The 288,358-nt window shown below is 42.1% G+C and overlaps 6 protein-coding genes across 9 annotated transcripts in view; all 6 read right to left on the reverse strand.

Annotated features, from left to right (window-relative positions):
- The window catches only part of LOC139459334 (sodium/mannose cotransporter SLC5A10-like), an 18,108-nt gene extending 4,073 nt beyond the window's left edge, over positions 1-14,035 (reverse strand). The window contains exons 1-13 of one of the 2 annotated variants that reach the window (XM_071240793.1): positions 13,927-14,035; positions 13,200-13,271; positions 12,389-12,493; positions 11,835-11,894; positions 10,514-10,618; positions 9,870-9,975; positions 8,656-8,736; positions 8,022-8,227; positions 7,329-7,464; positions 6,502-6,609; positions 2,728-2,878; positions 625-793; positions 1-132 (exon numbers count right to left, since the gene is read on the reverse strand). The exon at positions 1-132 is cut by the window's left edge and continues 84 nt beyond it. In XM_071240793.1, the coding sequence (XP_071096894.1) occupies positions 1-132; positions 625-793; positions 2,728-2,878; positions 6,502-6,609; positions 7,329-7,464; positions 8,022-8,227; positions 8,656-8,736; positions 9,870-9,975; positions 10,514-10,618; positions 11,835-11,894; positions 12,389-12,493; positions 13,200-13,271; positions 13,927-14,010 (1,515 nt within the window). In that variant the 5' untranslated portion in view covers positions 14,011-14,035. The remainder of the gene's footprint in view (positions 133-624; positions 794-2,727; positions 2,879-6,501; positions 6,610-7,328; positions 7,465-8,021; positions 8,228-8,655; positions 8,737-9,869; positions 9,976-10,513; positions 10,619-11,834; positions 11,895-12,388; positions 12,494-13,199; positions 13,272-13,926) is intronic. The other variant, XM_071240794.1, reaches the window with a different exon arrangement.
- Positions 14,036-44,844: 30,809 nt separating this feature from the next.
- On the reverse strand, positions 44,845-45,954 carry LOC139458704 (zinc finger CCHC domain-containing protein 18-like). The gene has a single exon (XM_071240116.1). It carries the CDS (start codon positions 45,952-45,954, stop codon positions 44,845-44,847), a length of 1,110 nt encoding a protein of 369 aa, XP_071096217.1.
- Positions 45,955-55,962: 10,008 nt separating this feature from the next.
- LOC139459335 (sodium/mannose cotransporter SLC5A10-like) lies at positions 55,963-88,275 on the reverse strand. Its single transcript, XM_071240795.1, has 15 exons — positions 88,192-88,275; positions 83,348-83,419; positions 80,239-80,343; positions 73,955-74,014; positions 73,639-73,743; positions 72,219-72,324; positions 71,916-71,996; positions 70,503-70,708; positions 69,372-69,507; positions 67,970-68,077; positions 61,717-61,867; positions 60,158-60,326; positions 58,988-59,203; positions 58,223-58,316; positions 55,963-56,443 (listed from the first exon to the last, which is right to left on the reverse strand). The coding sequence occupies exons 1-15, from the start codon at positions 88,273-88,275 to the stop codon at positions 56,196-56,198; spliced, it is 1,941 nt and encodes a 646-aa protein (XP_071096896.1). The 3' UTR covers positions 55,963-56,195.
- A 14,797-nt stretch (positions 88,276-103,072) lies between these two features.
- Positions 103,073-196,494, reverse strand: LOC139459915 (transforming growth factor beta receptor type 3-like). 3 transcript variants are annotated; one of them, XM_071241644.1, is made up of 17 exons: positions 196,343-196,494; positions 195,667-195,841; positions 143,687-143,896; positions 142,760-142,875; positions 123,682-123,868; positions 122,917-123,043; positions 121,540-121,732; positions 120,876-121,053; positions 119,973-120,151; positions 119,053-119,202; positions 117,183-117,374; positions 115,526-115,646; positions 114,484-114,580; positions 112,477-112,663; positions 111,257-111,395; positions 109,678-109,890; positions 103,073-108,455 (listed from the first exon to the last, which is right to left on the reverse strand). In XM_071241644.1, the coding sequence occupies exons 2-17, from the start codon at positions 195,746-195,748 to the stop codon at positions 108,367-108,369; spliced, it is 2,460 nt and encodes an 819-aa protein (XP_071097745.1). In that variant the 5' UTR covers positions 195,749-195,841; positions 196,343-196,494; the 3' UTR covers positions 103,073-108,366. The 3 variants fall into 3 exon arrangements, with proteins under 3 accessions (XP_071097745.1, XP_071097743.1, XP_071097744.1); XM_071241642.1 differs by having other exon boundaries at positions 115,526-115,667; XM_071241643.1 differs by lacking the exon at positions 196,343-196,494 and adding an exon at positions 196,214-196,298 and having other exon boundaries at positions 115,526-115,667.
- A 17,410-nt stretch (positions 196,495-213,904) lies between these two features.
- On the reverse strand, positions 213,905-217,982 carry LOC139458705 (ribosome-binding protein 1-like). The gene is made up of 2 exons (XM_071240117.1): positions 217,903-217,982; positions 213,905-215,522 (listed from the first exon to the last, which is right to left on the reverse strand). The coding sequence occupies exons 1-2, from the start codon at positions 217,980-217,982 to the stop codon at positions 213,905-213,907; spliced, it is 1,698 nt and encodes a 565-aa protein (XP_071096218.1).
- Positions 217,983-252,276: 34,294 nt separating this feature from the next.
- Positions 252,277-252,731, reverse strand: LOC139458706 (uncharacterized). The gene is made up of 2 exons (XM_071240118.1): positions 252,523-252,731; positions 252,277-252,457 (listed from the first exon to the last, which is right to left on the reverse strand). The coding sequence occupies exons 1-2, from the start codon at positions 252,729-252,731 to the stop codon at positions 252,277-252,279; spliced, it is 390 nt and encodes a 129-aa protein (XP_071096219.1).
- Positions 252,732-288,358: the final 35,627 nt, after the last annotated feature.

Raw genomic sequence — 288,358 nt, forward strand, 5'->3', positions numbered from 1 at the left:
GGTGTAGTGGACGTAAGACACAATCCGCGGACGTGTGTCCGGCTCACCGCACGGAGGCAGTGGGTACACGAAGTCTAACACCATCCGTATCACTCCGCACATCTGACTGATCAACAAGCCCCAAAACGCTCCCTGTAAAGGATAAAATTATGATAATCAATCTCAGTAAATCCGATCTATTACTCCTCTCAACGAGAAGATGTCGCAAACCTTCCTTTACAGGAGGTCTCGTACCGGCCAGGTAGTGTTCCTGGGGCAGCCTGGGATGTTTATTCTAACAAAAACAACATCTGACATTTTTTAAGACATCCAGTAAACAAACCTAAGGAGAACATTTTTTCTGGATTTTTTTCAAAAACACTTTTTCAAAACAACCCGAGGATCATAGGTTAGAATCCAAGATCTCCCGATTATGATCCCTGACATCTCCGTACTATACTCGTGTTCCTGGAAAAACCCAGTGTCTCTTGCCACTTCGTGCTTTATTCTAATAAATAATCTTCAAAGCTGTAATGAAATTGAAGGCTGTCCATTTCGTCTGTCTCACTCACACACCAATAAACATAACGTTACCTCACAAACAATGCATTGTAAATTCTGTGACAACAAAGTTGCAACCCTCACCGCTTCATTCATCCGTTTCCAGAGAACCGCCATGATGAAAAGAGGCCCTATCGGGGTTCCTAGATAACCCTGGATAGCCTGGATGTAGTTGAAGAGTTGTCCCCCCTGTGAGGAGCGAACCATGGGAATCCACAATATGCTGACTCCGCACAAAGCTACGATAGCTACTCTGAAACAGGAAGGGGCGTGTTGTAGGAGACGTCAGCGCTGTGTGATTAGGATGACCAAGGTATTTTGTATTCTTAAATTATTTGTGGATAATTTTGGAGAAAAGAAGTATGGAAGTCCAGCGTGGATTCCGGGTTAGAATTGGTTCCTAACAGTCTTTGCTGATCATAAGAGGTGGATAAATGGATCGACTGGTGAGACTCGGATTTGGTTGATTGCGTGAATCGTTACTCATGATATTAATCACTGGATTTGTGGACCAGACTCGATAAGATACAGGCTACCGATATACATCTGGAACATTACTGAGTAGGAACGTGACATAACAAAACTTGCATCATTAAGATAACTTTTAGATCCAAAGGATCCAGACTAGGTGAAATGGGGTTTAACGTCGCGTTCAAGATTATTGCACTTATATAGCGACGTGTGTGTGTTTGTGTGGCTGCTTGTACTAGTCCGGACTGATGCCGATTTATAGTGCTAGCTCACAGAGATACCATGCCGCAGTTTAACATGAATACCCCACTCAGACACAGTATACTGACTCCGAGCCGACCAGTCCTTGTTTTAGCCCCTTAATGCCGAGCGCCAGACAGGGTAACAACAAGTACCATCTTTTAACGTCTTTTGGTATGACGCGGTCGGGGATCGAACCACGGCACGTCCGCTCTCCGGGCGGACGCTCTACCACTAGACCACGGAGGCGGTGGATCCAGACTACTACTTTGATTATCGAGGGCAGGGATACTACTGCGATGAGTGCTGACATTGTATAATGTTATTGTGACAGTTGTTCATGAGTCTGGCTTTGTTCAGCAGCGCAGGGAAGCTAATTATTAGTTCCTGGATATATACATATACTGAACCGCAAAAGAAACGTCACCCCAAGTAACATGAAAAGTTGTCATTTAAATATCTGGGTAACTTTTGTCTAAGTTTCTAAAATTTAACATTACCTTGTCCGGAAAAATGAAATTTGATGATAAAAAACAAAGCAGATGACAATAAAACCGATCGCCCAAAAGCATCACGGCAACGGACATGGTAACCCGATGCACGTGAGTTCCGTGCAAATTGAAATGCACATGCGTCAGATTGTGCGACAGCATCTTCAAGATCGCTTTGTTACTGCTGCGGAAACTGCTCGACAGACCATTGGGACACACCAGCGACACATTAGTGCGGACACCGTGCGTCGACGATTGACGAGCTGACACCCTCACTGCGACAGGCCACACCGAGGTCCTATTCTGACACCACGTCATCGCCGGGACCGTCTTCAGTGGGCAACACAGCACCAGCATTGGCGCCACCAGCAGTGAAGAAGAGTCCTCTTCTCAGACGAGAGATGGTCTTGCACAGAGGGTAGTCCTTGTGGTCTTCCAGAACAAATGTCCAGGGAGACGCAGTTCTGTCACAGCAGCTTGGTACACTGATCAAGTCTTGAGACCACACGCCATACCTCATCTGGCACGTCGCCGCACCCACGAGTTTCAGCATGATAGCGCCCATACCTACACTGCGATAGCAACAAGAGACTTCCTCCGGCAGAATGGCATCAGAACCATGCAGTGGCTTGCTCTCAGTCCCGATTTAAATGCCATTGAGCACTTGTGGGACGAGATTCTAAGACGGCTGAATGACGTCCTACCAAGGCCTACACTTGCAGCTTAACTGCGTTCATCAACCGCCTCATCCATTCCATGTGTCGACGTTGCACGGCAGTCATCAATGCACATGACGGACACACGAGATACTGACTTGTGATGCAATTTTCTCAGAGAAAGTATGTTTACAGTGTTTGGACAAATAAGGTTTCTCATATATCTATCCATGGTGACGTTTCTATTGCGGGTCAGTATATGTGGAAATGTAACATAGGCTCAAATTCCATGAATAACGAAACGCATGACCAGGAATGTTATCTTTTACCTTCCAACAATGAGCAACTCCCTCTGTCGGGCTCTAGGGCGCATGCGCCGCCAGAGGTCCATGGTGAAGAGAGTGCTGGCGCTGTTGAAGATGGAAGTCAGGGAACTCATGATGGCCGACAGCATCACTGCCATCATCAGACCTCGCAGACCTACACGGGAGAAGGGAAGAAGTCAACATGACTCGTAGACCTACACAGGAGAAGGGAAGAAGTCAACATGACTCCCTGACCTACACAGGAGAAGGGAAGAAGCCAACATGACTCCCTGACCTACACGGGAAAAGGGAAGACGTCAACATGACTCGCAGACCTACACGGGAGAAGGGAAGAAGCCAACATGACTCGCAGACCTACACGGGAGAAGGGAAGAAGCCAACATGACTCCCTGACCTACACGGGAAAAGGGAAGAAGTCAACATGACTCACAGACCTACACAGAAGAAGGGAAGAAGCCAACATGACTCGCAGACCTACACAGGAGAAGGGAAGAAGTCAACATGACTCGCAGACCTACACGGGAGAAGGGAAGAAGCCATTATCAAACCTCGCAGACCTACACGGGAGAAGGGAAGAAGCCAACATGACTCACAGACCTACACGGGAGAAGGGAAGAAGTCAACATGACTCCCTGACCTACACAGGAGAAGGGAAGAAGCCAACATGACTCGCAGACCTACACAGGAGAAGGGAAGAAGCCAACATGACTCACAGACCTACACGGGAGAAGGGAAGAAGTCAACATGACTCGCAGACCTACACGGGAGAAGGGAAGAAGTCAACATGACTCCCTGACCTACACAGGAGAAGGGAAGAAGCCAACATGACTCGCAGACCAACACAGGAGAAGGGAAGAAGCCAACATGACTCACAGACCTACACGGGAGAAGGGAAGAAGTCAACATGACTCGCAGACCTACACGGGAGAAGAGAAGAAGCCATCATGACTCGCAGACCTACACAGGAGAAGAGAAGAAGCCATCATGACTCGCAGACCAACACGGGAGAAGGGAAGAAGCCAACATGACTCACAGACCTACACGGGAGAAGGGAAGAAGTCAACATGACTCCCTGACCTACACGGGAGAAGGGAAGAAGCCAACATGACTCGCAGACCTACACAGGAGAAGGGAAGAAGCCAACATGACTCACAGACCTACACGGGAGAAGGGAAGAAGTCAACATGACTCGCAGACCTACACGGGAGAAGGGAAGAAGTCAACAGGACTCGCAGACCTACACGGGAGAAGGGAAGAAGTCAACATGACTCGCAGACCTACACAGGAGAAGGGAAGAAGTCAACATGACTCCCTGACCTACACGGGAGAAGGGAAGAAGCCAACATGACTCGCAGACCTACACGGGAGAAGGGAAGAAGCCAACATGACTCACAGACCTACACGGGAGAAGGGAAGAAGCCAACATGACTCGCAGACCTACGCGGGAGAAGAGAAGAAGCCAACAGGACTCGCAGACCTACACAGGAGAAGGAAAGAAGCCATCATCAAACCCCGCAGACCTACACGGGAGAAGGGAAGAAGCCAACATGACTCACAGACCTACACGGGAGAAGGGAAGAAGCCAACATGACTCGCAGACCTACACGGGAGAAGGGAAGAAGCCAACATGACTCCCTGACCTACACGGGAGAAGGGAAGAAGCCAACATGACTCCCTGACCTACACGGGAGAAGAGAAGAAGCCAACATGACTCGCAGATCTACACGGGAGAAGAGAAGAAGCCAACATGACTCGCAGACCTACAAGGAAGAAGGGAAGAAGCCAACATGACTCACAGACCTACACGGGAGAAAGGAAGAAGCCAACATGACTCGCAGACCTACACGGGTGAAGGGAAGAAGCCAACATGACTCGCAGATCTACACGGGAGAAGGGAAGAAGCCAACATGACTCGCAGACCTACACGGGAGAAGGGAAGAAGCCAACATGACTCACAGACCTACACGGGAGAAGGGAGGAAGCCAATATGACTCGTAGACCTACACAGGAGAAGGGAAGAAGCCAACATGACTCACAGACCTACACGGGAGAAGAGAAGAAGCCAACATGACTCGCAGACCTACACAGGAGAAGGGAAGAAGTCAACAGGACTCGCAGACCAACACGGGAGAAGGGAAGAAGCCATCATCAAACCTCGCAGACCTACACGGGAGAAGAGAAGAAGCCAACATGACTCGCAGACCTACACGGGAGAAGGGAAGAAGCCAACATGACTCGCAGACCTACACGGGAGAAGGGGAGAAGTCAACATGACTCGCAGACCTACACGGGAGAAAGGAAGAAGCCAACATGACTCGCAGACCTACACGGGAGAAGGGAAGAAGCCAACATGACTCGCAGACCTACACGGGAGAAGGGAAGAAGCCAACATGACTCGCAGACCTACACAGGAGAAGGGAAGAAGCCTACATGACTCGCAGACCTACACGGGAGAAGGGAAGAAGCCAAAATGACAAAATGATTTGTTTTTGACTTATCCATTCACAAAATTGTAGACGTTGAACAACCTACAGCACGTCAATGAAGACCTGCAGCACACACTACTGTGAAATAACTATTGAAAATTTATGTTGAAGCAATAAATGTTAATAAATTATCACTCATTTCCTCATCCTCTACGTCATGTGAGATGAAGTCCTCACGGTGAACACCTATGTAAATGAAACGCTAGAAATAATAGAAATGAGGATGCACATGCACATGCACGTGAACGTTGACATCAACATAATGTTATGTGGTAGTATATATTGTAACTTTTTTCTCATGTTAGTGGGAAAAAGGTTACAATATATACTGCCACATATTGTAACTTATTTCTCATGTTAGTGGCGACCCGTGAAGATTCCGAGGTAGAATAGGTCTTCAGCAACCCATGCTTGCCGTAAAAGGTGACTATGCTTGTCGTAAGAGGCGACTAACGGGATCGGGTGGTCAGGCTCGCTGACTTGGTTGATGCATGTCCTCGATCCCAATTGCGTGGATCGATGCTCATGATATTAATCACTGGATTGTCTGGTCCAGACTCGATTATTTACAGACCGCCGTCATATAGCTGGAATACTGCTGCGTGCGGCGTTAAACAACAAACCAACCAACCAACCCATCATGTTAGTGGCAGCTAATTGAAGCGCTCGTAAAAAACAGTGACTTCATTTTGTTGTTTACAGTCAAAGCTCCACCCCGACGCTTGACACCTTCGTTTCCTCCCGGTATAGAGAGCTCCACTTTAATGAGCTTCTTTACAGTTGTCAATTCACCTCATGCGAAGAAACTGCGTGAGATAACCCTTTTTAGAAGGCTGGTTGTACCTATTTAAGAGCGAGACGAGGACAATTCGATGCATTCGTTAGTCTGACTTGCGACTAATCTACTTACCCCGTGCTGACGGGATGCTTTTCTGACTGTGCCGACGTTTCTACCTGTTTTCAGCACTGTTTCCTGGGTTCGAGTACGGAGTCACGACTTTTGATTGTGACAAAGTGTGGACATTCGTGCGAGCACCGATTTGTGTAATAGTGCTTGTTACTAACTGCTGCAGACCCATATTGACCCATTGTACTGTCTTTTATAATCATTAACCAAATCCTGTGTGTTTCAGTATAATTTGTTAATTATTCATTGATCATGTGTGATTATTTACTGATTTGACAATTTAGTTCTGTACGGACCGTTTTCTGCGTTAACCTTTACGTTTCAACCTGGGAATCAAGACGTAACAGTAAAAAGCAGTAATATCGAGACTCCTGCACAACACACCTACGGGCAGGATCTCCAGCACCAGCTTGGGGTAGGCGATGCTGGAACACCCAGCTGGGTTCTCACACTGTTTCTGGCACTCATCAGCATCAGCGCACGCTATCACATCTAGACACAGACATTATGGTGAACCCTCACCGATCTCGATGTAATATACATATATAACATCTGGAGGATGAAAATAGTGTAACTCTGCTTACAAATCCAAATGTCATTTACACGTGATAACATCTGGAAGGAGAATTTACAGTGACTGTACTTACAGATCCTGATCTCTCATACACACTATAACATCTGGATAAAGAAATTATAGAAACTATTATCACAGATCCAGATATCACATACACTCTATAAAATATGGATAAAGAAATTGTAGAAACCATTATCACAGATCCAGATCTCACATACACTCTATAACATCTGGAGGGAGAAATGATAGCGACTGTCCTTAGAGATCCAGATCTCACATACACTCTATAACATCTGGATAAAGAAATTATAGAAACTATTATCACAGATCCAGATTTCACATACACTCTATAACATCTGGATAAAGAAATTATAGAACATGTCCTTGCAGATCGAGATGTCATATATATGCTATAACATTGAGGGAGAAATCATAGTAACTGTCGTTACATTTTCACGCGGGGAGTATAAACGAGAGCTAGGTAGAGCTTATCCTGCTTTACAAGAACCTCCATAACTAAATCTCCTATCTGCACATCTATTCTGCCTATTAATATATCTACGCAAATACACCACTGCCTGAATGTACTTGTTGTTACGGTGCCTGTTTACGTAGTACCATAGCAACTATTACCTACCTGGGAACAGCGCCCTGCTGATCATCCCTGGGAAGATCATGATGAACAGAGGCAGAAACTTGAGATAGCCAGCCAAGATAACTCCCGCCTTGGCGTGACTCAGACTCTTCGCCGCCAGGGTGCGCTGTACAATTACCTTGAGTGATTTCGTGAAAACATAACTTCCGAATTAATGTTACATTACCTTGATTGTCGAAAGGAATTTTTTTTAAATTCGTAATTGGTAAGTAGGAAGTTACAAACAAGTGTAATGTTGTCATTGGGTGCACAAAGTTTTTATTACAAGGGCGCGTTTAGCGCATGATTCAAATAATTCCACTGAGCCTTTAAATATACCAGAAATATCCGACTCGCATTACCCAAAACCGTTTATTTAATTTGCTCATGGATAAGAAGGTAGCTCGCCATAGCAACTTAGCCTTTGACGGTTTTTCCATTTAACCCCCACTGTCGCTGTTTGTTATCAGTATTATCACGGGGGCGTTTTAGAATCTACCCTTCAAACCAGGCGGTAGTGGTTAAATCGTTGGCTCGTCACGCCGAAGACCCCAGGTTCGATTCCCTACATAGGTAAAATGTGGGAAGCCCATTTTCCCGTGTCCCCCGCCTTGATATTGCTGGAATATTGCTCAAACCGTCGTTTTTGGAGAGTAACCTGTGTAAGGCCATTTCGTCAAGGGAGACCACTCTAACCTGATCACAGCACCAGTACCACATGACTCCCAGAGACGAGTGCACTAGCAGGCCTGGCCAGGGCTGGTCAGAGGTCACGGGGTCACGAAAGATGTGGAAGGCGTCGTCCCTGGGTAGGCCGCAGGTGGTGTTGTTGGCGCGGACGCTTGGAATGGCGTTCATGTAGAGGTGTTCCAGGTTGTCAAAACCACCAATCTTCTGGAAGCCTGAGAGGGAGGTGTGAGGATGTTACTCCTGGTGTGTACTTCCAGACTAGAACATCTACTTGTTAAAGAGACCGCCTCCGTGGTCTAATGGTAGAGCGTCCGCCCGGAGCGTGTTCTGAAGGTATGCTGCTGGAGCGAATTTCCGGGTTTGGAGGGTAGAGGTGTGTCGGGGTGGGAGTGGGAGCTGGGGTGTGTGGGTAGGAGTGGGATGGGGAGGGGAGAGAACGGAGGTAGTCGGGTGTTTGGTAGCTATGTTAAGGTCGGGGTGGGTAGAGATAGGAGTGGTGTGTGTGGGTAGGAGTAGGATGTTTTGTACGGATGAGGCTGTTTACAACAAGGGCCTGGTACATAAGGGATCTCCGGGCGGACTAACAGGGGTTTCACAGTGTACATGTTTCCCTAATCTTGGCTTCAGAAGGAAGACTTACCCAGCACTGTCAGGGAGATAGCGCCTGCCGTCATGACGACCGTCTGGAATGTGTCCGTGTAGATGACCGCCGTCAGTCCGCCTGACAAGTACAGCAGGGTCAATACATGCAGTTCGGATATGACGAAGTTTGATGTGCCGAACACGACGAGGTCCTAACTACGTACCAGTGGAAGCCTACATCGGGTGCAGAAAATAGTGAGTGAATGTTGTTTACCGCCGTTAACAGCAATACTACAGCTATTTCACGGCGACCTGTAAATATTCTGTTAGTCCAGACAAACGAGGGGTGGATATTATGAGCAACCTTCTATGACGTCGGGGGACAAGGATCCAGTTCAGTTGATTCTTACGACAACGAGATGGTACTGGGTACAATTCTATTCTGGACTCCCCAAAAGCGATTGCAGTGAAGAGTGTAGAATACAGTTGAGGAAATGTACAACGCCAGCTAAATGGATATCTTTTGCACTAAGCGACATTAATGTATTCATACGTAATACTGATGACGCACAACCAGAGACGCACATGTTCGATCTTGAGCCATCTTCATGAACCCCTCACCTAGTACAGTACACAAGCAGCCCCACTATAGAGATGTACATGTTCCATTCTAGAGCTAGCTTGATGAACCCCTCAGCTAGTACAGTACACAAGCAGCCCCACTATAGAGATGTACATGTTCCATTCTAGAGCTAGCTTGATGAACCCCTCACCTAGTACAGTACACAAGCAGCCCCACTATAGAGATGTACATGTTCCATTCTAGAGCCATCTTGATGAACCCCTCACCTAGTACAGTACACAAGCAGCCCCACTATAGAGATGTACATGTTTCATTCTAGAGCTAGCTTGATGAACTCCTCACCTAGTACAGTACACAAGCAGCCCCACTATAGAGATGTACATGTTCCATTCTAGAGCTAGCTTGATGAACCCCTCACCTAGTACAGTACACAAGCAGCCCCACTATCGAGATGTACATGTTCCATTCTAGAGCTAGCTTGATGAACCCCTCACCTAGTACAGTACACAAGCAGCCACACTATAGAGATGTACATGTTCCATTCTAGAGCTAGCTTGATGAACACCCTCACCTAGTACAGTACACAAGCAGTCCCACTATAGAGATGTACATGTTCCATTCTAGAGCTAGCTTGATGAACAGACCCATGCATAGATGCTGATCTTCCGTACCGGACATAACTAACTCACCTAGTATAGTGTACACGCCCGTGACGACAAGCAGCCCCACTATAGAGATGTACATGTTCCATCCTAGAGCAAGCTTGATGAAAAGACCTCCTGCGTAGATGCTGACCTACAATACAGGTCAAAAACTAGTTGCGCCTTGGGAATTTACAAATTTCAGTTTCAAGTATAACCATAAAGATGTATGTTTTCCTTATTGAGAAATTACAAAATAATATTTAATCAGTGAATGCGTAGTCTTGTTTTAGATGTTGTGTATCTAGATGGGATCCGTTAATCCCCTACAAGTTTGTCCTGCATGAGGGACATATACAGCCAGGCAGGCAATGTCTGAACACAACAAACCGGAGACATCGATAAGTTCGTATTAAAGAGGTTCAGATTTATATATTTACGAAAAGGACCGACCAATTAATATAATATGGGTGGGTGGGGGTGAGGCTGGTTGGTGTCGGGGTCGGTGTTTGGGTTCCTGGGGGAGGGGGCTGAGATTATTGTTAGAGACTACTTTTTTCCGTCACTGCTTTGAAACATGCGCTCGTTTTCTTTTCCAGGACTTAAAGCATATCCATATTACTCGTGGACGAACCTGTCGTCCCCAGGAAGTCCTATTGTAACACTTTAGATCACCACTAAGAGATACTTACGGCGAGTTTTGTGACAATGTAGAGCACAAGGGAAAGGACGCTGAGGTAGATCCTCATCCTCTGGCCACCAAACCGCCGCCCAATGTACTCGGGGAGAGTGTATACCTGCAAGGTGAAGGTCAATGTTCGCAATAACGTTTATACGTCCATAGATACTATAACATACTTTTATCACATTCTAAACGTTTTCAGCTTTTATCTTTAATGTGTATTTAGCGAGCTAACTTCCATAACTTGCTCAGACTGATCCTTGTTATTTCATTTGAATTGGTTTCGTCATATTTCAGGGCGGTCGGGTAGCCTAGTGGTTAAAGCGGTCGCTCGTCACGTCGAAGACCCGGGTTCGATTCCCGACATGGGTACAATATGTGAAGCCCATTTCTTGTGTCCCCCGCCGTGATATTGCTGGGATATTGCTAAAAGCGCGGTAAAACCAAACTCACTCACTCACTAATACGTCACCACTGAAAGTTGACATTGATTTTAACTAGGTCGCCGTTGTACAAAACAACCTTAGCGCTACGATTGTCGTGAATCTATGTTAAGGTATGGCAATTACGATCACCTTAGCACTAAGATCGCTTTGTAGAACGTCACTCTGTATAATAAGGAGTTTTTGTTGAAATATTGTTGAAAGACTGACCAGGAGAACTGCTGTTCCATGCAATGTGCTTTTGTCCACAGCCTGTAATGAGTGACAGGCATGGGATGGTGGCACCAATGAGGTTACATCTGCTCTGTACTGTACCGTGGTGTTGGAAAACTTACTTTACAGTCTGTCATGCGGGGCAGCCTTCTGTGGGAGTTAGTTATGCACTGTACTGTACCAGGGTCAACCCAGGCGAGACGGGGGCCACCTGAGGGGCAGTTTTGGCTCACTTTTTCGCGAACATCTGCTGTCATCACTGTTTGATAGTGATTCATAAATACATGCTCATGATACAGTCGGAATGGTACTATAGACTCTCTTTGCTGAGATTTCTATTGGAAATATGGAAGGGGTCGTGTCGCTATATTTTCTTTACAGATCTGATCTTTACTTGTCACAGCAACATTCCATCTATGTGACGGCGGACCGAAAATAATCAAGTCTTGACAGGCAATCCAGTGATTGATATTATGAACAACGTTTCTCGTCATCGGTGTACGATAATACGCAATCACGCAGGTAGGACCTGACCACTCGATCCACTTGGCCTCCTCTTACGTCCACCATTGGTTCCAAGGGGGCCATGTCATGTGGGACAGCCATGTAATCGAGACAGTAACATATGTGGGAGTTAGTTATGCACTGTACTGTACCGGTGTGATATTTACTCACCCCAGCCGAGACATACACAGGGAGAAACAACCAGCTCAGCCCAATCAAGTCCACCATCCCCTGTTGACACATAACAATAACACTGTTTTCGTCTTTCAATGAAACTATTCACATAAATATGAAAGGAAGCTTTTAACAATATTCAAGATATATTACGGCGTGTCAGCTTAATGTGGGAGGGAAACCCGCAAACACGGGTACAGTGCTGACGAACCTGGAAACACAATCGGGGCTAACCGGGAGTCGAACCTACGATTATGGGTTTCTGGCGTGTCCAAGGGCAGAGTAAACTACGGCGCCTTAGACGACTGGGCCATCCATGCCCCCTCAATTTACTCTTTAATATATACTTTTTTCTATGCTAAAATTTATGATTTGAGACAAATAAGATAATTCATAATTGATCCATGTATATACAGGTGTCAAACTACCAACAGATACAATGTTGGTAAATTGTATGTTGGCAAATATGTGATATTGTTTTTCTGTGAACACTATGATATATATCACCTGACTTCTTAAACGATGGCTGACTGCCACAGGCCCCAACTTACACTGAATTCATAGGTAACCATGGCGATCCCCGCCGCTGCCCCCTGTCCAGCCAGGCCAAGAAAGTGCTCGCTGCCGATGTTGCTGGAGAAGACGGACGCACCAACCTGCACGTGCATGGACACAAGGAATAGAGAATCCCCCCTCGTGTCCTTTGATATCAAGTAAATCCACGTGAGTCGAGAACAGTTTATAATTCATAGACTAGCTTTAAACTCTAATCGACGAGTGTTGATATATTTGATATTAAAAGACACTTGGGTGAGATTCTATCATTTAGAATCATTCTTCCAACTTCTCAAAAACAGTAATAAGCAGTTTGTCTAGAGTAAAATGCAACGCTAACAAGCTACAATGTCACAGAGATAAGGGAACTCACCCAAACGATATCTCTTAGTTTAACAGCTTAGATTGCTGGTGTCAAATGTGATCAACTGTAAACTATCACAATGACTGTGAGTTCCCCCTGGATTCTGGGTTCCACCTGCAGTGTATTCAGGTCGTACGAGGAGACTTAATGGCCTGGGGGGTCAGGCTCGGTGTCCTCGTACCCCCACGGTGTGGGACGTTGTTCATAACATCAATCACAGGATTGTCTTGTCCAAACACGATTTATGATTAATGATTGTATCTACATGCGTAACTCTCTCTTGTAAATGGGCCGGAGGCCTTTTGTATAATAAACTTATTTTGACTTTGATTATTTCCATGCTGTCGTCTTATAGCTGGAATATTGCTGTGAGCGGCGTTAGTTATTAAAACAAAAACAGCAAGATAGCAATGATATCATGGTATGAGGACAGAACAACTCACGGGGAACCAGCCGATGTTCCTCCCAGCCAGGTAGTAGTTCTCTACTGTACCACGGTTTGGTCGACATATTGCCTGAAGAAAAACAAGCAGTGGGCGTATATTTTGATTTTAGGTCTGTACTGAAGCAAAGAAAAAGACGAGTGCTGATGGTACACGAGTATAGGGCAATGGCGGATCCAGAGGGGGGTCTAGGGGGTGCAAGGGGGTCCAAGGGGGTCCAGGGGGTCCTACCCAGAGTTCCTTGCGGCCGGCAGCCAGCCAGCATAGTATTATGTTATGCTAAGTCACCACTGCGCCGGAGTGTGGGAGCATCCGCCACATATCCTAGGATATCAGCCAATACGGTGATGTCTTCGTCGGGCAGGGGCGGTCGGGTAGCTTAGCGGTTGAAGCGTTCGGTTGCCACGCCGAGGACCCGGGTTTGATTCCCGACATGGGTACAATGTTTGAAGCCCATTTCTGGTGTCCCCCGCCGTGATATTGCTGGAATATTGCTAAAAGCGGCGTAAAACCAAATTCACTCACTCACTCACTTCGTTGGGAAGGTCTTCGAGCCAGGCAGCCTGTGCGACTGCCACTTTGACGTCTACGACGTCAGTAGTGTCATGTCCACAGAGTGTAACCTCGCCTGCGATGGAGAGCTGTAATTCGGCAATGGAGCCAAACAAATATCAATCAAATTCTGAGATCACCTGGCATAACGATATCAACATGTAAATATACTTACCCAAAGTCCTAGAGCCAGGACAAGGGCAAAGTACGCAACAAGGATAGTAATATCTCCCCAGTGCTCGAGGCCAGGCGTCGACATCCTTTTCACAAAAGACAAGCCCCAGAAATTGTAACAAGACACTCGGGTCAAGACCCTAGCTCGCCTCGATTCACTGGGAACTGTTTTAGCATACCACAAACCAGATGATAGTGTGTCCCTCGATAACGCGGCCAGAATAGCGTACTGCCAGGCTAGGGACCGCCTCCGTGGTCTAGTGGTAGAGCGGACAGTGGAAGGTCCGGTGTTCGCATCCCGGCCGCGTCATACCAAAAGACGTTCAAGGATGGTACTTGTTGTTACCCTGTCTGGCGCTCGGCGTTAAGGGGCTAAAACAAGGACTGGTCGGCTCGGAGTCAGTATACTGTGTCTGAGTGGGGTATTCATGTTAACATGTGGCATGGAACAATAAAATCGACATTAGTCCGGGGTATTACAAGCACACACACACGCACGCACGCACGCACGCACGCACGCACGCACGCGTTCATTCACATCGCTATGTAAGTGCAATATTCTTGAAGGCGAGGTTAAACCCTATTTTACCCACCTCACCTGCTTGGCTCGGCACATGGTTACGGCATATGACAATGGTTGCATCTATTTCATTAACCAACGTTGTCAGGTATCATAAATTACACCCATTACTTAGGAGCAGGTGTTAAGTTGTGGTTAAGAAGTCAAACCAATTTCAGGATCGAGATTGAGAAGATCTAACAACAGTCTAACAACAGTCTAATACAGTCCAGCGGAAGTGCTCGATTTTATCGCTCTATGTATGAGCTACTTGACAGAGTGTTTACATTCTGGTTTATTTTAAACGCATTGTACTGAGTCTAAAAGATCGTATCTACGCTTTTCATTTAATGACAATTTTAATGAGGCGCGTAGCTGCCTACTAAGGATGTGTGCCAACGAATCCACCTTGATTTCCTACATATTGTTCGAATATTGAGGCTGAATCAATAAACAGAACATGCATGTCATCGTATGTCAATTCCGTGGATAGATGCTCATGACATCAATCACTGGATTGTCTGGTCCAGACTCAAACAAAAAAACAAACAAACAAACAGTCTAGATACAACATGCACATTATTGTTTTGTTTATGTTCAAGCTTTCCTTATTACTAAAGTGCTGCTCAATCTGGCCATGTGCGGAATTGTCCCCCGCAACTTATGTTGGGCGTAAGAGGCGATTTCATCATCTTTAACTTTTGTTTGCTTTAAACAACCAACGTTGGTACAAGATTGTAAAACATAGTACATTGAATAGATAAAAAAAATATACATAGACAAATAGCCATGATAGATACATTAAGCATACGTATACACTGCGAGAAAACCAAACCAAATCAATATCCGCACCAAGATGACGGTCTTGTGTTCGAATCTCCGGCAATTTCACAAAGTCGAAATATGTCCGATACTTACGACATGCGTCTGAAACGAATAGTTCGAGTGTGATTTACTTATGTGGACATTTTATCTAATTATCTAATAATTCCACAAAATCTGAACCTTCAAAGTACCAAAATTGCAATTGACGATCGTTATTAATACTCTATTTTATTTGATAGTCTTTTCATAGTCCACCGGGACATATTTTATTCAGACTCGAAAACACGCAATCTCACCTTTGTTTGTTTGTTTGTTGTTTAACTCCGCACTCAGCAATATGCCAGCTATATGACAAGCCAGTGATTGACATCATGAGCATTGATCCAAGTAATTGGGATACGATGACATGCATCAACCTTGTCTTCTAGCCTGACCACCCGATCCTGTTAGTCGCCTCGTACGACAAGCAAATTCGCTTTCTACGGCAAGCACGGGTTGCTGAAGACCTATTCTACCCCGGATCTTCACGGGGATATTCTCGCCTTTATGTATATTTAGTATGGTATTGCTTGACATCCAGCAGAGAGCACTGTAATACTAATCACGTTTTATGAACCTGCAGTATATCAACTACCAAGCCGGAGAAACAAGGAGACGGCGTGTATCACGTGGCCAAATAGTGGCGTGAAAACTCTAATAGAGGGTCGGAATCCCAGTTCGGCCAGATTATGGTTTGAGGTTTGTCCGCACCATACCCGTGCTCGTTCGTTTCACCAAAGTGGTGAACGTCAAAGGCACGCCGTGATATGGCCTCAGACCACAATTAATTTCCTTCTTAGCTATATACAGTGACATGGCAGCCCACCATAATTATTATCAGTCGTAGGCTGTTCTCCTGTTGCATGCTGGACCAACCTATCACTTGTCACTTAAAACGCAAAGTTTCGGCCAGCATCCACCAGCTTGCTTTCGCAGTAACCACTGTCATCAGTGCTCACCGGAAGTTTCGAGGCGAAACACACACAGCGGCCTTCAACTTGGGGTCAAATCATGGGAAGCTGGAATCAATACCTTCACAGATTGCGGCTAACAAAAGATTGACAGCAAACTACAATGTCTTATCTTTCATTATTTAAGCTATCATAAGTCACTCCCAAAAAATTGCCTGAACAGCCCATTTAAACTGGGCACTATATTCTCCTATTTTTCTTCCGGTTCATGGTAAAACTTTGGGGGGGGGGGGGGGGGGGGGGGGCTAGGCCATATAACTGGATAACCGTTCAAAGCGGCGTAAAACCCACACACTCACAAGACACAGCGTATGTTCCTTGAGTAGGAAGTCACACAAGACACAGTGTAGGAAGACATGACACTTTTGACGGATAGCAACTTCTTTACTCTTTGTCACGACGTTTCAGGACTACTTCTTGCTCCTTCATCAGGTGAATGCTTAGTAAGTGCATAGAGTTGTTTATCATGCTATGTTTACACAACAAAAGGTGGGATGAATGTACAAAGATAACACTATATTGACAAAGCTTATGACATAGGATTAATGTGAAAAGATAACAATATGATGATGAAGCCGAATGGATAGGATTAATGGACAAAGATAACAATATAACGAATAAGATTAATAGGAGTGGATTAATTAAGTTCTCAGAAGGTGCAGTGATGACAATGATCTGGCTAGCCAAAGTAGGCCTTCAAACAACAAAAGCGACAAAAACCTGCTTATTTCATAAAAAAAAATCTCTACCAAAAGCAGTCGATTGGACGGTTTAGATATATATCATGCGCATGTATTTATGAATCACTATCAAATAGTGATGATACCAGGTGTTCGCGAAAAGGTGAGCGTATCTTGCCGCACAGGTGGCACCCGTTACAAACACATGAAGAGGCAAGTCAATTGTTCACCTAAAAATACACGGGAACATATGGTACATATGGTACATATGGTCCAAGACAAAAAAGGGAATTGCAGGCCTACTACAAAAACAACAATTGCTGAAAACATTGAAGAAGTACGTTCCATACCTAAAGGCTAAATCGCCGGTTCAGTAATCCTAAATTTGTAGAAAACTGGTTTAACAAACGGATATATGAATTGCCAAATAAAATTATTGCATTTTGTCATCTGGTGAACTAAAAGTAACATATCACACTTTAATGACAACAATAGAGTATATTTAAATTATGCTAAATATTCCTAAACTATGGAAACAATAACAAGAGAGTTCAAATTGACTACTAATAACCAAAATATGTACCCATCCTTATGGGATTTGGTTTTACACACGAGGTTCCAGGGCTTTTTACAAACGTCTAACTACAGCAGATGGTGAGACGGCCTTGGCACTCTTGGCAGCTCAATTCAAATATGTCATGGTAATGTCAAAGTGTATTTTCTCAATTCAGAAAATGTACCAAAGATGTTAAATCATTAGATTTTCAGTACAGATTCCCCAAAAGAGTTATTCATAGTGCAAGATAACAGTTGAAACTGAAGTTAGTTGGTGATAACATTTGTCTTTTCGTGGATCAGTATCTGAGAGTTTATTTCATGTATATGTAGAATGTAAAGTAAATAAAGTTTGGTTGAAAATTTGGAACATTTAGTAACTTGAACTTTACCAGTAAGCATAATTTGACGAATATAGAAATATATTGCCATATCCAAAAAGCTTACTTTTAAATATCATGTCATTTTTTACGACCAAAAAATATTCATCAGCATCAAAAACAATATCTTGACACACGTGCATTCATTAAAGTGTTGACAATGTTACGTGTCCATTCCCAAATTGAAACAATGTGTTAACTCAGAAATCTGTTCATAATAGCACTTCGTGTGAAACCAACAAACAAACAACAAATGGTGGACAATCAACAAATGTAATATTCACCCAGCGGCGACAGCGGCTCAGCTTCCTTCCGGGACGGGCCGAGGCAGGAAGTCAAGGGTGATGACTGATCCACACTCGAAAGTTGGTATTGATGTGTGAGATGGAAAGTGAGAGAGATGCGTAAACCCGCTCTTGCCCCCTTATATACAGCCTAACTAGTGAGACTTGAAATGTCTACACAGTGCCATCACCAGTCCACTTGTTTCTATAATGCCCTGTCCGGTATGCCGGACCGGAAGTTTAAGACCACACAAGCATAAAAATAGAGTAACTTCCTGACGACTGCTTACATTAAATAGTACTACATTCCTGACGACTAATCACTGTCCAAGCAAGTCTACCGAATTTCAACAGAAACAATGTAACACAGTCACAATTACAGTAAACTACGGTTTTAACGAACACGCTTATAACGAACTGACGGACATAACGAACTTACTTTTTTGGTCCCGACTATTTGCTGTAGTTATGCTGTATATATGCTTATAACGAACTACGCTTATAACGAACTAAAAATAGTAGTCCTTTTGAGTTCGTTATAACAGTACTTAACTGTATTGTTAAACAGTAAAATACTCTGTCATATAACAACAGATTTAAACGAAGCTAAGATTTCAACACAATAATACAATACTATGAAAATTAGAGACTGTGTATATATGTAGGAAAACTATCAGTCACTTATTTCCTCCAGTTCTTAACAGCAGTCGCAACAAGTGCAGGAGAAAATGCAGGAAAGTAAGTTGAATACGCTTCTAGAAGCATGTCATCATTCTCCAGCGTCGTGACGTCGAACTGACGGTTGTCATTTTCCAGCATTAGTCGTAAGTTGACAATCAAAACCGCTCGTTTTTCTTTAAATATCATCGCTCTTAAACTGTCGTGGAACGGTGTTGCCTCGTTCTTTGTATAAACATAATCGAAATGTGCATCAAAATCAGACAAATCTTCGGAAGGTTCAAGCTTGAACTCACAGAAACGTCGAAATTTCCCGACAAAAAGGTCAAACGGAAGTTTGCCCTGTGGCCGGAAGTCACCATCACCGTGCATGCGCATTATCTTCCCTTCCTTTTTTATAAACTTGTACTCCAAGTACGAGTCGTTGTAAATCTGAGATTCTTTACCAAAATTCAGACAAATAGCTTGAAATGTTGGATATCCAACACTGACCTCACTCAGATAGATATCGCCTTCTTGTTCCACATTCTTCACAATGACGAGCACGTGATTGTCGGGATAAGTGACGGATGATGTCACCGTGCAGTGGTTCAAGAAGACCTCATAGCCTATAGCTTTGAGCAGACCAAACATGAAGACGTTCTGTGTGTAGCACAGACCCCCCACGCCGCTCCACATAGATTCAGCTATCTCCGACAAAGATGGCCGATGTCGTTTTTCCTTGTCCTCGGCAATAAGGGACACACTTTGAAATGGAAACGTGTGCTGCATTTTGAAAATCAAGAGATTAAGAAGGTCAAGTTTGCTGGCTGACAGTTTGGATCTAGGACTGGAGACACCAAGCTTGTCCTCGATGAACGTGAAAGCTTCCCCTTCGTTCAACATGATCTGAGAAGACAAATGGACATAGATACATGTGGTCACATAAATGTCAATGTTACAATGAGGGCTGTATTGACTAAATTGATAACAGTCGTCATCAATACTGATATCATTAAGGCTAGGACATCTAAATAGTTTTTTTCAGTAACATGGCTGCTATGGAGGCCATACTGAAAATCGGATTCGAAAAAATCTTGAAAAAATTGTGGGGTTAGTCATGGGAACGAGCATGTGAGTTTCAGTTTCATTGGTCGAGTGGTGTCTTAGTAAAACAGTTTTACGATACACGACGAGGGATAAACAGGCCTCTATATATGATAATATTAGTTAGGTTTACAATTTGATATCAGGGATTACGAGTGCGGACAGATTGTGTTGGGTGATGTGATAGTCACGTGAACTAGTGACACTAGTGAATCTCTTTCCAATTTGGATTCGGGGCTATGGGGTAGCCTGGTGGTTAAAGATTTCGCTCGTCATGCCAAAGGCCTGGGTTCGATTCCCCACATAGGAATAATGTGTGAAACCCATATCTGGTGTTCCCCGCGGAGATATTGCTGGAATATTGCTAAAAGCGGCGAAAAACCACACTCACCCACTCACTCACTCACTCCAATATGGATTCCTACCACTGATGCCGGCAAAACTCTAACCCAAGTAAGTCAGAAATGGTGAAATGAGTTTATTCAATGAAAGAGCGTCATGTGGTCAGGTAGAATTACATACGAAGCCTTTATCGTTTGTTTGTTTGTTTGTTTGTTTGTTTATCCAACGGCGCACTCAGCAATATGCAAGCTATATGACGGCGGTCTGTGAAAATAATCTAGTCTGGACCAGACAATCGAGTGATTGACATCATGAGCATCGATCTACGCAATTGAAATACGATGACATGCATCAGCCAAGTCAGCAACCTGACCACCCGATTCCCTTAGCCGCCTCTTACGACAAACATAGCCGCTTCTTACAAGCATGGGTTGCTGAAGACCTGTTTTACCCCGGATCTTCTCGGGTAGCGAAGCCTTTATCAAAACTGTAGATAGTTAACATTGTGGGTGTTGCAATTAACCCTGAATTATGTCCGGCGGTAGTAGTTTTAACTGTTCCTCGATTATTTACAGACCGCCGCCATAGCTGGAATACTGCTGGGTGCGGCGTTCAACAACAAACAAAACAAACAAAATGTTTTACATTTAATGTTACATAATCCCGAACATTGATCATATTTTGATCAGTGCTTAAGATACCCTGGATGCCTGCTGAGAGGTTGGTACAAGGTTCCTCCATATGGTCGCAAGCACTGGGAAGCAGGGTAGGCACGACATCCAAATAACTGCTGCCAGAGAACAGTTACTAAACATGTCATACATAATCGAGACAAGTAATTGATATTGTAAGCGACGAAACACGCTGTAGGGGTACATAATCGAAACAAGTAATTGATATTGTAAGCGACGAAACACGCTGTCGGGATTCATAATCAAGACAAGTAATTGATATTGTAAGCGACGAAACACGCTGTCGGGGTTCATAATCGAGACAAGTAATTGATATTGTAAGCGACGAAACACGCTGTCGGGGTACATAATCGAAACAAGTAATTGATGTTGTAAGCGACGAAACACGCTGTCGGGGTTCATAATCGAGACAAGTAATTGATATTGTAAGCGACGAAACATGGTGTCGGGGTACATAATCGAAACAAGTAATTGATGTTGTAAGCGTACGATGGCACGCCTATCAGTCGAGTCCAGTCTTGCCACCCCCTCAATTACGTCCATTTACGACAAGCATAGGCCACATGGGAATCCCCACTGAATTTAAATATTAAGTTGGTTACACGATGTTGTTGGTATATTTTTAGAAATACAATCTCTCGACATCGTGGATATGGCATTCCTTCATAATGTTTTTGCAATGATTTTATACAAATATGAGAGTTATTTTTGTTAGCACTGTCCATGAAAGTACAAGTTCAGTCATGAAATAAACGAGTTTTAAACTGCCGTTTCAAGCAAGCAAAGACGAAATCAAAATTGTCTCTCTCATCTGAATATGTCTGACAAATTCATCGTTGAAATTACTTCAAACCGAAAACCACCTTAATCTTGACTGTTTTCATTTAAATTAATAATTTGCAAATACACGATGACAGCAGAAAGTGAAAGAGGTGAATTATTGCTTACCAAATACATTTTTCAAAAGGATATATTAATATAAGTTAAGTTCAATACTTTACAACAGGAATAATCAGGAAGTCCACATAAGAACCCTGTTTGTATAGCGTCTCTGGAATAAGTGATCCCTGCTGAAACGCCAACATTATACCATAAAACGCGGGTAGAATAAGAGTCATCGTTCTTGACTTGAAATGGTTCTCATGCTAAAAACGCCAATATGAAAACCCTCGAGTCTCCATCATGCCTGTCCCGGAAGGGCACGAGTTGGTCACGAATGTTGTTGTGTTTGTATTGTGGGTAACTCGTATGCTGGTGTGTGAAGTGAGCCAAGTGTCAAAGGTATATTTAGGTTAAAACATGAGAATGGAAGGTGAGAGCAAGCGGATACACTGAACATCGGCTTAGCCCCGTGTTGCTCGTGCAGATGGTAAAGGCAGATTGTCAGCTATTTTTGGGAATGTCAACCATGGTTCTTTTATGTGTGGTTCTTTTTTTATGTTAAGTAATTATTTCCGAGAAATGATTTTTTGTAAGGCAAGGCACATGGGTCAACTGAAGCTGTAAATTCATTTGTGGACGGTGTATTCGGCCCATAAACTTTGTAAGTCTGAGCGAATACCATAAACAACAACCTGGAGAATAGTCCGTGCGAATACTACATTATAATAATTATAATGTGCACTCATCATATGCCTCCATTTGGCAGTTCATGCTCAAAGCGTTACACCATTATTACCCGGGTCAATGGATCGGTGAGCACTCGATTTTCATTCTCAGCTCCCTGGAGAGTATACAACCCAACTTCTAAGGCGCTAGAAGGTTAACAGCCACATTACCATCTCATCCTACCGGGTACCCACTCACTGCTGGGTGAACAGAGGCACATTTCGAACAAAGTCACTTGCCTAAGGAGACACCACGTGTGGTACATGTGCTTCAATGTGGGGCAGGACCGAAACCCTAGAAACTCTCAGGAGTTAAGCTGCTTAACGTGGTCACCCATCCACCTACTCTCCGAGACCGACGTTGCACCTGATTTGTGAAAGGGTGCATGTCTCGCGGATCGGGTCGGGTGTGGGTTCTGGAGTTGAGCATGAGAACCCCACAGGCCACCGCTCCACCTTAGGGCACGTTTCAGTGTAGGTACTTCATACTTTTAAATATTCATGTTCTGCAAAATTACAGCTGTAGATGTGTCAGTAGGAGTAGGAACAGAGTTAGTAGGAATTTTCATTTGCGGTTCTGCTCTACTTACTCCTCTAGTGCTTATCGTATGCTGTTTGTCGTAACAGGCGACTATGCTTGCCGTAAAAGGCGACTATGCTTGCCGTAAAAGGCGATTGTGCTTGCCGTAAAAGGCGATTGTGCTTGTCATAACGGGCGACTAACAGGATCGGGTGGCCAGGCTCGCTGACTTGGTTGATGAATGTCATCGTATTCCAGTTGCGTGGATCAAGGCTCATGATGTCAGTCACTGGATTGCCTGGTCCAGAATATTGCCCCGTGCGGCGTTGAACAACAAATAAACAAACAAAGCATTTCGTGCACCAAACATATGTGACGCGGACGCTCATGCTCAATGTAAATATGACCTAGATACGGCTCCATTGCAAGCTTCGTGCTTGTCAAATTTTGCTTAACTGTGCACCTCGGTCCTATCATCTCGCCGACAGCAGCAAGCTTGAACATGACATTCATAGGTTCCGCGCCGTTGGGTTGAGATGCAATGCAACTCCACTGACAAGGAGTATTTCCGACGAAAATAAAACATTCTCAGAAACATACTTTGCCAGTCCATATATCTACCAACCTTGCCCACGAACCATTGTCAATGTCTTTCACAAAGAGCATGGTGCACATAAATCAGCATTTGTTTTGTTTGTTTGTTTAACTAACTCAGCAATATTGAAGCTTTATAAGGGCGGTCTGTAATTAATCGAGTTTGGACCAGACAATCCAGTGACCGATGTCATGAGCATCGATCAACGCAAACGGGATGCGAGCCTGACCGCCCGACCTCGTTAGTCGCCTTTTATAAACATTGTCGCTTCTTTACGACAAGCATGGGTTTCTGAAGCCCTATTCTTCACGGGTTGAATCATTCTTTGTATTCAGCATGCCATTGTGTGTAGGTGCGTGCGTACGTGCATGGATGCGCGCGTGCGTGTGTGTGTGTGTCTGTGTGTGTGTGTGTGTGTGTCTGTGTGTGTGACCAGACAATCCAGTGATCGACATCATAAGCATCGATCCACGAAATCGGGATACGATGGTATGCAATCAACTAAGTCACCGAGCGTCAGAACGAGGTCTGTTTTGTTTCTTCCTACGACCAGTTCATGCATTGAGGACCGATATCAACCCGGAACCCTTACCTGCGTTACGCAACCATTTATCCCCTGCACGACTCTTTGTACTTTCTGTGACTATACCTTGTATAGTACTAACTAGAGAGTTGAAGGTTTCAGAAAGCGACTATGAACACGTGGAAAGGCTGCACTAATATGACTACCTACCTTCTCATCAGCTTACATGTGATGCAATGAGGATCTCGACTCGGTGTGATATAACTCGTGAAGTAATTATGGCGTCGTTGCATGAGCGAGTGTCCGGGGTGACAGAAAGTCCTCGTTGTTGGAGTCAAGTCGGCCTGGGTGAGAGAAAATCTATCTCATCAGGTGTCCCATCATTCATAGCGTATTGGTGATTGACGGGTAGCCTAGTGGTTAAAGCTTTCGCTCGTCACACCGAAGACCCGGGTTCGATTCCCCTCATGGATACAATGTGTGAAGCCCATTTATGGTGTCCCCCGCCGTGATATTGCTCACATACTCACAAAAGAAACGTTACCATAGTTTTAGATCACTCTAGTTTAAAAACCACAAAAGATAGATGCATGAGGTAAAATGTATTGAAAAGATCAAAATCTCAATGAAATCTACATTTACAACGACAGTCATGCAGCATCCGATATTGGCATGACAGTTCCCCGAATTGAGGTGGGGTAGCTAAAATAAGCTTCAACGTAATGGACAAAGGGCACACGCTACTAAAATCGCTCAGTCACTAGTCTCATTAATATCTACTCCACCATAGGGCTCGACCTCCTGAACACTACATGTCGCCGTTCGTTCTCCCCTTCGGCGGTAAACACGATGACTTCTATCAGCTCTGAACAGACAGAACCGGCTTTCATCACTGAAAATGACCCTCTGCCAGACACGTCACTGCCAGAGACGTACAGTCCGGGTCCATCTTAATCTCTGACGACGATGTTGCACTGTCAACAACTGTCCTCTGTAAGGTCTTTAAGCCCTAATTCCTTGAGCGTTGAGTCGCCTGGCCACTGTCTGTCGACTAACCATATGCCCATAGGCATTCGTCGCTTATGACATCACTGTTAGAAATCCGGAGATCAAAGTACGCAAGTACCGTTCTTCATTGGGCGCAGTTACCCAAGGTTTGCCTCTTCTTTGCCTGTCTTATGCCTTTACGGTGTGTCTGTAACGTTGTATCAGGTTAGTTACAGCAACATGGGAGCAACCAAAAGTTTTATCAATGGCACCCATCTGTATCATACCCAGTACCCGCTCGCGTTGTTCGGGTTTCAGTCGTGGTACGGTATTTCTGGCGTGGTGTTTCATCACTGTGAGTATCTAACATTTGTATACCCTTTTTTCACGTGTAGTTTCGTCTGCCCATGCCGTACATGTTTTTCACTTTTTCGCATTTTCTACAACAAAAAGCGTGCCGTGGACGTGTATCACTTTCTACATAGAGCATTGTAGTGTTTGGGCGATGTGTTTTGCATTGATTCAATTTGAACTTGGTTTTGCATTTTTGCAATTTCATATTTAATGTGGTAAAGTTAATTTTTGCAGTCACCTGGGTAATTGTGAAGTCGTACGTTGTGGACATTACATGATGTACAGAGGTATATCCACAAACACTTGAGTCAACTGATCAAATTGTTTGGCTGTGACAAGTTGATTGTGAGTGAGTGAGTTAAAATTTAACGTCGCATCATTATTATTTTTAGCCATATGGCAACGAGACCAAGTTAATATATTTAGAATTTAGTTATTTATGCAAAGTTATATTCAAAACAATTCATGAAACATATTTGAGCATACTCTATTTAAAAACAATTCATGAAACATATTTGAGCATAACAATATCATGTAAACATTTTTAAAACACAGGCTATAGGGACTAACGGGACCTCTGCTTCCTGCATGATACTCCAGCAGGATTTACGTCATCACTTTAGCTACTGGTGGTTGTGCATGATACTAGCCAGTACTTTAACCCCCTGCAGCTAGCCTTCAATAATGTCAGTTGATAATAGCATCACACCAAAGTTAAAAACAATTATTTAATTATTCACATACATATTTAAAATTTATTATACAGATCAATTTCTTTCAAATAGCTGATAATAAGATGCCCGATGACACGGGAAATGAGATCTTTCAGATTAACGCTTTGTTTATGTGAATCCCTTGCGATTGCAAAGTCCACACAGTCAAGCAATATATGCTTGATGTTGAACCTTTCATCACAAGGGTATGGTTCGTCCTCATCTGTCTTCAGCAGATATTCGTGGGTAAACCGACTGTGGCCAATACATCGTCGTAAAACGACCTCGTCATGTCTTGGCTGAAAACCCAAGTAGGTTTGACCGATTGTTGATTTTAAATCATGAAGTTAATTGCTTCCTACTTGGGTCTCCCACCTCTTTTACCTGAGATCCCGAGTATAACTCTTGATGGCTGGTTTGAAATCACTGTACGGGATCAGGAGTGGAGATAACGGTTTGTCAAGAGCTGCTTTAGCTGCAGCATCGGCTTTTGAGATACCTGCTATGCCAACACGACTAACCAGCAAAAGACGATGTCGCATTGGCCAGTAGAAAGATTATTATAGAGTTCTAAAATGTCCAGAATAATAGGGTAATACTTTGAAGTGCCTGAAGGCAAGACAACGATCAGAGAAGATGATGATTTTTTTAGATTGGCTTTGATGTTTGATATAGGTCAAAGCTGTTAGATAGCTTTGGCCTCAGCAGTAAAGATAGAACTAGAATATGGGATTCTGGAGGAGACAGTTCTGGATCCAATGACGGTGACACTAGCAACTGCCACCATCCTTGGACCCGTCTGTGAGAATTATATTAAGAGCGTAATTGGTTATATGATTGTTAATATACCAAAGGATTACTATCTGACTTTTTAGATGGGTTAGATGGAGATCTACATCTGGCTTCACCATCTGCCAGGGAGGAGAGGACAGAAGACGGTAGGGTGTTATAATATTTAAATCTATTTTAGCTGCCGTAATGTGTGGTTGAATTCTAATTTCAAGTGGTGGAACCAGGTTTGATAAATTTTGAAACAGGTTTTCATATCGAGGGTGGAAAACACAATTGTATGCTGGATTAGATTTATTTGGGTGCAAATTGGTGATATATTGCAGTGAAATTTTAATGCAGCGCTGTTCGAGTGCAGGTTCCTCAGCCTCCACATTCAAACTGTCCACGGGAGGGGTCCTAAAAGCTCCAAGACAGAGCCTCTAGCCCTGATGGTGTATTGTGTCTAATGTTTCTAAATTGCTTTTACAGGCTCCACCATAGACTTTTAACAAGTCGAGATCCTTCAGGCACTTTGCCTTTAGATATTTGATGTGTGGTAATAATGTGAGATGACGGTCAAATATGAGGCCCAGGAATTTGGCCTCCAAAATAAGCAGGGGTCTGTGACCATTACAAAATGTCAATCATCAAAAAAGGCAAAGATTTTCTCATCTGCTGGAAAGGTTATGGCCTCAGTGTTCTGGGACGCCATCTTACGTAGGAAACTGTCTTCCAAAATGCCAGACAATAAGTGAGACATATCAATACTTCTGAGACAATTATGGAATGACATTAAGAATACGAGACGTGCACTTGTGTAGCTTAGAAAAGGTATACTTGTCCATGAGTACAATGCGCCAGTCATTGCCGTGGCTACAATACACGACTGTGGCTTCGAACTCCTGCAGCACCCACCTTATTCTCCTGATCTAACTCCTTCAGCACCCACCTTATTCTCCTGATCTAACTCCTTCAGCACCCACCATATACTCCTGATCTAACTCCTTCAGCACCCACCTTATTCTCCTGACCTAACTCCTTCAGCACCCACCTTATTCTCCTGATCTCACTCCTTCAGCACCCACCTTATTCTCCTGATCTAACTCCTTCAGCACCCACCTTATTCTCCTGATCTAACTCCTTCAGCACCCACCTTATTCTCCTGATCTAACTCCTTCAGCACCCACCTTATTCTCCTGATCTCACTCCTTCAGCACCCACCTTATTCTCCTGATCTAACTCCTTCAGCACCCACCTTATTCTCCTGATCTCACTCCTTCAGCACCCACCTTATTCTCCTGATCTAACTCCTTCAGCACCCATCTTATTCTCCTGATCTAACTCCTTCAGCACCCACCTTATTCTCCTGATTTCACTCCTTCAGCACCCACCTTATTCTCCTGATCTAACTCCTTCAGCACCCACCTTAATCTCCTGATCTAACTCCTTCAGCACCCAAATTATTCTCCTGATCTAACTCCTTCAGCACCCACCTTATTCTCCTGATCTAACTCCTTCAGCACCCACCTTATTCTCCTGATCTAACTTCTCAGCACCCACCTTATTCTCCTGATCTAACTCCTTCAGCACCCACCTTATTCTCCTGATCTAACTCCTTCAGCACCCACCTTATTCTCCTGATCTAACTCCTTCAGCACCCACCTTATTCTCCTGATCTAACTCCTTCAGCACCCACCTTATTCTCCTGATCTAACTCCTTCAGCACCCACCTTATTCTCCTGATCTAACTCCTTCAGCACCCATCTTATTCTCCTGATCTAACTCCTTCAGCACCCACCTTATTCTCCTGATCTCACTCCTTCAGCATCACCTTATTCTCCTGATCTAACTCCTTCAGCACCCACCTTATTCTCCTGATCTAACTCCTTCAGCACCCACCTTATTCTCCTGATCTAACTCCTTCAGCACCCACCTTATTCTCCTGATCTAACTCCTTCAGCACCCACCTTATTCTCCTGATCTAACTCCTTCAGCACCCACCTTATTCTCCTGATCTAACTCCTTCAGCACCCACCTTATTCTCCTGATCTAACTCCTTCAGCACCCACCTTATTCTCCTGATCTAACTCCTTCAGCACCCACCTTATTCTCCTGATCTCACTCCTTCAGCACCCACCTTATTCTCCTGATCTCACTCCTTCAGCACCCACCTTATTCTCCTGATCTAACTCCTTCAGCACCCACCTTATTCTCCTGATCTAACTCCTTCAGCACCCACCTTATTCTGCTGATCTAACTCCTTCAGCACCCACCTTATTCTCCTGATCTAACTCCTTCAGCACCCACCTTATTCTGCTGATCTAACTCCTTCAGCACCCACCTTATTCTCCTGACCTAACTCCTTCAGCACCCACCTTATTCTCCTGATCTAACTCCTTCAGCACCCACCTTATTCTCCTGATCTAACTCCTTCAGCACCCACCATATTCTCCTGATCTAACTCCTTCAGCACCCACCTTATTCTCCTGACCTAACTCCTTCAGCACCCACCTTATTCTCCTGATCTCACTCCTTCAGCACCCACCTTATTCTCCTGATCTAACTCCTTCAGCACCCATCTTATTCTCCTGATCTAACTCCTGCAGCACCCACCATATTCTCCTGATCTAACTCCTTCAGCACCCACCTTATTCTCCTGATCTAACTCCTTCAGCACCCACCTTATTCTCCTGATCTAACTCCTTCAGCACCCACCTTATTCTCCTGATCTAACTCCTTCAGCACCCATCTTATTCTCCTGATCTAACTCCTGCAGCACCCACCTTATTCTCCTGATCTAACTCCTTCAGCACCCACCTTATTCTGCTGATCTAACTCCTTCAGCACCCACCTTATTCTCCTGATCTAACTCCTTCAGCACCCACCTTATTCTCCTGATCTAACTCCTTCAGCACCCATCTTATTCTCCTGATCTAACTCCTTCAGCACCCACCTTATTCTCCTGATCTAACTCCTTCAGCACCCACCTTATTCTGCTGATCTAACTCCTTCAGCACCCACCTTATTCTGCTGATCTAACTCCTTCAGCACCCACCTCATTCTCCTGATCTGGCTCCGTCAGACTTCCATCTGATCCAATACATGAGGAAAGCTCTAGCAGGAACCCATTTCGAACCTAATGATAACAGCAACTATGGAAAAGTGTTTGGACAGCATATAGAAGGTTTGTTTGTTTGTTGTTTAACGCCGCCCTCAGCAATATTCCAGCTGTATGACGGCGGTCTGTAAATAATCGAGTCTGGACAACACAATCCTGTGATTGATATCATGAGCATCGATCCAGGCTGTTGGGATAGATGACATGCATCAACCAAGTCAGCGAGCCTGACCACCCGATCCCGTTGGTCGCCCTTACGACAAGCATAGTCGCCTTTTATGGCAAGTAAGGGTTGCTGAAGACCTATTCTACCCTGGATCTTCACGGGTCGCATAAGAGAAGGGCTTCTACGAAACTGTGATAAAATCCCACCAACGTCTTTGGTTAAGGTGTATTTATGTTGAAGAGGATTATGTAAAAAGAGAAACCATTTCAATGTCTTCCAGTTAGGTTCAGAACTTCTCAGTCACCCCTCATAGTCGTGCTTTGTTCCGATGTTGCTGTGCTTAGTAAATCATAAAATAATTTACAACGGTCCATAAAGCCTGAAAGAAAGCTGTTGTGTGTCTGTTATATTTTTTTAATGCAGGTACCTGGTGTCAAATGGCTGTTTCAAAATTATTTCTGTTTGTTTGTTTGTTTGGAGGTTTTTTTACGCCACACTCAGCAATATTCCAGCTATATGACCCTTTTCGAGCATACCCTTTCTTCCAAGATTTCAAAGAGCATGATACGAATCTTGCTCAAAAGTTTAGAACATTGGATGCCTCAGTAAAGCTTTCTATTCTGACCTTGCTTCCATACAGCCTCAGTGAACGATATTTCAGCATGACCATGCCCGTCCACACACAACACTTGTCAGCACAGACGTCATGACTTAAGGTGTTGCCATCGCCATCGCCATCACGATCACCGGAGATTGATAAACAAATACGTCAACGTCAGCAACGGCATCTGCATCAACTACACCAACCACTACAGGTTGAATCGGCGTGATTCACAGGATTTGCGGGTTTCATGGGCAGAAAACCCGACACGTCGCTAATACAGTAAAATAAAGAAGTCGTTATAAATAAATTGTGTCTCTTTGTCATCCGTCATCTTGCATAAACAATGCAGTGTATAGTATGTAAAATAGATACATTTACTATACACAAAAAGTCATCTTTTAAAGAATCCGCAAAAAAATCGAAAACATATCCATCAAACATTAAGGCATTGCAGTAATAACTAGAACAATAATACCACTGTCCACCCACTCATGGCGTGTATGTGTTTACCATCATGGCTTCGTGTTCACGTCAAGTTCGCCTTTCATATAGTTCAGGTTACAAGTCGGTCAATCCTGCCTCCGATGCAGGCCTCGTCGGTAACAGAAGTGTCCTTCTCAGGTAGCCCATCACGACGACGCTCTAAAACAGCTGTTGGTGAGTCAGGCGAGTGCTCTGTAGTGACTCTGGCATTCAACACAGCGTGTGTATTCAGATGGAGAAACACTCTGAAGGATCAGACAACGATTATAATAAATATTGATATGTCCCTTTTGTGAATCCTGGCTTCAATTAGGCCATCCATATGTTTTATGTGTTTTCATCTTCAACCTCGACCAGCAAAAGAGCGGTTGGGTAAATTATTTTTCTTAAATAAATTTTTTTTTAAATGTTTTTCTCTAAGAATTTCTCTAACATTAGATCACGTGGTAACAGCTCTTAAATTAATTTATAACGTAGATCAAGTGGCTTTGTTTTGGAAACAAAGTTTTAATAAATATAGCTGAGGAAAGATAAAGCTGGCCTGAGGGAACACGGGTGGCCCAGTCGTCTAAGGTGCCGCGATTCGCTGTTCAGAGTTGCGTCCCTTGGGCAGGACAGAAACCTATGATTGTGGGTTCGACTCCCGGTTCGCCCCGATTATCTTTCTAGGTTTGTCAGCACCATATCCGTGCTCGTGGGTTTCACCGAAGTGGCAAACGTCTGAGACCTGCATCACTTTGTGGCTTTCCTCCCACATTAAGCTGACACGCCGCGATATAACTGGAATACTGTTAAAAGCGGCGTTAAACCCAACTCACTCACTTATCAAGCTGGCCTGGCTTTTTTTTCAATATGCAACTGTAGGAGTATGTTCTTATATCGGGGCATACATTTCCAGAGCGGCAGGGAAAATTGAGATGAGAATTCTTTAAAAAAAATTACGTCGGAATGAAAATTCAGGACGGGCGGGAGATGGGAAACACAGAACAAATACGGACAGCCTCATCAGTAGATTAACTGGAATCAGGTCAAGAAGGACATCAGCCACACGCAGGTGACAACGGCTCAGGTGTCGCTTTTTAAAACGGTGAGTATGGACAGGATCGAAGGGCTCACAAACTAATTAGGTTAAACCTAAGAATAGACACACTAGAAATCTTGGCAGCGACCCAGTAGTAAAAGGGGATTACAACTCGCAATATCACGGGATTGGTGATTCGTGAATACTGCAGGTCTTGAGATGTCTTCCTCTTGTTCTCTCAGTTGATTATTTCCTCAGGGCCATCTGGCTGGACGCCTGTTCTAAGTCCGTAGTAATTCGACAGCCATGTTTCTCTTGCACGTGCAGCCGTATCACGACATGTCCTTGTACGCAAACTGTGTTATATTTCCATATATGGCGCAATATGGCGGCTCCCATACATTCATCTAAGATGGCGGACTCGGAAAATTTCGTGTTTAAGTACCAGGTGTCGTCATTCTCTTTGAATAAGATTACTAATTAGGTAAAGTCACAGTAACAACCAACCACCTCTATTTGAATGCACGCATTGAATGACGCCATTATGAAAACGCGACAGCCCCCATTACCATAGGCAACACGTGTGTTTGTGGATGCGACAGGATTTGTCAGCTCTGTTCATTAGTATCGTATATCCATATTTACATATATATTAAACGTCGACACTAAAGAAAATAGCAATTTCGATTTCCGGCCAAACGAGTGAGTGAGTGTGGCTGGTTTTACGACGCCGCTTTTAGCAATTTTCCAGCAATATCACGGCGGGCGACACCAGAAATGGGCGTCACACCTGCCAAAAGAGATTCCATTGGGCATAAAGGTCAGGTAACTGTGAAGTTGATATGAATGAATCACTGAAAATCAGTAAAAGATACGAAATATTACACACGGTAAACATTATCTGACTATTTGCCATTTTTTTGCATCGGAGCACCTTAAGAAATCAGATCCTCGAGTTCTTGTGAAGACAAGCTCTGTTATAGGTAACGTGTCACTAAGTCAAGTTACCAGTTTTGGGAGAATCCGCCGGACGCGAACACGCGACATTCAGATTTGTATCCCGCCAGTTAACCGACTGAACAAGGGAAATAGTTCTATGGCTATACATCTTCTTTAACGCAAGAAATGCGACGTTTCGGTGGAGATACTAACACCGTTATGTAGAACGTGGTGGACAGAAATGTAAGGGGGAAGCTGAGGTACGTGTCGATAATTGATGTTTATACCAGGTTAAGTGATGACAGATTGATGTTTACACAACAGATAACGACCTAGCATGAACTAATCACGATAATATTTAATCAGACAGACAGATAGAAAAAATATTAATTTTTAAGATTTAAAAAAAAATATTTTAAACTGAATATGATGTTATGTACATATTAAATGCGTTTTACAGCCCAATTTATTAAATTTATACGTTAAAACAGACACAATAACAAACGAAAAACATTTTTACTACAAAATGGTCCTTGTGAAACAGTGCGCCATTGCAGGCTATTTTAAGCATTATTTCAATGGAAATCCTATCCTCACTCATTCAATTCACTCACTCAACGCACCCAATGACCCAAGCAACCTTGTTGCCAGCACCTTTTTCAAATTACGTCATAGGGTATTATGACATGTTTTTTTCTTAAATTTGTGATACCACATACTCTAAAGATAGGCCAAAATACACTCTCCTGCTCGGGTTCCCCGAGGCCTGGAAGGGTGGTTTGGACGATAAATATGCCCGTATGTCGCTAAAACTACAAGTGAACAAAATATTGACAGCAATATTGGATTCCCCGACATTCCGCATTCGTGGCCAACTCGTGTTATTCCGGGACAAGCCGAATAGCTACTCGTGTCCCTCTCGTGGCCATTTTTTTCAAACTGGGTTCCATGTTAGCGCACACGTGCTAAAACAATTGTCAACTCGTTGCGTAATGATTCACGTATATTTTCCCGATATATATATATATATATATATATCCCATATGAAATTTAAAACACATCGGGACTTACGGTATTATACACCATGTTTTAACACATTTAACTCCATCAAGGGTATATTTTTAGATTTAAGACATATGTAAAATCATATGTATTCCCGATGGACTGTTTGACAGAAGTACTTGAAATCAAACGCGCAGTTTCATTGGTTTGTTGTATTTTCGCACATAACATTCATCGATAGGGGGACGAGTCTTCTTGCAGGTTACTGAAAGGGGCGAGTAGTGACGAATGGACTATCCATAGTGGTGAAAGTAGTCCGCTTCAGTCCGACCGAATTAACCATATGTGTGACGTCATAACATTAGTAGTTGTGTGCAGTGCTTTGGTATCCGGAAGTGATGTCATAGTCACGTGACCTGCCCATCCAAGATGGCGGCACTTCAGGTTCCGGGGAGGGGCGTGTGTGCCTCCAAGATGGCGGCAATTCCGGTTCGATGAAGGGAGGAAGGAGGAGGTGGGTTCTTTGTTTTGGTTTGTGGATGGTGGTGGAGAGTGGAGGGTAGTCAAAGCAAGGATGAAAGCGTTCTTTCGGGAGAGATGTGTGGCTCTGAAAAGGGCCGTTTGGAGAAAGATGAAACTGTAACGTGAACGGGAACTGGAAACGAGAACAGGAACGGGAAACGGAAACGTCATCCTAGCTTTCTAGGGCCGTGGCACTCAGCCATAGTAACACAGCATGGTGGCCAACGACCAAAATAGTTACAGTTGGGGCATGACCTCTCCTGCGATGGTGCCAGCTCTTCAGGGTGTGGAGAGGTCATGATGTGTATCTTAACACCTTTTGTGCAGGGGTGCGGCGGCCACGAGGATCCGCTGTCGAGGAGCTTTTTCCTCCTCCTCCTTCTCCGAGGATCTTTTTCTACAGAGGAGGGAATCGGAGTGCTCGGATCCTCCGTCGTCGGGGAGGGTGCCTTTTCTCTTCCAGAGGAAGGGGAGCCAGAGCGCTCTGACGAGCAGCCTTGGTACTCCGTTGGCGCCGGAGAATGTAGCTGGGGGGTATCCTCCAATCGAGGAGGCTTGCCGGGATGTCTGCATGGTTCGTCGAGGCATGATGGGATGATGTATCACTGACTCCACTTGAGCGACCCCTTTTCATAGGAGAGAGACTGGATCGAACATCACTGCACGCTGATTGGTCCAAAACGCAGAGCGCTGAATTGTCCACAATGCAGCGCGCTGATTGGTCCGTTCCACCACCCGGCTTGAGCCTCGGTTTTACCAAACTGGCCCGACCCTTGTGTTTCTTTCCATAGGAAATGGGTTTTTCCATGGGAGAGAAAGCACAACCCCGGTTCGACCAATCAGACACCAGAACAGGGCAAGCGCGCCCTCTGATTGGTCGGCTACCCAAGCTTCTGATTGGTCAGATTTCGATTTCTTTTGGGTTGACATGTCCACCAGCACCACGATCATGTTATAGAACGGTCGTCTGAATTCTAAAGGTGGACCCACATGGACAGACATGGACGTGATGTAGGAATGCCAACGTGATGTACTTTGTGTCTCCATCCAAACGTGATGTCACTCGTGACTACAAACAGACGTTGTTTTGGTTTTTGGGGTTTTTTTTTATAGGCATACGTCGTGTTGTCACTCGCTCATCCATGGCAGGGTGCTGGCACTCGTGTATGCCTGCGTGGCGTTTATTTTTTTACTCATGTCTCGGTGCAAACGTGGTGCCACTCGTGACTACAAACAGACATTTATAGAGGTATAGATCGATAGACATACGTGACGTTGCCACTCGCTCAGCCACGCCTAGTCGTTGGCACTCGTGTATGCCTACGTGGCGTGCTGCCATTCGTGTCTCCATGCAAACGTGGTGCCACTCGTGTCTCCATGCAAACGTGGTGTCACGCGTGTCTTCAAACAGACGTTTATATACATATATATATTTATATATATTTATATTTATAGTGATAGAGAGCGAGAGATCGATAGACATACGTGGTGTTTTACTCGTAGGCGTGTGTCTTACTCGTAGACGTGTACCTCAAAGAGGACTGGGAGGATGTGGGTTCTTTTGGATTGTTGTGTGTGTTGGCAAAGCAATGAACAAAACATTTCTTTCGGGTGAGATGGATGGCCCTGAAAAGGACCGTTTGGAGATGATGAAAAAACGGGAACGGGAACGGGAAATTGGAAACAGGAATGGGAAAACGGGAAAGGAAACGTCATCCTATGAAGGCTGCCATACTTCATTTGCTCTGATTCGCAGGCTCCCCAAAGATCTGATTCTCACACAGATAGTGCAAGAAAGTAGTTTCTTGTGTTTCATCATCCCCGTCAGCTTGAGGTAGGCGCAGTGAGGGGACGGCTTGTGGTGTTCCACCCAAGGATCATCATTGGCCGCCCATCTTCTCAGCCGCACGCCGCAATGAAAGCAGAACCTGCTATCGGTGCTTTGCGTATACACGAAGCCCACATGAGCCATGTCTTCAGGAGTCTGGGCCATCTGCATCGGCCACGACTCAAATGAAGTGACCCTGCATTCAAAAGATTGATGACATGGCGACGTCGGCTCACTTCATTTGAGTCGTGGCCGATGCAGATGGACCTGCTTTCAAAAGATTGATGACATGGCGACGTCGGCTTACTGGACGGCGAATGCGATGGTGGCGACCGCGACCTATCCTCAGAACCATTCATGGTCTTACTCCACAGATGAATCTTGGATCCATAAGCATCCGTCATCTCAATCACCATGGTTCCCTCACTCGTATTCATACTGCTCCTCCTCTCTGCCATTCTCATGATGCTATGATTGTCTTTTCACAAGTGACTCCACTCGAGTGGCTTCACTCTTTATAGGAGAGGGACCAGATCAAACATCGCTGCACACTGATTGGGACGAAACTCTGCACGCTGATTGGTCCAAAACGCGGCGCGCTGATTGGTCCATTCCCCCGTCTGGCCTGAGCCTCGACTTTTCCAAAACGGACAGACCCTTGTGTTTCTTTTCCATAGAAAATGGATTTTACCATGAGAGTGAAAACACAACCCGGTTTGACCAATCAGAGGCCAGAACAGGAGAGCGAGCCCTCTGATTGGTTGACAACCCAAGCTTCTGATTGGTCAGATTTCATTCCTGTTTTTTTCTTGGGGTGTGCATGTCGATCCTGTTTTTCCGTTGGGAGTGCATGCCCATCCCCCATCTTCAAGACAACACAACATCTATTTTTTTCCCAAAAAAATATTTCCCTCGATCACATGAACCAACAAAACAAAAGACACAGGATTAGGGGGCGTCCCTGTGATTTTTTGTGAACAGGAAAACTTTGTCACGAGAAGTGAACAAGACCCTCTGCTCTTCTCTTCCATGCTTCGTCGGACAACAGACGTCGTTCACTTCTCCATCAAGACAAAACACACACAAGTATTCGCAGGGGACTTTGGCGTGCTTCAGATGTTCTTTCCAGGGTTTGTCTGTGGCTTCCCATTGGCAGAGTGTCACACTGCAGAAATAACAGATAACACGATCACCTTGTCCTTGATAGAAATAGCCAGCCATGGCCATGTCATAAGGGGTCTGCCCCATCTGATCAGGCCACGTTTGAAAAGACCTCAGACGTTGTTGAAATGATTCATAGCCAGGATGATTTGGATGACTCAAGGTGTAAGAAGGAGAAGGTTGTGCCTCCAGAATGTCATCGAGTTGCCATGTGTCGTCCATAAAGATTGTGTGTTTTCTCCCTTGTTCTCTCACCTTTTCAGACACCCACTCGAGATCGGGGACATCTTGGGAAGGTGGCATGGCATTCATACACGCAATGATGGCTGTGACTCAACTGAAGGAAGGTCAGTAGGTTCGCCTGCTTTTATGAAGTCTCATCATCTCATAGGTTCGGCACATACATGATGGGCATCTCAGATCTCGAAAACAGGCGGGCACATACGCAATGGTCTTGCAACGTGGTGGGCTTCAAGTCCAAGAACAGGTAAGTGTAAGGCTCTTGGGTGGCGTCTTCATAGGCTTCACACAGAAAAGGAACTTTGCCTGGAAACACCTGGTGAGCCAGACTATCGATCTGCGATGCATCTCTCGGATTTTTAAAGAGGACCATGTAGTGGATATTCAGACTAATGGTGCGATGTTGCAGTGATTGGGCAAACAAGTTCTGAGTGAGATACAACACGGATAGGTTTCGGTGATGACTTTTCTTGGTAAACCATCGCAGCACTTTTCTTCTTCTTTCGTATTGTCGCCCAGCAAATCATCGATGACCAGCCAATGCGGTGCCAATCCTTTTTCAGATAATGCCTTACCATGTCTGAACATGATGTGGACTCAATGACGATTTACACGTCACTGATGTGATAACACAATGTGATAACACTCTATCCTGTGTTGAGGGTGACTGATGACACCAGGCAACTGATGCTTGCAAGCATGGCCTGACTCTTTTATCTTTTTTTTCAACGAGCACATGCACAGACATGACAGACAGACAGACAACATATACGACATCTCAACTCAGCCTGTACCCTCGGTTTGGCACCGGAGTTGAGATCAATCAAGACACAAAGAGTCAGTTCAATCAATCACTGTTTAATGATGAACAATAACATCTTCAACTTAGATACAAGGGAACAATGCAAACAATGCGAACAATGCGATACAATACAAAACAATGTGAAAAACACGGACGACAATCCTCGTTACAGTTGTCGCAGAGGCTTATGCAGGGTAATGGAGACACAAAAGTATGCTGTTTTTACAACTGGATTTATTCCAATGATGGTCCACAATCAGTGGTTATGATGATGATGAAGAAACCCTAAAACACAATATTTACAAAATGTAGGCAAACATCATAACCAATAGATCATTAAAAAAATACTGCCATTATATATCTATTACATGTGTTTGATATACCAATCAATAAGATATAATGTGAACGCTTACTTTACATTTAGTACGGTAAAGCATGTTATGGCGGATATCTCCTCAGTGAGGATGATATCACTGAATACACTACAAAGCAATTAAATAATACTATATTAAGCAATATAACATTACAATAGTATAGACAATTATGCCATGACATGTTGACATAAATATACGTATAACTAAGGGAAGTAACCCTCACCTCGTCTAAGGGACGGAGGCCAAACCACCAGATGTCATCAAAACTGGTCATGCAGTATCTTACGTGACCTGATAAATGACATATAACTACATGAATCTTACTGGTATGGTAAACATCACATACATTGTATACATGGCATGTGAAACTCATCTAGCAGTATAACAATCAACATTTTTAGGCATTTCATATGTATGATAAAATCAACAATTATAATGTTTTGATATTTTACACTTTCAAGATAAAACAGTACCAATACATGCTTAAATCTAGTACACTCATTTTGCATATACCTCAATGGTAACATCTTACAATATTTAAATATATATTGCACTAACATGAATATACTGATAATTCATGTTTATAACATATACATGATATACTGTTCTTATGGAACATAAATGACTTAATATGAGTGTACTAAAATACATTATATATACTAGAAACCTAAGTACAATGATAATAAATATATTTAACTCACCCCAAACTGAACTGTCCTTTACCAGTGAGAGTTGTGACTAGAAATGGTGCACATAGTAAAGGTATGAAGTACATGACCAAGGTGGTCATGTGACGCGGGAAATACAAAGCCAGGCCAAGCTGACCGGCAGAGAACAATAAGCTAGGCTGAGACCGCAGTAGCCTTAGCACAAAGAATCAATCACCACATGTTAGATTATGTTACTGAGGTGTGAGTTAGTGGACTAAGTAAACTAATTTATTTAATAAATACACAAATACCTATGTTTTGGATAAGTTTATTACTAAACCACTTTTTGAAAATAATCCCAAATATATACATCCTGCCACATTCTCCCCCCCATTGTGAAATGGCGTCCCGGCATTTCCTGAAACAAATACAAATACAGATATCAGGCTATATACAAATTCACAATCAGAGGTGTAGAATTCTAAGAATTCGTGACCAGTGAGAGTATGGCTCTGTAGGCATCGGCGGGGAGGTCCTTCAATGTTCCATTTTCTGCTAGCGATCTCAGGTAGTTGGCTCTTCTCTCCCAATCTGCTGGTGGTACCACTGTTTGTGCCATAGCATACTCACCACTGGTTATCCAAACTGGTTGACGCCTTTCTCTTCCAGATCGTCTTGGTGGCGTCGAAGGAGAAGTTGCTGTCTCCTCATTGGTTGGCAGGCTTTCTTCAGAGTGAATTTCTCCCTCTGTTGGAACATCTCCTTCCTTTGGTAATGTCTCCTCTTCGTCCACAGGTTGCACCTGAGGCTCTGTCTCACCTGTCTGTGTCACATCCTCCTCCCTCCCCTGAGTCACGGCATCAGGTAAACTCGCTGTAGAGTGGTCCTGATCCAAGACTATTTCAGTGGAGTCATCTTCAGCAACCTCAGCACTGTTCCCTTCAACAGCGATGACTGAAGTCTTCGGGACTGACTCAGCAGGTGGAACTTCTGTCACTAGTAGAGTTACATCTACTTCACCATCGACACTGTCGCAATCAGTTGAGTTTGGCTCTTCTGTGCTGACAACTGTCTGGTCCTTCTTTTCTTTCTGTTCCTGCCTTCTCTTCCTTGGCGTTGGTGTTGGTCGTTGTTGAGATGATGGTAACAAGGAGCCGATGGGCAACAAGAGATTCCGGTGTAAGGTCCTCTTCTTCCCATCACCATTTTCTTTCTGGACGACATAGACGGGTATCTCAGGATTCGGTTGACTTTCCACAATGTAAGTGTCCTCTTCCCATCTGTCAGCAATCTTATGCTTACCATCAAAAGCAACAACCTTGACTAGAACTCTGTCCCCTTGATGTACTGTAGCACCTCTGATCTTGAGATCATAGTTCTTCTTCTGCTGTTGTCTTGCCTTCTCTGCTGCTGTGGCTGCTGTCTGATAGGAGTCCGAAAGTCTCTTCCTTAGACAGTGCGCATAATCAGTGAGAGATTTCCTTTCTTCTGGCCTGTCTATCCCAAAGGCAAGATCAACTGGCAGTCTAGGCTGTCTACCAAACATCAAAAAGAAAGGGCTCTCTCCTGTGGAGTCATGATGAGTGCTGTTATAGGCATGGACAAGGCTTGCTACATGGGATTTCCAGTCTGTCTTCTTCGTTGGCTCCAATGTTCCTAACATGTCAAGCAGAGTACGATTAAATCGCTCGCACATGCCGTTTCCTTGGGGGTGATACGGTGTTGTCCTCGATTTGTCAATTCCAGCCACTTGACACAGTTCCTTCACTAGTCGACTCTCAAAGTTGGCACCTTGATCAGAATGTATCCTTTGAGGAAAACCGTAGTGTACGAAGAAACTGTTAAAAAGGACTTCTGCGGTCGTACGGGCAGTCATGTTCCTTGTAGGGAATGCTTGTGCATAACGAGTGAAATGGTCCGTAAGTACCAAGATGTTCTCGTATCCACCTTTTGATGTTTCCAAGGTCAAGAAGTCGATGCAGACCATCTCCAGTGGCTGACTAGTGCTGATGTTATGCAGTGGAGCTCTTGCATTAGTTGGGATCTTTCTCCTGATGCATCTCTCACAGCTCTTGATCCATAGATCGACATCACGTGACATCCCTGGCCAGTAAAATCGATCTCTACACAGGGATAAGGTACGTTCCCGTCCAAGGTGGCCAACATCATCATGTAGTCCTCTTAGAGCCTTGTTCCTAAATGCAAGTGGTAGTACAAGTTGCCTCTTCTCTTTGCCATTGATGTTGGTACACCTATAAAGCACTCCATGGTGTAGTTGTAAGTGGTCTATCTCCCGGCGAAGATTTACTGGGACATCTGGTCTCCTCCTGTTCTGAAGATTTGCAATAATAGGACCTAGTTCAGGATCTCTGCGTTGAGCCTTGTGCCAATCTCGTGTAGATAGACTTGATAGTTCACTACCACTTTCATCTTCATCAATAACTTCTGCACTGAAACAGAGACTCTCCACGTAGTTCCTTGGTTGCAAACTTCCACAAATGGCTTGTACTTCATCTGTTGCAATGTCTCTGTCTTCAGTCTTTGGCAGTCTGGATAAGGCATCAGCATCTGTGTTCCCTTTGCCTGGCTTATACTTGATGTTGAAGTCAAAGGAAGCTAGGGCTGCTAACCAGCGATGTCCAGTGGCGTCCAGCTTTGCAGATGTTAGGACATAAGTAAGAGGATTGTTGTCGGTGTAGACAGTAAAGTGGTGTCCGTACAGGTAGTCATAGAACTTCTCTGTCACTGCCCATTTCAGTGCTAGGAACTCTAACTTATGCGCTGGATAATTCTTCTCTGCCTTGTTGAGTCCTCGGCTGGCATATGCTATCACTCGCTTTGTTCCTTCTTGCTCCTGGTACAGCACTGCTCCTAATCCAAAAGAACTTGCATCAGTGTGTAGCTCAAAGGGCTTGCAATAATCCGGATACCCAAGGATTGGAGGTGATGTAAGGGCCTCCTTCAGCTTCTGGAATGCAGTTTGCTGACTAGCTTCCCAATGCCAAGGTAATCCTGCTCCCGGCTTCTTTCCTTTCGGTCCTTTCTTCTTCACTGTTGGAGGTAAGAGATCACTAAGTGGTCGGGCTATGTTGGAAAAGCTCTTCACAAATTTCCGGTAATAGCCAGCAAAGCCAAGAAACCGGCGAACTTCTTCAGGGTTGCGTGGAGTAGGCCAGTTCACAATCTTTTCAGTTTTAGAAGGATCTGTCTGGATCCCCTCAGCTGAAACAATGTGACCAACAAACTTCACCCTCTCCTTGAAGAATTCGCATTTCTTGGGGTTCAGCTTGATTCCACTCTCCCGTAGTCTCTGTAGGATCTTCTCTAGTCTGACTAGGTGGTCCTCAAAGGTGTTGGAGAAGACGATGAGATCATCCAAGTAGATCATACAAAGTTCGAGGTGCAGATCTCCAAGCATGTCCTCCATTTGTCTCTGGTAAGTAGCAGGTGCGTTCACAAGTCCAAATGGGAGTCTATTATATTCATAGAACCCAAGTGGTCCAACCGTGAAAGCTGTTCTGGCCTTGTGCTCCTCAGCAACATCAATCTGGTGATATCCTGACTTCATGTCCATGACAGAGTAGAATTTGCTCCCTGCTAGCTTATCAAAAATCTCATCGATCCGGGGTAGAGCGTAACTGTCTTTAACAGTCCGATTATTAAGAAATCTGAAGTCCACGCACATCCTCAGGGAATTGTCTTTTTTGCGAGCAAGCACGATGTTAGAAGCCCATGGGCTGTGTGAGCGTCGAATAATTCCACAAGCTAACAGTTGCTTGAGATGATCCTTGACCTCAGGAAACATGGCTGGTGGTATCCTCCTATGTCTCTGTTTGAAGGGTACCTCATCTGTTAGCTCGATCCTGTGCTGTACAGTTGTAGAATGACCAATGTCCATATCCCCAGTAGAGAACACATCACTGTATCTCTTTAACAGATCCTCACATAACTTCTGTTGATCTTCAGTTATTGTTGGGGATATATCCACCTTGTCCAAAGGATGTTCCATGTCCTCCTTCACCATCTTCTCAAGGTTAATAGTTGATACCTCCTCAATCCGAACTGGTTGAATCTCACACACCAAAGCTCTCGGGGGAATGACTACAGTTTGAGATGACAAGTTAGATACCTGGACCGGGATGTACTTATTTTTGTAGTTGAATCTGAAAATAGCAGGGGCTATCTCCAATCCAGGTGGCACAGCAGCATGTGTTGTTTGCTGTATCATCACACAGGTATCTCGATAGGGGAGTTCCTTGTCAATGTAGCCTCGGATGGTGGTTGTAGTGTTAGGAGGGACAATGATCTTGGTACGCTCATTACACTTCACAACACCCAGCTTCCCAAAGTTCTTCTTTAGAGCCTTGTCCTGAAGCAAAATACTCCTAAAAGCTAAATACCAGGAAGTATGTAGCTCAACTGTCTGAAGGAAGTTGGTCCCACTCCTTGTCTTGCAGTCTTCCATAAGCGGATAAAGGAAATTTGTTCCTAACAAGACTGGTACAGTAGAATTATAGGCACTATCAGGTACAACTAAACACAAACACATGCTTGGTTCCTTCAATGCCTCCATTCCACAAGTACCTACTTCTACAACAATATAACCACTATACGGAAGAGATTTACCATCAGCACACTCTATATGAATAAAGTCCTTCAGGGGCTTGATCTCTGTTCCTGAAAGATGTTCCTTTACGAATGACTCAGAAACAGTAGAAACAGTGGATCCAGTATCAAGCAGAGCCTTGCATGATATTCCACTGATTGTAACTGATGTTTCACTTGCTGATCCAATGAGTCCAGGAGGTAGCTGAGGACGAACTTCAGTGGGGCTCTGTCTATATGAACCTAACGTCTGCCCCTTGACATAGGTCCTCTCCGGTTTAAATACCCTCGTCTGTGGTCTGTCCTGATCAAACAACCAATCTGAAGGTGTCCAGGTTGTCCACAGTTGTAACAGCAACGCTCCTCCCTACGCGGTGGTCTATGAGGTAACTGTTCATTTTCCCCTTCAGGTGCAAAGTCCAGGCCTTGCATGGCTCCTGATATCCTTGGTGGTGCTGGAGGAAGTCGGTGCTCCAAGTTATCCATTTTAGCTGAAAGCTTGAAAAGAATCCCCTTCAGCTCTGATATCTCGGAGTTCTCGGCTGTGGGTGTAGCAATGGCTTGCTTAGCTGGAGCTGCTGACGAGGTCTTCTGGGGTTGAGTTTTGAACTCCTTCATCCTCACTTCTCGTCCATACTCTATTCGACGGATCTCCACCCTGAGACGGTCAAAGTCTGTGATGGTATCGAACTTGTGGCCGCTAATGTCCTTCAGTTCTTGACGTAGACCCATCCAGAACACATTACGGAGCATCTGGTCAGCATCCATGTCCTTCAAGAAACCTTGACTCTTGACATCATACAAGAGGTCTTCAAGTCTACATCCCCATGTTGTCACATCTTCAGAAGGACCCTGTCTTGCACTGTAGAACTGGGCTAGGAGGGTCTCTCCTACCTCGCTAGGCTTGAAGATACTCTTGAGTTTCTCAAATATTCGGGAAATGGAAGCTGAAGGTCCAAGTCGCATCACTACTCTGGCTGCATTACCACGAAGAGAACGATGTATAGCCTGGATGACATCTTCTCTAGGGTGAGTCTCATCTTGTAACAAACGCTCAACCTCATACTGCCATATATCAAAAGAAGCTTCCCCCTTGGCTGCAGGATCACCTGAAAAAGAGGACACTCTTGGTGTCTGTCTGACACTTAGGCTCTTAAAACTCTGCAGTGGTTCTATTGGGTTATGTCTGAACGAGGCATATGGTACTTCTTCTGTCTTCACTTGAGTTGGGACAGACGAATGGCTCTCCATCCACTGTTTGAGTTCAACACCAGATCTTACATCTGGGTCAACTCCCAGCTTCTGAAGAGAAGCCATGACTGTCTCAAACTCCTCCTCGGATAGATCAGCCATGCTGATAATACATAGAGTGCAAGGTAATAAATTGAATACTGAAATGAAGAATGTACCTGCAACCTGGAAATAACAAAGTGAGCAATATATGATGTGTCCCCTCAAAAGGTGAGAGGGGCACACTCCCAAACAAAAAGAAATGAGTGTAAGCTGTGATTAAGCTGAAAATAAGTGGGGAAAACAAAAGTATAAACAATAAAGAGGACTCAGTGTACTAAGCAGGTGAAGCAAAGCACAAACGCTGCAGGCCGCGCAAAGCAGTATGCAACATGAAGGCAAATAAATTGATTCACACTTACATGGCTGCAATCAAAACAAAAAGAAAGTTAATAGCAATGCAGTAGCAGCGCGCAGGACGTCCTTACCAATGTGGGCTTACATAACTAAAGTTTCCCCAGTATATGCAAACTTATAAAATAAATAAGCCTAAGTTTGGTTTAGTGATATAAGTAAAGTACTAAGACATGATATAAATCTAACCTTTATTTAGATATTGTTGGTATAAACGTTATTTCATTGTCAGTTAACAACAAGTGATACAAGTAATAATCACGTAGTTAGTAACTGAACTGACTGAAGGCAAAGAACTAAAGTTTGACAGCAAAGCAGACAGTAATAGGTTAAGACAAGGGTGCTGTGCAAAGATCTAATACCGTAATACCCAAGTACAAAAAAATGTAATACCTATGTAAACATTTTCTAAGACCGGTCACATATAAAACTACAACATGCAAGATGTAAAATGCTAAGTGGCCACAATGAAATATGTACGTACTAAGTATATAATCAAATGGTGATATCACAGTATGCGCAACAGTCACAGGATATAACACTAAGTCTAAATATCACAAATGTAGACAAGTATATATCACAGCAAGGAAATGTATAATCACAATTATCACATGTTTATCTATCACAGGTAGCTACCGTTTAACAATGTATAATCACAGAGTAATTGTACACATAAACTATTTCACACAAATGTCAGATATCACGTACGTAAATCTTCTTCTTGTGTCCAGGCGCCACGATGTGTCACTAACACATATCACAAATTCAGTCACAGGTACTTCAATATATAAGTCTTGATATCACAGAAGAATAAAATATAGGTCTTGACATGACAGAGGAGTGTCAATATCACAGTACTCAGTATATCACCAGCGTCTATATCACAGAAATAAAGTGTCACTTTCACTTATGAATTAAAACATGAATAAATATAAAGCATACACGGAAGCCATTATGAATGTGGGCAGGCTCAATGACGTCACAACTCTGATGTCTGTGGGGTCAGGCTATCTGATGTGTCCATCTTGTCAGCTGGAATAATCCCACCAGGGATGCCATTTGTCGCAGAGGCTTATGCAGGGTAATGGAGACACAAAAGTATGCTGTTTTTACAACTGGATTTATTCCAATGATGGTCCACAATCAGTGGTTATGATGATGATGAAGAAACCCTAAAACACAATATTTATAAAATGTAGGCAAACATCATAACCAATAGATCATTAAAAAAATACTGCCATTATATATCTATTACATGTGTTTGATATACCAATCAATAAGATATAATGTGAACGCTTACTTTACATTTAGTACGGTAAAGCATGTTATGGCGGATATCTCCTCAGTGAGGATGATATCACTGAATACACTACAAAGCAATTAAATAATACTATATTAAGCAATATAACATTACAATAGTATAGACAATTATGCCATGACATGTTGACATAAATATACGTATAACTAAGGGAAGTAACCCTCACCTCGTCTAAGGGACGGAGGCCAAACCACCAGATGTCATCAAAACTGGTCATGCAGTATCTTACGTGACCTGATAAATGACATATAACTACATGAATCTTACTGGTATGGTAAACATCACATACATTGTATACATGGCATGTGAAACTCATCTAGCAGTATAACAATCAACATTTTTAGGCATTTCATATGTATGATAAAATCAACAATTATAATGTTTTGATATTTTACACTTTCAAGATAAAACAGTACCAATACATGCTTAAATCTAGTACACTCATTTTGCATATACCTCAATGGTAACATCTTACAATATTTAAATATATATTGCACTAACATGAATATACTGATAATTCATGTTTATAACATATACATGATATACTGTTCTTATGGAACATAAATGACTTAATATGAGTGTACTAAAATACATTATATATACTAGAAACCTAAGTACAATGATAATAAATATATTTAACTCACCCCAAACTGAACTGTCCTTTACCAGTGAGAGTTGTGACTAGAAATGGTGCACATAGTAAAGGTATGAAGTACATGACCAAGGTGGTCATGTGACGCGGGAAATACAAAGCCAGGCCAAGCTGACCGGCAGAGAACAATAAGCTAGGCTGAGACCGCAGTAGCCTTAGCACAAAGAATCAATCACCACATGTTAGATTATGTTACTGAGGTGTGAGTTAGTGGACTAAGTAAACTAATTTATTTAATAAATACACAAATACCTATGTTTTGGATAAGTTTATTACTAAACCACTTTTTGAAAATAATCCCAAATATATACATCCTGCCACACAGTCATCACACAGGTCTGCCGAATGATGTTGTTGGTGGTGAGGTTACTGCTGAGATGAGTTGTTCTGCTGCTTCTGCTGCCGTGAGTGTTGTTGCTGCAGATCGCGTCTTTACCTTTGCCGCGACTGCCGCCTTGGTTAGTGCTGCGAGGAGTGTTGTTGCAGCAACTACGCCTGCTTCTGCTGCTGCGATCTTTACCTCCTCATTTATCGCGACATGGGAAGCTGCGTAAAAGGCACTCAATCTCAGCATCTACTGATGGAGAGCTAACTAATCCTCCATTATGTCATCCATTACAAGACGCCCATCATTGGTCATCAGACTTTGATGTTGTTCAGGGTTTAGAACGGTCTCGTACTCGCGCCCCTCTTCTGGGTCTCCTCTCTTCTTCTGTTTGAGGAAGTAGTAGTAGACGTTTTCCCAGTGATACATGACGTTGATGCTTGGACAGTACAGTGAAAAGTGATGGCAAGTGAACGTCTGTCGTATTTAAAGGCACTGAAACCCTGCTTCCTGATCGGTGGAAAATCCGACCTTCTCATTGGTTGGTTTCTGTCCAACACAGCACCCCGTGTGGCACACCCGTTGTGTTTCTTTTCCATATGGTAAGGCTTGTACCATGGGAGAGAAAGCACAACGGTTTATCAACCAATCAGAGGGGAGCCCAGGGTGGAGACGGTCTCTGATTGGTCCAAAACCCTAGTGTCTCATTGGTCAGATTTCGATCCTGTTTTTTTAGTCTCTAGGAGTGGTGTATGTCGATCCACTTTCGGTCCGTGGGTTCATGGCTTCACGGATGGAAGTGAGCAGGACATGCTACTCTCTCCGAACACGTCTGTCTTCCAGATAAAACACCAAGAGCCAACACAGCGTGAGGAACATCACCAAATGGTCTAGTCTCTGTACCCAAAGGGGAGCGTGTCTACAGGCAGGCCTGTGGTTTCATCGTACATGATGCGTCGCTTGTCGTAAACGGTGCTGTAGTCTTTTTTGGTGGGTTGGGTCACAAGATCTTTGCCATGCTGAGGTCCTTTACGGACGATCTGATGGGGGTGATCCAAGCTGATTTTCTCCCCCTTCTTCCCAGACCGTTGTCCCATAATCAGTCTTTTCATGGTGTCAAAGTTGAGGCGTTGTTGGTTTCTGTAATTCAAGGTGAACCCTCGCACTTTGCAGGTCGTGGGCGTTCCATCGGGTCTTTGGTTCAATAGTTTTTGGGACCTCCTGACACAAACGTCTTGATGGTGTTCAGTTCGTCTCTTAAATCACCCAACAAATTGCCCAGCACTGGATTCCATTCCCCAGGTTGAGGAATGTTTAAGACACTGTCCGTGCGAGCCAACGGGCTGAGGGTCTTGTACATCTCAAGACGTGCTTGTGCGGTGACCCAAGCAGCCACGACGACATTGGCATAAGGATGGGGGTGTGAGAAATTCTTCCTTGCGGGTATTGGTCACCTTCACCATATGTTCGGTGATGACGGTGATATCGTGGATGGTATTTCGTTCATCTCTCAACAGAGCAAGGTACTTGGCAGGATCCCTCATATAGACAGACAAGTCAAACAAGGCTCCTTCTTGAACTTTCTTGGTATGCCCCTGGAGGAAGACGGTGCGTTCCGTGGGAGACATGCCCTCGGTATAGTACATGTCAGCTGATGGATAGGGACCTCTGTAGGTCTGGTCGTCTGGAAAATCTGTAGCGTTTATTGAATTTCGGTTGGGGGTTTCACCGGATGCGGGAGCATGCCCTTCATGATCAAGTTCAGATCATACCCCCTCACGTTATGAGCAATCACATAAATGAGGTCATCATTCTCAGGTGGTTGGACAGGGGTGTTCTTCGTCTCCTTCGTCTCCTCCTCCTCCTCAAACGAGGTGGGCACATCCACCTTCATGGCATCCTCTCTCATGGTAAAATCCATTTCCTATGGAAAAAAAACACAAGGGTCGATCCGTTTTGGAAAAGTCGAGCCTCAGCCCGGGTGGCGGAACTGACCAATCAGCGCGCCGCGTTTTGGACCAATCAGCGCGCAATGTGTCGGCCCAATCAGCGTGCAGCGATGTTCGATCCGGTCCCTCTCCTATAAAGAGTGAAGCCACTCGAGTGGAGTCACTTGTGAAAAAACAATCATCGCATCATGAGAATGGCAGAGAGGAGGAGCAGTATGAATACGAGTGAGGGAACCATGGTGATTGAGCTAACGGATGCTTATGGATCCAAGATTCATCTGTGGAGTAAGACCATGAATGGTTCTGAGAATGGTCGCGGTTGCCACCACCGCATTCGCCGTCCAGTAAGCCGACGTCGCCATGTCATCAATCTTTTGAAAGCAGGTCCATCTGCATCGGCCACGAATCAAATGAAGTGAGCCGACGTCGCCATGTCATCAATCTTTTGAAAGCAGGGTCACTTCGTTTGAGTCGTGGGCGATGCAGATGGCCCAGACTCCTGAAGACATGGCCCATGCGGGTTTTGTGTATACGCAAAGCACCGATAGCGTGTTCTGCTTTCATTGCGGCGTGCAGCTGAGAAGATGGGCGGCCAATGATGATCCTTGGGTGGAACACCACAAGCCGCCCCCTCACTGAGCCTACCTCAAGCTGACGGGGAGGTGAAACACAAGTATGTTACAGCTACTTTCTTGCACTATCTGTGTGAGGATCAGATCTACCAGGAGCCTGCGAATCAGAGCAACGCGAAAGAAGTAGCATGTCCTCCTTCCTAGGATGACGTTTCCCGTTTTCCCGTTCCTGTTTCCGGTTTCCGGTTCACGTTCCCGTTTTTTCATCATCTCCAAACGCTCCTTTTCAGGGCCATCCATCTCTCCCGAAAGAAACGTTTTGTTCATTGCTTTGCCAATACAAACAACAATCCAAAAGAACCCACATCCTCCCAGTCTTGTGTGTTTTGTCTTGATGGTACACGTCTACGAGTAAGACACACGCCTTCGAGTAAAACACCACGTATGTCTATCGATCTCTCTTTCTCTCTGTCCCTATAAATATAAATATATAAATATATATATATATATATATATGTATATAAACGTATGTTTGAAGACACGCGTGACACCACGTTTGCATGGAGACACGAGTGACACCACGTTTGCATGGAGACACGAGTGACACCACGTTTGCATGGAGACACGAAGTACATCACGTTGGCATTCCTACATCACGTCAATTTCTCTGTTTGATGATGATGAAGTTTGTCTGACTATGTCTGTACGCTTTATGATGATGAGGAAAACATTTAATAAAAGAATATCTGCTTTGCCTGAATCTTCTATCTGTTGTCTTTGAAGGTTTGTTGATCCCGTGGTTAATTCCCCGAAAGTCATTCTAGGTTTTGATCAGTTTTAGTGTAAAAACTAACTCTGTTTCACCCCTAGCACACGCGAGCCTGTTGTAAAGTTAAGGATTGGAGTTAGTGAGTCGGGCTTCACGCCCCTAACACATGCGGGCCTGTTTTAAAGTTAAGGATTGGAGTTAGTGAGTCGGGCTTCACGCCCCTTACACATGCGGGCCTGTTGTAAAGTTGAGGATTGGAGTTAGTGAGTCGGGCGTCACGCCCCTTACACACGCGGGCCTGTTGTAAAGTTGAGGATTGGAGTTAGTGATTCGGGCTTCACCCCTCTAACACATGCTGGCCTTTTGTAAAGTTGAGGATTGGAGTTAGTGATTCGGGCTTCACCCCTCTAACACATGCTGGCCTTTTGTAAAGTTGAGGATTGGAGTTAGTGAGTCGGGCTTCACGCCCCTAACAAATGCGGGCCTGTTGTAAAGTTAAGGATTGGAGTCAGTGAGTCGGGCTTCACGCCCCTAACACATGCGGGCCTGTTGTAAAGTTAAGGATTAGAGTAAGTGAGTCGGGCTTCACGCCCCTAACACATGGGGGCCTGTTGTAAAGTTAAGGATTGGAGTTAGTGAGTCGGGCTTCACGCCTCTAACACACGCGGGCCTGTTGTAAAGTTGAGGATTGGAGTTAGTGATTCGGGCTTCACGCCTCTAACAAATGCGGGCCTGTTGTAAAGTTGAGGATTGGAGTTAGTGAGTCGGGCGTCACGCCCCTAACACATGCGGGCCTGTTGTAAAGTTAAGGATTGGAGTCAGTGAGTCGGGCTTCACGCCCCTAACACATGCGGGCCTGTTGTAAAGTTAAGGATTAGAGTAAGTAAGTCGGGCTTCACGCCCCTAACACATGGGGGCCTGTTGTAAAGTTAAGGATTGGAGTCAGTGAGTCGGGCTTCACGCCCCTAACACATGGGGGCCTTTTGTAAAGCTAGGATTGGAGTCAGTGAGTCGGGCTTTACGCCCCTAACACACGTGGGCCTGTTGTAAAGCTAGGATTGGAGTCAGTGAGTCGGGCTTCACGCCCCTAACAAATGTGGGCCTGTTGTAAAGCTAGGATTGGAGTTAGTGAGTCGGGCTTCACGCCCCTAACACATGCGGGCCTGTTGTAAAGTTGAGGTGGAGGGAACCATGTGAGGAAACACGTGATACACGGATCTGGTGCGTTTACCATTTAGCAAAGAAACCAAGAATCATAATCGAGCGACAAATCTGGGATTCGTACCATCGATCTTAGGCTCCTGCAAACCCAAGGGACGCAACTGTGCAGCTCATCAGACTACTGGACCACCAGTGTCCATCCCCCTATCTCATCTCGAGTGTCAGTGTACGTGTTGAGGTTATGTATCCGACGTGTGTCATTCAGATAAGACAACCTCCTAGATGGTATGTAGGCCAACATACTCCCCCCCCCCCCCCCCCCCCCCCCCCCCGTTTATATAATGCACCAGTTTCACCGTCAAGGGGTCATGTCGATGAAGCATAGCCTAACACGCTCACAGCTTACCGACACACGCAGCGTCTCCTGGTTTCGTCTGATACTTGGTAAGAATTGTTTTGTGGTTAACATAACAACACGAGTCACAAAACGATATGGGTTTCTTACAGACACATTCCAGATATACCACATCAGAGTCTAATCTAGGTAAACAAGGGGTTGACAGCACGAGCAATGACCTAGCAAAATATAGTATAGACATATTCGGTCACTGAACAAACAAATACTTAAGGATCATGAACATTTTGGGAATATTGTTGTAGCAAGCAAGACTAAGCATAATTTCATAAAACTATCCCCACAAGGGGCGGTCGGATAGCCTAGTGGTTAAAGCGTTTGCTCGTCACGCCGAAGATCCGGGTTCGATTCTCGACATGGGTACAATGTGTGAAGCCCATTTCTTGTGTCCCCCGCCGTGATATTGCTGGAATATTGCTAAAAGCGGCGTAAAAACCAAACTCACTCACTCACTCACTTTTCGTGCTTTGAATATTGCTTCCGTAAGGCGCAACAGGTTTGTTTTTAACAACAATTTTATTTTCAGTGATTCCAGTATGTGCAGCGAACAGTTATTAACAGCTTCTGTAACACCTTAAAGTTCACTTTAAAATATATTATAGAAATCATCAAACCACAGGAACAAATTGGAAATAAAGATAGAGAATAAAACAGGAATAAATATCATAAAGAAGATAAAATTTCTGTTTGGGTAAAAATAAGAAGAAATGATGTATTAAAACTCGTCACAACTCTGACGCATCAAATTATTTCATGAGAACATTTTTCCATATTGTAAGGTAACATTCAACTTCAAAAAACAAGAAGTGCTGAACTTATCATTTACATAAATATACCGTATCAACCTCCCTTAAATCCTCAAAATGTAGGAACCCCGTAGATATCCGGGTTAGAATTGGCACTTAGCAACCCATGTTTGCCGTAAAAAGACCACTGACGGGATCGGGTGGTCCGACTTGCTGACTTGGTTGACACATGTCATTGTATCCCAATTGTGTAGATCGATGCTCATGATGTCAATCACTGGATTGTCTGGTCCATACTCGATTATTAACAGATCGCCGTCATATAGCTCGAATATTGCTGAGTGTGGCGTTAAACAAACACACAAACAAACAAACAAACAAACACAATACAATGTAGGAAGCCTGGTCTTCCTGACAACATTTGAAACAAAATACTTTCGCGAGAAAAATAGGGTATATGTGACTATTAGTATGAGTTACCTGAAGTTGTATAAAATACATATTTCAAAAATGATGTTTCAGATCATTTTTGTGAAATTAACATAATGCGATCATCTTACATGGTGAATTCAGTTCGTGGGGTATTTACAGACATGCATACAAACACTACTGGTGATATAACTGTAATATGATCCTGGCGCTGGTGACCTCCACATCACTGTGACGATACAGTTTTGCGATAGGCTGATATGTTTGAATTTCCATTCCGGTTGATATGGCAACAATGATATGTGGGCATTACCTAAAAGTCGGGCCGGGCCGGGACAAGATGGGCCAAAGTGGTATTGACTAATTACTTCATTATCGGCGACCATACCTACATATTATTGATGCAACATATATACATGACATTATTGAACAATCACCAACCAAAACCGTGCATCATAATTCAGTAATTCGGAGTAAATCATTTGAAAACCAGAAAGTGGAGCTGTGTGTAAGCGTCGCTGATCGAGGTAACATGTAAAAGAGCAATCGTTAAACGAAATAAGATTTGAAACGTATGAAATACTTCTAGCTATCAGGATACAAATTTCCATCTGTCGGCATAGCGTTTATGTTTATAGGATAATACTATATCTAAGTAAATACCACTTAATAATGTCACTGTTCATTGTATTTAAAGAAGACACGTTGGTTAAAGTAGACCTCTTCTCCCTATACTCTCAACAGTCACACAAGTGTTCGGTCCAACCTGGCCCGGGCTGTCAAAATCAACTCAAACCTCACACATGTATCATGAAATGGATACACATCTATAGACTAGCATTATATCTACCTATATACCACTTTATAGTGTCTCAGGTCGCGCTATTTAAAGAAAACAAGGTGCTCGAAATGAAGCCCTTTTCCATCTACATTCTCAGCATAATCTCTGTCAGAAGTGTTTGGCTTGTGCTTGGTCCGACTTGGCCCGGCCTGTCAAAATCAACTTTAAACACCCAGATGTATCTTCAAATGTGCTTACATCTATAGATCTGTGTTATATCTACATATATCCCACTTTATAATGTCACAGTGTATCGCATTGAAAGAAAACTGGTCCGTTAAAGTCAAACTCTTTTGCTGTATTTTCTTAGGAAAATCTCTGTCAGAAGTGTTAGGTCCGACTTGGCCTGGGCTGTCAAAATCAACTTAAACCTCACAGATGTAACATCACATGTATTCACATCTATAAACTAGTTTAATATCTACCTATATATCACTTTATAGTGTCTCAGATTGCAGTATTTATAGAAAACAAGGTGCTCAATGTGAAGCCCTTCTCCCTCTACATTCTCAACATAGTCTCTATCAAAAGTGTTTGGCTTGTGTTGGGTCCGACTTGGCTCGGGCTGTCAAAAACAACTTTAAACACATAGGTGTATCTTCAAATGTGTTGATATCTATAGATTAGTATTACATCTACCTATATACCACTTTACAGTGTCTCAGATCACGGTATTTAAAGAAAACAAGGTGCTCAAAGTGAAGCCCTTTTCCCTCTACACTCTCAACATAGTCTCTTTCAAAAGTGTTTGGCTATTGTTGGTGAAGGATGTGTTAATGAAAAAAGCCAAAAAGAAACGCCAAAATGACGAAGGCAATCGCTGCGTTAACATTGAGGACTGTTTTCCACATAGAACTCTGATTGAGAAAGTCAATTCTCTGATCTTCGGAAATCTCAGGAGTCTCGCGAGACTTCCCGTGAGTTTTGGGTATCCCACACACACAGTCGACACATCGTTGACAAGTAGAGGTGTCTTCATCCTCACCCTCTTCCTCAGAATCCTCGTTGGCCATCTCGAAGTCTGAGGAAGCAAATGTAAAATATGTGAGTTAATGAGTTTGGTTTGACGCCGCCTTGAACTGTAACTTATTTCATAGTTATATCACGGCGTGTCAGCTTAATGTGGGAGGAAAGCCTGAAGTGATGCAGGGCTAAGACGTTTACCACTTTGTTGAAACCACGAGCATCATCTTCCCGAGGCAAGTGAGTCCAGTTTCCACCCTTGCCGAACTAGGCTGGTATTATGGAGTTACATTTTGGCTGGACTAACGAGTATATGCATAGTCATCAAAATCGCGCACAGAAATCGAAATCCGGTTCGTAAAGTGTCATGCAGATTTCGGTCGACTGCAACATTTGCAAGCATTTGCACCGCTAACTCGTTGTCATAAGATATTTTCTACATCTATTCATGTTTTCAATCAAGGTGCTCACGTGATTTGATGCACTTCGCGATGTAAGACTCGTTTTATCACAATATAGATCTTGATTATCGATCAGATCGTCTTGACTGGGCGCCACCGTTTTGTTTGAAACAAATGCAAGTGATACGAGAGGTTGAATCTGATTGGTCAGTAGGAGAGGCATTGAAAGGACATAACTCGTAATAGCCACTGGTGGCGCTACGATCGAGTCCAGGAATTCCAGCTTAGTTCGGCAAGGGAGGAAACTGGACTTTTAAAGTCAGTTAACTCTCTTGCCTCGGGAAGATGCACGAGCATCGGTATGGTGCTGACAAACCAAGGATCACAGTTGAGGTGAATCTCGGATTCGAACCCAAGATGAGCGAATCCTTGCTGGCATTGTTAAGGGACTCTGCATAGTGCGTTGAAGCTCATTAGATTACTTGGCTACCAGTGCATAAATACTCCTCGAAAGAAGGTGAGGTGAGGTGTGAGGTGAAATGGGGTTTAACGTCGCGTCCAGAATGATTGCACTTATATTGCGACGTGCATGCACGTTGCACGACCTTGTTTTAAGCCCTTAATGCAGGCAGGGTAACAACAAGAACCACGTAACGACCCACGGAAATACGGGGATACACGTGGGACGACATTTCTTCCTGAGCTGATGCACTTCGCGAGGTCAGTACCGTTTTATTACAATATAGAACTTGATTATCGATCAGATCGTCTGGACAGGGCGCCTTCACTTTGTTTGAAGCAATGCAAGTGATATGAGCGGTGGAATCTGATTGGTCAACGGGAGAGACATAGAAGGGACATAACTCGTAATAGCCACTGGTGGCGCTACGATCGAGCCTGGAAATTCCAGCCTAGTTCGGCAAGGGTGGAAACTAGACTTTTAAAGTCAGTTTAAGCCCTTGCTTCGGGAAGATGGGGACGACATTGCCACAGCTTGTACATGCACTACAGACCGAGTGCTGAGCTCCCCATGGTGTGCCCCGTACTCTCATGTCGTCCATGGGCTGAGGGGCCAAGCAGTAAATGACCCCCGTCTTCATGTTGGGCACGTGTCTGCTGTCGTGCTGATTGTGCAATGCCGTTACACATGAAGCGTTCAGAAGCGCAGTTAATGTGTGTTGCTCCTTATAGCCACGCTGTGCTTATGCGTTTCTTTTTTAGGAGCATTATTGGGAAGTAAGGCATTTTATGTAAGGCATTTTATGTTATATTGGCTGCATCTGAAGTTGGGGGAGGGGGGAGGGGGGTATCTGGACAGGCGATTAGTTACAGCAACTGGTTGAGCATCTGGGAAAGCAAGGAATACATCCACAGTGGATACAAGCACCAAAGACTTAATCCACCGAGTAAAACATGATCTACATGTATCCCCTTACGTTGACGGCCATTAGCGGGTGTGCTGGGTTTTGCCTCGAAGTCGTCGTCGTCCCGGACCTTGTCTATCCGTGTCCACCACGTCACTCCTCGCAACTGTCAACGTAAAGAAATGAAATAATGACCTTTTTTAGATTAATACCTTGGTGTTTTAGAGGGATGTAAGGGTGGTAGAGAGGTGTAGGGGTGGTGCTGGGGGGTGGGGGGTGGGGGTGTGTGGTAGAGGGGTGTGAAAGTCTGTGTTCTTCCTGGGATAGGGTATACACTAAGCTCGGTCATTGAGGGAAAGCGGCAGTAGGGCATGTTAGTGGTCCAAGTGTTAGTTTGTTCTGTCAGTGGCCTGGGTTCGATTCCCATTATGGGTACATTGGATATGGGGAGGAGGGAGTAAGGGGTCTTGCTTTACTTACTTTGGTAAATAATGTTCCCTCACGTTTTTATATAAGACAAATTAAGAAACCTGTTTGGTGGACATGCTGGATGCGGTGTTGTTACAAATACAAGTTTCGGCCCCTCCTATCGGAGTGAGTGAGTTGGGTTTAACGCCGCTTTTAACAGTATTCCAGTTATATCGCGGCGTGTCACCTTAATATTGGAGGAAAGCCCGAAGTAATGCAGGTCTCAGACGTTTACCACTTCAGTGAAACCCACGAGCACGGGTATGGTGCTGATAAACCTAGAAACATATTCGGGGCGAACCTGGACCCGCACAATCATAGGTTTCTAGCGTACCCAAGGGACGAAAGCGGTGGTCAGAGAAGGTGTACCTGTTTCTGGGACGGTTTCTCCGAGATGAGGCTAAAGACGACGATGGCAAGGGAGGTGATGACGAGGCTGAGGGAGCCGAAGTAGGAGTAGTGGACTTTGTACAGGATTGCGGGGCGGGTCTCGGGCTCCCCGCAGTCGGGGGCGGGGAAGGTGAAGTCTATCACCATCCTCACGACGCCGCAGACGTGTCCGAGTAGAATCCCCCAAAACGCACCCTGGAAAATAGTGGTTCACGTTCCAAAGTCAAATGGCAGAACTCGAACTGAAGGATTATGATGTTCGTTTGTTATTTAATATCACCCTCAACAATTCGGTGTGTAAATAATCAAATCTGGAAGAGACAAACCCTTTGCACATAAACCATCAAATAAAGGTAACAGAGTAAATACATGCGTTCATTAAAACTTGATCAATAGTAATATTTAACTCACATTTGAGTTTTACAATTTAGCAGAAATAAATTTTTAAGGGGGGGGGGGGGGAGCCTTGTGGTTAAAACGTTCGCTCTTCACGCCGAAGACTCAGGTTCGATTTCCCACACGGGTGCAATGTGTGAAGCCCATTTCTAGTGTCCCCTGCCATGATATTGCTGGATTATCGCTAAAAGCAGCGTAAAAGTATATACACTCACTCACTCACTCACTCACTCACTCACAATTGTGGTCCAGCTTTCACAGCTCTTCACCGAAGCTCCCAGAGTCTCCTTGTTATGGTTCGAGTCTGCTCGTACCCCCCTGGGCTCTGTCAGCACCATAGCGTTTCTCGTTGTCATGACGATAGTGAGCAACAGATGTCTCCCACTGATGACTAGTGACCACCCTCCTCATGATATGAGTGAGATTCTTTTGAAAACGCACACACGCACATCCACGAAACCACGCACCCACGCACCCATATACCCACGCACCCACATACGTATACCAACGCACCCACATTCCCACGCACCCAGATACCAACGCATCCAAACACCCACGCAGCTACGTACCCACATACCGACGCACCCACATACCGACGCACCCTAATGCATATACCAACGCATCCACACTCCCACGCACCCACGCACCAACATACCAACGCATCCAAACACCAACATACCAACACATCCAAACACCCACGCACCCAAACAACCACGAGTCTAATATTGAGAAAAGAACACTTCATCAACTTACGTTTTCGTTCATTCTTTTCCACAAAATGGCCCACAGGAACAGCGCCCCTATCGGCGTTCCCAGATAACCCTGTACTGCCTGGATGTATGTGAAGAGTTGTCCCCCCGCTGAGGACTTGACCAATGGGATCCACAGAATACTGACCGCACACAGAAATACCACCGACACCCTGTAGGAAAATGAGAAAATTGAGTGAACGAGTGTCGTTTTACGTCGCAGTCAGTAATATTAAGGCTGCATCATGTGTCTGTAGATACTCTGAGTGCACAAAAGAGCGATTCACAAGATATGTACTTTCAGGAATGGCATTTCGCGCTCTCTGTTTATCAAATAAAGCAAGCTATGACAAGTATGTTGTTATCATATTAATATTCCACTATATATAGTTACGTTGAAACGTTGTATTAAATATTGGTGTAAATTGTTAAAAATGCTAAGTTCCCGGTATCCAAGAAATTGTTATGAAAATGTTATTTCAGGCATGTAACAAGGACAAAACCAACATGGTTTCAAAGATGGAGTCCCTTCTTTATAAGTATGGTCAAGAATCATTTATAGCAGAATTTATTTGCAGGTTAGATGTCACCCATCAACAGGTTTGACACGCTGAGATGTTTGGAAGCACAAGGATGTTTCATTATTCAAAACTCAATTTCCGTTGAGCCTTATAGAAATGCAGTAACTGTTACAATAAGTACATTCAGGTATATTGTAGCAAAGCTCCGCTGTAGCTTACCTCAGCTGTATGTGCACGTAATTAGTGAGTGAGTGAGTTGGATTTAACGCCGCTTTTAACAATATTCCAGTTATATCGCGGCGTGCCAGCTTAATGTGGGAGGAAAGCCCGAAGTGATGGAGGTCTCAGATGTTTACCACTTAGGTGAAACCCACGAGCTCGGGTATGGTGCTGACAAACCAAGAAACATAATCCGGGCGAACCTGGATTCGAACCCACAATCATAGGTTTCTTGTGTGCCCAAGGGACGCAAGTCTGCACAGCGAATCGCGGCGCCTTAGACGACTGGGCCACCCGTGCCCCCGTACACTACATAGAGAACAAAGACAATGCAAGGTTTGTAATCTGGGCTATGTGGAGACAGAGTTCCATTTTGTGCTAATCTGCAATGTGTATACATATCTCCGCTAAATATACTTACTCCAGAACTATTATGTCCATCCATCGCTGAGAAAATTTAATATACTCATGCCTACCCAACTGAAACAGGTTTAATTTATTTAGCTACCTTTATCTACCATGCAATGAATGTTAGGGAACTTATAGTATTATTATCTGCAAGCGTTAAACTCATTTTCAAGGTTTTGTTCTGACGGTAATAATAGAGATGAGTACTTTATATTTATCAAGCAAGAGGTCGTTATGTGTCTAAATTGGCCTTCCGAATGCAGAGGCGAAACTAGGATTTTGAGAGTCAAGACGTGAACAAAATACATCAAAGGTCTGTCAAAGGTTGGTGTCTGAAAAAGGGGGACGGTGGGCACTTTTGGAATTATCGACATCTGATATTGAGCAATTGCACTTTGTTGTCACAAAATGTTACCTTCCAACAATGAGCAGCTCCCTCTGTCGGGCTCTAGGGCGCATGCGCCGCCAGAGGTCCATGGTGAAGAGCGTGCTGGCGCTGTTGAAGATGGAGGTCAGGGAACTCATGATGGCCGACAGCATCACTGCCATCATCAGACCTCGCAGACCTACATGGGAGAAGGGAAGAGGTCAACATGACTTGCAGACCTACATGGGAGAAGGGAAGACGCCAACATGACTCACAGACCTACACGGGAGAAGGGAAGACGCCAACATGACTCGCAGATCTACACGGGAGAAGGGAAGAAGCTAACATGACTCGCAGACCTCCACGGGAGAAGGGAAGACGCCAACATGACTCGCAGACCTACACGGGAGAAGGGAGGAAGTCAACATGACTCGCAGACCTACACGGGAGAAGGGAGGAAGTCAACATGACTCGCAGACCTCCACGGGAGAAGGGAAGACGCCAACATGACTCGCAGACCTACACGGGAGAAGGGAGGAAGTCAACATGACTCGCAGACCTACACGGGAGAAGGGAGGAAGTCAACATGACTCGCAGACCTACACGGGAGAAGGGAAGACGCCAACATGACTCGCAGACCTACACGGGAGAAGGGAGGAAGTCAACATGACTCGCAGACCTACACGGGAGAAGGGGAGAAGTCAACATGACTCGCAGACCTACACGGGAGAAGGGAGGAAGTCAACATGACTCCCTGACCTACACGGGAGAAGGGAAGAAGCCAACATGACTCCCTGACCTACACGGGAGAAGGGAGGAAGTCAACATGACTCCCTGACCTACACGAGAAAAGGGAGGAAGTCAACATGACTCCCTGACCTACACGGGAGAAGGGAAGAAGCCAACATGACTCGCAGACCTACACGGGAGAAGGGAAGAAGTCAACATGACTCGCAGACCTACACGGGAGAAGGGAAGAAGTCAACATGACTCCCTGACCTACACGGGAGAAGGGAAGAAGCCAACATGACTCGCAGACCTACACGGGAGAAGGGAAGAAGCCAACATGACTCGCAGACCTACACGGGAGAAGGGAGGAAGTCAACATGACTCCCTGACCTACACGGGAGAAGAGAAGAAGCCAACATGACTCGCAGACCTACACGGGAGAAGGGAAGAAGCCAACATGACTCCCTGACCTACACGGGAGAAGGGAAGAAGCCAACAGGACTCGCAGACCTACACGGGAGAAGGGAAGAAGTCAACAGGACTCGCAGACCTACACGGGAGAAGGGGAGAAGTCAACATGAAACCCAGGGGTGAAATTGTAATGTTTATAAATTTGATATGAATCTTTTCGGGCTTTTTTTTTAGAATCACATCAATAACGTGGTACTGTTTAAGGTAACCTAATACAAGTTTTGGGACGTACGTATGCTGGGATATTTGTCGACGCATGTGTTGAGATTAAGTACCACGGTATATGTGTAAATACTCTGGTGTATGTGTCGAGATGTGAATACTCTGATGTATGTGTCGAGATGTGAATACTCTGATGTATGTGTCGAGATGTGAATACTCTGATGTATGTGTCGAGATGTGAATACTCTGATGTATGTGTCGAGATGTAAATACTCTGATGTATGTGTCGAGATGTAAATACTCTGATGTATGTGTCGAGATGTAAATACCCTGATGTATGTGTCGAGATGTAAATACTCTGATGTATGTGTCGAGATGTAAATACTCTGATGTATGTGTCGAGATGTAAATACTCTGATGTATGTGTCGAGATGTGAATACTCTGATGTATGTGTCGAGATGCAAATACTCTGATGTATGTGTCGAGATGTAAATACTCTGATGTATGTGTCGAGATGTAAATACTCTGATGTATGTGTCGAGATGTAAATACTCTGATGTATGTGTCGAGATGTAAATACTCTGATGTATGTGTCGAGATGTGAATACTCTGATGTATGTGTTGAGATGTGAATACTCTGATGTATGTGTTGAGATGTGAATACTCTGGTGTATGTGTCGAGATGTGAATACTCTGGTGTATGTGTCGAGATGTGAATACTCTGATGTATGTGTCGAGATGTAAATATTTTGATGTATGTGTCGAGATGTGAATACTCTGGTGTATGTGTCGAGATGTGAATACTCTGATGTATGTGTCGAGATGTAAATACTCTGATGTATGTGTCGAGATGTAAATACTCTGATGTATGTGTCGAGATGTGAATACTCTGATGTATGTGTCGAGATGTGAATACTCTGATGTATGTGTTGAGATGTGAATACTCTGATGTATGTGTCGAGATGTAAATACTCTGATGTATGTGTCGAGATGTAAATACTCTGATGTATGTGTCGAGATGTAAATACCCTGATGTATGTGTCGAGATGTGAATACTCTGATGTATGTGTCGAGATGTAAATACTCTGATGTATGTGTCGAGATGTGAATACTCTGGTGTATGTGTCGAGATGTGAATACTCTGATGTATGTGTCGAGATGTGAATACTCTGATGTATGTGTCGAGATGTCAATACTCTGATGTATGTGTCGAGATGTGAATACTCCGATGTATGTGTCGAGATGTGAATACTCTGATGTATGTGTTGAGATGTCATAGCCCCGTGCATGTGTGGAGATGTGAGCACCACCGTGCATTTGTCGAGGTGTAAATACACTGCTTCATGTGTCGAAATATAAGCGTACCGGTGCATATGTGGATATTTAACCACCGGGGTGCACCGCGGTGCATGTGACGAGACTTAAGCATTGCGATGCATGCGTCGAGATGTCAAGACTCTGATTCATGTGTCAAGACGTAAGCACCGCGGTGCATGTGTCGAGGTGTAAACACCGTGGTGCATGTGTCGAGGTGTAAACACCGTGGTGCATGTGTCGAGGTGTAAGCACCGTGGTGCATGTGTCGAGGTGTAAGCACCGTGGTGCATGTGTCGAGGTGTAAACACCGCGGTGCATGTGTCAAGACGTAAACACCGTGGTGCATGTGTCGAGGTGTAAACACCGTGGTGCATGTGTCGAGGTGTAAACACCGTGGTGCATGTGTCGAGGTGTAAGCACCGTGGTGCATGTGTCGAGGTGTAAGCACCGTGGTGCATGTGTCGAGGTGTAAACACCGCGGTGCATGTGTCAAGACGTAAGCACCGCGGTGCATGTGTCGAGGTGTAAACACCGTGGTGCATGTGTCGAGGTGTAAACACCGCGGTGCATGTGTCGAGGTGTAAGCACCGCGGTGCATGTGTCAAGACGTAAACACCGTGGTGCATGTGTCAAGACGTAAACACCGCGGTGCATGTGTCGAGGTGTAAACACCGCGGTGCATGTGTCAAGACGTAAACACCGTGGTGCATGTGTCGAGGTGTAAACACCGCGGTGCATGTGTCAAGACGTAAACACCGCGGTGCATGTGTCAAGACGTAAACACCGTGGTGCATGTGTCAAGACGTAAACACCGTGGTGCATGTGTCAAGACGTAAACACCGCGGTGCATGTGTCAAGACGTAAACACCGCGGTGCATGTGTCAAGACGTAAACACCGTGGTGCATGTGTCAAGACGTAAACACCGCGGTGCATGTGTCAAGACGTAAACACCGCGGTGCATGTGTCGAGGTGTAAACACCGTGGTGCATGTGTCGAGGTGTAAACACCGTGGTGCATGTGTCGAGGTGTAAACACCGTGGTGCATGTGTCAAGACGTAAACACCGCGGTGCATGTGTCAAGACGTAAACACCGCGGTGCATGTGTCAAGACGTAAACACCGCGGTGCATGTGTCAAGACGTAAACACCGCGGTGCATGTGTCAAGACGTAAACACCGTGGTGCATGTGTCAACACGTAAACACCGTGGTGCATGTGTCAAGACGTAAACACCGCGGTGCATGTGTCGAGGTGTAAGCACCGCGGTGCATGTGTCGAGGTGTAAGCACCGTGGTGCATGTGTCAAGACGTAAACACCGTGGTGCATGTGTCAAGACGTAAACACCGCGGTGCATGTGTCAAGACGTAAACACCGTGGTGCATGTGTCAAGACGTAAACACCGTGGTGCATGTGTCGAGGTGTAAGCACCGCGGTGCATGTGTCAAGACGTAAACACCGCGGTGCATGTGTCGAGGTGTAAACACCGCGGTGCATGTGTCAAGACGTAAACACCGTGGTGCATGTGTCAAGACGTAAACACCGCGGTGCATGTGTCAAGACGTAAACACCGTGGTGCATGTGTCGAGGTGTAAGCACCGCGGTGCATGTGTCAAGACGTAAACACCGCGGTGCATGTGTCGAGGTGTAAGCACCGTGGTGCATGTGTCAAGACGTAAACACCGCGGTGCATGTGTCGAGGTGTAAGCACCGCGGTGCATGTGTCGAGGTGTAAACACCGCGGTGCATGTGTCGAGGTGTAAGCACCGTGGTGCATGTGTCAAGACGTAAACACCGCGGTGCATGTGTCAAGACGTAAACACCGCGGTGCATGTGTCGAGGTGTAAACACCGCGGTGCATGTGTCGAGGTGTAAGCACCGTGGTGCATGTGTCAAGACGTAAACACCGCGGTGCATGTGTCAAGACGTAAACACCGTGGTGCATGTGTCGAGATGTAAACACCGCAGTGCATGTGTCGAGGTGTAAACACCGCGGTGCATGTGTCGAGGTGTAAGCACCGTGGTGCATGTGTCAAGACGTAAACACCGTGGTGCATGTGTCAAGACGTAAACACCGTGGTGCATGTGTCGAGATGTAAACACCGCGGTGCATGTGTCGAGGTGTAAACACCGCGGTGCATGTGTCGAGGTGTAAACACCGTGGTGCATGTGTCAAGACGTAAACACCGTGGTGCATGTGTCAAGACGTAAACACCGCGGTGCATGTGTCGAGGTGTAAACACCGTGGTGCATGTGTCGAGGTGTAAGCACCGTGGTGCATGTGTCGAGGTGTAAACACCGCGGTGCATGTGTCAAGACGTAAACACCGTGGTGCATGTGTCAAGACGTAAACACCGCGGTGCATGTGTCGAGGTGTAAACACCGTGGTGCATGTGTCGAGGTGTAAGCACCGTGGTGCATGTGTCGAGGTGTAAACACCGCGGTGCATGTGTCAAGACGTAAACACCGCGGTGCATGTGTCGAGGTGTAAACACCGCGGTGCATGTGTCGAGGTGTAAACACCGTGGTGCATGTGTCGAGGTGTAAACACCGTGGTGCATGTGTCGAGGTGTAAGCACCGTGGTGCATGTGTCGAGGTGTAAACACCGCGGTGCATGTGTCGAGGTGTAAACACCGCGGTGCATGTGTCGAGGTGTAAACACCGTGGTGCATGTGTCGAGGTGTAAACACCGTGGTGCATGTGTCGAGGTGTAAACACCGTGGTGCATGTGTCAAGACGTAAACACCGTGGTGCATGTGTCAAGACGTAAACACCGTGGTGCATGTGTCAAGACGTAAACACCGTGGTGCATGTGTCAAGACGTAAACACCGCGGTGCATGTGTCGAGGTGTAAACACCGCGGTGCATGTGTCGAGGTGTAAACACCGTGGTGCATGTGTCAAGACGTAAACACCGCGGTGCATGTGTCGAGGTGTAAACACCGCGGTGCATGTGTCAAGACGTAAACACCGTGGTGCATGTGTCAAGACGTAAACACCGCGGTGCATGTGTCGAGGTGTAAGCACCGAGGTGCATGTGTCAAGATGTAAACACCGTGGTGCATGTGTCAAGACGTAAACACCGCGGTGCATGTGTCAAGACGTAAACACCGTGGTGCATGTGTCAAGACGTAAACACCGCGGTGCATGTGTCGAGGTGTAAGCACCGTGGTGCATGTGTCAAGACGTAAACACCGTGGTGCATGTGTCAAGACGTAAACACCGTGGTGCATGTGTCGAGGTGTAAGCACCGTGGTGCATGTGTCAAGACGTAAACACCGCGGTGCATGTGTCAAGACGTAAACACCGCGGTGCATGTGTCGAGGTGTAAACACCGTGGTGCATGTGTCGAGGTGTAAACACCGCGGTGCATGTGTCAAGACGTAAACACCGCGGTGCATGTGTCGAGGTGTAAACACCGCGGTGCATGTGTCGAGGTGTAAACACCGTGGTGCATGTGTCGAGGTGTAAGCACCGCGGTGCATGTGTCAAGATGTAAGCACCGCGGTGCATGTGTCGAGGTGTAAGCACCGCGGTGCATGTGTCAAGATGTAAGCATCGCGGTGCATGTGTCGAGGTGTAAGCACCGCGGGGCACGTGACTTAGGGCACGAGGGGGACCCACCAATCGGCATGATCTCGAGCACCAGCTTGGGGTAGGCGATGTTGGAGCAGCCCACGGGGTTCTCACAGTACCGCTCACACTCCTCTGGGTCCACACAGCCCACAGAATCTGGAAACACATCGGGTTGAATTCGCATAGAAATACTTACTAACCTCCAATGAACGTATCATATCGTCTATTGACGAAGAATAACACGTTTGAGTTTCTGTGGAATACCCGCCTAAATTGTATAGCCATCGAAGAACACATATTCTTCAACTGAACACGGAAGGTATCTACCGATGAACCTGCTTGACGTTTCTACAAAATAATAATCCGTCAGTGGGATTCGAACCTGCACCAGTCACGTGTGTCTTATGGTGAGTGGTGAAGGTGTTGAATTCATTCCTTGAACACGTTCCAACTGTTCCGTGGTTGTTGCTGTTCAGTTGTTAATAATTGTTTGCCTTCAGTTCACAGTTCTCCGACTGATCCTATCTGAATCACTTGAAACAATTACTGTACCATAACTTGTTGACTTACTGAAATAACTGATAGTTCAAAGGTGTTTGAGAAAGGCCGCACTCCAGCAATATTCCAGCGATATGACGGTGGTCTGGACCACATAATCCAGTGATTGACATCATGAGTGAGTGAGTATGGTTTTACGCTGCTTTTACCCATTTCGGGAATCTAACCCGGATCTTCGGCGTGACGAGCGAACGCTTTAACTACTAGGCTACCCCAGCGGCCCCTTGCACGTATTAGACTGCTGGCAGGATCAAGTCCACTTGAAGAGAAAATCTAACAATAAGTTTGTCCGTGACACAAGATAACTTACTGTATATTTGTTCTCTCTCTGTCTACATCTTCTGGGAAAAGGAGGTTGGCTCATATTCTGGCGGCGCGGTCAGGTAGCCTAGTGGTTGAAGTGTTCGCTCGTCACGCCTAAGACCCGGGTTCGATTCCCGACATGGGTACAAGGTGTGAGGCCAATTTCTGGTGTCCCCCGCCGTGATATTGCTGGAATTTTGCTAAAAGCGGCGTAAAACCATACTCACTCACTCACTCATAGTCTGGCTAATGTTCCAATATTACAGAACCTCTACAATAAGCCTTTTCTACACATTTAACCTTCGTGTAGATGTCAGTCCAGTGTGCGCTATCATAAACAAAGTCTACTTCTCTTTAATATAAATACATCTAAGAACTTTCAAAGCGATTTCGACAAGTTGTGTTCATGCCTTATGTGCAGGTCCTGTTGGCCAAGTCAAACATTGTGCTTTGCAAACTGCTTACTATTCATCAAGCAATTTTAAGTTAACATTTTCCAATAAGGTTTGCATAACAGTAAACACGACAAGACGCCAAGACGTTTCCATGGCAGTAGGGTATTGACATTTCCATGGCAATAGGGTATTACCTGGGTAGAGAGCGCGACTGATCATCCCTGGGTAGATCATGAGAAGTAGGGGGAGCAGCTTCAGGTAGCCAGACAGGATGGACGCCCCTTTGGCGTGAGACAGATCTTTGGCCGCCAAGGATCTCTGTACGATGACCTGGATAGAACCACACACCATCAGTCATGGCTACCAGTTCAGATGGTCATGTCAAACAAGACACACCGCGGTGACAGCTTCCCTCGTCTCCTCTACTAATGTGGTTTCTCCTGGAAGACTTACACACTTATTACCTAAGTTGAGGCATTAACAATTGGGGATTAATAAAGCACATTAACTCTAACCTTGAAAGGGGAATAACTGTTTCTGCCTTGCCTTGTCACAGCACCAGTACCAGAGTGAGTAAGTGAGTTGGGTTTAACACCGCTTTTAACAGTATTCCAGTTATATCACGGCGTGTCAGCTTAATGTGGGAGGAAAGCCCGAAGTGATGCAGGTCTCAGACGTTTACCACTTCGGTGAAACCCACGATTACGGGTATGGTGCTGACAAACCTAGAAACATAATCAGGGCGAACACCAGCACCAGAGGCAGCGTAGCGAGGATAAGATAACTCTGACATTGAAGGGAGATAACTGTGTCTGATTTACCTGGTCACAGCACCAGTACCAGAGGCTGCGTAGCGAGGATAAGATAACTCTGACATTGAAAGGAGGTAACTGTGTCTGCTTTACCTGGTCACAGCACCAGTACCAGAGGCAGCGTAGCGAGGATAAGATAACTCTGACATTGAAGGGAGATAACTGTGTCTGCTTTACCTGGTCACAGCACCAGTACCAGAGGCAGCGTAGCGAGGATAAGATAACTCTGACATTGAAGGGAGGTAACTGTGTCTGCTTTACCTGGTCACAGCACCAGTACCAGAGGCAGCGTAGCGAGGATAAGATAACTCTGACATTGAAGGGAGGTAACTGTGTCTGCTTTACCTGGTCACAGCACCAGTACCAGAGGCAGCGTAGCGAGGATAAGATAACTCTGACATTGAAGGGAGATAACTGTGTCTGCTTTACCTGGTCACGGCACCAGTAGCAGAGGCAGCGTAGCGAGGATAAGATAACTCTGACAATGAAGTGAGATAACAGTGTCTGCTTTACCTGGTCACAGCACCAGTACCAGAGGCAGCCGAGCGACGACTGGAGCAACAATCCGGGCCAGGGGTTGTCGGAGTAGAGGGGGTCACGTAGGATATGGAACGCGTCGTCCCGGGGGTTGCCGCAAGTCGTGTTGTTACCCCTCACGCTTGGAACAGCATTCATATACAGGTGCTCGAGGTTGTCGAATCCGCCTATCTTCACAAAACCTGATAAACCCAAACAACATTCCACAATAGGAGAGGCAGAATAGTAACGACTCCTCAACGATGATATACTAGATTGAGGGTCAGCTGAGTGAGTGAGTGAGTTGGGTTTAACGCCGCTTTTAACAGTATTCCAGTTATATCACGGCGTGTCAGCTTAAGGTTTGGAGGAAAGCCCGAAGTGATGCAGGTCTTAGAGGTTTACGACTTTGGTGAAACCCACAAGCACGGGTATGGTGCTGACAAACCTTGAAACATAATCGTGGCGAACCGGGATTCGAACCCACAATCATAGGTTTCTGGCGTGCCCAAGGGACGCAACTCTGCACAGCGAATCGCGGCGCCTTAGACGACTGCGCCACCCGTGCCCCCCAGGACCAGCTTAGGGTGGAGGGGAGGGTACATTTACTCTTATTTCCTTAAATTGTTATTACTTCCCCAGTCACCCATTTGATGATTAACAGAAGCCATTTTATTACATTTTAGATTATGATACTGTGACCATTTCAGTCGACTGTGTTTTGTCTCAGCGGAAATCTGTGTTCACTTGGATATTTTCTTAATGCCACAGTTACATTTCATTCGGGTCCACTCGTCCTATTCCGGTACTTACACACAACCTCGGGCAGAATTGGCGTAGGGATATATTGCGTGTAAACCGCGTAACGCCAGATCCCGCCGCTTATAGTTCGTATTTTATGACGACCATATTTGAAGAAGGTTCACGACGGCCGCCATGTTGTGTTGTCCTATGTCACAGTCCGACCCCTGCTTGCGCAAGCTGAGGTATTATTGGACGAGTCGAGCTGGGCTAGTTTCAACTATTTTACTTACAACTTACAACTAATTTGGATTTTTGGCAATATTTACTGTGGTTTAACACTACTGGCGGTCTCTACGGTGTATTATGAGATATAAGTACACATAAAGAGTAGTTAGAGTTTTTGTACTGCAGTACTTTTAACCATGTCCACATTCCGATTGGTTTGTGGTGTTTTTTTGTTTTCTACGTCACGGAAAGGACCGAGTGGTGACGAAAACCTTAACCTGCAATTCATGTACAATACATGTATGTAAAGCCATTTCTTGTTGTCACCTGCCATTGATCGAATTATGCTAAAGCGGCGAACAAAACACGTCATATTATTTATCCACCTTTTCTGCAAATCATGTAAAGTAAGGAGCGGATGGACTATGGAACTATTCCCACCTAGAACTGCCAGGATGATGGCGCCAATAGTCATGACGACCGTCTGGAACGTGTCTGTGTAGATAACAGCTGCCAGGCCACCTGCGGTCAGAGAAACAAGAAACAGTACAGAGAGCTCGACATGATCAACGTATTGCGTGGGGACTAACACAGTTGAGGATTTGACTCTGATCAGTACTGTACAGAAACTTGTCAGTCAGCCTTATCTGTCGCCGTCCACCAATCGTGTAGTATCCGCATGATGAATGCAAACATGCTCTCTGCGTAGATGCTGACCTACAGTACCGGACATAACTAACTCACCTAGTATAGTGTATATGCCCGTGATGACAAGCAGACCCACTATAGAGATGTACATGTTCCATCCCAGAGCTAGCTTGATGAACAGACCTCCTGCGTAGATGCTGACCTACAGTACCGGACAAAGCATGTGTTTAATAAAGCAAATATTACAGATTCTACTATGATTTTAGAAAATATTCGATTCGAGAGGTTTCAAATAAAAATAATCACCTCTAAATGAAACAGTTGATTTGACAGCCGCGACACCGTGGCAGCTAACATTCCTAAACAATTACACCTTTCTCAGTCATGGTCGGAAGGCATTTATACGTCATGACAAGGTTGCGGTTACTACAATCTTTAAAGTATGCATGAAAGTACATTTGTGCCAGAAAAGTCTTATAATATCCATATTTAATCCAAATACGAACAGGTATTACAAAGGTTATTGAAAGGTTAATTAACCAATATTGAAAGAAAAAGCAAATTCATTATCAAATCAATGTGTTAAACCGTTGCAAATATTACATTTAGATGTGCAGGTAAGATGTAGTCGGCATATATGGTAACGACATTACAGATGGTGACATTACAGATAGCGACGTCATTACAAACAGTGATATCATCACAGATGGTTACGACATTACAGCTGATGACAACATTACAAATAGTGACGTCATTACAGATGGCTACGACATTACAGCTGATGACGACATTACATAGAGTGACATCATCACAGATGGGGACATTACAGATAGCGACGTCATTACAAACAGTGACATCATCACAGATGGTTACGACATTACAAATAGTGACGTCATTACAGATGGTGACGACATTACAAATAGTGACGTCACTACAGATGGTGACGACATTACAGCTGATGACGACATTACAAATAGTGACGTCATTACAGATGGTGACGACATCACAAATAGTGACGACATTACAGCTGATGACGACATTACATATAGTGACGTCATTTCAGATGGTTTCGACATTACAGCTGATGACGACATTACATATAGTGACGTCATTACAGATGGTTACGACATTACAGCTGATGACGACATTACATATAGTGACGTCATCACAGATGGTGACATTACAGATAGCGACGTCATTACAAACAGTGACATCATCACAGATGGTTACGACATTACAGCTGATGACGACATTACAAATAGTGACGTCATTACAGATGGTGACGACATTACAGCTGATGACGACATTACATATAGTGACGTCACTAGGAAGGTTACGACATTACAGCTGATGACGACATTACAAATAGTGACGTCACTAGGATGGTTACGACATTACAGCTGATGACGACATTACAAATAGTGACGTCACTAGGATGGTGACGACATTACAGCCGATGACGACATAACATATAATGGTAGTAGACATAGTAGATGGTGACAGGTGCCTCCCTCACCGCAAGCTTGGTGACGATGTACAGCACGAGTGACAGGACGCTGAGATAGAGCCGCAGTCGCTGACCCCCAAACCTCTTCGCCATATACTCAGGGAGGGTGTACACCTGAGGCAGATAACAGGTGTGTACACAACAGTGAGGTATCAAATCATAGTCTGGAAAATAATACAGGATTAACTTGACATGGGCTCCTGTGTCCGTCTCCTCAAATTTAACGATGAATGAGTCAAACTATCGCATATTTGAATATTCAAAAGCAAACATTGTCAATTGGAGATATTTCAGAGAGCCAAAGAACAGTATGCTAAATACTCACCCCGGCTGATATGTAGACTGGCAGGAACAACCATCCTAGACACAGAACCAGAGGCATAGACTGAAACATAGACAGGTGTCAACATCAGTCCTTCTCACAGAACCAGCGGCATAGACTGAAACATAGACAGGTGTCAACATCAGACCTTCTCACAGAACCAGCGGCATAGACTGAAACATAGACAGGTGTCAACATCAGACCTTCTCACAGAACCAGCGGCATAGACTGAAACATAGACAGGTGTTAACATTGGCCTTGACACAGATCCTGAGGCATAGACTGAAACATAGACAGGTGTCAACATCAGTCCTTCACACAGAACCAGCGGCATAGACTGAAACATAGACAGGTGTCAACATCAGACCTTCACACAGAACCAGCGGCATAGACTGAAACAAGCAGAGGTGTCAACATTGGCCTTGACATAGATCCAGAGGCATAGACTGAAACATAGACAGGTGTCAACATCAGACCTTCTCACAGAACCAGCGGCATAGACTGAAACATAGACAGGTGTCAACATCAGACCTTCTCACAGAACCAGCGGCATAGACTGAAACATAGACAGGTGTCAACATCAGACCTTCACACAGAACCAGCGGCATAGACTGAAACATAGACAGGTGTCAACATCAGTCCTTCACACAGAACCAGCGGCATAGACTGAAACATACACAGGTGTCAACATCAGACCTTCTCACAGAACCAGCGGCATAGACTGAAACATAGACAGGTGTTAACATTGGCCTTGACACAGATCCAGAGGCATAGACTGAAACATTCAGATGTGTCAACATTAGCCTTGACACGGAACCAGGGTCATAGACTGAAACATAGACAGGTGTCAAAATTAGCCTTGACACAGAACCAGGGGCATAGACTGAAACAAGCAGATGTGTCAACATTGGCCGTAACACAGAACCAGAGGCATAGACTGAAACATAGACAGGTGTCAACATCAGTCCTTCACACAGAACCAGCGGCATAGACTGAAACAAGCAGAGGTGTCAACATTGGCCTTGACATAGATCCAGAGGCATAGACTGAAACATACACAGGTGTCAACATTGGCCTTGACACAGATCCAGAGGCATAGACTGAAACATACACAGGTGTCAACATTAGCCTTCACACAGATCCAGAGGCATAGACTGAAACATTCAGAGGTGTTAACATTAGCCTTGACACAGAACCAGAGGCATAGACTGAAACATTCAGATGTGTCAACATTAGCCTTAACACAGAACCAGAGGCATAGACTGAAACATAGACAGGTGTCAACATTGGCCTTGACACAGATCCAGTGGCATAGACTGAAACAAGCAGAGGTGTTAACATTAGCCTTGACACAGAACCAGAGGCATAGACTGAAACATTCAGATGAGTCAACATTAGCCTTGACACAGAACCAGAGGTATAAGATGACTAAGACATCTCCGAGCTAGAGGCATAGACTGAAACATCAGCCCGACAGCGTAGACTGATATTTATTCTATCACCCACTGGTCTGTCACCCCATCTGGCATAGTGCTGACTGCTGCTTTCTCCAGCTGAATGACTAAATAAAGGATTGCATTAACGTAAATATCCCCCGGCGTGTCGGCATTCTTGCCATTGCCGATTGCTGAAATGGAGGCATTTTATCATACAAATACAATTTTTTTATTGAACATGATCTTCTGAGACTCCTTTATGACCAAGTATATACAGCTGTTTACAGAATAACAATATATAGAAATTGTCAATGCAAGAGAATAACCAGCCTAGCTTTTCTGCCGAAATAGATTCCACTTGGTGTAAAGGGCAAAGAGCTGTCGCAAATATATGAATGAACCGTTGAAAATCAGTGATCGCGAAAAACAAAGCATGTCCTGCCCTACCGGTAGCACCTGCCATTCATACAATTTGCATTAAAAGGTATTTATTGCCTGGAGCATCACAGCAGCACAGCTATGCGACGTCAGCCTGTAAACAAACCAGACAATCAAGTGATTGATGAACCAGAAAATGCACTGACACAAGAGAATCATTACTGATTTTGTTGAAACCAATAAAGACGGTATGTTAATTTTGAATTACGTCTGCCGTGTACAAGTGGAGAAATATTGCTGCTTATAAATAAAGAAAAACGTTAAGAAATATATTCGTTGGGCGCAGTTTTAAAGTCTCGGCCTATACATTTCACTGCCATTTGTTGGTGTTCGGCATGACACATCTTCCAAGCAGCTGATCACCTGACGAGAGTCTCTATGGCTTCCTTAGCATTTGTCTGATAAATAGCCCAATGACACTGACAGGGAAAACATACCGCTGATCATCTCAATGATAAAGTGTGACACCGCTTCCGGACGGAATTTGACTCTTGCTTTTTACACCAAGGCAATGAAACCTTTCAGGAAATCTTTGATTTTGTTTGCAGTACAACTGGTGGCATCATGGTGGCTATATTTCTCATTTATCGGTCATCGGTCATATTTGCTGAAGCCATGCAGTGTATGAAACTACGATGCGAGGTCCAGAAGGATGGATGGATGTATGGATGGATGGACGGACGGATGGTCGGATAATGAATTGATTGGTGGATGGATTGATGGTTGGGTGATAGATGGGTGGATGGACAGCCATTTACACAGATGTTTATAATTGTTCTGTCCATTTACACGAACATACTCGAGTGGGGGAGATTTTGTAATAAAACCAGATATTTTTTATTAATAATATTTTTATTAGCCAAGATACTTTTTTCCAATTATTCTTTTCTTTCATTTCCAACAGTATGACCCATAATTTTCTCTTCGATAAAATCCCAGGCTCCCTAGAATGTCAAATGTTTGGCCGTTAAAGCCGACAAAAATGTTTCTATGGGAGAGTTCCTATTTATCTTTGTGTAATTAAAATGCAAATGGAGTGAAAAATGAAACGAGAAAATCCAATGTATATTAAACAATTAGTCCGAGCATATTTCTTAATGAGTAATTTACTGATACAAAAGTTGTGGACAAAAGCTGGATGTACACATGAACGAGTTTTGCTGTGGTTAGTTTCAATAAACACGTAGCTCCCATCCTAAACCCTCGCCAACCATCACATCTGTGCAGGTGGAACCTGTGAATGCAATACATGTGTAAATGACATGGGACTACAATAATACGTCTTTGAATGCATTAAGAAGTCCGTAAATGCACTAAGATGTCTGTGAATGCAGTAAGATATAAACTGACGGCCAAAAGAAACGTTATCAACTTTAACTGATTTGCCACTTTGAAACAAAGATGCCAACCTGTTCAAAAACAGTAAAGAACACATCTCACGAATACAGCCTTAATGTTCTCTGTCGTTCTTTGCACGTGCTTTGCGGATTTGGGGAGATATTGGTGTTTGTCAGCATTTTTTTTAAACATTCTTTCCCAAATTATCGTGCAATTTCCGGGTATAAATGACGCAAGGAGGATCTGTTCCCTATCATTGGTTGCGATGATAAACACCAACGAACATGCCATGACTGACCGCTGTCCAGAGGGAGAGAGCCATAGATATGCTGCAGATGGGAGCGACACAGAGAGTGGTTGCCTTTAACATGAACTGCTCCAAGAGGACCATTACCAGACTGGTCGCACGTCTCCGACAGACTTGCAGAACCGCAGACAGACCACGGAGTGGCAGACCAAAGGTCACGACCCCGCAGGATGACCGCTATTTACGGGTACCTCATCTGAGGAACAGATTTCTTACTGTGACGTCATCAGCTGCCAACAGTTTAGGACATCCGGTCAGCAGACAAACAGTGACCAGACGACTACGGCATTATGGTCTCCGGGCTTATCGCCCTTTCAAGGGCATGACCTTGACCCGTCAAAATAGATGTGCCAGATTGACGTGGTGCAGGCAAACTCAGCGATGGCAACAAAGGGAATGGCGGCGAGTGCTGTTTAGTGACGAGAGCAGGTTCCAACTCTTCAAACCTGATGGACGCGAGTTTATCGACGACGTGGTGAACGTACGGCTCCTTGTTGTGTCCAGGAGGTGGAACCTTACGGGGGCGGAAGTGTGATGGTCTGGGGCGGCATTTGCGGGGACGAGAAGACGGAACTTGTCATCATCGAAGGCAATCTGACAGCACAACGATACATTGACAATATCTTACGGCCAGTGGTTCTTCCTTTCATCGAAGATGCATTCGAAGATGCATTGCCGCTCATGGTGGTCATATCCCGTATTGAACGGTCTGGGCCGTCGTCACCTTAAAGTTGTAACCAATGTTGTTGATCGAATACTGGACGAATGACCCCTTGTCAAGAAATGTCCCTGTTGGAGGTCAAGGACTTTGTTGTTGAATTAGTAAATTCGCATTTCACTGTTCCGAATGATGAATTTTTACAATACAATTGTTATTGCTGCTTTAAATTGTGTTGGTCATATTTTATCCTAGAAATATCGTTGGTAACGTTTCTTTTGGCCGTCAGTTTATGTGACTGCACTAAGAAGTCTGTGATGAACTAATATATCTGTGACTGACTAAGAAGTCTGTGATGAACTAAGATATCTGTGACTACACTAAGAAGTCTGTGATGAACTAAGATATCTGTGAATACACTAATATGTCCGTGACTGCACTAAGATGTCTGTGTCTGTACTATGGCGTCCGTGACTGCACTAAGATGTCTGTGACTGCACTAATATATCTGTGAATACACTAAGATGGCTGTGACTGCACTAAGATGTCCGTGACTGCACTAAGATGTCTGTGACTGTACTAAGATGTCTGTGACTGCACTAAGATGTCTGTGAATACACATGTATGTCTGTGACTGCTCTAAGATGTCTGTGATTGTACTAAGATATCTGTGACAACACTAATATGTCTGTGATGAGCTAAGATGTCCGTGACTGCACTAAGAAGTCTGTGATGAGCTAAGATGTCCGTGACTGCACTAAGATGTATGTGACTGCACTAAGATGTCCGTGACTGCACTAATATGTCTGTGAATAGACTAATATGTCTGTGAATAGACTAATATTTGTGTGACTGTACTAAGATGTCTGTGACTGCACTAAGATGTCTGTGAATACACATGTATGTCTGTGACTGCTCTAAGATGTCTGTGATTGTACTAAGATATCTGTGACAACACTAATATGTCTGTGATGAGCTAAGATGTCCGTGACTGCACTAAGAAGTCTGTGATGAGCTAAGATGTCCGTGACTGCACTAAGATGTGTGTGACTGTACTAAGACGTCCGTGACTGCACTAATATGTCTGTGAATAGACTAATATGTCTGTGAATAGACTAATATGTGTGTGACTGTACTAAGATGTCTGTGACTGCACTAAGATGTCTGTGAATACACTTGTATGTCTGTGACTGCTCTAATATGTCTGTGACTGCACTAAGATGGCTGTGACAGTATTTCGGTGTCCATGGACATATTTGAATGAAATACGATACCTGTGAATGCGATACCAATCCGAAAACAGACGTTAAGCGTTTTCAGTTCGAAAAAAAGGTTTTACTTCACATTTAACCTTTATCTGAAGAAACATATCCAATATAGCACAACACTATTGTAAGAGTGACCGTTAGATTATCTGATATATCTCTGACAATGACAGAACGCCCACGATAATGTTCTCTTTATTGCCAGGCCTCGTAATTGCATTGTATTGTTTTATAGTACAAAAGAGATATACTACAAGTCGTTTTGCGTCAACTTTCAAATCCTTGACATTTATTGACTTGATTGGTTTCTGCTTACAAAACCAGGTTAGTCATCTGTATAACCTCTGTAGTCATAGGAGAATTGGTGACATATATATTCGACTATTTTCAACGGCAAACGGCGGGAGGGGGGTGTGGGAGTCTTGTGTTGGTGACTATGCTTCCCCGGCTGGGATTTCAGAGATGAAAACCTGGCTGAAAAAAAACACTGGCTGTCTCGACACACACAGAAATTAATAAATGATGGTTTTAATAAACACTGGCAAATGTGAAAGTATTAACATATACAGTAAACTACGTTTATAACAAACACGCTTATACCGAACTGACGGATATATGGAACTGTTTTGGGGTCCCGTCCATTTACTATATAGGCTTTATATGTACCTATAAGGAACTGCGGTTATAACGAACTAGAATTAGTGGTCCCCTTAGTTCGTTATAACCGTAGCTTACTGTATATATAAGTGATAATACCAAAATATGAATATGGGAAATTATTAATAAAATGATACTTTCTGAAATGTGTGAAAAATATGAAAATGTGAAAATGAAACAGATCTCACCATCCACTCATACGATACCATTGCAATTCCAGCTGCCGCCCCAGTCCCAGCTAGGCCGACGAAGTGTTCGCTGCCGATGTTGCTGGAGAAGAGAGATGCCCCGACCTGCAGTGAAGCGCACAAAATGTTCAGCCCGTTTCTGGTCTTCCCCTTCGTGATTTTGCTGGAATATTTGTAACAGCCCAGCCTGTGCCCCGTTTCACAAAGCTATGTTAGCGCTACGACTGTCGTAAGTCTGTGTTACAGTACGATCTCCTCAGCTGCGATCGCTTTGTGGAACGGAGCCCAGGGGAAACAAGTGGTCGATAGCATGAACAGCTATCTCGCCGTCGGGATACGATGATACACAATAAGCCATTATAATCGCGTTTTATGGCAAACAAACCTGGGAAGCGTGCGTGCGTGTGTGCGTGCGTGCGTGCGTGCACCAGGGCCGTCAAACCAAACACAGGCTTTCGTCAGCTTTCACCAGTATCTTAATACCATAATAATTGATCATTACTTTCGCCAGCTTTCACTAGTATCTTAATACCATAATACTTGTTCATTACTTTCGTCAGCTTTCACCAGTATCTTAATACCATAATCATTTTTCATTACTTTCGTCAGCTTTCACCAGTATCTTAATACCATAATACTTGTTCATTACTTTCGTCAGCTTTCACCAGTATCTTAATACCATAATCATTTTTCATTACTTTCGTCAGCTTTCACCAGTATCTTAATACCATAATACTTGTTCATTACTTTCGTCAGCTTTCACCAGTATCTTAATACCATAATACTTGTTCATTACTTTCGTCAGCTTTCACCAGTATCTTAATACCATAATCATTTTTCATTACTTTCGTCAGCTTTCACCAGTATCTTAATACCATAATCATTTTTCATTACTTTCGTCAGCTTTCACCAGTATCTTAACACCATAATACTTGTTCATTACTTTCGTCAGCTTTCACCAGTATCTTAATACCATAATCATTTTTCATTACTTTCGTCAGCTTTCACCAGTATCTTAACACCATAATACTTGTTCATTACTTTCGTCAGCTTTCACCAGTATCTTAATACCATAATACTTGGTCATTACTTTCGTCAGCTTTCACCAGTATCTTAATACCATAATACATGTTCATTACTTTAGTCAGCTTTCACTAGTATCTTAATACCATAATACTTGTTCATTACTTTCGTCAGCTTTCACTAGTATCTTAATACCATAATACTTGTTCATTACTTTCGTCAGCTTTCACCAGTATCTTAATACCATAATACATGTTCATTACTTTCGTCAGCTTTCACTAGTATCTTAATACCATAATACTTGTTCATTACTTTCGTCAGCTTTCACCAGTATCTTAATACCATAATACTTGTTCATTACTTTCGTCAGCTTTCACCAGTATCTTAATACCATAACACTTGTTCATTACTTTAGTTAGCTTTCACCAGTATCTTAATACCATAATCATTTTTCATTACTTTCGTCAGCTTTCACCAGTATCTTAATACCATAATCATTTTTCATTACTTTCGTCAGCTTTCACCAGTATCTTAATACCATAATACTTGTTCATTACTTTCGTCAGCTTTCACCAGTATCTTAATACCATAATACTTGATCATTACTTTCGTCAGCTTTCACCAGTATCTTAATACCATAATCATTTTTCATTACTTTCGTCAGCTTTCACCAGTATCTTAATACCATAATACTTGTTCATTACTTTCGTCAGCTTTCACCAGTATCTTAATACCATAATACTTGTTCATTACTTTCGTCAGCTTTCACCAGTATCTTAATACCATAATACTTGTTCATTACTTTCGTCAGCTTTCACCAGTATCTTAATACCATAATAATTGATCATTACTTTCGTCAGCTTTCACTAGTATCTTAATACCATAATACTTGTTCATTACTTTCGTCAGCTTTCACCAGTATCTTAATACCATAACACTTGTTCATTACTTTCGTCAGCTTTCACCAGTATCTTAACACCATAATACATGTTCATTACTTTCGTCAGCTTTCACCAGTATCTTAATACCATAATACTTGTTCATTACTTTCGTCAGCTTTCACCAGTATCTTAATACCATAATACTTGTTCATTACTTTCGTCAGCTTTCACCAGTATCTTAATACCATAATCATTTTTCATTACTTTCGTCAGCTTTCACCAGTATCTTAATACCATAATACTTGTTCATTACTTTCGTTACAAATCATCAAACTCCTCAAGAAAGTGATATTTTATTTGCGTGAGTTGCATATTAACTCTGCCGCAGGTTAAAAAGATATTATTCAGCAGAATAGATAGATAGATAGGTAACTCTTGGTCGGCCGGTTCTCGGACGGTCTGCAGTGGAATTGAACTGGGTGTATCGGTCAAAAAGGCGGCAAATGGTGCTGTGGTGGACGTTGAAGTGGCGTGCAACAGAAGACTAGGATTCTCCTCTTTGGATACGTCCTATGGCGATGTTCCGATCGGCAGCGCTGAGTCTCGGCATTTTTTAACTTGAAAAATGTTGACAATTGAATGGCAAATTATTGGCTTGTGCTTGCCTTTTTATAGCCACTACCCCGAGTTACGAATGCCATAACTTTTGCACGTGCATTTTGCTTTACTGTTTTCCTGCCCGACATTTTTGAACAAGTGTGAAAACAATGTCGTTTAAGACATTGCAAATCGACAATGGCTGCGTTTTGACGCTCCGTTTGTCGAATATCAGGCCACCAACATTTTCCAATAACATATATCCAATTTCTATATCGGATTTTTTTGTGTAGTCGGATTCAGTCAGCTACATCCTTCCTGTCCGTTTCTTTATTTGAAGAGTGTACGCATGTTTCCACGCGACGAAAACGCTTTCCATGGTGTATTGTTAAAGTTTAAAAATTAAAATATTTTCTTTTGCTGTTATGTACATACATCAGGTAACTGCACTGAATGAAACTCTTGTGAAAGCTTACATGATATGGAAAGAGATGAGCAGGTCAAGGCGGGTCAAGTTTATGAAACATCGTGCGTGCGTGCGCGCCCGTGTGTGTTATACAGTCTCTGTGAGATATCAAAGACTGATGTATATAATGCGCATGTCTTACCGGAAACCAGGTCATATTCCTTCCGGCGAGAAAGTAGCTCTTGACGCTGCCTCGGTCTGGTCGGCATAGTGACTGGAGAGAAGATAACCTTTATCAGAGAACAGTCCTATGTGAGAGTCTACCAGCTCGTCAGCCACTCAAGCTGCACTGACCTATTGAAATATATTGTCATAGCGACTGATTTACGACTACCATTGTCTGAAGTACATTTGACTCCAAAGGCAAATTACCCTGTAGCCATGTCTCCATAACTTAATTGTCATTACGTTTCAGGCGCTAATCCCCGTTGTTAATCCTCACCTACATTTCATTGTATATTGACTGACAGCCAACCTGAAATATTATATCACCTCATGTATGCCTGAGCTGGAAGGTCCGCTCATCGCTGTGTTTGTGTTGTCAGAGCAGGTATTCCGCTCATTGCGTATTTGTTATTTATTGTTTTAAATTACATGTTGTGCATAAAACGTTCTGGGACAGTGATGTCGATTTTGTCCTTGATTCCCCCAAGAGCTAATTCCCCGTCAATATGCGCGTTGACAATAATATTCGCCTGTGTGGCCTCACATTACAGAAATAAATATTTGTCTATAATGCCGTGTCTGATGTCTATCCCCCTCCTGTCTCTCTTTCTCTCTTTCTTCCTCACCCACTTCCCTGCCACCTCTCTCTCTTACTCTCTCTTTCTCTCTCTTTCTCTCTCCTACTGTGTCACTTACTCTCGCCGCCGCCTATCTCTTTCTCTCTTACTCTCTTTCTTTCTCTCTCTTTCTCTCTCTTTCTCTCTCTCCTATCGTGTCACTTACTCTCCCCGCCACCTCTCTCTCTCTCTCTCTCTTTCTCTCTTTCTCTCTCTCCTACCGTGTCACTTACTCTACCCTGCCACATCTCTCTCTCTCTCTTTCTCCTTTACTCTCTCTCTCTCTCTTTCTCTCGCTTTCTCTCTCTCCTACCGTGTCACTTACTCTCCCCGCCACCTCTCTCTCTTTCTCTCTTACCTCTTTCTTTCTCTCTCTTTCTCTCGCTTTCTCTCTCTCTCTCCTATCGTGTCACTTACTCTACCCTGTCACATCTCTCTCTTTCTCCTTTACTTTCTCTCTTTCTCTCTCTCCTACCGTGTGACTTACTCTCCCCGCCACCTCTCTCTCTTTATCTCTTACTCTCTTTCTTTCTCTCTCTTTCTCTCGCTTTCTCTCTCTCTCCTACCGTGTCACTTACTCTACCCTGCCACATCTCTCTCTTTCTCCTTTACTATCTCTCTCTTTCTCTTTCTCTCTTTCTTTCTCTCTCTCTTTCTCTCGCTTTCTCTCTCTCCTACCGTGTCACTTACTCTCTCTCCGCCACCTCTCTCTTTCTCTTACTCTCTTTCTTTCTCTCTCTCTCTCTCTCTCTTTCTATCGCTTTCTCTTTCTCCTACCGTGTCATTTGCTCTCCCCGCCACCCCTCTCTCTTTCTCTCTCCTACTATCTCTCTTTCTCTCTCTTTCTCTCTTACCTCTTTCTCTCTTACTCTCTTTCTTTCTCTGTCTTTCTCTCTTACTCTCTTTCTCTCTTACCTCTCTCTTTCTCTCGCTTTCTCTCTCTCCTACCGTGTCACTAACTCTCTCCCCGCCACCTCTCTCTTTTTCTCTCTTACTCTCTTTCTTTCTCTCTCTTTCTCTCTTACTCTCTTTCTCTCTTACCTCTCTCTTTCTCTCGCTTTCTCTCTCTCCTACCGTGTCACTTACTCTCTCCCCGCCACCTCTCTCTCTTTCTCTCTTACTCTCTTTTTTTCTCTCTCTTTCTCTCGCTTTCTCTTTTTCCTACCGTGTCACTTATTCTCCCCGCCACCTCTCTCTCATTCTCTCTTACTCTCTTTCTTTCTCTCTCTTTCTCGCTTTCCCTTTTTCCTACCGTGTCACTTATCCTCCCCGCCACCTCTCTCTCTTTCTCTCTTACTCTCTTTCTTTCTCTCTCTTTCTCGCTTTCCCTTTTTCCTACCGTGTCACTTACTCTCCCCGCCACCTCTCTCTTTTTCTCTCTTACTCTCTTTCTTTCTCTCTTTCTCTCTCTCCTACCGTGTCACTTACTCTACCCTGCCACATATCTCTCTTTCTCCTTTACTCTCTCTCTCTTTCACTCGCTTTCTCTCTCTCCTACCGTGTCACTCTCCCCGACACCTCTCTCTCTTTCCTCTTTCTTTCTCTCTCTTTCTCTCGCTTTCTCTTTCTCCTACCGTGTCACTTACTCTCCCCGCCACCCCTCTCTCTTTCTCCTTTACTCTCTCTCTCTGTCTCTTTCTCTCGCTCTTTCTCTCTCCTACTGTGTCATTTACTCTACCCTGTCACATCTCTCTCTTTCTCCTTTACTCTCTCTCTTTCTCTTTCTCTCTCTTTCTCTCTCTCCTACTATGTCACGTACTCTCCCGGCCACCTCTCTCTTTCTCTCTTACCTCTTTCTTTCTCTCTCTTTCTCTCTCCTACCGTTTCACTTACTCTACCCTGCCACATATCTCTCTCTTTCTCCTTTCCTCTCTTTTCTCTCTCTCTTTCTCTCTCCTACCGTGTTACTTACTCTCCCCTGCCACCTCTCCTCTTTCTCTCTTTTCATTCTCTCTTTTTGTCTCCCCCTTCTCCCATGTCTCTCTTTCTCTCCTCAACTCTTCGACTCGCCCTCTCCCACCCTCACTTTCTCCCGTCTAACTTCTCCCCTACTCTCCCATCTTCCCCCGCCTTCACCCACTCTGTGACAGTGTACATGCACTTTCACAAGACCCGCATTTCTTTATGACAGGATAACACGAGAAGGCCCCATGACCCAGCATACAGCTCCCGTAGGCTGGATACTAGAACATATTTACACTCACACACACATACACATGGCCTACTTCTTACGTTCAGATTTGACACCAACAACAACGTTCCTGGTCAGGACAAGACAAACCAACGTATGGATGTGAGCGGCAGCTCCACCAGTGACTCGCCTCCGGGCAACAATCTTTACCCATTTCTTTGTTTAAAAAACGTAGAATAATTATGAAAATAAGGAAAAACGATTAAAAAATATTATCGACCCTGAATTGAAATCAGGAAATGAAATGGAAAATCGTTTCTTTCTTTAAAATGGAAGAAAATAAATTGCCATAAGCGCTGAGGAGAAAAGTGTTTTGTCCTCGTCAGGGTTACCATAGACTTCCACAAATCTTAAAGGAAATAATTATTAGTTTAAATCATAATTTCTAGTTGTCCCTATAAGAGCTCGAGCCTGCACTGTCCACATATCTAGACTTGCCTATTATGACGATGGAATTACTACACATCCATAGACCTTTCTTTCAGTACAGCCTTAGAGAAAGGCTATGGTTACCAACACATTGTCTTCCACTCGAAGCCAAGTCACAGCACAACGCTGGCCGTATTACCTCGTGGTGTATTGTTTGACAATGGGTAATGTATGTGTTATCGGTCACTGATAATGCTTGTAACACAATGCGACAGACCACCAGCCTAGACCAGAGCTTGATTACACGCAGATCGCTAATAGAGACACACGGCGTGATGTACATGGCAGTCATTCATGTACAGATGTGTAAATAACTATGCACGCCTGTATCAAACATAGTAGATATTAATGCGTTAAATATTAGACAGTTTTAGACCTTCTTTAAAACATTGCAGGATAGGTTACACATTTGGACTTTTGTGATAGTAGGTTGAGAGATGTTTGCGTCTTTCAGTTTCCTATCAACTAAATTAACATCACGAATATGATTGGTTGACGGAAATGCTGAACATGGTAGCCATGGCGACAACGCCAGGCATACTCTACTGTTGTATTCAACGCCAGGCATATTCTACTGTTGTATTCAACGGCAGGCATATTCTACTGTTGCATTCAACGCCAGGCATATTCTACTGTTGCATTCAACGCCAAGCATATTCTACTGTTGCATTCAACGCCAGGCATATTCTACTGTTGCATTCAACGCCAAGCATATTCTACTGTTGCATTCAACAGCAGGCATATTCTACTGTTGCATTCAACTCAAGACAAATTCTACTGTTGCATTCAACTCCAGGCATATTCTACTGTTGCATTCAACTCCAGGCATATTCTACTGTTGCATTCAACGCCAGGCATATTCTACTGTTGCATTCAACGCCAAGCATATTCTACTGTTGCATTCAACGGCATGCATATTCTACTGTTGCATTCAACTCAAGACAAATTCTACTGTTGCATTCATCTCAAGACAAATTCTACGCAATCATTCAAATATATATTTCTGACCTTTCTTGTACATGATATACTTATCATTGTTATTAAGTTTTATGTATTTATGTAGTAGTAGTAGTAGTAGTAGTAGTAGTAGTAGTAGTAGTAGTAGTACTGAATGTCAAAGGACATTGGACATCATTGAGTTCGTAGACACCGGACTACGAATCAAGTGTACCCAAATAAAATGTCTCCCTCTCATTGCTGTAGCGAAGCGTCAGATACAATGTCTGTTTATTGTTTAACGCCGTACTCAGCAATATTCCAGCTATATGACGGCGGTCAGTAAATAATCGAGTCTGGACCAGACAATCCAGTGATTGGCATCATGAGCATCGATCCACGCAATTGTCTAATACAATGGTTGGGTTGATGCCTCAATATATGTTTATAAATATATTCCATGTATACATCATATTTGATAAAAATCAAGCTGATTATACTATATTTTGAAAAGATTAACAATACTGTATTGCCAATGCACTTGTCTCCTAAACTGTTAACATTCAAACACAATGGACGCCTGACCGTTGTTAAATGTTTATACACAACTGCATGACACGGCCCTAAACCGCCATGCTGTAGACTTACCCACAAGCCCACAGCCAGTACAACCAAGAAGTATCCGACCAGGATTGTGATATCTCCCCAGTGTTCTAGTCCTGGCGTGTCCATCGCTGTCTAGTGGCGTTCTGACGGGCACCTGCCTTGACACTACCACCAGGGGGCGTTGTCTCGCTACGTCACTATCGATGTGTTTACTACCGTGAATAAAATAAACATTGTTGGCGATAAGGACAGGTTATTACACGAGTTAGACTTTTGTCATACATCATTTAAAAAAATGGGACAAGATCTAGAAACTGTTGAACAACATCACGTATAGACTAATGGACGTTCACGGGCTTTCCTCCCACATTAAGCTGAGACGTCGCGACAAAACTGGAATAATGTTAAAAGCGGCGTTAAACCCAACTCACTCACTCACTCACTCACTTCTCACTCCGGCCTCACACCACAAGGTCGTCCGGGTCCCCTTTATCATTATATAAAAAGCGTGGTCCACGTGTTAGTTAGTATAGTATAACCGCAGACATGTAAAGTAAGTACTGATTATTATTAATCAAGTTATTAACGGTGAAACATGTATGATCCCGGAAATGTTCAGGTAGTAATGTTTATTTGTTTGTTTGTTGTTGAACGCCGCACTCAGCAATATTCCAGCTATATGACGGCGGTCTGTAAATAATCGAGTATGGACCAGACAGTTCAGTGATTGACATCATGAGCATATATCCACGCAATTGGGACCGATGACATGCATCAACTAAGTCAGCGAGCCTGACCACCCGATCCCGTCAGTCGCCTTTTACGACAAGCATGGGTTGCTGAAGACCTATTTCAATGTCGCAATCTCGCGTTCTCGTACTTTTGTGTCCATAAGGCGCCGCGATTCTCTGTGCAGAGTTGCGTCCCTTGGGCACACCAGAAACCTATGATTTTGGGTTCGAATGCCGGTTCGCCCCGATTATGTTTCTTGGTTTGTCAGCACCATACCCGTGCTCGTGGGTTTCATCTAACAGGTAAACGTCTGAGACCTGCATCACTCCGGGCTTTCCTCCCACATTAAGCTGACACGCCGTGATATAACTGGAATACTGTTAAAAGCGGTGTTAAACCCAACTCACTCACTTACTCTATAGATGACTACGCGTTTAATGAGGAACGAAGCAGGGTTTATTATACGATTAAACATGGATCTATGTTGACCTCATTTCTGTTGATTCGCATGTGCGCTTGCGACATTATAACGTAGCGTGTTTGACGACGTTAATTGCGAGAGGGAAGTGTCCGTAAGTTTGCTCTCCATAGGTGTTATAGTCCATCACCATGACGGTAGAATATATTTCTTTTATGAAAAAATCATATAGAAATGCATTCAAAAGCAAGTCTAGCCAACTCAGGCTAGCTCTATTCCACAGCATAGGGGTTGACATGGGGAGTCAAGAAAGGTATTGTGTAACAAAAGATTTCAGAGACTAAATGTTAGTTTATTGATTTTGAAACACTTCTGTCGTCAAGGCGGCTGACTGAATACGATAAACGATAAACATGTTTTTCGTGCCTCGAAATATTAATTGTAAATAGTTTATCGTGCCAAATATATGGTTAGTTACTGAATAAATACAACAGTTTCAAGAAAGTGGTAATTGTATTTATAATGTTAAGTGTATTTTACAACATGGACCAGGTTTATATTGTATCTTATAAGTGATGTCAGGGTCGAGTTATAGCCCTTGATGAATTGTTTGTTTATTATAGGGTTAAGATAATGATTTTGTATATCATTGATTAGTAAGTTCATGTTCATGTACAGAATATAGACGTATGTTTATATGAAATGAATGGTGGCTTTGTATTGTGTGAATATGTATGTGTATGAAACCTATGTACTATTGTTTTTATAATGTTATTGTTTTGTTTCATTACAGGATGTCATTATCTACTCGGGGCGGTCGGGTAGCCTAGTGGTTAAAGCGTTCGCTCGTCACGCCGAAGACCTGGGTTCGATTCCCGACATGGGTACAATGTGTGAAGCCCATTTCTGGTGTCCCCCGTCGTGATATTGCTGGAATATTGCTGAAAGCGGCGTAAAACCAAACTCACTAACTCACTAAGAGCAACGATCCACACCATCCGGGTACGATGACACACAATCAATAAAGTCACCACATCTGACAAACAGATCTATTTAGTCGCCTGTTATGATGACACGAATAGATTGCTGGGGTCCTGTTCAAACCCATATTGCAATGAGGTCGCCGAAATGATTATTCTGTTAAATATAATCATATGTGGTATTCAAGCTCTTTATTTCGCAGACACAAATATCTTGTATGTCTGTTGAAATAAGTCAGCAAAATAATCTGACTCACATGAATAATTATAGCCAATGGCTCCTAAACATGGAATGGACATAAACCTGGAGGTTACATGTCCATTATACACATCATTTTCATAGGAATTAAATGTTTCTCGAATGCAAACCAATGTAACTAGCAAATGTTTAAAAATACTTGCAAAATCAGAAGCATTCCCATTTACTCAAAATGTCTTTAAAAAATACGATGTATTTCGAGTCCAAACCATCACAATGTCTTTGTCCAAATATAACCCAGTCTCTGAATTACACAAGTAATACAGTTAATACAACCATGTGTCCCAATTACCTCAAATGTCATTGACATATATAGCACTAACATTTAATTTGGCAGTATTTCTGGAGATGTACATATATAGTTATATGTCTACAGAGAAAACCATGCCTCATACAATAATTAAAATGTAATTTGCAAATATCAGAACACTGACCTTAACCTTTAATAATTTTAACCAAAGCCTAAACCAAGCAAGTACCCATAATAAAGAAGGCATATACAATTTTGATAAATGCATGAATACTTGGAAAGCGTAACCACAAATGTGTTTGTCTTGTGACGTGGACATTTTACCAAAACAACTCCCCTGGAACAATTTGAAAAAAATCCCGTGAAGAATAACCCCCCAAGTAATTAATCTGTGTGTAGTAGTCATTAAAAAAAACACTGTTACATGACAAATAAATTATCTTGTTTAACAGTTACTTTCATACAACCATTTGTATTGCCTTCCAAGTGTCCGTATTAAGTGTCCATGTTCTTTACCAGTAAATAATCGTTTTAGAAAATGGTCCAAAGAAACACAATATGTAAAAATGTGAGACATTATTATTACAGGTCACAGACACACCAACTGATGATGAGGGTTTCTTTTAGGCAACTAAACCGACACATAACAATATGAAAATGTATAGCATAAAGTCACACATCAGACATTCTGCGCATATATAAAATTACACATCAACATCTTTCTGAGTTGTGGCAGAAAGCAACAGTTTCCCCCGCTTCCCTTGGCAGACATGCATAGAGTGTGTGCAGTCTTCATGATCTACTGTCATGAGCAGAACTCTGCTTCTATCACAGTATCAGAACACTGAGGTGTATGACAGAGTAGATATGTGGCGTCACTTTATTATTCCAATGGTCATTACATGGCAAAATCCAACATACACAAATATCAAACCATCTCTCTCAAATAATTGTGCATAAATACTAGGGCTTGGACGAGTCCAAATTTACTACCCGGGGACCCACCCCACTATTACCCGACCTGTATGTCTCAAGTGATACAAAATGTCCGATTGGGATTTTCTTTACCACAGCACTTGCAAAACGTATTTAGATACATGAATTAAACGATTTGGTCATGCATACACTGAAGCTGACTCAACTTTCATATCTTTATTCAACCATATGAAAAGAAATTCGAACATTAGTGACTTGTAGTGTAGCCATAGAGTTCTAGATAAATTTTGTCATTAAACAATATATCATGTGACTAACTAATTCTGCTCTCAAGTTAGAAATGGGATTTACTATCAGCAGCCTATAGAAAAACTTAAGATTTCATTATTTGTCGAGTTTATAGGCACCCCACATCCTGTCGTTTTACAGAGCAATCTCATTAAAATTAGATCTAAGTTCACGCTGCCGCTAAACACAGATCTGTGGACATCCCATTACGAGAGCTAAGATCTGATTTAAATGAGATTGTTTAACAGAGAAACATTCAACCTGAGCACCCCGGATCCAATCGTTTTACAGAGAAACAATTTTCATTCTGATGTTGCTACATGAGAGTGTCCCTCGCCGGAGATATATGTTGCATTTAAACACAATCTACATAAGGAAATGAGCAGAATGACGTAAAATCTGATGTTGTCTTTATATTCCGTGGTTCCAGCTTGCAACCTTCGCACTCACATGACCACAGAGGCGCTGATAAAAGCTGTTCGCCAACAAGAGATATTTTACGCCCGTTTGCTAAGATTCATGGAATGCATGATTGAACCATAAAATTGTTGATACATGTTGTTTCAGATTTTTCTTTCGGTTTGTTTCTTATATGAGATATCAAAATTATTTACACCCTCTTTAAGGGTGATGATAAAATGTACAAGCTTTAAAAATATTTACCCAAATGTCGGACATTTATTCACAGGTGGTTATTTCCCGTTTATTCTCACAACCCGCATGTCGATTACCTGTATCTTTTCTCCCAATACCGATTGTCTATCCCAATTTCAAGGCTCGATCGTAGCGCCACCAATGGCTATTACAAGTTATGTCCCCTCTATTTCCCTCCTATTGGCTAATCAGATTCAACCTCTCATACCACTTGCATTTGCTTCAAACAAAATGGCGGGGTAAGTAGCCTTTGGATTAAAATGTTCAGACAGTGGTTGTCGTGGTTTTTTTCTCCATATACACCTAAATTTAAGAAAACAAGAACTGGACAGTAGGCACACAGCTTTTGCTGGTTTCACAAATTCAAATCACTTAAAAACAGATTCTCTGAAACAATATTTCACATACTGGTATGTCAAATAAAAAATAATTTTGGAAAAACATCTTTCATTATTCCAAGCAATTCTATAAGCCTATGTACGAGGAAGGAAGGACTTATATTCTTACCCTTTGTTTTTCCAGTCAAAAAGCAACCTTTTCATTTATTTTTTATTTCCTACGAATAAATATAATTTTTCTTTCCCTTTGGCCCAAGTTTAAATGTCTGTTTACCTTGGCCGTTTCGAAAGTGAGTGAAAAGGGGACATGCAGTTTACCTTGGCCGTTCCGCAAGTGATTGAAAAGGGGACATGCAGTTTACCTTGGCCGTTCCGCAAGTGAGTGAACAGAGGACATGCAGTTTACCTTGGCCGTTCCACAAGTGAGTGAAAAGAGGACATGCAGTTTACCTTGGCCGTTTCGCAAGTGAGTGAACAGAGGACATGCAGTTTACCTTGGCCGTTCCGCAAGTGAGTGAACAGAGGACATGCAGTTTACCTTGGCCGTTCCGCAAGTGAGTGTGCGATAATCAAGATCTATGTTGTAATAACGGGTATAACGTCGCGAAATGCATCAAATCACGTGAGCACCTTGATTAGAAACACGAAAAGATTTCCAAAATATCTGTTGTCACCCAGTTAACGGTACACATGCTTTGCAAATCCAACAGTCGACCGAACTCTTACAGTTGAAATCCATGTTGTTTGCGAACCGGGTGTCTAGTTCGTCATGCGATTTTGATTTGACTGTGCATCGACTCATTCGTCCAGCAAAAACTCCGGAATACCAGCCAAGGTCGGCGATGGTGGAAACAGGAAATTTATAGTCTGTTAACCCACACATAATACATACCAGTCCTTGTTTGATCCCCTTAATGCAGAGTGCCAGTCAGGGTAACACGCACCATGTTTTAATGTCTTTTGGTAGGACGCGGCCGGGATCGAACCGTCGACCAGCAGCACATGTCACAGTGTGTCATTGTTCACTCCAGGGGGTCCTTTTACCCCATTAACACAAGGTCCCGAACACACCATGCTTGTTTGAAGATCCTGATTGGTTGGTTGGTTTGTTGTTTAAAGCTGCACTCAGCAATATTCCAGCTATATGACGGCAGTCTGTAGATAATTAAGTCTTGACCAGACAATCCAGTGATTAATATCATGAGCATCGATCCACACAATTGGGATCGATGAATTGCATCAACCAAATCAGCGAGCCTGACCACCCGATCCTGTTAGTCGCCTTTTACGGCAAGCATGGGATGCTGAAGATCTTTTCTACCCCGGATCTTCACGGGTAAGATCCTGATTAGGCATAGTCGCTTTTTACAGAAACATGGGTTGCAGAAGATCTATTCTGCCCCGGATCTTCACGGGTAAGATCCTGATTAGGAGGACATGGATGTCACCTGGGTGATCTGCTCCACAAAGTGTCGATTGTTACCAAACCCTGGGTTGCCTGATTCAGACTCCATTCTTAACAGGCTGCTGTGATATAACTCAAATATAGCAGATGGCAGTTTCAGACACTTACTGGTTACAAGGTGTGTCTGAATGTGAGATACTGTATTTCTAATCATGCTGTCAACCCCCTGTCAGACCGCAAAGGGCTGCTGTGATACAACTCAAATATAGCAGATGGCAGTTTCAGACACTTACTGGTTACAAGGTGTAGCTGAATGTGAGATACTGGATTTCTTATCATGCTGTCAACCCCCTGTCAGACCCCAACGGGCTGCTGTGATATAACTCAAATATAGCAGATGGCAGTTTCAGACACTTACTGGTTACAAGGTGTAGCTGAATGTGAGATACTGGATTTCTTATCATGCTGTCAACCCCCTGTCAGACCCCAACGGGCTGCTGTGATATAACTCAAATATAGCAGATGGCAGTTTCAGACACTTACTGGTTACAAGGTGTAGCTGAATGTGAGATACTGGATTTCTTATCATGCTGTCAACCCCCTGTCAGACCCCAACAGGCTGCTGTGATATAACTCAAATATAGCAGATGGCAGTTTCAGACACTTACTGGTTACAAGGTGTAGCTGAATGTGAGATACTGGATTTCTTATCATGTTGTCAACCCCCTGTCAGACCGCAACAGGTTGCTCTGATATAACTCAAATATTGCTGACCACAGCTGGCATCTTTGGCATCCAAGCAGAGTAGTTTCACCTTATTTCTCACAGCATGAACAATTTCATTAACATAACAGACACTCAGGCAATATTCACACAACTTGTGGATCATTTATTACTCTGAAAAATTTACAGTGACTGAAAAACACGAGTCTAAAGGTGATCTAAATATACACTGACTTTGACGCTGTATATGGGAGGAGGACTATGTAGGAAAACCATTGGTTACACTCCAACCAGCAGACAAACAGCGGCAGGTATTGCCATACTTACAGATTTCCGATTCTCAAATTTTAGAATCCGACATCCCATATGCCGTTACAAGTGATACAGCTGGTGTAGCCACGATTGCAAAAGGCTGTTGTTCTGTTAGCCAGAGTGAACCAATAGTACAAATAAATGCACTGGAAGCGGCGATTGCCGTGGGGGTCGAGAGAGGAGGGACTGAACTCATTGACCAATCAGTGAACAGGACACAAAACTCAATGACCAATCAGTGTACAGGACACAAAACTCAATGACCAATCAGTGAACAGGACACAATAACACAAGGTATATATATATATAATAAAACATGTTTTATACAATGAAGGTACGTCCAACTAGAGGTAGTTTATACAAAATACACTATCAATCAATCTTGATAACGCCATAAATAAATACTTTACTTAATATTGTCGACACACATGATCTATGAATGGGAGTAGGCAGATCTACGAACGTAAGAAAACTCTTTGATTATGTAGAATTCAATCAAATCTAATTGGACATTATTAATGGGTACTAAAATGTGGAGAAGGTATAATACTTAATGTGGTATTTTCAATGAATCACAGTTTTCTGAAGGAACACATAGGGCAGCGGAGACAGGTCCAGCAACTGCGATATGGTCCAGTGCAAGATTGTTTCCAAAAAGTATCAAAACTGCTATATATCACATGCATGCAGGCTAAAAGCAATTTAATTTGATAGTTTTAAAAATATTTGACAACATAGAGTTTGATATCAATAAACTTTAAAATAAAACAATGCTGCTGGACTAACCACTGCAACTTCAACACTGGACTTGAAAACCTTCAAACTGGTGCCATTTTTTGTTCAAAATCACATTTTCTAAATAATAGACCATTTACAATTGTATTAGGTTTGCAAATGCCCAAATTAACATGAATGTGAGAAAAAGTTCACATCTCAGCTCCTAACAAGTGTCATGTTTTGCTATGCTGTCATCTGCATGAGAGTAATTCTGCCTTATCGGAGGTCACATATCAGAGAGGTCATGCATGAAAATCCTAACACGACAAAAGTAATTAATGTCACAAAAATTAAAATACATTTCAATATCAAACATTTGAAACCTTTTGTACAAATCTGCCATTCTGTATGTTGCCAAAATCCATTAATATCTTAAATCCATCTAAAACACTAATTAATAACATCTTTAATCATAATACTTAATACAATTCAGGAACAAAAATTGTGATATAAATGATACAAAATATCAATTGTTTGATTTTCAGACATAATATGCTTAGCAAAGAATGCAGTATTAGAAACATCATTCCCTGAAATGGCTGATTTAACGATACCCATTTCGTGGAGAGGCAACTACCACAGTTTCTGACTTTGAGTTGTGGCTCACCCTGAGAAATTTGTGTCAGTGGTTTCGCTACACCAGACTGGAGCAACACTTGTGGCCTGCAACTCACGAACAGGATGGACACCATGGTGAAGCTGCAGATTCCACTCAGCCTCCCAGTGCAAGTTCTCTATGGTGCGGTTAACAGTGAAAAGAAGTCCGCCCTGAGCCAAGTTGCATACATATCAGGGTTGAAGGGTCTAGTTCTTTAAGTGCTGTTGGCAACATAACATGCCTTGTCAAAGGAAAAAACCTGTTGTCATGGAAACAAAAATAGCAGTAGAATTGTCACTCCATTGACTTCAGTCACAGATCATATTTCTTCACATGTCAGGCTGGAAATATCATTATTCGTAAGGTAGCATTGATGGATGTAACATGCCATGCTGTTCATTAACAGATACTGTGCTGAGTAGGAGATGAGTCGAATCATCCTAATTGGCTGACCATGCACTGTCTAATTATTGAAAGAGCAATCACTAATTAGAATCCCAGGTTCCCTGGCCCCGTTTCACAAAGCAGTTGTAGCTGAACTACAAGTCATGTACTCAAACAAAGACTTACAACAGCATAGGATTGCTTTGTGAAACAGGGTCCTGGATCAAAATCAGTACAAGGGCTTTTAATAAGGACAATAAAAAAATAACCTTACAAAATAACACAACTGCATAATCTAAACCATGGACTATTTACACTGCAATGACTTTTACTTCAGGATTGATCTCCAGAAGTCAACCAGAGCTTGATTACCAACATCAAGGATGTGATGCCAGAGAATGAGGACATCGAACCCAGTGGGCTAGAAGTGACCTTACCCTTAGAGGCTGCAAGCCGACAGCACTTAAAGAGTTACCTCCCCTGCAAGTGAGACTGGAACACTATACAACAGTGGGTACAGCTCCAAGGTGGCTATATACATGACGTATACACACACCAGATAACAATAACATTAGGTCCATCTATGTACACAGTGCTACAATGAGATACAATGAAACAAGTGATTGTCCTTCAGACTGCAGCCAGCTGCCCGCTACTTCTTGTTGTCAAGCTCTTCGATAAGTTAGAAATGACACCCGTAAATGGTTTCAACATTTTATGTCGTAACAAATTCCTCAAATCCTTAACAACAACTAGGTTGCATAACTAACATGTTTTGTTGATCCTGAACAATTGGCGAGAGTGGTTAGACAGTGAGCTTGTTGAACAAGGCTGATGCACGCATCTATTGGGACTGTCGTGCTTCAGGACTTATACAATAGGTAGCATTGACTCCATAACAACTACTCGAGTCTTGGAGAAAATGACAGGCAGGCACAGGTAAAGTTTGTATGTCAATGGCATCAAGCATAGTGCCAGACATGCATAAATAAACCAGCCAGAGAAAATGAAAGTGATTTAGTGACATCAACTCGGCAAGACCTACAGGACTTAGCTGTGGAAGAAACTGCCCAGTAAGACTAAACAGTCTAAGAGGTGCATAAAGGGACATCTGACTGTCAGTAGCAGTGTCTGCTGAAGAATGTCACCTTACACAACAGGAAATTAGCCATGGAACCATGCCACTATACATAGCTCTTGTCCACATCAGCAGATGGAGAATATATGCAGCAGCAGCGGCAGGCATACCAGCATTAAGCAGTGAAAAGTCCTCAAAGGGAGATAACTTGGTCAGTACTTATAAGGAGCAAGAATGAGTCAAGCTTGTATTTGACTTATATTTGCCAGAACAGTGTATACAAAGTATATAACATGCCCTTCCCTAGTAACTAATCCAACTGCATAGGAAAGGCTTAGATGTGTCTCAGGATTAAGAAGAGGGTGTAATTGAACTTAATTCAACTTGCTTAAACACTGATAGAGTTGTGTTTTCCTGAGACACAAGAAAGGTCAAGGTCAATTGGCTGATATCATTCCAGTGAGGTCACCTGCTGCCTCTAATACAACACAAAAACCCAGATAGTTGAGATACAGGACCCATACACGAAAGAGGGTCTGGATCAGCTGTTCCTGTCCCTCAAAGGGAGACAACCAGTAGGAAATGGACTTGTGATATCCTTGCCAAAATAACCATTCCTTGTCTCCAAAAGCAATATATTTCATAGACAATTCAAGAAAAATAGTTGAACAGGTTAAAGAAGGGGGTATTTCACGAGCATCCTCAACTAGCTCAGTGGGCAACTGACAGGAGTACAAAGTGAATAAGATGACACACGAACAAGACAGCAATAGCACTATTTCCCCCTTCACTGCTGTGAGGTAAAGAATTAATCAGCTCTTTGATTAAAAAACACCTCAATCAATCAAAAGTGACCACACAAAGTACTGGCTTACCAGCTGAATTAAGGTTTGTTTGTCTGATGTTTAACGCCGCACTGGGCAATTTTTCAGCTTTAAGAAAGCAGTCTGTTAATAATTGAGTCTAGACCAGACAATCCAGTGATTGACATCATGAGCATCAATCCACACAATTGGGATACGATGACATGCATCAACCAAGTTAACAACCCTGACCACCTGATCCCATCAGTCGCCCCTTATGACAAGCATGGGTTGCTAAAAAACGATTCTAACCAGGAGTTGAATTAAGGTAAAGAAGACATATTTGAATAAGTTTTGATAAACAGTCAACCCATGTCACTGACCTTCAAGTTATTGGTGTGTCATGTTTCGTGTGTACTGGCGTCTCATCAGCATATTTCCCTAGGCCCATGCAATATACTACTCAAAAGAAGTTAAGGAACACCTGCCTTTTTCACATGACTATAGTTAATCAGTCATGATCTAGCCAGTCTGAATACAATCAACATACATTACAGTGACTGAGTTGGGTTTAACGCCGCTTTTAACAGTATTCCAGTTATATCGCAGCATTCATATATTACAGATCTTTACTTCTATTTGGCACACTAGTTTCCAAGAACACATTCACAATTTGAGCAAAGTATTGAATAAGTGGAAGAACAAGAAAAAAGATCATAAGATAACAACAGATCAGAACGCATCTTTTGTGAATAGTCATATAGACACGAGTACTGATGTGTTCAGCGGAGGAAGGTGTCAATGTAGTGAGTTCTACAGGCACTAGCAGTGGTGTGTTTAGTGGGAACAAATGTTGTCTTTGTCTGGAGTGACTATGTGACTGTGAGTGAGTGCGTTTGGTTTTACGCCGCAATATCACGTCTGGGGACACCAGAAATGGGCTTCACACATTGTACCCTTGTCGGGAATCGAACCTGGGTCTTCGGCGTGACGAGCAAACGCTTTAACCACTAGGCTACCCGACCGCCCCCACTGTATGTGACTGTATCCACTGTAAGTTACATAAGGGAGCAGACTAGCCACATGCACCGTTAATGACGATGTCCTACATCATTAGGCTGATGAGGTCACTGTTTCACACCTCAGACATCAGCAGTGAAAACTAAGCCTACAGCAGTGAAGTGGGAATAGTTCTACAAACAGTAATATTGAAAAAATAAATTTGTTTCTCAATTTTGGCAACAATCTGCACTGACAAGCGCTAAAATGGCACACTGTTCTCTTTTCATTCATCGACTGGCCAATTTCTTTCTTGGAGCAAATACTTTGATCACATACAGAAGAATACATGCATAGCAGGCTGCAGATGCTTTCTTTGGATCCAATCTTTCAGAAGCTGCCATTATATGGCAGGTGTACTGACGAGAATGGCATTAGGCAAAAAAGCCCAACTTAGTTTCAAATGAATATGTCAGGTGCTTCACGTAAAGCAGGACGTGCTTGCCCTTTTTTGAACACCTGGTGTCATCACTGATTTTTAGTTATTCATTCATATTATTTTCATCATAATTTTGCATTTTACACCCTATTCACGATTCTTTCGACTGATTAGTCTCTGATGTTGACGTCTTGAATTCTTTGGGATCAGGACTTGACATAATGAAATAAAGCTAATTTAAGCAGTCAGCCACAATTCGTAAGCGATTCGTCATCACTATTACCTTGATCGAAGTTTCTAATTAAGTTAACACAAAAAATAAATAGTTTCATATAGCACCTGACACAATGTGTACTAAGCATGGAACCATTTCAGGTCAATGCTCCGAAAAAAGATATTTGCCAATCATTTGTCCACTAAACAATCCTTTTACCATGACCTCCATTGCACAATGCTTAAGCAATTTCATCCAAAAATATTTACAGCAATAAGCACAGCCTCTGACACACACATCTGGCAGCAATAAGCAGCGCACTCATGAAACATCTCAATTGGCAAAAATAGGTTGTTTTCCCACAAACAGTGAGTGTGTGAGCGAGTTGGATTTTACGCTGCTTTGAACAGTATTTCAGTTTTATCACAGCGTGTCAGCTTAATGCGGGAGGAAAGGCAAAAGTGATGCATGTCTGAGACGTTTACCACTTTGGCGAAACCCACGAGCACAGGTATGGTGCTGACAAACCTAGAAACATAATGAGGGTAAACCAGGATTCAAACTGACGATCATAGGTCCTGGCGTCACCATGGGACACAACTCAGCTGAGCAAATTCAGCGACTCAGACGACCGGCCCGGCCGTGCCGTCACTCACAAAGAGGTTGTGTATCCCCATGCAAGAAAAACAAAATGGCTCTTTGTGGAAACGAAGTAAGAATCTCAAGAGCAGGAGCATAATACAATGTCCTCATAAGAAGCACTAATGATCTACAAAAGTGGTCACAGAAATGTTCATTGTATGGCACATAGTTGATCAGTAAAGACATTCTATACACAACAATAAAACAAGTTTCAGAAAATTCCTGACATTAAAGTTTTGACAATTGTCTGTCCAATGTCCCCACCGAACTAATTGGCCTGATCTCATGCATGGTGACGTCTGCTGGGATTCCTTGGGGATGTTATCTGGGATGAAACAGGACATCAATCACTCAAACCTTAAATTAGTTTTGAATTAACTTTTAATATAGATCATCAGAGTTTCTGGTTTGTCTGAAGCTCAAGATGGGGACTCTACTGGAATTTCAGCGGACATGTTGGCGGTAAGGAAGAATCAATACATTACTTTTTGTGCGATTGTGATCGATACTTGTATCGAGAAGTACAACATCGTGATCAACCGATGCATTGGTGTATCGTCCCAATACTTTTCATGACAGCCTCATGCCTACAAGCATGGATTGTGGGCAGGGAAACAGGTGCCCCGTACCAGAACATAGCTGAATCCACATCACTTGTTCCATCCCTACTCTATGGAGCCATTTGACACCGAAACGGGAAGGATTTCCACAAGTAGAATGTCAAACAGTCAGCTACATTTCCCTCCTCTTTGCGACCCGTGAAGATTCTGGGGTAGAGTAGGTCTTCAGCAACCCATGCTTGCCATAAAAGGTGACTATGCTTGTCGTAAAAGGCGACTAACGGGATCGGGTGGTCAGACTCGCTGACTTGGTTGATGCATATCATCGATCCCAATTGCATGGGTCGATGCTCGTGATGTTAATCACTGGATTGTCTGGTCCAGACCCGATTATTTACAGACCCCCAGTCATATAGCTGGAATATTGCTGAGTGCGGCGTTAAACAACAAACCAACCAACCAACCAACCCTCCTCTTTGCCATCCCTTTTGTTCTTTAATTTTGAAAATCATATTTATTTGTTGCCAATGCATCTGGAGAGGGCCTACCAGGTGTTGATAACTCCCATTTAATCCATTCCATTATTAAATAAAATACGTTTAAACCAACTTAACAGGAGAAAACCTTTTGATGAACATAAGTGGATGATTTTATGGGATATCCTAAAGTTCTTGTTTGTTTCTTGTTTAACGTTGCACTGAGCACTATTCCAACTATACGACAGTGGTCTGGAAATAATTGAGTCTTGATCAGACAATCCAGTGATTGACATCATGAGCATTGATCCAAGCAATTGGGATACAATGACATGCATCAACCAAGTTTGAGAGTCTGACCACCCAATCCAGTTAGTCACCGCTTACAACAAGCATAGTCACCTTTTACGGCAAACATGTTGCTGAAGACCAATTCTATCCGGGGTACTAAAGTTATTGATTCTACCTGGTAATTCTATAGATCTATACACTGACTGTAAAAAGTGTCACTGGCTATGCATTGTACTTTATTGTAGTGTTTACAGAGCCACATAGTGCTGTAGGGAAAAAGCACTTCAGAATAAAGTGCTTCCATGTACCTTCCAAGGAGTTTAAAGAGGCGGTAGGGTAGCCTAGTGGTTAAAGCTTTTGCTTTAAGCAGAAAAGGAAGGCCACTAATTGAATAAACTTAGCATCAATGTTATGTATATCTCATATTAAAGGATTACCTGGAACAATATGTCATTTACCACATAGTACCCAGATCCTAAACTCTACACTCAGCAATATTCCAGCCATATGACGGTGGCACGTAAATATTCGATTCAGACCAGGCAATACAGTGATTGATTTTGTGAGCATTGATCTATTTGGTCGCCTCTTACGGCCACCACAGGTTCCGCCCCGAAACCCCAATTATGGAAGGAGGTTCTCAACTTTATATGGGTCTCATTCTGTAATCCTATTAATTAGGATCAGTAAACAAGACAACGCTTATTTTAATACCTGTCCATAAATATATCAACTGGAATCTAGAGGATGTAACCTAAAGTGGCCCAGAGAGAAGAGCCACTAAAAACAAGGGAGATAACCACGCATCACATTGCCCAAGGAGCATAGCTACTGCAATCAAGTGGCTATAACCACAGAGTAGAACTATGGGAGTCAAGTGGAGATAATCAGTGTCAAATGGCCCAAAGATTGGAACTACGAGAGTCAGGGGGAGATAATCAGTGTCAAATGGCCCAAAGATTGGAACTACGAGAGTCAGGGGGAGATAATCAGTGTCAAATGGCCCAAAGACTAGAACTACTGGAATCAAGGGGAGATAACCATGAGTGAACAAGGCCAATAGCAGCACCACGACATGAGCCGGCAATAGCAAGCGGGGTACACTAGCAGTGAAATACACCTATCATGTGGAGAAGAAGACTGGCTAGGACTGTACATGTCACAAAAATAGAGACTCTTTCACACATCAGCATAGTACATGAAGAACACTGGTCCACAACGTCTGACGGACCTGACATTGGCACAACACAGAAGACAAAACTAAACTCAAGGATCCAGTTGCCATGACAATAACAAAAACAATATTCTGAAAAGGAGGTTTCAATGTGCATGCATTTATAGCAGTGAAATAAGGCTGAGTTATCTCCCCGTGGGCAGAATAGTCCCCAAAATTGGACATTATGCAAACTAGGCAAGAAGTTATCGCAGACTTAAATTATGTAATTATGTGTACATTTTAATTTGATGAGAAAACCATTGTTGGTGAGAACTGATATTTCATTTCACTCAATGACTTTTCACATGGCATAAATGTTCATTTAACACAAATAATTCCTGCTTTGATGCAAGAGAATCTATCAATGACATTTATTATTCGCTAGACTTCATCAAGAATTTGTTAGCCATAGTGAAACGTACGTAGATGGACTACATCAGTTCATGTTTCATCCCTCACGGATTGGGCCAAAATAAGGGGGAAAATCTCACCAAGGGAGACAACTCAGGTATGAGGTAACTGTGTTGGGTTGAGGTATGTTGAAATAATAAATAGTCCCCTAGTGGGGTCATGTCAAAACAAACTTTACATCAGTTTATCCACAAGTCAAACACAATACACTGCTGTATGTTTTCAACACAACCAACAGATGGAATATACAAAAAAACTAGCATCCTATAGCACTCAATGCCCAGCTCGGTAACTGTGAATTACAATGTGCCTTCAGGCAAGGAGCTTTTATCTCAACAATGGCTGGGGTGACCAGAAGTCTTGTTAAGAGTTACCGATAAGTAGATCCAACATTTTACCCCAAACTGTATCTAAATAGTTTCTTTTGACTGGTGTTATTAAAATGCTGCTTTTAAGCATATTTAATGGTTTCTTTCAAATTATAAGGAAACACTTTTGTAAAGAAAATATAAATTGGCTTTAAAATCAACCAAATTCCACCATCAATCCACCTGTTTCCTGGGTGATTTCTTTCCAAGCAAAGAAAATCTTCAACAAGGCATAAATCAGGTCTGGCCAGAACAATAATTTAATCAGAAATCACCCTGAACTGTCTCATTAAAGAAAAACAAACATACACCTTTAATAGAGCCATGATGCGTTCTAATGAAGGATATCATAAAGAGTTTCAGCCATCACTTAGCCAGCACAACCAATCAAATTGAAAAGAAATATTTAAATTAAAGTTTTGACATGACCCCCATCTAAAATCAATATGGCAGGATTTATCAATTAAAAACAAAATAGAATTCTAACAAATCAGTTAATGAAAATAATAAGACCTAAGAGGACAATACCTAATATATATATATATAGACATCTATATATATATTATTTTGACATGCATACCAGTTCCTATGAGGAAATCAGGGGTGCTAACTTCAGTGTCGGATTTCGCGGGCCCTACCAAATCAGAGTATTCACAAGTAAATAGCAAACTTGCCTAACAAATCACTTCGAACCAGCTGAACGTTTTCCTACGTGGCTGCAAACAAACCTGGACTAGTTCAACAAGAGTTGGAAGTTGACAATTTCACAATAATTTCAATAGAAAACGGTGAGATGACAGGGATAATATATTTCAACTCACAGCTGAACATCGATGGTTTCATTAAAAGAGTACCATTACTTTTTTAAATTCCAAATTAATTATTTATTTCTTTGAACTAAATCCTTTTGTTATTAAACAAATAGCAAAGAATTTATTTCGGCATCAAATGTCTGGAAAAATTCCTAATGTGGAATTGCCTATTTCCCACTCAAGGTTTGCATAATGTTTCAGCTTTGCAAGTTCTGATTTCACTGATTTTAAGACGTATAACGATAAAAAGGATTTAATGTTTATACTAGACAAAACCCTAGAAGTGACACAATCCCTTTACTCATTGCTCAATAATTTAAAACAGTGTTTCTCCCCGGCCTCAAATTAGCAGCGGATACAAATTAGAGATGTAGGGAGCCACTTTGGGGTAGATCAAACCACTTTCTCAAATGGTCAAAAGACACAAACTGTCATATAAACAGACAGTGAAACAGTGGCCTTACCTAGTCAATGTGGAGAAGGAAGGCTTTGCGAGCTCGACATCGACGGATGACCTGCGGGGTGGGTAGGGGAGGGGGGAGGGGATATGTGTCAGAAGTACCCGCCCACCTGTGGCAAGAGCTGAAAGCTGGACATCGACATGACACACGGGGTGAGGGGGGAGGGGATATGTGTCAGAGGTACCCGCCCACCTGTGGCTAGAGCTGAAAGCTGGACATCGACATGACACACGGTGAGGGGGGAGGGGATATGTGTCAGAGGTACCCGCCCACCTGTGGCTAGAGCTGAAAGCTGGACATCGACATGACACACGGCGTGAGGGGGGGAGGGGATATGTGTCAGAGGTACCCGCCCACCTGTGGCTAGAGCTGAAAGCTGGACATCGACATGACACACGGGGGGAGGGGGGAGGGGATATGTGTCAGAGGTACCCGCCCACCTGTGGCTAGAGCTGAAAGCTGGACATCGACATGACACACGGGGGGAGGGGGGAGGGGATATGTGTCAGAGGTACCCGCCCACCTGTGGCTAGAGCTGAAAGCTGGACATCGACATGACACACGGGGTGAGGGGGGAGGGGATATGTGTCAGAGGTACCCGCCCACCTGTGGCAAGAGCTGAAAGCTGGACATCGACATGACACACGGGGGGAGGGGATATGTGTCAGAGGTACCCGCCCACCTGTGGCAAGAGCTGAAAGCTGGACATCGACATGACACATGGGGTGAGGGGGGAGGGGATATGTGTCAGAGGTACCTGCCCACCTGTGGCTAGAGCTGAAAGCTGGACATCGACATGACACACGGTGAGGGGGGGAGGGGATATGTGTCAGAGGTACCCGCCCACCTGTGGCTAGAGCTGAAAGCTGGACATCGACATGACACAGTGGGTGAAGGGGGAGGGGATATGTGTCAGAGGTATCTGCCAGTCTGTGGCTAGAGCTGAGAGGTGGGCATCGACAGATGACCGACACGGTGGGAAGGGTCGGGAAGGGGATATGTAGAGGTACCTGCCCCTGTGGCTAGCCGACGATCAATATCCTCTGATATGAACTCCAGGATGAGGTAAGAACAAAGACTCGTAGATGATTCATAATATCATAATATAAGTTGTGTGATTGATCCTGACTTACCAGCATGCCATACTGCGGTTACTAGTTGGTTACTAACTCATAAAAATATACAATAAGTCTAACAAAGTTAACAGAAATTTCATGTGCATAACTCAATTAGGTTGCAAGTTCAGTATGCAAGGATAGCTGCATTTGGTTGTCAGGTAAGTAGGTATTTCCACTCTTTCCTCATAATACTCTGTAAGGCAGGGCCTGAGTCATGTGCCTCTCATGTGATCAAGTCATGTGATCATCATATAATCAGCACAAAATGGCTTCCACTTGAGCCGTTGGTAGACTTATTGTCCCTACAGCTGCCTGAGATAATCAACAAATATAATGCTTAGTGTAGTTCCTTATGAGAGGTAACTGGAGCATGTGATCAGGCTCGTCCCAGTCCAGGCAACCTGCCGCTACACTTTGTAGAGGTCTGCAAGTCATTCCTTTAGCAGAGTTGCTTCCCTTTCTTTGCCGTGGAGATCAAACTACAGTTACACAAGTACTGAAATATCACAAACATTTGACCCCATGATCCTCCTGCTGCTGGTCTGGGTGTAGCTGAGTTCTGCTCAGTTCAGCTAGGGAGGCAGTAGTCTTTGTACAGCTAGCAATCCAGACATATCGACAACGCTAAGAACAATTCTGCTGCCCTTGTCTTGCAGTGCGTCACACATATACATCACCGGGTCCACATTAAGCTCATCTGCTGCCACAATCACAATAACTCACAAAATAATTCCCATTCACAGAGCAGACGTTGCCACGGTTACCTGATCACACAAACTTCATCCCTGACCTGAATTCACCACCATACTGGCCATGAAGGTAGAGCCTGCACATGGCTGGCACACAAATCATTTGGCCTACTGTAGTTCACAGAGCAGTGTCAAGTCTCATGTCGTCAGACAGATGCACACAAAGTCAAGTGTTTGTAATTTGAAATCCCTGAAATAATGATGCGCACCTTAGTCCAACTACAAAAATGCTTCCATATAATATTAATAATAATAATAATAATATAATAATAATAATAATCATAACACCCCAGGGGGGACAGTCAGTTGAGAGCCAACACGAAGCAGCTGTTTGCTTGTGCCGGCTGCAAGGGCTCGCCACAGCTTAGTAAAACCGTTGTTGAGAGTCTGGTTGGCGGCACTATATCAGCATGTTGGCAAGACATAATAAACCCACAGTTGGTGGGCGTGACCTTGGGCTACCCGTTTCTCCGAACATTTATAGTTGCATTGGTACAGTCCACAATCTGTTGCCTTGCTTCCAGGGCTACGCTGAAATAGGAGACGAGGAATTTGGAGTGGATTCCCCGCTGGTTTCAGCTGAGCCTTGAGAGCTAACACCTTGCTTGGCAGGCCCTGGGGACAGAAGAGGAACAAGATGACAGCACCAATTTATCACACACCAGTCCCCACTGCATTCTTTGATTCCGCGGAACATTTTGCAGAAATGTCTACTTGGTGCAGAAATGCATCTATCTTGCAGAAAATCACTTTTTGTACAGAAATTTGTCAGAAAATTGGCTATCACAAGTCAAACAGGTGCAAAACAAGGAAATTCATGAAAACAAAGCTCAAAAGTTTGCAGAATTATAGAAGAAAATAGTTGCAGAATTTACAAAAATTCAACACTCTGCAGAATTTAGATTTGTTTGCCACAGAATACAGCAGAGACTGACACACACATGAACTCAACACAAACACTTAGTATACAACAAGTAGAGAGACCAACTTGATTTTTCCCCACTATAGTCTTATTTTTGCACTACAGTCATATCGCGTCACTTTAGTCCAATAGACTAAGTTGTCTCATATCGATACCATAGTTCAATGACACTATAGCTTAATATGAACGCTATCACTAATATGTGATATAATTAATATGATCACTACAGTCCAATATCCCCACTATTGTTCAATATCAGCACTACCATCTGGTCACAACAATGGTCTTATCTGCATTTTAATCCAATATGAGGGCAATAAACTCATATCTGCACTATGGTCTAATCTGCACTATAATCCAATATCAGGGCAATAAACTCATATCAGCACTATGGTCTTACCTGCACTATAATCCAATATCGGGGCAATAGTAATAAATAGGCACTATTATCTAGTATCGGCACAATGGTCTTATATCGGTGCTCTGCTTGTCTCAGTAAGTAGGAATACTTGTGTTGGTGCCCAGACAGTGATTGAAATACAGAAAATGCCAGGCTGCCATCAGGACCCACAGACTTTAGAAGCTGCAGGCCCTGACTAAACTCTTCAGGCCCCCATTATAATAATTATTGGGACATAAATTTACTGCAGGCCATAAGGACCCATACAAATTTGAAAACAGTCATGGAAACTAACCGAAAAATCCACAAGTCCTTATGATGATAATAGCAAAACTAAGGGCAAATTTCTACTAGCCCTTAACTATTGGGCAGTTAGGCAAGGACTTCAGGAATTGTACCAATTTCTTTCTAACACAGGAAAGTACGGCCCCAACACGAGATCTACCTGCCACATGTTTAAGAGCAGGAGCTTATTTCGAACACTGTGCCCAGTTTACCCAGAATGCCTTTCCTACCTGTATGTGTGTGTATGAACCACAGGGCACCTGTTAACAGGATACCAATAGCAAATGCTGCAAAGGCAATGCCCACAACAGTGGCAGAGTCCAGGCCTTCTATTATGATGCTCTGCTGGGGCTGTGTGCTGCCTTCTATTTTATCAGCGTTTGAAGATTTCCCTGAATTATTGGATGTGTTTTCTTCTTCTTTCTTCGGATCTGATGTACCACCTGCAGAAAGAAATCAATTAACGTGAGTGAGTGAGTGAGTTGAGTTGAGTTTAACGCCTCTTTTTCAACAGTATTCCAATGGCGTGTCAGCTTAATGTGGGAGAAAAGCCTCAAGTAATGCAGGTCTCAGACGTTTACCACTTCGGTGAAACCCACGAGCACGGTTATAGTGCTGACAAACCAATAAACATAATTGGGGCGAACCAGGATTCGAACCCACAACCAAAGGTTTCTGGCGTGCAGGAGGGACGCAGCTCTGCACAGCGAATCGTGGCACCTTAGACAACTGGGCCAACCGTGCCCCCTAATTAACATGAACTGGAACTTACAACTGACAAATCAGTGATATAGGTTTACTAGAGTGAGCGAGTGTGACGGGTTTAACGCTGTATTCAACAGAATTCAAGTTATATCGCGGCATGAAATTGTAATGACTCAATACTTGTGCTGACTGATGTTGACTGATAGCACAACAAAAACACATGTCAGAGTCTGGAAGCCGCTCCTTATTGTATATCCTTTGTTATGATATCTGGTCCTGCAACAACCTTTTCTGTCTATTAAATAGACGAGAGGGAGGAAATGTGACTTGATCCATGATGTCTGACAGTCAAAATGCTCATAACAAACTATGGTTATAACAAACTAAAATTAGTGGTCCCTTTGAGTTCATTATAACTGTAGTGTACTGTGCATTTAATATATTCTCTGGTATCACATTCATATATCTTATTATCGCTGGGGGGACTCTGGGTAGAGGATATAGGTCATTATACTGAGCTGAGTGAGGGTTGTTTTATAGTTCAGTAATACATTATAATATTTATCATCCAAAACTGCCTCCCATAGGAGATATTGCTTGGGTGAGATCAAGAGATATCTACATTGTTGATATCGCTGCAGTGAAATTGCCTCACAATGCTTTACAGACCATTGTGATGTCATTGGTTACCATGACGTCACAATCAAATGACATCACTAATGGCTCTGCTACTGAAGGTGTCAGCAGTATTTTTACACTTAAGACACTGCTTTTTACTGTCTACAAACTGAAATGTTGGATGCTAAATAAAATCTCACCCTCTTGTCTTTTGATATCAAATCTATCAAAAGACACTCTGGTGAGATTCTCTATATAGCATCAATATCACAGTACACAGTAAATATGATAACATATAGCAGCGATATCACGGCAGACAGTAAATATGATAACATATAGCAGCGATATCATGGCAGACAGTAAATATGATAACATATAGCAGCGATATCACGGCAGACAGTAAATATGATAACATATAGCAGCGATATCACGGCAGCTGGTAAGTAATATCTGTACATTAAACCAATAAGGTGGAGTGTGTCTTACCACCAGGTAATTGCAAGTCTTTGCCAGTTACTTCCCAAGGTCCTGCAACGAGTAACTTGTCACCAATAATGGACTTAGTTGAGAATTGACCGACGATGTTGGAGGTCTGCTCACAATTTCTCTCTGAGTCTCTTACACACTGAAACAGAATGAGGAACGTGTGTGCGTTGTATGAATAGCATGGGAGACTACGCTATGAAGGCACGTGTAACGTAGACTTACTCACGCAGACACAACATCAGGAGGGGGAGGAATGTCAGTCACGGTACAATATGTGAGTGAGTGAGAGAGTATGGTTTAATGTCGCTTTCATAGATATTCAAGTATTATATGAGGAATCGAACACAGACAACCGGTGTGCCAAGCGGACACATTAGCATAACTTGGCTACCCAACCATCTCAGGAACAATATGTTATTAACCACACAGTACCCTGATCCTGAAGTTTGTTTGTTTGTTGTTTAACACTGCACTCAGCAATATTCCAGCTATATGACAGCGGTCTGTAAATAATCGTGTATGTCCCAGGCAATCCAGTGATTGACATCATGAGCATCGATCCACGCACTTGGGATACAATGACATGCATCAACCAAGTCAGCGAGTCTGACCACCCGATCTCGTTAGTCGCCTCTTACGACAAGCATAGTTGCCTTTTACGGCAAGCATGGGTTGCTGAAGACCTACTATAACCCGGATCTTCACGATTCTGATCCAGAAGTAGACAATCTGTTTAAGTATACAATCTGTTTGAAGCCTGTCTAAGCAATATTCCAGCTATGTGACAGCAGACTGAAAGTAACTGAAGCTGGACCAGACAATCAAGTGATTGATATTACAATCTGGGTGTGATGACACATAATGAAGAGCAATTCTAACTTGGATTTTCACGGAATATTAGTTTGTTTGGTGTTTAACGCCGCACTCGGCATTATTCCACCCATATGATGGTGTCTGTAAATAATTGAGTCTGAACCAGACAATCCATCGACATCATGAGCAACGATCCATGCAATTGGAATACGATGACATGCATCAACAAAGTCATCGAGTCTGAGCACTGGATTCCATAAGTCACCTCTTACATATACGACAAGCATGGTTGCCTGTTACAGCAAGGATGGATTGCTGAAGACCTATTCCACCTGGATCTTCACATGTCTTACGGAATACTACTACTAGAATATAAAGAGGGTGTTGATTGATGGAAGAAGACCAACCTTCGGTATGCTTGAGCTTGCCGCCTGCGGCCCTTTGAGACATACAGCTATCTGACAGTGCAGGTAGGTGTGCTGGTTGTTGAGGAAATAGTCGCGCACCTGGAAACTGAACCGGTACACGGACAACGAGCCGTAGGGCACGCTGTTGGGGAAGTTGTGCCACATGACGGAGGCTTCCTGGGGACACCTGGAGAGGAGACAAATAAGTTAGGAGTGGCTACATAATCTGGACATTTTGTACCTGGCCACACCTGGAGAGGGGACAAATAAAGTCAGGAGTGGCTTCATGACCTGGATATTTTGAGTGAGTGAGTGAGTGAGTGAGTGAGTGAGTGAGTGAGTGAGTGAGTGAGTGAGTGAGTGAGTGAGTGAGTGAGAGTTGCGGCAACCACCTGTGATGCAGGCGGTGTGTTCAGTAGGGATGTGACCATACAACCATCTCCCGGTATGATATGCATCACAATTATAAGGGCACTAAAATTTCAATCAATAACTTATTTCAAATAAAAATGGATTGGCAACCAAAGTATTTTCTATTACTAAAGACAATAGCAGGATCCCTGTTTGCAAAATATCTCATATGTACACCCAAATTAAACAATTAAATATGAATCAATAGGTCCATGTGTGAAACATACAGGATTAAGATATGAATCGATAGAGGTAAGTGTGACTGTCTATCTGATCGTTTGAGAATATTATCGATGCATCGATGTATTGGTGAATCGTGACATCTCTAGCGTTGTGTGTACTGTCTATCAGATCGTTTGAGAATATTATCGATGCATCGATGTATTGGTGAATCGTGACGTCTCTAGCGTTGTGTGACTGTCTATCTGATCGTTTGAGAATATTATCGATGCATCGATGTATTGGTGAATCGTGACATCTCTAGCGTTGTGTGTACTGTCTATCTGATCGTTTGAGAATATTATCGATGCATCGATGTATTGGTGAATCGTGACGTCTCTAGCGTTGTGTGACTGTCTATCTGATCGTTTGAGAATATTATCGATGCATCGATGTATTGGTGAATCGTGATATCTCTAGCGTTGTGTGTACTGTCTATCGGATCGTTTGAGAATATTATCGATGCATCGATGTATTGGTGAATCGTGACGTCTCTAGCGTTGTGTGTACTGTCTATCTGATCATTTGAGAATATTATCGATGCATAGATGTATTGGTGAATCGTGACATCTCTAGCATTGTGTGTACCGTCTATCTGATCGTTTGAGAATATTATCGATGCATCGATGTATTGGTGAATCGTGACGTCTCTAGCGTTGTGTGTACCGTCTATCTGATCGTTTGAGAATATTATCGATGCATCGATGTATTGGTGAATCGTGACGTCTCTAGCGTTGTGTGTACTGTCTATCAGATCGTTTGAGAATATTATCGATGCATCGATGTATTGGTGAATCGTGACATCTCTAGCATTGTGAGTACTGTCTATCGGATCGTTTGAGAATATTATCGATGCCTCGATGTATTGGTGAATCGTGACATCTCTAGCGTTGTGTGTACCGTGTATCGGATCGCTTGAGAATATTATCGATGCATCGATGTATTGGTGAATCGTGACATCTCTAGCGTTGTGTGTACCGTGTATCGGATCGCTTGAGAATATTATCGATGCATCGATGTATTGGTGAATCGTGACATCTCTGGCGTTGTGTGTACCGTGTATCGGATTGCTTGAGAATATTATCGATGCACTGATGTATTGTGACGATGTATTGTGACATCTCTAGCGTTGTGTGCACTGTGTATCGGATCGTTTGAGAATATTATCGATGCATCGATGTATTGGTGAATCGTGACGTCTCTAGCGTTGTGAGTACTGTGTATCGGATCGCTTGAGAATATTATCGATGCATTGATGTATTGGTGAATTGTGACATCTCTAGCGTTGTGTGCACTGTGTATCGGATCGTTTGAGGATATTATCGATGCATCGATGTGTTGGTGAATCGTGGCGTCTCTAGCGCCGAGTGTACTCACCCGTTGCGTATGATGGCGATCCGTGAGGCATCCTTGTCCCTGAAAGTAGACGCAGGCGTAACCCAACAGTTGAGGACGCTGACGTCAAGGTGAGAGACTGCAAACATATAACAAATGAGTGAATGAGTGAGTGGATACGGTTTTATTTCAGTTATCAATATAAACCGTGAAGATGCTGGCTAGAATAGGTCTTCAGCAACCCATGCTTGCCGTAAAAGGCGACTATGCTTGTTGTAAGAGGCAACTAACAGGATCAGGTGGTCAGGCTCACTGACTTGGTTGTTGCATGACATCGTATCCCATTGGGGTGGATCGATGCTCTTGAGGTCAATCGCTTGATTGTCTGGTCCAGACTCGATTATTTACAGATTGCCGTCATATAGCTCGAATATTGCTGAGTGCGGCGTAAACAAAAAACAAACCACCTTAGCGAAATATCTGCCTGCCAACCGGCCCATGGCAGGTAACACCTGCCCGACTACCTGGCTGATAATTTTAAGACTACTTGCGTGTTCAGTTTTAACATAACTACTTGTAGATTCTTAAGTAATTGTCTGCATTATTTCAGTTGAATAAAGACTTGATTTGTCTCTTAGTTTTTGTGATTTTTCAATAATAATATTGCCTGAGTGTAAGCAGGTAATTTTGAGTGAGTGAGTGAGTGAGTGAGTGAGTACAGATCAAAACGTATATTTTGTGAATTGTCATATAGACACGAGTACTGATGTGTTTAGCGGAGGAAGGTGTCAATGTAGTGAGTTCTACAGGCACTAGCAGTGGTGTGTTTAGTGGGTGAGTGAGTGAGTGAGTGAGTGAGTGAGTGGGTGGGTGGGTGGGTGGGTTGGTTTACGCCGCTTTTAGCAATATTCCAGAAATATCACGGCTGGGTACACCAGAAATGGGCTTCACATTGTGTAACGATGTTGGGAACTCGGGTCTCAGGTGTAGGTAATTTTGAAGATGAGCAGGCAACACTTTGGGTCACCTGCCCGGCTGTCTTGTTGGGTTTCTAAATTGTTTCAAAACTGTAACAGTGACTTACTGGCAGTGATTGAAGCCTGGACATACAGCCGGCTGCTCCTCGGCATGGCCATGCGCGTGTTGTGTTCCGATTGCAGGAAGAGGTCGTTGCGGTACAGCTGCAGCTGGTAGTCCAGTCCTCCCTGAGGTGGAGCAGAAGGTGGCTGCATTAACGGAATGGAAGTGAAACATGGATGAGATGAAATGTGGACATGAAACATGGATGAGATGAAACATGGAGATGAAAATGTGGATGAGATTAAACTAGGAACAGTTGGTCATTGAAGTGATTGGGAACAGTTGGTCATTGGAGAGATGGGGAACAGTTGGTCATTGGAGAGATGGGAACAGTTGGTCATTGGAGAGATTTGGAACAGTTGGTCATTGGAGAGATATGGAACAGTTGGTCATTGGAGTGATGGGGAACAGTTGGTCATTGGAGAGATGGGGAACAGTTGGTCATTGGAGAGATGGGGAACAGTTGGTCATTGGAGAGATGGGGAACAGTTGGTCATTGGAGAGATGGGGAACAGTTGGTCATTGAAGTGATTGGGAACAGTTGGTCATTGGAGTGATTGGGAACAGTTGGTCATTGGAGTGATTGGGAACAGTTGATTATTGAAGTGATTGGGAACAGTTGGTCAATGAAGTGATTGGGAACAGTTGGTCATTGGAGTGATTGGGAACAGTTGGTCACTGAAGTGATTGGGAACAGTTGGTCATTGAAGTGGTTGGGAACAGTTGGTCATTGAAGTGATTGGGAACAGTTGGTCATTGAAGTGATTGGGAACAGTTGGTCATTGAAGTAATAGGGAACAGTTGGTCATTGGAGAAATGGGGAACAGTTGGTCATTGGAGAAATGGGGAACAGTTGGTCATTGGAGAGATATGGAACAGGTGGTCATTGAAGTGATTGGGAACAGTTAGTTATTGGAGAAATAGGGAACAGTTGGTCATTGAGGTGTTTGGGAACAGTTGGTCATTGAAAAGATTGGGAACAGTTAGTTATTGGAGAGATATGGAACAGTTGGTCATTGGAGAAATGGGGAACAGTTGGTCATTGGAGAGATATGGAACAGTTGGTCACTGAAGTGATTGGGAACAGGTGGTCATTGAAGTGATTGGGAACAGGTGGTCATTGAAGTGATTGGGATCAGGTGGTCATTGAAGTGATTGGGAACAGTTGGTCAATGGAGTGATTGGGAACAGTTGGTCATTGAAGAGATTGGGAACAGTTGGTCATTGAAGTGATTGGGAACAGGTGGTCAATGGAGTGATTGGGAACAGTTGGTCATTGAAGAGATTGGGAACAGGTGGTCATTGTAGTGATTGTGAACAGTTGGTCAATGGAGTGATTGGGAACAGTTGGTCATTGAAGAAATGTGGAACAGTTAGTCATTGTAGAAATGGGGAGCAGTTGGTCATTGGAGAAATGGGGAACAGTTAGTCATTGAAGAAATGGGGAACAGTTAGTCATTGAAGAAATGGGGAACAGTTAGTCATTGAAGAAATGGGGAACAGTTAGTCATTGGAGAAATGGGGAGCAGTTGGTCATTAGAGAAATGGGGAACAGTTGGTCATTGGAGAGATGGGGCAGCATGACTAGAAAGTGAATAAATCATAAGGGTAAGTGGTGACAAAAGTTCGCACCCACATGACAAGAACAAAGCATGGCTTACCTCTGTGGTGAGGGGAACCTGACACTTCACATCGATCTCCATGCTGTGTGAATGGAAGTCCTCATCATCAACGTACGTTGCCTCAGTCAGGTCATGTGACCCTGACCCCGACATCTCGGAGTTGTCGAGCACGGCGCTGCCAAGTTCCTCCTCCATCAGAGGATCTGTCACCTCAGAGGAGTGGATCACAATCTACAACAAAAATTTCATTTATTAATGCTACCACTGTATATCTCATAAAAAGCACAACTTTTACTCCTATTTGACACCCGTAACTTTTAGTCCTATTTGACACCCCTAACTACCGTATATCGCTGTGTATAAGGCGACCCCACGTATAAGACGACCCCCCTGTACACGTCTTAAAAATCAACCCAAAATCCTATACTCCGTGTATAAGGCGACCGGGAATGAAACACATCACAAGTCTGACTGATATAGAAGATTTAACGTGCGCTTTCCGACTGTAGCGTATTTCGCACATGGACATCACAAGTTAGTTAGTTAGTTACTTTGGAGATTTAACGTGCGCTTTCCGACTGATGCGTATTTCGCACACATCACAAGTGCGCACACAAACCTTATATATGCAATAAAAATATGTTTATCTTGCGTTGTTTTTTTTCTACAATGATAGGTCGCGTGTGTAACTCCAGCACACGTCGCCATTTTGTGTTTACACGGAACGACACCAAATTGGTGCCCGTAAAATAAAATTCATTTATGAAGTAATAACATATAAGAGACAATGGTGAGTAATTTAATCGCCAATTAACTATGTTGTAACTAACTAGGCTTATGTTTGCTTCACATTCAGCGTGTTTATTCCACAATCACTTGTACACACCGTCTCCAACACTTGTTAATACAACTGTAAAAACAGCGGGAATTGATTTCAGCTTCACCGGTTATCACATGTTAGGTCACATGTGCAATATGCAAATGCTTACCGGTACTTCCGGCTCTCTGCTCACGGATGTTGATTGTTTTACCGTGTCAGGTGGTTTGACAATCTGCATCGAGGCGAGGGTCATTTCAACTTTATTTGCAGAAATTATTAAACTTTATTCAAGGAAAAGAGATACAAATCATGTTTATGTATGGAAATAGTTATTGGAACAGTTATTTAGGACGAAATGCGAAGTTTTATTGTCAAATGCTGGGCTGGCTATCGGACGCCGGTTGACATCGCCAGTGGAAAAAAATGTGAGATCTTCGACTCCGTGTATAAGACGACCCCCCTTCTTAGCCCCCTCATTTTAGGTACGAAAAACTCGCCTTATACACAGCGATATACGGTATTACTCCCAATTTACACCCATAACTTTTACTCCCATTAGACACCTAAAACTCTTACTCCTATTTGACACCTCTCACTATTTCTCCTATTTGAAACCCCTAACTATTACTCCTATTTGACACCCCTAACTATTTCTCCCATTTGACACCTCACTATTTCTCCTATTTGAAACCCCTAACTATTTCTCCTATTTGACATCGCTCACTATTTCTCCTCTTTGACACCCCTATCTATTTCTCCTATTTGACACCCCTAACTAATACTCCTATTTGACACCCGTAACTTTTACTCCCATTTGACACCTCTAACCATGGAGATCTGACAAACCCTCAACAGATGACATCATGTGGACCTTGTGGACTGCCAAGCCCAATCAAACTGAAGGATGCATCGCTTCTGAAGGAAATAGCAATGTCAGCTTTATAAAACTTGGCTTATTGGTCTATAAGCTTGATTGTTTGAGTGGCCAGGGACAAGGGAGATTGATGCTGGGGGACTGATGCTGACAAACTAATTTGGCAAAGCTCCCTCTACTCCTTGTTGAGATCATGGCTGACTAGTAAGGCTCACCGCATTGGAAAAGACATTTTCATCATCAACTTGAAGATACTTGGTGTTGCATTTGTTCAGAGGAGTCTTCAGAATGACATGGGTTGAGTTCTCCACCGCTCCGCATAATGGGTTGAGCAGAGTTATCTGCTCCTTGACCAAACCATTCTCCTGAAATGAAGAACACGGATGATTTACTCTGTAGAAATGTAGCAATGTCACATCTACTCACAGCCACACAATGTGTACAGGGTGTTCAAATACCAAACCTTCCTACATGACCAAGTAAAAACAAAAAATCTACATGCCCTGTCTGATTTTCCTCTGGCCCTGCTAAATCAGAGAAAGGAAGAAAACTTTAATGTTACCAACAAGGCTTCATTAAGTGAAGCAACAGGTAATGGAATATGTGCAGAAGACACAATGTGTGCTAACAGAGACACAATGTGTGCTAACAGAGGGACAATGTGTGCTAACAGAGACACAATGTGTGCTAACAGAGACACAATGTGTGCTAACAGAGACACAATGTGTGCTTAAAGAGAGACAATGTGTGACAATGTGTGCTAACAGAGAGACAATGTGTGCTAACAGAGAGACAATGTGTGCTATCAGAGACACAATGGGTGCTAACAGAGACAATGTGTGCTAACAGAGAGACAATGTGTGATAACAGAGAGACAATGTGTGACAATGTGTGCTAACAGAGAGACAATGTGTGACAATGTTTGCTAACAGAGAGACAATGTGTGCTAACAGAGAGACAATGTGTGCTAACAGAGACACAATGTGTGCTAACAGAGAGACAATGTGTGCTAACAGAGACACAATATGTGCTAACAGAGACACAATGTGTGCTAACAGAGACACAATGTGTGCTAACAGAGAGACAATGTGTGCTAACAGAGACACAATGTGTGCTAACAGAGACACAATGTTACCTGAAGCAGATTGTTGGGGATGGAGATTTCCATGCGGCCATCTTTGCACTGTGTGTGTATTGCACGCTTTAAGTGGTCGGGGGAGTCCCCCCCATCCGATCCTGGACCAATCCCCCCTTCACTCCGGCCAGGTGGGTTATCGTGCAGGGACCATCGATGCTGGTCAGGCACTCGCTTGGCTGAAAATAGTGACATCATGTTGTTAGCTGGTTCAATGTTGAAATTACAGAGTCAGTCTGTCAGAAAGAAAAGAGTCCTGCTACACACTCTAATGCCTACACATTGCTGTGAAAAGTTACATTTAAGAATAGTCTTATACTTTGTATGGGGACAGACTATTTGATATTCTGGTGGGGAGCTTGGGATTTTATCCCAGAAACAAATTGTCCCCGAAAAGTATTGACAAAAATAATTATGCTTCAGGCTGTTGAAAAAAAGAAAGAAAAAGTTTGCCACAAACGTAACATTGTTGTTGTAGGTTGTTGTTTTTCTAAAAGATTATTCAGGCTCATAGTGTTAATAAAAAAATATATGTGATTTTGCAGATGTTGTTAAAAAATACCTAATTTCCACATAAAAATCCCAGGCCCTCCCACCTGGGCCCTAAACAAAGTCTAGGGCCATGCTGGGATTTACGTCAAGTAGTCTCCAAATGTAAACTGACCCAAATGCAGTTGATCCTAGTGATCAGTTGTACCCGAATTCAGGACGTAATGAACCACACAAAATGTCCAACACGAGACTTGGTTGTATAGACTTGTAACGTCTGACTCAAGATTTGGTTGTATCGACTCGTAATGTCCGACTCAAGATTTGGTAGTATAGACTCGCAATGTCCGAATCAAGATTTGGTTGTATCAACTCGTAATGAACTACGCAGAATGTCTGACAGGGGCTACTTACAGTTGGGCGAGATGAGTAGCCGGATCCGATTGGCTTGTCTTATCTGTGTGTAGGCCTCTACTGGAGCCAGGTAGTAATCTGCCCACGCAATCAGTTCCAGGCCAGTCGCGTTCATCACCTCCCGACGGAGCGCCACGGTGTGCATCCGGATTCCCTTCAAGTCCACATCTGCATCCGTCTGTTGCCGAAACAATGCACTTCCTTACCGTACGAATGTACATACAAATAAACAGGTTGTCGACATGTACCACTTAGGTAAACCCACAAGCGTGAGTCAATGATGAATCAATGATGAGTTTAGTGATTGGGTGAGTGCAGCGGTAGAAATTGGCACTAGTCCTGTACTCCTTGCCAAACTGCCCAATAGTTAAGGTATCATAAGGACAAGTAGAAATTTGCCATTTTTAAGGGTTTTGCTATATGTTTTCATTATAAGGATTAGTGGACTAAAAATGTTAGTTTCTATCTCTGTGAGTGAGTTTGGTTTTAAGCCGCTTTAATAAAATTTCAGCAATATCACGACGGGGGGCACCAGAAATGGCATTTACACATTATACCCATGTCGGGAATCGAACCTGGGTCTTGGTTGTGACAAGCAAACGGTTTAACCACTGGGCTACCTGACAGCCCCTAATGATGAGTTTTAGTCAAGTCATACACATACCACAATTTCAATCCATCCCTGTACTTTCCGACTGCGGACGGCCCACTTGAGTGAGGAAGGGGACTTGAGGATGAGGTAGAAGTCCTTGTTGATTGGTTCGTTGTTCACCGATGTCACCTCCAGCTCCATGCGAGTGTCTCGTTTCAGGAAGGAATCTGGCGGCTCATTCAGCAGTTCAATGATATAGACAGGCCTGCAGCAAACAGGAGCAGAGTGAGTGAGTGAGTGGATCAGCCTGCAGTAAACAGGAGTGAGTGAGTGGATGGATCAGCCTGCAGTCAACAGGAGTGAGTGAGTGAGTGAGTGAGTGAGTGAGTGAGTGTATCAGCCTGCAGTAAACAGGAGTGAGTGAGTGAGTGTATCAGCCTGCAGTAAACAGGAGTGAGTGAGTGGATGGATCAGCCTGCAGTAAACAGGAGCAGAGTGAGTGAGTGAGTGAGTGAGTGAGTGAGTGAGTGAGTGAGTGAGTGAGTGAGTGAGGTTTACACTGTAAACATTTAATGCCAATTTGAACAATATTCCAGTTACATCATGGTGTGTCAGCTAACTGTGGGAGGGAAGCCCATGGTGCTGCACATCACATGAGTGGGTGCATAGATCAGCCTGCAGCAAACAGGAGCAGAGTGAGCGAGTGGATCGGTGGGTGGGTGAGTGAGAGAGTAGAGCTGCTACAGCACACATCACAGTGAGTAAATATCGATGGGAGTGTGAGTCAGTGATGAGTGAGTGAGTGAGTGAGTGGGTGAGTGGGTGGGTGGGTGAGTGAGAGAGTAAGCTGCTACAGCAAACATCAGAGTGAGTGAATCGATGGGAGTGTGAGTCAGTAATAAGTACACTATAAACGCATAACTCATGCAGCAGTTGAACGATACAGATCAGGCTACAGAAAACAGGTTTTTACATTTAAGTCCATGATATCACAATGGTAAATAATCTGTGGTAGTATAATTTGATAGGTATTATTTGGAAGTTGATGGATGACAGAGTAGACACAATTAATTACTGTAAAGGCGATGTTTCGGTATAGATCCTCATACCATTGTCAAGCAAGACTGAATGATGAACATGGTACAGAATATATATATATATACAGTAAACTACAGTTATAACGAACTCAAAGGGACTACTTATTTTAGTTCATTATAACTGTAGTTCGTTATAAGCATATATACAGCATGACTACAGCAAATAGTCGGGACCAAAAAGTAAGTTTGTTATATCCGTCAGTTCGTAATAAGCGTGTTCGTTTTAACCGTACTCTATTGTAGTAGGTGGAGGATAAACAGTAGAGGATTAACAGTAGAGGATTAACAGTAGAGGATTATCCAGGAACAATTACATGCTACTGTGGCAGTTGCCAGGACATAACGTTCTTACCTTGCCATCAGTATCTTCTTGACCTCTGACACACATCCCGCGGTGGGCTGGGCCTGAATGTGTGACGTCACGGCGTGAGGACTGTCTCCCAGCTCCGTGATATTGCACTCATCGCCTGAACCAGCAACTGTCAACACCAAAACAGCTACAAATGTACTCAAGCTCACCAGCATTTGTGGTCTCGTTTCACAGAACGCACACACAAACATTTGAAGAACATATGTCGGACTTCCCTGAATTCCATCTTCCATTACAGAAATCTACAAGTCTCAAGTCATGCAAAGTCTGACAAGATGGCATGTATGTACATAAGATCTCATCACCCATTGATGATGATAGATGAGTATGGTTTTACGCCGCTTTTAGCAATATTCCAGCAATATCACGGCGGGGGACACCAGAAATGGGCTTCACACATTGTAACCATGTTAGGAATCGAACCCGGGTCTTCGGCGTGACGAGCGAACGCTTTAACCACTAGGCTACCCGACCGCCCCCATCACCCCATGAGGCCATACTGAGTGATAATAGTTTTTTTCACCTTTCTTTGCCCTTCATTCTTTGACTTTTACTATCTTAGGATCTGGCTCCCTTTAGTACAATGGATCTGAGTCCTACCGAGGATGTGGGTCAAAATCTGTTCAGATCAGTTGAGTGACCCTCCCCAAGACCACTCAACCTTAAGCTTTCAAGTAAAACTTTCCCATGATTCCCAGAACCTTTAAAAAAACAAAAAACAATGACTGCTCCCTGACTCAGTATTACCTAGGCCCACTCTAAACAGTAGACTGGTCCCCTCCAACTCGCTATATGACGTCACAGCCTTGTAGCGGAGTGTAGTCCATGACACCAGATCCTGGCGATTTGAGGTGGCAGGCATTTTTAATTTGCGGTCTCTGACCCGTCTCCCGAGTTTGCTCTTCTTGATGCGTATTGAAGAATGCTCCGGCACCTGTAACAATAATGTAACAACTGAAGAATGATTCCACATGGAGATGAGTATCGCCTGGTATCTTGCGATGTGATATAGTAATAAATGATGAAATCACTAACATACACTCTCAAACCTCTTGCTTAATACAATTATTATTATCTCGAAAACAACAAGAGTGCTCTGAGAGCACAACATCCCCCGCATGAAATTTTTTAACGAGTCACATGAAGCTCCGTAAAACAGGGGCAGTAACTGTGTCAAAATTTGTCGAAATGAAAAGGGACTGCGATATGCGTATCATCAACATGTCGACATCTTGTGTGTAGAGTGTCAGGGATTTTCTCTAAAACCTGGAGGAGGAGTTGATTTCACAAGCTTAGTACCCTCTCTCACAATTAGGCAAATGAAGCTCCGTAAAACAGGGGCAGTAACTCTGTCAAAATTAGTCGAAATGAAACGGGACTGCGATATGTGTATCATCAACATGTTGACATCTTGTGTGTAGAATATCAGGGATATTCTCTGGAAACTGTAGGAGGAGTACCCTCTGTGGAACGGACAGACATACAGATGGACGGACGGACTGCGCCACGACATAATCCCACTTCGCCCAAACAAAAAAAAATTGAACCAATTAACTGATGAAGTTTTAAAAAATAATCATGCAGGAACTAAGTGAGTGAGTGAGTATGGTTTTACGCCGCTTTAAGCAATATTCCAGCAATATCACGGCGGGGGACACCAGAAATGAGCTTCACACATTGAACCCATGTCGGGAATCGAACCCGGGTCTTCGGTGTGACGAGCGAACGCTTTAACCACTAGGCTACACGACCGCCCCTTGCAGGAACTAAGAGGAGAATGAATGAGTATGGCTTTACACCACTTTTAGTTTTAGCAATATTCCAGCAATATCATGGGGGGTAGGGGGGACACCAGAAATGGGCTTCACACACTGTACCCATGTTGGGAATCGAATCTGGGTCTTCGGCGTGATAAGCGAACGCTTTAACCACTAGGCTACCCAACTAGGAGGAGAAACAATATCATTGACAGAATACTAAGACAAAGGAAAGCAATGTTGGATAACTGATCTTGATTTCTTGATTTGTAACGCCAAATTGAACCGTATTTCAGTGATGCAGGTCTTGGGTAAAACGTTATTCACACTGGACAGCAGGAGCAAAGTGATGGACACACTAACAATAGTAATGCAAAAGAATCAGGTGTTCTTAACTTCTTTCAGGTAGTATAAATGGTGAGACAAAAGGGAGACAACTCTAACACTACTACAAATTTACCCCTCCACGCTGCAATGCTTTCAGAGTGAGTGAGTGAGTGTTTGACACCACCTTAAACTGTAACCTAACATATCCAGGTGAGCTAAAAATGATATCTCTTTGTTTTATGACAAGCATATTTGCCTCTTACGGCAAGCATGGGTTGCTTAAGACCAATTCTCTACCCGGGTCTTCACGGGGAAGTAATATCTCAAACACAGACCATGTTAAACTCTATTTGCCTTCAGGACAATGAGAACACCAAACCCAGCTGATAGAGGAAATATTGTGAAGGAGAAAGGCCCAAAGAACATACATGCATCAAACAAGCCCAGCATAAACAGATATGTACCACCCAGTGAGACAAATTAGCTCCTAGTTACCGGCAACTGTTTCAGATTTTCATTTTAGACCTTTTGATCCCAGCATCCATGTAATCCTTTATTTACCATCGGGTCTGAAATACACGCTCAAGTGGCCTAGGGTATCGCCACCATGTTACGCAGGCCTCCAGGCCAGCAGGGTCGACAGAGACATAAAATAAACCTCAACTGGCAACACTCATTTGATCCATTGCGAGGGTGGCTGCCGGGATTCCCCTCAACCTGCAGTGTTTTCAATGTGATTGTTGCAACACATGCCACTTTGGCTGCTTTGCAGGAATGGAAAACATTTGATTTGGCCACAGGCGTTTCATATTCACACTGTAGTTTGCTTCCTTATTGCTAATGTTAACGTTTCCTAACACAGAGTTTCAATTTGAGTGAGCAAGTATGGCCACTTTTAGCAACATTCCAACAATATCCTGGCTGGGGTTTCTTCACCCATTGTACCTATGTGGGGAATCGAACCCGAATCTTCCGCACGACGAGCAAATGTTTTACCCACTGGGCTACCCCACTGCACTGAGTTCAATGTGAAGCACAGTTTCCAGCAAAACCGTCCAGGTTAACAGTGTTTTAATTTGAGGTTTGTTTGTTTGTTTGTTTGTTGTTTAATGCCGCACTCGACAATGTTCCAGCTATATGACAGCGGTCTGTAAATAATCGAGTCTGAACCAGACAATCCAGACGGTCCACGCAATTGGGATGCGATGACATGCATCAATCAAGTCAGCGAGCCTGACCACCCGATCCTGTTAGTCGCCTCTTACGACAAGCAGTCGCCTTATACAGCAAGCATGGGTTGCTGAAGACCTATGCTACCCTGGGCCTTCACGGGGAGACAAGCATGGGTTGCTGAAGACCTATTCTACCCCAGATCTTCACAGGTCTTTAATTTGAGGTACGGTTTCAAGCAAAATCATTTGGATTAATGGGGTTTTGAAGTACCAGCAAATCGTCTTGAAGGGTCCGGATTAACGAGGTTTCACTGGACTACAGATGGCAACATGAGCTATCTTGGTTAACATAAGTTGATGAAACACTGGATTGTTTTGTTTGTTTGTTTATATGATGGTGACCTGTCTGGGCCAGACAATCCTGTGATCGAAATTGTGAGCAAAAATCCTCGCTATCAAGGGTAGAGGCTCATGCAATCAATCAATTTGAATTATTCCAAGGAAATTATACCATCATAATTATGAATAGAGTTTCGGAAAATTATATTTCAGAATTCAGGCATCAAAGGCAATTAAACATAGGAGCTCTAGTCTCAGAATCATAGGCCATTAAACATTGGAACTCTTGATTGTCTCAGAATCACAGAAGTCAGGGATACTGGACAGCTTTCATTAATGAAGGATAATCATTAATATACAATGAAAGAATTTAAACTGAGACCTAACCCACCGCAGTTTCATCAATCAGTTGGAAGTACTTGCTTTCCACGACAGTTTCAACCCATCCCATCCTCCCACTCGAGGTAAAACACGTCCAGAAGCAATCTGCAGAATCCTCAATCAGTGGATTCCGTCTCCTCTGGGTGGAACCTTCCCCATCTAGTCACATTCATAATGAAGTGTATCCGAGGTGAAATAGTCTTCCAGGCAAGAAAAAACAAGATGGAGGCTGTTCTTTGTTTTATCGGAAGATCAGCGGAGGAAGGAGATCTTCAGCTTTGAAGAACAGCTTTATCACAGAAATCAAAGACCAGCACACACGGGGAAGTTGAAAGCTTTTGACGACAAATGTGTTTTGAGCAGCACATCGTGTGGGGCCATGTCTAGAGGCCGGGGTTCAAACACAGAACTGCCGACACTCAACACTTCCAACACCAAGAGCCTTGGAATCCCGAGTCTGGAGAGAGACTGTTGGGCATTACTCGTTACCATCAAAATATTCCCTTTCATCCCATTCCCTCATCACAAACAGAATAGGATAATGCACATTTCCACCTCAACACAATAAGGCGCTAGGTTTTCAATTGTTAAAAAAGGTTACAGGACAATAATCCTTGACATCAAGATAAAAACACAACAACAATTATCTGGAAATCACATAACAGTGGAGTGAGCGAGTATGGTTTTACGCGGCTTTTACCAATATTCCAGCAATATCACGGCAGGGGAATGTAGTGAATTGAACCCGGGTCTTCAGCGTGATGAGCCAACGCTTTAACCGCTACCCCACCGCCCCAAATCACATAGCAATTACATACAGAGGAATCAGCCTACTCTGGATAGCTGTCAACACCCGATCAAATTTATGGTTCAGAATTTTCTACAGTACATTAATTAACCATTAAATAAAGTCTGTATAAACCAGACTTATATCCCAGTACCACACAAGTCCGGTTTAGACTGATTCCTCTTTATTACATTCTCAACCATAAACTATCCATTTTGAGAGATCTAAAATTATGTTTGTTTGTTTGTTGTTTAACGCCACTCTCAGCAATATTCCAGCTATATCACGGTGGTCTGTAAATAATCGAGTCTGGACCACACAGTCCAGTGATTGACATCATGGGCATCGATCCACGCAATTGGGATCGATGACATGCATCAACCAAGTCAGCGAGTCTGACCACCCGATCCCATAAGTCGCTTCATAGGACAAGCGAAATCGCTGAAATTATGACCCTACTTATTCCGTTACATGAAATTGATCTGGTATTATTTCAAAAGTTGGCGCAGTTCATACTTCAGTAAATCACGAATAAGGTGACATACTGGACCTCCATCGCGTGGAGAGTCAGTAACAGAACACTACAGGACACTTCAACAAGGGACAGAACTCTTGGGGCTTTCAGCCTCCCTTGGAGAAAGCAGTGCGGCTGTAGAAATGTCAAGTCTGACTCTATCTGAACATGCCCAGCTGCCGGACCTAAGGTAGATATATTTATACACGTCCCTGCATATCAAATCGAAGACAGGTTCACAGCACAATACAGCAACATCAACAAGCCTGTACAAGCTATCGCCATCATCGGCTTCTAACCCAGCAACGCTCGGCACAAAGCAGCTAATCTAAAACATGAGGCCAACTCAAGCTAATACGCCTGCCATTTCGCCTCCGATATTTAGGACTGTGGAAGAAAAAGTGTTCGGCACATTGATGATATGAAGCATGTTTTGCGAGTACCACTTGTTGCCTGCTTCCCAGGGTGCACCTGGGCCCCGTGTGTGCGGATCTGGCACAGCCACTCACAACAGGCCCCGTCCGCTTTGATCCCGATCAACCTTACAAACTGGCCATGTGGCACCCACTTGCATACAACTTCCCAAGCAGCTTTAAATGTCACTTCCTTCCCTAAGATGAATGAACTGCTGCCTCAGTTTCTATGTCCTCAGATAATCATAGGATGGGATCCTGTTGCTGTGAAGACAATACAACAGCTAGAGTGAGTGAGTGAGCTGGGTTTGATGACATTTTTAACGGTCATATCACGGTGGGTTAGTTTAATGTGGGAGGATGGCCCGAAGTAATGCAGGTCTCAGACATATACCACTTTGGAGAAACCGATAGGTATGGGTGAGGTGGTGAGGTGAGGTGAGGTGAAATGGGGTTTAACGTTGTGTCCAAGATTATTGCACTTATATAGCGACGTGCATGTAAGTGTGTGTGTGTGTGTGTGGCTGCTTGTGCTAGTCCTGATGCCAATTTATAGTGCTAGCTCACTGAGACACCATGCCGCAGTTTAACATGAATACCCCACTCAGACACAGTATACTGACTCCGAGCCGACCAGTCCTTGTTTTAGCCCCTAAATGGCGAGTGCAAGACAGAGTACCATCTTTTAACTTCTTTTTGGTATGAGGCGGCCGGGGATCGAACCCCGGACCTTCCGATCTCTGGGCGGACGCTCTACCACTAGACCAGGGATGCAGTCTCGACGGGTATGGGTATGGTGCTGACAAACGTAGAAATATAGTCGGGGCGAACTGGGTATCAAACCCACAATCATAGGTAATGGGCATGCTCAAAGGGCAAGAAGAAGCATGGAATGGAACACAAGAAGATGTGCAGGTGGTGCATGAACTAGTGTTACAGTGTTTGACACTTCTGCAGCCTACAGTCAGTGTTCGCTGTGTCAGGTGGTGGGGGGATCATGTGTAATCAAGTGTGTCTATCCCAGTTGTCATTGAGCTCAGCATATAACTTAATCACATGAGTCAATATAACACTATCCCACCAGTCAGTGTGTGCCTAGGATATAACACTATCCCACCAGTCAGTGTGTGCCTTAGGATATAACACTATCCCACCAGTCAGTGTGTGCCTAGGATATAACACTATCCCACCAGTCAGTGTGTGCCTAGGATATAACACTATCCTGCAGGCAGTGTATGCCTAGGACATAACACTCTCCCATAGTCAGTGTATGCCTAGGATATAACACTATCCCAGAGTCAGTGTGTGCCTAGGATATAACACTATCCCACCAGTCAGTGTGTGCCTAGGATATAACACTATCCCACCAGTCAGTGTGCGCCTGTGATATAACACTATCCCACAGTCAGTGTATGCCTAGGATATAACACTATCCCACCAGTCAGTGTGTGCCTGTGATATAACACTATCCCACAGTCAGTGTATGCCTAGGATATAACACTATCCTGCAGGCAGTGTATGCCTAGGACATAACACTCTCCCATAGTCAGTGTATGCCTAGGATATAACACTATCCCAGAGTCAGTGTGTGCCTAGGATATAACACTCTCCCACATTCAGTGTGCACCTAGGAAATAACACTATCAAATGAATTTTTCTTTCTAAAAATACCACTATGGGATGCAATATTCTCATCACCATCCCTGCAACAGGTAATTCTGATGCTGGTTCATGCAGGACAATGTGAAAGTGCCATATACTGCGACACTTACAGTTTCCACAGTGACCCAAACACTGTAACACTTGTCACATTCTACATCCTCCGATTCAGTTCCGACAATGAGGAAAACCCTGGCTACTGCCCACGCGAAACTTGGTGCAACCCCGCTCACCCATTAAGTAGCTCCGTCGTTTACCTAGTGTGCTGACAGAGAGGAAATTCCTGTCCGTTGCGGACCCCACCTTACATAATAGTCTCCACCTGTACACACCTCGAACCAACCCAGCTGAAAAACATTTTCCTCCAAATGGGTACTCCTACAAAGATTGGAGAAAAGGGCTGTTCCCTCCTCCTCCCTACTTATGTAAGCCACATTGTTTAGGAGTCACACATGGTCCAATCAAGGCACTGCTGATAGTTGGCAGGGGTAGAAGTGAACTCATTAAGTCACGAGTCCTTCAGATGAACACAGAAAAGCCCTTTTCAGTAACTCCACTAACCTTGTAGGTACATTAACATGATTAACTACTCTGCAAAGTAGTACCAGCTCTAGGATGTACTGTGTCAGTGTCTAAAGCTTGTTCAGTTATACACCAGTGACATCAGGTGTTATACAACTACTGGGCATATTGGTATGAGCTATATGATGTACTGTTATATGTCTAAAGCTTGTTAGGTTATACACCAGTGACATCAGGTGTTATACAACTACTGGGCATATTGGTATGAGCTATATGATGTACTGTTATATGTCTAAAGCTTGTTAGGTTATACACCAGTGACATCAGGTGTTATACAACTACTGGGCATATTGGTATGAGCTATATGATATACTGTTATATGTCTAAAGCTTGTTCAGTTATACACCAGTGACATCAGGTGTTAAACAATTACTGGGCATATTGGTATGAGCTACAAGATGTACTGTTATATGTCTAAAGCTTGTTAGGTTATACTCCAGTGACATCAGATGTTATACAACTATTGGGCATATTGGTATGAGCTATATGATGTACTGTTATATGTCTAAAGCTTGTTAGGTTATACACCAGTGACATCAGGTGTTATATAACTACTGGGCATATTGGTATGAGCTACAAGATGTACTGTTATATGTCTGAAGCTTGTTCAGTTATACACCAGTGACATCAGGTGTTACACAACTCATAATGTGTTATGTGTCCAATTTTGAACCTGATGTATCACTATGACAACATCAGTGTCACACAAACACCGTCTATGTGACACCCACAATAGCCATAAGAACATGCCAGGTGTGACGTGTACAGTTGGAACATCACACCCGATGTACCAGTACAACAACACCAGGTGTTACAACTGTGATACACCGAACTACGTCGTGGATTACACCAACTGAACCGAGTGCGAAGCTGCCGTCATCAGGAGGGCTGCAGAGAGGTAGGTGTTCCACCATTGGTGCCTTGCCAAGGCCTGGCTTCTCCATGTAACACACTGGAACCACAGCTAGAAGCCTTGCTCCAAGGCTGTACTGAACGATATGTCGTTCAATGTATTGTAATTCCGTCTGTATAATACGCAAGTCTACATCAGCGTTAGAAATTGGCACTGGTCTTATAATCCTTACCAAACTGGCCAATAGTTAAGTTGTCATGAGAACTAGTAGAAATTTGCCCTTTTTAAGGGTCTTGCTAAACGTTATCATGATAAGGACTAATGGATTAAAACTTAGTTTCTATCACTGTAGATAAGCGGATAGTCTAAGGACGCATAGAGACAACTTGTTCTTATTATTTATATAATCCATAAATTATGATTTAAACTTAAACTTATTGTGGAGAGTCTTGTGCAAGTCTATGCAGCTGTCAGCAGGGAAGTGATTTCCTTCACCAAGCAGCCCCTCCTCCAAACAGTATCATGCCCCTCCCAGCATGGAGTGGGAAGAGGTAGACTTGCACAAGTCTCTAAGGCAATAAACATTATTTTAAATAATAAGTTCTAGATTATGTAAATAATATGAATAAGCTGTCCCTACAAAAGACTGGAGTCCTTACTGTCCACATATCCAGACTTGCCTATTAGGAGGATAGAATTACTACACATCCATGGACTTTTCTTTCAGTACAGCCTTTCAGCAAGGCTAGGGATGAGGCACTATGGCTGGTTCTTTCAAACCGAAAATTAAAACCACATCCCTGACAATTACACCAACAACAAACAGCTTTTTGTAACTAGAAAAACTGCGGCGAAAGTGATTAACAGGTCAAAATCCAGCTTCCAATGCAATACCCACTGGCAGGTATTCCAGGAATGGGACTTATACAGTGAACTGTGGTGGAGAGTAACGCACTGGAGGACAGGCATCCTGACTGACGAGGAAATAATTTGTTGGACTGCCGAATTTATTCCCACTACTTACAGTGGCTAGATGATCTGAAACAAGGCAGGGAGATGCAGCTCGTAACACCAGTGAAGAAACCATCCCTCCGTTCTGCCCCATTTCAGAGCACGGCCAGCTCACAGTACTGGGTAATTGGGTGGGGTTGGTCGTTAGTGGTGCTAATTACACATGAATGTGGAACAGCTGGCCTACTTACCACCCCTGCCTGCCTACCAACCACTATCACACTAGAGGCTGTTCAGAGACCAAGCAGTGCACTGATCGGTGCATCAGATGGCGAGAGGCAGACCTTGCTAATTCTCAATAAGAGCCCGAACATCTTAGCATTAACATCTAAACACCCATCATTAACATCATAACATCATAACACCTACAACACAAAAAACACCATCACCACCATTCAACCATCTGTCACCACCATTCAACCATCTGTCACCACCATTCAACCATCTGTCACCACCATTCAACCATCTGTCATTCAACCACCTGTCACCACCATTCAACCATCTGTCACCACCATTCAACCATCTGTCACCACCATTCAACAATCTGTTTCCACCATTCAATCATGTCACCATGCAACATTCTTTCACCACCATTCAACCATCTGTCACCACCATTCAATCATGTCACCATTCAACCATCGTTCACCACCATTCATCCATCTGTCACCACCATTCAATCATGTCACCATTCAATCATCTTTCACCACCATTCAACGATCTGTCACCACCATTCAACGATCTGTCACCACCATTCAACAATCTTTCACCATTATTCATTATTCAATCATCTATCACCACCATTCAACCATCCTTCACCACCATTCAACGATCTGTCACCACCATTCAACTATGTCATCATTCAACCATCCTTCACCACCATTCAACCATCCTCATCCACCATTCAACGATCTTTCACCACCATTCAACCATGTCACCATTCAACCGGTGCATCAGATGGCGAGAGGCAGACCTTGCTAATTCTCAATAAGAGCCCGAACATCTTAGCATTAACATCTAAACACCCATCATTAACATCATAACATCATAACACCTACAACACAAAAAACACCATCACCACCATTCAACCATCTGTCACCACCATTCAACCATCTGTCACCACCATTCAACCATCTGTCACCACCATTCAACCATCTGTCATTCAACCACCTGTCACCACCATTCAACCATCTGTCACCACCATTCAACCATCTGTCACCACCATTCAACAATCTGTTTCCACCATTCAATCATGTCACCATGCAACATTCTTTCACCACCATTCAACCATCTGTCACCACCATTCAATCATGTCACCATTCAACCATCGTTCACCACCATTCATCCATCTGTCACCACCATTCAATCATGTCACCATTCAATCATCTTTCACCACCATTCAACGATCTGTCACCACCATTCAACGATCTGTCACCACCATTCAACAATCTTTCACCATTATTCATTATTCAATCATCTATCACCACCATTCAACCATCCTTCACCACCATTCAACGATCTGTCACCACCATTCAACTATGTCATCATTCAACCATCCTTCACCACCATTCAACCATCCTCATCCACCATTCAACGATCTTTCACCACCATTCAACCATGTCACCATTCAACGATCTGTCACCACCATTCAACCATATGTCACACTCACTCAACCACCTGTCACCATTCAACTATCTGTCACCATTCAACCATCTTTCACCATCATTCAACCATCTGACATCATTCATCCATCTGTCACCATCATTAGACCATTTTTCACCACCATTCAACCATCTGTTGCCACCATTCAACCATCTGTTTCCACCATTCAACCATCTGTCACCACCATTCAACCATCTGTCATCACCATTCAACTATCTTTCACCAGCATTCAACCATCTTTCACCAGCATTCAACCAACTGTTTCCACCATTCAACCATCTGTCACCAGCATTCAACCATCTGTCTCCCCCATTCAACCATCTGTTTCCACCATTCAACCATCTGTCACCACCATTCAACTATCTTTCACCAGCATTCAACCATCTTTCACCACCGTTAGCTGTCATAGCTGTAGCACTAAGATTCCGTAATCCAAGATTTTACAGAATATACCCATCGGAAGGGGGTGGCGGAGAGGAATCATGCCTACTTCATCCTCACCCCCCCATACCCTATGTCAAATACACCCACCCCACCACCACACCCCCACCCCCCACCCTATATCCACTTACACCTCCATCCCCCAAGTCATGTAAACTTCACTGAACTCGCCTCCCATCCCACGCACAAGATGATACCAACAAATTGAAAGGATACAAGAAATATCCCAGAATGAAACTGTCTCAACGCTTATCTTATCTTATAACAAGAGTTATCTACAATTACAAAGGACATGAACTATTAAACCACACAATGAATTTGATCCGTGCTATTTCCATGAAATGTCAAAGACAACCTTACAGAATGTCCAAGTACAACAAAACTGTGATTTGCCTGTTCTGTGAGAGGCCACATTGGTTGAAAAGTATCCTGCAACCAGGGTCAAGGATTCAATTCCTACAATTCTGTCCTGTGTCATGATACGCCAACATCCATCAGGAGTGAGTGAGTGACTTTGGTTTAATACCATGTTGAACAGTACTGCAGCTATATCACAGGGTGTCAGCTTGATGCCGGAGTGATCCAAGTCTCAGATGTTTACCACACAAGTATGGGTATGGTGCTGACAAACCTAGAAACAAAATCAGGGCACACTGGGATTTGAACCCACGATCACTGAAACTAGCCATGCCAATGGGACGAAACCTTGCAGAGCGAATGAGTGAGTTGGGTTTTTTAACGCCACTTTCAACAGTATTCCAGTTATATCGTGGTGTGTCAGCTTAGTGTGGGAGGAAAGCCCGAAGTGATGCAGATCTCAGACATTTACCACTTCTGTGAATCCCACAAGCACGGGTATGGTGCTGACAAACCTAGAAGCATAATCGGGCTGAACCGGGATTTAAATCGATAAACTCTGCACAACGAATCGCGGCACCTAAGAGGACTGGGCCACCAATGCCCCCGTAAAGCACACAAAGACTGCTACCTCACCCCTCCCCTTATTACAAGGAGGCGTCAATAATGGCCGACTTCAGGTGAATATTTAAGCACATTTCCACAAAGGTAAATTATTCCTCATGTTTTATCTAACTACTAAATTGTCGCTAAAACTATCAAAGTCACCTTTCCTCCTTTTTGTAATTCAAGAGCTTTACCAATATCGACAACTGACATTAAGTCACGAAGATTTCCTTGGTTGAATTGTTTTCCATAAATAAAGGATGATAGAGAATTTCTTCATTTTCAGAAACTGAAGATAGCTGGACTTAATATTGTCTATTTGTGTTGGGAGTTTTCAGATATTTTTGCTTCAGGGCAAGTTTTTGTTTAGGTATTTCCTGGATACTTATCTAAGTGGAGAAAATGGATATATTGAGCGAAATGCAGTGTGGACAAGCCTGCGATGAATTATACATGAAAGGGGCTGCCTGTGGCCTAGCGGATAGAGCGTCCGCCCAGAAAGTGAAGGTAGGTGGTTCGATCCCCGGCCCTGTCAAACCCAAAGACATAACGCATGGATGTGACCGTCTGGGGCTCGGCATAAAGGGGATAAAACAAGAACTTGTCGGCTCAGAGTCAGTATACAGTGTTTAAGTGGGGTATCCATTTCAAGCTGGGGCATGGTGAGGTGAGGTGAGGTGAAATGGGGTTTAACGTTGTACTAGCCCGGACTGATGCCGATTTATAGTGCTAGCTCACTGAGATACCATGCCGCAGTTTAACATGAATACCCCACTCAGACACAGTATACTGACTCCGAGGCGACCAGTGCTTGTTTTAGCCCCTTAATGCCGAGCGCCAGACAGGGTAACAACAAGTACCCTCTTAAACGTCTTTTGATATGACGCAGCCGGGGATCAAACCCCGGGCCTTCCGCTCTCCACGCGGACGCTCTACCACTAGACCACGGAGGCGGCCCTGTGGCATGGTACCTCAGTGAGCTAGTCGGCATTAGTCTGAACTAGTCGGCAATAGAAATTAGCGCTAGTCCTATAGTCCTTGCCTAAATGCCCTATAGTTAAGGTGTCATAAGGCCTAGTGGTCTAAAATTGTTAGTTGTAATGCTGCTCGTACAAGCAAACACATACACCTTGGTACATCAATGCAATAATCTTGAACGCGACGCTAAACCTCGTTTCACGTGAGAAGCATGCTTTGTTTGTTGTTATATGCCGTACTCAGCAATATTCCAGCTATATGACGGCGGTCTGTAAATAATCTGAACAAGACAATTCAGTGATTGACATCATGAGCATCACTCTACGCAATTGGGATACGATGACATGCATCAACCAAGTCAACAAGCCTCACCAACCGATCCCGTTAGTAGCCTCTTACAACATGAAGCCTGCAACAGTAGAGATGCAGCCCACTGATTCTACTCGTTTACTGCTCACATTCAGCAGTAATAAGTCAGCACTGCATTATCACATTGAATAAGAATCTAAGAAGTTCAAAGAGCTGTTGCATCAAACTAACACACATAGTTCTCATTTTAATTCAAGTTTTACTGCCTGACGAGAGATTAAATTTGAAGGAAAACTTTTTTGAGTCACGTAGGCCCTATTCATAACAGCAAACACTTCACGTTCAACCACAACACAAATAAGAAACTGACTCCTTCCCCAACTATCTCCTAGCATCAGAGGCACGGATGAGCTAACCTCATCTGAGGTTGGGCGAAACAAGCAGCCACACGCAAGTAGGTGATTGCCGCCAATTCCCAGCATGAATTTCTGCTGTGAGTCGTTTTCTACAGTTACGGTTAACCTGGCACACTCCATGGCAACCTCGGCAATTGGCAGTGCCGTGGAGGTTGCATGGGAGTGTTGAGTGTACAGCTATCTAAACACACACCCGTCTTAATATCTAGTCCTGCCTCTGGAGTTGTACTCACTGGCCGCGGGAGCTCGCAATATCAGCCTTTTTATTTCCCACAAGTCCCTCTCATCTAGTTTTTAAACAGTTTTTCCTTGACTGATAATCCACTTCTCATATGCAACTTTAGACAGTCTACTCAATGAGGAGATAAAAACACTCCAGTTTCCAATGTGAGAATTAAATACATTGATAAAGCAGCTTTAGCTGGGAAAGTGAACTACGGGGAATTCAGAGTGGAAACATCATTGACCTAGTTTTGCTGTACCGTGCTCCAGGGTTGCATGGTGTAGTCTAGAACAGATGAACTGAGGATATATAGTCTATAACATCCTACAGATGAACTGAAGGTGTATAGTTTATAACACCCTACAGATGAACTGAGGATATATTGTTTATAACATCCTACAGATGAAGAGAGGATATATTGTCTATTATCCTACAGATGAACTGAGGATATATAGTCTGTAACATCCTACAAATGAACTGAGGGTTACAGTCGATAACATCTTACAGATGACCTACAAATGAACTGAGGGTATATAGTCTATAACATCCTACAGATGAACTGAGGATATATTGTCTATAACACCCTACATATGAACTGAGGATATATTGTCTGTAACATCCTACAGATGAACTGAGGATACCATGTATGTAACATCCTACAAGATGAACCAAGAATACTGCCTGTAACAGATGAACTTGGGCTATATTGTTTATAACATCCTACAGATGAACTAAGGATATATTGTCTATAACACCCTACATATTAACTCAGGATATATTGTCTGTAACATCCTACAGATGAACTGAGGATATATTGTCTGTAACATCCTACAAGATGAACCAAGAATACTGCCTCTAACAGATGAACTTGGGCAATATTGTTTACCACATCCTTCCATGAATACTTGCATGTTAGAAGTGTCAGCTCCAACCATGTTTACAAATGCTGCCTGATGACATAAAGTGACACACATGGCCTTAAGATATGGCATTCCTTCTGGCTGATGGTTCCTGTCCAAACTAGCCCCTTCCACACACAACTTCCTACACTCCAAAACAGGCCTAAATAGTACATTCTTTTACAGTCAGAACCACATCCACATACCACCTTGTTTGTGGAGAGTTGTCAGACCAGAACACTGATGCCTTAACAGTATCTTGTCACAGCGGTTACCTAATTACAGAAGCCATTAAAGGGCTCAACTTTCTAAGTCAGTCTTGAACTGCACAGTGTGGAAGGAAACACTCCCATCTTATTCCAGATTCATTCTGCTATACATAGCGGCTGTGATTACAGTATTCCAGGTATATCCCTGCGTGTCAGCTTAATGTGGGAGGAGACTTGTGAAGATCCGGGTTAGAATAGGTCTTCAGCAACCCATGATTGCTGTAAAAGGTGACTATAGTTGTCATAAGAGGCAACTAACAGGATCGGGTGGTCAGGCTAACTGACTTGATTTTTGCATGTCATCGATCCCAATTGTATGGATTGATGCTCATGATGTTATTCCAATGATTGTCTGGTCCAGACTCAATTATTTTCAGACCGCTGTCATATAGCTGGAATATTGCTGAGAGCATCGTTAAACAACAAACAAACAAAACAAACAATGATGGAGGAAAGCCCGAACTGAAGCAGGTCTGAGATGTCTACCACTTTGGTGAAACCCACAAGCACAAGTATGGTGTTGACAAATCTAGAAACATAATAGGGGCAAACAGGATTCCAACCCACAATAATATGCTCCTTGAGTGCCCAAGGGATGAAACTCTGCCCAGTGAATTTCAGCGCCCCTGGCAGTACTAGAGGGAGGAGCACGCATTGCGGTAAATGGATGGACGAGGTCACGAGTACATGAGGCTCTCCTCAAAGTTTTAACTGTTCCAAGCGTCCATACTGACCACCAAATCCCCAATCGTCTCCAGGATGGGCTACAGAAGGCCTGAGGGGGAGCGGAGGGGAGGGGAGGGGGCAATGGGGGGGCCTACCAAGGAATCTTACTATCAGAACATTATGGGCTATGTGAAATGGGCTTCACACATTGTACCAGTGTGGGGAATTGAACCAGGGCCTTCGGTGTGACGGGCAAACGCTTTAACCTCGATGCTACGTTGCCACCCCTTTATCACAAAAGGGTAGAGACATTGACAACATTTCAAGAAGCGTTATCAAAGAATTACTTAATTACTCAAAAACATTATTCATTATTCAATTACACTTGACTTGTCTTTGCATGTGTTTGTGATGGGATCCACCGGTGGGGACGAACATGCTCACCTTTCCACGCACACCATTTGAAAGTGATTCATAAACACATGCTTATGATAATCAAAATCGTACAATGGACTCTGCTTTTATAGGCTTCAAACTTGTGACTAAAACGGTCACCAATGCGACCTAAATTTGAGTTTGTTTACTGTCTAAAATTCAGAGGTAGCCAAATGAGTACCGTGAAAAATATCTTGTGGCAACTTAATTCTATTGCTACACATCTGTTAACACAAAAATAAATAACAGCTGATCTTGGAAAACATGTCTGCTAATAATTGTACTCGCAAATAATTCCTCCAAAAGTTGACAATGAACCGAAATACAAAAATATTAATGTAGGTAGTACTTTATTTTAGTTGACATTGCTCAATGGATAAGCAGCGATATGCCTATATAATCTAGTGACATTAATTGTATCATCATTTTTTGAGTCACAAGTAACAAAAATCAAGTACAGTTTCCACTAATACACAATTCCAGGACTAGTGCTATAACTTTTACATACTGTAATAGTTATTTGACAAAAGATATTTTCAAATGCTTTTGGCTACCTACAATATTGGCTTGACTTCTTGATTTTAACACTGGCAACCTGGAAAAAAATATTTGTAGTCCTATGGACTACTTGTTAAAAATTTAAACTTTGAGGCCTGCTTTTAGCAGATATTTCTCATGATTATAGAAAGACTTTGCCTATTTTATTTCATTCATGAGGAAATTTTCTTGTTAAAAATTTCAATTATTTCCCGGGTCAAAATGGACAACTGAATACGGAATAGAGAAGCAGGATCCAGAGGTAGAAGCACCTGTGTTCAATGAGGCAGATTAGGTCATGAATACATGGAGGCCTAATAAGCAGGCACACAAGTAGCTGTAATGGCTCCCTAAACCCTCCACACGGCCACCTCGGACATCGACCAACAGACCAGGATGAAACTTGGTAAGTGACACTGCTGATGACGGTTGCCAGTGGTAACCATCCATGAAGGATTACAGCTTTAACTGATCCCATAAGAGGCCCTCTTTTGATGTAAGGACTGGCCCGACATGATGAGCACACACCTGAGCACACTTCAAGCCAGCCACACAATACAGGGTTAAGAAAGATCACAACGCTATCTTGAGCTTTTGAGGCACAAATCTTTACGAAATCTGAAGGAAACGTAATAAACTTCAATTACTGTTAGCCTTGGACCAATGGTTATGTCGGTAACTACCTTTTGACTAGACTAACACTTAGTCAGTGAAAACATGTCTTTAAAATAATTTTTTTAAATTTCTTCGAAAGAACCTTTCCTCGTCTGCTATGGAATCAAGCAAACTAGACTTGGTTAGTTTTATCTAGACTTGCCTAGGCTTATTAAAAAAAAAGATACCTAAACAATATAAATTCCACAGTCATGGTGCAGGTCAACCCATTGGCTAATTTTACACTTTATCTGCACCCAAAAATAGTCCATTTGCACCTGTAATATCTGTTCAACTAAGATATTCCTGAATAAACTCCCAATTTTTGTTAAGCTTGTGAATACTTGACCTGTTCCCAGATAAGACCTATCAACTCATAACGTTTGAAATCAACCAGGAATGTCAAGTGGTAGTTGTCACAACCCTTAAGTTAAACTTACATATTGAGGAGGCCCCTAGATTTAACTATTGACAGGGAACCTCAAGGTGCCTAGATTTAACTACTGACGGGGAACCTCAAGGTCTCTAGATTTAACTATTGACAGGGAACCTCAAGGTCTCTAGATTTAACTATTGACAGGGAACCTCAAGGCCTCTAGATTTAACTATTGACAGGGAACCTCAAGGCCTCTAGATTTAACTATTGACAGGGAACCTCAAGGCTTCTAGATTTAACTATTGACAGGGAACCTCAAGGCCTCTAGATTTTATTGACAGGGAACCTCAAGGCCCCCCATGACATCGAGTCTCAATTTGTAACATTGTATTTAATCTGGCTCAAATCCATAATTGTCAAACCTCCCCACGACAGAGACATCCATCGACAGTGACCTTCAAATCCCTGTTTATTGCCATGTTGGTTGGCCTTCCATTATGAACTGACACTTGTGACGACTCATGAAGCAGATTCAGAGCAAGTCCAGCCCTGTCCGTCCAAGTTGACACAACAAAGACACGCTAGACAAAGACTGCTAAGGTAAAAGGCATCACCCCTTGGCAATTTCAAACACTGCCAACATCCACAAAACAAAAAACAGATGTAATAAATTCTGTAACAAACAGACTTATAGGTCACATCTAACAGCCATATTGCAGCTTCTGCACTGGCGCAACAAAGTCATAACCACAGGAATGTTTGTTTGTTTGTTTATTTACTGTTTAAGGACGTACTCAGCAATATTCCAGCTATATGACAGCGGTCTGTAAATAATCGAGTCTGGACCAGACAATCCAGTGATTGGCATCATGAGAATCAATCTGGGCAATTGGAGTGAGTGAGTGAGAATGGTTTTACGCCGCTTTTAGCAATATTCCAGGAATATCACAATGGGGAACAACAGAAATAGGCTTCACACATTGTACCCATGCCGGGAATCGAACCGGGGCCTTCGGCATGACGAGCAAATGCTTTAACCATTAGGCTACCCGACTGCCCAGCAATTGGGATACGATGACATGCTTTGGTATGACACGGCCTGGGATCGAACCCTGGGCCTTCCGCTCTCCAGGCAGACGCTCTACCACTAGACCACGGAGGCTGCCCAACACAAAAGGGAACATACAAGTGAGAAGGTCACTCACCACAAAGAGATGTTTACGGGTGGTTGAGGTAAGTCCAACAAGTTCCACCTTCCATTTTACAGCAAGTTCGGAATACAACACAAACACCAGAGGGCGCTGGAACTTGTCAATAATATCTGAAACAAAAGGACATCACAGGTTTGGTGCATCCTATTACTTAGTGAGGTCAGATATCAAAACAAAATGTTACAAGTGTATATGTCCGCACTCAGCAAAATTCCAGCTATATGACAGCGGTCTGTAAATAATCGAGTCTGGACCAGACAATCCAGTGATTGGCATCATGAGCATCGATCCACGCAATTTGGATCGATGACATGCATCAATCAAGTCAGCGAGTCTGACCACCCGATCCCGTTAGTCGCCTCTTACGACAAGCAGTCACCTTTCACGGCAAGCATGGGTTTCTAATTCACGGGTCCGGGTCATGGGTCCGCTATTTGCAATAAACCAGTTGTTATCCATAAAGTTGTACGTTTTCTTTCTCACATGCGCCTCTATACATATGTGTGTATATGTGCATACGTGTGTAGAAATACATACGTGAATATACTTGTCATGTGAACGCCTTTACTCATGTGTGTATATTTACACCAGGAGCAAATTTGCATCAGGTCTGGAGCAGGTGAAAATGTACTGTGTGGAAATGTTGCAATGTGAACGTTTATGTTAACGTAAGAGGATGATCTAATATCTGTTCTTTTGCCAACACCAAACAAATTGTCAACAGTTGCCAACTTGACCAGACAATCCAGTGATTGATATCATGAGCATCGATCCACGCAATTGGGATACGATGACATGCATCAACCAAGTCAGCGAGCCTGACCACCTGATTCTGTCGCAGTGTCGCCTTTTACGTCAAGCATGGGTTGCTGAAGACCTGTTGTAAAGTGTATATGGATGTATAAAAGGAGGACGACATACCTGGATCGAGGATGCTCATTGGTTCCACTCGCAGATTGACCTGAATCCGTTTCTCTTTGACCTTGACATTGATGACATGGACTTCCTGTCCCTTGTTGGAGGTCATATTGGTGGTACATCCCTTCCCCATGGTGTAGTTCATCAAATGGGCCTTCACGAAGGGAGAGTCAAAAGGGGAGGTAATCACACATTTGGTCTTGCTTTTTGAGGCTGAAAAACAAACCATTTACTTTACTTCATTTGCATCGAAAAGAGACAGACAGACAGACAAGACAGACAGACAGACGAAATACAAATTGTCTCGTGTACATTGAGGAAAATATTTCTTGAAAACAATGAACCATGTTAACACTATTGTGTCATGTCAACATCTTACTTATCAAAAACTACATCTATAAGTTTATACAGTGTGTTTTTTTCACGAACACTGGTATCATCACTATTTGATAGTTATTCCTGCTCTTGACACAGTCAGAATCTTACAATCGACTCTGCTTTTAGCAGAGATTTCATGAGGCTTCCGTCGCTTATATTTATATTCACTATGAAATTGTCTTGCTTGTTCTTGGAAAAAGTGCCCTACCAATCTGAGGTGGCTGTGGTCTGAGTGGTGAACGTGATGCGCGTGGTGTGCATGGCAGACGTGGTGTGCGTGGTGTGCGTGGTGAACGAGACGAGATGAGATGGTCATGGTGTACGTGGGAGACACTACTGACACCACTATTTGGTGACACCAGGCTTTTTTTTTCCAAACCTACATCCTTTATAGTTATGTTTTTACTAGGATTCCAAGCTAAGTACCCTTAGGTGGCAAATTGGGAAAGCAATCATAATTTTGTTCAAAACTGGGATGTAACAAAACATAAGCATTAAATCCTTACCTAGTTATTTGTGATCTTGCCAGGGAAATACATGTTATCTCTCATGTAACAAAAGCCATGGAATTAGTTACCAGTTATGCACATTAACATGAACTGGGAAATGTTTAATCAAATCTGGGAATTTTGACCCACATTGCTGCTGACATTGCTCCTGACTTGGGGCTGAAGTATTTGCCACAAATTAAATCTCTGTGTAATGTTTGTCACATGAAATTGTTTGTCATACACAAACGGTATTTGGAAAAAGTGAGACAACATATAGGTCCCAAACAAGCCGAAAGAAGTGATTCAACACGTAGGTCGTCACTCAAGTGCTCAAGGCTCTGTTTTACCCATTAAAACAATTCCGTGCCTGTTTTACATACACCACCTAGTTATTTGATATGGCAGGGATAGGATGAGGTCTAGTGAGCACACAGCCTTTGGCGGAAAAAGAAAAAAGTCAAAGTTATAAATAGGCCAGTTCTGTTGAGCCCTAGCCTTGCTCCAAGGCTGTACTGAAAGAAAAGTCAATGGATGTGTAGTAATCCTATCCTCCTTATGTGCAAGTCTAGATATGTGGACAGTCTCTGATAGGGACAACTTGTGCTTATTATTTACATAATCCAGGACCTATGATCATGATGATTAAAACTAATAACTATTGCCTTAGAGACTTGCGCACTCTATTGAGTCCATTTGGTGATACTTCATGCAGGATTATATGAAAAATGGGTTGAGTCTATAGTTTTTTGTTTATTTCTTGTTTAACACCAAACTCAACAATATTTCAGCTATATGACGGCAGTCTGTAAATAATCGAATCTGGACAGGACAATCCAGTGATTGATATCATGAGCATCGATCCAAGCAACTAAGTCAGCGTGCCTGACCACCTGATCCTGTTAGTCGCCTCTTACAAGAAGCATAGTCACCCTTTACGGCAAGCATGGGTTGCTGAAGACCTATTCTACCCCGGATCTTCATGGGTCACGAGTCGACAGTAACAGTCGACCCCTATTACCTGACCCTACCCGGGTACCCGCTGTAGGTCTCGAGTTCGGCAGAAAATGTCCAGTTTGATTTACTTGAGCCCTATTTAGATACACGTATAAAACGATCGGATAATGCATACACTGAAGTTGACTTAAACTTTATCTTAATACAAACATATAAAAGTCAGAAGGAATGCATGCCGTCAGAAAGTAATGTGAAGATTACCATCTAGGAGTGTAACCATGCGAGTTTTATTGTTATTGTCTTTAAAGAATGTATCACATGACTAACCATGGGTCCAGGTAGTCCTGTGCGTACCCATGTCCGCCCCGAGAACCCGAGTTACCCGTCCCAGCCCTTGATCATACAAGTACAGAGGGTTGGTATTTCATTGAATAGGAAGCACTGGCCGATGTTCATTTGGTTCGTTCGTTGGGGGATTTAACGTGCGCTTTCCGCATGTAATAAATTACATTTAGCGTATCTCTCACACGGGGAAGCTCTTATACTAAATAGGAAAAAAAGCGTGATGAATAAATAAGAAGTGCGACCCCAAAAAATGTAAATTAAGTAAACCTAAAAATTTAATCTAGGGGGGTGGGTTTGGCTGGGTGGGGTGGGGGTTGTAAAAGAATATTAATAATGGCCGATGTTCAAGTTATTATAGGAATTTATATAGTGGATACCCTTTGTGCGTCAGTGTTCTGTAATCACCCTGCGTTACAGCCTCGTGTTTCAACGGGCAGCCTCTGAGTGTACATTGCTACTTTGGAGGGGTTTTACAGCATTCACACTTGGCCTCCTTTTAACAGATAATAAACAAGAAAAGTTTCGTTTTTATATCTTGGCATTCACCTTGTTGTTAATGGCAATGTATATGACAAGGTGCGACAAGGGAGACATCGTGACGACGTGTTGTCGACACACATGGAGTATTGTCTTACTGTCCAGCTCGGAGACAACTTGCGTGTCAGGTGTGCACATGATAGAGTGGAAGGTGCCTAATGTGTTGCAAAGAGGAAAGAGGTAGTCCGCCTCTCAGTCGGGGGGGGGGGGGGGAGCTGAGTCAAGAGGACTTTATCTGCCCCTCCTTAGAGTGATAAATTGCCCATTTGGGTTTACAACTGAATGATTTCAGCACCGACTCCATTGTAGTTATTCTTTCAACTCCGTCAAATCAGTTGGCAAGCCCTCTAGTGTCAATACAGGTCATAGGCCCAGCTCCGAATGCACAGACTCGGGTGAGCAATACTCAGCAGGGACTGTGAGCTTGTGACTACTGGACTGGGCGTAAACAGTCTTACCCTGTACCATACGCAGAGAACTATTTCTGTCAGTGTGTGGCTGTGGCACAGGGTGTCTTGCCCAGAACACCCAGAGGCAGCTGTTTCTGTCAGTGTGTGACAACTGGAAAGAGGGTTTTACCCTGTACCATACACAGAGAACTATTTCTGTCAGTGTGTGGCTGTGGCACAGGGTGTCTTGCCCAGAACCCCACACAGGCAGCTGTTTCTGTCAATGTGAGACAACTGGATAGGGTGTATCTCCAATCTCTTTAAAATCAGATCTTAGTTCTTGCTTCCGCTACATAAAGATGTGAGGATATCCCATTATGGGTCACACCAGAACAACCTTTCATCCGACCAATCAGAGCGCCGCTTACCAGATCATGAAAGTGACAGCAACCTCGAAAAAGATAAGAAGAGTATTCCAAACAACTGTTACAGACTTTGTGACTGAATCCCTACACTCTTGGCTACCTTTTAGCCATTATACAGAATGTGTTTTTGTTCAGGCTTCAAATTTTTTAATCAAATATTTCTCAAAACATGCTTCGAAGTGTAGTTGTGTATCGTTACATCGCTACTTTCAACTCGGTCACACCATCCATCTGGGTGGTCTGAAGTCAGTAGCAACTCCAACAACAAACCTCATTATCAAAACAACGACAACCGTGAAGATCCACGGTAGAATAGGTCGTCAGCAACCCATGCTTACCATAAATGGCAACTATACTTGTCATAAAAGGCGACTAACGGGATCGGGTGTTCAGGCTTGCAGACTTAGTTGATGCATATCGTATCCCAATTGCATGGATCGATGCTCATGATGTTAATCACTGGATTGTCTGGTCCAGACTCAATTATCTACAGACAGCCGTTACGAAGCAGCCATAAAATTTCTGAGTCCCATGATGGGATTCAAACCCCGGACCTTCTGATCAGACGTCGGATGCCTTGTCCACATGACCAAAGAGGTTAACCCTGTGAGCAAGCTGACAAGGTAAGGGTGTCACCTGTGGGACGACTCCACGCCCTGCTACAGTTATATAGCTAGAATATTGCATCGTTAAACAACAAACAACCAAACAAATCAATAGGGTAAATGATCCCCACTTTAAGTGTAAACTCAAGAAACACAAGGGGCAGAAGGTGGAGGTATGAAGGACGTAGTTGAGATAAATGTGACACATGCCTTGTAATTAATTTATCTTATACATAACAAGATCCAGATCCTGGCTTATGGAGGTCTAAATATAGGTGAACAGGGGGCCAAAACTAGACAACCAAGCAGGAAGCAGCTTCCTCACATTCCTTCCCCATGTACCAGACTACCCCTGCATCCAGGGGAATATGGGTCAGCTGTGTGATGGTTTGTTTGTTTGTTGGTTGTTTAACGACGCACTCAGCAATATTCCAGATAAATAACGGTAGTTTGTAAATAATCAAATCTGGACCAGACAATCCAGTGATTGACATCATGAGCATCAATCCACACAATTGGGATACGATGACATGCATCACCTAAGTCAGCGAGCCTGGGCATCCAGATCTTCACGGGTCTTGTGTGATGGTGCCCTTGAAACGTTGCCTGTACCGGTACAATGGATCAGTCATCTTAGATAGTCAGGGGCAAAAGCATCACCTACGTCCACCAACACAGGCAATAAGCATCACCTATGTCCGTCAACACAGGCAATAAGCATCATCTACGTCCATCAACACAGGCAATAAGCATCACCTATGTCCGTCAACAGGGGCAATAAGCATAATCTACGTCCATCAACACAGGCAATAAGCATCACCTATGTCTATCAACAGAGGCATTAAGCATCATCTATGTACAGCAACACAGGCAATAAGCATCACCTGTGTCCACCAACACAGGCAATAAGCATCACCTGTGTCCACCAACAGAGGCAATAAGCATCACCTTTGTCCGTCAACAGAGGCAACAAGCGTCACCTATGTCCACCAACACAGGCAATAAGCATCACCTATATCCGTCAACAGAGGCAATAAGCATCACCTATGTCCATCAACAGAGGCATTAAGCATCACCTATGTCCATCAACAGAGGCATTAAGCATCACCTATGTCTGTCTACACAGGCAATAAACATCACCTATGTCCACCAACAGAGGCAATAAGCATCACCTATGTCAACCAACAGAGGCAATAAGCATCACCCACGTCCATCAACAGGGGCAATAAGCATCACCTACGTCCATAACCTATGTGCATCCATGTCAGTGCCATGCTTCCCTGATGTTGTTTTTGCCACACTTATACTTCACACATCTTTCTATATAGGCCAGCGTGTTAGCCCCAAGTGGAGCCAGTGCTGGCTTCTGCTTTACAGGGAACAGAAGATCCTGGAGATTGAATATCAAGATTTCATTATTTGATAGTATCACATTTCAGTTTTAGGTATCACGTTAATCTTTGAAATAATCTATAAACACCTTGATCTCTGTGTTGCTTTGAAGCTGAATACTGGCACATGTAATGTCCTCAGCCCTCTATGGTCTGCAACGGTGGCCTATACAAACCCACCATTGTCGTGTGCAGCCGGAGTTGGGCCATACAATTATCACATATAAGTGGCAGGGACACTGAGCACCCAGTGTTGGATGCGTCCTGTGTTTGAACAGGACTTCAGTTATACAAGAGGGTGTCAGCTTAAAACCCATGAGCATGGCAATATATATCCCCATGACAGATCAACTATAGTGCATGAGCATGGCAATATATATCCCCATGACAGATAGTGATATGAAAGAATTGAGTATTCTTTAACTTCTTTTGAGAGGCATACATGCTATTAATGTCAGTTAATTATGAACACGATCATCAATAATAAACCTTTAAAATGCCAATTAGGATATAATCATCATCTCGGACGTATACCACTTCGATGAAACCCACGAGCATGGGTATGGCACTGACAATCCTAGAAACATAATCTGGGCGAACCTAGATTCGAACCCACAATCATATGTTTCTGGCATGCGAATCGCTGCGCCTTAGACGACTGGGCCACCCGTGCCCTCCCATCACACATTGCAACACAATAAGCAGAGGAACATTACACCGATGCATCACTAAACATGATTTATTACAATCGATTGTTATTGTTTTTTATTGTTTAAAGCCACACTTGGCAATATTCCAGCTTTATGACGTCAGTCTGCAAATAATCGAGTCTGTACCATCCAGTGACTGACATCATGAGCAACCATCCATACAATTGGGATACGATGACAAGTCTGATTACCCGCCCCCGTTATTCACCTTTTACGGCAAGCATGGGTTGCTGAAGATCTATTTTAACCCGGATCTTCCCTTCTGTTTACTATCGATACAAGTATTGATCACAGTTGCACACTACGTGAAAAATATTGACTGTTTCTTTTGTGAAACAAAACACTAATCAGGAGTGAAAAAGTAAATATTTTCATCGATTGAGCCATACTCACTGCCAACTATAAATCGTCTGTGTGCCAGGTATTTGTCATTTCTGTCTTTGAAAAAGATGGCTTACGCACCACAGACAAGAGCACATGCATGTATCGTGATACGTATATCATGAGCAAGGTATCATAGTACGTATTGCCCCAGTCCTAAACAGAATGCAACAGAGTACAACCCAAGACCACACTGAACAATACAGCTGGATCTGGCCACCCAACTGCCAGTTAAAGTGTTACAAAGTGTTACAGTGTATACGTTACAGCCATGGTCATCAGCCAGCATCTGATAGGTAATAAGAACACATATTACAGGCCGCTCACAAGATCAGGTGTTATTCTCTGCATGTCTAAACTACTCATAAAGAAAGACACTGGCAACACCTGCATAAATTTAATTATACAGAGACAGGCGAAGCAGTGGCACTATCCATGCCTCCCCTCATACAGCTCCCAGTTCAGCTCTTGACACATCTGTGCCATGTCCCCACACATAACACCCCTACAGCTCCCAGTTCACCTACAGACACATCTGTGCCATGTCCCCACACATAACACCCCTACAGGTCCCAGTTCAAGCTACAGACATATCTGTGCCATGCCCCCAAACCCCTACAGCTCCCAGTTCAAGCTACAGACATATCTGTGCCATGCCCCCACACCCCTACAGCTCCCAGTTCAAGCTACAGACATATCTGTGCCATGCCCCCAAACCCCTACAGCTCCCAGTTCAGCTACAGACATATCTGTGCCATGCCCCCAAACCCCTACAGCTTCCAGTTCAAGCTACAGACACATCTGTGCCATGCCCCCACACCCCTACAGCTTCCAGTTCAAGCTACAGACACATCTGTGCCATGCCCCCAAACCCCTACAGCTTCCAGTTCAAGCTACAGACATATCTGTGCCATGCCCCTACAGCTCCCAGTTCAGCTACAGACATATCTGTGCCATGCCCCCACACCCCTATAGCTCCCAGTTCAAGCTACAGACATATCTGTGCCAGGCCCCCACACCCCTATAGCTCCCAGTTCAAGCTACAGACACATCTGTGCCAGGCCCCCACACCCCTATAGCTCCCAGTTCAGCTAGACATATCTGTGTACAGCACTTACACCAACTTGATGCCCCGCTGCCGTAACCCGCCACAGATAACCTACATCATGCTATCATTTATCATCTCACAGCTGAATATTTTATTGTCTACTTCCTTTTTTGCCCATTTATCAGTCTCTTCTTATGACACGACCCCTGTTAATGTTTGCCACCTTCAAAGGGCGCCTACACTGAAAGGTCAACTGCTCATAACCTCCACTACAACAAGGCACAAACCTCCTGGGGGCCTTCTCAAAAACATTTTAGGCATTAATGATCTCTTAATAGCTAGGATATGGAAGAAGTATCACTCTGTGTGAATGATACGAGTTTGGTGTTAACCGTAAACCGGCAACAAGCATGGTTGCAATCTGATCTTATATCCAGGCTGTCTTACCAGACACTGCGCGGACCATGGTGTTTGAAATTCACAAGAAGAACAGTTATACTTACATCGGACACATTTGGTACAGAAAAATTAACATTTGTGTTGTTTCGGTGCCAACATGGCATATCCCCTGCTTCTCTTGTCTCCTGTTTGTTTCCAAATTCAAACTCAGACCGACAACGTATATACATGACAAAAACAAACCCACTACTTTGAGATCATCCCTAATGAGATAAATCAGCAATCCAGATTGGCTTGTGACATATACTATTATGTCAATACAATCCTTCTGTACTGAACTATCTACTACTAAATCAGTGTATCAATGATAATACAAACCTTCTATCCAGTGCTGAACACTATACTACTAAATCAGTGTAACCATGGAAATACAATCCGTCAGTACAGGATTGAACAATCTATATCACTTTTCCCAGTAGAGCTCATACAATACCTACATCACTTTTCCCAGTAGAGCTCATGCGATTTCTACATCACTTTTCCCAGTAGAGCTCATGCGATTTCTACATCACTTTTCAAAGTAAAGCCCCTGCGATTTCTACATCACAATTCCTCTTGAGTAGAATTTACACGATTCCTTCATCAATTATTCACAGAAGAGTTAACAAGATTCCTACATCAATTATTCACAGAAGAGTTAACAAGATTCCTACATCAATTATTCACAGTAGTTTACACGATTCCTACATCAATTATTCACAGAAGAGTTAACAAGATTCCTACATCAATTATTCACAGTAGAGTTTACACGATTCCTACATCAATCATTCACAGTAGTTTACACGATTCCTTCATCAATTATTCACAGAAGAGTTAACAAGATTCCTACATCAATTATTCACAGTAGAGTTTACACGATTCCTACATCAATTATTCACAGTAGTTTACACGATTCCTACATCAATTATTCACAGAAGAGTTAACAAGATTCCTACATCAATTATTCACAGTAGTTTACACGATTCCTACATCAATTATTCACAGAAGAGTTAACAAGATTCCTACATCAATTATTCACAGTAGAGTTTACAGGATTCCTACATCAATTATTCACAGTAGAGTTTACACGATTCCTACATCAATTATTCACAGAAGAGTTAACAAGATTCCTACATCAATTATTCACAGTAGAGTTTACAGGATTCCTACATCAATTTTTCATAGTAGAGTTTACACGATTCCTACATCAATTATTCACTGAAGAGTTAACAAGATTCCTACATCAATTATTCACAGTAGAGTTTACACGATTCCTACATCAATTATTCACAGTAGAGTTTACACGATTCCCACATCAATTATTCACAGTAGAGTTTACACGATTCCCACATCAATTATTCACAGTAGAGTGTACAAGATTCCTACATCAATTATTCACAGTAGAGTTTACAAGATTCCTACATCAATTATTCACAGTAGAGTTTACAGGATTCCCACATCAATTTTTCACAGTAGAGTTTACAAGATTCCTATATCAATTATTCACAGTAGAGTTTACACAATTCCCACATCAATTATTCACAGTAGAGTGTACACGATTCCTACATCAATCATTCACAGTAGAGTTTACAAGGTTGCTACATCAATTATTCACAGTAGAGTTTACAAGATTCCTACATCAATTATTCACAGTAGAGTTCACAAGATTCCTACGTCACTATGAGCATTTCCATCACAAAACATAAGGGTTTAGACCAGTATCTATAAATATATGTGGTCGTGAGCCTAAAGGCTTGCAATATTGCTATACGTAGTCTGAGTTTGAATCCTCATTCACCGTGTCACACCTCGACATATCACCTGTTACTTGTCAAGAGTCAAAATCCACTACGCGTTTTCAAAGTGTTTCAGCATGAACATGTCCGTACTGCCCACTGCTTCCCCAACTGCAGTATCCATGGCAACATCACTACACTCTGGTCCAAACATTGGGGGAAGTATGGAGATAAACAATGTAAACTTCTATTCTGAAAACAAACAGTGACATTCCCCTCAGCTGACGCTCCAACGACTCATTACTGGAAGCACCCATTGCAACCAAAGGTCCTGAGAAAGCATATAATATTCTTACATAAATGATTTCCAAAACTTCAAATGATACCCTTTTTTCTCCACAGTTTAACATCTGAGACACGATTTCTTTGAAAAAGTCTGGAAAATTATTTTTGAAAGAAATCTAGAAGGGTTTTTCACGCTGACTTTGTTCTTGGAATTCGAGGAACGCAGTGTGGTGTGTTTTCTTCAATGCACGTTCGCCAGCTGGCTGAAGCTATCAAACTTCGGTGATAAAATAAACAATTAGAAACATGTCCATGTTTACTTAAGTTCGCTAATCATGATGGACTTGTGTAAGACCTTGGTTTGAAAGCCGTGCTACAATATCATGGTTGCGTGGCAGTGGTTATCATTAATCTCGTAACAACAAAACTTGCTGCAACTCTCCAACCAAAATAACTGCATGTGATGGTAGTATGTCTCTGTGCCTGGAGCCTGGGAACACATGAAACAGGACAACATACAGAACTGCATCGGACTGTAGTATCTGGCTCTCCAGTTCCTTGCTCACTACCACAAAATAAAGCAGATTGTCCCACATATTGATGTTGGGCTGCCACTCGTTCTCCTAGTTCAAGATTCATGATTGAGTGAGTGAGTGAGTGAGTGAGTGAGTGAGTGAGTGGGTGGGTGGGTGGGTGGGTGGGTGAGTGAGTGAGTGAGTGGGTGTTTGAGTGAGTGGGTGGGTGGGTGGGTGGGTGGGTGAGTGAGTGAGTGAGTGAGTGAGTGAGTGAGCGAGTGAGTTTTACATTGTAAACGTTCATTGCCACTTTGAACAATATTACCGGTTACATCATGGTGTGTCAGCTAACTGTGGGAGGGAAGCCCATGGTGCTGCACGTCACGAGAGCACGGTTCCATGGTTCCAGTAGAAACATTCCCTGAAGATACGTTATAGAAGCTCTCTGGTCACCCGCTTGACGTTTCTCCTCTCATCTCTACAATCAGTTTTCTATGTCCAGGCTACACGCCTATAATGGACAGCCTCACATGTATCAGATTTCTTCCGCCTGTCTACTTTCAAGCATGAACGTAAAGCAAGCACGTGTAAGCTTCTACCACAGGAGATGAATGTCATCAGTGCTTAGCTAATGACACTGTCATGAAATACCAATACAGGCTCTGTGTGCCAGTCAGGAAGACCAGATCACTTTCTTAGTTCTTGTTTAAGGACATCGCGTAGAATGTTGGACAATGTTAAAATACAAAACAGTCTTATGTTTGTCAGCGTATTTATACCACACCTTTTCTTGACTATTTCTCAGACTGAGCATGGTGATATCTTAGAACCCAGTTAATATTACTGTCTTGATTGAAACAAAGTGGGGATGTGTTCATGGTACTGTGCCACATGCGCTTCATGTGCAGGACCAAATGGATACCTTACATGGTTTGCATATTTGTCTTTAACAACAACAACAACAACAACGAGTTTGGCTATTTATACCAGAGTTGCAAATAACAGCCCATCCCACCATCCGTGACGGGTTAATTTTACGAAGGACGGGTGAAGTAAAAAGTCTACCCATTCCGTGGACGGTCATATTCTTTCTGCTAATTAATTATACATCTACCCATGATTGGACAGTAACTGTGATTGTTTACAAAAACTAAATAACCCCAGCGTCAGAAATTGACACTAGCCCTATAGTCCTTGCCAATCTGCGCAATAGTTAAGTTTGGTTTGTTTTTGTTTTTTCATTATTTAATGCCGCACTCAGCAATATTCCAGCTATATGCCGGGAGTCTGTAAATAATTGAGTCTGGACCAGACAATCCAGTAATTGACTTCATAAGCATCAATCTACCCAAATGGGATACGATGACATGCATCAACCAAGTCAGCAAGCCTGACCAACTGATCCCCTTAGTCGCCTCTTACGACAAACATAGTCACTTTTTACGTCAAGAATGGGTTAAGGTATCGTAAGGACTAGCAGAAATTTGCCATTTTTGAGGGTTTTGCTATATGATATAATTATGAGGACTAGTGGACTAAAACTGTCAGTTTCTATCACTGAACCCTATTCAAGTTCGACTTAACCCTTAGACCGTGTGTCACGACAATAGTTACGCAGGCCTACGAGTGAGTGAGTGAGTGAATATGGTTTTACGCCGCTTTTAGCAATATTCCAGCAATATCACAGCGGGGGACACCAGAAATGGGCTTCACACACTGTACCAAAGTCGGGAATCGAACCCGGGTCTTCAGCGTGACGAGCGAACGCTTTAACCACTAGGCTACCCGACCACCCCCGCAGGCCTACGAAGTACGGCAGTGAGTGTTGCGATTGTCACCCAGCAAACTGGAAAATTGCACAACCATATTCAGCAGAGGCGTGTCAATTACCAATGGTACAAAATATCTAAATTTGGTGGATTTTTCACCAAGATATCATAGATTCAAAATTAACCTTACTTCCATAAATATGCCTTATTAAAGATGGCGATGGTTTCGGCATCAGATCATGTTGAAAACACAATACTGTCGCGGCGTATTAAAAGTTTAATAACCGAATAACCTTCGGGGACAGACTGCCTTTGTTTGCAAAAAGGTGAAAAAGGTGATATATAACACTCTTCGTGACAACTTTATATTTTATTAAACTTATATTCAATTCCACCCACTGATACACTGATAACAAAGATGAACCGTCAATCAGCCGCCTCTAATGACCAACACGGCCATGACATTTCAGAATCTGTTCTTCTGTTTCTGTTTGTAAGTTTACAAAATCTTGATTACTGAGAATATAAAAGCATATAACGCAGTTGTGTCAAGACTGTAGGAGTTACAGTTACACAAGCTGTACATTCATAACGAACCCGCTTATAACAAACTGACGGTAAAACAAACTCTCTCTTTTTCCTGGCCATCTGCTGTATATATGCTCATAACGAACTTCAGATGTAACGAACTAAAATTAGCAGTCCCTTTCAGTTCGTTAAAACCGTACTATACTGTAATAGTAATTAGTTTGATCACATTACTTTGAGTACTCAGACCAAAGGATCAATGTCAATACAGTTACTGAATATGTTCAATCTGTTACAAGATGTTGGTTAAACAGTTGTTTCAAGTACGGTCCTTTTTTATCAAAGGGGTCATATGAAAGAAAATATCCCAGCTCTTCATATATTCCAGCAACTGTTTTCAACTATGTTGACAGATGTACTGCTGCATCTGATGGCCATACTGTTACTTTGCCAGCCAGCCAGTCAACATGCTTGTCGTCAAAGGCAACTGCATGTCATCGATCCCAACTGCGTGGATCAATGCTCATGACATCAATCACTGGATTTTCTGGTCCAGACTGGATTATATACAGACTACCGTCATATAGCTGGAATATTGCTGAGTGTGGCGTTAAACAACAAACCAACCAACCAACCAAATAGAATTCACTTTTATACTTTTCATTGTACGGAAGATTAACCATTTATATATTTAGTATGTTTTGATGGAATGAATCAAAGGTTGTTTCTGTCCTCATCTTCTATACATACCCATTAAAATCAACCATGTACTCAGTTGTCCATACTGTTACTATAGACATCCATAACTGTTACCAGACAAAAACCCTTAAAAATATATAATAATATGCAAATTTATATGTTCCAGTAACTTCCCAAATGTTTCCATGTTTTGTATAAGAAAGCTTATACCTTATATGTCGTACAAAGAATAAAAGAAGTTGATATCCGTTAAAAAAGTGTCATGTAGTCATGTTCTCCAAACTTCTAAATGCCTAAGGGCGGTGGGGTAGCCTAGTGGTTAAAGCGTTGGCTCGTCACGCTGAGGACACGGGTTTGATTCCTCACATGGGTACAATGTGTGAAGCCCATTTCTGGTGTCCCCTGACATGATATTGCTGGAATATTGCTAAAAGGGGCGTAAAACCATACTCACTCACTCACTCATCCAAGAAGAGATCTCCCAACTTACAACAAGTATTTGTCACAGAGTGACGAAATATCCCCCGCCTGTACACCATAGTACCAAATATGAAGACAATCCAGCGATTAGTTCTTGAGATATTGTGGCAACACCGTTTTCCAACTCCAAAAACAGATTTGCCTGCTGTGACCTTGAAAATGGGGTCAAGGTCACCAAATCTGACAGGTGTATGCGGTGTCTGTATATACACTATAGTTCCAAATATGAAGACAATCCAGAGATTAGTTCTTGAGATATCGCGGCAACACTGTTTTCTAACTCCAAAAGCAGATTTGCCTGCTGTGACCTTGAAAATGGGATCAAGGTGACCAAAACCGACTGGTGTCTGCGGAGTCTGTATATACACCATAGTACCAAATATGAAGACAATCCAGTGTTTAGTTCTTGAGATATCGCAGCAACACCGTTTTCCAACTCTAAAAGCAGATTTGTCTGCTGTGACCTTGAAAATGGGATCAAGGTCACCAAAACCGACTGGTGTCTGCGGAGTCTGTATATACACCATAGTTCCAAATATGAAGACATTCCAGAGATTAGTTCTTGAGATATTGCGGCAACACCGTTTTCCAACTCCAAAAGCAGATATGCCTGCTGTGACCTTGAAAATGGGGTCAAGGTCACTAAAACCAACTGGTGTCTGCGGAGTCTGTATATACACCATAGTTCCAAATATGAAGACAATCCAGAGATTAGTTCTTGAGATATTGCGGCAACACCGTTTTCCAACTCCAAAAGCAGATATGCCTGCTGTGACCTTGAAAATGGGGTCAAGGTCACCAAAACCGACTGGTGTCTGCGGAGTCTGTATATACACCATAGTTCCAAATATGAAGACATTCCAGAGATTAGTTCTTGAGATATTGCGGCAACACCGTTTTCCAACTCCAAAAGCAGATATGCCTGCTGTGACCTTGAAAATGGGGTCAAGGTCACCAAAACCGACTGGTGTCTGCGGAGTCTGTATATACACCATAGTTCCAAATATGAAGACAATCCAGTGTTTAGTTCTTGAGATATCGCGGCAACAAACAGGTGGGACGTACGGACGGACGTACGGACGGACGGACGGTCGGACGGTCGTGAATACTATATCCCCCGCTTCGCGCTTTCGCGCGGCGGGGGATAACAAGACATCTTTACAAAACAAAGTTTGATACCATCAAGTTCAGATGGGACTATTTCTGGCATCAACTGGTTATTCGAATGGGGCCTTCAATAGCACTGTGCTACTGTACTCTATTAATAATAAGACACTACTATTTTCAACTAAACACCCGCGAGGCATAGACACGCCACATACCTAAAAACTATCTTCGACATATTTCATTTCAGTCATAAATATATTTATGTGTAGATATGTCCATGTTGACGAGAAATGTTGGTTAAAATTAACTTTTGAGCAGCAATAGAAATTGTCACTAGTCCTGTAGTCCTTGCCGCCAAACAGGACAAATAGAAAATAGGGGCCTTGCTATGCTATCATTGTACATGTTGCAAAGACTAATTGACTAAAAATGTTTGAGTGGTACGCCAAGCAGCACAAATGAATGTAACTGCATTATACATCTTCCCTTCTGTTGTTGTAAACAGACACACATAGCTGACCCTCCTCTCTTCCCCCCCCCCCCCCCCCATATTGCTAGCAGAAAGTAGCAAATGTTACATAAAGGTTTGGAAGAAGACCGATGCTTGGGCTGACAAGGGATGCTTCCTGACATTCTTCTAGAGGATGAAAATCTCAGATGCTGCCTTCTAAAAATAAACTTCCTTTAAGATCCTGCTGCCACAAGTTTCAACCTTACAACCTCCGTCAAAAAACAAGCACCTCTATTATTAGGGGAATCTTCAAAGATTGAGATTCATTCTTTGAAGACACATGCCAAACAGTGGCCAGCTGTGTCTTCATACATGATGCTATATCCTGTATTCCACACCATGTAGCAACCAGACACACAGTGGCCAGCTGTGTCTTCATACATCATGCTATATCCTGTATTCCACACCATGTGGAAACCAGACACATGCCACACAGTGGCCAGCTGTGTCTTCATACATGATGCTATATCCTGTATTCCACACCATGTAGAAACCAGACATACAGTGACCAGCTGTGTCCTCATACATGATGCTATATCCTGTATTCCACACCATGTAGCAACCAGACACACAGTGACCAGCTGTGTCTTCATACATCATGCTATATCCTGTATTCCACACCATGTGGAAACCAGACACATGCCACACAGTGACCAGCTGTGTCTTCATACATGATGCTATATCCTGTATTCCACACCATGTAGCAACTAGACACACAGTGGCCAGCTGTGTCTTCATACATGATGCTATATCCTGTATTCCACACCATGTGGAAACCAGACACATGCCACACAGTGACCAGCTGTGTCTTCATACATGATGCTATATCCTGTATTCCACACCATGTAGCAACTAGACACACAGTGGCCAGCTGTGTCTTCATACATGATGCTATATCCTGTATTCCACACCATGTAGAAACCAGACACACAGTGGCCAGCTGTGTCTTCATACATGATGCTATATGTCTGGGACATTCAAATCAATGAGCCAGAGTACTGGCAAGTATTCACCATGCTCGAAGTCACATAAAGAGGATATCACCCTCATGTCTGATGATCATTTACAAAAGCTGCTAAAAGGGTCAAACTCCAAAGCCTTATTTACTTGATATCAGAAGACAAGGGGGATTCTATTTATCATCCAAAAATCACACTTCATACTTTTTTCAGTTTGTAAACAGCATCAACCAGTGTCTTCAGTACATGCACAGTTGCAGAGAGATTGGTAATGTCATTTAATTGCCTTGTCATGTTCACAGACGATGTCACATTAGTCTGCAAAGCACAGTATGCAACTCAATTGTAAGGATTGTACACGATTGTATGTATAGCCCTGTCTACACCACCGGAATCCTCAGTTCCAAGGAATTAAGTAAGGATTGTACAAGTTTGTATGTATAGCTCAGTCTACACCACCGGAATCCCCAGGTCCAAGGAATTAAGTAAGGATTGTACAAGTTTGTATGTATAGCCCTGTCTACACCGCCGGAATCCCGAGGTCCAAGGAATTAAGTAAGGATTGTACAAACTTGTATGTATAGCCCTGTCTTGGTTGGTTTGTTGTTTAACGCCGCACTCAGCAATATTCAAGCTACATGACGGCGGTCTGTAAATAATCGAGTCTGGACCAGACAATCCAGTGATTAATATCATGAGCATCGATCCACACACTTGGGATCAATGACATGAATCAACCAAGTATGTATAGCCCTGTTTACACCGCCGGAATCACAAGGTCCAAGGAATTAAGTAAGGATTGTACAAGTTTGTTTTCAGAGTTGATTATCCATATCCATCTACCGGCCAATCAAGCAAGCAAACAAGCACTCAATCAACAGTGACCTACTTTTAATTCAGAGCCAGAGTGCTGCTGACCAAGAGAAAGGAGCTCATGTTATCAGTAAGTATGAGGCAGCCCCCCCACACACACACCAGTCCTCTCCTCATATTTCCCCTCCACCCTCCCAATACTGACCAGCCTTCCCCACGTTTCCCCTCCTCTCCCGATACTAACCAGCCCTCCAGATACTAACTTAGTGACGAAGTGATGTAGTGACAAGTGAAGAAGTGGCGTAGTGACAAAGTGATGGAGTGACGTAGTGATGCATTTAATCTTCATAATCCTCCTAAATTCCCTCTCCAACACCACATCTCCCACACTGCCCCAAGCTTGCTGTCAATATTCAGTCCAGCTCCAGCAAGCCTCACAGCTTACATCTCTTCAGAAATATCAATACAACAATTGTCAAATGTGCTTTCCCCTTCACACATCACATCAAACAGGCCCACATCACTGACCCATTTTCCAAATGTGAGACTCAGGCTTTAGAATTACATAATCTGAAAAATCCTTGAATCTGGGCAAATGGCCTGACAATTTGTACATTCGTATAGCACAACCCAGTAGTCATCCAGTGCACACAATAATAAACGACCACAGGGGAATCCTTTGCATGTCCGTCCTTTCACACATCCAGTCTTCATACACACACAGCGGAGTAGGGAGGGAGAGTTAAATTTTATTGTCACATTGACAGTATTTCAGCCATATCCTGACTCAGTAATATTCCAGCTATATGACAGCGGTCTGCAAATAATCAAGTGTGGGCCAGAGAATCTAGTGATTAATATCATGAGCATCAACTTGGATACAATGACATGCAACAACCAAGTCAGCAAGTCTGACCACCCGATCCCGTTAGTTGCCTCTTACAACAAGCATGGGTTGCTGGAGACCTATTCTAACCTAGATCTTCCCTGGGGGAGACAAGCATGGGTTGCTGAAGACCTATTCTACCCTGGATCTTCCCTGGAGGAGACAAGCATGGGTTGCTGAAGACCTATTCTAACCTAGATCTTCCCTGAGGGATACAAGCATGGGTTGCTGAAGACCTATTCTACCCTGGATCTTCCCTGGAGGAGACAAGCATGGGTTGCTGAAGACCTATTCTAACCTAGATCTTCCCTGGAGGAGACAAGCATGGCTTGCTGGAGACCTATTCTAACCTAGATCTTTCCTGGGGGAGACAAGCATGGCTTCCTGGAGACCTATTCTAACCTAGATCTTCCCTGGAGGAGACAAGCATGGGTTGCTGGAGACCTATTCTAACCCGGATCTTCCCTAGGGGAAACAAGCATGGGTTGCTGAAGACCTATACTAACCCGGATCTTCCCTGGGGGAGAAAAGCATGGGTTGCTGAAGACCTATTCTACACCGGATCTCCCCTGGGGCAGACAAGCAAGGGTTGCTGAAGACCTGTTCTACATCAGCTCTCCCACTCTAAAGTCTAACCTGTAATATCCACAAGGCGAACAGAAGGAATTAGGAAGACTTCCTTGTGATCCTCAATCATTTGAAGGAGAAATGACACGCATGCAATCAGACCCAAACGTATTTCATTATATCAGGTAGTGGTGTAACAATGTGGGGATACAGTATTGATATGAGGCCCACAACACAATACACTGACTTACAGCCCCTGTACTGTGAGACATACGATACATTACAAATTATTTGTAATTTGTGTAAAGACACAGGAATAATAACAGAAACTGTTCAACAACCAGCTTGCACAGATTCCCTTGAATTTCCCTGTTTGGCCATAAATAGTGTAACATTCCCAGTGCCCTCTAGCCAAAATGTTTCTGTCCTACAATATCCCACCTTCGATCTCTGAAATTTAAAGAAATTTAAGATTCAGCTTTTTGATTCACCTACAGAAAGAAAGAATATCAACTTACGAAATAAAAGTACTGTATTGAGATACGTATCGTATCGCACCCATAGTATCGGGATACGTATCGTATCGCACACATAGTATCGGGATACGTATCGTATCGCAACCCCATCATAATATCAGTCAGCATGTGCCATAACCTCTACACCCGTCCTTATGTTTGATACTCTCTACTTATCACCTTTTCCAATAATGTGCTCCGTAGGATGGTGTTTATATCATGTTAATGGCAATGGCCTATTACCACTTGCAGCACAGAGCAATGACCCCCATGAACTGGGGCAGCCTTGAACAGCTGACTGAACATACAACACTATAAACTAGCTATTTGGCAAATAACATGCCTTAGCAGAACCAAATTCCGTGTAAATGTGTCTCACAATCACAGATCAAATTGATTCCAGATTTGTGTTCTACCCATTCATGCACTTGGAACAAGCAGCAGATTGGTAGCATGGCAATCACTGCCTGTGGGCGAGGGAGTCGGGTGGGTGATACGTAGTTTTTAGCAATATTCCAGCAATACCATGTTGGGTAGACTAACATATAGTCTCTGAAATGAACATATCATACAGAAAAAAACAGTTGTTCAGTTATCTTAATAAAAATCTAATAAAAAGGGAGCCCAGTGATTCTCTTCATTTTCAGATACTGCAGTAATCTAGACTTGCCAAACATTATAGACTTGCATGGGCTGTAGTTGATATAAATGCATCAGGGTCTGTAAGACAGACTACATGTTGGGGGACACCCAGAAATGGGCTTCACACATTTTATCCATCTGGGGAATACGCCACTTTTTAAACTATTAATAATTCCAATATGAGAATTTGTATTGAGACTTGGGGCCAATTATCAGCCTCTGAGCAGGTCTAGATAAATCCCTGTTAAGACCACGCTCCATAAGTACCATTTTCACAGATATTTCACTGAGCAGCGAGGGTGGTGACCTTCACCTCCGTCCCATCAAATTCAGGGCTGCTGGAGAGGAGCACAGAAGACTCCTTCCTATGTTCATGATGTTAGCCCTCGCCTTCCTCTGTAGCCACAATGATTTACACCAGAGGAGAATGCCGGAAGCTGCTGTCAAAGGGTTAGCTAATGCATTTTGTGTGTTTGTTTAATGATGAATACTTTGGCAACAAGATGTGTTTAATGATCTGCTGCAGTGACGTACTGAGAGGCCTTCCACTCCCGAAGGCCACAAACCATCACATCACGCCAGCCGGCATATTAAGAATGTAAACATATGCATAAAGCTAACGTGTAATGAATACAGAGTGTATATCCACTATAATTCACGTATCCAGTGAACGGATACGTACAACGGGTATTTAACATGTTTAATGTAATCACTGCGTAATTCCATCCTTCCCTTCGTCTCCATCAGAAAGTGGGCAAACCTACCAAAATAAGTGTAACAGGGAGGATCTTAAGGAGAACATTTTTTTCACAAAGTTATGGGCGTGCTTTTAAAATGAAATGAAATCCTATTTCAGAGGGCTGGTTTTATTGGCATCACTGCAAGGATATTCCTCAAGGTTCAGTGTTTTGGTTTTCCAGTTACATCACAAGGTGCCAGAGAGTGCATTTATTTTTCCACTCATTCAGCACTGTCTGCATGGTGGGCTGTGGTAGACAGTATGAGCGATGAAACTCACCCTCTAGCTGCCATTGAATATCAGGAAAGTCACATGATGTTTTTGTTTTGTTTTTTTGCTAACACCACACTCAGGAATATTCCAGCAATATGATGGCGGTCTGTAAATAATCGAGTCTGGACCAGACAATCCAGTGATTGCATCATGATCACATCGATCCACACAATTGGGATACAATGTGAATCAACCAAGTCCACGAGCCTAACCAACAGATCCCGTTAGTCATCTCTCACGACAATCAAAGTCGCCTGTTACGGCAAGCATGGGTTGCTGAAGACCTATTCTACCCCGGAACCTCATGAATCTATGACATAATTGAGTTTGGCTTTTATGTTCAAGAGCTAAATTATTTGTTCCAACATAAACAGGTGCATAAATTAATAAAAATAACAGAATTTATTCTTTATACACTTGTTTGCAAGAAAAGGCACATTATTCTTGTCCCATCAATGCTAGCCATAACTTAAAAAAATTCAGTAAAACAGGAGCTTGATAATAACTTTTTTTTAAATCCTGCCTCCCCCTCCTGAAAATCAACAGGTTGCTCCCCAACTGCAGATCACCCCACACACCATGCACACAGGTGGACGAACACATGACTAATTACTGACCATGTGACACCCCCACACACATCAGTAATCAGAGGACACAGACATTATTGGTGAAATGTGTACAGTAAAGTAATTGCTTGTCATTGAAGCGACAGTATGGATCGAGTCAGGTAGTTAGCTGCCGTAGATTGCATGTCATGTGATGTCGATGCTCATGATGTCAATCACTGGAAAGTCTGGTCCAGATTTGAGTACTTACAGGCAGCTACTATGTGTGCGATACGATACGTATCCCGATACTATGGGTGCGATACGATACGTATCTCAATACAGTACTTTTATTTCGTAAGTTGATGTCGATGCTCATGATGTCAATCACTGGAAAGTCTGGTCCAGATTTGAGTACTTACAGGCCTGTAAGTACTCAAATCTGGACCAGACTTTCCAGTGATTGACATCATGAGCATCGACATCAACTTACGAAATAAAAGTACTGTATTGAGATACGTATCGTATCGCACCCATAGTATCGGGATACGTATCGTATCGCACACATAGTATCGGGATACGTATCGTATCGCAACCCCATCATAATATCAGTCAGCATGTGCCATAACCTCTACACCCGTCCTTATGTTTGATACTCTCTACTTATCACCTTTTCCAATAATGTGCTCCGTAGGATGGTGTTTATATCATGTTAATGGCAATGGCCTATTACCACTTGCAGCACAGAGCAATGACCCCCATGAACTGGGGCAGCCTTGAACAGCTGACTGAACATACAACACTATAAACTAGCTATTTGGCAAATAACATGCCTTAGCAGAACCAAATTCCGTGTAAATGTGTCTCACAATCACAGATCAAATTGATTCCAGATTTGTGTTCTACCCATTCATGCACTTGGAACAAGCAGCAGATTGGTAGCATGGCAATCACTGCCTGTGGGCGAGGGAGTCGGGTGGGTGATACGTAGTTTTTAGCAATATTCCAGCAATACCATGTTGGGTAGACTAACATATAGTCTCTGAAATGAACATATCATACAGAAAAAAACAGTTGTTCAGTTATCTTAATAAAAATCTAATAAAAAGGGAGCCCAGTGATTCTCTTCATTTTCAGATACTGCAGTAATCTAGACTTGCCAAACATTATAGACTTGCATGGGCTGTAGTTGATATAAATGCATCAGGGTCTGTAAGACAGACTACATGTTGGGGGACACCCAGAAATGGGCTTCACACATTTTATCCATCTGGGGAATACGCCACTTTTTAAACTATTAATAATTCCAATATGAGAATTTGTATTGAGACTTGGGGCCAATTATCAGCCTCTGAGCAGGTCTAGATAAATCCCTGTTAAGACCACGCTCCATAAGTACCATTTTCACAGATATTTCACTGAGCAGCGAGGGTGGTGACCTTCACCTCCGTCCCATCAAATTCAGGGCTGCTGGAGAGGAGCACAGAAGACTCCTTCCTATGTTCATGATGTTAGCCCTCGCCTTCCTCTGTAGCCACAATGATTTACACCAGAGGAGAATGCCGGAAGCTGCTGTCAAAGGGTTAGCTAATGCATTTTGTGTGTTTGTTTAATGATGAATACTTTGGCAACAAGATGTGTTTAATGATCTGCTGCAGTGACGTACTGAGAGGCCTTCCACTCCCGAAGGCCACAAACCATCACATCACGCCAGCCGGCATATTAAGAATGTAAACATATGCATAAAGCTAACGTGTAATGAATACAGAGTGTATATCCACTATAATTCACGTATCCAGTGAACGGATACGTACAACGGGTATTTAACATGTTTAATGTAATCACTGCGTAATTCCATCCTTCCCTTCGTCTCCATCAGAAAGTGGGCAAACCTACCAAAATAAGTGTAACAGGGAGGATCTTAAGGAGAACATTTTTTTCACAAAGTTATGGGCGTGCTTTTAAAATGAAATGAAATCCTATTTCAGAGGGCTGGTTTTATTGGCATCACTGCAAGGATATTCCTCAAGGTTCAGTGTTTTGGTTTTCCAGTTACATCACAAGGTGCCAGAGAGTGCATTTATTTTTCCACTCATTCAGCACTGTCTGCATGGTGGGCTGTGGTAGACAGTATGAGCGATGAAACTCACCCTCTAGCTGCCATTGAATATCAGGAAAGTCACATGATGTTTTTGTTTTGTTTTTTTGCTAACACCACACTCAGGAATATTCCAGCAATATGATGGCGGTCTGTAAATAATCGAGTCTGGACCAGACAATCCAGTGATTGCATCATGATCACATCGATCCACACAATTGGGATACAATGTGAATCAACCAAGTCCACGAGCCTAACCAACAGATCCCGTTAGTCATCTCTCACGACAATCAAAGTCGCCTGTTACGGCAAGCATGGGTTGCTGAAGACCTATTCTACCCCGGAACCTCATGAATCTATGACATAATTGAGTTTGGCTTTTATGTTCAAGAGCTAAATTATTTGTTCCAACATAAACAGGTGCATAAATTAATAAAAATAACAGAATTTATTCTTTATACACTTGTTTGCAAGAAAAGGCACATTATTCTTGTCCCATCAATGCTAGCCATAACTTAAAAAAATTCAGTAAAACAGGAGCTTGATAATAACTTTTTTTTAAATCCTGCCTCCCCCTCCTGAAAATCAACAGGTTGCTCCCCAACTGCAGATCACCCCACACACCATGCACACAGGTGGACGAACACATGACTAATTACTGACCATGTGACACCCCCACACACATCAGTAATCAGAGGACACAGACATTATTGGTGAAATGTGTACAGTAAAGTAATTGCTTGTCATTGAAGCGACAGTATGGATCGAGTCAGGTAGTTAGCTGCCGTAGATTGCATGTCATGTGATGTCGATGCTCATGATGTCAATCACTGGAAAGTCTGGTCCAGATTTGAGTACTTACAGGCAGCCATCATAAAGCTGCCTTAGTGCTGTGTAAGGCAATAAACAATAATAATATTTATTAACTGAAGAAATAGTCTGGTTTGGACACCATGTAGGCATAAATCTAGCATATTTTTGAATGAGTGAGTGAGTGAGTGAGTGAGTGAGTGAGTGAGTGAGTGATGAGTGATGAGTGAGTGAGTGAGTGAGTGAGTGAGTGAGTGAGTGAGTGAGCCGCAATATCACGGAGAGTGCCAGAAATGGGCTTTATACATAGTATCCATGTGTGGCAATCGAACCCGAGCAAACGTCTTAACCACTAGGCTACCCCACCGTCCCCAACAAGTGGTAAAATACCCAGATGAACCACAAGCTGAAGCAGCAATCAATGATCAACAGACAGACAGTCATTTTACAAAATGTTACATACCCCCATCACCCTGCCTGCCCTATTTTTATTGTCGATAGCATCTTTGGTGGATGAGCACTTCAATTAACCTTTCATAAATTATAAGACAAATCACATCCATTACCGTTCACAAAAACATCCTACGCAATGCACAACATAAAAAAATTCATTCAAAGAATTGAAATTAGCATCCCAATACAGACATCGTACATAAACAGCATCCAGACGATCTATAATAACCCCCTCCTGGCTGTAGTCTTCCAAAGTTGCCCCAATCGATCTCTGAGTGCCCTGCTTTCTCCCAGTACCAAACCGAGATTGTATACCTAATTACCACGCCACACTTGCACTTGCCAAAAATACAGAAGTATTGTAGTGGCTATTCCAGCACACATTGGGAAATAGACGTTAAAATAATCACACTGTCAAAAGAAAACATCCCCGGATGTAATTCCAAGTTTAACCCAGGCCAAACTTAGGTGTAGGATAGATGGTAGTTTCCCATTGGTTTTTTTACACATCAATGTTCAGGGGTGAGGTGAAATGGGGATAAATGTTGCGTTCGTGATTATTGGACTTATATAGCGCTGTCAAGATATCTTTACACACGCTATAAAGTGGTATTCTAGGAGTCAGGGAATCCATTCTACTCTATATTGATATTACTATATCACTGACTAACAACTTAATAGAAACAACTGTATGGTATTACTGGCATAAGGTATACCGGTATATCGCAATATTTTTTCTGTATAACCTTCGGAATTGATTGACAAAATGGTAAAACGCGGAAGTGCTTTTTCTCTGACATTGTTATATCACCTGACTACAAAATGGTAGCATCTGACCATGCTGACTGACATCGTTATATTTATTTCTGCGATCTGCACTTACAATCAGTGTCAATCACTGTCAAAAGATTTACCTCCCAAAATATCGCAATAAGTATTGCAATCCAACTTCCCTTTTGCCAATACACTGCCCAATAACCAACAGACAATAGCTCACATGACGTGTGGTTATAATCATACAGCAACATTTTCCAAAAATGCTACATGTTATCTGGAGATAAGCTGCATATCTGTGTAAAATACGCATCAGAAATGCAGAAATATGCAGTAAAATAAAATCCAAGCCTATCAAATACGCAACAAACATTACAGATACCCTACAAAACTAATACTTGTGCGTATCATCGAAAAAATGTGAAGTAACCCTGCGTATTCAATTGGCAAATCAGAAACTCATTTTGAAATTATAAACGGGCATTCTGTCAACCTTGCCAAACTCCACGCTGACAGTTACACCATGATCATTTCCCATCACACTTTCTTGTTGAAGTATCGTGGTATTTTTGAGTCCTATAAAGCTCTCGAACCCACACGACACCAGTTTGCAGGGACTAGATGAATAGTGTTTATAAATATTTAACTTAAATACCCACATGTGCAAAAACAAGTGGGTAACAGAAATTTGAATAACCAGATAGAATTACTGATACCCAATGATTTTAAAATGCATGGGTAAAATACCCACAAGACCAAAAGCTTATCTGGAGCTCTGTGCTAACTCTTCATGCTGACTATCTAAAACTTCCATAAACGTAACTCACCTCAGAGAAACTTGGCCTTACACTTAACAGTTGTCAAGAAAACATTACCATATAGAGGAAGAGTGCTCTTGACTGTTGGGTTGACAGGAGCACTTGCTACGAATATGTTCTTTCAAGTAGTAATATCTTACCTCCTAAATTCACCATTACTGTAGCAGGTGCTTGTAATATTGCCAGCACAATGTCAGGAGTCCATGTCCCACAACACAACACACAATGACTGTTATTCATGTCTGTATATTTGATTGTCTAATCCTTGTAACAGAATGCACACACAAATATGCCTTGAGGGAATGGCATACAACTTACAGCTTGACAGATTTTCCTTGGGAGAAAGTATCCCAAGGATAAGTTGCTGCATCATAAACCTCCATTCCCCTCAACCTTCCTCTTCATAATCATACAGCTCCTAGACTTCTAAGAACACAGACACTAGTCCGAAGCCGAGTCTAGTAATATTTTAATTGGGCTAAAAAGATCAGCTAACAATTGTCCATATGGTAACAGTAAAATGTACACAAAATGATGCAAAGAGCAATGCTCTGGCAAGTAGACTCCAAAGGTTGGGGCACGGGCTTTCAAATCAGTTCCTCGTCTAGGACACTTCAAAATGTCCTTGAGATTTTTCTTTAAATTAGGTCATATTACAGAAATAAAAAGTTCATAAAATCCATATGTCTCCAGCACAGTTACTGACACAGCATTGATTTTGGTCTTTTCAAAGTTTAGTATTCATTTATCGAGTAGAGTATTTGCTTCAAAGTTTTTCTCCAATCTAACAAACTGTGATAGAGAAGAAAACAATTATTTATTTAGAAAAGGTTAAAAACAAGGATCCAAAATGCCGACGTGGCAACTCATGTGAAAATTCATACCATTTTGTTATTGAACGTCCATTTATTAAATTAGCTAGAAATGAATTGATGCACTCACCATTCTTAATTGTGAAAATACTTGTGTTGTTAATATTGACGTGATGCTAGTTGGCAATGCATGTTTAATCATGTGAACGAAAACATTTTTAGGAATGTACAAACATTTATAAAATCAAAAATGTTTGATTGAGCAATGTGAATGTAAATACGTTTTTCTATTTCTCTTCTTTCCTTTCTGTCATTTAATGTATAAAATGTAAATAAACATTCATATAAAACTATGGGAGAGGGTGATCTAAGTTGTGCCCAGTCCTTTTCCCGAGAATAAAATATGTTTTGGGTCCTGAGAACTAACACTTCCATGTCAAAAGCAACATTAAACTTTGTTTGTTTGTTTGTTTGTTTGTTTGTTTGTTTGTTATTTAACGCCGCACACAGGAATATTCCAGCTATATAATGTCTGTCTGTAAGTAATCGAGTATGTACCAGACCATCGATCCACGCAATTGGAATACGATGACATGCATCAACTAAGTCAGTGAGCAGCGTTAGAAATTGGCACTAGTCCTGTAGTCCTTGCCAAACTGCCCAATGGTAAAGGTATCATAAGGACTAGTAGAAATTTGCCCTTTTTAAGGGTTTTGCTTTATGTTATCATTATAAGGAGTAGTGGCCGAAAACTGTTAGTTTCTAACCTGGTGAGCCTGACCAACCTATCCCGTTAGTCGCCTCTTACAACAAGCATAGTCAACTTTTACAGCAAGCAAGACCAATTCTCCCCCGGATCTTCGTGGGTCAAACCCAACTCACTACACCTACTCATGACCACCTCCCAAAATTAAGTCTTCTGCTATTTAAGTACCAGGAATAATATATTCAACATCTTGAAATTATAGCTGCTATTTTTACTCAGTATATTTAGAACAAAAAAATAATCACAAGTGTAGCTCTTTGGGATATTATAACTAGTTTACTTTCGAACAGTTTGCGTCATCATTTGAGATCAACCAATCAACGATCACGATATTAAAGCATTCAATCACGAAAATAATATTTCGACATACGTTAATCAAATAACATCAAATATGATTTATTACATGTCAAAGTATGACATTTGTGATATATGTATCTATTCTCTGACAAGTTAATTTCAAGGAATTAATCTGATCATGGCTGCTGTAAACAGTTCACCACATCTTCTGATCAGGTCAACGCATAGTCTTGTCGAAAGTCATGCCAACAATATTGAAAGAAACCGAATAAAAATCAGTGAAATAGATTTTAAACATTAAGCCAGATAGACACACTGCACACTCTTTATTGTGAGTGTGTGAATATGGTTCTACACAGCTTTCAGCCATATTCCAGCAATATCACAGCAGGGGAACAGTATTCCAGTACTATATCCCAGGCATGTCAGATTAATGGGGAGGAAATGTGTTTGTTTTGCTTGTTTGTTTGTTGTTTAACGCAACACACAGTAATATTCCAGCTATGACGGCAGTCTGTAAATGATCGAGTTTGGACCAGACAATCCAGTGATCTTCAACATGCGAGCTCAAGGGACACAAAAATACAGTACAGGGCAATATTTCACAGTAAAAACACAGACCCCATAACAAATTCCTGTCTCAACTCGAATACATGGCATAAGGAGAGGATATGAAGCATCTTCTCTGACTGCACTCCAACCCTATATTCAACATGCAATATATCTATATTTAACATGTTTTTAGGTGGGAAATGCCTGTTTGTGCCTGAATGTTGTCGGTGAACTGGTCTATATATTCCCCAGCACAGGTGATGTTTAATTTACAGATAGCTTATCTATTCCAATTTCCTGCATGATCCACATTGAGAGTAGGTATCTGTGCAAACCAGCTTACACCTCTTATCATTCACATTTACACACACGCACACACACACACACACTCAACCCCACCCCCTCCACCTGCCCAAGTGAAGAAAGAAAGAAACTTGTGAGAACAGGAGGAAGTACACTTAAACAGTGTACCCCCACCCACCCCACCCACCCACCCCACCCCAGTCTCTTAGGATCAACCCCACCCCCTACCCTAAGTTTCAAATTCTAGTTGTACATCACGTTACCTTTTCCATTTTACTTAACTTGTTAGAATAAAACATTCTGCGACTTAAGTCCTGAGTTTGAATCCAGATTTTTAAAATGCATATTCAGTTGAATAAAATTATTTAATTTATATTAAGTTAAATTATCATACCAATAAACATACAGACTACATGACAGAAGTGTGAAAATAGAATTTTGTTTGTTTCTTTTTTTGTTGTTTAATGCCACACTCAGCAATATTCCATCTATATGACAGAGGTTTGTAAATAATCAAGTCTGGACCAGACAATCCATTGATTGACATCATGAGCATCAATCTACACAATTTGGATATGATGACATGTATCAAACAAGTCTACGAGTCTGACACCCATAAGAGTCTGACACCCATTCCCATTAGTAACCTCTAACGACAAGCATGGGCTGTTGAAGAGATATTCTAACCCAGGTCTTCACGGGTCAAGAAATAGAAAATGTGCTCCCTTTTTGTGATTTGATGTGATAAACAAGTGTTTCGATAATAATTCATCAACCTATCTGTCACCAGTGTCACTTTGCACAACAACATGCTCATCAATCACTCACAACAGACATGCAGAGTTCTGAAACAAAACCTGAAGGTCAAGGAGTCCTTGTCATAGCCAGATGTAAAAACTTACCGATTTAGGAGATACACAGTACACCTCTATCAATTCATAAGGGGCGGTCGGGTAGCCTAGTGGTTAAAGCGTTCGCTCGTCACGTCGAAGACCTGGGTTCGATTCCCGACATGGGTACAATGTGAGAAGCCCATTTCTGGTGTCCCCCGCCGTGATATTGCTGGAATATTGCTAAAAGCGGCGTAAAACCATACTCACTCACTCAAGTACTATAGGTATGATAGGAGCTAACTTAAGTCCCCCTTCACTTCAAACACTGGTGAGGTGAGGTGAAATGGTGTTTAACGTCGCGTCCAAGATTATTGCACTTATATAGCGACGTGCATGCACGTATGTTCGTGTGTGTGTGGCTACTTGTACTAGTCCGGACTGATGCCGATTTATAGTGCTAGCTCACTGAGATACCATGCCGCAGTTTAACATGAATACCCCACTCAGAAACATGAGGCGATCCTCAAGCGTCTGTCCCTTACATGAGTTTAATGCTGGTCTTCCGGCCTGTGGCCAGCAAAAATGAAAGAGGGCATGATATGCAGTGTTATTCAATTCTTGTCATGTCCTACAAGCCAAACGTGAACTTGTCCCCAGGCTGGTCAAGGTAAAAATAACATGTTTTCTCCCCAAATGTGGTGATGTCCCACAAAGCACTGTGGCTTTTGGCCATGGGAGCCGTTCCAATTTACACTTGTCAGACTTTTATTTTTGTGGAAGCCTCGGTGGCGGAGTGGGTTTGATCGGTGACTTAGTGTGCTTGGTTTGAAATACCGGGTGGGACTCAACCCTCACAAGTACTAAAGTACTCATGGAAATGAAAAAAAACTGTTTTGCTCGAATTAATAATTGACACAAAGCATTACGTAGAGGTAAATACGAAATAATAAAACAACTGGAAAAGTACTGGTCTGGATTTGCTAGTTTTATCTCAGTGCTCAATACAAAATGTACTTTACAGGAGGTAATTTGTAGGCACTTTCAACATTCAAAAATAAAACTAAGTCCAAACTGACATGGCAGAAACAGGCTATAGGCATTATGCAAATTAGCCTGGAAAAAAGTTATCAAAACAACAATAAAAATAACAGCTATGTTTATGTACATAATAATAATGACATGTAAGTTGTTGTTTGAGAAGGGAATATGTTACTTTTATGTTATTTGACGCTGATTCACTATCCCAAAATGCCACTCACAAATCACTAACCACTGACTAATCACATGCCCGTGGGTTTCAAGCACCTGTTTTCACCTGTCGTCAAGGTGTCATAGGTCATGGACATTTACCTTGATCTTCAACACCTGGTTATGCTCAGTTTCACAATAGCCTGTTTTGTTCATATTTTTACATACTTTTACGTGTAAAAAGACACAAAAACCTTTGATACGCTGTATTTGTGCCAAGGCCCAATTAGTACTAATTGAGTTGTTTGAAAATTTATATATTTGGTATATTAACTGCATTTATTTAAAATCTGAGATCGAAAAAACAGATGTTTTTTTCATTTCTGTGAGTACTTTAGAATCTGTACTTTACTAAGAAAGTGTTATCCCACTAGTGGTGCCCATGTTTGGACATTGTTCCAGCTACCCACCCTATGATGAAGTTGTGTCATATATTAGAACTACTGTACACACTGAAGAATATTGCACTTGCCTCGTAAACAAACACCTTAAGTTTAATTCACATGACAGACGAACAATTGCAAAAATAGTTTCATTTCACCTGAAAAAAAAACAGAAAAACTGCATGTAAATTTCTTGTGCTAGAGGTTTCTATACACATGTGTTGCAGCATGTCTATGACAGGCGATACAGCCCATATTCCCACTCACAATGGATGCCAGCCAGGATGTTCTTGGTACTGCCCAGAAACATTGCTTCCGCTGCTACAATGTATAAGTTCCCATGCTACAGTGTATAACTTCCCATTCTACAATTTGCAACTTCCCATGCTACAATGTGTAACTTCCCATTCTACAATGTGTAACTTCCCATGCTACAATGTATAACTTCCCATTCTACAATGTATAACTTCCCATTCTACAATGAATAAATTCCCATGCTACAATGTATAACTTCCCATTCTACAATGTATAACTTCCCATTCCCATTCTACAATGTAAAACTTCCAATTCTACAATGAATAAATTCCCATGCTAAAATGTATAACTTCCCATGCTACAATGTATAACTTCCCATTCTACAATGAATAACTTCCCATGCTACAATGTATAACTTCCCATTCTACAATGAATAACTTCCAATGCTACAATGATTCACTTCCCATTCTACAATGAATAAATTCCCATGCTACAGTGTATAACCCATGCTACAGTGTATAACCCATGCTATAACGCATAACTTCCCATTCTACAATGTATAACTTTGCATGCTACAATGTAAGGCTTCGCATGCTACAATGAATAACTTCCCATGCTACAATGTATAACTTCCCATTCTACAATGAATAACTTCCAATGCTACAATGATTCACTTCCCATTCTACAATGAATAAATTCCCATGCTACAGTGTATAACCCATGCTACAGTGTATAACCCATGCTATAACGCATAACTTCCCATTCTACAATGTATAACTTTGCATGCTACAATGTAAGGCTTCGCATGCTACAATGTATAACTTCCCAAGCTACAATGTATGGCTTCCCCTGTCGCAGTTCTTTAAGAATCAAAAGGGCGGGTTACCAAAATTCTAGAATTTGTGGAATTCAAACTGTTTTCTTATGCTGTGAATTCCTACCAGTTTTTATTGTGTGTGACTGTGGATTCTACACAGGGATAATTTTACTTCAATCAATCAGTGCTAATCAAATGTTGGCTTCTTTTGTAGCAAAATTCAATAATGATTAAATATTTATAAGACAATTTCTTGAAACATAACAAATAACAAGGCTTCCTTCTCCATAACACTGCAAGGCCTCTAGGCAACACTTGGCCAGCTCTGACAAATATGTGCATAATGGAGCGGTCCTCAGTTCCAGGAACCGTGGTGAGATGAGGTGAGGTGAAATGGAGTTTAACTTCGCTTCCAAGATTATTGCACTTATATAGCGACGTGCATGCACGTCTGTGTGTTTGTGTGGCTGCTTGTACTAGTCCGGACTGATGTCGATTTATTGTGCTAGCACACTGAGATACCATGCCGCAGTTTAACATGAATACCCCACTCAGACACAGTATACTCACTCCGAGCCGACCAGTCCTTGTTTTAGCCCCTTCATGCCAAGCGCCAGACAGGGTAACAACAAGTACCATCTTTTAACGTCTTTTGGTATGACGCGGTCGGGGATCGAACCCCGGACCTTCCGCTCTCCGGGCGGACGCTCTACCACTAGACCATGGAGGCGGTCCCAGGAACAGTGGTAGTGTAGTCTCTATATGGTAGCTTGGCTACTGAAATGCTTTTGTTTGTTTGTTGTTTATCGCCACACTCAGCAATATTCCAGCTATGTGACGTCAGTCTGTAAATAATCAAGTCTGGACCAGACAATCCAGTGAGAAATCAAGTCACTGAGCCTGACCAACCGATCCCATTATTCGCCTCTTACGACAAGCATAGTCACCTTTTACGGCAAGCATCGGTTGCCAAGATTCTAACCCAGATCTTCATGCTTGGCTACTGAACAGTATGCAAGGTCACACCTTGTGGTGTCCCTTTAAGGTTTTCTGCCTAGAATCTTATTATAATATCATCAGCAAATGAGTTAGTGTTTATGCCTTTTTGAACAGTATTAAGGAAAGTCCATACTGAGGAAGGTGTGAGACGTTTACCACTTCAGCGAAACCCACAAGAACAGGTATGGAGCTGACAAACCTAGAAACATAATTGGGTCAAACTGGGATTCAAACCCATCATCATAAGTTTCTGGGAGTCCAAGGCACAAAACCCTGCACAGGGAATTGCTGCACCTCTGACAACTGGGCCACCCGTGCCCCCTCTTGTTGTATATGTCAAGATGGTAAGTGTTTTGACTCATTTGCCTTTAATTCCTAATTTCGCACACACCTTTCGTTATAAAGATAAAATTCAGTGGATGTCTCATGTCTGAACATTATTCAATATAGGTATATGACAAGGTTAGTCACTCGTGTCCTATATACAGTACTCCTCGTGGGTGATATTGGAAAATATACAACATTATCACTACTATCAGGGCTCGAGTTAAGGAACTTGATTTAACTCGATCCAGGGACATGTTAACATGAAGCCAAGTTGCATCCTGCTCTCATAACTTTATCAAAGTTGAAACTTAGGCCGGGCTGCTGCCAGTGACGCATGGGATGCTGTAACACATGCCGACAGTTTGATGATGTCATGCCCAAGAAAGCATGACAAATTACACATAAAAGATGATTAAAGTACTGTCGAAAATGCTAAAAAATGCTTTTGCCTGCTAAAAATGGATATAATTTTTCACAGATTGTTGTCATTGAAATATCGAGTAACTACCGATCGCCCTACCTGTGGTTTGAAGTATTTCCACGATTTCAGTCACAAGGAGTGACAAATCGATAAGTTTACAGGAGACAAATTCGAACAAATCAGGAAGTTGACATTTATTCGAAGTCCAATGATGGCAGTCTGAAACGGACTAAAGAAATGTGCAGATGTTGCTCCGTTATAATGATAATAATGTGGTCTTCATAAAACATCTAATCCACAACACAAAAATCATTTTGAGAAAATTCTAGATGTGCATCTTCTTAACTGACAAAATGACGCTGCGTTTGTTTTGTTAACACTGCTCCCATGATGCATGTTACATTACACTTGCATAGCCATAACCATGGTACACGACATGAAGTCTGTACTGGGAAATGAATACAAGTTCTTCACACTTTAGAGAGATAGAGGGAAACCATTTATTAATTTAGATGAATTACCAAACTCCCCAAGCTATTGGGTTTTCAATTCATACCATCAAGTCTACGGTATGAAAAATAAAACAAAACAGGTTTCGTGATGGTCTAAAAAACAAAACTCGGATGTGAAAGGATATTAGACAGCTTTGATACAGCTTATTGACTAGGGGTATAGTGTACAAGCTTTATGAGCAGAAGGTAACCCTGACTTGTAATAGAATTTGGGAGGTATTAAAGATACAATAAATGTTAACTGCACTAACTACTGAGATGGGATTTCAATGCACTGCGAGTGGCGATGACCGAGCACTTTTCAGGGGAAAATATTCCATCCTGTCTATGAGGTCACATTATCTCCGAACCATTCATAACTATCACAGTCAGGGCGTCCAGATAATTTACCTTGATGAATCATTCCACTGACTACATGTGGCTATTGGCAGATGGACAAAAAGCACCCATAGACCATCAGGTAAAGGTAATCGTGTCATTGTTTTGCATGAGGCAACCCATGATATGCGGCTTATTGATGGATGTGTGCTAGTTTTCAAGGCGAAAAAGAAAACTGGTGATTTTCATAAGAACTGGTTGGTGATGTGTTCATAGACTAGTTGGAACTTCAGCTATTGCCCATTTAAGACAAAATCAGTGTAATTGTCATGAATAATGCCAGTTAATATAACCTCCAGGAATACCCATGAGTAGTCTGAAGGCGACCATACAGGAATATAGGACATTGTCGACTTCAGAACGAAAGTTCAACTCATGGAGAATATTCGGCTGAATGAGAACTCTGTATAGTATAAGACATTTGTGCTAGCAGCACAACATGGTCATGTTGTCTTACTTGTCCTTATGATACCTTAACTATTGGGCAGTTTGGCAAGGACTACAGGGCAAGTGCCAATTTCGAACACTGAGTAAGTAGACATTTTTTAAAGATAATTTTGTTTCAATGCTGTTTTAGGTGACTTCTAATTTCAATGTATTTACGTACTGCCCCAAGTGTGTCACATGTTGCATAAACTTGATATAACATGTCTAATGAACCTGGCTGTGTGATACGATACGTATCACAATACCTTGCTCACGATCCGATACGTATCATGATATCTGCAGATGCTCATATCGGTGATGCGTAAGCCATCTTTTACATAGACAGGATGGCAAAATACCTGGCAAGCTGACAATTTACTATTGGCATTGTCAAGTATGGCTGATGGATGATTTCATTACTCATTTTCACTAGTAATACATATAAGGTTAGCATCGATACCTTTTAATTAGTGTGCGATTGAGATCGATACTTGTATCAAGAAGTGAAAAATCGCGATCCACTGATGCATCACTGAATCACTGTTCATGTATGTGTGAACTTCCTGCCTTCGATCAGTAAATAATGTTTTAGAAAAGAAAAAAAAGGTACGTCATTTGGAAGGATACATTGGATAATTACACAGTCTTACTTCACAATTGGGGTTCGAAATTTTTCATTTAGTATTGTTTAATACCGAATACCGAAATGATATGGGTACAGCCAACCCTTACCATGTTGACCCCCACCCCCTTCCATGCTCTCCCCCTCCCCCCAACAACACCCACCAATCCCAAGCCCTTTCACTCCAAGGAAACCACAGTTTGTACTATGTTGTACTGCCCATCAATGTTTCCATGGAAACAATCAGTATCACAAATCAAATATAATCAACTTACAGTTAAAACCTATTTTCAGAGCTGTTCAGAAAAGCATTATCACATCCTGAAGAGAAATTCAATTTGTACAGACAAAATAGGTTCTCTTCAGAAAAAAATTCAAAGCATATAATTCTTAACTAATCTGTGAAAAATGCACAGATAATTTCAATATTCAACCGTGTTTAGAAACACCAATAGAAACAGGGCCGAATGTCTCCTAGTATCACATATTGACAAGGCGCCAGTTACTCGTCACTTCAAACAATGAGTATTGTTAGGGTTCTTCTTTAGAGTGAGTGAGTGAGTGAGTGAGTGAGTGGGCCGCAATATCACGGAGAGTGCCAGAAATGGGCTTTATACATAGTATCCATGTGTGGCAATCGAACCCGAGCAAACGTCTTAACCACTAGGCTACCCCACCGTCCGAAACAAGTGGTAAAATACCCAGATGAACCAGATGAGTGAGTGAGTGAGTGAGTGGATGGATGGGTGAGTGAGTGAGTGAGTGAGTGAGTGAGTGAGTGAGTGAGTGAGTGAGTGAGTGAGTGAGTGAGTGAGTGGGTTTAGTGGGTGAGTGAGTGAGTGAGTGAGTGAGTGGGTGGGTTTAGTGAGTGAGTGAGTGAATGGGTGGGTGGGTGAGTGAGTGAGTGAGTGGGTGGGTGAGTGATCCACATGCTCAATGAATGGCCTACACAATGAACCAACATGAGACCCATCATCATGTTTAGTGAAGTGTGTCTTTCTTACTGGTAAACAATAATGCCTAAAGGAACACAATGAATCGTGACCCATTAAATATTCAACAACAAAAAGTTAGGGAAGACAGAGCATAAAAATACAAACACCCAATAGAAATATTCAGGATCCCTAACTGTTACTGTTCAGTATAAGTCCTGAAAAAAACAAGTTTAGCATCATAAATAGTTTAGGGGAAATTGATTTGCATGGTATGGTGCACACAACTTCAAAAAAGTATCACTAACATTTATTGTTCGGTATAGTTCAAATCCTCGCATAAAAAAACAACATTACAATATTGACGATTTTTAAAGTATCTTAGAAAATTAAATTCTTTCATGCATAAAAATGGCCATTCAAAAACAGCTTTGTAACAATCGGGGTAAAAATAACAATAAACATAATTACTTGAATGAAACATTGGAACAAGTATTACACACTGATTAGAAAAAACAAAATAAAAACCTGTAACCAGTGACCCATGCTTTCCGTAAAAGGCGACTGTGCTTGTCAAAAGAGGCGACTAACAGGATCGGGTAGTCAGGCTCGCTGACTTGGTTAAAGCATGTCATCAATCCAATCAATCGATGCTCATGATATCAGTCACTGGATTGTCCGTTCCAGATTCGATTATTTACAGACCGCCATGATAGAGCTGTAATATTCCTGAGTGTGGCGTTAAACAACAAACCAACCAATCAAACACTGAGCCTCACTGCTAAGTACAGTTTCTCATCTGTAACTTAACTTACTTCAGCAGTTGGAGCATACTAAACAATAAAGAATAGCAGTCAATGTTCATGATGTCAATCACTGGATTGTCCGGTCTAGACTCGATTGGTTACAGTCCATGATGCCATACAGCTGGTATTTTGCCGAGTGTGGCATTAAACAACAAACAAACATATTCCTTCGTGTACTTCACTAGGTATTGAGTTGCTATGGTTGGTCTTTTTGTGGGAACAAAATACTTATTCTTACAAACATGATGGATTGTTTCTATTTTTGCAGTAAAATATATTTGTGTGTCTGTCATTAACTTGCCCGAGAAATCCATGACAAATCCCTTGATTTGCATGTGAAAACTGCTTTTTTTTAATGGATCATGCAAATGTCAAAGATCATTGATATTAAGTCCACCATAGACTTTTGTTGTCTGTATATGACACCTCATCGGTAAAAAAGAACATGTGGACTTCATTTTCATGTTGCAGTGCTTTCTATCCTCAATTCATATTTGAAAATATTGTTACCATCTATCAATGCCTATGCGTTTCTTTTGGACAGTATATATTTCAACTCTTTTTAATGTTTAACATTTTTAAGAATAAAATTAATTGTTAAACAATATCAATCGTATATAAACACTACACAATTAAAACATGGTTCTCCTGTTGAGGCAAACTTAAACCCCTTCTTAAATTACAAGTTTCATCAAACTAATTTGCTTAGAAAATTCATAAAGAACAAGTAACGTGACCCAATAATAAAAATCCTCTTCAAGTTCTTCCCAAAGGCAACAAACAATTTGAGGTATGGCTATTTTCTGCCCAGCCCTGAGCTATTGGTCAGTTGGCAACATAGATCATTCCCAAGCTCATGGGACCGTAAGCAGGTCAAGGTCGAGGTTAGATTGTTGACTGAAGCTCATGCACACAAAGATCCAGTATTCTGGTGTATTCTATCCAAGTAGTTGACCACTGCCTCAGGCCGTTGACATTCCAAGGTCATGCGAGGCCATGTAGGTTATCTGTGGCTACACACACAACCAGACACAGCTGGATACCACTGCTGGACAGGACGTCCATCTTGGAGCTGTGAACACGCTTGGCCCTCCATGACAAACCATCGGCCATTGCATACGCTTGACTGTACATAATTAAGCCGTGGACAGTAAATATTCAGCCCTATCGATTCACTGTCAGTGGGTTTCCTTTATAGAACTTTCTTTCCAGCAACAAAATGTAAGGACTTGTGAAAATTCCAGTACTAGCTGCGTTAATTATATATTTTCTACAAAATATGGAACACCCAACAAGCACTGACTTTGCTTGAGCAAGTTTAGTTCATAAAGTTCACAGGATTTCTTCTATATCTTTACCAAATTAGATAAATCTTAAAGATATTTTGGACGACAATCAATCAATGTCCAAGAAAATGAAGTGATCTGAAACCCTGACATGTGAAAAACTGCTAAAATGTGTATCCATTACCACAGCTAGTTTCTGAAATGAAAATGTTTACAGAAAAAACGGTTGTTCAGTTATGTTACAAAATATAATAAAAAGGAACCCAGAGACACTCTTCAGGTTCTGAAACTGCATTAATCTAGACTTGCCAACTATAATAGACTTGCAAGGGCTGCATTGGGTATTGTTGTTTCAGGGTCAGTATGAAAGACTAATAACTTGTCCCCATCGTTGAATATTTACGACTTGGAAGGCCACAGCTTGGTAACAAACTAGCTACACAGTTCATAATGCTGCCTGGTGGCTGTGCAACACGAAGTCAAACTAACGACTAAACTGGAACCACAAAACTACCATACTACAACTCCTCGGCTTGGCATTGTAAAACCCCTGATAGAACAGGGTCTCCACTGATGAAATATTCATTTGCAAATATTCCAAAGGATTTACAAATCTAATTTATCAAATAACAAACTCTCCGAATGAGTACTCATTCCCCAAACATTAGGTAGATTACATGGACTTAAGGAAAATACAGAAGGAATAATAAATCAAGTTTAAGATGTCGTGACTTGCAGTTCTACGGTCCATTAACATGAAAAAAGTCTATTCATAACCACCCTAAAAGCCATGCCTACAAAACAGCAAAACCAGTGCATCAAACTAGGGGAGTTGATCTGTGACCCTGAAAAAAACAAAAGAGCTGCCATTTGTGAGCAGTAATGGTCTCCCTTTCGCCATCAGGCCCATCACTTTAACAGGTTATGGGTCACTTAGCCCATACACTCCACATGAATCTAAAGAGATGACAAAAACACGACTGACAGAAAACAGGTCAAGAAGTTGAAGACATAACTATCCCTTCATGATGATTCAGCTGGTTAAAAAGCAGCTCTACCGTGTTGAAAAACAGTGCATTCCCTCCGAGTGCTTGCTCAGAAATACGGGACAGAGGGATCAAGGCCAAGCATCTAAATATTGACGCAACCATTAATCTTGTTTGTCGACATGGCCATATTACATGATGCTAACGGATTCAGTCCTGTTCTTCAATGCCTCTCTATCAAATACCTGAACAGTGTTAGAAATTAAGTACACAATTCTAGGGGCCGTTGTCATAGACCTAATGTTACAGGAGAGGCCAAGATTCAAATACTTTAGCAGCAAACCTCCCAGAACCTCCTTTAGTATTGAACACTCCTGCAAACCTGAGGGCCCCACACCCTCACCCCCACCCTCACCCTCACCCTCACCCCCACCCACAAACCCAACCCCACCATTATGACATCAGAATACCTGAGGTCCCTCAACACCACTTGATCAGCACCAATATATCCCTCAAACAAATGAAAGGCAGCGTTAGAAATTGGCACTAGTCCTGTAGTCCTTACCAAACTGCCCAATACCGCTAGTTAAGGTATCCCAAGGACTAGTAGAAATTGGCCATTATTAAGGGTTTCGCTATATGTTATCATCATAAGGACTAGTGGACTAAAACAGTTAGTTTCTAACCCTGGAAACCCTGCAATTGTATCAAAGAACTTAGTAAAGCAAATCAGAGATTCTTGTTCGTCAGACGGCAAAATTAGTTTTCAATTGTGTCAAACAAGGATATTATTTTATTTTTTTTCAATTGGTAATCATGGTAATAGACTTGTACATTCATCTTGCATGACTGACACCATTTGGAAAAGTTACTGGTCATACCCAACAAGTGGACAGTTTGTTTCAGATATGTGGTTTTGTAAAATAAGATTTGGGGAGAAAATTCCTTCTTGTCCTGCTAGACTTTCACACGTCTCTGACTCATGTCATGTCAACAAAATGAAAATATAAATGATTTTGAAAAAGGCAATACACTGGTATTTTCCAAAAGTATTGTGATGCATATTCATTTGAATTTCAAATCGTGTTATACAGGTATACCGGTAATATTGCGCTCCTCTGATGACAACATATCGGGGACTGATAGATGAAGGAGACAACATGGACAAGCTAATTACAACCAATGATTGACGAGGAACTCACACGGACCTCACGTGGACCTCACAAGGAACTCACATGGAACTCACATGGAACTCACATGGAACTCACACGGACCTCACAAGGAACTCACACGGAACTCACACGGAACTCACACGGAACTCACATGGAACTTACGTGGAACTCACGTGGAACTCACATGGATCTCACGTGGACCTCACAAGGAACTCACATGGAACTTACATGGAGCTCACATGGAACTCACACGGACCTCACAAGGAACTCACACGGAACTCACATGGAACTTACGTGGAACTCACGTGGAACTCACATGGATCTCACGTGGAACTCACAAGGACCTTACGTGGAACTCACAAGGAACTCACATGGAGTGAGTGAGTGATTATGGTTTTACGCCGCTTTTATCAATATTCCAGCAATATCACGGGGGGGGGGGGAACACCAGAAATGGGCTTCACACATTGTACCTATGTCGGGAATCGAACCCTGGTCTTCGGCGTGACAAGCGAACGCTTTAACCACTAGGCTACCCGACCCCCATCGAACTCACATGGAACTCACAAGGAGCTCACATGGAACTTAAAAGGCATCCATTGTTATTTGTTGCTTAACTCCGCACTCAGCAATATTCCAGCTATATTATGATGATCTGCAAATAATCGAGTCTGGCCCAGACATTCCAATGATTGACATCATGAGCATCGATCTACGCAATTGGGAAACAACTGCATCAACCAAGTCAGTGAGCCTGACTGCCCGATCCCCTTAGTCACCTCTTACAACACGCACAGTCGCCACTTACTCTACGCAATTGGGAAACGACTGCATCAACCAAGTCAGTGAGCCTGACTGCCCGATCCCCTTAGTTACCTCTTACAACATGCACAGTCGCCACTTACGATAAGCATGGGTTGCTGAGGACCTATTCTAACACGGATCTTCACAGGGTACACGGGGTACAAGGCATCAGTACAAATCCATATATATACCTGAGCTCCATCTGCGTATCAGTGTAAAATACGCATCAGAAATGCAGAAATACGCAGTAAAATAAAATCCAAGCCTATCAAATACGCAACGAACATTACAGATAAGCTACAAAAATAAAACTTGTGCGTATCATCAAAATATTGTGAAGTAACCCTGCGTATTCGATTCGCAAATCAGAAACTTATTTTGAAATTATAAACGGGCATTCCGTCAACCTTGCCAAACTCCACGATGACAGTTACATCACGATCATTTGCCATCACAATTTCTTGTGGAAGTATCGTGGTATTTGCCAGTCCTATAAAGCTCTCGAACCCACACGACACCAGTTTGCAGGGACTAGATGAATAGTGTTTTTAAATATTTAACTTAAATACCCACATGTGTAAAAACTAGTGGGTAACAGAAATTTGAATACCCAGATAGAATTACTGATATCCAATGATTTTAAAGTGCATGGGTAAAATACCCACAACACCAAAAGCTTATCTGGAGCTCTGTATACTCAGAAAGGAACAAAGACAATGTACTACGACATTCCTTCCTGTATAGGAGATACATGTTTATTTTATCAACTTAAAGTAGGTTCATTTCCTTTGATGGTTTCAAACTTTCATTTGTATTACTTTTGTATGAAAAATATGTCCAGACTTGGCAAATTTCAACGGTATTATTATTGCTAATTTAGTCATTTTGAGTCAATATTATAGCCATATCTATATCACATACAGTAGAACACAGATAGAACGAACAAACAGATGCAACAAACAGTTAAAAAATCCCCGATTTACCTCCTTTTTATTATCATAACAAATTTACTTACATAACAAACTCACTACAGCAAACTAACGGAAAAAGCAAACTGATATCTGATCACCGACAAGACCCATCTACCACTAATTAGTGACGTGTATAGCGAACTGTGAAATCTCACTCAGTGTCAAGTGTCACTGACAATTGGCTGTACGTAATCAGCGGCAAATCAACACAATCGCAGCAAATCAACACAATCACTGGTAACGATTTGACCTTGTTAAATTTGCATCATGTTAATCTTACCTGTCAATGTAGTTTGGACCTATCTTGTCTGTAAAACAAACATTGATCCTACAATTGGATCAAAATATTTTGAAGTTGTATCATTGGGTACTTTTTAACTGAATCACCAGTAGATGCGGGAGGAAACGTGTATAAACGTGTATGTGTATTGTGTTTTGCTTTAGCCAAGATGGTGGACGTTTCCGAACGAAAACGTATATATAACCAACAATGTATATAATAAACTCATTTTTCCAGTCCCTTGTAGTTCGTTATATCCATGTTCTACTGTACATGTATGGGAAATACTGACAAAATACACAAGGCTTAATCTGCACATGATTTAGAGTAAGTGAGTTAATATAGTTTTACGCCACTTTTAGCAATAATCCAGCAATATCATGGCGGGGGACACCGGTAAGGGGCTTCACACAGTGTAGCCATGTGGGCAATTGAAGCCAGGTCTTTGGTGTGACAAGCAAACGCTTAAACCACTAGGCCACCCAACCACCCCTAATGATTTAGACATGTTGGAACGATCATTTAGTACAGTGAAAAGACATTGTAGACTGATCTTTGGCAAAAACAACGCAAAATCAATCAGAGTAGCCTTCCCTAGTACAATGATTATGTGTGAAAATAAAGTTATGGAATACGAGAAGTTTGACCGGTGATCATTCTTTACATTACATCTGAAGTTCACTTATCCCAAATTCTACAGTTAAAATTGACACTGTACATTTCACCTGTTAATACAGCCTCGACCAACTTGGCCGGACACAGAATTCTTTACAGACATTTTGATATTAATGGACATTTTGCCGATGACAGTCTGAATCACTGAAGGCATTGTAACATAGATATAAAGAAGTGAAAAAATATAACATTCTTTCCAACATGTTCAAATATCTCACAAACAGTTAGGTTAATTGTTTTTTAATTTTGGTAATACACTGAATAAACCTAAAAAAAAACTAAAAAAAAAGTATTTGGAAAACAATTCCAATACTTGAAACGATTAAACTAAATGGTGTCAAAAAGTAAATATATAAACTCCTAGCTGATATTATGTGTCATCTTAAGCAAGTCAAGGAAAACACCCTTCCCCTTTGCCAAACCGTAAAACATTATTGTCCTGAGATTTCTATCAGCAAGCATCATTTAACAATTACAGTATACACTGCCAACGAATGCATAACACAAAAGAATGTCAAAGATTTGGATACGTGACAAGCGTGACACAATACGATCATTCCTGTGTGAGAGTTGTATCAGTACAGGGTATTATTTTATAACACCATAATAGCACCACGAAAATGGGGATCAGTTAGCCAATTTACTGTGTATGTCTCTACGAGGCGCTTCATAATGCCGATTGTTGCTTGACAATACACACATTGTACAAGCTCCATTGGGCAAGCTATTGAGATGATTAATTAACTTAACGTTACCAATTTACGACGTAATTGTATAGGTTTCTATGTGATTGGTCTTTGTTGGTAGAATAAACAAATGCCACATGTAGCATAAAAAAAGTATAAAAATATGGAATATTTATATTTGGATTTGGTGGTTTGATGGACACCATGTCAATCATTAACTTATCCACTGCAAAATTGACTTCATTTTCTTCATTCTTTTCATATGACAATTTGGTACAGATGTTAGTACCAGGGATTTAGACTAGCCTCCTATACAGGGATTCAGACTAGCCTCCTATACAGGGATGTAGACTAGCATCCGATACAGGGATTTAGACTAGCCTTCTATACAGGGATTCAGACTAGCATCCTACACAGGGATTTAGACTAGCATCCTTTACAGGGATTCAGACTAGCCTCCTACACAGGGATTTAGACTAGCATCCTATACAGGGATTTAGACTAGCATCCTACACAGGGATTTAGACTAGCCTACTATACAGGGATTTAGACTAGCCTCCTATACAGTGATTCAGACAAGCATCCTATACAGGGATTTAGACCAGCATCCTACACATGGATTTAGACTAGCCTTCTATACAGGGATTCAGACCAGCATCCTACACAGGGATTTTGACTAGCCTTCTATACAGGGATTCAGACCAGCATCTTATACAGGGATTTAGACCAGCATCCTACACAGGCATTTAGACCAGCATCCTACACATGGATTTAGACTAGCATCCTATACAGGGATATACAGTAAGCATGATAGATGAAAGCCGCTTTTCATAATTTTATCCCACTTAAAATCAATTTCTGTGTACAATCAGTCAAAATATACAAAACACAGTAAAATGCTTCACAATCTTCAAGCACTGGCACTTGCATATGTTTTTCAGTTTGTGAACGCCATATGTATTTTTAACTCGAGGCCTCTGAGCACACACAATCTCACGTCACTTGTGGAAGAGTACTCATTTTTTTAATGGATTAACTCTGTGGTCTAATGGTAGAACCGTCTCAGCGACCACCCAGACAGCAGCAGGTCTGGGGTCGATTCACAGCCGCGTCATACCAAAAGACACTTATAGTCGGTACTTGTTGTTACCCTGCCTGTCGCTTGGCATTAAGCGGCTAAAACAAGGACTGGTCAGCTTGAAGTTGGTATACTGTGTCTGAGTGGGGTATTCATGTTTAACTGTGGCATGGTATTTTCCTGGTCTGGCACAAATAAATGGGCATTGGTCTGGACTAGTACAAGAAACCACACACATAAATGCACTTTGATATATCAGTGTAATAATCTTGAACACAACGTAAAACCCCATTTCACCTCACCTCATTTTGTTCATGTGTCTGGGACTCCTATTTTGTAGCTTAGGACCCTCATTTGTTAACCTGGGACCCCTAACATCAAAGGCTTGGAGTCCCTTAGACCTACAAACTAATTAACCCAGGTAAATATCTGTAGTACAGAGCTACAGATAAGCAGCATATTTGCGTAAAATACCCCCCAAAAATATTCAAAACTCAATTACTTTCATTTTCCAACTTGTGTACAGAAACGCATGCATTAAATGAAAAATTCAATGTATAAAAACAGCTCGCGTAAATACCAAATGAAGCTTTTTCAGCATGCGTACAAAGACCTCATTTCCGAAACACAATTACGAGCAAATTTACTTTCCGAGTCAAGCCTATGTATTTAGAACATTATTTCATTTTTTTAAATCTTAAAATGTTCACTCATTTTGGGAGAAAAAAACCACTTAGTGATGAATAGATGAGTGAAAAAATATTGGTTACCCATTGAAAAATTTAATAACCCAATTACACCTTCGAGTAAAACCTCAATTGCTCAAAAAGCTATCTGGAGCTCTGGTAGTACCTTATGAACATGATCAAGGATTGTTCTAACTTCTGTACTAAAAAGAATATTTTGATCCATCATCAAATCAAATTTGTGCATCTCCTTTAACTAGAGTTACCGTATTCGACGTAATAAGCGCCCTGGGCGCTCTCAAAATTAGAATAAGGGGGCTCTTTTTAGAATATTATTTTGGTGGAAAAAACAGTTTTGAAAGATAAATTTCGTGGTTTATGCTGACAGCCTGAAATGTTTATGTACGACAGATATTTTTTTCTAGAATTTAATTCCCCATATTTAACAGTGCATATAATACACGAGTGCGTATTATACGCGAATAAATACTTCTTGTGTACATTGATCAATCGGAAGTGGTGCTAATTGAGATTGTTCACTAGCTAATATATTAGCAAATATTGCCGTGGGCGCTTATTGGAGCGGAGCGCTTATTACGTTGAATACGGTATACAAAGTAAACAATTGTTACATAGAAACTTTGCCCCTAACTTTACACTGAGATCCATAACACCGTCTTCAATCTTTCAATCCTTAGGATTACTCTGTAACTCAAACTGTGACCTAACATGGCCATGTGCTCATTTACCATGTATTCCTCCAGCTTACTGATGTGTAACTACATGTACCACTGGCTTCATATCATAACAAAGCCAAATGGGATATACGGAGGACATTTTTGGAATTGGGGTATGGATTCCTTTGAAGAGGTCAATTACCAGTTTCTTGTATGCAGTCACAAAGGTAATACCCTAGGGATTTCAAAAACGTAATTGTAGCTAGTACCATTTTTTCCCCATCATTTCTCTGTCTGCCTTAGTCTGTCAGATAACTGCCCAGGGCCTGCTCTTTCTAGAGATACAATACCATTAGAGATCCTCCACATTTGTTTTGAAGTGTATGGGGTTACTGATAGACAGATAAAAATCACCTAAAATCTTGTATTTTTTTTCTTAACTTCAAATGGCCATAAAGTCATTATTTGGGTAGTATTGATATATTTTAATAATACTGTCAAATGTACATTTCCAAGAGCTTTCCATATACCTAAAACACATGGTATGGTTACCAAAAGAGGTCACATGACCAGCCCCTAATGCATTGTGGTCAGAAATTACTTTCGAACAAAGTTTAGAAATGCAGAGTATATATTGGTTTGAAAAAACAGGGTGCCTTAGTGTGCCCTTGACATGCTTGAGGCACATAGAATATATTTTAACTGGAACATTTTATTTTAACAGTGCCATGAGTTTCTTATACAATAAAAGTCTTCGACTTTAGCCACTAATCTGAAGACAGAGTCAAGAAAAGGTTCAAATAATCATGGCCAATATAACCCAAAAATGTCCTGAAAATGATGCTTGGAGCCCAGCCGACACTAAAATCTACTAAAAATGAAGCAAATATCTGAGCTGAGGCTAGAAGACCCCAAAAATATTTGTCAGACTGCGATAAATTTTTAACCATGGAAATGTTCTCAATTTGTACTAAAACAACAGAAAACAAGCTTTTCACCTGTCACTTGCTAACTTATACTTGATGTAGGACATACTACACAAGATGTGTCCCTTCCATTGTGTGTAAATGGTATCTGGCCCCCTGCATGGTGCACCATGGGTTCTGCTTTCACCCTAGCCTTGCTCCAAGGCTGTAGTGAAAGAAAACTCCATGGACTTGTAGTAACTGTGTCCTAATAGGCGAGTCTAGATATGTGGACAGACTTATTCTTATAGGACAACTTGTTCTTATTATTGACACAATCTAGAAATTAAGACTTAAACTAATAATTATTGTCTAGAAACTTGTGCAAGTCTATTCACCCAGCTGCTGCCCTGGATCCCTCTTGCAGGAGGATTTCACCACAGCGTCCCCCTCACGTGTCCCCCTCCCACCACAGCGTCCCCTTCACGCATCCCTCTCACACATCCCCCCTCACACAACCCCTCAAACATCCCCCTCAGGCGTCCCCCTCACGCATCCCCCCTCACACATCCCCCTCACGCGAAGTGGTCAATATCACAAAGTGTGTCAGGGTATTGATCTGTACAACTCGTTTGCGTTACAGTTCTCCCTGCATTAAAGTAGCGCTCACTAAAACAATGGATGATCGCTTATTGTCAATACTAAATGATATTACACATGTATTAGGTGCTCTGGTTGCCATAACAGGATTGTGGTACCTGTGGAGGTAATGGTTATCATTTTCATTTGCCTGTCAAAACAATAGAATAATCACACAGTGCCAGTTCCATCATCTGAAAACTGTACATGATGAAAGAGCAATGAATCTTGCTGGAAGAATGGAGTGTATTCTACAAATGTGCTCCATATTATCCATGGTTAAAATTAAAGAGGCTCCTGGTGACCTTGAGACTGAATCTAAGGACCTCCTAATTCTTAAATTTTAAACTCTTCACATGGACCCCTTGACCATGTTGACGCTCATGCTTAATTTCAAACACTGGCTTTAATGATAATAAACACAAGCATGCATCTCCTTGCAAAAAAATATGCATCTGTTTTGTTTGTCTAATTGTTTACTGGTCAATATACTGATTAAAGGTGCAACTGAAATCATATTTTACTATTTTAATATGAATATGTCATTACCAGATAATTACTAATTTATCAATAATCACCAATAAAGTTTAAATAAGAACAGTCTTCAATGACATCCAGATAGTTTCCTCCAAGAACCAAAAACATGATTACCTAATAATGCCTGAATGTGGAAGACACAAAAGGGATGGGACACTTTATGTCAGAAATGGAATTTCCAAAATAAGCATGTAAAAAATGAAAATCGATCCACAATGGTAGTTAAGACTTACTTTTCACAGCATGATAATTGTAAATTGTCATGTGAGTTCAGTGTATGATCTAGTCAGTAATATCATGAACATCGATCAACCAAATCGGGATACAAGACATGCATGGACCAAGTCACAGAGTCCGGCCACCTGATCTCGCCAGTTGCCTCTCCCAACAAAAATGGTTGCTGAAGACCAATTCTAAGCTGTATCGTCACAGGCTCCATACTCTGTCTATGATGTTATTGTTGCTTTATCAATATTCTTCTTTCATTTGTTCAACTTCCATGATCATGGTGATGTTAGAATCTTTGTGAGATACTGTACACAATGGGAATGTAACACTAACAGTTAAGTTATCAGGATCATAAAACAGAACCAACACTAACTTCAAATATGTTACTTAGCTAGGGTTCGAAATTCCCTGAATTACTGTGACAATAGCTCTTTTAAATACATAATGGTATGAATAAAAATTATCACAGTGCCTGAAGGGAATACTTAAATATACATTTATTTTAACTTAATGGCCGTTTCTCATGAAGCCAGGAATAAACATACCTTCGGCTTCACACAAACAAACTTTACAAGTACATGGAAAATGAGTGAGTAAGGTTTTACGCCGCTTTTAGCAATATTCCAGCAATATCACAGCGGTGGACACCAGAAATGGGCTTCACACATTGTACCCATGTCGCGAATCGAACCTGGGTGTTAGGCGTGACAAGCGAACGCTTTAACAACTAGGCTACCCGACCGCCCCACATGGAAAACTAAGTCATGAACATAACCATAACACAGAATGAAACTGGGGCTTCAGATATTGAGAGGGAGATTATCAATCTCAAGGATACGGAAGGGGCAAACTTCCTTAATTACAACTACAACTGCGCTCTGGAGAAGTGAGATTCACCAATTTCGAAAATGGATCAAAACTATTCTTGTTTACACAGTAAATTTCAAAGGCAACACCTGAATGCTTAAATGACACACTTTAACACAATTACCTTTCTGTCACTGTTATCTCCATATATCGCATATCAGAGAAGACAATGACATTGAATACAATAACAACTGTCACTGAAGTATTACACGGCAGAAGGTTAAAGTGGACTCTGGCAGTTTTCACTCACATGACAAAGACCTGTTTGTTTGCTGATCTGACAAAGACATATTACAACTACACAACATTTTTTTTAAAAGATCTTATTGACGCCTAACATGAAACATACACCTTTAATGTGCACACAACTGAACACCGTCCCAAGCTCCACTGCAGACAATTTGTATGACTGATACACGGCCACTCTATATGTAAGATTTGTCTAGATGTACACTTGAGTCTTAGAAGATATTTTTAGACAATGTTTTAATGAATGGGAAAGCCTTTGTGTATAACAACCAATAGTGTTGTTCAATGCCCAGCAATGTCATATACTGGATAGTTTGTATGTTTTCAGCATCAAATACAAAGCAGAAAAACATAATCACAAAAACATATTATTCTCATCATGCATTTTTAGTTCTTTCAGGTGAGTTGTATAAAATAATAAAATAATAATTGAAAAAAAATTACATTATTTCTGAAATATATGTATGTCAATATTAACATGGTCCACTTGTTTTGATCACTATAAGATATGAAATGAACCTACTAATATTAGAAACATTGTTATCTTTGTAAACATGGTGAATATTGTTGGACTGTCAAACATTACATGACACTGCTCCAGCCCCGACCTAGCCGACACACCAGCATGAATGGAAGTGATTAGGCTAATGACAGTAATTAGCAATGAGTGTGGGTGCAGATAAGCTGGTGATGCTAGGTGTTATATTTTGACTACAGGTGTTGTGATTGTGTAATCATTTATAACCACACTGCTCTATTGATTAAGTGATTTGTTTGTTTTGATTGGGGAGCCTCAACCCTGATACAATGTTTTGATTGTTCTGCATGTTGTAACATCACGTTGCGCGCTGTGTTTATAGTCGATTTAACACTAACAGGTCTGTTTTTACTGCTGTGGAGAATTTGACGCGTAAAAGAATGTTGATGTAGACTTTTTTGGCCCTGCGTACTTACCCCGGTCCTGTGGGCTCCCGTCAGAAACCTCAGTAATCCACAAAGTTAATAATATCGATATCCAGTATTTTGGGTGCAGCATATTTGCCCAGCGTTAGGTTTTACAACTTTGTGTATATCCAAGATGATGTATTGAGGGCTTCATGGGTCCACCTAAAGCTTCACACCCGACGACCTGGGAACAGAGAGGGGAGAAAATGGCGACCTCACTCGTGTAAACAATCTCATCTCTCTCAAACAATTTTTACATTAGTAAAACGCATCGAGCATAGTTTCGTTTCTAGCACTGGGCATTAATACTGCCCATGCCCCCAGCAAGAGTTTTGACTGTCTACATATGAAAGACGTCCAAATGCAAGACAGAACCACACCAAAACATCATCAAGTTCTCGTTCTCCCGGGTCACGGTAACAAAGATGGCGCGGACCGGCCGCGGATCATGCTGGTAAACCTTTTCGTCCGCTGCGTGCTACAGGAAGCAAGCTAGCATAACAGTACTGGCTACCCCCTCCCATGAAACCAACAACAGTCCACCCACCCCACTTACATGTTCATGAAGTACGTTATCAAAACATGCTTAGACGCAGATGAAACAAATGGTACCAACTCATTTGGCAGTAACCTGGCCTAGGTAGTCCACAAGATTGAAATGCCGAAAAAACGGTAAAGTACTCACCACGTGTAGACTCAATTCCTAACGTGCAAGCTGTGAGATGGCGAGTAAAATCCACTACAACAACAGTTGAATCCAAAACAAAACAGTTAATCAGCGAGCTGTCAGCGGAAGCTCTACACATATAGCGATACGCTGTGCGGCGCTGTGTTGTCATTTTCATCGAGGTTAATTAACCCCATTCCATAAAAGGAATTCTGACGTCATGACCTCATATCGCAGCGCCATCTATTGAGCGGAATTGGGACAAGCACTTGCTGTGTGACTCAGCTCGGAGTTTCCAGGTCGATAGAAAATACTATAATGTTGATTTGTTCACTTAACACTGTGTTAACGTTCACCCTCACAAGAGTGAGTCTACGTGAGCGAGAATGTTTTATTAATTTAAACAGATTAATTAAATTGATTCGAACCAAACACTCGATAGAACAACAGCAACAAAACAAAGACGCCGCATGGAATTTCACAATCAACATTTGTTTTGTTGCAGGATTACCAGCCATGGAAAGTTTACCTTTTGTTTTTTTTAAAATCAATTATTTTCACGGTATTATTTTTCGAGAATGGTATTGCTATTGGAAATGTGGCAGGTTTTTTTTTCAAATCTGTGGCACATAAGTATTTTTAGGACGTTTCTTTTAGAAAACGTTTTTGTTTGTTTTTGGTTTGTTAATTATTCGTTACTTAATGTTACATGTGTAATGCAGTTTATCTGAACTTTTATTTGATGTTTTATTTTCAAATAATGTACCTTTGTACACTGTTTCAATAAAGCGTATGCGCAATACGCAAGGAATTCCCCCGAGACAATTATCTATATCCTTTTTATGCAGATTTTGTGTCATGATGACGGTATCTTCTAGTAGACACACCACACCTATATGTACTTCTCAAAAGAAGTTAAAGAACACTGGATTTTTTTCTAACGACCATAGTTATGAAAAATGCCAGATTAAGTAGTCCTATGAAACAAATGGCGTGTAAACTTCTTTTGAGTACGTACATTCAAGGACGAGTAAACTAATCAATTTCAGACTTTGAATATTGACACATTGAGAGAGTTGAGTAGCTTTTGTATTATTTTATTTATTGATCAACCGAACAAAGTTAATACATATCCATTTCTTTCCGTCGAGTCTTTCTTCGGTATTGCAAAAATGTGTTGTCAATATTGCTAAGGTGTGATAAAAAAAAAATCTCTTTTCTTTTACTTCTTTCTTTACATAACCCCGCCCACAATTGTATACACGGCTTTCAGAGATCAGTTGAAGGTAATTTTAAATTCATATTTTGAAAGATAAGATAAGATAAGATAAGATAAGATAAGATAAGATAAGATAAGATAAGATAAGATAAGATAAGATAAGATAAGATAAGATAAGATAAGATAAGGTAATCCTGGAGGAAATTTGGGTTACATCAGAACAAGATTTCAGCGTATTGATAAACACATACAAATAAAAGCACCACAAACGTAATTAACATTAAATGTGGCACTATCGAAAGAATGGCCAACAATTATGTATCACAACACCCATAATAAAACCTGGTAGTAGCTGGTATGAATGGATTCCGGGGCCTGTTTGTTCTCAACATCGGCAATCGTTGTCTGCGACCAGAAGGAAGAAGTTGATACTCCGAATGTAAAACATGAGAGATATCACTTAATATTATAAGGGCATACCATTTTTCTTCCTGAAACAGTTTTATGGAAGAAAAACGCAACATTTGTCAGAACATCCATCATGAGCAGTGAACGACTTAATTATTTTTTGTGTAAAAACTGAGAACACGATCATTGTCTTTCAGCATTATTTTCTTATAAATAATCCACAGTCTGTTTTTTAATCAAACAAATGAATTAGCTACAAAACACCCAGGGTTCGCTATGGCCCTACACATTATATAGTTTGATTTCTCTTGGCTGCTGTTTCCCTTCTGTTTTTTGTTGTAAATTATTCTTTTCACCGTTTTACTGACACGTTGATTAATTCTTTGTTGTTTAACGCCGCACTCAGCAATATTCCAGCTATATGGCAGCGGTCTGTAAATAATCGAGTCTGGAGTAGTCAATCCAGTGATTGACATCATCAGAATCGATCCACGCAGTTGGGATACGATGACATGCATCAACCAAGTCAGCGAGCCTGACCACCCGATCCCGTTAGTCAGCTCTTGCGACAAGCATAGTTGCCTTTTACGGCAAGCATTAGACTAACATCTAGTCTCTGAAATGAACATATCGTACAGAAAAAAACAGTTGTTCAATTATCTTAATAAAGATATAATAAAAGGGAGCCCTGAGACTATCTTCATTTTCAGATACTGCAGTAATCTAGACTTGCCAAACATTATAGACTTGCATGGGCTGTATTTGATATATGTTTGTATCAGGGTCTGTAAGACAGACTAGGCAAGCATGGGTTGCTGAAGACCTATTCTTCCCCGGATGTTCACGGGTCTTACTGACAAGAACAAAACCTGAAACTCACTGTCTTGCAATACGTCATGGCAATGTGATTCCTGGAACTGGTGTCTGAAGCTTGTCTCCCACATTTTGATACAAACAAATATACCCTTAAAAACACCTCCACTAAAATAACACACAAAAAACGAAATGTAAATAAATAACTACATACAATTACTGAATAAATACCACACACACCCTCGTGTCACTGGAATACATATTTAACTACATACCTGCCTGTTTGTCCAGTGGATGTTTAGGACACTCAAAGTATTTCATTTATAAGTAATATTATCCCCCAGCGTGACACTCAGGTGCAACTGTACTCGTTGTTATGTAGGTACGTCCACTAGGGCCTTTCCAAGCCTCGGGGTCAAAGTAACAACTTCATACGATTATGTACACCCAAGACCCTTGTGGTCGGACCCCTTTCAACCATCGCTGATTCAAAGAATCTAAGCACCTTAGGTGTTTAAAGTAAATTGTTTTGATGACTGTATTCGTAATGGAGAAAAACAGATGTTCCATAATTTGCTGCTTGACCGCGAGTCTCTCCTGTGTGGTGGACGCGAATCATGTTCTTTGAGCCTTTCGCACCTGCACCTGTGCCCAGTTGGGTTATGAAATGCATGTCCCTGGGCAAGAATACAATTCATATTCAACCAACTCGAGCACATTTATCACTTGCCCATATCGATGGGTTTTTATTATAACAAATAGCTTTCTTTAAACGAAAAGCTATCAAATCACGCGTTAGGTAAATGTATAGAATATCATATAGAATAAAACACATATATCCTCATTAATAAACGGATACTTATTAGTACTGATGGCAGTTAAGATTTATTTGTTGATTACGCCGAATGTCTTCCATGGCGTGACAGAAGGCATTCGTTTTTCTGCGGGTTGAAATCACACTGGCAGCGCACGGTTTTTTTATCAAGTTACACCGCCATCAAGTTAAACCATTGTTCTTTTGTCTGAAATCTAAGATTAACTGATTGAATTATAAATTAAACACCACTTGGCAGCGATAGAATATTTTTTTTCTATTATCTACTTTGTGACAAACGCTTGACGCCATGCAGGTGGATTGGAAACAGTGAAGTCGGCACTGAAGGAGGTCTCACCTAAGGGCAGACTACATCTTGTCTCTGAAATGAACATATCTTTTAAAAAAAAAACACTAAAAAAAACAGTCATTCAATTATAGTTATAAAATATAATTAAAAGGAGCCAATAGATTTTCTTATTTTCAGAGTATCTGGACTTGCCAAATATTATAGACTTTCCTGGGCTTTATTGGGTACATTTGTATATCTATTTCAGGGTCTGTATGACAGACTTCGCCTCGGGGTCTAACTACCCATTTCAATAATTACACACAGAGCCTTGGCGGACGAACCTTTCTCATTACTCGTTAAGGACTCCAGCTATGTGACTGGACAGTTGTCATGTATAAAACCATGCATGTCGGCTGGCCAAGTGTTTCATATGGCGTCACTTGTTTGTCACGTTACAATTGACCCTGTTCGCTCTTCCAGTTGGAAACGTTAATAAACAATGGACTGAGTGTTCTATACTGAGTCCGATGGCTGTCTCAAGATAGACTTCGGTCTCGTGGTGTACGTGCCCACACAACTCCACACAACATGCCGTACACCTGGCCACTGACAGTGGTGATTAGGGACACGGGTGGCCCAGTTGTCTAATTCGCTGTGCAGAGTTGCGTCCCTTTGGTACGTCAGAAATCTGTGAGCGTCGGTTGGAATCCCGGTTCGCCCCGATTATGTTTCTAGGTTTGTCAGCACCATATCCGTGCTCTAGCGATCCACCAAAGTTTTAAATGTCTTAGACCTGCTTTATCTCGGGACTTTTCTCCCATATCAAGCTGACACGCCGTGATATAACTGGAATACTGTTTAAAGCGGAGCTAAACCCGACTCACTCACTCATAATGTTGCGGACCCGTGAAGATCTGGGGTGCATCAACCAAGTCAGAGAGCCTGACCACCCGATCCTATTAGTCGCCTCTTACGACAAATATAGTCGCCTCATATATACGGCAGGCATGGGTTGCTGAAGACATATTCTAACCCGGATGTTCACGGGTCGCATGTCATCTTATCCCCATTGCGTGGATCAATTCTCATGATGTCAATCACTGGATTGTCTGGCACAAACTCGTTTATTTAAAGTCCGCCGTCTTAAAGGTGGAATATTGCTGAGTGCGCCGTTAAACAACAAACAAACAAAACAAACAAACATGATGTTGCGTTACTTCATTTCACGTCAAAATTGATCCTGTTTGTGCTTTGAGTTACAATCACTGAAAATAAATCTTGTAACTTACGAAGGTGTCAAATGGTTACATGTGTCGCAAGTGGTGTTAACGGGATATTCGTGTACACACCTACATCTTCAAGCTCGTGGCTAACATGCCAAATCAACTCGTAAAATCCTTGCCGCCTCGCTAGTGTCACATGTAACTAATAATATTTCAATCATAGCCAAGAAGTCCATTCATTCATCAGTTGTTTCCCGCTCACTATTTCGTTAACGCCCCGGGAAATACAAATAAGCCATGATTAATAACTTACCATAAAACCAAAGTGCTTTTAACAGTTAAACTGTCAAATACGTTCACATTTAAACCCGTGCAAAACGGCAATTCCGCCATGAATTACCATATTATTGTATTTGTGTGATTATCTAGAATATTACAGACCCATCCTGTAGTGAGTGAGTGAGTTGGGTTTAACGCCGCTTTTAACATTATTCTAGTTATGTCACGGCGTGTCAGCTTAATGTGGGAGGAAAGCCCGAAGTGATGCAGGTCTTAGACGCTTACCACTTCGTCGAAACCCACGAACACGGGTATGGTGCTGACAAACCTAGAAACATTATCGGGGCGAACCGGGATTCGAACCCACGATCATAGGTTTCTGGCGTGTCAAAGGGACGCAACTCTGCACAGCGCATCGCGGCGCCTGAGACGACTGGGTAGTGCCCCCGCAGCATCCCGGATTATAGTTTCCTTTCAAGCCCGATTCGAAAAGCACGAAGCTAAAATAGCCATCCAATCAAATTACGCCCATAGACGAGAGAAATTCTGTGCTAATTTGCTGATAAGAGAGATGATGACGCTACTTCATGATCAAAGCTATGGCGGCGGATATGCTATATTATTTATAGAATGGGTATATACATTTGATGATCGAAGATGTTTTGATTAGACTATTATAAGCATGTGAAACCTAAGATATAACCTGTATAAATGCTGATGCAATGGCGTGGTAGTTGTGGGCTAAATAATGTATTTGTATTGGATGAATGAGTGCGTATGGGTGTACGCCGCTTCAAGCAATCTAATTAAAATCAGATCTTAGTTCTTGCTACCGCAAAAGTTTAGCACACTGCCGTACACTGCCGTACACTGCCTCACCAATCCGCACCCTGCCGCAGCCTGTCGTACACTACCTCACCCTGTCGTACATTACCTCACCCTGCCGTACACTGCCTCACCCTGTCGTACACTGCCTCACCCTGTCGTACACTACCTCACCCTGTCGCACACTGCCTCATCCTGTCGTACACTACCTCACCCTGTCGTACACTGTCGTACACTACCTCACCCTGCCGTACACTGTCGTACACTACCTCACCCTGCCGTACACTGCCTCACCCTGCCGTACACTGCATCATCCTGTCGTACACTACCTCGCCCTGCCGTACACTGCCTCACCCTGCCGTACGCTGCCTCACCCAGCCGCATTCTGACGTACATAGCCTCACCCTGCCGTACACAACCGCGCACTTTCTCACCCAGCCGCATCCTGACGCACACAGCTTCACCCAGCCGCACCCTTCCGCACACTGCCGCACTCTGCCGCACACTGTCGTACACTGCCTCACCCTGCCGCACACTGTCGTACACTGCCTCACCCAGCCGCTCCCGGCCGCAATCGTTATGTGAGTGAGTGACTGACTGACTTTTATAACTCAAAATCACCATGATTGCATGTCTTGATGACGTCACGTTACATCCCTTTTTTTCAACGTTTTGTTCGTGGTCTGTCGGTGGTCGTTGTTCTGAGTGCATGGTCGTCGTTGTTCCGAGTGCATGGTCGTCGCTGTTCCGAGTACTTGGTCGTCGTTGTTCCGTGTGCATGGTCGTCTTTGTTCCGAATACTTGGTCGTCGTTGCTCCGTGTGCATGGTCGTCGTTGTTCCGAGTGCTTGGTCGTCGTTGTTCCGAGTGCTTGGTTTTCCCATAAAATAACACACATGTGCACTGAGTGGGAACTCAGTTTTAAGCTCAGCTATTTCAGATTCGAAATTAACTTTCACATTCCCATAATGATGCACGCATCGTAGACATCCGTGTAACAGCGCTACGTTTGGGGCGACATGGGTAGCGTCCCAAATGACCACAAACAGCTGTGGGGGGTGAGTCTGATGACGTTTATTGAACATTTGTATGTATGTCTGTACGCACGTCAACCTGAAACAATGAAATAACAACATAAGTAAATATAGAATAGAATCTAATTAATATGTATGTACACACTGTTACTGTTACACTTAACTGAATTTAAAAAATACACACACCACTTTCATTACTAAACAGCTATCTATTTATGCCTGTATCTGAAATACATCAACATATTTGTGTCAACGCGTATGTTGACGGGGAAATTAGCTCAGATTTGAAGACGAAGAATACGTTGAGTCCAAACTTCTTTAGTCGGCAATAATACAAACAAATACAATTACTAATAGAAATATGTCGAGCGGAGATTCCAACTCAACAACTACAAGTGAAGTCCAGCAAGCAGGCGTATCCTACTCGCGGCTGTAGGTGTTGTCGGAATACCAGACTAACTAACAGTAAAGATGTAAACATATAAATGTATATACACTATTTGACAACAATAGACAGACAAAGAGACAATGGCGTTGCCCTGGACATGGGGCTTATGGATGTGATTACAGACACGGCCCCGGGGAAAATGTCATAATGTGAAATGCTGTGCTAAGACAATGGTACAACTGACTGCTGTTACGCATGGATTACATCATGTTAAATAGTCCAGATTTCCTAAACGATATGTTCTCAACACTGTAAAAAAGGGATGTTGTTCAGAAGCTACAATTCTTTAACATTGCGTTGTCCAGAGTGCTGTTAAGTCACCCTGTGACATTTGGATGCAAAACATATTAATGCAATAGAGAAAGAACATACTGCATGCATGTAACTTGAGAAATTATTACAATTATACACATAAAGTATCTGATATCACATACCAGATTGGTCCAACCCGCGCTAGTAAAACCGGTGATGTATTATATGACGCACGCACTCGCACTCGCACACGCACTCGCACACGCACATTCACACACGGCAAGCGTTACTAGTGACACATCTGCATAATGAATGATATGTTTGCAGACTATCTACATAAAGTATATGAATTGGTAACATAGTGTATAAAACTACAAGGTGCACTAGCCACTCATACACCTGCACTTCATCAATCACTCATATCTAACTTACAACGCTCATACACCTGCACTTACCTAAATACATCAATCACTCATATCAAACTTACAACGCTCATACACCTGCACTTACCTAAATACATCAATCACTCATATCAAACTTACAACGCTCATACACCTGCACTTACCTACATACATCAATCACTCATATCAAACTTACAACGCTCATACACCTGCACTTACCTAAATACATCAATCACTCATATCAAACTTACAACGCTCATACACCTGCACTTACCTAAATACATCAATCACTCATATCAAACTTACAACGCTCATACACCTGCACTTACCTAAATACACAAATCACTCATATCAAACTTACAACGCTCATACACCTGCACTTACCTACATACATCAATCACTCATATCAAACTTACAACGCTCATACACCTGCACTTACCTATATACATCAATCACCCATATCAAACTTACAACGCTCATACACCTGCACTTACCTACATACATCAATCACTCATATCAAACTTACAACGCTCATACACCTGCACTTACCTAAATACATCAATCACTCATATCAAACTTACAACGCTCATACACCTGCACTTACCTACATACATCAATCACTCATATCAAACTTACAACGCTCATACACCTGCACTTACCTAAATACATCAATCACTCATATCAAACTTACAACGCTCATACACCTGCACTTACCTAAATACATCAATCACTCATATCAAACTTACAACGCTCATACACCTGCACTTACCTAAATACACAAATCACTCATATCAAACTTACAACGCTCATACACCTGCACTTACCTACATACATCAATCACTCATATCAAACTTACAACGCTCATACACCTGCACTTACCTACATACATGAATCACTCATATCAAACTTACAACGCTCATACACCTGCACTTCATCAATCACTCATATCAAACTTACAACGCTCACACACCTGCCCTTACCTACATACATGAATCACTCATATCAAACTTACAACGCTCATACACCTGCACTTACCTATATACATCAATCACCCATATCAAACTTACAACGCTCACACACCTGCACTTACCTACATACATGAATCACTCATATCAAACTTACAACGCTCATACACCTGCACTTACCTATATACATCAATCACCCATATCAAACTTACAACGCTCACACACCTGCACTTACCTACATACATGAATCACTCATATCAAACTTACAACGCTCATACACCTGCACTTACCTATATACATCAATCACCCATATCAAACTTACGACGCTCATACACATGCACTTACCTACATACATCAATCACTCATATCAAACTTACAACGCTCATACACCTGCACTTACCTAAATACATCAATCACTCATATCAAACTTACAACGCTCATACACCTGCACTTACCTACATACATCAATCACTCATATCAAACTTACAACGCTCATACACCTGCACTTACCTACATACACAAATCACTCATATCTAACTTACAACGCTCATACACCTGCACTTACCTACATACACAAATCACTCATATCAAACTTACAACGCTCATACATCTGCACTTACCTACATACACAAATCACTCATATCTAACTTACAACGCTCATACACCTGCACTTACCTACATACACAAATCACTCATATCAAACTTACAACGCTCATACACCTGCACTTACCTAAATACATCAATCACTCATATCAAACTTACAACGCTCATACACCTGCACTTACCTACATACATCAATCACTCATATCAAACTTACAACGCTCACACACCTGCACTTACCTAAATACATCAATCACTCATATCAAACTTACAACGCTCATACACCTGCACTTACCTAAATACATCAATCACTCATATCAAACTTACAACGCTCATACACCTGCACTTACCTACATACATCAATCACTCATATCAAACTTACAACGCTCACACACCTGCACTTACTGACTGACTTTACAATGTAACAAATGTGAGTAGTCGAGCTCATATGAGTGATAGCTTGGCCTATCAAGAAGACAACAGACTGGACAAAGAGTGCTTAAGTCAAAAGCTAGTCTGTCTTACAGACCCTGATACAAATATATATCAAATACAGCCCATGCAAGTCTATAATGTTAGGCAAGTCTAGATTACTGCAGTATCAGGAAAATCTGAAAATGAAGAGGGTCACTGGGCTCCCTTTTATTATACTTTTATCAAGATAACTGAACAACTGTTTTTTCTGTACGATATGTTCATTTGAGACTAGATGTTAGTCTAGTCAAAAGCATCCACTGTGACAATTAGGTTAAACTGAGAGCAAGCTTACTGTGAAGCGCTATGGAATAAATGTTTTAAGGTATAAAATGCTAAGGTATAAAGTGATCGACATGATCAACTTCTTTATTTTGAGGAACACAACGTTTCGGAGTATATGCCTGATGAAGGAGTAAGCATATACTCCGAAACGTTGTCTTCCTCATAATAAAGAAGTTGACATCCATATATTCTCTTCCATATAATCTTATTGTTTAATGGGAGTGTCAAAGGTACTTTTCAAATTAAATGGCAACAAGGTCTTAGAACCTTCCTATTTCCTACTGACTTGTCATATTTAATTGTTAATAATTAATGTACATATTAATAAATATTTCAGCCACATTTGTGGTAGACATGTACATGCTATATACAAGAGGAATAATTACACATGAGTTCATGGAGGTGTTATTGAGTTAAATATTCAAACAGCTGAGCTGGTCATGTCCTGAGTAGGAGCCAGGAACCGTTTTTATAAATAGTTTGCACCAATAAATGATTTACTTTTTTTTATTAAATAATGTTTGTTAGTGGGTCACGTAAATCTATTTTCATATTATTCTAATGAGGCTTGGAAGAATACAAATAGGTCACTAAGACTGAAACCATGTTTTAAGAACATTATTATGCTCGTAATTTATTTTCCGTAATTAGATATCTATTTTAGGAAACTAACCTCAAATATATCCAGACAACAGATTTTATTCTCTCTTTTTTTGCCTCCTGGTCTTGAAATACATTATCCACACATTATTGGAAGTCTGACTGAGGTATGTGAATCATCTATAAATAGTCTTCTTACAAATAGTATCACGGGGCAATCGAAAGCTAAATATAGTAACGTTCTCGCTGCTACAATAGTATTGATATCTCAGTCTCTTTCTCATTTATGAACAATGTCTTTTCAAACATAGTGAGGGCTTCTTGCCAAGCAACGTTTCAAATCAACACATCGTAAATATATATCGTTTGACAGATTTGTTTCACATTAGTTGCGTTTTAAGTAGATACTATTAGGCAACCAACTAGTCGTTATGCTTGAAACAATTCAAGTCAACCATGGCCACCGTAAAACAACCCATTTTTCGCTTTCATTTTGGGGCACGCTACATGAAACAGGAAATCCATTTCCCAGTAAGGTTTCTCATTAACAGACATGTCTAGGGGCTTTTAATGTTAGAGGTTTTGTACTGACCTATTTTCTGACATTTGCGCAGATGGAGTTTGGCGATTCAGAAAGCTGATTGGTCAGTTAGGGCAACATGACGTCACACTGCTACATTGTTGGCACAATTTACTCATAAAGGGAGATAAGCCATGTTTCTCGTCATTTTAGGCCTTCATCCCATTGCCTTTGCCATCTGACCATATTCATGACTCACGACATTTCCCTTTTGGAGTCGTCAGAAAGTAGAAGAGTCGTGCCTTGTTTTACTGAAATCTGAAATTACGATTTACGTAACATTATTTACTTCACATTCAACAAACCAACCTATCTTTGAACTGTTGAGTCTTTAAATTATGCATCTGTTTTTTTTTTCTCTTTTTTTCATCCCATCCGCCTACTATGAACTCATCAACCAATAATCACCTGTTTATTGGCTTCATGCCCCTATTAGCTTCTAGCTATGTGTTTTCTGCCCATCGTGTTGTGATAGCATAATCCCTTTGTTGTCACACCTACCTATGTTATCCCACTCATGTATGCCCTTGTTGTTACTGTTAATCCTCTATTGTTAATCATCCACTTGCTATATATATTCTACACTATGTCCCTCATTCAGTCTTGCTTGACAACGGTATAAGGATCTATACCGAAACGTCGCCTTTTACAGTATTAAAGAAGTTGTTATCCATAAAAAATTGTGTCTATCTTGTTATGCATCTTTTTTACGATCTTTAAATTATAACCTTGTATCAGAAATTTAAAGAATTTGCTTTAATTTACAATGATTAAAGACCAGATAAGTTTTACAAAATATTTTATTATTAATATTGTTGCTGTTGTTGTTGTTGTTGTTGTTGTTGATGATGATGATGATGTTCTATATTTTTACACAATAAACAGTTAGCTTCTGTCGAGAGAAAGGTACCAATTAGGGTGTGAACGACACATTTTGACTCTTTTCATGAAATCGTGTTTAAGATATTGATGTTAAGACTGATGCTGCACGATTTCCACAGTCCAAGGAAAACCCCGATGATTACTGAGCTTGAATAAATACATTTCACTGCTTTCGATCAATTAGAACTCTATTGATGTTTAACATACTTTTTCGACGGCGTGTCCGTGATATATTATTTCATCCTTGTGAACAAAGGGGGCCACAAGTGCGGAATTAACTTGTGTAATAACTCCACGAGATACCAGAAAGATCTGGTGATATAAAAAGAGCGCACGTATGATATGTGGAAATTTACAACGTTAATGTCCCTGTCGAAGTTGTTCTGATGAATATTGATCAAACTTGATATTTAATTAAAGTGTCATCATGTTATCAATTTCACTAAACCGAATGGCACGCTTTTTTCAAATTTGGGCTTAAAAAGGAAAGTTGTCAAGGAAAGTATTTCTGAAAAGTTTCCAAGATCCAATCCAATATAACAAAGTTTTTGAAATAATCTGATTGCATTACACACTTCCATTCATTTTACAATGGCGTATGAATTATAGAATATTAAACCAGTTTCCCGTGGTATAGCTTGTGTATTTCCCCAGTGGAATCATTTCTAAATTATATCACGGGGGATTACAACTTGATACAAAAAACGCGTATAAATACAAAGTATGCAAAATGTGAAGAGAGCCGCATCACTTCCCGCATGCATGACATATGACAGCGGGGGCCAACCCCCTCCTCCCTTGAATCCCGAAAACCATCCATATTTTCACTCTGAGTCTCATTGTTCACCCCTCAATCCCGAATGCTACTTAACACAAAGCATTGAGAAAAGGGTGCTATTTTAAGTGGACCTTTGTTTTTAAAAGGCTAAATCAGCGTACCAAATACGATTTTGATTGCGTCCCGCTACCACACCACTGAGTCCTGAATCCCGCTACCACACTGCTGAGCCCCGAATCCCGCTACCACACCGCTGAGCCCCGAATCTCTCTACCACACTGCGGACCCTCGAATCTGGCTACCACACTGCGGAGCCACGAATCCCGTTACCACACTGAGGAGTCCCGAATCCCGCCACCACACTGCTGAGCCCCGAATCCCGCTACCACACTATTGAGCCCCGAAACTGGCTACCACACTGCGGAGCCACGAATCCCGTTACCACACTGCTGAGCCCCGAATCCCGCTACCACACTGCTGAGCCCCGAATCCAGCTACCACACCACTGAGCCCCGAATCCCGCTACCACAATGCTGAGTCCCGAATCTCGCTACCACACTGCGGAGCCCCGAATCCCGCTACCACACCGCTGAGCCCCGAATCCCGTTACCACACTGAGGAGTCCCGAATCCCGCGAACCCCACTACAGGGTATAGAACAAAAATAATAATGTTTATGTAAGTGTTGTTTATGTTTGAAGCAGACCCCATACTGGCTTGTTAGACACTTTGAACAATTAAAAGCAATGCCATCTACACATTTCCCGTTATTATTCATTGTCTATCAAAGATTCGGATACCATCTAAATAGCGGTACCTGCTGCATCATACCTAGGGGTACAGGTGGCCCCGTCGTTTCAGTCACAGCGATTCGCTGTGCAGAGTTGCGTCCCATGGGCACGCCAGAAACCTATGATAATGTGTTCGAATCCCGGTTCATCCCGATTATGTTTCTAGGTTTGTCAGCACCACACTGTGTACTTTGGATTCATCCAAGTGATAATCGTGTGAGACCTGCATCACTTCGGTCTTTCCTCCGACGTTAAGCTGACGAGCCGTGATAGAACTGGGATACTGTTGAAGGCTGTGTTTAAATAAAACTTACTCGGTCAAATTACAACCTTTTGAAACATCCTACCCAATTTTCATCAATTAAAGGGAAAAGAAAAACTCTTCGAAATAGGTTAATGTGGGAAGAGATATCGTTTACACTGATATTGGATACAATTACTCTGATGTTTTTCTTAATTAAAATTCCGCATCGCCGGACTTTCTATATTTGTATTCTTTTTTTAATCACTGATCTTTTGGATTTGTAATCATTAAACCAAAGATTTTTATAATAATTGCTCATGAACAATCCAGCTGCATCTTATTTTAGATGTCAACGTATCCGGCTAGAACACGTGTACTAGCTATAGAACTAAAGTACAGTCGGAAATGCAAGAAAAATCATTTTCTAGCTTTATATATTAAATACGAATCATAGGACTATGAAAGTAGCATTATCAAAAACTACCTAATCTAGCATATCGTAACGGATACTGTGATTAGCCTAAATAGGTGCTTTTTCAGGTGAAATGGTGATAAACTTAGAAAATATTCGTGTGTCGTCATGCGTGTAGGAGACGACCAATAGCCGGAAGTAATTACCTGTCCCGAGGTGAGGACCTCACACCGGCCTGTGCACTCGCAGAGACTACATTATTATTCGCGTGCGCATATTTCTATAAACCGTTTCAGACTTCCCTCATTGGACTTAATTAAAATGTGAACTTGCTGTTTGTGTTCGAATTTTGTTGATAGGATTCCTTGTGACCGAAATACCTCAAAAGCGTAGGTAGATCGGTGCTTACTCAATATTTCAATAGCAACGCTCTGTAAAACATTCTATCTTGTTTTAACGGGCAAAAAGTATTTTTCTAGCATTGCCGAGAGTACTTTAGCACGTGTACTAGAACACAACATCTGCACCACAGCGCTTGTTAAGAAAGCATTGCGTCTTCCAGAGAGCGGAAGGTTCTTGGTTCGATAACAGGCCATGTCATACAAAATGGTTCTTGTTGTTACCCTGCCTGGCACTCGACATTAGGGGAAAAACAAGGACTGGTCGGCTCGGAATCAGAACACTGTGACTCTATGGGGTATTCATGTTACACTGGCATAGAATATCAGTGGGCTACCACTATAAAACCGGCATTAGTCCGGACTAGATGAAGCAATCGGTCATACGCTCGTACTCACTCACTCACTAACTCACCAACTCACACACGCACAGCGCTACACACGTGCCATATTCGACGTTAAGCCACATTCACCTCACCTCACAGCTTAATGACAATAAGAAGCTTCGGACTTTCTGGTGTTGGAGTCGTATTACACTGGTCGCCCGGGGTTGCTGCAGCTAGGTCAGTGCCCGTGGCATACACGTTTGTTATTATTACCATAGAGATTGTGTTTGTTTGTTGTTTAATACCGTCCTCATCAATAATCCATCTATATAACGACGGCCTGGAAATATAATGTGGGCAGTTACTTAAATGCTCGCACCGCCTGCACAGTTTGGCTGACGTAGCGGGTGGCCTTGGACGGCGTCGGACACGTCTCCCGATCATATCCCAGACGTGCTTTATTGGGGGATAAGTCAGGTCTCACGGATGGTCAGTGCATTCTGGGATGATTTGCTCCTGGGGTAGTCAGCTGCGTTACTTGGACGTTGACGTTGACGTTATCGTTTTGAAAAAAACCCACCGTGGCAACGTTGTCTCGGTGGTGCTGTAACGTAATGCTATATTACAATATGCATTGGCGTTCTGGCAGTCATAGTGATCCCGCCCGTATCATTACAGACCCGCCCCCAAATCTGTCATGTTGCCTTACGTTGACGTTCGCATGAAGTTCGCATAAGGTTCACATGACGTTCGCATAACGTTCGCATGAAGTTCGCATGACGTTCGCATAACGTTCGCATGACGTTCGCATAACATTCGCATAAGGTTCGCATGACGGTCGCATAACGTTCGCATGACGTTCGTATGGCGTTCGCATAACGCTAGCATGACGTTCGCATAACTTTCGCATAACGCTTGCATAACGCTCGCAAAACGTACTCATGACGTTCGCATGGCGTTTGCATGACGTTCGCATAACGTTTGCATGACGTTCGCATGGCGTTCGTTAGGACGCTTCCAGTCCAGAGTGAAGCTGGACTCATCTGAAAATATTACATGAGACCATCGGCGACTCCCCCAGTTTCTACACTCTAAACACCATTGGGATCTGTCTAGGATGTGTCGATATGGCACGATGATTCAACACGTCGTCGACGAGCATGCAGATTAGCTTAGCTGCAACTGTGTGGTCGGTAATTTGAACTCCGGCGGCCTGGCGCAAGTGAACAGCTATTTGATTGGCTATTTCTTAAATATAATATATAATGTCAATGCAGATTATCAGCCGAAACAGTTTCCACTTTGGTAACGGGCAAAACATCGCTGTGAAATGATATGAAAGGATCATTTCCATTCAAGCCTGGTACGATTAATCTATCCTTGACTTGTGTTGTTGACGTAGGGCGCCCTGTGCGGGGCCGATCATTAACATTTTGAGTCCTGCAGAAACCTGTTCCAGAGTCTGCAAATTACAGACTGAGACACAGAGGTAAACATATTGGCTACCTCTTTGCTTGGTTCTACCTGTTTGAAGCATGCCAACAGCCCTAAAGGGCCCGTTGTTGCGACTACGCATTCCAAATCTGATCAAAGATACTGCGTTAAAACATACACCTAAATAACAGGTGTAGTCCATGATTGAAGCAAGAGTAGAGAGCTTACGCGTGGCTGTGGATGATGACAAACAACAATGCTACCTACGTGTATAGAAGAACCGCATGGTCCACGTGTATATTTCGGGTGTGTAGCGGCGAGAGGTTTTGATTCTGACCGTATTGTCTCTGGCTGTTAATTTTCAAAGCTGATCTAACGACCACTCGTAACATTTATATGTCACGATCCCCTACTTTCCTAGGAGAGTATGTAACACATTCAGTAGAAATCTGGATGTCAAGAAAGGCCTGAAACTGTGCGCATGAATTGTGAGGCAAAGCTTAAAATCTATTCATTGATGAATGCTTTGTCAAAATCCATGACTTCCAATGTTGGTTGGTTGGTTGGTTTGTTGTTTAACGCCGCACTCAGCAATAGTCCAGCTATATGATGACGGTCTGTTAATAATCGAGTCTGGACCAGACAATCCAGTGATTAATATCATGAGCATCGATACATGCAATTGGGATCGATGACATGCATCAACCAAGTCAGCGAGCCTGACCACCCGATCCCGTTAGTTGTCTTTTACGGCAAGTATGGTTTGTTGAAGACCTATTCTACCCCGGATCTTCACGGGTAGACATCATGTAGCTCTCATATGACTGATAGCGGCATGAGTTGAAGAACAGTTTGTCCTGGCTTGTCCTGTCTTGTCCTGCCTTGTCCTGTCTTGTTTTGCTTTGTCCTGCCTTGTCCTGGCTTGTCCTGTCTTGTCCTGCTTTGTCCTGCTTTGTCCTGTCTTGTCCTGTCTTGTCCTGTCTTGTCCTGCTTTGTCCTGCTTTGTCCTGGCTTGTCCTGTCTTGTCCTGCTTTGTCCTGTCTTGTCCTGTCTTGTCCTGTCTTGTCCTGCTTTGTCCTGCCTTGTCCTGCCTTGTCCTGTCTTGTCCTGCCTTGTCCTGCCTTGTCCTGCCTTGTCCTGTCTTGTCCTGTCTTGTCCTGGCTTGTCCTGCCTTGTCCTGTCTTGTCCTGTCTTGTCCTGCCTTGTCCTGCCTTGTCCTGTCTTGTCCTGTCTTGTCCTGCCTTGTCCTGTCTTGTCCTGTCTTGTCCTGTCTTGTCCTCCCTTGTCCTGCCTTGTCCTGTCTTGTCCTGTCTTGTCCTGTCTTGTCCTGGCTTGTCCTGTCTTGTCCTGCTTTGTCCTGTCTTGTCCTGCCTTGTCCTGCCTTGTCCTGCTTTGTCCTGCCTTGTCCTGGCTTGTCCTGGCTTGTCCTGCCTTGTCCTGGCTTGTCCTGTCTTGTCCTGCCTTGTCCTGCCTTGTCCTGTCTTGTCCTGCCTTGTCCTGTCTTGTCCTGCCTTGTCCTGTCTTGTCCTGTCTTGTCCTGTCTTGTCCTGCCTTGTCCTGTCTTGTCCTGTCTTGTCCTGGCTTGTCCTGTCTTGTCCTGCCTTGTCCTGTCTTGTCCTGTCTTGTCCTGTCTTGTCCTGGCTTGTCCTGCCTTGTCCTGTCTTGTCCTGCCTTGTCCTGTCTTGTCCTGTCTTGTCCTGCCTTGTCCTGTCTTGTCCTGTCTTGTCCTGCCTTGTCCTGTCTTGTCCTGTCTTGTCCTGCCTTGTCCTGTCTTGTCCTGTCTTGTCCTGCCTTGTCCTGTCTTGTCCTGTCTTGTCCTGCCTTGTCCTGCCTTGTCCTGCCTTGTCCTGCTTTGTCCTGCCTTGTCCTGCCTTGTCCTGCTTTGTCCTGTCTTGTCCTGCCTTGTCCTGCCTTGTCCTGCCTTGTCCTGTCTTGTCCTGCCTTGTCCTGCCTTGTCCTGCCTTGTCCTGTCTTGTCCTGCCTTGTCCTGCCTTGTCCTGCCTTGTCCTGCCTTGTCCTGTCTTGTCCTGCCTTGTCCTGCCTTGTCCTGCCTTGTCCTGTCTTGTCCTGTCTTGTCCTGCCTCGCCATGTCTTGTCCTGCCTTGTCCTGTCTTGTCCTGCCTTGTCCTGTCTTGTCCTGCCTTGTCCTGCCTTGTCCTGCCTTGTCCTGCCTTGTCCTGCCTTGTCCTGTCTTGTCCTGTCTTGTCCTGTCTTGTCCTGCCTCGCCATGTCTTGTCCTGCCTTGTCCTGTCTTGTCCTGCCTTGTCCTGCCTTGTCCTGTCTTGTCCTGCCTTGTCCTGCCTTGTCCTGGCTTGTCCTGCCTTGTCCTGTCTTGTCCTGCCTTGTCCTGTCTTGTCCTGTCTTGTCCTGTCTTGTTCTGTCTTGTTTTGTTTTGTCCTGCCTTGTCCTGTCGGCTTGGCTCTCTGAACACGGCACAGTAAAGGGTAATTTACTAAATAAAGAGTAAATGTTTGAGATCAAACTACTTACAATAGACCCAAAATACATACCTAAATTATGGAGCTGTATCGTCTTCCTAAGTTGGAAATGTCTTGCTTCTTATTGATTTGCCTCCTCCGACAATAAACAGATGTAACAAATTATGTCAAAAACATGATGTTGATTACACCAATCATAATCATGAATTGAGACGGTCTTTATCTTTAAACATTTTGTGCAGTCACTTCGCATTGAAGATAATAATATTGTTCATGCTACAGGTGTTCAATCTGCAGTTAAAGGATAAAGATGTTTCAGTGTTACAATAAGGTTTCTTCACAGACAATATACGGGGGTCATCCTCGATTATGCAGGGTGTTATGTTTCCATTCTATTGTAATACATACCCTGGCACGACGTTAAAAATAGCCGCCCAATCAAATTACCACCAAGAGCGAAAGAGAGTGACATGGGAGAGATGGAATGGTGACGTCACTTTGGAAACAATCATACGATTCCGAATATGTTCAGCCTGCGTAGAAACGTATCATACATATATTAAGGGCAAATGTTTAAAAACAACCTGAGCTCGCATATCACGAAACGTCGAATTCAACGATCAATTACAGAATGTTTAACTGAGATCATGGCATACTATGATGTGCATTGTCCTGACGTTTGTCCGCCCGCCGTCCTTACGTACAGCGTACTTTATAACAGCATACACTAGAACAATCTACCGTCCTAACGTACAACGTACTTTATAACAGCATACACTAGAACAATCTACCGTCCTAACGTACAACGTACTTTATAACAGCATACACTTGAACAATCTACCGTCCTAACGAACAGCGTACTTTATAACAGCATACACTAGAACAATCTACCGTCCTAACGAACAGCGTACTTTATAACAGCATACACTAGAACAATCTACCGTCCAAACGAACAGCGTACTTTATAACAGCATACACTAGAACGATCTACCGTCCTAACGTACAACGTACTTTATAACAGCATACACTAGAACAATCTACCGTCCTAACGAACAGCGTACTTTATAACAGCATACACTAGAACAATCTACCGTCCTAACGAACAGCGTACTTTATAACAGCATACACTAGAACAATCTACCGTCCTAACGAACAGCGTACTTTATAACAGCATACACTAGAACAATCTACCGTCCTAACGAACAGCGTACTTTATAACAGCACACACTAGAACGATCTACCGTCCTAACGTACAACGTACTTTATAACAGCATACACTAGAACAATCTACCGTCCTAACGTACAACGTACTTTATAACAGCATACACTAGAACAATCTACCGTCCTAACGTACAACGTACTTTAAAACAGCACACACTAGAACGATCTACCGTCCTAACGTACAACGTACTTTATACACTACTTTATCCCCCTTCAGACACCCGGACAGATTATAGGTATCTGTCAGGGGAGTCGGATGGTCACAATGTAGTCATACTATCAACCACTGGTTTTCCTTGGCTAAGCTCGTCTATAAACAGGCTGTCATCATGCAGATCCCTGGGTGATGCATAAAACAAATCAAAATGTGCTTCTTAATCCTTTGACGTCCAGTCATCCATTCATATAATTTTCAGTTCTATTTTGCGGAATCTGTTTTGGGAGACTCATTCTCTGACGTTTTGAATATGTCTGTACCTCAACGTTAAAGATAGAGTTTGTTGTCCTGTACATGGTTGCATGTGTAAAATGTGTTTAACTGTTATCTTGCACATGTTTGTATTTGTAAATGTGTGTAACTATTATCATGTACACGGTTGCATGTGTATATGTGTGTAACTGTTATGTTTATATTGTTATATGACAGTGTGTTTTATTGTTTAACAATGATTGTAGCTGTGCTACATTGTTTCTGTTGAGATTCGGTAGACGATCATTGCGTTGTAATTGGGCAGTGATTAGCTGTCAGGAATGTTGTCCTTTTAATATAAGCAGTCGTCAGCAAGAAGTTACTATATTTAGATGCTAGTGTTGTGTGTAAACTTCCGGTTTACCGCGGACGGTGATAGTGTGTTATAGAAGCCTGATGAATGTTCCAATGGCGCTGGACTGGTGAGGGCAATGTGTAGAAATTTCCAGTAGCTAGTTAGGCAGTAGGGGCGGTCGGGTAGCCTGGTGGTTAAAGCGTTAGTTCGTCACGCCGAAGAACCGGGTTCGATTCCCGACTTGGGTACAATGTGTGAAGCCCATTTCTGGTGTCCCCCGCCGTGACATTGCTGGATTATTGCTAAAAAGGGCTTAAAACCAAACTCACTCACTCATTTGTTAGGCTGTATATCGTGGGACAAGAGCATGCATGTCTCACCTCTCATACATTTCCATCTGAGAATACATCCAGACCAGCTTTCGTGTGAAGATCACCCCGGAGTCCCTGCCTAGGCCCATCGCGGAAGTCTCACTACAGTCGACACTGAATGAATATACTACTTCACTGACTATATCACTGACTTAAGCTATCACCACTGTATTTTTGTATTTGATACTGACCACTGCCTTAATATTATATACTGCCATTGAATTATGTACCACCACTCTATTGTGTACGTGTGTACTTCCATTGTCATTGCTGTGCAGTAATTTGTATTGATTTGTAAAGGTAGTGAATATTGGAATGCATTTGTTGAGTGTGAGTCATATAGTGGTTCTTTTACGTACAGATTTCTGGGTTAACATACTATTTCCATTTAGGAATCGACACGTTACAATATTGTCACAAATATAGTTCAATGTTTTATTTTATTGTTGCAGATTTTGTCAATAAAAAGTGATGGCTGAGCACCACACGGCACTATCTGCATGCTGGTGTAAGCTAAAGAACAACATAAGCCGAGTTTGTCACAGATTCCTGACAACTGATTACAAATGTTCTACACACAATCTCATATAGTTGACTTTACTGAAGTTTCAACGCGCACCTGACAGCCCCCCCCCCCCCCCCCCCCCCCCACTCCCCCTCCCCCTGACCCCCTCCCTGAACATGCCTTACATAACATATTCTACTAATTGTCTGTATCATATTCCATTCCTTGCAATAATAATAATATGCTACTTTCAACCCTATTACTTCAAGAAAAAACCCTTATATATATATACTTTTTTTAAATTACAATCCTTGCAAAGTTTATGGCCTGTAGGTATTGAATGAAATGTTAAACAGCTTGGCGTTGAGTTGATCACGTTTTCAAAATGACAATTAATTCACAATAGTCAGTATGCCCCAGTGCAAACTATAAAATCGTCATGTTACTTCTCATCATATCGTTTTACAGTCAGCTCGTTTTAGAATTTATCTAATCACAGAGTACACAAAGGCAGCGAGACGATGAAAGTAATGAAGAAGCCTACCCGATACGACCTCATGAGTTAGCAATATATGTAATCTCTTACTGTGAGTATCAGGTTCACTATATTTGTATACTAGTATATTGGTAACTGAAGAATGTTTGTCTAAGGTTTAGACAGTACAAACATGTTAATTTTAGATAGTGAAACACGCTAGATGTCCTCAAAAGTGAAAGTAAATTGTTCTGTTACACGTTTCAGAGTGACAAATTAATACACTCACTGGTTTCACCAAAGTGGTAAAAGTAAGACATGCATTGGTTCATGCTTTCGTCCGACATCAAGCTGACACGCCGTGTGCCCCAACGCAGCGTTAAATCAAACTCACTCACTCACTCAAATAACAGACATGTACAGAATTTCGTACACGATCAAAGCTGATGTAACATCTCTCCATCGCAGTTGAGGCCATACCCTGTTATGACGACACCAATGCAGTCGTTATTGACGATGTTGTCGTATACCTGCTGCACTTAAACGGTTTCGTACGGTTTAGTCTAAGATTCTGCGCAATCCGAGTATTTTGGGTGCGGTTGAGGTGGCTGTGGTCGTCCTTTCACGTTGGTGGCGCAGTCGGATGTAACGATCTTGGGCTGGAATGGTTACCTTTGGTCGTCCCGACCTTGGCCGATCACGTGTTGACCAATGCTATTGAAACCGATCCCATAGCCTTGTGATGGTGCTGGGCGCTACATTGAAAACCCTGGCTACAGCTGATCGGGATCCTCCTGTCTGCAAACGGCCTATGACATTGTTTCTTTGCACTTCTGTTAATCTTGGCATGTTGTTGAACTGTCACTGTTCGATTGACGCAGATGCCAGGCAATAAAAAACCCTGCGTTTTAATACCGTTCATAGTGCTGCTGCACGTACAGTACGTGCAGCTCCATGGCCCTTTTGTTAATTCACTGGGTGCGCTTTTCCGAATCGTACGTGTTTCCCGACTAATGGTTTGCATGTCTTTGTTGTGATCATTTTGATCCGGGAAATTTGTCACTGACACTATAACAAGTTAGACCTCTTCATTTTGCACCTCTTGGTCCGCTAACAAATATCCACTTTGTGTTTCGTTCTTGGAAGAGTATATAAATATGAATTTTTTAATTTAATGGCTAACAAATAGATTATGTTTCCTGGTATAAATATCTGGGTATTTTATTAATTAGTCATGAGTATGGACCACGCACATAGAAAATGTATCTTTGCAGGCTAAGCAAGTATTATTTGGTATATTTAGATCACTGTCAGTGTTTAGGGCGTTACCTTTTGACTTGTCTATAAGATTATTTCATGGTGCGGAAACAAACTCAGGAAGAAAAAGCGCTAGAGAAGTAAAATCGTAAATATCTTACAGAGTGTTGCCGACATCCATACAAAATTAATAGTAGTACCAAAAATGAACTGGTCATTTCTGCATGGATTGGGATTGATTTGTGTGGAAAGAAAAAGGTACTGCAAAAATTTGGTGAAAAGATGAATAAATCGCAAAAACACAACCAAGTGAGAGCCTGGCGCCGAAACACACCAACATGACATGCACGTGCAACTACGCCATCGGCCGACTGCAAACTTGAGCCTCCTCTTTAGCTGTTGCCAGGTGGTTCCAAGTGGCATCAAGCACCATTACAAGATCGTGGAACCGTTGTCAGACACACAGGACAACACGTGACCTTCCATGATCCTGTCGACAACGCCCCAACGGCACGGGACAGATTCATACGGCTACGCCATTTACGTGAAAAAGCCACCACGGCAACCTCTATAAGTACCTCAATACCAGGATATCAGCCCAGACAGTGAGGTGCCGTTTACGCGCTGAAGTGTGTGTGTAATTTGATACTGTGGTATAATGTGTGTGTGTAAATGGACACTGTGGCATAATGTGTGTGTAAATGGATACTGTGGCATAATGTGTGTGTAAATGGATACTGTGGTATAATTTGTGTGTAAACGGATACTGTGGTATAATGTGTGTGTAAACGGATACTGTGGTATAATGTGTGTGTAAACGGATACTGTGGTATAATGTGTGTGTAAACGGATACTGTGGTATAATGTGTGTGTAAATGGATACTGTGGTATGATGTGTGTGTAAACGGATACTGTGGTATAATGTGTGTGTAAATGGATACTGTGGTATAATGTGTGTGTAAACGGATACTGTGGTATAATGTGTGTGTAAATGGATACTGTGGTATAATGTGTGTGTAAATGGATACTGTGGTATAAGTATGTGTACACGGATACTGTGGTATAATATGTGTGTACACGGATACTGTGGTATAATGTGTGTGTAAATGGATACTGTGGTATAATATGTGTGTACACGGATACTGTGGTTTAAAGTGTGTGTAAATGGATACTGTGGTATAATGTGTGTGTAAATGGATACTGTGGTATAATGTGTGTGTGTGGTCGGGGTGGGTGGGTGGAGCTTCACCTACATAGGCGTCGCCGGATTTTGCAGTCACCACCGTTAGGTTCTTGTTGTCTTGATGTATTCCTGCCATTGGCTTTCGATGGGTTTAAGTGGTGTAGAGCTGGTTTCAATGCCGGCTTGCTGCTCCAGGAGGCTGCTGATGTGGTGGGAGGTCCGTCCTATGTACGGGAGGGAGATTCGGCTTGGTGCTGGTTCAGGGTGGGTGGTGACAGGTTTGTGGGAGGGTGGTGTTGATGATCTTGACGACTAGCTTTGGTTGTGGTTGAAATCGGGGATTACATGACGGAGAGGCTGAATGTCAGTTACAGTTGTGAATACAGATCATATTTAGCTTAAAGCTGACTATCTGCGATTCCAAGATTTAAATCGGTAACCTTAATTTTTTTACTCGACTAATGCCATTCATTATTATCTTCTCATCCATAAACAAATATTGAAGCTGACGGAAGCTACACCTGCACTGTAGATCCTAGCCAACCATGTACTATTCTCGACGGTGAGGCCTGGGATTCGTTTAAGACAGACATTTTTGTCAGCGCTTCAAACCATACAATGTTATCTCTTTCAGGTATCGTCAGACACTATGTTTGAACCCTCAGTACCTTATATTAACGAACATTAAGCGCACCCTGTCATCATGGTCACATTCTAATCATGTCTAGCAGTCTGGGCCCGGTTGTTCAGAACCCGGTTATTTTAACGTCAGGTTAATTCCTAACCAACCGTTAAATATTTAACCACACGTTAGTTAACCAGTCGTTATAGATAACCATGCTTTGGGAAACAACGTAACCATTTGGTTACATTTAACGGGGAGTTAACACTGACTTAACGGCTGGTTAAGAGTTAACCGGGTTCTGAACAACTGGGCCCTGTTGGAAATGTAAAGACTGTTTGGTATACAGTAAACTCCGGTTATAACGAACACGCTTTTAACGAACTGACGGATATAACGAACTTACTTTTCAGTCCCGACTATTTGCTGTAGTTATGCTGTATATATGCTTATAACGAACTACGGTTATAACGAACTGAAAATAGTAGTCCCCTTGAGTTCGTTATGACCGTAGTTTACTGTAGTTGGTCTGTGATGTTGTAGCCAGTAGAGGTTGGACTCGACACCAACACCAATGGCTTCCAAGTTAAAACATGTCAGCGTTTTTGTGTCACAAAAGATCAGCTCCAGAGAATGCAAAGGCTGCAGAACACAACACAAGGATTGCCACAAACACAGGGCCCCGAGTCCACATCCAGCCTGTCCTGGAAACGCTTCACTGGCTGTTCAAGTCCAGGGGAGAATACAGTTCAAAATCCCATCCTGCATTCCAGTCAGTACACACCATCTCCCATCCTATCTTCCCGAGGCAAGAGAGTTAACTGACTTTAAAAGTCCAGTTTCCACCCTTGCCGAACTAGGCTGCAATTACTGGGCTCGATCGTAGCGCCACCAGTGGCTATTATCAGTTATGTCCCTTCTATGCCTCTCCTATGGACCAATCAGATTCCACCTCTCGTATCACATACGTTTGCTTCACACAAAATGGTGGTGCCCAGTTAGGACGACCTGATCGATAATTAAGATCTATATTGTGATAAAAGGGGTCTTACATCGCGAAATGCATCAAATCACGTGAGCAACATGAAAAAAATTGGAAAATATCTGCTGACAACGAGATAGCGATGGACATGCTTTGCAAATCCTGCAATCGACCGAAATCTGAACGACAGTTTACGAACCGGATTTCGATTTCGGTGCGCGATTTTGATTGGACTATGCATAGACTCGTTAGTCCAGCCAAAACGTAACTACATAATACCAGCCTAAAACGGCAAGGGTGGAAACTGAACTTTTATAGTCAGTTAACTCTCTTGCCTCGGGAAGATGCTCCCATCCATGGTGCCGTTGATGGAACAGCTTATAATTAGCGCTACGACTGTCGTAAGTCTGTGTTAGCGTATGACAGTTACGATCACCTTAGTGCTAAGACAAAGTGCTTGTACAAAGGCAACAACGCTCACTACTGCGTATCAACCTTCGAGAAGTCTTCGTTCCAATGACACGTTCCTTTGGTGCCAGATCTTACATTGTTGCAGTGCATGAAACCATTTCCTCTGCACTTCGGATGCACCCCCTTCATTCACTGCCTTTCAATCAACTAAAGACCCAATATTCGGCAACTTTGCCATTCATTGACTGTGTGTATGTATGCGCTTGGAGCATTCCCACGAGGCTCGGAGTTACAGCACTAATTATTATTTTCAAAATTATTAATTTAAATACGTATCGTTTCTATACTCGCATGTGGTCACCCCTGTACATCTCTATACTCGCATGTGGCCACCCCCTGTACATCTCTCTACTCGCATGTGGCCACCCCCTGTACATCTCTATACTCGCATGTGGCCACCCCCTGTACATATCTCTACTCGCATGTGGCCACCCCCTGTACATCTCTATACTCGCATGTGGCCACCCCCTGTACATCTCTCTACTCGCATGTGGCCACCCCCTGTACATCTCTATACTCGCATGTGGCCACCCCCTGTACATCTCTATACTCGCATGTGGCCATCCCCTGCATGTGGCTCGACACAATGAGCTGCAGTGTCTTAGACGACTGGACCTGCCCATGAATAAGTACTTCATCATAAAGGCACCTTTACAAAATCCACCATTTTTAAAAGTCAATATAAAACTACATTCTGCAATACAAAGGAATGATGTATATTCGGAAGGAAGTGTTTGTCCATGGCGCGACACAAAGCCCGTTACCAGTAGTGTTGAAAGTTTATTTTCTATAAACATACAGGTTAAAAAAGCTGAGTACAATGCCCCTTACAGACAAGTGCTTCATGAGCCTCAAGCACCCCCCCCCCCCCCCCCCCCCCGCCCCCCTTGCCAGAGCTCCCAGGCTCTGTAACCACATTCATATTAAAAAGTTGGCGCCCGAGTAGAAAGTAACCGTGTTTTCAGTACGACAGGCGTCATGCCACGATGAATAAGCCATATCAGTGTTGTCATATGTTTACTGATACTGTCAACATTTTTTCATATTGTCAACATAACTCACAATTCAAAATATCTTTTGATAACCATTAGGAGCGGTCGGGTAGCCTAGTGATTTAAGCGTTCGCTCGTCACGCCAAAGACCCATTTCTGGTGTCCCCCGCCGTGATATTGCTGGATTATTGCTTAAAGCGGCGTAAAACCTCACTCACTCACTCACTGATAACCATTACTTGTGGATAAGAAAACAAATTACTCGATATTATTTTCTTGTTCGAAATGGACGTTTACAATGGTTATTGTTTAGTTCACTGTTAAACATACAAACATACACACAAACACATCAAAACAAACAAATAAACAAACGAACAAACTTCACACCAGACACTATAAGCTTTCTCCGATAATGAGAACGCGATAAACAGGGAATAGCTTGACGGTGACACCTACACATTATATATATTTGGAATTACAACATTATATTGGAACACGTGTTTGTTATGCCTGCTTTAAGTATACCCGTACGTACATCCATCCATCCATTAACAAACATACAAACTACAAACCCGACACTGTACTCTCACAGGTGAGGCATTCTTTCTGCATAGCTAGTTAATCGACTATATATTTTACGAAAGCTTCGGGCATATATAGAAACAGCAAGTGAACCGCAGTATTTTATGTATGTACGAAGAGAATTTGTGTAGGTGGAGAATGTGTGTAGGTAGAGAACGTGTGTAGGCTGAGAATGTGTGTAGGTGGAGAACGTGTGTAGGTGGAGAACGTGTGAAGGTGGAGAATGTGTGTAGGTGGAGAATGTGTGTAGGTGGAGAATGTGTGTAGGTGGAGAATACGTGTAGGTGGAGAATGTGTGTAGATGGAGAATGTGTGTAGGTGGAGATTGTGTGTAGGAAGAAAATGTGTGTAGATGGAGAATGTGTGTAGGTGGAGAATGTATGTGGGTAGAGAATGTGTGTAGATGGAGAACGTGTGTAGATTGGAGAATGTGTGTAGGTGGAGAATGTGTGTAGGTGGAGAACGTGTGTAGATTGGAGAATATGTGTAGGTGGAGAATGTGTGTAGGTGGAGAATGTGTGTAGGTGGAGAATGTGTGTAGATTGGAGAATGTGTGTAGGTGGAGAATATGTGTAGGTGGAGAATGTGTGTAGTTGGAGAATGTGGGTAGGTGGAGAATGTGTGTAGTTGGAGAATGTGGGTAGGTGGAGAATGTGTGCAGATGGACAATGTGTGTAGATTGGAGAATGTGTGTAGATTGGAGAATGTGTGTAGGTGGAGAATATGGGTGGGTGGAGAATGTGTGTAGGTGTAGAATGTGTGAAGGTGTAGAATATGTGTAGAATGTGTGTAGGTGTAGAATGTGTGTAGGGGAGAATGTGTGTAGATTGGAGAATGTGTGTAGGTGGAGAATATGGGTGGGTGGAGAATGTGTGTAGGCGGAGAATGTGTGTAGGTGGAGAATGTGTGTAGGTGTAGAATGTGTGTAGGTGTAGAATGTGTGTAGAATGTGTGTAGGTGTAGAATGTGTGTAGAATGTGTGTAGGTGTAGAATGTGTGTAGGTGTAGAATGTGTGTAGGTGGAGAATGTATGTGGGTAGAGAATGTGTGTAGGTGTAGAATGTGTGTAGGTGGAGAATGTGTGTAGGTGTAGAATGTGTGTAGGTGTAGAATGTGTGTAGGTGTAGAATGTGTGTAGGTGGAGAATGTGTGTAGGTGGAGAATGTATGTGGGTAGAGAATGTGTGTAGGTGTAGAATGTGTGTAGGTGTAGATTGTGTGTAGGTGTAGAATGTGTGTAGGTGTAGAATGTGTGTAGGTGTAGAATGTATGTGGGTAGAAAATGTGTGTAGGTGTAGAATGTGTGTAGGTGGAGAATGTGTGTAGGTGGAGAATGTGTGTAGGGGGAGAATGTGTGCAGATGGACAATGTGTGTAGGGGGAGAATGTGTGTAGATGGAAAATATGTGTAGGTGGAGAATTTGTTTATATGGGGCCTTTTACTAGGAACAGTGTCTTTAAAAACACCCATCCACCTTCAATCACAATAAATATCAAATAGGAATACTGAGATGGGTACTGTGCTTGTAAATGGAAACTGTGTTTGTAAATGTATACATTGTGAGTAAATGGATCCTGTGTTTGTAAATGGATACTGTGTTTGTAAATGTATAAAGTGCTTGTAAATGGATACTGTGTTTCTAAATGAATACTGTGATTGGAAATGTACACTTTGTTTGGAAATGGGTACTGTGTTTGGAAATTATACAGTGTGCGTCAATGGATACTGTGTTTGTGAATGGATACTGTGTTTGTGAATAGATACTGTGTTTGTAAATGTATCAAGTGTTTGTAAGTGGATACTGTGTTTTTAAATGAATACTGTGTTTGTAAATGCGTACTGTGTTTGTAAATGGATACTGTGTTTGTAAATGGATACTGTGTTTGTAAATGGATACTGTGTTTGTAAATGTATACTGTGTTTGTAAATTTGTACTGTGTTTGTAAAAGGATATTGTGTTTGTAAATGTATAAAGTGTTTGTAAATGGATACTGTGCTTTAAAATGTATAAAGTGTTTGTAAATGGATACTGTGCTTTTAAATGTATAAAGTGTTTGTAAATGGATACTGTGTTTGTAAATGTATAAAGTGTTTGTAAATGGATACTGTGTTTGTAAATGTATACTGTGTTTGTAAATGGGTACTGTGTTTGTAAAAGGATACTGTGTTTGAAAATGGGTACTTTTTTGTGAATGGATACTGTGTTTGTAAATGTAGAAAGTGTTTGTAAATGTATAAAGTGTTTGTAAATGTAAACTGTGTTTGTAAATTGGTACTGTGTTTGTAAAAGGATGCTGTCTTTGTAAATGGGTACTTTTTTGTGAATGGATACTGTGTTTGTAAACGTAGAAAGTGTTTGTAAATGTATAAAGTGTTTGTAAATGTATAAAGTGTTTGTAACTGTAGAAAGTGTTTGTAAATGGATACTGTGTTTGTAAATGGGTACTGTGTTTGAAAATTAATACTGTGTTTGTAAATGTATACTGTGTTTGTAAATTTGTACTGTGTTTGTAAAATGATGCTGTCTTTGTAAATGGGTATTTTTTTGTGAATGGATACTGTGTTTGTAAATGTAGAAAGTGTTTGTAAATGGATACTGTGTTTGTAAATTGGTACTGTATTGATGGCTTATTTTTTTAAGAGGATGTAGTGAAATAATATATTTCATGATTGTGGACATTTACATTTTGTGTGGATAATTTTACAAAGAGTATATTTCTTTCTTGTGTGTGTTTGGTACAGAGAAGTGGGTAATGTTTTTCTTCATTCATGGTTCAACAAGTAGAGTATAGCCTCTTATGTAGAGGGTTGGGTGGCTTTGTATGTGTCCTAAGTTATATTTTTAATTTATTGTTACTTCATTTTAGTTTAGAAATGTGCAGTTCTTATTTTACAGTGACTGAGATAGGGTTGTACTTGTATTTCATTTTTAATTATCCTGTATGTCCTAAGTTTGTTTCCTGTGTCTTTAGTTGCATTAGCATCTTGAAGAGGGAGTCGAATTTAGACTTTATTGTCTCTTTTGATGTTGGTGTTAGGAAATCTGAAGAACACATAATGTGTTTTCCTGAAAATAGATTGAGCCGGTAATCGTTCATTCACAAAATATCAACTTTTACAAAAGCGTTCTGACCCAGAATATTTACAGAAATTTGCTATTTTTATTAGTACTGTGTATATAAGAGGACAGAATCCTAGTTGTGTGTTGTTTTGCTGACACCTAACATGGATTTACAAAATCTGAGCTGCGGTTTCTCAGGGATAAATGAATCAAAGTAGGTCCGGAGGGTTGATTCTATACCCCAGATTTCACCAAATATGAGACCGCCTCCGTGGTCTAGTGGTAGAGCGTCCGCCGGGAGAGCGGAAGGTCCGGGGTTCGATCCCCGGCCGCGTCATACCAAAAGACGTTAAAAGATGATACCCTGTCTGGCGCTCGGCATTAAGAGGGGTTAAAGCAAGGACTGGTCGGCTCGGAGTCAGTATACTGTGTCTGAGTGGGGTATTCATGTTAAACTGCGGCATGGTATCTCAGTGGGCTAGCACTATGAATCGGCATCAATCCGGACTAGTACAAGCAGCCACACAAACACACACACGTACATGCACGTCGCTATTTAAGTGCAATAATCTTGGACGCGACATTAAACCCAATTTCACCTCACCTCACCTATTATATGATGATAACTGGTTCGATTGATGTTTTGAATAATTTGCAAACAATAACTGGAATAATGTTAAAGCGGCGTTAAAACCAACTCACCCACTCACTCTCTTTAACTTGATATCCAAACACTACAACATTTGTTTAGTCACTATTATCTTGAGGTTGTTTGTTGCAGAAAATACTCTTTATATAAAGTGTGTAAATGTTTATTGTGTGTGAAAGATACTCTCTGAGTGTAAATGTATAATGTGTGTGTAAACGGATACTGTGTTTGAAAGATAAAATGTGTGTAAATTTATGATGTGTGTAATTAGATAGTGTGTGTAAATTGCTACTGTGGTATAATGTGTGTGTAAATTGCTGCTGTGGTATAATGTGTGTGTAAATTGCTACTGTGGTAAAATGTGTGTGTAAACGGATACTGTGGTATAAAGTGTGTGTAAATGGATACTGTGGTATAATGTGTGTGTAAATGGATACTGTGGCATAATGTGTGTGTAAATGGATACTGTGGTATAATGTGTGTGTAAATGGATACTGTGGTATAATGTGTGTGTAAACGGATACTGTGGTATAATGTGTGTGTAAACGGATACTGTGGTATAATGTGTGTGTAAATGGATACTGTGGTATAATGTGTGTGTAAATGGATACTGTGGTATAAAGTGTGTGTAAACGGAGACTGTGGTATAAAGTGTGTGTAAATGGATACTGTGGTATGATGTGTGTGTAAATGGATACTGTGGTATAATGTGTGTGTAAACGGATACTGTGGTATAATGTATGTGTAAACGGATACTGTGGTATAATGTGTGTGTAAACGGATACTGTGGTATAAAGTGTGTGTAAACGGATACTGTGGTATAATGTGTGTGTAAACGGATACTGTGGTATAATGTGTGTGTAAATGGATACTGTGGTATAATGTGTGTAAATGGATACTGTGGTATAAAGTGTGTGTAAACGGAGACTGTGGTATAAAGTGTGTGTAAACGGATACTGTGGTATAATGTGTGTGTAAACAGATACTGTGGTATGATGTGTGTGTAAATGGATACTGTGGTATAATGTGTGTGTAAACGGATACTGTGGTATAAAGTGTGTGTAAACGGATACTGTGGTATAATGTGTGTAATTGGATATTGTGGTATTATGTGTGTAAATGGATACTGTGGTGTAATGTATCTGTAAACGGAAACTGTGGTATAATGTGAGTGTAAATGTTTACTGTGGTATAAAGTGTGTGTAAATGGATACTGTGGTATAATGTGTGTGTAAACGGATTCTGTTTTTGAAAGATAAAATGTGTGTAAATATATAATGTGCGTAATTAGATATGTGTAAATTGATACTGTGGAGAATTATAAATTGAGTGTTATTTCCACAATGCCCAGTGCGTTTGCAAATGGACATTCTGCGCAGACGGAGGCCATTTGTAGGCGGATATTGTGCGTCAGTGCATACTATGTGTAAAGGGGCCACTGGGAGTGTAAACGGATAGTATGTGTAGATGGGAACTGTGTGTATGTTTGGACAATAAACAGTTCTGTGTGAAGATTGATATGACGGCGATATGGGAGGAGGCTTCACGCTATATTGTTACTGCGTCTTGCGGTTCCCCGTCTCAGCCTCCTGCCACATATACCGTCAAGGTCACATGCAATGAGTGCTTGATCATGTAGCAGGGGGGACTATGGTGTTTTGACGCGCATCGTTGAAAGAATGAGAGCTGGGAAGAACTCCAGCGGCATTGTTTGATGTGTTCGGAAGCCAGGAATAGTGCACCCATTGGCACATCTCCCCTCAGTTATCTCCCCTTTAATGACACAGACAGTATTGAGTGGTATATTGAAGGAAGGATTATCCCGTGTAGTTGTGTATATTGCCTCTGCTGATATGTATGGTATGACTGTTATGGCGTGAAGCGGTGTTAAGATTGTAGTGCTATATACTGATAGTTTGTTTACCTGGCGCCTGTGTTGTGTGGGTTAGTGGCACAACCGAGCTTCACTTCTACGTGGTATCGCTGAAAGGGTACTGTCGTGTGGATGTGGGATATTACTGTACGAAGTGTAATATTGAACACGTTAGGATATTTTGAGACACGGAGATCTTTATCAACAACGCCTGATCAGATCTGCAGAAGATTTTGTGATGCTAGAAACAACAAGTTATGGCAGGCTGAAACGCAGGATATTCATAACAGGAATAGTATATGTGTAATTTATTAATAAACAATGATTGTAACTATGTTTCTGTTGATATTCAGAAGTTCATTTCGTTGTATTTGGACAATGATTAGTTGTCAGGAAAGTAGTACTAAGTTATTATATTTAGATGCTCGAATTTTATGTAAACTTCCGGAATAGCATGGATGGATGTCAACCGTAAGATGAAACATGTGGGGTATTCTGTGATGTTCAAGTGACATTGGACTCGCCTGGCACTGTGTAGAAAGTGTTGGAAGCTGGTAAGACTTTACAAGTGGCGCCGGCGCGTCTCAGTTTCATCTCACATTTCACCTCATATTTCACCACACATTTCATCTGACATTACATCAAGACCAGCTTTCGTTAGAAGATCACTTTTCACCCTTGTGTTCAACCTAGGCCTATCTCGGAAGTTTGGCCACTGCTCTCAAATTTTATACTGCCATTGAATATTGTACTACCACTCTATTGTGTACTGCCGCTGTAATTGCTGTGTAGTAATTTGTATTGGTTTGTAAACCTGCTGAGTTTTGTGATACAATTGTTGATTGAATACTATTTGTTAGTTGTTTGTTGGTATATCAAGCTGATATAACTGAAGTACTGAAGGGGCGTTATTACTCACTCACTCACTCACTCACTTGCCCACATCAGTGTCCATTCAGTGTACAAGTTGTTTATATGTAGGTAGGTAATATATTCGTCCACTCTCCACTCACCCACTCACTCACTCACTCACTCACTTGCCCAAATCAGTGTCTACGTGTATGGTGTATGGCGACGTGTGTGTGTGTGTGTGTGTGTGTGTGTGTGTGTGTGTGTGTGTGTGTGTGTGTGTGTGTGTGTGTGTGTGTGTGTGTGTGTGTGTGTGTGTGTGTGTGTGTGTGTGTGTGTGTGTTTATATATTTATTTTCAGGAAATGAACTGTCACAAACGCATTCACCTTCGCGGAAAGAATATTAAAATGCACGTGCTTTTCCCAAATGTTTGTCTTATATAGCATGTTGGTTGATCTTTAAAGAAATCTAGCTTCATCGATTGTGGTGACTAGACAGAAGAACGCATCGTTAGACTGACGGTGTCGATCATAGTGGGCATGGCGTCGTTGTTATAGTTTAACCTTCAGTCATAATCGGGATGATTTCGGAAAGGAAATACTACTATTTTCGTGTAGTGTTTTGCTTTCAACTGTTTTGTTTTTTTGCGTCTTAATATGAAATTGTGGGATATTATAAGGTGAATAGAAACCTTTAGCATTCATTCCACTGCGAAGCAAAAAGAGCTATAGTAATAATTAAAGCCCCCGGAAATGTACATACTTCTACCAAATCCAACTGTTCTAATTTGTGGAAAAGGTTCCAAGCTGCAGAGGTCTACAAGCATAGATATGGAAAGTGATCCCGCTTGACTCGTGCCCCCGCAAAATTGTTTTGCAATTTATATTTCAAAAGTAGCCAATATTTTGTAAAATGCCTAAGCTGCATCCCAGTTAGATACTGATTTTCAGTATATTAGACTGTTCTTTTGATAATGATAGCAAGTATCCCAGTAGTTTCTCCAGATTCCCGATGATTAATTCTGACTCGATACCCGAATGGCAAGGCCGATGCCATATTTGTTTATTAAAGTGAAAGTAGTGCCTACTTGCCCTTTGATATTTGCATCTGTATCCGAATATGACCCGTACGGATATCGTTTTCATTCGTTGGCTTTATCCAGCTGAGACACCCACTCATTATATGACAAAGGCTCTTATTACTTTGGCATTTTACTGTCGCGAAATGAACGTATTGGAATACGGTAATGACCGGAGAAAACGATATCTGTTAACGTTATCTGTGGCTTTAGTAGTGTGATATTGGCCCTTTGATATAATGCCCCTTTTTCCAATCAAAGCAGTCATGGCCTTACACATTCGACCAAGCCCCTCCAAGCATTGCGGAGAAATGCCGACTTGCACGTGTGTATCTGGTATCGAAAACAAATTTGACTCTTGTAATGATTTTTTTCAAGTTTGTCCCACTTCCTCTCGAGTTATAACTGTCTCCCAGTGTTCGAGCAGATAATCATCACTAATTACTTCCTGAAGCCAATATTGGTTGACGCAGCTTTTAGCAATATTAAAAACGTACTTTTTATTATGAATTTGGATTACTCGATTTTCATTGGTCAGAGGTTATCAAATCACAATAAAGCCCATCTGATTGAAACAGCCGACTTGGCCGCATCAACGCGGAAGCTAATATTTGACTGAAGCATATTTTCTTCAACAAACATGAATGGGATTGGGTACAAGCTAATATTTTTAGAATACTACTTCTTTTACAGTAATTGTCGGTAGGCATATTTAAATAATTAAATGCAATATGAGGGCATTACCAAGTTACAGTGGCGCGCTCTCTTCGGATAACATGCGGGCGGTTTAATTATAATTCTATCCATTTTAGCTATAATATGTTGTAAACAAACAGTTTGAGCCTATAAAGAGCGTCATATTCTGTTTAAAGGCTGTTCTTGATGATTCCGTAAATTCGACAAGCCACTCAAAACACTGGAATCAGTGTGCCGCTTCACTCAATGTGTAACCCATGCCGCTTCACTCAATGTATTTGCTAACACCAAGGAGTTCCCGACATGGTAGAATGTAGATAAACAAGCTGTGATTTCAACGTGCAGATTTAACAGTGCTAAATTTTACATTTGAAACCTCAAGCTCCGCATTCGGCTCCAAATTCAATCAACACAGCATGTTTATCTCATAAGTATACTCTCATGACTGTGACACTATTAAAGGGCTTCGAACATTTTACCCATTCAACCATGGTCCTCAACGTCACGAGCGAAAGCTTTAAACATCAGTAAAACAAAAACAAGCAATATTCCAGCAATATCACGGCGGGGGACACCATAAAAGTGGGCTTCAAACATTGTACCCATGTCGGGAATCGAACCCGGGTCTTCGGCGTGACGAGCGAACGCTTTAACCACTAGACTACCCGACCGCCCCTTAGAGTCATAAGTGCGGAAGCCTTTCAGGGCTATTGTATTTTTCTTGAAATTTCAAGATGTTATGTTGATATTTCAAGATACATACTAGGTTGAAATTTCATGCTAATGGTCTTCAAATTTCACGATAATAAGTTGAAATTTTAAGATTATAACTTGAAATTTCAAATTAGTATCTTGAAATTTCAACTTAGTATCTTAAAATTTCACGAAAAATAAAAAAAGCAAATGGTCCTAAAAGGCCACCGTACTTTACTGGATGCGTGCACAGCAGCAGCAATACTTTACTATTCCTTGAGAACAAAGCTCAACCTGAGTACAGAATCATTCAGATCTATTTGAGCGTTGGTCGCTATAATGAATATCAAAGTATTTTTTCTCAACTGGAAAGTCGATTTGCTCCAATGAAAATGTTATAATTTCATTGAAATAAATACAATTGTTTTCATCTAATATATACCAGCATCAAATAAAATCATAGTAGAGTGCGTGTTAGTGATACCGATCCCTGGTCGTGCGCGATGACAAAATGTCCATAAGTCCATGTCCATGTGATGCTGACTTTTACAGACATCACGAGTCTGTGACAACAAATGGGGATATTTCTCGCGTGTTTGTAATTTCGTTAACATTTCAGCGAGTATGAAAATGTCCCTTACACTGTTCCATATAATCCACCTTCGAGTTCATTGTTATCAGGTGAAATGCGAGTTTTATTCACATCTTGATAAATATTTGCTTGTTCTTTAACACCGTACTGCGTTTGTACGGCGGCTTGTGCAACAATCTAACCCGTCGGAGTTCATTGCGAAGTTATCTCATATATATGACCCGAGTTCGATTCCCGACATGGGTACAACGTGTGAAGCCCATTTCTGGTGTCCCCCGCCGTGATATCGCTGGAATATTGCTAAAAGCGGCGTAAAACCATACTCACACACTCAATGCACACAATTGAAACCCCGTACTTTTAAAAAATGGTTATGACAGCTGATCCACAGCAAGTACATGAATGAGTAGTGAGTGAGTTTGATTTTACGCCGCTTTTAGCAATATTCCAGCAATAACACGGCGGGGGGCACCAGAAATGGGCTTCAAACATTGTTCCCATGTCGGGAATCGAACCCGGGTCTTCGGCGTGACGAGCGAACGCTTTAACCACTAGGCTACCCGACCGCTCCCAGGGACCAAAGAAGAGAACTTATGGATGTCAACTTCTTTATTATGAGGACCACAACGTTTCTGATATAGACTTACTCCTTGATTCGGTGAATAAATGCTATGAAGCAGAGTGAGTGAGTGAGTTGGGTTTAACGCCGCTTTTAACAGTATTCCAGTCATATCACGGCGTGTCAGCTTAATGTGGGAGGAAAGCCCGAAGTGATGCTGGTCTCAGACGTTTACCACTTCCGTGAAACCCACGAGCACGGGTACGGTGCTGACAAACCTAGAAACACAATCGGGGCGAACCGGGATTAGAACCCACAATCATAGGTTTCTGGCGTGCCCAAGGGACGCAACTCTGCACAGCGAATCGCGGCGCCTTAGACGACTGGGCCACCCGTGCCCCCCTATGAAGCAGAGAACATATATATTTACCTTTAAGAACAGAAACAAAGCGTGTTTTGTGTTATGTTGTGTTTGTGTGTGTTGTGTATCTTGAAGGTCTGCACATGAGGGCGAGAGTGAGTGTGTGTTTGTGAGTGTTTATGTTAGTGTATATGTATGTGTGCGTGTATGTGTGTGAGTGTTTATGTGTGTGTATGTGTGTATATGTATGTGCGAGTGTGTCTTCGTGTGTGAGTGTTTATGTGTGTGTATGTGTGTGTATGTTTGTATCTTGAAAATCTACCCATTGATGTAAGCTCTCGTGACGTGTTTGTGTGTGTGTGTGTGTGTGTATTTGTGTGCGTGTGTGTATGTCTTTGTGTGTGAGTGTATGTGTGTGTATGTTTGTATCTAGAACATCTACCCATTGATGTGAGCCCTCATGCCGCAAGTATGTGTTTGTGTGTGTGTTTGTGTGTGTGTTTGTGTGTGTTTCTCTGTTTGTGTTTCTCTGTGTGTGTTTCTCTCTGTGTGTTTCTCTGTGTGTGTGTGTGTGTGTGTGTGTTTCTCTCTCTCTGCCTGCGAGATGATGGCTTCTGAATAATGTTTGTACGGAATATGAAGGACAATTCTCGAAAATCCAAAGCATATGTTAAAACAGCAAGTGACCATATAACCACAATACGTGTCATAAAATATGTGGTTTGTTTATCGCATTCTACTCTTTCAACCAGAATCCTGAGAATTCGGTTTTCTTACTTTATCTGGCTTATCGGGTGGCCCCACACTGGATGTCTTCACGAAGAAATTCAGAAAATTCTCTCCCCTCCCACGCACATTACATGATCAACCGCGAGAGGGCGCCCAATAACACGGCATGTTAACGGCGAAGAAAACAGCCAGCAAGTTTGGAGGTCATAGATCAGTAAGTCGGTTCCTCAGCACGGGAAAAACATGCGAAGCACTTCGTACATGTGTTACAATCTACAAGATAAATGTCCGGTACGGAAAAGCAATTACTTATGTTTCTTTTCAAGGAATATTATTAAAGACTGTGCTATGGATACGTACACTTTGCAGGGGAAAGGGGGATGCATGGTGGCTGCGGGTTTGTGAATGATGTCAATACATAACGCCATTGTTTGTTTGTTTGTTTGTTTGCCACACTCAGCAATATTCCAGCTATATGACGGCGGTATGGAAATAATCGAATCCAGACCAGACAATCCAGTGATTGACATCATGAGCTTTGATCCCGTTAGTCGCCTCTGACAAGTATATAGTCGCCTATTACGGCAAGCATGGGTTGCTGACGACCTATTCTAACCCGGACCTTTACGCATACATCACGCCATTGCAAGCCATTGAACCTTTCGTTGTAGACACACTTACCTTCAAGTAGAGATGGACCAATTGATTACTGAGTTAAAAAACAGAGCTCATGATTTGTGTCAATAAAAAAATACTCAGCCTCCATCTGCTTGAAAATAAAATAAAAAGTATCGACCGCAATATGGCCATGCTCCTCAATGAGTGAGTGAGTGAGTGAGTGAGTTTGGTTTTACACCGCTTTTAGCAATATTCCAGCAATATCACGGCGGGGGACACCAGAAATGGGCTTCACACATTGTACCCATGTCGGGAATCGAACCCGGGTGTTCGGCGTGACGAGCAAACGCTTAAACCACCAGGCTACCCGACCGCCCCCTCCTCAATGAGCAAAGCCATCGAGACATGAGCATAATTCACAGCATGCCTGTAACACTTATTCATTAATACTCATGCCATACCATGCAAGTCCATTCTATTGGCAATGCACCTTACCGAAAAGTCTTGGTACAGTAAAATGTTCTATCGCAAGTTTCCATTAGTCATGTTCTCGTCCAGACCGCAATGTTTGATATCCAGTAAAGCACGGCGGCTATAGGACTAAGTCCTCCAAAGTGCAGGCAAGACTCATAGTTTACTTTTAACATTTTTTTGGGTCTTTGTTGTATAAAAATGTTTAATTAAAATGCTACTTCCATTTTTCTGTACTATAATCACCTAATTCTATGAACATTATTTCCATATGTTGAATTTGAAATGTGACATGAAAATAAATCTCAGCTCTCTTTTATGAAGAAAGAAAACAAAACTTGGCCTCAAATAATGAAGAAAGAGCAACGTCACTCTACCAAAACATTGCCCCACCAAGATAAGATCATACGCAATGCAGTAATACTGCCGCGGTTCATCAACATGCTTAAAACACAAGAACTATGACACAGAAAACTGCAGTACTAAAGGCAATCAACATAATAGTCAATAGGTTAATTGGATATAATTTTGGCGATGTCATTTTCCAATGTTTGCGACAAAGCGTAATCATAAAGGTATTTATATAATTTATCTGTGTAAGAACCTAGATTAACATCCGTCTGAAAACATTTCCAAATCACTTAAAAACTACATCCACCCAAGGTGAAATTACTCCGCCTCCTGACACCCAGATTGCACAACGAGTGAGACTACATTGTCGTAACACGCTTTCTTCACTTCTAAAACCCCAACAGATCGCAAATCTTAAGAGAACAACACACATCGAAATGCGTAACGTGATATTAATTTAACGAACACTTTTCATTAAAAGGATAAATACAGAAATGGCATCATGTTGAAAAGGTTTCGATCAGAATCAGAATTATAAAAGGTACAAACTAATCAAGGGCAAGTTGCTTCTTTCAACAGAAATAAACACAATTATGACGTTATAATACACAACTGTATCCCGCTGGAAATAATACTTACTTTCTTTCTGTGCAAATAGTTTGTATTGCTCTCTAACGTTCATTTTAACCGGAAATTAGCTTTCATCGTCTGACTGGATTTTATCTTTCATCTGAGAGAGAGAGAGAGAGTGAGAGAGTGAGAGAGAGAGAGAGAGAGATAGAGAGAAAGAGAGTGAGAGAGAGACAAAGAGAGAAAGAGACACACACACACTTTCTTTTTCCCCCTCTCTCTCTCTCTCACCACTAAAGTACACATTTACAGATTGTAGTATACCTACAGAATACATAGGCTCATTACGTACACCTACATAAACTGTGTTCACTGAAGTACATCTACATAAACTGTGTTCACTGAAGTACATCTACATAAACTGTGCCCACTGAAGTACATCTACAGAATACATTGGCACCGTAAGTACACCTACATAAACTGTGTTCACTGAAGTACACCTACATAAACTGTGTTCACTGAAGTACACCTACATAAACTGTGTTCACTGAAGTACATCTACAGAATACATTGGCACATTAAGTACACCTACATAAACTGTGTTCACTGAAGTACATCTACAGAATACATTAGCACATTAAGTACACCTACATAAACTGTGTTCACTGAAGTACATCTACAGAATACATTGGCACATTAAGTACACCTACATAAACTGTGTTCACTGAAGTACACCTACATAAACTGTGTTCACTGAAGTACATCTACATAAACTGTGTTCACTGAAGTACATCTACAGAATACATTGGCACCTTAAGTACACCTACATAAACTGTGTTCACTGAAGTACATCTACAGAATACATTGGCACATTAAGTACACCTACATAAACTGTGTTCACTGAAGTACACCTACATAAACTGTGTTCACTGAAGTACATCTACATAAACTGTGCCCACTGAAGTACATCTACAGAATACATTGGCACATTAAGTACACCTACATAAACTGTGTTCACTGAGGTACATCTACATAAACTGTGTTAACTGAAGTACATCTACATAAACTGTGCCCACTGAAGTACATCTACAGAATACATTGGCACATTAAGTACACCTACATAAACTGTGCCCACTGAAGTACATCTACATAAACTGTGCCCACTGAAGTACATCTACAGAATACATAGGCACATTAAGTACACCTACATAAACTGTGCCCACTGAAGTACATCTACATAAACTGTGCCCACTGAAGTACATCTACAGAATACATTGGCACCGTAAGTACACCTACATAAAGTGTGCCCACTGAAGTACATCTACAGAATACATTGGCACCTTAAGTACACCTACATAAACTGTGCCCACTGAAGAACACCCACAAAAACTGTGTTCACTGAAGTACATCTACAGAATACATTAGCACCGTAAGTACACCTACTTAAAGTGTTCCCACTGAAGTACATCTACAGAATACATTGGCACCTTAAGTACACCTACATAAAGTGTGCCCACTGAAGTACATCTACAGAATACATTGGCACCTTAAGTACACCTACATAAAGTGTGCCCACTGAAGAACATCTACAGAATACATTGGCACCTTAAGTACACCTACATAAAGTGTGCCCCCTGAAGTACATCTACAGAATACATTGGCACATTAAGTACACCTACTTAAAGTGTGCCCACTGGAGTACATCTACAGAATACATAGGCACATTAAGTACACCTACTTAAAGTGTTACCACTGAAGTACATCTACAGAATACATTAGCACATTAAGTACACCTACATAAACTGTGTTCACTGAAGTACACCTACTTAAAGTGTGCCTACTGAAGTACATCTACAGAATATATTGGCACTGTAAGTACACCTACTTAAAGTGTTCCCACTGAAGTACATCTACAGAATACATTGGCACATTAAGTACACCTACATAAACTGTGTTCACTGAAGAACACCTACAGAATACATTGGTACCATAAGTACACCTACATAAACTGTGCCCACTGAAGAACACCTACAGAATACATTGGCACATTAAGTACACCTACATAAACTGTGTTCACTGAAGTTCATCTACAGAAAACATTGCGATCTTAAGTACACCTACATAAACTGTGTTCACTGAAGTACATCTACAGAATACATTGGCACCTTAAGTACATCTACATAAACTGTGTTCACTGAAGTACATCTACAGAATACATTGGCACATTAAGTACACCTACATAAACTGTGTTTACTGAAGTACATTTACATAAACTGTGTTCACTGAAGTACATCTACAGAATACATTGGCACCTTAAGTACACCTACATAAACTGTGTTCACTGAAGAACACCTACATAAACTGTGCCCATTGGAGTACATCTACATAAACTGTGTTCACTGAAGTACACCTACTTAAAGTGTGCCTACTGAAGTACATCTACAGAATACATTGGCACCTTAAGTACACCTACATAAACTGTGCCCACTGAAGAACACCCACAAAAACTGTGCCCACTGAAGTACATCTACAGAATACATTAGCACCGTAAGTACACCTACTTAAAGTGTTCCCACTGAAGTTCATCTACAGAATACATTGGCACCTTAAGTACACCTACATAAAGTGTGCCCACTGAAGTACACCTACTTAAAGTGTGCCCCCTGAAGTACATCTACAGAATACATTGGCACATTAAGTACACCTACTTAAAGTGTGCCCACTGGAGTACATCTACAGAATACATAGGCACATTAAGTACACCTACTTAAAGTGTTACCACTGAAGTACATCTACAGAATACATTGGCACATTAAGTACACCTACATAAACTGTGTTCACTGAAGTACACCTACTTAAAGTGTGCCTACTGAAGTACATCTACAGAATATATTGGCACCGTAAGTACACCTACTTAAAGTGTTCCCACTGAAGTACATCTACAGAATACATTGGCACATTAAGTACACCTACATAAACTGTGTTCACTGAAGTTCATCTACAGAATACATTGCCACCTTAAGTACACCTACATAAACTGTGTTCACTGAAGTACATCTACAGAATACATTGGCACATTAAATTCACCTACATAAACTGTGTTCACTGAAGTACATCTACAGAATACATTGGCACATTAAGTACACCTACATAAACTGTGTTCACTAGGTACATCTACAGAATACATTGGCACCTTAAGTACACCTACATAAACTGTGTTCACTGAAGAACACCCACAAAAACTGTGCCCACTGAAGTACATCTACAGAATACAATGGCACCGTAAGTACACCTACTTAAAGTGTGCCCACTGAAGTACATCTACAGAATACATTGGCACCTTAAGTACACCTACATAAACTGTACCCACTGAAGAACACCCACAAAAACTGTGCCCACTGAAGTACATCTTTAGAATACATTGGCACCGTAAGTACACCTACTTAAAGTGTGCCCACTGGAGGACATCTACAGAATACATTGGCACATTAAGTACACCTACTTAAAGTGTTCCCACTGAAGTACATCTACAGAATACATTGGCACCGTAAGTACACCTACTTAAAGTGTTACCACTGAAGTACATCTACAGAATACATTGGTACCCTAAGTACACCTACATACACTGTGCCCCCTGAAGTACACCTACTTAAAGTGTGCCCCCTGAAGTACATCTACAGAATACATTGGCACATTGAGTACACCTACTTAAAGTGTTCACTGAAGTACATCTACAGAATACATTGGCACCTTAAGTACACCTACATAAACTGTGTTCACTAATGTACATCTACAGAATATATTGGCACATTAAAATCACCTACTTAAAGTGTGCCCACTGAAGTACATCTACAGAATACATTGGCACATTAAATTCACCTACTTAAAGTGTGCCCACTTAAGTACATCTACAGAATACATTGGCACCTTAAGTACACCTACATAAACTGTGCCCACTGAAGTACACCTACTTAAAGTGTGCCCCCTGAAGTACATCAATAGAATACATTGGCACATTAAATTCACCTACTTAAAGTGTGCCCACTTAAGTACATCTACAGAATACATTGGCACCTTAAGTACACCTACATAAACTGTGCCCACTGAAGTACACCTACTTAAAGTGTGCCCACTGAAAAAAAATACATCTACAGAATACATTGGCACCTTAAGTACACCTACATAAACTGTGTTCACTGAAGTACATCTACAGAATACATTGGCACCTTAAGTACACCTACATAAACTGTGTTCACTGAAGTACATCTACAGAATACATTGGCACATTAAATTCACCTACTTAAAGTGTGCCCACTAAAGTACATCTACAGAATACATTGGCACATTAAATTCACCTACTTAAAGTGTGCCCACTAAAGTACATCTACAGAATACATTGGCACATTAAATTCACCTACATAAACTGTGTTCACTGAAGTACATCTACAGAATACATTGGCACCTTAAGTACACCTACATAAACTGTGTTCACTGAAGTACATCTACAGAATACATTGGCACCTTAAGTACACCTACATAAACTGTGTTCACTGAAGTACATCTACAGAATACATTGGCACCTTAAGTACACCTACATAAACTGTGTTCACTGAAGTACATCTACAGAATACATTGGCACCTTAAGTACACCTACATAAACTGTGTTCACTGAAGTACATCTACAGAATACATTGGCACCTTAAGTACACCTACATAAACTGTGTTCACTGAAGTACATCTACAGAATACATTGGCACCTTAAGTACACCTACATAAACTGTGTTCACTGAAGTACATCTACAGAATACATTGGCACCTTAAGTACACCTACATAAACTGTGTTCACTGAAGTACATCTACAGAATACATTGGCACCTTAAGTACACCTACATAAACTGTGCCCACTGAAGTACACCTACTTCAAGTGTGCCCACTGAAAAAAAATACATCTACAGAATACATTGGCACCTTAAGTACACCTACATAAACTGTGTTCACTGAAGTACATCTACAGAATACATTGGCACCTTAAGTACACCTACATAAACTGTGTTCACTGAAGTACATCTACAGAATACATTGGCACATTAAATTCACCTACTTAAAGTGTGCCCACTAAAGTACATCTACAGAATACATTGGCACATTAAATTCACCTACTTAAAGTGTGCCCACTAAAGTACATCTACAGAATACATTGGCACATTAAATTCACCTACATAAACTGTGTTCACTGAAGTACATCTACAGAATACATTGGCACCTTAAGTACACCTACATAAACTGTGTTCACTGAAGTACATCTACAGAATACATTGGCACCTTAAGTACACCTACATAAACTGTGTTCACTGAAGTACATCTACAGAATACATTGGCACCTTAAGTACACCTACATAAACTGTGTTCACTGAAGTACATCTACAGAATACATTGGCACCTTAAGTACACCTACATAAACTGTGTTCACTGAAGTACATCTACAGAATACATTGGCACCTTAAGTACACCTACATAAACTGTGTTCACTGAAGTACATCTACAGAATACATTGGCACCTTAAGTACACCTACATAAACTGTGTTCACTGAAGTACATCTACAGAATACATTGGCACCTTAAGTACACCTACATAAACTGTGTTCACTGAAGTACATCTACAGAATACATTGGCACCTTAAGTACACCTACATAAACTGTGTTCACTGAAGTACATCTACAGAATACATTGGCACCTTAAGTACACCTACATAAACTGTGTTCACTGAAGTACATCTACAGAATACATTGGCACCTTAAGTACACCTACATAAACTGTGTTCACTGAAGTACATCTACAGAATACATTGGCACCTTAAGTACACCTACATAAACTGTGTTCACTGAAGTACATCTACAGAATACATTGGCACCTTAAGTACACCTACATAAACTGTGTTCACTGAAGTACATCTACAGAATACATTGGCACCTTAAGTACACCTACATAAACTGTGTTCACTGAAGTACATCTACAGAATACATTGGCACCTTAAGTACACCTACATAAACTGTGTTCACTGAAGTACATCTACAGAATACATTGGCACCTTAAGTACACCTACATAAACTGTGTTCACTGAAGTACATCTACAGAATACATTGGCACCTTAAGTACACCTACATAAACTGTGTTCACTGAAGTACATCTACAGAATACATTGGCACCTTAAGTACACCTACATAAACTGTGTTCACTGAAGTACATCTACAGAATACATTGGCACCTTAAGTACACCTACATAAACTGTGTTCACTGAAGTACATCTACAGAATACATTGGCACATTAAGTACACCTACATAAACTGTGTTCACTGAAGTACATCTACAGAATACATTGGCACCTTAAGTACACCTACATAAACTGTGTTCACTGAAGTACATCTACAGAATACATTGGCACATTAAGTACACCTACATAAACTGTGTTCACTGAAGTACATCTACAGAATACATTGGCACCTTAAGTACACCTACATAAACTGTGTTCACTGAAGTACATCTACAGAATACATTGGCACATTAAGTACACCTACATAAACTGTGTTCACTGAAGTACATCTACAGAATACATTGGCACCTTAAGTACACCTACATAAACTGTGTTCACTGAAGTACATCTACAGAATACATTGGCACATTAAGTACACCTACATAAACTGTGTTCACTGAAGTACATCTACAGAATACATTGGCACCTTAAGTACACCTACATAAACTGTGTTCACTGAAGTACATCTACAGAATACATTGGCACATTAAGTACACCTACATAAACTGTGTTCACTGAAGTACATCTACAGAATACATTGGCACCTTAAGTACACCTACATAAACTGTGTTCACTGAAGTACATCTACAGAATACATTGGCACCTTAAGTACACCTACATAAACTGTGTTCACTGAAGTACATCTACAGAATACATTGGCACCTTAAGTACACCTACATAAACTGTGTTCACTGAAGTACATCTACAGAATACATTGGCACCTTAAGTACACCTACATAAACTGTGTTCACTGAAGTACATCTACAGAATACATTGGCACCTTAAGTACACCTACATAAACTGTGTTCACTGAAGTACATCTACAGAATACATTGGCACCTTAAGTACACCTACATAAACTGTGTTCACTGAAGTACATCTACAGAATACATTGGCACCTTAAGTACACCTACATAAACTGTGTTCACTGAAGTACATCTACAGAATACATTGGCACCTTAAGTACACCTACATAAACTGTGTTCACTGAAGTACATCTACAGAATACATTGGCACCTTAAGTACACCTACATAAACTGTGTTCACTGAAGTACATCTACAGAATACATTGGCACCTTAAGTACACCTACATAAACTGTGTTCACTGAAGTACATCTACAGAATACATTGGCACCTTAAGTACACCTACATAAACTGTGTTCACTGAAGTACATCTACAGAATACATTGGCACCTTAAGTACACCTACATAAACTGTGTTCACTGAAGTACATCTACAGAATACATTGGCACCTTAAGTACACCTACATAAACTGTGTTCACTGAAGTACATCTACAGAATACATTGGCACCTTAAGTACACCTACATAAACTGTGTTCACTGAAGTACATCTACAGAATACATTGGCACCTTAAGTACACCTACATAAACTGTGTTCACTGAAGTACATCTACAGAATACATTGGCACCTTAAGTACACCTACATAAACTGTGTTCACTGAAGTACATCTACAGAATACATTGGCACCTTAAGTACACCTACATAAACTGTGTTCACTGAAGTACATCTACAGAATACATTGGCACCTTAAGTACACCTACATAAACTGTGTTCACTGAAGTACATCTACAGAATACATTGGCACCTTAAGTACACCTACATAAACTGTGTTCACTGAAGTACATCTACAGAATACATTGGCACCTTAAGTACACCTACATAAACTGTGTTCACTGAAGTACATCTACAGAATACATTGGCACCTTAAGTACACCTACATAAACTGTGTTCACTGAAGTACATCTACAGAATACATTGGCACCTTAAGTACACCTACATAAACTGTGTTCACTGAAGTACATCTACAGAATACATTGGCACCTTAAGTACACCTACATAAACTGTGTTCACTGAAGTACATCTACAGAATACATTGGCACCTTAAGTACACCTACATAAACTGTGTTCACTGAAGTACATCTACAGAATACATTGGCACCTTAAGTACACCTACATAAACTGTGTTCACTGAAGTACATCTACAGAATACATTGGCACCTTAAGTACACCTACATAAACTGTGTTCACTGAAGTACATCTACAGAATACATTGGCACCTTAAGTACACCTACATAAACTGTGTTCACTGAAGTACATCTACAGAATACATTGGCACCTTAAGTACACCTACATAAACTGTGTTCACTGAAGTACATCTACAGAATACATTGGCACCTTAAGTACACCTACATAAACTGTGTTCACTGAAGTACATCTACAGAATACATTGGCACCTTAAGTACACCTACATAAACTGTGTTCACTGAAGTACATCTACAGAATACATTGGCACCTTAAGTACACCTACATAAACTGTGTTCACTGAAGTACATCTACAGAATACATTGGCACCTTAAGTACACCTACATAAACTGTGTTCACTGAAGTACATCTACAGAATACATTGGCACCTTAAGTACACCTACATAAACTGTGTTCACTGAAGTACATCTACAGAATACATTGGCACCTTAAGTACACCTACATAAACTGTGTTCACTGAAGTACATCTACAGAATACATTGGCACCTTAAGTACACCTACATAAACTGTGTTCACTGAAGTACATCTACAGAATACATTGGCACCTTAAGTACACCTACATAAACTGTGTTCACTGAAGTACATCTACAGAATACATTGGCACCTTAAGTACACCTACATAAACTGTGTTCACTGAAGTACATCTACAGAATACATTGGCACCTTAAGTACACCTACATAAACTGTGTTCACTGAAGTACATCTACAGAATACATTGGCACCTTAAGTACACCTACATAAACTGTGTTCACTGAAGTACATCTACAGAATACATTGGCACCTTAAGTACACCTACATAAACTGTGTTCACTGAAGTACATCTACAGAATACATTGGCACCTTAAGTACACCTACATAAACTGTGTTCACTGAAGTACATCTACAGAATACATTGGCACCTTAAGTACACCTACATAAACTGTGTTCACTGAAGTACATCTACAGAATACATTGGCACCTTAAGTACACCTACATAAACTGTGTTCACTGAAGTACATCTACAGAATACATTGGCACCTTAAGTACACCTACATAAACTGTGTTCACTGAAGTACATCTACAGAATACATTGGCACCTTAAGTACACCTACATAAACTGTGTTCACTGAAGTACATCTACAGAATACATTGGCACCTTAAGTACACCTACATAAACTGTGTTCACTGAAGTACATCTACAGAATACATTGGCACCTTAAGTACACCTACATAAACTGTGTTCACTGAAGTACATCTACAGAATACATTGGCACCTTAAGTACACCTACATAAACTGTGTTCACTGAAGTACATCTACAGAATACATTGGCACCTTAAGTACACCTACATAAACTGTGTTCACTGAAGTACATCTACAGAATACATTGGCACCTTAAGTACACCTACATAAACTGTGTTCACTGAAGTACATCTACAGAATACATTGGCACCTTAAGTACACCTACATAAACTGTGTTCACTGAAGTACATCTACAGAATACATTGGCACCTTAAGTACACCTACATAAACTGTGTTCACTGAAGTACATCTACAGAATACATTGGCACCTTAAGTACACCTACATAAACTGTGTTCACTGAAGTACATCTACAGAATACATTGGCACCTTAAGTACACCTACATAAACTGTGTTCACTGAAGAACACCTACAGAATACATTGGCACATTAAGTACACCTACATAAACTGTGTTCACTGAAGTACATCTACAGAATACATTGGCACCTTAAGTACACCTACATAAACTGTGTTCACTGAAGAACACCTACAGAATACATTGGCACATTAAGTACACCTACATAAACTGTGTTCACTGAAGAACACCTACAGAATACATTGGCACATTAAGTACACCTACATAAACTGTGTTCACTGAAGAACACCTACAGAATACATTGGCACCTTAAGTACACCTACATAAACTGTGTTCACTGAAGTACATCTACAGAATACATTGGCACATTAAGTACACCTACATAAACTGTGTTCATTGAAGTACATCTACAGAATACATTGGCACCTTAAGTACACCTACATAAACTGTGTTCACTGAAGTACATCTACAGAATACATTGGCACCTTAAGTACACCTACATAAACTGTGTTCACTGAAGTACATCTACAGAATACATTGGCACCTTAAGTACACCTACATAAACTATGTTCACTGAAGTACATCTACAGAATACATTGGCACCTTAAGTACACCTACATAAACTGTGCCCACTGAAGTACATCTACAGAATACATTGGCACCTTAAGTACACCTACATAAACTGTGTTCACTGAAATACACCTACAGAATACATTGGCACCTTAAGTACACCTACATAAACTGTGCCCACTGAAGTACATCTACAGAATACATTGGCACCTTAAGTACACCTACATAAACTGTGTTCACTGAAGTACATCTACAGAATACATTGGCACCTTAAGTACACCTACATAAACTGTGTTCACTGAAGTACATCTACAGAATACATTGGCACCTTAAGTACACCTACATAAACTGTGTTCACTGAAGTACATCTACAGAATACATTGGCACCTTAAGTACACCTACATAAACTGTGTTCACTGAAGTACATCTACAGAATACATTGGCACCTTAAGTACACCTACATAAACTGTGTTCACTGAAGTACATCTACAGAATACATTGGCACCTTAAGTACACCTACATAAACTGTGTTCACTGAAGTACATCTACAGAATACATTGGCACCTTAAGTACACCTACATAAACTGTGTTCACTGAAGTACATCTACAGAATACATTGGCACCTTAAGTACACCTACATAAACTGTGTTCACTGAAGTACATCTACAGAATACATTGGCACCTTAAGTACACCTACATAAACTGTGTTCACTGAAGTACATCTACAGAATACATTGGCACCTTAAGTACACCTACATAAACTGTGTTCACTGAAGTACATCTACAGAATACATTGGCACCTTAAGTACACCTACATAAACTGTGTTCACTGAAGTACATCTACAGAATACATTGGCACCTTAAGTACACCTACATAAACTGTGTTCACTAGGTACATCTACAGAATACATTGGCACCTTAAGTACACCTACATAAACTGTGTTCACTGAAGTACATCTACAGAATACATTGGCACCTTAAGTACACCTACATAAACTGTGTTCACTGAAGTACATCTACAGAATACATTGGCACATTAAGTACACCTACATAAACTGTGTTCACTAGGTACATCTACAGAATACATTGGCACCTTAAGTACACCTACATAAACTGTGTTCACTGAAGTACATCTACAGAATACATTGGCACCTTAAGTACACCTACATAAACTGTGTTCACTGAAGTACATCTACAGAATACATTGGCACCTTAAGTACACCTACATAAACTGTGTTCACTAGGTACATCTACAGAATACATTGGCACCTTAAGTACACCTACATAAACTGTGTTCACTGAAGTACATCTACAGAATACATTGGCACCTTAAGTACACCTACATAAACTGTGTTCACTAGGTACATCTACAGAATACATTGGCACCTTAAGTACACCTACATAAACTGTGTTCACTGAAGTACATCTACAGAATACATTGGCACCTTAAGTACACCTACATAAACTGTGTTCACTAGGTACATCTACAGAATACATTGGCACCTTAAGTACACCTACATAAACTGTGTTCACTGAAGTACATCTACAGAATACATTGGCACCTTAAGTACACCTACATAAACTGTGTTCACTGAAGTACATCTACAGAATACATTGGCACCTTAAGTACACCTACATAAACTGTGTTCACTAGGTACATCTACAGAATACATTGGCACCTTAAGTACACCTACATAAACTGTGTTCACTGAAGTACATCTACAGAATACATTGGCACCTTAAGTACACCTACATAAACTGTGTTCACTGAAGTACATCTACAGAATACATTGGCACCTTAAGTACACCTACATAAACTGTGTTCACTAGGTACATCTACAGAATACATTGGCACCTTAAGTACACCTACATAAACTGTGTTCACTGAAGTACATCTACAGAATACATTGGCACATTAAGTACACCTACATAAACTGTGTTCACTGAAGTACATCTACAGAATACATTGGCACATTAAGTACACCTACATAAACTGTGTTCACTAGGTACATCTACAGAATACATTGGCACATTAAGTACACCTACATAAACTGTGTTCACTAGGTACATCTACAGAATACATTGGCACATTAAGTACACCTACATAAACTGTGTTCACTGAAGTACATCTACAGAATACATTGGCACATTAAGTACACCTACATAAACTGTGTTCACTAGGTACATCTACAGAATACATTGGCACATTAAGTACACCTACATAAACTGTGTTCACTGAAGTACATCTACAGAATACATTGGCACCTTAAGTACACCTACATAAACTGTGTTCACTGAAGTACACCGACACAACACATTCTCTACTGAAGGAAATTTACATTGAACGAGTCTCGATATATCATCATCATTAACATAAATATTCCAGCAGCTCCAGCCCTTGGTGTCTACCTCTCACAACCATTGAGATGCAATCGAGCATGATCTTTCCAACAAGATTTCAAAGAGCGTCATACGCGCCTTTCTCATAAGCTGTTCAATCAAGGGTACAACATTTGTTTCTGTTTCTTTATGCATATAAATGGGAATTTCTGTTTGTGAAAAAAAGATAATTTGGCCAAGAAGTTAAAGTTAAACTCCTGCTATCGTTAAATAACCATCAAACAGCTTATTCCCTTCCACTGAATTACCCACCTGAACTAGAAATAAAGGAGAGCAGTTAGACCGCCTCATCTGTTTCATATTTCGATCTATGACTAAGGATATAAGTAACTACATGAATAGGCATGAATTCAACTTTCCAATAGTCAACTTTCCCCTAATGTCAATAGCAATATTCTTGCAGCTCCAGCCTTTGGTGTTTACAGTTCACAACTTTTGAAGGACAATCGAGCATGCTCTTTCTCCTTAAATGACTCTTGGTCAGAAGTTGTTTGATTAAGGTTACAACATTCAAGGCCCAGTAAAGCTTTCAAAACGTTTTATCGTAGACATGTGGGGGACATTTGCAAACTTGACGCATCAGTGACAAGAATGATGCCCGAAGCCATTCCTTATTTTGACTTGTACCATATATTCCCGTGTTGTTTTAGGTGAACTATTGACTTGCCTTTGCGTGTGTGTAACGGTTTAAAGTGATTAATAAACACATGTTCATGATATAGTCGGAATCGTTCAATCGACTCTGCTTTTGGCAGAGATTTGTGGAAATGGTTGTGTCGCTTTTATTTCAGGAATCACTCTCAAAGAGTGTGGCACCGTCAGAAACACATGCAAAGGAAAGTCATTTGTTTATTTGTTATTTCTATGTTTGTTTTTGTAGTTTCCCAGGGAATATCGTGGTCAGAATTGTGTTATATGGCAGTGTAATATATTGTGACAAGTTGTAATTTTATTACAGTGTAAATCTGAGTTTCAGTAGAAGTTCATAGCATTATGTTTTGACAATAATAAGTTGTCAGGAACGTATTGCAATTTAGTATAAGCCGTGGTGTGCACGTTACTATACTCAAAAGTACGCAAAAAGAGTATAATCGTAAATATCAGAGTGTTGCAGAAACATCTATACAAAATTAATACCAATAAATTAATTGGTCATTTCGGGGTTCATAGTCTACCTCCGTGGGGTGTCAAGCTCGATATTCATAGTCTTCCTCCGTGGTGTGTCAAGCTCGATATTCATAGTCTTCCTCCGTGAGGTATCGAGCTCTAGGTTCATAGCCTACCTCCGTGGGTTGTCGAGCTCTAGGTTCATAGCCTACCTCCGTGGGTTGCCGAGCTCTGGGTTCATAGCCTACCTCCGTGGGGTGTCGAGCTTGAGGTTCATAGTCTTCCTCCGTGGGATGTCTAGCTCGGGGTTCATAGTCTACATGTACCTCCGTGGGTTGTCGAGCTCTAGGTTCATAGCCTACCTCCGTGGGGTGTCGAGCTCGGGATTCAAAGTACTCCTCCGTGGGGTGTCGAGCTCAAGATGCAAAGTCTTCCTCCATGGGTTGTCGAGCTCTGGGTTCATAGCCTTCCTCTGTGGTGTGTCGAGCTCTAGGTTCATAGTCTTCCTCCGTGGGGTGTCGAGCTCGGGGTTCATAGTCTTCCTCTGTGGTGTGTCGAGCTCGGGGTTCATAGTATTCCTCCACGAGGTATCGAGCTCGGGGTTTAAAGTCTACCTCCGTGGGGTATCGAACTCGGGATTCATAATCTGCCTCTGCGAGGTGTCAAGCTCTATGTTCATAGTGTACCTCCGTGGTGTGTCGAGCTTGAGGTTCATAGTCTTCCTCCGTAGGGTGTCGAGCTCGGGGTTCATAGTCTTCCTCCGTGGGGTATTGAGCTCGGAGTTCATAATCTACCTCCGTGAGGTATCGAGCTCGGGATTCAAAGTATTCCTCCGCGGGGTGTCGAGCTCGAGATTCAAAGTCTTCCTCTGTGGTGTGTCAAGTTCGGGGTTCATCGTCTACCTCCGCGGGATGTCGAGCTCGGGGTTCATAGTCTACCTCCGCGGGGTGTTGAGCTCTATGTTCTTAGTCATCCTCCGCGGGATGTCGAGCTCGGGGTTCATTATCTTCCTCCGCGGGATGTCGAGCTCGGGGTTCATTATCTTCCTCCGCGGGATGTCGAGCTCGGGGTTCATTATCTTCCTCCGCGGGATGTCGAGCTCGGGGTTCATGCAGTGTACCTATAGTAACTGACAGTAACCGCGACCTATGCACGTGTGTGTTTGAGATACCATGCCGCAGTTTAAAATGATTACCCCCCTCAGACACAGTATACTGACTCAGAGCCGACCAGTCCTTGTTTTCGAACCTTAAAGCCAAGCCCTGGGCAGTACCATCTTTTAACGCCGATTGGTATGACGCGGACGGGGATCCTGAACATTCAGAATTATATCCATATGCTAGATGCTATATGTCTATTTTCCACAATGCCTATATACAATGGTAATCACAAACTCTGAGGTGAAATTACATATATGACTGAAATAAATCGGCACAAAAGTACGCGAGATGTTTTTGCCACCTGATATACGCCAACAGTAAAGCATTTTCGACTACTCACGAAAAGATAAATGTCAAAGGACTTCAGTAAATGAAAACATGATCTTCTAAAAATTAACTGAAAAAGGGAAATAGTGCCCAAGCTGGAGACAAGGCGAGCGAATCTGAACTCACGATCTTGCCAGCTCGAAATACACATTCACCGAAATATACGCTATCCAACCACTAGACAGATTTGTTGGTATTCATTCGTATTTAATGACCGAAATTTCATTTGAAAGTCGGAAATTAAAAATTTTCTCAAATTTATGAATAATTTTCCCAGCAATCTCGGACGGCCATACTTCATCGTCGAAGTCGTCGTTGGTGATGCACCGGGCGTAGCCGAGGCTTCGACTAGCCGCGCAATCACATCCATTCGGTGAAGTGTGTGAACGTATGAACGGGTTACATCCCTGGAAGGGTATCAGCAGTATGTGGGTCATTAAGCGTCATTTACTGCGAAAAATGTTTGTAACTTTGAGGATTTCCTAAGTTATTTGTTGCAATTGAGAACGCGTTCATACATTTTAATATACCGTGGTTCTCTTCCAAATTAATCGTCCACCATGAAATTTGGCGTTGATTGTATTTGACAGACAGACAGACATTTTATTCGTATTTTTCGCCATGAGGTCAATAGTACAGTGAAAGTTTTACAAAAATATGCCCAGGGCGACTTTTGGGATCACTTATATCAAATTCTATACAGTTTTGTTGGTTTGGGTTACTGGTATAGTAAAAAAGGGAGATATCTCTTTCTTTCTTCTGCATACCAAGGTCATTCAAATAAAATAGGAAATTCATCTTCCTGCAAGTTTAAACAATCCTGGTTCATAACTATGGTAATACAATTAACTCTTGATCTTCTAAACAGCTGAATATTTAAATTGAAGATCCCACATCTGAACGTTGCTGAGGTTCTTCTATCCGTAGTTGCGGATATGATAGGGCTTGTAGGTGGAGCTTGAATTAAACGTAGAGTATGTGTGTAGATCTTTAGAGTTTGCTATGTGGCAGATGACCATTCTAGGTTGTCTTTGCAACGTTGTTTAAGAAGAGACAATAAAAGTTCCCGGTTTCCAACATCTTGAGAAATCAAAGCGTATACAAATCCCTATTTGAATAATAAGTATTGAACTAACGAAGTCCATTAACGAACGCTTTAACATGTTGTAGCAGTGTTTCGATTAACGCGATTCTGGTTGTCTTAGTAACATTATCCAATATGAAATAACTGTTGTTTTACATATAATTCGTAATGGACATCGGCCACATTCCGAATGAATAGACTTTTTGTGAACCTTGAACAAATTAAGAGAATTGTGAATGAACCTTTTCTGATTACGTGGGTAAGTGGTTCCCCATATGTCTGCACCATAAAGCAAGATTGGTCGAATATTACCATCAGATATCTTAAATAGCGTATCAGGAGGTATCGTTTAAAATCGATGAATAAATTTCTTGGTGGGTTTAGATCCTTTTCTGTTTGCCTACATAGTACATCGCATGCTCTAGAAAAATATTTCTGCCTGAAAACTTTATTCTTATATCAGGTATTTGTAATAAGAGACAGTTTCTATTTTTTCTGATCCAATAAACCATTTTTCACATTTTGCATTTTCTTGAATACTACCACTACCACAAGTCCCAATTTCGTACACAGTTTTGCTAAGATATGAATTGTTTTATGTAACTTAATAACACTAACTGCAAAATTAGCGACATCATCAACAAATACAAGTATGGATAATGCATTTACGGCATCATCAATAAAAACTCCACTGAACTCACTGTTACAATATCATTTACAAGTATTTCTATGAACAATATAAAGAGTAACGGTGTCAGAATACAGCCTTGTCTAACCCCAGCATTTGAATTAAAGATCTCGGTCATGGAAAACTTACGACATCGAACACCCTTTTTTCCGTTACTATACATTTTGCGAAGAATAGAGTTGATTTTGCCATGTGTGCCATTCTTGAGAAGAAAAACAAAGAAGCTTATTTCTGTCTATCGTGTCAAAACGCTTTTTCTAAAATGGACAAAGATACAGTAGAATTTGCCCCTTTTCTGATATATTTGTGAATTATTGAATTCAGTACGTATGTTTGGTCTGTAGTACTGTGGTCTTCTCTAAAGCCAGCTTGGGACCCAGAAAGCGCCTGCTGTATAGCAACCCAGACTTTAATGCGAGTTTCTAATATTGTTGTGAATATTTTGCTCGGTATATCAAGTAATGCCCCTGTAGTTATTATAATCATCCCTATTCCCCGATTTGTGTAGTGGTACGATAAGTCCGAGATTCTGGGAAGTTGTCCGTGTTAAGTATTTCATTGAACAGTCATTTGTAAAATGGTAATAATGTTGAACAAGATTCTTTAATATCCTCAGTGGGTCAGTCTCAGGAGACTTGCCGTTCTTCATATTATTTACTGCATTTCTAATTTCATCATCTGTAATTTCCCTACCAAAGTGTTATCACAGTTTCTGCATCGATCACAATTAGCAATAACTTGTGCTTCAATATATTCTCTAACCTCAATATCAAACGAATCAGCATTCATTTGAAGATGAAGGAGATTGTTAAAATAGTCAAACCAGTTAGTTATCTGCTGTGATATTTGAATGCATATATACAGAATCGCAATATTTCTTAAGTGTTTCCTAAAAGTTTTTGCAAGTCAAGTCAAGAGGGCACAGGTGGCCCAGTCGTCTAAGGCGCCGCGATTCGCTCTGCAGAGTTGAGTCCCTTGGGCATGCCAGAAACCTATCAGTGTGGGTTCGAATCCCGGTTCGTCCCGATCATGTTTCTAGGTTTGTCAGCACCATACCCGTGCTCGTGGGTTTCTCCGAAGTGGTAAACGTCTGAGACCTTCATCACTTCGGGCTTTCTTCCCACATTAAGCCGACACGCCGCGATATAACTGGAATAATGTAAAAAATGGTGTTAAACACAACTCACTCACTCACTCACTTGGATGCGACATCAAACCTGATTTCACCGGTCTCACCTTAAGATACAGATTTTGTTACCTTGATTTATTACCGCCTCTAACACTTTAGATTCACATTTTGTGTGTAATAGCTTTCTGGAACATTGACATTATTCCTGCTAATTGGAAAATATAAGTTTTCAGACGGGGAAATAAGATGTCTAACAAATTAAATGTCAGAATGTTTTTTTCAACAATTAATTGTTTTCCCGTTGATTAAATGTAATTTCTGAGGATGCTGTTCTTATGAATCGAAATAATAATCAATTCTCATAAAATAGTCCTCACCTGCTAGTGTCAATCAACTCTAGCCTGTGTGATATGATTGCTTCAGTTTCCATGGCAACGCTTCAGTCTGTGCTGGGCTTGTGATATATAATTCATTATCCACGTGGTGGAGATACAGGTGGTAAGATACAAAATCCGTACGTCACACGTGTGTCGTACAAGGTTGACCTTATTTATTCGTTTTGATTGGATAACAGTGACCTCTGTCACACCGGGGCTGCACCGCGGGACATCATTCAACTACAAGGCAGAACTGAAGCAATCTCATGTGATCGAGAGATATTTAGAAACACTTTATTAAACCAAACAAGATAATCACTCGCATCAAATTCGGTTTGCATTGTATATAAGTTATGCATGGACCTTCTACAGACACTATATAATCGAGCTATATCCATTAACAATTTACGACTACCGATCAATAGATCGAGGGTCCCCATGAGCGTGACGCACCCGACCACTTTCGCAACTTTCAATTTGAATTAACGTAAAAGGATAAGCGTTTTGAAGTGAAGTCAGTTTAAACTATCTGGACAGATATCTAGACTTACTTGGGATGATCCGGTTGTGCCATCAGTGTCCCCTTCGAAGCGTATTTTGTGACATTGTTTCGGGAGTTGTTTGTTCACGACCAGAAAACTCGTAGACGTGCGCCTGATTTCTGATTATGTGGCCCAAAATATCCCAAATGTGAACAATAACATTCCCTATCTCCAGCGTAAAACGCTATGAGAAGATCACAGTTGTCCTTTCTTAATCCGGTGGTGATCTTGCCCTTCTTCCGAAGCTGTCACTGACATGCAAGCTAACTTGAGTTTGTTGATTTTCAAGTCTTCGGTAGAGGGTCGTACAGTTAACATGAATGTCTTTGGCGAACACTTTGGTACGGACATGATATAAATTCAGCTGATATACCAAGGAAGCCGAACCCTTTTGAATGCAGAGACGGGACCCCGGCAATGCAAGTGACTGACTGTTGGTCCGATATTCAAAGCGCGGCGCTAATGTGACTTTTCACATTTTCTTATAGGTGTCCTGCGTACTAACAACATGGCGCTTGAATTACCATAAGTTGAAGAAATTCTTCCAAAAGAATCTTGAGCGTTGGTGCTGTAATGTTTGCAAACACAACTGCAGGCGCATGTTGTTATTGCGTATGCATACAAATGTCTACAATGCCCATATTTGGGCATATATCAATATTCATACGCAACCAGATTTTGCAACCGATTTCAGTTTGTTCTGTCAACGAACGAACGTTCTTATGTATTTACACTTTAATATATAATTGACGTGGGTAATAAATAAAATATCACACTCATTCTCGTTAGATACCTTTTTTCTATGGTATCACACGAGAATGAGTGTAATATTCTCTATTTACCTCATTACTGATTGCACGATGTAAACCAAACTTATTCCACAACAGATGATATTTTGAAACAGAAGCCTCTGGTTCGTCTATTTGTGTAAACGGGAAGATTCTATCGTACATTTATCGATTTTTTTAAAGGCGTTTGGTTATGTTGAAAAATATGATTTTACAAAACTAATGACATGGTAAATTGTATAATTTCCTCACAACCCGTGAGTTTCTAAAGTTTGCGTCAAGACCAGTCGCTGCAAAACTTTCTTAAACTGCAGTGGGGTACGCTATGGGTGTATATTTAGACCTGCACGATTCATATTATATTATATGTATTAAGCGTTAAGACTACATGCGAGTAGTTGATAGACATTATGTATTAAGCGTTAAGACTACATGCGTGTTCCGTCCAAAGTTTATTATCAGTCGGTGTTGATATACGCCTGCCTTTATTCCCAAAATTTAGTCTATGAGCGTTATGAGCTAATCGTTAAGACTACATGTCCAGCGAGAGAAGTAAACATTATTCTATGATAACGCGCTCTCCGAGAAAACTTATGTAATTTTAGTCATTTCTGCATACTCATGTCCTTCAAAACTGCGAGGTTATCTCTAAATTCAGATAGTCAGCACGTTAGATTAGCAACATTGTGTAGGTATTGTTTAAGTGAGTGATGATTGAAAATGGGACCATATCATGACCTAAGAACATCGGTGGTATAAATAACGGCCTTTATTCCGGGTAATATTCCAACAATATTCTGTACGAATATACAAAACTATCGGACCAAGGGCAACAGCCGGAGCTGTGTTGGATCCCCTCTAACATAGATATTCATGGAAATGAAAAAGCAGACTCATGGCGAAGCTAGCTCTAGACAAAGCGGATATACAGCCTATTCCCTTTAGTAAACTAGAGATAAAAAGCAAAATCAAAGCCTCCATAGCAGAAAGATGGCATGTCCAATGGGACGCAAGTAAGATCGGCAGATGGCTGTACAAAATTCAACCCAAGGTCCAACAAAAGCCAAACTCATACTCAAATGAAAGGAAAATTGAAATTGCTATCTCACGCCTCAGACTCGGTCACAAAAAGCACTATGACAAGGTTTGTTCATCTTGCAACCAGGCTGAAACCATTGATCACGTGTTACTAGAGTGTCAAGACCATGCCCCAGCCCGGGCTCGGTTAAAACAAGAATGGCAGTTAGATCCGCTATCTGTCATAGATCTCCTAAAGCCAAGAGATGCAATAGCGAAGGCCAAACTAACTCTATTTCTGAGAGATGGACAGCTACTCGAACGTATATAAACAGAGCAGCCAAAGATAGAAATGAAATCATATCAATATAAGAAAATAAAAATCATATCAATACAAAAACAGAAATTATGTGAACACCAAACTCACAATAGATAAGTGTACCCTACTCACACACAGGAGTCCCAAAGAGGGACAGGTCAGCCGAAATTGCTTAGGCAGAAGGCGGCTTCTTAAACACTTAATGCAACAACAACAACGGGTACCACACTACAAACCACCCTCAATCTAAATAAGGTTCCTACTCTAGATGAAATACTAAACCCTCAAAATAAACTAGAAAACTTCAAGGCCCTAGGCGTATTCCTAATCAAAACAGATCTAATTAAGCCCATCTAAAAACTCATTAATCTACCAATTCAAAATCCAATAAACATACAAACACCCACCTCACCCGGCTCCCTTAGTTCCCTCCTTCACCCACCTCGGCATTTATTCCAAAGTTAAAAAATCCAAAAATTCAATATAAGCAACCCCTAAAAGCCCTCCTTGGGCTGCACACACCACTTTCACCCTTTTCGGAATACACTAAATGGTCCGGCCAGGCCCGTGTGCGAAATACGCAACAGTCGGAAAGCGCACGTTAAATCTCCTATATCAGTCAGCCGGGTACCTCACTGATGAGACACACGGAATAAAGACTGGCCACTAATAGATGCTTCTCTTGGTTGTTTTAAGGTAAGATATGTTCACTTCATATATATTGTATGTTGTTAACTATATTCCTATTTTTCCTGTTTTCTATTGCATTCTATATTCTCAGTTGCTTTGAATATAATCAATATTTTAAATTAGGCAATGTTGATTAAGGTAACCAGTAAAGTTAGTATTATAGTTAGGTTAGATCATGTAGCACGAGAAACAATCTCAGAATATAGTGTATATTGAAATAGTATAAAATATAATATGATAGCGTTTTTAGACATTGGTTCAGCAAATTAAAATTACACATAATCGGGCTCGTGGAAGCAAAGTAATTCCTGTGCATCTGTTGTCAATTGTATATTTTATTGAATGTCTGCAACTGAAGTGTATGTAAATGAATGTATCTTTAAATGATTACTGTGTGTGTTCCATTCAAATGATTCACACTACCCTTGATGTAATTAATGTTTAAACAATGTACTTATTGAGCGAGGCAACTATACTGTACACGCAAAACCCGTGCGCGCACATAACACTTGTTGTTTAATTCAGTTGCTCATGTATTGCTATATTTTCAGTCTTATTAAGCTCTATTTATGTCTACATTGTACACATACAATGACATGCCGTCGCGCATATGACGTTTGGTTATTAACGGTAGTTTGGATATAAAACATGTGGCCCTATTATTTAATTAGCAGATTGAAATCTTATTGATATTTGTGTATTCTTATTATTCGGTTTCAGTTGTATTCTGTAAGGTTGTATTGAAGTCAAGCTCATCTTTACGTTTCGCATAAACATTAAAAGATCATGCAAGATTATTTTAGTAATGGGTGAGATATTTATTAATATTTGTGTATTCTTATTATTCGGTTAAAGTTGTATTCTGTAAGGTTGTATTGAAGTAAAGCTTATCATTACGTCTTCATAAACATCTAAAGATCATGTAAGACTATTTTAGTAAGAGGTAAGATATTTATTAATGTATGTGTATTCTTATTATTCGTTTAGGTTATCTTCTGCTAGGTATATTAAAGTAACGCTTATCATTACGTTCTTCATAAATAGCAAAGATCATGTAAGGTTATTTTAGTTCTTGGTAACACATGTAGTACGTGTCTTACCGAAGCGTTATCCTATTTATCTGAAATACATTGTCCTTAATTGCTCTATATCACGTGTTTTATATTTTCAACCAAATGTAAAGTGTCTTCGTTTCATTGTTAAATGCATTTGTTTATTGTATGATGCATTGTAAGATTTATACTGTAACTGTTAATTCATAATTTTCGGAATACTTTAATTGTCTTAGTTTGTACTTTGTTTATGTTTTATTGTTATATGTAAATGACTGATGCGACACACGGAATAAAGACTGGCCACTAATAGATGCTTCTCTTGGTTGTTTTAAGGTGTGCGGTCCCTTGCTAATTCCCCGACAGCTAATTCTAGGAATTATAATTAGTCTTGACCAAACATAAACCTTTAAAGGTTATTATAGGTCATAAGGTTTATTATAAAAGTTCAGTAGGCATTTACCAGGAGAATATGCGATAGTGTCATCATGGTGGAACATCTTCCAAAAGGTCAATCAACAAACGGAGCACATTATGAAGTACTTTGGGGATAATTACGGAATGAAATAAAAGCTAAACGTGGGTAGGTGAGAACAGGATCAGGACAACGCGACAGTGCACAAATCCAATATAAAGACGTCTACGGAACTGGGAATAAATCCCCCTAACATCGTTAGTAAACGTGTATCATTACGGAAGGTGATTTATAGTGATAAATAGATCATTCAAATGTCTTTGGGTCAAGTGTACTGAGAAAGCAATATGTGAAGTGCAGGGTCCCGTTACACAAAGCCATCTTAGTGCTAAGTTGATCGTTATTCCCATACTTTAATATTGGCTTACGATAGTCGTAGCGTCAAGATAGCTTTGTGAACAGGTGCCCTGAGCTTCTTGATCTTCATTGACAACACATCTGTAAAACGTGTGGGTAAGACATTTAGGCAAGAAGTAGGCATCCCCATGGACATCAAGTGTGCTCCCCTTCTTGCCCACCTGTTTCTTTATGCATACAAATAGGAATTTCTTTTCGGATTGTGAAAAAAAGATAATTTCGCCAAGAAATTAAAGTGAAACTCCTGCTATCGTTTAATATCAAATAGCCAATTCTCTTCCACTGATTTACCCACCTTTACGAGAAATAAAGGAGACCAGTGAGACCGCCTCATCTGTTTCATATTTCGATCTATAAATAAAGATTCAGAGTAACAAAAATATCAACAAGACTGCTATTATACTTGGTATGAATTCAATATTCCAATAGTCAACATTCTTTTTATGTCGGATAATATTCCTGCAGCTGCAGCCTTTGGTCTTCACGTTTCACATCTGTTAAGGGACCGCCTCCGTGGTCTAGTGGTAGAGCGTCCGCCCGGAGAGCGGAAGGTCTGGGGTTCGATTCCCGGCCGCGTCATACCAAAAGAAGTTAAAGGATGGTACTTGTTGTAACCCTGTCTGGCGCTCGGCATTAAGGGGCTAAAACAAGGACTGGTCGGCTCGGAGTCAGTATACTGTGTCTGAGTGGGATGTTATGTTAAACTGCGGCATGGTATCTCAGTGAGCTAGCACTATAAATCGGCATCAGTCCGGACTAGTACACAAACACACGTACATGCAATCCAATAATCTTGGACGCGACGTTAAACCCCACCTCACATGACATGTGCAGGACGCAAATTTGACGCAACAGTGACAAAAATGATGTCCGATGCAATTCCCTATCTTGACTTATGCCATATGTTTTGTTTTCAGGTAGACCATTGGCTTGCCTTTATATGTGTTTGTGACGGGTGCCAGCACTCGTGAATGATACGATCACCTTTTGGCGAATACCTGGTATCATTGCTATTTGATTTGTGATTGATAGTGATTCATAAACACATGTTTAGGATGTCGTCGGAATCGTACAATCGACTCTGCTTTTGGCAGAGTTTTGTTATGAATATGGAAAGGGTTTTGTCCCTTATAAATCTATGTCAGGCGTAGAACTTATCACTTCATACAATGCTCTTTCTGCTAGCATCCTGTCAGTGTTGCAACCTGAATTCAAGTTACTACAAAATAACTGTATTTGCTTATTTCATTTATGTTGCTTATACAACTACATTCATGTGAGACCTGTGAAGATCCGGGGTAGAATAGGTCTTCAGCAACCCATGCTTGCCGTAAAAGGCGACTATGCTTGTCGTGAGAGGCGACTAACGGGATTGGGTGGTCAGGGTTGCAAAACTTGGCTGAAAAGATTGATATTAGTTTGGAAAAGAAAAAAGATGCAGCTAAAAATGATAATATAAAGCTTGTGTTTGAAATATTTGCAGACAAACGCCATTGGAAAATACAGTGGGTTATCACAGTCGTTCCTGCGGGTGAGTACCGCCATTCTTCCTGAAACTCGAACTTCAAAATAATGACAAATCTCAAACATTTATCTTTCTAATTCTGATAACTACAGTCTGAGTTAACTCTAAATCATAATTTCTTTTATGAGATATCAACATTATGAACAGCCTCTTTAAGAATGTTAATATAGTGTACAATTTAGCAATATTTACCAGTATGCAAACAATGATGACTCCCTGAATACAATCAGACCTCGGCAATGTCGGACAGGTCCATATTATGAACAGGGGGGGTTAGTTTGATATTCTCACAATTTTTACGTCGATTATCTATACCTTTTCTTCCAATACCAATTGTCCTATCTCTTCAACTTTCGGATGCGATCGTTCGGCCATTGCGTTTATCTGCATGTATGGGGAACAACTCACTAGACACTACCCTCTCACAAATAACGTTGTCCAATGTACGAGGTCATCAAGTTGCGAGCGCGGGTTTGAATCTCCAGAATTGACGTCATGACAGAACATTGTTCATCGTGAAATAAACCACGCTTCGTTCTTCATTGTTCTTTGCGCTTTATCGAGTATCTAGCTTATATAACACAATAAAGCTTTATTTCCCTTCTCATTTTGTCCAAAATTACCAGTTGTTAGCCACAAATACAAGTCATGGTTTTGGTTAAATGTGCGTGAGGATGTTATATGTTTGTTTATTGATTGTGGAGGGTTTGTTAAAGGTCAAGGTAACTAATGGGGACATAAACGAGACTGTATATATACTTATCTACTGAAGCTTTACTATAAATTGTTCTGGCAACAACACTGCAATAATTGATTGTGGTATTTGGTTATCCCGAAGCTAATAAAAACCACCATTACGATTTATAGTCTGGCGTATCAATTTTCACAGCTCTTATTAGACTTAGATGAGAGCAATGGAAATCTCATCCGCCCACATTCCACCTCGTCGTCATCTCTTCGTAAGTCAAAACCAAAGGCATAGGTACTGTTAAAAGCAAAGATGTCGACACCATTATGATCAACGACACAGCAACTGTCACAGTCAGGGGACGGGCACTGGCACGAGGACGCTGTAGCAAGTAAACTGTCGGACAAAAGGAGGCGTACACTTGAAAAATTGATTTTCTATAACTATGATACCCGAATTAAATACATCACCATCGAATAACCGTTTCTTGTTTGTTTCAGTTTAAGCCACCATCAAACATGGGTGAAAACCTTTTTTGTCCGGCAGTTTAATCAAATATATTTGCAAAGGTGTGACCATACACGTATTAAAACTGCCATTACTTATACATACTTATGTTTACTACCTACGCTCACGAAATACCGGAATTTAAACACTCGTGTCGTAAACATAGTATGATATGAACGCACACAAAATATCCTGTATATGTCACTATACTGAAGGTGAATCATATTCAAGATATGTTCATTGAAATTCTTGCATTCTGATTAGCTGAATTGGTCACGTGTTATTGCATTCATTTCCCAATGAATGTAAAAATCTAAGCCACGCCCAGCGAGGCGAACTACTGGTATTACTGCCGAACGTCGGGGAATCCAAATATTACAATTGAGAAACATTTAGCGACATTCATGAATATTCATTGTCCAAAATACCCTTTGAAACCAAAGGCCGAGAAGGAATGAAACAGCAAATGTGCAGGCTCGCTCGCCTGTATTTTCCCGCTCGCCTCGGTTCCCCTACTTTCATGTCTTCGGATTTCATTCACATTTTTCCAACTGTGTTTTCCCGTTCTCAGGGAACCAATGTTTGAATCTGGCGGTAACTGACCATGTCATTTGAAACAGCCGCCTTCTCCCGGACATATTTCTTCCGGTGCGTTACAGTCTGACTGTTGCAGTTCTTCTCGCCTCTTGCCTTGATTGACAGGTCCTTTCAGCATTGTTTTGATCCTACTCTCCTTTGATTTGCCATTGACTTTGTAGGCGTGTCAAGTTGGGTGCATAAATTAAACGATCACCTGATTCATGTCACGCCACAGTATGTATTCATACACCTGGAATGTTTATCAATCGCGGCATTTTTGTCTGCTTTGTTATATACAACTGTTTTTGGTTTAACTATTGTAGATAAAACATGTTTTAAGTTGTCGAATGTATTATAAGCATTGATTGTGCATTTTTCTCGGTTCATTTAGGTATGAATAAAAAAAACTGATGTGCAAACTTTTGCATACAGTGTGTACATCGGTTTTTGTACATCGGATATTTGAGACTAATTGTTCGTATTGAAGCCTGGAGCATTAGTCATATGTCAACAGATGGTGATTTGGGTAACACGATTACCGTATATGACTTGATATAAATGTTGTCTCAGAATGAATAGCCTCGTAACATTGAGGTAATACAATCCAAACACATCATCTTACAGTATTTCTATTGCACATTTTCATGCCCGTCAGCTCCAATGTTTTTTAAACAGATTTTTCGTGTCACCTTTCTGTACGCAGTATGATATCTTTGTTACGACCAAGTGTGTCGATAAGGTGCTCATGAGCAATAAAGAACCGTAAAGGACGAGACTGTATGGCGCTGATAGGTGATAGCGATGGACAACTGGAAGCCAGGACTTATATTATCACCGATTGCAAATTGGCAATGGACACATTTTTTTGACAGAAGTCTGATGTTCTTGGAGTCTGGGGTTGAGGGGTCTAAGGGTTATTCCAATGTATTGGTCCATTACCTATTACTAATCAGTGAAGTCCTAAGATTGACTTCCATTTTTCCATTGCTAATCACCCATTAGCGCCAATTAACTGTTGGCTTACCTTGTTAAGTTTCCACCTTTGTTATTGTAGCAGGGCGTGGAGTCATCCCAGAGATGACATCCTTACCTTGTCATCTTGCTGACGGGGTTAACCTTTTTGGTCATGCGTCCGACCTCTGATCAGAAGGTCCGTGGTTCGAATCCCATCACGGGACTAGGACATTTAATGGCCGATACATTGGCGCCCAACGTGGGGCTGAGCACGTTCATATTAATTTTGAGCAAAATAAACCTCAGTACCCTACTATGCGGCCCGGGACGTGCCTTCTGTTGACGGGGAAGTATGTAGCAGGGCGTGGAGTCGTCCGACAGATGACATCCTAACCTTGTCAACTTGCTGACGGGGTTAACCTCTTTGGTCATGCGTCCGACCTCTGATCAGAAGGTCCGTGGTTCGAATCCCATCACGGGACTCGGACATTTTATGGCCGCTACATTATCATATTACTCCATTATATTATTCCACCTTTGTTATCATAGTTGTTCTTACAGGTACATATATATCATCTCTGCTTCATACCATTCATCCACCTGATGAAGGAGTAAGTATATACTCCGATACGTTGTGTTCCTCATAATAGAGAAGTTGACATCCATAAATTCTCTTCCTTGCGTGTATCACTTCTAAATGCCATTCATGAACTTAATAACGAACCGGTTTTTAAAAGCAAATTCGACAAGTCATGCTGTCCTTCGGTTAGTCGAAAGCGGTTAGTATTCTAAGCTGCTGCTATGTCGAAACTAGTCAGTTTCATTATTAGATAATGGATCCAACAGCTGATATTTCGAATAAATTGAAGAAACTCCACCTTTTTAATCTTTATAACCAATTTTGTGAGATCACTATTTCAGCTCTTGTCATCTTCCCGAGGCAAGAGCGTTAACTGACTTTAAAAGTCCAGTTTCCACCCTTGCCGAACCAGGCTTGACTTCTGGGCTCGATCGTATCGCCACCAGTGGCTACTACGAGTTATGTCCCGTCTGTGCCTCGCCTATGGACCGATCAGTTTTCACCTCTCGTATCACTTGCATTTGCTTCAAACAAAATGGCGGCGGCCAGTCAAGACGATGTGATCGATAATCAAGATCTATGTGATATTGTGATAAAACGGATCTTACATCGCGAAGTTTATCAAATCACGTGAGTACCTTGATTAAAAACATGAAAAGATTTGGAATATATATGTTGACACCCAGCTGGCGGTGCACATGCTTTGCAAATCTTGCTATCGACCGAAATCTGCATGTCAGTTTACGAACCGGATTTCGATTCATTGCGCGATTTTGAATAGACTATGCATAGACTTGTTAGTCCAGCCAAAATCTAACTCCATAATACCAGCCTAGTTCGGCAAGGGTGGAAACTGCACTTTGAAAGTCAGTTAACTCTCTTGCCTCGGGAAGATTTTTCTTGTAGATCGTCGACGTCGTTATCTTTACAAACGCCGTGGAAGAGTGAGTTAAAATGTAACGTCACATCGACATTATTTCAGCAACATCGTGACGAGAACCTAGACATTTACAATATAAATATCATTATTTATTTCTATTATTATATTATAAACATCGACTCTGACACCATTATCAAGAGTGAGTGAGTGAGTATGGTTTTACGCCGCTTTTAGCAATATTCCAGCAATATCACGGCGGAGGACACCAGAAACGGGCTTCTCACATTGTACCCATGTCGGGAATCGAACCCGGGTCTTCGGCGTAACGAGCGAATGTTTTAACTACTAGGCTACCCGACCCCCGCCGCCATCATCAAGATATTTATCAACGTCATCATCTTTGTGAACATCGACTCTGTCAGCATCATCACAATTTTTGACGTCATCATGTTTATAAACATTAAGACCTTCGTCGTCACAATCATTGACGTAGTCTTCTTTATAAACATTAAAACATTCATCGTCACAATCATTGACGTAGTCTTCCTTATAAACATTAAAACCTTCGTCGTCACAATCATTGACGTGTTCTTCTTTATAAACATTAAAACCTTCGTCGTCACAATCATTGACGTATTCTTCTTTATAAACATTAAAACCTTCATCGTCACAATCATTGACGTAGTCTTCTTTATAAACATCAACTCTTGCACCATTATCATATGTCTACGTCAACACATTCTTCTTTATAAACATTAAAACCTTCATCGTCACAATCATTGACGTAGTCTTCCTTATAAACATCAACTCTTGCACCATTATCATATGTCTACGTCAACACCGAAGCGGGCTCATTCAGACATTTTTGTATATTTTAGTTTATCGGAACTATCACGTTATGAACATAATCATAGTCGTCGTCGTCGTTATCTAGGTGGGAGGGTGGTGAGGGTGGGAGGTGAACAGTATTACAGTTATATCATCGTGTCCGCTCAATGTAAGGAGGCATTTGCTGCTTCGGCCAAACAACGAACACGGGTATGGTGTTGACAAACCTCGAAACATTATTAGTGCGAAACTGGGATTCGAACGATCATAGGTTTCTGGTACGCCTAAGGGATGCAACTCGTTTTCGGCGATTTGCGTCGCCTTGACCACTGGGCCACTCCTGCAACCTCCAACATATGGAACAAATATAACTTATTGTTTTTGCCCATATAATCCCTGTCTACAGTACGGTGAATTACTAGGAGAAGGCTTCAGGTAACATTAAACATGAGCTGAAAGATTAATCCATTTCTTGTCAATATTTCCTTCTGTGCGCGACGCTAACGCTCAACAGAAAAAAACAAGACATTATGTATATCAATTACATGAAATTGTTAACGGCTAGTAATACGATTTCTGTTTTTCAAGTATTTTCGGTGTCGTGACAGAGATTGAAATAAAAACATCTCTAGAGAAATCAACTTTTTTCAGCACAAGTATATTTATGAAATTAGTTTCGAACTGATCTTATCAAAATCATGTGCTGCGTGATTATAATGTAAAGTGAGAGTTTAGGGGAGACCGAGTAAGTTAGTGAAGAGGAGAGGGGTGACCGAGTACGTTAGTGAAGAGGAGAGGGGTGACCGAGTACGTTAATGAAGAGGAGAGGGGTGACCGAGTACGTTAGTGAAGAGGAGAGAGGTGACCGAGTACGTTAGTGAAGAGGAGAGGGGTGAACGAGTACGTTAGTGAAGAGGAGAGGGGTGACCGAGTACGTTAGTGAAGAGGAGAGAGGTGACCGAGTACGTTAGTGAAGAGGAGAGGGGTGACCGAGTACGTTAGTGAAGAGGAGAGGGGTGACCGAGTACGTTAGTGAAGAGGAGAGAGGTGACCGAGTACGTTAGTGAAGAGGAGAGGGGTGACCGAGTAAGTTAGTGAAGAGGAGAGGGGTGACCGAGTAAGTTAGTGAAGAGGAGAGGGGTGACCGAGTAAGTTAATGAAGAGGAGAGAGGAGACCGAGTACGTTAGTGAAGAGGAGAGAGGTGACCGAGTAAGTTAGTGAAGAGGAGAGGGGTGACCGAGTAAGTTAGTGAAGAGGAGAGAGGAGACCGAGTACGTTAGTGAATAGTTGAGGGGTGACCGAGTACGTTAGTGAATAGTTGAGGTGTGACCGAGTACGTTCGTGAAGAGGAGAGGGGTGACCGAGTAAGTTAGTGAAGAGGAGAGGGGTGACCGAGTAAGTTAATGAAGAGGAGAGAGGAGACCGAGTACGTTAGTGAATAGTTGAGGGGTGACCGAGTACGTTAGTGAATAGTTGAGGTGTGACCGAGTACGTTCGTGAAGAGGAGAGTGGTGACCGAGTACGTTAGTGAAGAGGAAAGAGGTGACCGAGTAAGTTAGTGAAGAGGAGAGGGGTGACCGAGTAAGTTAGTGGAGAGGAGACCGAGTACGTTAGTGAATAGTTGAGGGCTGACCGAGTACGTTAGTGAAGAGGAGAGGGGTGTCCGAGTACGTTAGTGAAGAGGAGAGGGGTGACCGAGTACGTTAGTGAAGAGGAGAGGGGTGACCGAGTACGTTAGTGAAGAGGAAAGAGGTGACCGAGTAAGTTAGTGAAGAGGAGAGGGGTGACCGAGTAAGTTAGTGAAGAGGAGAGGGGTGACCGAGTAAGTTAGTGGAGAGGAGACCGAGTACGTTAGTGAATAGTTGAGGGGTGACCGAGTACGTTAGTGAAGAGGAGAGGGGTGTCCGAGTACGTTAATGAAGAGGAGAGAGGTGACCGAGTAAGTTCGTGAAGAGGAAAGGGGTGACCGAGTAAGTTAGTGAAGAGGAGAGGGGTGACCGAGTACGTTAATGAAGAGGAGAGAGGTGACCGAGTAAGTTCGTGAAGAGGAAAGGGGTGACCGAGTACGTTAGTGAAGAGGAGAGGGCTGACCGAGTAAGTTAGTGAAGAGGAGAGGGGTGACCGAGTACGTTAATGAAGAGGAGAGAGGTGACCGAGTAAGTTCGTGAAGAGGAAAGGGGTGACCGAGTACGTTAGTGAAGAGGAGAGGGGTGACCAAGTACGTTAGTGAAGAGGAGAGAGGAGACCGAGTACGTTAGTGAATAGTTGAGGGGTGACCGAGTAGGTTAGTGAATAGTTGAGGGGTGACCGAGTAAGTTAGTGAAGAGGAGAGGGGTGACCGAGTACGTTAGTGAAGAGGAGAGAGGTGACCGAGTAAGTTAGTGAATAGTTGAGGGGTGACCGAGTAAGTTAGTGAATAGTTGAGGGGTGACCGAGTAAGTTAGTGAAGAGGAGAGGGGTGACCAAGTACGTTAATGAAGAGGAGAGAGGTGACCGAGTAAGTTCGTGAAGAGGAAAGGGGTGACCGAGTAAGTTAGTGAAGAGGAGAGGGGTGACCGAGTACGTTAATGAAGAGGAGAGAGGTGACCGAGTAAGTTCGTGAAGAGGAAAGGGGTGACCGAGTACGTTAGTGAAGAGGAGAGGGCTGACCGAGTAAGTTAGTGAAGAGGAGAGGGGTGACCGAGTACGTTAATGAAGAGGAGAGAGGTGACCGAGTAAGTTCGTGAAGAGGAAAGGGGTGACCGAGTACGTTAGTGAAGAGGAGAGGGGTGACCAAGTACGTTAGTGAAGAGGAGAGAGGAGACCGAGTACGTTAGTGAATAGTTGAGGGGTGACCGAGTAGGTTAGTGAATAGTTGAGGGGTGACCGAGTACGTTAGTGAAGAGGAGAGAGGTGACCGAGTAAGTTAGTGAATAGTTGAGGGGTGACCGAGTAAGTTAGTGAATAGTTGAGGGGTGACCGAGTAAGTTAGTGAAGAGGAGAGGGGTGACCGAGTACGTTAGTGAATAGTTGAGGGGTGACCGAGTAGGTTAGTGAATAGTTGAGGGGTGACCGAGTAAGTTAGTGAAGAGGAGAGGGGTGACCGAGTACGTTAGTGAAGAGGAGAGGGGTGACCGAGTAAGTTAGTGAAGAGGAGAGGGGTGACCGAGTAAGTTAGTGAAGAGGAGAGGGGTGACCGAGTACGTTAATGAAGACGAGAGAGGTGACCGAGTACGTTAGTGAAGAGGAGAGAGGAGACCGAGTACGTTAGTGAATAGTTGAGGGGTGACCGAGTACGTTAGTGAAGAGGAGAGGGGTGACCGAGTACGTTAGTGAAGAGGAAAGAGGTGACCGAGTAAGTTAGTGAAGAGGAGAGGGGTGACCGAGTAAGTTAGTGAAGAGGAGAGAGGAGACCGAGTACGTTAGTGAATAGTTGAGGGGTGACCGAGTACGTTAGTGAAGAGGAGAGGGGTGTCCGAGTACGTTAGTGAAGAGGAGAGAGGAGACCGAGTACGTTAGTGAATAGTTGAGGGCTGACCGAGTACGTTAGTGAAGAGGAGAGGGGTGTCCGAGTAAGTTAGTGAATAGTTGAGGGCTGACCGAGTACGTTAGTGAAGAGGAGAGAGGAGACCGAGTACGTTAGTGAAGAGGAGAGGGGTGACCAAGTACGTTAGTGAAGAGGAGAGAGGAGACCGAGTACGTTAGTGAATAGTTGAGGGGTGACCGAGTAGGTTAGTGAATAGTTGAGGGGTGACCGAGTACGTTAGTGAAGAGGAGAGGGGTGACCGAGTACGTTAGTGAAGAGGAGAGAGGTGACCGAGTACGTAAGTGAAGAGGAGAGGGGTGACCGAGTAAGTTAGTGAAGAGGAGAGGGGTGACCGAGTAAGTTAGTGAAGAGGAGAGGGGTGACCGAGTACGTTAATGAAGAGGAGCGGGGTGACCGAGTACGTTAATGAAGAGGAGAGAGGTGACCGAGTACGTTAGTGAAGAGGAGAGGGGTGACCGAGTACGTTAATTAAGAGGAGAGGGGTGACCGAGTACGTTAATTAAGAGGAGAGGGGTGACCGAGTACGTTAGTGAAGAGGAGAGGGGTGTCCGAGTACGTTAGTGAAGAGGAGAGAGGAGACCGAGTACGTTAGTGAATAGTTGAGGGCTGACTGAGTACGTTAGTGAATAGTTGAGGGGTGACCGAGTAAGTTAGTGTTCAGTTTTGGGACCTTCATTGGCAACATCTTGAGGAAACATGGACATGGACGCTAATCAAACCAGACAAACTTCAACGTGGCATGGTCAATCTGGAGGGCTGCATCAAAAAAATCTGTCGCGGATGTCAACTAATGTCTTGAAGCTGAATAACACAAGACGGAATTCATCATCCTTGGTATTCGCCAGCATCTCCTGAAGTGAGTGAGTTGTGTTTAACGCCACTTTTAACAGTATTCCAGTTATAGAGGAAAGCCAGAAAGTTCAGATTAAAATAAATAAATCCAACAAAGAGCGTTTGGATGATCCTGGCACAGTCAAGCTGGTTAGGCTCATCATCAGCTCAGGGCCCTTGCCCCCTCTACACGCAGCCCAGACAGAGAATGGGACTTATCCCAGGAAACGCTCAGTCACCCCCAGAACTTTTCGGAGATTGGGAAGACTCCCCAACACTGCAACCTTCTGCATTACCCAGCTTGTCAGAAGGGCTGTATTCATGGTAGCAAACCCGGGTACTCTCCCACTGTCAGTCAACATATTGGGAGGTTACAAACCTAAGGCACCGAGAACAATGGGGGTCGGACAACTTGGTGCTTGGGATGCAAGCGGGACATTTCGAAAGCGAGGTCTGCATATTTTCCATAATCTTGTCAATCACATAAGTGTCAAAAGGGATAGAAAATTCAATAATATAAATCATTTTATATTATACGGACAGATCAGGTGTGTTGGCTTGCATAGGTTTGAGGCTGTATATGGGTCTATTCCAAAGAATTTTGTATTTATCATTTTCAATGACGACCTCCACATACTCTCTTAAAAAAAACGCACATGGATTTCATTGAACCCGACTACTCATAACTCAGGTATATAAATTGGATATATGTCAGTGGAAAATGTTGGTGGCCCGATATTCGACAAACGGTGCGTCAAAACGCAGTCATTGTCGATTTGCAATGTCTTAAACGGCATTGTTTTCGCACTTGTTCAAAAACGTCATGGAGGAAAACAGTATAGCAAAATGCACGTGCAAGTTATGGCATTCGTAACTCGTGGTAGTGGCTATAAAAAGATCAGCATAACCTAATAATTTGTCATTCATTTGTCAACATTTTTCAAGTTCGAAATGCCGAGACTCAGCGTTTGCCGATCGTAACATCGCCATAGGATGTATCCAAAGAGGGGAATCGCAGTCTTCTGTTGCACGCCTCTTCAACGTCCACCACAGCATTTGTCGCCTTTGTGACCGATACGCACAGTTCAATTCTACTGCAGACTGTCCGAGAACCGGCCGACCAAGAGTTACCACCCCTGCAAGGATCGCTACATTCAACTGTTCCACCTATGCCTTCACAATGCCACAGCTACGGAGACTGCAGGACGCATCCCTGGTTTGAGGAGGATATCGGACCAGACTGTCAGGAACCATCCGACCCAGAAGACCAGTTATCGTCCCTGTTTTGCAACAGATCCTTCGACAGCGGCGCTTGCACTGGTGCCATACCTTACAGCCTTGTAATTTGAGAAGTGTCGAGTGTTGTTTATCAACTTCACCGGCGAGATGTTAGACAACGTGTTTATCGTCGTCGAAAATAGCGTTTTGCCCACATTGTGTACGTGAATTCGACAATTTCGGTGGCGGTAGTGTCAGCGGGGGCCATTTCCTATACCACAAGATCTGACTTGGTTGTGGTTCAGGGAAATTTGACAGCAAATCGCTGCATGAATCAAATTCTTCAAACTCAACTTCTTCCAATCATTGACCGCCAGAGGGAGGGGTTTCAACAGGGCAACGCTCCTACGCACACAGCTCGTGTCACGGTGTTCTACCTCATAATGCCAACATCAACGCCTTGCCCTGGCCGTCGAGATCTCCAGATCTCAACCCAGTCGAACACCTTTGGGATGAACTCGATCGACGTGTACGTCAACGTCAGAACACGCCGCAGACACTTCCACAACTGGCCAACGCGTTACAAGAAGAATGGCGCATAATTCCGCAGGACAGAATTCGTACATTTATCCAGTCAGTGCCGAGAAGATGCAGAGACGTGATTGCTGCCCGGGGCGGCCACACGAGACACTGAGTTCAGCGCAACCTTGTGGCCTTATGTGACATGACAATGAACAGTTTTCAATACCTTTGTACAACGACAACATGTGACTTATGAGCTCCAAAATTTCATATATTTGTCTATGATATTAAATTAAATATATCGACTTAATTATGTACAATAAATTTACTAAAAATTCACTTGTGCGTTTCTTTTTTTTTTAAGAGTGTATTCTGTGTCATTCCATGGATGGACCTCTGTGTCAAAACAACAAGCATGGCGAAGACGGTAATGAAATGATCGAGCCACTCCATCATGTCGTTTAAGATACTGAGTTCGTGCCAAAGCTGGGCATCCACTGACAATGTGTTGGACAGTCTAATTAAATTCATGACATAATCTACATTTCATTTTCACATTTTGATGCAAAATCACACATTGACGGTTTCGAGTTGGAAGAGACCGCCCCCAGAAAGCCTCCGTTTTCACCTTTCAGGCCAGCCGACTTCATCCAAGCGAAGGACTCTGCTGGGCTGCTGATCTTCTCAACACACTGCACATAAACTCGATGCTGTCCAGATACTGTCCAGCAGTACAGAACCATCAACAAAATCAACACTGACATTGAGATTTTTCCTTGATCTGGGCATTCTGGAGTTTGTCCCTAATCTGCATCCCTAAGTACGTATAGTCCTGACCTTCCACGAGATGGTCAATAACTCCTCCTCCAGGTAAACTGACTTATCCTCCCTCTTCTTAAGGATATTAAGGTTGCCAAATGATACATAAAAATTGTTATGAAATGATGGTATTGTATGACAAAAATGAAAAGCAAATCTAGGTTTCGTCAGTTCAAAAGCTCATTAATGTCAAAATGTAGATTGTCCTGAATTGTCATAGATACGTACATACAACAGTGGTATTGTTTGTTAGCTTTAAATGTCAGTACTTTAGTTTGTTTAAAACAGATTTTATAACTGCAGAATATCTTTTGATGCTCATCACATGTATTAAATATTGAAACGGGATGAATTTGCAAAATCCCATAGGAAATTAGATTATGTAGAATGTGGAATCTACAGCTAATAGAGGATGAGTACCATTTTGTTCTCATTTGTCCATTTTATCAGAGTTTACGAATTGCATACCTACACCCAACACTGTACCAATTTCCAAATATATTTGAGTTTAATGAATTAATGTCTTCTACAAATATTAATGTACTGAAGCTTTTGACTGTATATATATTCCATGCAATGAATTTTAGAAAAGATATGTACAAAAGATCTGTGGTCTTTCTGTATTCCTGTAATAAAGATTGATTGATTGATTGATTGATTGATTGACAACATCAAACAAAACCTCAAGCGCAACCTCAAACAACAGGCTACGTTAGATTTAACTTCAAATGCAGCCTCAAACAAAGTCAGAAAAAAACCTCAACGACAACCAACCTCAGACATTACTTACAACCTCAAACGCAACCAAAGACAGCGTCAGGCACAAACTTGAACGCAACCTCAAACTGCCACTACTAGTACTACTACTACTACTACTACTACTACCACTACTACTACTAGTACCTTTTACTACTACTACTACTACTACTACTACTACTACTACTACTACTACTACTACTACTCATCCCACTGCTGCTACTACATGATAATGTTTCCTTGTTTGACAGAACTTTACCCGTGCTTAACGTTGTAAACGTCTAATAGCTGTATCACACACACACACACGCACGCACGCACGCACACATACACACCCACAGACACACACACACGCACGCACGCGCACGCACACACACAAACAACACACACTCACACACACACTCACACACACACATGAGCCCCAACCTACTGAGCATTATCAACACTTGGTATGTGCTCGCTTGCAGATGAATACATAAACGCGATCACGTGACTGCATAACGTGGCGAGATGTACGCCCTCTTGTGATACCGCTTGGCCCAGTGCCAAATAGCGCACAATCTTCTGTGGGACATTGGCGTGCCATTGGAGCTTCACGGGCTATAGTGCAACCAGTGCAGATGTGTGCGCAAACACGTCTTAAACCTGGGTTTCTTATTGGCGGAGTTCGCATTATTGTGTAAAGAGAGGCTGGCGTTATCTGAATGTGGATATTATGTCTTGTATTGGACTTGACATGTTTCCAAGATAGAGTAAAGTGTTTCACGTTTTATGTTATCTGTGATTTAATGGTTCATGGAATAAACAATTCTTGGCTGTATACTGATAGGGTTAATGACGTCACAATAAACATCGCTTTCATCATGACTGACAAGAATGATGACGTCACAATAAACACCACTAGGCTGTAGTCTGACAGGATTGATGACATCCCACATCACTTGGCTGTAGACGGAGAGATTTGAGGACGTCACAATAAATAACGCTCGGTTGTAGATTGAAGGATCGAAGGATGTTGAAGCGTTGTACAGCATGCTCCAAGACGTGACTGTACCATTGTTCTACAACATTCTCCAAGAACGTGACTATACCATTGTTCTACATCATGCCCCCAAACCGTGACTATAACATTGTTCTACATCATGCTCCAAGACCGTGACTATACCATTGTTCTACAACATGCTCCAAGACGTGACTGTACCATTGTTCTACAACATTCTCCAAGAACGTGACTATACCATTGTTCTACATCATGCTCCAAGACGTGACTATACCATTGTTCTACAACATTCTCCAAGAACGTGACTATACCATTGTTCTACATCATGCTCCAAGACTTGACTATACCATTGTTCTACATCATGCTCCAAAACCGTCACTATATCTTTGTTCTACAACATGCTCCAAGACGTGACTGTTCCATTGTTCTACAGCATTCTCCAAGAACGTGACTATACCATTGTTCTACAACATGCTCCTAGACGTGACTATACCATTGTTCTACAACATGCTCCTAGACGTGACTGTTCCATTGTTCTACAGCATTCTCCAAGAACGTGACTTTACCATTGTTCTACAGCATTCTCCAAGAACGTGACTATACCATTGTTCTACAACATGCTCCTAGACGTGACTGTACCATTGTTCTACAGCATGTTCCAAGACCGCGACCCTACCAGTGTTCTACAGCATGCTCCAAGACCGCAACTCTACCATTGTCTACAGCATGCTCCAAGACCGCAACTCTACCATTGTTCTACAGCATGCTCCAAGACCGCGACTCTACCAGTGTTCTACAGCATGCTCCAAGACCGCGACCAGTGTATCACTTCGGACTTTCCTACTACATTAAGCCTGACACTCACTATAAAGTAAAACTTATATAAGTATTTATTTAAGACAAAAATATAATAAATGTTACAGAATGTGGATTTTATAAACGTTCTTCAGGAACACCTGCTTGCCATAAAACGTGACTGTGCTTGTCGTAAGAGGCGACGAAAGGGATCGGGTGGTCAGGCTCACTGACTTGGTTGATGCATGTCATCGTATCCCAATTACATGGATCGATGCTCATGATGTCAATCACTGGATTGTCTGGTCCGGAATCGATTATTTACAGACTGCCGTCATATCCCTGGAATATTGCGGCGTTTAACAACAAACAAACAAACACAAATTCCACCAAGGTACAAACACGGTACCGCATCTACTCTCATTTCCAACACTCGCACAAATTTCGTTTTGCACAGAAAGTGATTTCACGAAATGTTTGCATATGTTTGGCTTGCGAAGAATGCATTTCAATCAGAAAACAAACAAAAGTCATCCTCTGGTGCCTAAAATAGAATATAAATTAGCATTGTGTTCTTACGCTTCAATACAAATATGTTTCTTATTTGTAATATCTTCTTTAAACCGATAGTCCACCACACACAAGAGCTGGTTATTGTATGATGCATTGTTCACACGTGACAAGTTGAAGATGAAGGCCTAACGTTCACATCATGACAATGTCTTGACAATGCTATCCGTGTGTGCAACAGCTAAGTACATTAATTCTTAATGCCCGAAGATATCACTTAAAAAGGGAGTACAGGCCGGGGCTCAATGGGACCAGAGTATATGAACACACGCCATTTCTGTTGCAAGTGTTTCTGAAGCTAAACAGTTACCTAGTCGCACACGAGTTCTCTCCCTTGCCCATGTGGTCGCTTTCAAAGGCACGTTGACCCAGCCAGTATTATGGGGCTTCGCCAATACGCAACATGCTCGACTTGGGGATAAAATATTGAGGCAAGAAGTAAGCATCCCCATGGACGCCAATAGTGCCCCCCTTCTTGTCGATCTGTTTGCATATAAATCGGAATTTCTGCTCGGATTGGCACAATCAAAACAAGGGAATTTGGCCAAGAAGTTCAAGCGTCAGGTACATCGATGATCTGATATAGTTCAATAACTGTCAAACAGACAGTTCCCTTCCTATGATTTACCAACCTGAACTAGAAATAAAGGAGAGCAGTGAACCGGTTCATCTGTTTCATATTTAGATCTATGCATAATGCTTCAATGTGACAAACACCCATCTAAAAGACTATGACAAGAGGGATGACTTCAACTTTCCAGTGGTCAACTTTTCCTTTATGTCGAGCTATATTCCAGCAGCTCCAGCCTTGGGTGTTTACATTGTGAAACTGTTGAGGTACAATCGAGCATGCTCTTTCTACCACGATTTCAAAATGCGTCCTACTGGTCTTGTACTGATGCTTCTTGATCATGTTTAAATAAAAGCGACACGATTCTTTCCGTAAAACAAACTCAACAGTCAATTATCTGAGTAAATAAGAACAATTGTGATCGAATTATAAAATGACTTGAATGGGCGGTACATTTAGATGGGGTCAAAAACATTTTTAAATTGGATCGGATCCCAAAAATCGTTCGGTCTTTTCACAGCGCAGGTAAGTAGGTTCGCATCCTTCTCTTCTCAATCCCAAATTTTAAAATATAAGCAGTTCGGTTTGACGAAAAGGCTACCACATGACTAAATAGTATGTCAATATTTTTCAAAGCAACTTCGATCAAGTTTTTTTCACACATTCTGCGTACCAGGCGTGGTCAGTAGTCATGGAAATAAATGACGTCATCCGGTATATCGCGACGTCATCCAGTGTATCATGATTTCATTGTATCAAAATTTATTTTTCCTTGTGTTCATTGAAATTCGTGCATTCTGATTAGCTGAATTGGTCACGTGTTATTGCATTCATTTCCCAATGAATGTACAAAATTAAGCCACGCCCGCCGAAGCGGACTACTTTTATAACTACGTACGGAATGTCGGGGAATCCAAATATTACAGTCGAGGGAATTCCCTTGCTGCTCACGTGTATCGTCATGCACAGGACATTTAGCGAAATTCATGCATATTCATTGTCCAAACAACCCTTTGAGATCGAAAGTCGAGAGGGAATAAAACAGAAAACGTACAGACTCGCTTGCCTGTTTTTCCCGCTTGCCTCGGTTCCACAACTTTTATGTCTTCGGGTTTCATTTCTAACTAGCATTTTTCCAACTGTGTCTTCCCGTTCTCAGGGAACATATGTTTGAATCTGGCGGTAACTGACCATGTCATTTGAAACAGCCTCCTTCGCCCGGACATATTTCTTCCGGTTCGTTACCGTCAGTTCTTCTTGCCTCTTGCCTTGATTGACAGGTCCTATAAACTTTGTTTTTATCATACTCTCCGTTGATTGGCTACTAACTTTGTAGGCTAGTCATGTGATGTGCATAAGTTATACAGTCACCTGATCCACTGTATGTATTCCTACATTTTTGTCTGCTTCGATATATATAACTGTTTTTGGTTAACTATTGTAGATAAAACATATTTTCGTTGTCGAATTTAATTATAAGCATTGACTATTTTTTTTTGTCTTCGGTTCATTGAGGTATGAATCGCGGATTCATACAGTTTGCACATCGGTTTTTCGATTCACTCGTCTACGTCACAAATGTAAGCTACGACCAATTACTGATAACATTTGTATTTTACAACATGATAATTATGTGTTTCCAGATGTGCGGATGTTACTGAGTAATCCATACCTTGAAATGTAAAGAGAATAAGAATAAGAATTGAAAACTCAATAACCCCCAAAGGTAAGAAAACACATTCTGTTTTTCTTCTAATGGATTGTTTTAACCAAACGTATAGTCGGACCTTTGCACACATTGAAAACACGATTCGGTTACTTGTGATCCAATCTGCCCTGTTACATGGACCCATGTCTGTCATAACTGGCGACTATGCTTGTCTCTAGAACAGGTACGCGGTCACGCGGACCATGTCACGTGTGTCGCCTTCAGGAGCAACAACCGGTGTACCTTGTTGAGTGAGACGCCAAGGACAATGACCAGTGTGTGGACGCAGGTCTCTGGAACAGGTACGCGGTTATTTACTCTGTGTTGAGACCCGTGAAGATCCGGGGTAGAATAGGTCTTCAACAACCCATGCTCGCCCTAAGAGGCGACTAAGCTTGTCGTAACAGGCTACTAATGGGATCGGGTGGTCAGGCTCGCTGACTTGGTTGATGCATGTCATCGTATCCCAATTGCATGGATCGATGCTCATGATGTTAACCTCTGGATTGTCTGATCCAGACTCTATTATTAACAGACCGCCGTCACATGGCTGGAATATTGCTGAGTGTGGGGTTAAACAACAAACAAACAAACTAACAATGTTTCAAGGTACTGCCGTGATTCATGACATGTCAACGACTATAGGACGAACGTAGGAATTCCTGTCTCCTTGATGTTCCCAGTCAGATGCCAGGTGAGGCGAAATGCAATATCAGCTGACGGAAATTGTAATAACATATCCTATTCCTCCTGACACATAAAAAACTTGCGATTCAATAATCAACTCCTCTTGTATGATACATAATGAAAACAGAGTCGAAGAACAGTTCAGCGTCAGAGCTTAATGTTGAAGGAAGCCCAGAGTGACTCGATTGTCTGCAGGCCGCCGTCGTAAGGCAGGAGTACTTACATTCTATGCAAATTGTGTGACCCCGGTGTCGTCGCTGATTTTCAGTGATCCATTCATACCAATTTCACCATTATTTGGCCTTTTACGCCCAATGGAATCTGTTTCCACAGATACTCTCGAGATCGGTTATTCTCTGGCATTGACGTTACATAATTTACTCTTGTAAAACCCATGAAATGAGGGCAAATGATAACGGGAACGAATCCTGGAATCGACGTCACCTCCAACGGATCCTGACACGTCTAAGGGAAGCAACTAAGTAGCGATTTCCGTGCAAATTACAACATTTATTACAACAATTTGCAGCAGAAGTTGGAAATAATCGATGAGTACTAACGCTATGTGAAATTGAAATAGAATTCTTATGACGGGGGCTTCCAAATATCAGATACCTTTACTTCGTTGTATTGAAATACCAAAATCTATTATTACGTTAATAATATGTTATTTTCACATCTTTACACCAATAAAGTTGTGGAGTGAAACGTTCCGACCTTGACAGATACCCTCTATCATGTTGAATACACCGTTAAGATAAATCTGAAGCCTATCACGGGGCACTGTGTCCACATCAGTCATTTAATGGAAAGTAGTTAACCTCTAACGGAGAGTCCATCTATATATACACTGCTAGCAAAGGCAAATAGCATTCTGGTTCAAACACTGAATGGTACACGTATTACCTGTAGGTCACCTGTTAGGACGCTTACCTTATTTCACCCCATTGCGTTGATGGAGCGAGGGGCAGTCGGGTAGCCTAGTTGTTAAAGCGTTCGCTCGTCACGCCGAAGACCCGGGTTCGATTCCCGACATGGTACAACGTTTGAAGCCCATTTCTGGAGTCCCCCGCCGTGATATTGCTGGAATATTGCTAAAAGCGGCGTAAAACCGTACTCACTCACTCACTGATGGAGCGACAACATCCTTTCCGTATCCAATAGAAATGTCTGCATAAAGCGGTATCGATTGTACAATTCCGACTATATCATGAGCATGTGTATATGAATCACTATCAAATAGTGATGATCCATGTGTTCGCGAAAAGGTGAGCGTCTATTTGTTGTTGTTTTGTTGTTTAACGCCGCACTCACTCAGCAATATTACAGCTGTATGACGGTGGTCTGTTGATAATCGAGTCTGGACCAGACAATCCAGTAATTGACATCACGAGCATCGACCCACGCAATTGGAATACGATGACATGCTTCAACCAAGTCAGCGAGCCTGACCACCCGATCCCGTTAGTCGCCTCTTACGACAAGCATGGGTTGCTGAAGAGCTATTCTACCACGGATCTTCACGGGTCACCAAAGATGTTCGACCTTCTGAAGATCCATTGAAATGGAACAACGGTGACTGTGATCTGTGAAACCGGAAGCGCGGCCATGTTGTTTGTATATTTACATTTTACTATATGCAGATATTGCTTTGTTACCTGTTGTGCAGACATTAGCAGTGTAATTCACATTCATCATTGTTCATATTGTTCATAGCGTAGAAAACAATAGAATCAAAACTCGTGTGGGTGATACTTGATCACAGTGTTCAAAGTTCAGGATAACATGGCCATTGTTTATTGTGTCCTTGCACAAAGTCCAGGTACTCTCATTCAGGTGTGAGACAATTTTCATTTTGATTGAAACAGTAGTATTACCAAATGTTGTCTGCATTGAGGATGGTATACGCTGTATGTATTTTCAATGTATGCAATTCGATTCATCATGAATAAATTCTACCGTGGGATTCCTGACAAGAGATAGAAGATAATCACTCAGAACAGGCCGGGGGGAATCCATAGCTACGTTCTCCAATAACCTGACGTTTCTCCAATAACCTGACGTTTCTCCAATAACCTGACGTTTCTCCAATAACCTGAGAGGTCAACCTCCTGTAGATCAGTACACGTTCGACAGGTATACATAATTGAAAGACTTTTGTGAGGAAATCTTGACTGAATTCTCATTTTTAGATACTGATAACAGATTCAAGCCATGATCGATGCTGAGTATGAATTAGTGTATGATTTATGAACAAGTTGGCCGAAGACTTGGGAACTAAAAACATCACCTACCTATCAATACTGACATGGAGCGGACGCACCAAATTCCGTAGCCGAAGCAGTTTAGTCAATGTTAATCTGACGATAAAGCCATAAGTTGTTTAACTTTCACATAGACACAACATGGGAAGACTTGCATTTGTCCTTCTGTGTATTGTTTCAGTTCGTGCAATGTGTTGTGTGGGTGCTGTGACGTCATCAGACATGCGGTACGGTGCCTACAAGATGGCGACTGATGTTCCTCGACGGTTGGCGTCACGCGGCCATCTTGTGGTGTGCGCCAGGTCATGCCTTGACGATGTCACGTGTGTCGCCTTCAGGAGCAACAACCGGTGTACCTTGTTGAGTGAGACGCCAAGCACAATGACCAGTGTGTGGACGCAGGTCTCTGGAACAGGTACGCGGTTATTTACTCTGTGTTGAGACCCGTGAAGATCCGGGGTAGAATAGGTCTTCAACAACCCATGCTTGCCCCTAAGAGGCGACTATGCTTGTCGTGAGATGCGACTAAGGGGATCGGGTGGTCAGGCTCGCTGACTTGGTTGATGCATGTCATCGTATCCTAATTGCGTGGATCGATGCTCATGATATCAATAACTGGATTGTCTGGTGTCGATTATTTACAGACCGTCGTCATATAGCTGAAATATTGAGTACGGCGTTTAACACCAAACAAACGTAAGCCAATCATGTCTTCCCATCTTTATTCTTTCTATGCGACGATACAGATGCTAGTATTTATAAGGAGCATTAACCATGTCCTCAGTGATACAGCTGCTTCTAGTTCCTACTAGCAACTTAGGTAACATCGTCACTGAAATTAACTATATACAATGTACTCAGCATTGTCTGGTTTGCGTCGGCCAGAATGTGTAGAAGACAGATGAAGTGCAATATATAACATTAAGATTGTATAAAGTTATGAAAATGTGAATCAAAATAAAGAAGAAATTATTCGGTCACTTCTGTAAAAAGGCCTGTACATTTCTTTTGATAACCCTTTTCCCTGTTCTTTATTCTTGCAATGCTGCGACGTACAGATGGCAGCACGTCATCTGGTGAGTCCACTCTATTGTTAGAGATACTACTACATTTGACACAGACCCGTGAAGATCCGGGGTAGAATAGATCTTCAGCAACCCAGGGTTGTCGTAAAAGGCAACTATGCTTGTCGTAAAAGGCGACTTACAGGATCGGGTGGTCAGGGTCGCTGACTGGGTTGATGTATGTCATCGATCCCAATTGCGTGGATCGATGCTCATGATGTCAATCACTGGATTGTCTGGTCCAGACCCGATTATTTACAGACCGCCGTCATATAGCTGGAATATTGCTGAGTGCGGCGTGAAACAACTAACTAACTAACTAACATTTGAAACATATCAACGACTTTATCAAGGGTTTGTCTCACGGCATTGTATCATGCTTATAAATAACGATGCCTTTTATCAAAGTCGGATTTAATATGCATTTTGAGTGCTTACTATGTTAAGATCAGAAGCAGTTGTACGTTATTCGATTGTGAAATTATGACGACGAAAGCAAGAATTCTGCGGTAGGTCATGTGGGTTTATGATGATAGAAACCCGGATGTTTACTCACAAATTTATATTTTTTAAAACTGATTCAATGTGTTAAGACATTCAGAAGTTTCCCTGAGTTGGCGTAAAGTCTCTCCTCTTCGTGGAAAGAAAGCCACTGTTGTAAAAATACCTCTCGGCACCGTATTTTGACAAACCCAACCCAAACATGGCCTTGTGGGAATATCATTACTGTAAATATAACTCTCGGCACCGTATTTTGACAAACCCAACCCAAACATGGCCTTGTGGGAATACCATTACTGTAAACATAACTCTCGGCATCGTATTTTGACAAACCCAACCCAAACATGGCCTTGTGGGAATACCATTACTGTAAATATAACTCTCGCCACCGTATTTTGACAAACCCAACCCAAACATGGCCTTGTGGGAATATGATTACTGTAAATATACCTCTCGCCACCGTATTTTGACAAACCCAACCCAAACATGGCCTTGTGGGAATGACATTACTGTAAACATAACTCTCGGCATCGTATTTTGATAGAACCTGCCCAATCCTTGCCTCCGGAACACTGTCGAATACCACCCAAGACTCTACAGGATATTGGTTCCCTGTCCACCGCGATGTTCCTGCTGGCCAGGAACCAGTCTCGAACCCTCACCTTACTGGACTCGCGCACAGGGCGGATTCAAACCTGGACCCCCAACATCCCACACTCTGGCAACGCATTCAAAGGAGACATTGCTGGCATTGAGACCGACGTTTCTTCAGACGAAATCTTTGTGTACTTCAACAATAAATTTGCCATCTACAGAGGGAGGTTTTTTCAAAGTCATATGGAAACCATGATGACACATGCCCGTAAGTGAAATAACAATGTACCAAATAACATAATCTATATTGTATATTAATATTATTATTTTTGGTTAGACATGTCTCTGTTGATACTTGTGTGAAAAAATGGGATTATCCGATAGCAAAATATCTATAATTTGAAGTCCTTTTTTGACTAAAGTTTTCATCGACGTTTCGTAATATATGTTTTCGTCTTAATTAATGAAGGGAGGTGGGGATCTAGATATTGTGCTATTTATTTGAATATCGGCCGTTTGAATAAGTTCGATACATATACTCACACAATACAGAAAAGTGGCGGCGTGGTAGCCTAGTGGTTAAAGCTTTCGCTCTTGACGCTGAAGACCAGGGTTCGATTCCCCTCATGGGTATAATGTGTAGCCATGTGGTTCAAGTGTTTGCTCTCATCAGTCTGAAGACCCGGGTACAGTGTGTAAATCCCATTCCTGGTGTCCCTTGACGACTTATTGCTTGACTTATTCCAACAACGGTGATACACTCACTCGCTGGTTTGTATGCCACAGTTAGAGGTGATACACTCACTCGCTGGTTTGTGTGCCACAATTGGAGGTGATACACTCAATCGCTGGTTTGTGTGCCACAGTTGGTAGTGATACCTTCACACGCTGGTTTGTGTGCCACAGTTGGAGGTGATACACTCACTCGCTGGTTTGTGTGTCACAGTTGGAGGTGATACACTCACAGTTGGGGGTGATACACTCACTCGCTGGTTTGTGTGCCACAGTTGGGGGTGATACCTTCACACGCTGGTGTGTGTGTCACAGTTTGAGGTGATACACTCACTTGCTGGTTTGTGTGCCACAGTTGGGGGTGATACACTCACAGTTGGGGGTGATACACTCACTCGCTGGTTTGTGTGCCACAGTTGGAGGTGATACACTCACTCGCTGGTTTGTGTGTCACAGTTGGAGGTGATACACTCACAGTTGGGGGTGATACACTCACTCGCTGGTTTGTGTGCCACAGTTGGGGGTGATACACTCACTCGCTGGTTTGTGTGTCACAGTTGGAGGTGATACACTCACTCGCTGGTTTGTGTGCCACAGTTGGAGGTGATACACTCACAGTTGGGGGTGATACACTCACTCGCTGGTTTGTGTGCCACAGTTGGGGGTTATACACTCACTCGCTGGTTTGTGTGCCACAGTTGGAGGTGATACACTCACTCGCTGGTTTGTGTGTCACAGTTGGAGGTGATACACTCACTCGCTGGTTTGTGTGCCACAGTTGGAGGTGATACACTCACTCGCTGGTTTGTGTGTCACAGTTGGAGGTGATACTCTCACTCGCTGGTTTGTGTGTCACAGATGGAGGTGATACACTCACTCGCTGGTTTGTGTGTCACAGTTGGAGGTGATACACTCAATCGCTGGTTTGTGTGCCACAGTTGGAGGTGATACACTCACTCGCTGGTTTGTGTGTCACAGTTGGGGTGATACACTCACAGTTGGGGGTGATACACTCACTCGCTGGTTTGTGTGTCACAGTTGGGGTGATACACTCACAGTTGGAGGTGATACACTCACTCGCTGGTTTGTGTGTCACAGTTGGGGTGATACACTCACAGTTGGAGGTGATACACTCACTCGCTGGTTTGTGTGTCACAGTTGGAGGTGATACACTCACTCGCTGGTTTGTGTGTCACAGTTGGAGGTGATACACTCACTCGCTGGTTTGTGTGCCACAGTTGGAGGTGATACACTCACAGTTGGGGGTGATACACTCACTCGCTGGTTTGTGTGCCACAGTTGGGGGTGATACACTCACTCGCTGGTTTGTGTGTCACAGTTGGAAGGGATACACTCACTCGCTGGTTTGTGTGCCACAGTTGGAGGTGATACACTCACTCGCTGGTTTGTGTGCCACAGTTGGAGGTGATACACTCACTCGCTGGTTTGTGTGCCACAGTTGGAGGTGATACACTCACTCGCTGGTTTGTGTG

This window comes from Haliotis cracherodii, unplaced genomic scaffold (assembly GCF_022045235.1).
Source record: "Haliotis cracherodii isolate W230 unplaced genomic scaffold, xgHalCrac1.p SCAF_13, whole genome shotgun sequence".
NCBI classification, from domain to species: domain Eukaryota; kingdom Metazoa; phylum Mollusca; class Gastropoda; order Lepetellida; family Haliotidae; genus Haliotis; species Haliotis cracherodii.

Excerpts from the sequence above, each read along its gene's own strand:
- LOC139458706 (XM_071240118.1), bottom strand. The coding sequence starts at position 252,731 with ATGAACCCCGAGCTCGACACACCACAGAGGAAGACTATGAACCCCGAG. Across the intron at positions 252,458-252,522 it reads GAGCTCGACACCCCACGGAG|ACATCCCACGGAGGAAGACT; the intron begins GTAGGCTATGAA and ends ACCCCGAGCTAG.
- LOC139459335 (XM_071240795.1), bottom strand. The coding sequence starts at position 88,275 with ATGGACACGCCAGGACTAGAACACTGGGGAGATATCACAATCCTGGTC. Across the intron at positions 83,420-88,191 it reads TACTGGCTGTGGGCTTGTGG|TCACTATGCCGACCAGACCG; the intron begins GTAAGTCTACAG and ends TCTTCTCTCCAG. Across the intron at positions 72,325-73,638 it reads ACATCGTCACCAAGCTTGCG|GTCAGCATCTACGCAGGAGG; the intron begins GTGAGGGAGGCA and ends CCGGTACTGTAG.
- LOC139458704 (XM_071240116.1), bottom strand. The coding sequence starts at position 45,954 with ATGGCTGATCTATCCGAGGAGGAGTTTGAGACAGTCATGGCTTCTCTT.
- LOC139459915 (XM_071241642.1), bottom strand. The coding sequence starts at position 195,748 with ATGCTGCACCCAAAATACTGGATATCGATATTATTAACTTTGTGGATT. Across the intron at positions 142,876-143,686 it reads AATGAGCATCCTCGATCCAG|ATATTATTGACAAGTTCCAG; the intron begins GTATGTCGTCCT and ends CTTTTGTTTCAG. Across the intron at positions 108,456-109,677 it reads GTTCATACACACACATACAG|GGCCTGCCAAGCAAGGTGTT; the intron begins GTAGGAAAGGCA and ends TTCTGTCCCCAG.
- LOC139458705 (XM_071240117.1), bottom strand. The coding sequence starts at position 217,982 with ATGGGCCTAGGCAGGGACTCCGGGGTGATCTTCACACGAAAGCTGGTC. Across the intron at positions 215,523-217,902 it reads CAGATGGAAATGTATGAGAG|AGAGCCAAGCCGACAGGACA; the intron begins GTGAGACATGCA and ends TGCCGTGTTCAG.